General features: G+C 42.8%; 2 protein-coding genes and 1 pseudogene across 7 annotated transcripts; 2 read left to right on the top strand and 1 right to left on the bottom strand.

Moving 5' to 3' along the window:
- Nucleotides 1-18787: 18787 nt before the first annotated feature.
- TMCC1 (transmembrane and coiled-coil domain family 1) lies at nucleotides 18788-119452 on the bottom strand. 6 transcript variants are annotated; one of them, XM_035106539.2, is made up of 6 exons: nucleotides 119303-119452; nucleotides 106599-106655; nucleotides 101870-102117; nucleotides 27604-28535; nucleotides 21050-21185; nucleotides 18788-19397 (listed from the first exon to the last, which is right to left on the bottom strand). In XM_035106539.2, exons 3-6 carry the CDS (start codon nucleotides 102074-102076, stop codon nucleotides 19083-19085), a joined length of 1590 nt encoding a protein of 529 aa, XP_034962430.2. In that variant the 5' UTR covers nucleotides 102077-102117; nucleotides 106599-106655; nucleotides 119303-119452; the 3' UTR covers nucleotides 18788-19082. The 6 variants fall into 6 exon arrangements, with proteins under 6 accessions (XP_034962430.2, XP_034962429.2, XP_034962435.2 ...); XM_035106538.2 differs by having other exon boundaries at nucleotides 101870-102583; XM_035106544.2 differs by lacking the exons at nucleotides 101870-102117; nucleotides 106599-106655; nucleotides 119303-119452 and adding an exon at nucleotides 82064-83191.
- An 85503-nt stretch (nucleotides 119453-204955) lies between these two features.
- On the top strand, nucleotides 204956-208467 carry TRH (thyrotropin releasing hormone). Its single transcript, XM_060270962.1, has 3 exons — nucleotides 204956-205154; nucleotides 207748-207851; nucleotides 207909-208467. Exons 1-3 carry the CDS (start codon nucleotides 204956-204958, stop codon nucleotides 208350-208352), a joined length of 747 nt encoding a protein of 248 aa, XP_060126945.1. The 3' UTR covers nucleotides 208353-208467.
- A 10495-nt stretch (nucleotides 208468-218962) lies between these two features.
- LOC118081614 (U2 spliceosomal RNA) lies at nucleotides 218963-219143 on the top strand (annotated as a pseudogene).
- Nucleotides 219144-224214: the final 5071 nt, after the last annotated feature.

The raw sequence follows: 224214 nt of genomic DNA on the forward strand, positions 1-224214 counted from the left end.
TACACATGTCGCCCCTTAGGGTATCAACTCCTCTCTTTAGACAGAGTCAGGTGGCCACCTCAGGCAGCTGATTGTGTGTGATGTCAAAGGGCAGCAGGTGGTTAGTTTTTTTTTTTTTCATTTTTCATTGTTGCATTTTAACTGCCCTGAAAAGACACTTGGGTATTTTCCCCCTCAGATGCCAAAATAACTTGCTCTGCTTCGGATAGGATGCACTGTGACTCGGTTGTGGTGGCTGGGTATCACTTGCTGTTCTGCCTCAGGCAGCAAAATGCCTTGGGGTGGCCCTGTCTCAGAATTAAGGCAACCCGTTTTATAACTTTCTAATGTATATAGTGTAAGATGTACCTTTATTATGTGCCACGCTCAGGTTTTCTTTGCCCATTAGTGTATCCAGCATATTTTTGGGAACACCCATTGTGTGGCCTAGTTTCACAATAACCGCCACTTCTGAGGGTGTGTGGGGAATAATGTACTTCCTGCCCCTTCTCTCTTCCACTCCCAGACCGGACACCAGCTTGCTACAGTACTGGAAAACCTCCTTGAGTTCTGGTGGCTGGGTGGAAATGGCCTAGGGGTGGTGGTTGGTTTTTTTTTGCTCCCACATGCTGTGGGGCACATCCCTGCCCAGCCAATCAACAGGAAGCAGAGTTTCCAGACATGTTTGGAGAAGTGAGAAGATGGCAAGACCTGTGGAAACAAGATGTTTGGATAACTAATGGGTCAAGGCTAGAAATGTAATCTTTAGTCTCACAGCTCCTGCATCCAGAGGAAGAGCATGTTATAAACAAGGAGGAATGGCTCTGCCGGGGAATTTGGATTCGCTCGGGTGTGCCCGGATAGAAACAGAGGAAAAAGTCTGCAAGCTCATGCTCATTACTTCCTCTGGCATTGTGGCCGATAAAGCAGAAAGGTTTATTTACTTACCCATTTACTCAACAGATCCTTATCCTGCCCTTGGATACCAGCATTCCCAAGGTAGCTGAGGGTCACAATTACAGTAATAAAATACAGTGCAATAATATAAAATAAACAAGTACAACGCCTGGTAGTTCACACGGGTAAGGGTATGGTGATATGATTAAGAATATAAGAAGAGGCCTGCAGGATGAGGCCAATGGCCCATCTAGTTCAGCATCCTGTTTTGACAGAGGCCAACCAGATGCTTGTGGGAAGCTTGCGACTGAATCTGTGTATTGTGGGACTTCGCCATGATTCAGCCGCTCAGCCGTACACAAACAAGCACCAGAGAGCACAAACAGTACACACAAATAAGGAAGAGAAGATGGCAGGGCATACGAGACAGGCATGCCTTTAAAATGTTCGTGCCAAGCAATAGGAGTGTTAACAGAAATATGATGAAAAGACAGACTCGCAGAAGAGACGGCCTTCTGTTTTGTTCAAAAGGGGGGGGGAGAGAGAGAAGCAGACTTCGGGATGGTGACATTTCACAATATATAAATCATATGTCTTTATTTGAAAGAGGAAGCATGATCTAGTGGCAAGAGAAGAGTTTGAGGAGTTAAGGCTGTGTAGTTGAATTAGGAACGAGGAAATGCCTGTTGTTAGCCGTTGTGAGTCATGAGAGCTAAATGGAACCATTCAAGAGGCAGGATATCTCTGGACATCAGATTCTGAGGTCAGAACATGGCTTAGGGAGAGATCCATTTGTTTCCAGTCCATGTCCCTGTTGCATGTGCTCATTCATAAATCTGCTCTCTATGATTCTTTTCTTTTTTCTTTTTGACATTTTGGTGCATTTTTAAAACGAGAACTGTATAACAAAATTCAGAGGACTGTGAAATGCAAAGGATACTTATGCTAAATCTGTGTCTTAGTCCAGAAATCAGGTCAGTTCACTAAAAATGTGGAGAAAACAAAATTCTCCCACGTGGCCTTCATGTCCTGCCTGAGAGCATCTAATATTAGGGATACACAAGTGTTCCTGTGCTTGACTGAAAGGGGCTCCCTCTTTCATGTACATTCCAAGTGCACATGTGTGCAAAATAAAGATCTTTTGCACACTCCCCCTTTGCTACCACGGTCTCCCTCTGCTCCTGACCTAGTAGTGCTATACATTTGTATGCACTGTGTTAGCAGAGGTTAGTATCCAGCATTTGTTCAATCCTCCAAAAGCTACAGCTAGAAATCTCAGATGGGGCAATCAAAATATAAATCAGCTACGTTTGCCAACCAAACCTTTCCTACTTCTCCCATCTGCAATGTTTGGGGTTTGATAGTAACTGAACGTTTTGGATTGACTTAGGAAAGAAACAAATAAATGCCTGAATAGCTCAGCCGGTAGAGATTGAGAATCTTATTCTCGGAGTCATGGGTTTGAGCCCCACGTTGGATGAAAGATTCTCGCATTGCAGGGGGCTGGACTAGATGACTCTCATGGTCCCTTTCAACTCTACAATTCTATGAAACAGGCTAAAGCTTCGGAGTAGTGACAATGACACATATGTGACAAAGGAGTCACAGTCTCTGTGAGGCAGACAAATGTCACAACTGAAAGGCATATTTCTAGCATTTGGGCCTTCAGTGCAGAGTAATTAATCTCCAACCCGCCCCCCTCCTCTACTACCACAAGGTCTAGACTATTTTTGCTTTTTCAAAATGCAAGCTGTGGTCGTTAAACTGTTACACAGATTCTTAAACCTTATTTCTGTGAAGCAAAATGGCCTGAACTCAAGAAGATATTTCCTGTTTGTGTGCACAACATATTTCCTCACTCAGAGAGAATGGGGGATCATGACATGTCCTTCAGAACCACCACCGCACAGCCTCTGGCACAGATAAGGTGACAATAATGCTGTACCTCACAACTATTCACACAAATGAAAAACCAGAACAAACCCAGGAATGCAACACCTCGGGTCCCCTCTCTTACCAGAAGCATGTACAGTGGTACCTCGGGTTACAAACACCTCGGGTTTCAAACACTTCAGGTTACAAACTCCGCTAACCTGGAAGTAGTACCTCGGGTTAAGAACTTTACCTCAGAATGAGAACAGAAATCATGTGCCAGGTGTGTGGCGGCAGCAGGAGGCCCCATTAGCTAAAGTGGTACCTCAGGTTAAGAACAGTTTCAGGTTAAGAATGGACCTCCAGAACGAATTAAGTTCGTAACCCGAGGTACCACTGTATTCCAGACCAGTCAAGAGTGAAAGCTGACTTCTAAACCAAAGTGGAATAACATAACCCTCCATCTGTCATCCTTATATTATGAATTCTTCCCTGAGGAAGAGAGCATTTGCAGTACGTGGTATACTCAGGTCCCTTCCGTGTCCCCAATTCCCAAGGAGCAACAAGCTGAAGTTCTGTAGCAGTGACCCAGAGCACTGGCCCTTAGATTAGCATCGTTTCCTTTGAGGTCTTGTGGCTGAGGCCCTTTAGCACAAAACCAAGCCGTCTTCCTGCTGCCCCTCTGCTATCTCACCAGCCCCAGAAAGACCCTTATCACCCTCGCCATTGTTATCAGCCATTCACACCACCCAGGCAGGGGAGGAAGGGGGTGCTGCCTGGCCCCTGACTTCCTCAGCGCCCTCACCCAGTTGTTTCCTCCAAGATAAAGAGTTTGCAAGTGCCGGGAGAATGTAATGGAAATTTGCTTCGTGAAGCAAGCAGGCTGGGTTTCTTCTAAGATTCGCGGTTAACCTCGCAGTCCATGGGGAAGTGTCTGGGCTAAGCTGGCCCGCCAAAATTATTCAAGATAGCGCAGAGCTTTCCATCTCTCGGTTTAAAGGAGGAGAAGCACAGAGCAGAGCCTGGCGGTAGGAAGCTCAGCTTTTGGAGCCAAAGGCTAGATTATTACCTCTTCCCAGAGGATAAAGAAAAGCTGTGTTTCATTAGCATATGCTAATCATCACAGCCAATGATTGATGCCTCTGTTTCTCTTTTATTATGCATTAGCTTTAATGCTATCAACTGTTGCTTTGAAATAGGGATATGCTGATTTGTTGTTGGTTTGGGATATATCAGAGCATATTTGGTTTTTAGGATTAGGGCTATGAAAATCCAGGTAAAGAAATCAAAATAATTTCATACGTATGTGAATTTAATTCTTGACGATGTTACAATGTCAAGCCCAAATTCTCATGCTGCAGAAACGCACGGGGGTGGGCCTGCCCAGCAGATGGAAATTAATGCAAAGCCACACTAAAAGTCTCACCAAAATCAAAAAAGAAAGCAGGCCTTTAGCAGCTCCTGATTTCATAAGGGACTTGGCCGAGCTCAGTTCTCTTTTCCCTGGATTCTTTTCTCTAGAATCGGAGGGAGCTCCAGTTCCACCTGCACAAGCGGCCCCAGTGGGATAATACAAAGAAAACAGGTTGTGTGATAATGAAAAGACACGACGTAAGACATTTGGTAGCAATAAGCAGGCCACCTGCATTTAACTGCGTTGGGATTCACATACCCAGACAGAACTTGGAAAACACAAAATAAAAACACACCCACCAAATTAGCAGCCGGCCAGTTCATGAGTACCAAGTGTGGGTGGTCTAATGTCTAGGGAAAAGGTCAGACGAATGCCTGCTCACACTGCATTGCTCATGAGGGTCCCCATGCATTTTTATTTTATTTTTTACATATACTCTATATTATTCATTAATACTTAAATGCTTCAAGATGTGAACAACACAGTTCTAACTTCAACATTATTCTCCGCAACTGTGCTGTAGGTTGTAGTTAGATTGCAGTGCAGTCCCAAATCCCAAAACAGAGTTCACTTAGTTGGTCTGTTAGGAAGATATAACGTCTAAAGACCTGCATTTCTTCAGTATGACTTTTGCTTTCCTTCTGAAAAGTTTTCATACCACTCGGTGGCAAGGTGTGGTAACGAATGACCAGCTCCTGTTTCCTCTCACAGGAGTCGTTTACCTGAACCATTGGTGTAACGCATGAGAAGGGAGCTCCATTAATGCAGATATTTTAGCTGCTAAAAGCACAGAGGAGACATAGCTGCACGTGCGGTTTGCAGGTCTTGGGTTCAATCCTCAGCATCTATAGTGAAAAGCAGCTCATGGAGTAAAGCTGAGAAAGACCCTCTCGCTTACATCCTAGGAGTACGACCACCACTCAGAGCAGAAAATACTGTGCTAGGGAGCCAGGCCAACCCTGCCAATAGGTAGGCGAGTCACATTTGTTTTCCTACTACCAGGGTGTGGGAGAGGCCCTTGTGGGATTTTCTGCCTTTGGCGCTTAAGTAATTTAGCTGGCTTCAGGTTTGACTGGGACATTTTGACCCCAGCCTTTGAGAAGTGGTGGCTGGTGGGTGATGCCATTTGCAGCAAAATGTACTGAATTCAGAATCTAGATCTTAGATACAGGTTGGGTTGTACCATCAGTCAATAGAAGTAAAGGAAATTGATATGACTGCAATCTGTGTGGGGAGGCGGCAGCCAGGTACACTTGCCCCAGGTACATCTTACAAGTACAACGTTCCTAGAATGGGCATGCTAAGAGATGCTTTGTACCAGCCAGGAGAAAACTTCCTGTTTCCTCCTGAGCTGGGACAAACTTCCTCTGCATGTGACTAGAGTGTGCGTGTGTGGCCTAATCTGGGGAAGAGGAGCACACCATCTTCATTTGCTCATCTCTTCTCCATTTTGTTTTTCTCTTTGTGTGAGGTCCATATAGTTAAAGCTATGGTTTTCCCTGTAGTGATGTATGGAAGTGAGAGCTGGACCACAAATAAGGCTGATCGTCGAAGAATTGATGCTTTTGAATTATGGTGCTGGAGGAGACTCTTGAGAGTCCCATGGACTACAAGAAGATCAAACCTATCCATTCTTAAGGAAATCAGCCCTGAGTGCTCACTGGAGGGACAGATCGTGAAGCTGAGGCTCCAATACTTTGGCCACCTCACGAGAAGAGAAGACTCCCTGGAAAAGACCCTGATGCTGGGAAAGATTGAGGGCACAAGGAGAAGGGGAAGACAGAGGATGAGATGGTTGGACAGTGTTCTCGAAGCTACGAACATGAGTCTGACCAAACTGTGGGAGGCAGTGGAAGACAGGAGTGCCTGGCGTGCTCTGGTCCATGGGGTCACGAAGAGTCGGACATGACTAAACAACAACAACAACATTATGCCAGGGTGAGCCCAGGAATGCTGAATTCATGTACGTTAACATATATATTGTATCCATCCCAGACATTCCCTATGTGCTTCTGTTTTTAATCCTGAGCTATTCAATCTTTTATGGACAAAATGAACTCTGCTGTCACTAAAGGTTGCACAGTAGGCGGGTAGTCAGGTAGGATTGCTTAGTGATAACTAACTTTTGAGCTTCTGATGTATAAACAGCTATGTAAAATATACTGTGCTGGAGTTGTTGCAATAAACTGGTTTATCTGAACTCTCTTGCCTTCTTATGTAACTGAACTGGCTGTTTGTTTTTTGAGCTTAAAACTTTATTCTAACAAGACTCCCACCCTGGGCCTCAGACAAACTCTGCAGGGCCCTGACTACAACTCTAACTAGACCACCCTCCTTCTCTGTTTGTACTTCCTACACGATTCCCTTCTAAACAACCCCATGTTAAAAATATGTTACTCTGTACAGGATGTTAAGAACTCTGGCCTCTGTTTTCAAGCAACATAGATTACATGTACCGAGACCGCTGGCTTTCCCAGGGGCCAGGGCAGGAAGCACCTCACTCTGCACAAACACCTTCGGCCCAGGAAAGAAGAGATGAAAAGCTGGTCCTTTGGACAAGAATAACTATGACTCAGTGGGAAGGAAGTGGCGGAAACTGACTTGACTGAATACACACACACTCACTCACACACACACACAGTGGAAGGAGGATCTGCCCATTGTTTTCAGATGGGTTCTAAACTATGAAAAGGGTTATTAAAAACATGTAAATGATTGCTTGTGGGTTTGGTTTTAACTGCTGACTAAGGTGGGTGGTGGAGTTCTTGCCTTGGAGTTCTTGCCTAAGAGAAGTCCGTGTATGCCTTTTGAACTAGCAACATAATTTGCATTGCTGTTTAGTATGCTTTTAAAAAAGAAGACCTGTATCCCACTTTTTTGATCCTCAAAGCTGCTTTCAACAGATTTCAATAACGCAATGAAGCAACAATCCCCACCCCGCACAACAGGTCCTCTGGATGGCAGTGGGAGATGTTCAAATGCACTTCCTTCCAGTTCTGGAGTCCAAGAGACGTTGGAGCAAAAGAGAGCCACTGCTCCGAGTCCAGAAGAGGAACAAGAAGCTCCTCACAGGTCCTCCTCTGGCAAATGGTTGAGACAGGGGAGTTTCCCTTGCTTGTATCTTGGTGAGAGGCAGGGAGTGCAAACGCTCAGCAACCCTGAGACCTCCAGCCCAGGTGTTGGGAAACTTTGGCTCTCCAGATGTTGCTAAATCACAACCCCCATCACCTTTGGTCATTGGCCTTGCTGCTGGAGCTGAAGGTTCCCAACCAAGGGAAGAGGCCAAAGGATGCTCTCCTTCTGCTTTGCATTCTCAGGGCAACCATAGCATTAAGTATACTTCTTTTGGGTCATTGCTCATTTAGCTTGTTTATTTTGTTTACATTTTATTCCACCTTTGTTCCAAGGAATTCAAGATGGCATATGCAGATCTCCCCCTGCCCCAGTTAACCTTGCATCCCTGTGAAGTAGTTTGGGCTGACAGTGAATGATTGTCAGGGGGCAGCAAATGAAAATCTGAGGAATTTCCATGTGGGTTTCTCTCTCTCTCTCTCTCTCTCTCTCTCTCTCTCTCTCTCTCTCTCTCTCTCTCTCTCTCTCTCTCTCTCTCTCTGCAAATTCCTTCAACATTTTGGAGAACTGAATTTTGGATGGAAAGAATGAGAACTTGAGCAAAACTGAAACCTGCTGATTCACTCCTCACTACTGATCTGTTTCTTGGGGAGATACTCTGCAAAAGGTTTTCCTGCCTCATCAGCAGCTGTGGGGAGTGGCATGCTGCAGAGGTGACATGTAGTTTCAGGAGAAAGGGAAAATGTGTCAAAGTTATGAACTCCTTATGGAATAAAAAAAAATTCCTTTCAGTAGCACCTTAGAGACCAACTTAGTTTGTCATTGGTATGAGCTTTTGTGTGCATGCACACTTCTGTGAATGCACACAACAGCTCATACCAATGACAAACTTTCTCTAAGGTGCTACTGGAAGGATTTTTTTTTGTTTCGACTACGGCAGACCAACACGGCCTACCTGTAACTAGAACTCCTTATGGAATCATAGACAGGTAGAGTTGGAAGGGATCCACAAGGATCATCTAGGCCACCCCCCTGAAATGTGGGTCTCAGACCAAACCCCTAAGATTAAGAGTCTCAGGACCTCTGCCAAGTAAGCCTCTCTTATCACACTGAAAAGACATTTGCTGCTAAATCTGAGATCCTGGGACAATGAGTTTTCATGACCACTAGGTGTCAGCCAAAGCCCACGTTTGAACAGCAACAGAAAAGGAAGATCAGGCTGCACAGAGCACTAAAATGGGATTTTCTTGATACTCAGACTGGGATTGATTGCAAAGTTAAAGCTTGATAAAGGTTTGCAAATACAATACAATAACTAAAACACAGGCCAAAATGAGATCATAGTTAAAAGCAATAAAAATCACTTTGCAAAGTCCTAAAAGCTACTGGGGGGCCTCTTGGGGCAGCTGGTTTTCATCAGTTCTGATGGACAAAGAGAGAAGATGCCAATGAACACTCATCTTCCTTAGGCTGCAGGAGGAAACAGGAAGTGACCCAAGTTTAGAGCAAAAAGACAGTGTTGATCCTTGCAGCATGGACTCAGCATCAGCTGGACGAGAAGTGGGGTCAGAAGGACACCAGATTCTACAGATATGAACACACCCCATCCTCACTTTGAATCTTGGGGTTAGGCTCACAATGAATTCCAACCCTTCTGAAATTTACCAGAATGGGGTCAGTGCAGATAGCACTTGGCAGCCATTTGCCTTAAGACCAAGGCATGGATTACAACACCCAGGGGCACTGGGAACTTTCCTGCCACCAACAGATGTTGTGGCACATGCTCATAGCAGTACCCACAGCTTCAGGCTTCAGCCCGTGGCTACCACAAATGCTCCACCTTCCCCTGGAACACAAGTTTATCAAGAACTATAACGGGGGTCCCCAAACTAAGGCCCGGGGGCCGGATGCAGCCCAATCGCCTTCTAAATCCGGCCCGCGGACGGTCCAGGAATCAGCATGTTTTTACAGGAGTAGAATGTGTCATTTCATTTAAAATGCATCTCTGGGTTATTTGTGGGGCATAGGAATTCGTTCATATTTTTTTCCCAAAATATAGTCCGGCCCCCCACAAGGTCTGAGGGACAGTGGACCGGCCCCCTGCTGTAAAAGTTTGCTGACCCCTGAACTATAACATCACAATGCAGCGGACGTCTTGGAGATTCTGCCTTGATCTCATACCCTCCGATGCTTTGAAGCCAAAATCCAGGATGCCACTTTCCCAGGTGCCATCTTCCTGTTTTTTTAATCATGAGAGCACAATGGCCATTTTAGTTGCCCTGAAATTGCGTCATCATCCCCCCCCGCCAAAAAAGCACTGGGGGGGGTGCGTCTCACTGCAAAATTGTGCGAGATCACCGCAACCAAAATGGCCACCATTCTCTCACGATAAAAAACGGTTTTCCCCTAGGACACTTGCGGGATATGTGATCTCAGAGCAGGCCCAAGATCTTTTGCTGCCTGAGGTGGAAGAGAAGAAGGCATCTCTCCATGATCCACATACGGAAGCACTGGCGTTTGAAACTTAATACAATGCTGGTGATGGGATAGCATCTAACCTGAGGTAGAAGGCTAGACCAGGAGGCAGTACATACTGTGAAATACACACAGCTCTGCTCTCCAGGAGAGAGCATAGCCTGGGGGCTTTTAAAGGAGCTGCCTCTGAAGCTGGCTTGGTGAAAGATGCAACTGCCAGAATGCTAATGGGGGCCAGGTGGTCTGAACATGTGACTCTACTCCCCACCAGTTGCATTGGCTGCTAGTGTAAATGTTATACTACCAGATTACCATAAGGCCCACCTACATTGCATGGCCCTGCCTATACTCTTAAGATCTGCACCTGAGATCCGGCTTGTGTGCCTGTCAATGATTTGGTGACTACGCAAGGCAAGGCCTTCTTGGTGGTGATCTCACACCTGAGGACTCTCTTTCAGTTTACATGCCTTAAACCAGAGCTTTCCAAACTGTGTGTCATGACACATGAGTGTGTCGGCTGCAGTGTGCAGGTGTGTCGTGCGAACGCTCCTCCTGGGGCTGGAAAGGGTTAGTCTAACCTATGGTTTGCTAGTAAAACTGAATTACTGTGTCACGAAGTGATGCATGTCCAAAAAGTGTGTCACCAACTTGAAAAGTTTGGAAAGCTCTGCCTTCAACTTCAGTTACTCTCATGCATCTGCTTCTCTGTCTCTTTTCACTCAGTGCATCACACTCTGAGGTTTATATCTGAACAAAAACGAACGAAGTTATCCAACTCAGACAACGTTAAAGTGCAACCGGCTAACTCTTAAAGCTGACTTTTCCTGAATTGCCACATTGCAAATGTAAACAAATCTTTAATTATTAACAGTGGAGGGTGGTCTATTAGTAGGATCAATGGAGCATTGCCCGACCATTCTGTTTTCCCCCACCCAGCCCCCACCTGCCTGCCTTCCTTACAACCAATCCAGGGATTGCATCCTCTTCCTTTGTCTCAGTGTTGTCCTTGTAGAATTCAACAGGGAAGATGATGGGGACAAACTAGAATTAGCTGACTCTTGTCTGTAATCTATGGCTCCACCTACTGTTGGCCTCCTGCCTTAAGTCCCAATGGGCACCACCCACCATTTTTGAGGAACGGAGGAGGATCAGTTGGCAGCAGGGACATAGGCAGCACCTGAGGGATCTTAACCCTCAACAAGTATTCCCCCCCCCCCGGTGTATTTTGGGAAATGGTTTGTCCATTTGTCCTCTCTTATGTTCAGACGATTTTCAATATAGCATTGCCAAACTTCCTTTGTTGCTAAATCACAACCAAAGCGTTCCTGAAGTGGAGTGTGGCAGTTTTTGTCAATGCTCAAATGCTGGCTGCCATTTTGAATCAAGTTGGTGGACTGAAAAGTGACTTGGGCATGACTTCACATGATTTTCAGCAGCAGCTTTGTACTGGTGTTGAATAGCATTGAGGACCTAATGGAACCTTGAGGGACCCCATCAATCAATTACCACGGGGTTGGACTTTGGGTACCAGGGGAGAGACATAGTTCATCTACATGCATGTAGAAGGCCCAAGGTTCAACCCTCAGCTTCTCCAGGGAGGGCTGGGAGAATCCCTGTCTGAAATCCAGGAGAGTGGCTGCCAGCATGGGCGTACCCAGCGAGGGGCAGGGGGGCAGCTGCTCTCCCCAAAGCAAAACAACAACAACAACGTATTTTACAGACCATAACCGACACTTTTTCCCTCCGAAAACTGAAGGGGAAAAGTCGGTGTGGGTTATGGAAATCGGGCTGTTTTCACCCCCTCCGTGGCTGCAGCTAGAGACAGGAATGTGGGGAGGGCGAGAAGCAGCCTGAAATTGGGCTGTTTCGCCCCCTCCGCGGCTGCGAGCGACAGAAACGTGGGAGGCGGGAGGAGCAGCCTGAGCTTGGGGGGAGGGGGGCGGACGGGAGCTCCATCCTTCCTTCCCCCCTTTCTTTCTTCCTTTTTCTCTCTCCCTCCCTCCCTCCCTCCCTCCTCTCTCACCCCTCCCTCCCTCCCTCCCTTCCATCCATCTCTCTCTTCCCTCTCTCCCTCCTTCCCTCTCTTGTCCCCCCTCCCCGTTTTGATCCTGGGTACGCCCCTGGCTGCCAGTCAGTGTAGGCAATACTGAGGTGGATGGGCCCAATGGTGTGACTCAGTAAAAGGCAGCTACCTACATTCCTGTATACAGAAATCTCCCAGCATTACCTTCTGGACTTGGCTTTGTTGGTAGGAGTAGAATCTTTGCCACACTGTGCTTCTCATTCCCAACCCACAGAAGCCATTCCAGAAGGATAACTTGGTTGATGGTATCAAAAGCCGATGTGAGATCCAGGAGAGCCAATGGACCACACTCTCCTGTCTGTCTCCCAGAGGTTATCTATCATTCAGGGGGACAAAGGCCATTTTGGTCCCACACCAGTCTCAAACCTCTGTGTAAATTTTGTGCTACTAAGTTCATTTCTGAACTGCTGAAATAAGATCACAGCAAAGCAGATCACAATCCGCCACTAGGTGGTGCGCCAGACCAACAGTTAAGAGTACAGAAGAGTAAGATGAATAAAAATAAGAGTGCCTACTCAGAAGGCTTGTCTGGGAAGATGCTCTTTAGGAGCTATAACTTCCCAGTGTTTTAAGATGCATATAATGCTTTTATATGTATATGTGCGCGCACATACACACACATCATGGGCCAAGCCTAAAGAAGGGCAACACAATTCCTCAAACACCTTTACAGTTTTGTCACAATTTTAAAATTTCAAAATGTAGATTTTCATTTCATATAGATTAAGACCTGTTTTTCAGAATATAATGGGCATTATGTTTTATTTTAAAAAATAAAAATGGATTTTACACCCATCCCACAGGGCTCAAATATCCAGCCAGGCACATTTTGTACGTCTTCCAGGTTGTTGTTTTTTATTATAAAAAAAATAACTTAAGTGGTGTATACATTTTTTGAAATAAATGAAATTAGACAACCTGTGAAACTGGGTCCTATATGGCTGACCAGGGGTGGTGTGTCCCATTTCGCAGCTTGAAGCAAAGTAAGAAGTGCCACCCTGCCCCGCCACTGTTCCCACCATCACCTGGTTATCCAAGAGGATACAAGAAAAGTGCAAGAAAATACTTTGAAAATTATGTTTAAGTGGCAGTAGACCCCGCCCCCCCACTGAAGCTTCCCCACATTAATCATAAGCTTTTCCCAAGTTGCTGGAGAGGGTGCAATGTTCTGGGATACCTGATCCATTTGTGGTAGGGCTGTCTCCTGATGCAATCATTTTGCCAAAACATGCTTTCTTTGCAATTCCTATTATAATCATTCATAATTTGATTTTGAATCCTAAAATAGCACTTCTTGTCACTTGAGAGCAGCTCTAACTCCGAAGTTCCATCTCACATTCTCACATGTCTCTTTTTTCTCAGCTACAGCCAGGAGGGAGATAAATGTAAACAGTCCATTTACCTTGCCAGAGGAAAGACGACAAATATGGCAGGTCCTGAAATATGCCAAATCTAGGATGGAAAATGCTGTCAGATCAGCCAGTGTTTCACAGATCTTGTGTGATAAACGTAGAAGGTAGCAGCCACTGTATTGGCAAGTCTTCCCTTGATAAAACCCCCGTGACATGTACATCCTTTCCTTCTTCCAAGGATCTCCAAGTAGATTTCAGCCTTAAAATTACCCTGAGACATAGTGTAGGCTGACATTGGTTTGCCCGAGTTAACCCACAGTCCTCTTGAAGCTCCTCTGTGAGCAAGGAGACGGTTGCCGAACCCCCGAGATGCAGCCGATCACCACCATCTTAGGATTCCCACAACCATCTTAAGGCATCAAGTCTGAGCTGAATGAATGCAGCTTTGAGTTCCTTCCCTCCAAGTCGCGATCATGTGATCGCTTCATTGCCTACCCAGCCCTCCAATGTCTATTGCAAAGAGCCAAGTGTTGGAAAAGGCTGTGTGAAGATGACCACACTGGGAAACTTTGTACCACTTACCCTTTACCAGTCCAGGGGTTTCCAAACTGTGCTCTGGAGCATTTGCGTGGCCACAGGAATTTTGGGTATGCGCATAGCACAGCAGATGGCCGTCGACAGGGCTTCATGTGAGTGGAGCATGCATCTTAAAAAACAAAAACCACCACTTGGAATATAATGTGAAGAAGTTTATTGGCAGACAAATGGGTGTGGTTAGGGTTCCTGGAAGGTGGAAAGTTGTAACCCGCTGCTGGGGCAGCACAGAACACATTGCTTTGTATACAGTAGGTCTCAGCTCGAATTCAGGGCATCTCCATTGACCGGTTTTTAGGCCTGGGGAAAAGACAACAGCTTAAGACTTTGGAGAGCCTCTATCAGTCAGAGCAGACAGTTCTGAACTAGATGGACCAATTTTGACTTGCTATACAGCAGCCTCATATGCGGTCAAAGGACTTGATAATGTAAGCACATGACCAAAGGAAAAGGCCACACATAAACCTTGACAAAAATCAACTACAGTGGTACCTCTACTTACGAATAACTCTACTTACGAATTTTTCTACTTACGAACGGAGCTCCGTCCGCCATCTTGGATGAAGTTTAGATAGGATTTTTTCTACTTACGAATTTTTAGATAGGGTTGCTTTGACTTACGAATTTTTTCTCCCAATGCATTCCTATGGGATTTGACTTCCAATTTTTTTCAACTTACAAATGTGCGTTCGGAACGCATTAAATTCGTAAGTAGAGGTACCACTGTATTCGCCATGCTACTTCGGCTCCCTCCCCCATTTCCGGGTTGGATATTCCTTTCCCTCACAGGACCAAAACAGCAGCCGATAGCTCAAATATCGCCACACCGTTATCCACACTGCTGGTTCCCCGCCCAACCTCTCCCTAGACAACCTTTAGAAACACGGAAGTCACACAGCACTTAATATCTGAGGTCTTTATTTAATTTTATATACAGTGTAAGCCACAGACAAGCCTGTGACGATCAGACAAGACAAATGTCAATCCCCCTCAACAATTAGCAGCTTAAAACACCTATAAACTACAGTGTTACGTTCACTAGTGTCATTTCTGTAACTCTTCCTCCTGTGCAAGTGAGTTTTTAGTTTTATACTTCTTAAAAAACCACACTTACAGCTATGTCAGTTGCCTACTGATGCACGATACCACCTGGCATACACAATACAGACACACAGACCTCTTTTAGCCACATTCAGAATTCTCTTAGAAACTGGCAAGCAATTCAACGAGGGGAAAACACCCGCCTCCCTCCCTCCGTGAGGAGCTGGCTTCTTGGTTTCTACTGCTTGCAGCTTTCATTTCTTAAAGTCCTACCCCCACCCCATGTAGAAGAAAGATCATGACCCAGCTGGCCAATGCACGAACCTACAGAACTCCTCAACGGCATCCGCTTTTTAGGTGTCCACAAAGTTGGAATAAACTAATTAAGTAATCACTGTGAACACAATGTTATCACTTGAGGATACGCTCAGAACATATGAGGCATCATATGCAATGGTGGGAAGTACGAAAGAAAATCAAAACATGGTTAACTTTTCACTTTAGTAAAAAAAAGGGGGGGGAAAGGGCAAATAGGGTTCTTTCCAACCATGTTGTAATCAGAGCAGAGCCACTGAAATTTACAGGCATGGCTAATTTATGCCCATGAATTTCAGTGGATCTACTCTTGAGTAGGACCAAAAATGTTTCATGAAGCATGGTAAGCATGTTAAAAATATCACTTATCTTTCCTTCAAGGCAGTCTGCTACATTTAGTCCTTTTTGTGATCAGCTGATATGTGATTAATATATTAAGCACTTCACCCTCTCCAAATAAGAAAGTATATGGAAAAATAATTCCATAACTCAAGGTCCACAGCAGTAAAAAGAGCAGTAGTAAGAGTAATGTTACACACACACACACACACACACACACACACACACACACACACAGGCAGACAATGCCTTTAAACAAGTCATCCAGGAATGCTTCACCTTCAAGAAAAAGAACACAGCACTTGCAAATGGGATGGGAGTTTTAAAGCTAGTTCACATTTCTGAAATAATTAACACCTGTTAAACAATTTGATGCAGCCACAGCCCTTCAGACCAACAGTAGGGAGAAAATGTATGATCTGATAACCAAAATATAAAAAAAATGGCAAAATGACAAGACAGGAGTCAGGTTAGGAGAGTTGACAGATAGGATTCAACAACACAAAGCACTTTTGGCAATCTTTCAGAAATATGATGGTATTGAGAATCACTTATAACTGTAAGCCAAAAGACCATCACAGAACAGTCCTGGAGATGAGGGGTTCTATCAATCATTTTCCTTCTGGCAAACAGGACAGTTTGTTTTTGGTACACTCAGAATTCAGAAACTATAAATGCATTTTTACAGGGGATGGAATTAAGCGCCACCCCCCTCCTTTTAGACTTTAATGAGTAATGAGTAACAAAGTGCCCATTCATCATCCACTTTGTAATGGTTTGTATCCTGGGCTAAACAAATTTACAGTGAATTCAAAGTACCATCAAAAATCTGAAGGAGATGCCAGGATACGAGTTCCTGGAAGAGGCTCATTTCAAGCACTTCAGAATGCAGACCAAAGCCTGTCCTTGTTTGCTTCCTTTAGTATGTTTTTTTAATGAAATACCATGAAAACTGAGGAAGGGTGGAGAGTCGGATGCTATATCAGGTAGAGCGGGCATAAACTTAAGAGAAGTTATTGTCATGGCAGATCAAGATAAATGGGAATGGGAATACTAACAAATTCATTCTGTATCTGCAAGCCTAGGGAAACAGGAATGTTTATTTATTTATTTTTTTGGCTTGAGTCTGTTGAAACTGGCAATTCCTTATAAGGACAAGCAGATATTTGCTCAGTGACAATGAGGCGTAATGTTATTAGATTGAGGAACCTGAGTATATAACGAGCCATGAATCTGAAAAGTGATATGCTGAATCTCTTGAACCATGACTAGGGCAGAGGGAAGATTGCTGGAAGATAGCAATCAGAAATCAAATCCCATTCAGGAAAGCAAGGGAAATTGTTACGCAGTTCTAGAGGATAAAGTCCTAATAACAAGAGTTCCTGGACTTCCTATTCCGCATTATTTTAGGTCACTTGGGCATTGTTTAATTTCTTAAGATGCAATACTGACCAAGGGTACGTTACAATAAATTATTGAATTCCCAACAATGTAAAACAGACTTTTAAAAACCAACGAACGTGTTTCACAATGAAGATAGTGAGTCAGAATTAAGAATGAATCTGAATTCCAGAGATATAAACCCTATTGGCCAGTGTAAAGAAGAAAAAGGTTCCTGAAAGAAACATGTCACAGTCTTGTTCCAGTCCCAGGACCAGTTCATATGTTTCCAAAAAGGAAAGCAGAGGAACAAGCTGTCATTTCTTATGACACTTCTCCCCTAACTGCATGTCTTGTCCAGGACAACATTCTCTCTCTCTCTCTCTCTCTCTCTCTCTCTCTCTCTCTCTCTCTCTCTCTCTCTCTCTCTGGCATCATCTTGACAGTCAATATAAATGTGGGTGGAGAATGAACCAGCACAAGCCACTGGCAGTTACACTCCTCCCCCAATTTCTTGGTAATGTACAACCATCAGTCAGTAAAGCTGTACAAAGTATTATTACTTATAGAGGGAAGGAGACTCTCTCCATCACATACTATATGAGAACAAGATGTACAGAAGGGGTCTAAACACAAAAAAACACCAACAGTGAACACCGTCAGCTTGCTAACAGGATAACTTTGGTTTCCATTATCAGGGGTTTATTTGAACAGTAAATTAAACCTGGGAATATCTAAGGGATTGGGCCTTTTGATCTGATGTTTCCTTAAGCGTTTACCCTTCCCTTAAAGATACAGGGCAACTTTCAGAACAGACCTGAAGTTGACTGGATGTAGGCTATTCGGCCACAAGCCCAGCTTTGGTATGCAGGAATCTAACCTGAAAATATAAAGCCCATTCAGTGAGATTACGACTTCCAAGTACCAATTTTATTTTCAGAGCGGAACTTCAGCTCACTCACTTGGCCGTTTCAAAAGTTAGTTTTCATCTCTCCTTAAGTCAGACAAGGATTTCTTTACTCTCTGGGAAATATTCAGTTCTCTATATGTAACAGACCTGCCCACCCCCCAACCTTTAAAAGAAAAAGACACTATGTGAGGACTAAGAGGAGGAGAGAGAGCTTTCTTTGTGGTGCTGTATCAGCAGGTTAGGGAGAATACAAATCACACCTGAATAGGTCTGCACTCAAGGTGCACTCGAAGCTGTTTTCTGCCTTCTCCAAAACTGTTTCAGGGTAAGACAGCTCACACTTATTCACACATTTCTTCATTTCAGAACATCACTTCTTTATTTTAAAGGAAAACAGAGAGAGAGAGAGAGAGAGAGAGAGAGAGAGAGAGAGAGAGAGAGAGAGAGAGAGAGAGAGAGAGAGAGAGATGATGATGATGATGATGATGATGATGACCCGGCCCACCACTAAGTTCAAAAACAACCCCCAATAAGAATAATAAAAAATCCTATTAGAAACAATAAGGAAGCACTGAGAGTTTGAGTATTACACTCTTCAAGTATGCCATTCGGATTTTTAAATCTGTGACTATACATATATTAAAAAACCGTAAAAGTGCGACCAAGGGCATTTGCTTAAAGTATTTAAAGGGCTACTTCAAAATACTGTAGTACAACTGTGCAGTAACTGTGTCTGGCATAACTCGTCCACTTCATATAGCTAGCCAAAAAGTTTAATAGGCCTTGCAGAAAGAGGGTGGTTAGCAGAAGAGGCCAACCCAGCAACGGATCCAGGGACTTCCATGCATTGCACTGGTCTTCCATTAGAGAAAGCCACCCTGAAGCTATACATTCGGACGTGGAATGTGGTCAGGTTTCACAGTAGCATTATGGGATCGTCACGGTGTCACTGTGCACTAGATTAATCTTTATTACACTTTATGTAACTGTCTCCTCCTCTCCCCCAACAGGTTTAGTACAGTAGTTCACCATAATTTAAATTGCCCATTGGTGTGCTCCAAATTGGTGTTTTATTTTTGTACACTTAAGGAAACTTAAAGATTTGCATCCAAAGAGAACCATGCTACATAAAAAGTATCCAGGATTTTTTTTTTTGCCAAAAAGAGCTCTTGAATAAAATCTAAAAAATACTATTGCCAATGTGTCTCATAGAGAGAAAATGTTATTTTAACTGTAAACAAATTCACACTCTGACACTTTAAAACTTCAGCAGAGGAAGGAGTGGCTGATTAAGCTTTGCCATGCTCACTTGCCAGAGCAAACCGGAGTGGGTAGGGCAACAGCCAGCTCTTCTCGACATCATCTAGGGGAAGAAAAGAACCGTTCCAAGTAGCCAGTGATGGCGTCCCAGTGCTTCCACAAAAAGGCAATGAAGACCACTATAAATAAAGTGCTGAACGTCCTGCTGCGAGTTTTCATGAGGGGGACAACACAGTTGGCCACGGTGGAGACAAAGACCAACAGAACGGCCATGACAGCCAAGAGGATGTTAATTAGTTTGCCCAGGAGGTTTCTGGCAGTGGCATTTTCAAGACCTTCCAATTGGACAACTTGCTGCTGTTGCTGCTGCAGTTCCATCTTTGAGATTCTGGTTTGACATGCCTCCAATGCCTCCTGTTGAGAGTAAGAGAATGGATCAGTAACTGCACAACACCTTATCTCATGTATATACATGTTGATTTCATCCAAAAATGGGGAAGGGAGAGAGGCTGGCCTTGTTCTGTATTGCCTCCTACTAAAATGGGTCAAAGACCGCAGTGGGTTCCTGGACACATTTGGTTGGAATCAAGCCACTCTGCTGACAGTGGGATCAGGTGCCAAGGACACGGATGAAGAAGTGGTTTTGCATATCCTCAGTCTAAATAAAGTTTGGGAGCTCAATACCTCAGGCATTCCTGCAGCCTTACTCACACCGCACAGGATATGAGTAACACTTGTTGGATTCATGTCCTGTAGCAAAAATTCCCTTCATGCTGCAGAGTGCATACAGGCACTTCGCAATGCAAACAAGCAGATCCAACCCACAATGCAAGTTCCTCATTGCATTTACAACAGTACTTTCACAAGCCTTAGTGGCATGATAGATTCAGCCTCAGCAACAGTAGATGACAGCGAATCCTAAGTGTTTTCCATTTCATGCTTTCATATCACAGGCCACTGTTACAAACAGTGCAACTTTGGGATTGAAAGAAGAGACATAGCTCTTCAGGAAAGGTAGAATAATGCTAGTTCCCAGCTCAAATTCAGCTACCTACACCCCCCCCCCAAACATCCCAGCATGAATACTTGTGTCTCATACCCCTCACCAACAATGGTGGCAGTTTTAAGTCCTCCAGACACTGATTTTTAATTTATGCTGAAGTAGCAACAGTACTGAAAATTGAAAACTGTTTATTATGATTATTATTACAATTTTTATTGCTATTATAATTACCATTGAACCAGAAGGGGTTGAATGCACCTCTCTAATTTAAAATCAACACCCTAAACCTACACACCTGGACAGTTTATGTGGCAGAATTTTGGAATCCCCAGCTGGAATAATAACAACAACCCTGTAAGGGATTACTTTGGCTTTATAACTTGGGTGAATGTGAAACAAGTAAGACAGTATTTCACTGTGGTCAGGCAAGGTTCTTGGTGTTTATTCTGCAGCTGCAACCCTCCAAGTTCAACTTTTCGGACTTCTGAATTTCAAATACTTGATATACTCAGACCAAAAACTTCCCCCTCAAAACACATCCTTATTTGGGAAAGAAAAACTGAATAGGTTGCTTCCTGAAAGGCCTAAGAGGATATACAAAGCCAGCTACTGTTTTTAATTCAACATTTGTACAGATAGGATTCAAATTAGTGACAGACATATCCTGCCATCAGCTAACTGGGAAAAATACTATAAAAAACCTCTTATGCTTCACAGTGCAGCATTTTGGCCCAAACACACATGGAGAAGCTTTATTATAGCTTCCCTCAAATATGGAGGCAAACTCTCATTTGAACTTTTGAGAAGGAGAAAGTCTTATTATATGATGGCTGGGAAACTCATTTTTACCAGAAATTTGTTAAGAGTACTGTAGATGGTTAACTGGCTCCTGTTAACAAAGACTCCTGCAGTAAAAACAATGAGATAAATGTAATTCAGAATACAGGGCACAAAATCTGATTCCACTATTAATGGAAATTAAAGCGGAAACTGAACCAGCTCAATAGTTAAGAAAAAATATAATCAGTTGACCATTTCCAATTTGCTTGTCACTTTCACCAACCTGGATGTCTCTGGCTCGTTCATAAGACTGATAAGCTATTTTTTCCTCCATGCTGGCCAATTCCTGCTTTAAATTAAGGATCTCGTTCTGGTGGAGCTCAGTCAGGTCATTCAGCTGCTCTTCTAGCCGTTCACATCTAGAACAGAGAAATATGGCCGTCAAACTATATTTTTAAAGTATCTACCTTGCCTTTGTTTGCAAACTAGGACTCAAAGAGATGAGCAACCATTTTGAAAACCAGAGTTGGTGACAGTGCTGGGATTTAGGGTGGTGCGGGCGGTTCCCCCAAACAGGGCACTGAGCTGAGGGGGTACAAAATTTTGACCTCGCTCAGGGCGCCATATTACCAAAGACTGGTGGATTCAATGTGATGGCAGGAAACTCAATACATATTCCCACACCCCTGTAGGTCTTAAAGTGCTCCAAGACAGTAAAACTGAGATTTTCAGTGGTAAGCAACTAAATCTACCTCATTTGAAAGTCCTGTAGATTCTGCATGTTTTATGGACTTTTAAAATGCAGCTTTAAACTTATAAAGAAAAGCAGGGTTTAAATTTCAAAACAAAATTAAATATAGGAAAGTGTATCCTGGAATTCAAGGGTTTCGATTTTCTTTGTGTAGTTTCACATCAGGCTTTAAATTTACTGCTGTTCACATGCCGCACGTGAGCGTAATGACACGTGGGGAAAACATAACTACAGTAGGTAACCTTGCACAACTATAATATACGTTCAAAAGGAACCCTGGGTTGCCTCATCAACTGTATTCTTGCTCTGACAGGGCTATTTAACATTCTTAAACTCTAATCAGATTCTAGAGAAGTCTGCCCTTTATGATTGTTCTGAGGCTGCTGCAGCTGGTACAAAACATTATGGACGGCCTCTGGGCCAGGAATCACTTCACACCAACGTTACAGCATGTATCGGTGGGCTTTCTATAGCCTTCTAAGCATAAATTTAAAGGCACCCAGTATAATGAACTCAAATAAGGGCATCTCAAATTGTAGGAAGTGTCATAGAGGTGTCCAAACATGTTTGCATGACAAGGGCCTTTTCTTGTTTCTGGGGCTGGTTTCTTCTTCATGACAGCACACTGTTACTGTTATGTAGCCCCTTTAAGAGACAGCCTCACTTGCTGCCTCCCCTCTATGCAAATATATGCTGCCTAAGTATGTATACTAAAATGAAGGGGGGGGGGAAATACACGTCCAGAGTTAGCAACTGGTGTGATATTCTTAATTATAAAGGGGGTTGAGGGAGGGTATAGTACTTAAAAGGTAGCATTAGTTGACAAGTGGATCCCAAAAAGTTGAGTAGGTTTATATGTAGTTTTCACTGGAGAACATATGCAAACCACTGGCTTACAAGGGAACACTCTGCCACATTGCCTTGGCAGTGGAGAAAGGTTGATTCTGCTCAACATCCTTGGAACATTCAGAGGGTCCAGGGGCAAAATTTGGATTGGGTGAAGCATACCAAAGAAAACACTCTTTCTTCCAAGCCAAGTATCTCCCACCTCAATTAACTCTTTGGGTGATAGCTTCAGGACAAAGGAAGAATGGTTTTGCTCAACATCTGTGCATCACAGGTGTTTTCACGGAGCGAGTGAGTATAAAGGATAGAAGGAAAATCTGGCTCAGACAAACTGACACTAAAAAAACAAAATTTGGCACAGAGCCCACCTTCCCACCATAGCTTGCAAGAAAACCTTAAGGAGGCTGGCACCTTGTAATCTCTGGATGTGGCAGAGCCTCCTTACTCTTTGCCTGCCCAGAAATGTCTTCTGTTCAGAAATGTCTTCTGGACAGAAACTAGTCAGGTTTGCCTGCCTTTTGCCAATCAAACCACATTGTTACCTTCACCTACCCACTGGTATTCTTCAACAGCAGAGGAATGGAAACATGTACAATCTTCATTAGGGTGGTTTGGGGAGGTATTTGCAGAAAAGGCAGGGGTTAGTCCAACCTGTCAGTCTTTTTCTGTAAAGACAGCAAGCCTCTACCTTGAGTAGAAACACTCAATGACCCTACAGCACACTCAGAGCATGCAGGCACTGAACTTACTAATATATAGTGATATTTGGGGTTTATTGTGTCCTATATTGTGAGATTATTGTGTTTTTGGAAACATTGCAGTCCGAGTACCAAGGGGATCAGTTATAAATGCCAGTATGACATTTTTTTTATTTCCTGCAATTTTTGGCTCTCTCCAAGGCCTTGTATCAGACGGCAAAGTGTAATACCAAATATGTAGCATGTTACCATGCTATCAAAACATTCCTTTATTTGTGGTGCCTCACTCAGGGAATGTTCTTCCCAAGAGGCTTGCCTGGGGCCTGTATTAATGTCTTTTTGGTGCCAGGTACAGCCCATTTTGTTTCCACATGCTTTGAATTTGATGAGATACTTTAATCCCTCTTGTATTGATTGTTTTATAACATATTTGTTTTTTCTGCCTTTTTCTGCCCTGTTGAAGGGCAGTATCAATTCATTAAATAAAGAAACTGAAGGTATATGTTCTGAGCACTTTAATGTTATTCAGAGCTGCAATCCCACAGACATTTAATTTCTTTTGAGCTCAATGTAGGTAATGCATGTGCTGCAACTCCCTTAACATTCCGAATTTTAACTGCAGTACTCTGGGTGCTTACTGCCTAGGTTCCGCAGCATATGTAGATAATTTGCCCATGAATTAATAGTTGGGGGCAATTTTAATTTGCTGCAGTGCAAAGAAGACTTGCTGCCTCTGAAGGGGTGCTGTGCTGTGACATGCTCCCTTTAGATGTCACAGCACTGCTATGGGAAGCTCCTGCACCACCGCTTTAACATCTATAGGACACCCAAGAAGACATAAATTGATTGGAATGTGCCATAACAATTTTTAAAACTGTTTTGGTCTAGCAGTAAGAGGTATCAAACTCAGGATTTCACTTGAATCATAGAATGTGGAGTTGGAAGGGACCACTAGGGTCATCTAGTCCAACCCCCTGTAAAACAGGAATCATTTTGCCCAACTTGGGGCTCGAACCCATGACCCTGAGATTAAGAGTCTCATGCTCTTACTGACTGAGCTAGACATATTCTGTTTTGAAGCAGCAAGTGCACACCTTTGTATACAGTACATTTTTTAAAAAAAAATCGTGTGTGTGGTACAGGATGTGCCTGTAGATTTCGTGGCAAGCTTAAGTACCCACTGTTCTAAAGCTCCACATAATGTGCATCACTTTTTACATCATGATTTTAAATTGGGACTATAAGAGAAGTCTCCAAAACAAAGTTCTGTATATTACAAGCCAGCAAAGCACTAAATGACTGGTTTCAAGGCTATCTTGGTAGACAAGAATTAAACAGCAACAGAATGGGGATCAAAGGGATTAAACTTGTAAAAACTGAAATACAAATGCAGCACAACACACTAATTGAGCTTCTCAGATGATCCCATGAAGACTGGCAGTCTGTGAGTGAACAGAGTGCATCTAAGCTATCTAAAGTCATTTTTTGCTCTGTAAAGAACGCTTCAGGCATAAAACTGTAACAAGGGAGACTCAGTAGAAACTGATGACAGCACATAAAGTCTTGTTTTATCAAGTAAACATCAGCTATATTCTGAAAGCTATTAAGCAACAGGCTATTTTGGAGTTTGGCCTCACTGATAAAGGATCAATTGCAAAAAGAACAGACAGAGCTGGATTACCTAAGAGGGAAGTAAAAGGAGTGGCTAATCAGTCTGGACTATGGGGCCACATCAACTGTCCAATGGTACAGGAGGCACAGCTTCTGCCAAGGCTTCTAATAACTTCTGACACTACAGCACAGGGCAGAAGTGACTTGCAGAAATCATATTGTCATCAAAAAATGCTGGCCGGGTGGAATGGGAGGGGGGAATTAGAAGATGAGACAGCTCTAGCAGCACCAAGTCTCAGTGAACAAAGGCAACTACAATGCCATCAGCAAGAAGGCAGGCTGCAGACAAACAGGGAATGACAAACAAACTAGATGCAATGCCAGCTACTGTACTCTAATTAGAGCAGGAATCACTAACATGGCGTCCCCTAGAGATCACAGGACTCTAATTCCCACCAGCCCCAGCTAGCATGACCAACGGCCAGGAAACTGCAGTCCAACCACCTATGAAGGTTACCACACTGGCTACTGCTGCATTAGAGAAGTAAAATTTGGTACAGGAAACTGAACCCTTTGGTGTAACCCTCTTGACTTTCATACTGGGGTCATTTTTAACCACAAGAATGGGGAAATGCCTGCCTTGAACTCCCATACTGGTTCTACCTATGGCCTTCAGCAAACTACCATATACTGTACTTTCTTGGCATCAGTTATCACTCCACCGAGGCCAAGGGAGAGCCCCATCTTTCAGGTGTCTTAAAGTGGATTTTACTAATCCCTCAGCATGGAACCTTACACAGTAAAAAGGGCAATGAGAGTTAACGAATAAATCTTTTGGTGCAATGCTCTTTGTTTTATCTTCAATGCTATAATGGCAGTAACAGCTACAAAAGCTGCCAGAAAGGGAACTTCCACACTACTGAGGGGAAGAGGGAAGACAGCGTGATTTTAGCTTTATAGTAAAGGAACGAAATTAACCTCCTTTCCGTTAGGAAACGAAACTATTTATATAAGCAACTTTTCCTTATAAACAGAATAGAGGATGGCGGCCAGGCATCTGCCAAAACCCTGTGTCTAGCTACAGAATCTTCCCGACAGAGGGGTTCTGCACACACATAGAACTCAGACATGTAACTGACATAGGAGGTTGCCTTGCAAAAGGCTATCTAGCTCAGTATTGACTGGCAGTGGGTCAGACTGGGGTCTCTCCCAGTCATATCCCGAGATGCTGGGGGCTGAAGCTGGGACCTTCTTTGTGTAAAAGAGGTGCTCTGCCACTAAGCCTAGGCCCTTCTTACCATTTTATGGCGCATAGGAGATAATATATATTTGACAACAAGTGTACTTTTTTCCTCCTTGCAACTTAATGCTACAGATATCAACTATCAACTGAACTAGTTTAACACATAAAAACATAAAGAATAGCAGAGAGGGGTTGGAGATCTTGCAGCATTCTCGGCATTAGAAAATTACAATTCTCAAGTTTTTGTGGTTGGGGGCTATGGTGCTTAAACCAGTTTAATAAATTTGGTGTAGATGTACCTTACAACAACCAAATGCAATGTGAGTGTTTAAAAATCATGAATACATTACCTCACCCTAGGGGGGCGGGGGTGGGGAAGAGTCTAATCATAGTAACGTGTGGGAAAAAACCTGATCTGGGAAAGGGCCACAGCTAGTGGAAGAGAACACAGATTGCATGCTGGAAACTGTGGCTTTAATTAGTAGCATTACTAGTTAAAATCACCTGAAGTAGCAGGATTAGGAAATACTTGAGATCCTATGAGCCACTTCTGAGAACAGGTAACAATGGCCTAATGAGTGTATACCAAGATGTCTAAAAGCTAGTTTCATGTGATACAGAAGGGTGATGAGGAAGAACTCTTGGGACAATGCTGTTATTTTGCAATCAGTCAAACATCTCTATCTTGCTTGCTTAAGGATAATGATATTTTAACACTATCCTTAAACCCAATGAAGCAGAAATAACCTCAAAGTTACAAATACAACAAAGGGAATACAAAAAATTACACTCTGTGCTTCAATGTCTGCAAATGGCAAAGAAGCAGTCAAAACCAATTAGTGCTGCCTAAAGGTATATCGTACCCTAAGACCCATATGCCAAATGATACAGTAAGTTATTTTATTCAATAATAAAACACGGCCCACTCTATGCTTGCTCTAAGGCTGAACAAATACTATCAGCACAAAATTGTATAATTAGAGCCCTCCCAGTTTCAATATGGAGTCATGGATCAACAAGGCCAAATATCTGACTTGTTTTTTTCCCAATAGGTAACTCAAGGTACAACTTTTTTGGAGGCAAAAAAAGAACAGCAACTACCAATATCATAATAATAGACAGGGTGAAGTATTCTCCAAGATTTGATGGCCCTGAAGGTATCACATACCTTTAGAGAAGCATAGCACTGAAGCCTGCAAAGTGCATTTTGTTAAGTGTTGCGTGACTACAAGACCAGTATTACAACTACTGTACTGGGTCACAGCTTCCAGAGTAAAGTCCTAGCTTTGGTCTTTAATTTTTTTCCCGCAGCCATAGAACATTCTTGCTCCTAGAACCCTCTGCCTTCCACCCTCTCCCTCTATGTACAGTAGATCATCGGAAAAGGTTGTGCTCAAAAATCCCTCAACCATCAGGATGCAGATTTTGGGATGGGCAGGGAACTGTAGCGCAGGGATACTTTGGTTTCCAGAACTGGGAAAGACTCTCATAATGCATATGCTGTGAAAAGTAGCAAGCTGAAAGAGGTGAAGGTCTGGAAGAAGAACCTGCACATGTGGAAGGGGACAATTGTGTATGTTACGGATGCTGCCTGATACCTGTGAGATTGTTAGCGCTGAATGAATGCATGCATCTAGATGTGCATTAACATCAGTAGTATCAGTGAAAAGTTAGACTGAAATTCTCACCGGTATCTTTCTTCCTGCAGAGCCTGCATTATCAAGGAATAATCCCTCTGATAGTGAACCTTAAGGTTCTCAAAAGATTCCTCCAGTCGTCCTTGCATCTCTCTGATCTCTTGAATCTCATGCAGTATTGCATCAAACCCTGAGCTCTGCATGTCCAGAGTGTTCGTTTTGGAGCTTGGTGCTCCCATAGGGATCCCTGTGGTGCTGTTGGCCCCCACAGAGCCTGATGTGGCACTGGAGCAATCGTCCTCACTGCCATATTTTGGGCTTGACTGAAAATTATGAACACCTAGAGTTTTCCCCCCAGTCCCATCTTCTTGACCTTCTTCCAAGGAGTCCTTCAGATTAGCAATATTGTCTGCACTCCCAAACCTGTTCCTAATGAGTGAGGCAATCTCCCGGGGTTTGGAGACGACAGCTCCTGCTGCCGAATGGGTTGCTTGGGAGAAACTGGAAAGTCCACCCTTAACACTGTCTACCACTCCTTCGCTGAAGCCAGTGACTTTTGCTCCCACATCTTTCAGCCCCTGGTGCATATCCCTCAATACATCTTTGGGCTGTCGAGGAATACCATTCTGTTCGATCTCTCGCAGCTTCCGATGGTAGTGCTCTAGCTTCTTCTGCAACTGGAGGATTGTCTGGGCTGACTTCTGGTTCTTCTTCTCAAATACCTGCTTGATGCGGGCACTCTGTTGCTTGTCCGCATTATTGGCCAGTTTTAGGTATTCTGCCACATTGTCATCCCGAGCTGTTTGCTCTATTTTGATCTGCTCAGTCAACTTCAGTATTTTTTGCTGCAGGTGGGTGATGGCCACTTTTGTGCGCTGAGGATCTGGCGTTCCATCAATGGAATCTGCGTTGATGCTGCACTCTGTGCTTGAGGCCACTGCACTGGATGTTTGTGCTAGACTGTTTACATCTAATCGCTCGATCTGGGGAAAGAATAAGAAAGTGAACCTTACAAACTTCATTTATAAAGCAAAAATATACTTATTATTCTTATTATCTTGTTTCTTTAGGTATTGTTCATCAATATTCAGGTGAAACCTCTAAATCAGTGAGAAGAATACCAGCAAGCCTCTCCAGTTTTTGGAGAACTTCAAAGGATGAGGTCAAGAAATTTCATTCAGACGCTAGCTTCAATAAATTGAAGAGCAAAGGAGTTAACTGTGCTGGGTCATATGTATTATCCTGTACAAAAGAGAGAGTAATGAGATACTTCCAAAAGCTCTGTATTTCCAGCACACATAGCAAGCACAGTAATAGTATGTATAGCAAATAAACCTATTAAGCAAATTCAGTCTCCTATTGTGTGACTGACTGTATTCATGCTTCCTTTCCACATATGCTCCTGGGTCAGCACGGATCCCAGTCTCTTGGTATATACTGTTGTAAACCACTTTGTGAAACTTTTTTTTGAAAAGCAGCCTCTAATTTTTTTAATAATAAAAAATATAGGACTTTAAGATCTGTACATGTTAAGATTTAGTTGGAATGTGGGGGCCACATCCCCCAGTACAGGAGTATGCTTGTGCAAAAGGGTGAATACATGAGCATCCAAAGTAAGGTTCATTCAACACTATGAGGTATCAATATCATGACTGTATCTAAACTTCCAGGATTATTCACCTTCGTTTTCATGTACCCACCCAAGTCTGAAATCTACATCAATTTACTGAGAGCACAAGAATTCCATAGCAGCCAGAGATGCTGAAACTCTCCCAAACAAAATATACTGGTATGCAGCCAAGCCTTTAAAATCTCTACAATGGGAACAGTCACATGAAACTAAAATTAGCATTTAACTTTCTCAACATATTGACTACTCTTAATAAGTAAACCCTTAATAAAAACTTAACTACAATATTTTTTTTCTTTTTAATGGCAAAGAAAAGATCCCCCTTTCTCTAACCTACCTTGGCTTTTCTGAGCCGCAATAGCTGTTCCCAGTGCATGACTTGAACAAAGGAGCAACATGCCTACAATAGCTGTACTGAAACCTATTCTACACTCACTCGCTGCATGCAGTAAAATGAAGTCTTAAGGAAGGTGGCTTAATACAGAAACCAATGAATCATTTAATTACTCAGCAGCTCCTCCCCGAACAGGGAAGGCATTAGTTCATGAAAAATAACAGCATGACATCATGTGAGCTGTGGACTCTTAACACACAGGCTTCCTCTATCTTTCTTTCTTTAAAAGCAGTCCAGAGAAAACAAAGGAAGCTGTAAAGACTTGCCAGCAGATGAAACATGATTCCGCCCTACCTAGCACACATAGTTGAGAACCCATGCAAAGGAGCCAAAAGGTGTCATCTGAGGTGGAAGGCACCCGAGGAGGAAGGGGCAATCTTTAAACCACACCAACCTCACAGCGTGTTCTGCCAATGGAGCAAATTAAGCTATTTAAACAAAATGAAGAACAGAACGGTTTAAGAGTGACATGACCCAGTTTTAAAATAAATTCAAGTGGTGTAGACACTGAAAGCACTATAGGATTTTTTGGGGGGGGGAGTATTAGTAATCCCCTCCTTTAAAAATGGAAGGAAGTTAAATATGTACACATTTATGTACCACAACTCTGAGAGGTCACAACTCTTTACTGACAGCATGTCCCATTAGCAGCAATCACCAGGGGGTGATGTAGGTAGGAAAAATAAACTGCACTATGCCTATTATAGATAAAGGCTGCCCAAGTACTATATATAAGGCTTAAATGGAGATGTACCAAAATAGAGTTTATAATGAAAACTGAAATGGAAGTAGTTTAAAGCACTCTCTTGGGCAAGGCTCATCTACAAACACAGACACACAAATCTACTGAAAAGAGTGTTGTGCAGTTCTGAAACTTTTACACTTCTATGGAAAAACTGGACACAGAAAGCATGGAACATGATACCCGTGGAAGACGTATGGAATGGTGGAAATCTGTCCATGCTATAATCTAGTGCAGGCATCCCCAAACTGTGGCCCCTCCAGATGTTTTGGCCTACAACTCCCATGATCCCTAGCTAACAGGATCAGTGGTCGGGGAAGATGGGAATTGTAGTCCAAAACATCTGGAGGGCCGAAGTTTGGGGATGCCTGATCTAGTGGGAGACAGCCACACTTGCTCCTGGACCTTGAGTTTTCTTTGCAGTTTGCAGACTTGACATAGCCAGCCACTTTCATTTTACATGTAGTTTCTGTGTGTGCTATCACACTTTACTCTTTTTAATGCCCTCTTCTGTTAAATCTTTGGCTGTGAAGCTGAAATCAATTTTTTAAAAAAACTTTAGACCATGTGATACTAGCTAGGAACCTTAGTCAGCCCTTTAACTGAAACTCTCAACTTGTGAGTAAATATTAATCCTACTTTTTGACAAAACTGAATTGCTTCCTGAAAGTGGAGCTCTCCAAGTGTAAACAGTTTTATTGCTCAGGATAAGCAATGAATAATCTCAGTTCCTCAACTGAATAATCTCAGTTCCTCAACTGAACGCATAGCACACTAGACACACTTACAAGGGTTACACATGTACACAAAAATAATATATAATCAAACCCTTGGAGCTTTTACGTGGCTAGCAGGTGAGGGGAAAAGAGAGAACATGTCCAGCAGAGAGTTTGTAACCCCAAGCCAACGTGGAGTGAAAAGAGCTTTTAAGCTCTCTGCCTTGCTTGGAACTTGACTTCTGCAATTTCAACCAGCCTGCCTTCAACTGCATATTGTTGAAATGGTGTAAGTCAAATGTGCTTCAAGATGAGGCATTACTGCAAAGTACTTGACTAGAGACATATTATTCTCTACCATTGCTCCTGGACTGGGGTGGTGATAGTGGAGTAAAACAGGTGGGCTCTGATTTGAATAGCGAGCCACCAGTCGCTGATCCCAAATGCACACACATATATACACGGGATTCAACATGCAAAGAATAAGGCTGGTTTTAAAAGGGTTTTAGATAGCCATTGATAGTCTTGTCTTCGATAACTATTGTCATGCTACAATGGCCATGTATCCCCACTCAATTTCAGTTGCTAGGGAGCACGTGGGGAATGTTCTGTTGTGTTCATGTTCCTGCATGCATCTGGTTCCCATAGGCCAAAGGTTTTCAACCTTTTTGGGTTCATGGCTCCCTTGACCAACCGTATTCTTTCTGTGGCACCCCTGTGGGGCTCAGGAGCCCAGTTATGTCACCCCTTGCCTGTAGAGCTGGCAACCCCTCACCCCTTTTTGAACACCCTCCCTTGTGGAGTGTTTCCTCAGCCTCCTCTCTTCTACCCTCTCCTTGGAAGTCCTCTGGGCAGCTGCAGCTGCCACCACTGGTCTCTGAGCTGTCCACCCACCCCAAAGAGAGGTACCTCCTCACACTGCCCCACAGGGGCATGGGAAGCACCCCCTGGCCAGTCCCAGAGGCACCATTTCCCCGGAAAGCTTGTAGCCAGAGCTGTTCCCACAAACATCTATGCAAGCCTTTGGGAGGTAGAGACATAATAGGGCATCAGAGGAAGGGAGGGAAGGAAAGAGGGACAGAGGCCAGTGTTGCCCACGGCACCCTTGACCATGGTTCAGGGTACCCCAGGATGCCACGGCACACTGGTTGAAAACCACTGCCATAGGCATCTGGTTAGCCACTGTGGCTACAGGATGCAGGACTAGGTGGCTCTTTGGTGTGATCCAGCAGGGCTTATGATCTTAAGCGGCTTTTTGTCTGAATCACTTATTTCAGAAGGTGTGTTTGAAATTTCTCATGAGAAGTAGCAATTGACACTATAATTAGTCTGACAAATGTTCTACTCCTTACAGTTTCGTTTTTTTGAGAAACTGTGCACAGAGTGGCAAATAATAAAAAGGAAGTTTCTCTGTGCATGTGCACCTGTTGACCCGTCTATACAAATAGCAAATGCTTTTGGATATCAGAAAACTGGGTCAAGAGCAGTGCTGTGTCTTTATCCAGGGAGTAACTGCCTTGGGTTGATGTCACAGTGCATGGCAATATAGTAAGTTGCATTGCCAAACTTGGCTCTTAACCACTAGCTAATAACTATTTACGTTGAACTTACCAGTTGTATTTCATTTTACAGCTTTGATAATTGGAAGCTCATTCAAATAGCCCTTATTTCAACTATAGGGCAGGTTTCGGAGACAAGTGAGGGAAGGTGAAGGAGGTAGTCTGACTCCAAAAAGGTGCTATCTGGCATGTGATAAGCTTTGACTTTTAAAACAGGGCTCAGAAAAAAAGACATCCCCATTCCAAATCTAGTTGAATGAGTTTACTGATGGTTAAAGGGGAGGCCAGGCCAGTCACTGTGATTTTCTCTCTGGAATTTTGAGGACAGCCCTGCTTAATAGGCAGCCACATCACACAAGGAGGGAGGAGGTATTATCCTATGTAGGGCTTTAGTAGTCAATAAGCACCTTGAATTGGGCTTGGACACAAACTAACAATCAGTGTAAACACTGTAATGTAGGTTGTAGATGGTCTTACACACATAGCCTTATCAGTTACATTCTGCATCACTTGAATTTTCTGGACCATTTTCTAGGGCAGCCCTTGAGGAACACAGCTTTGAACATGTCATACCATGGAACAGTGGCAAACCAAGTTAGGCCCATAAGGCCTCGCCATTTTGGCCAAGCCACCTCCACCTGCCCTGCACTTGACATCAGAAATAGGCATGCAAAGACCTGGCTCAAGCCAATAGGGAGTTTGCAGGCACACCTACAAAGCCCTAATGATCAGCTGATTATTTCAACTTGCAAAGCACTCCACAAGAACCAACAATCTGATGATCACTGATACCTTGCCTGCATAGTTTGATTTCAGGTGGGCAAAATAGGATCACCTCACATCATTGTGACATCAGGTGAATGACAGGAGGACGGCTCCACCAACTTGCCAAACATGGTTCACAGGGCTTGGGGAAAATAATAATCTGGATTACTGGCCAGAAACAATACAGACTAAAAGGCATCCTTGATTAACTGAGCAGCACACTTTAAAATGTTTATTTTTATAGTAACTGCAGACTGCAGGCACCATTTATTCAAAGCAGATTTCTTAAATCCTAGCAGATAGAGAAAGCTGTTAATATTATTGGCTGTGTGTTTCTTGATGGGTTTAGCTACTAGCTGCACCCAGAATGTGGGAGGGATGGGGCACACGGAGGGTGATGTGCACCCTTGCAAGTCCCGCCCAGCTACTGAGTGCTTGCCCAGCAGGACCGGGGGGGGGGGCTGACGGGGGTGGTAACCCCCTCAACTGGAGGGGGGCTGAGTCCTGTGCCCCAAAATATTGAAGTGGCTGAAGCCCCCTCCGCCCCATATACTTTGTGCCGCTGTGTTGGAAGCACAAGAAGCATATGTAATTGGGCCCAGAGAAGAGCATTGATGAGTTTGCCCTGTACCCAGACAGAGCAGGGATAAGGTGATGCCTTCATACAGCAGCAAGAGTAACCAACCTGAAGGTTCCCTTTGAAATCCCATGTAAATACAAGTTCTGCAGATGACCTAGATGTTCTCTGATCCATATATAATGGGTGTATTTGTTGTACAGATGGTTTTTAAACACATAAATTATAAAAGAATGTTTCTCATAGGAAGTGGTCACTTTAAAAGAGGGACAGTTCTATGGAATCCTTTTGTAGAATAAAAGGCAATGAGCCTTCTCGGTGCTCGTCACCGCTTTGTAGAACACCCTCCCATCAGATGTCAAGGAAATAAACAACTATCTGACTTTTAGAAAACATCTGAGGGCAGCGCTGTTCAAGGGAAGTTTTTAAATGTTTGATGTCATATTGTGTTTAAATTTGTCGGTAGCCACCCAAAGTGGCTGGGGGAACCCAGTGAGATGGGAGACATATACATAAATTTATTATTAATTCTGCAGACCAGTTTCTGAAGATTATTTCAGTTGTGATGGGAAAAGAGCTCTAATTCTCTAATTACTTATATTCTGGTGAGGTTAAACTATGGATAACTTGATAAGCAATCTTAATTACCAAAACTTGCATGACAGATTTTACTGGTGCTTGAAAGGAAATATCCATTTCCCTAATGATGGGTAAAATTACATTTCTTCTGGCTCTGTTAAAACAAAAAAATAGTGTTGCTGAGTTGTAGTTTAAAAATTTGTTGTTTTTTATTTGATTACAAGGATGATTATTTGCCCAGAAAAGCACCCTAAACATATTTTTGATAAATAAGTAAATAATAAAATGAACTGGGTTAGCTGATAACCCAGTGCTGTTTTGAGGCACATTCCACCTTGAGTGATCATGTTTATATTCTGCTTGTTAGATAAAAGCTCTGCAGTTATTATCCATTAATATGTCTGGAAATGAAACAGAAGTTGGATGGCTATGTGTCATGGATTATTTAGTTGTGATTCCTACATCGCAGGAGGTTGAACCAGATGACCCTTGGGGTCCCTTCCAATCCTATGATTCTATGAATTCTGCACTTTCACAATTGTAATTTAACTAAATGTTGTCCGTCCAGTGTTTAGAGAGACCTCAAATCCAAGCCCTGTATAAGAACTTACATGATTCATGATGAGTACACAGAGTCAAGTGTACTTTGCAAATCTGCATGTCAGTAAAGCAAATAACCTTATTTGACATGCAGCCGAGAGAAATCACTAAGAACTACACTATGACTGACTGTATCAGGTCCTTAAAAGACACCTGAATGAGCTAGCCAACAGCTATTCTGCACCATTTTGATTATTGTTCAGTATCTCCACCGGAAATTATTGGTGCCCTGCTATGATGCATATATATAATTCAGCTGACAAATCCTCTCATCTGACATCATCCTTAACATAACACTGTTTACTCAGCATGCTGGTAAGTTCATATCACTGTTTTGGTATTGATCACTCTAGATAGCAAGCTGGCATTTCTATTAGCAGAAGTCTTATCTGAACATTTAAAACTGCTGTTAAAGTGATTTTTAAAACAGCACCTGCACATTAATGCTAAGGTTCATAGAAGCACAATACAGTACCCACAACTTAAATGACTGAACTCTTAGATTGAAGTACAAGTATCGGTCAAGATTGCTTGAATGCAAGGAAGGCTCTATGTGGGGAACTAAGCAGTGTGTGTGTGTGCCAAACTCTCCTGAAAATGCCCCTAACTCTCCCTGTTGGTGGCTTATTTTCAGTATTTTGAGCTCAGCTGGGAGGAAAATAGGTTACCGGTAATAATGACATGAGAGGATAATGGTAGGGAGCAACAGATCAGTGGCAGTTCATATGCTTTACATCAAGGGTGAGGAGCCGCTGTCAGCCTGAGGGCCACATTCCCTTCTGACCAACCTTTCAAGGGCCACAGGCAAGAGTAGGGGCAACACTGAATGTTAATTCTAACTTTGTACAGTAGTCTAGTTTCTACACACACTCATCAGTGTTAGAAACTCAAAATATATAAGCTAATTGCGAAATGGCACCTTAAACCTAGGTTGCCACAATGGAATGTCTAATCACCATTGTTATTATTACTACCATTATTATTAACTTCATTTTTATACCACTTTATATTTTAAAGAAAACAATCTCAATGTGGTTTACAACGCATCACAACATCAAATAAAACAATCCAGAATAAAACACCAAATGCAATACTGAATGTAAGCTGGATGAGAGTCTGGACCCTTAAAACGTGTGCAATCTTTCATCCTACTTTCAAACGGGAAGTGGTTTATTGGCCTCATTCCATTGAGCCTGAAGCATTCAACTCCTTGACTTTGGCTAGTAGTGTAGCAAGGGGGCGGTAGGGGCGGGCTGCTCCGGGCTCCAGGGGGGGGTCCACTTGGGGGGCGCCCCTCCGCCCGCATGCGCCATACAGGCATACACAGTCTGTGCCAGCTGCCCTGTGAGTGGCACCCCATTACAGGCTGCTGTGCGCCAGCAGCAGCACATACTGACTACGCATGTGCAGCACCCCGCATATGTGCACTCCATACGGGGGTGGTGCACTGTGTGCTAGCAGCAGCCTGTTACAGGCTGACGTGCGCCAGCAGCAGCGTGTACTGACTGCGCATGTGCAGCATCCCACACGTGCACACTCCATGCGCCGTGCGTCACGACGCCCCGTCCCCAGGGGGCACCTCCGCGTTTGCCACCCTAGGCAGCCAAGCGGCTCCATTCGCCACTGTTTTTGGCAGAGAAGTGATCATGGCTCAGTGATGCTAGCAGAGTGTGGGATACACCTTACTCTTGAAATGAGACACCCCTTGGAACTGGAATGTCATATTCTAGGGCAGTGGTTTTCAACCTGTGTGCTGTGGCACCCTGGGGTGCCTTAAATGGTGGTCAGGGGTGCCATGGGCAACACTGGCCTCTGTCCCTCTTTCATTCCCTCCCTTCCTCTGATGCCCTCTCACATCTCTGCCTCCCAAAGGCTTGCACAGCTGTTTGTTGCAGCAGCCCTGGGCTACAAAGCTCCCCAGGCAAATGGTGGCTCTGGAGCTGGTCAGGGGTGCTGGTTGCTAGGAGCTGAACAGCCTCAGAGTAAGCAAGTGAGTGGGAAAGGGAGCCCAGCCAGCCAGTCTGCCAGGCCTTACCATTGGGAATGGACTGGGATGGTGTGAGAAGGCACCTCTCTTTGGGGCAGGGAGGTGCAGCTCAGAGACCTGCCCGGCTGACTCCCAAGCAGATTGGAGAAGAGAGGAGGCTGAGGGAACACTCCACAAAGGAGAGTGTTCGAGAAAAGGTGAGATGCTGCCAGCTCTGCAGGCAAGGGGTGACATAATTGGGCTCCTGAACCCCACAGGGCTGCCACAGAAAGAATGTAGTTGGTCAAGGGACCTGTGGACTCAAAAAGGTTGAAAACCTCTGTTCTAGGGCATTCCTCTCTCTCAGGACAGTCATATCTCATTAATGTGACTGGGATCAACAGATTACCTAGCTACACCACTAACTATAACCTTATAACCCTTGTGACTGGACCAGCCTTTTGCACAGGGCTAAGCCTCTTTTCCTCAGCTGGGATAGTCTGGCCTCAGTTGTCCATGCACCTTGGAACCTGCAGAAGTCTGATGTAAAGCATATGAACCTGCATGTTGAGGCCTTGTTGGTTGTTCCACCACTGGTGACAAACTCATTAGTATTGACTCATGACAGGGCCTTCTCAGCAGTGGTTCTCCCTTTGTGGAAAGCCCTCCCTGGTGAGATACCGTACATCTTTTCCCTTCATTATTGGCTTACAGGAGGAATATCAAAACATTATTGTTTACCCCAGGCATCTGATGCTTGATACTGTTACTGAAATCATTGGCCAAGGATGTCACTTATTTTAGAATGCTTTAATGATATGCTGTTGACCGACCTAGGCTCCTTTAGAGGGATATAAATGGAAGAAATAATAATTATAATCGCAGCAATAGTAGTAATACCAATGCTTCTTCATTCCAGCAATTTTAATTTACACAGGTGACTAGACTAAAAGCTGTCTGTGATCCAAACATAACTGATTTTAAAAGCCTATGTCACATGACACAATATGAGAAACACTAGCAAAGCTTAATGCTTTGTTTAAGCAATTCTCTTACTAGCTTGCTGTTGAACTCAAGAAGCATTTTAAGATGCAATTGGTGTGCAAGAGGATTCATGCCCTAGTAGAAACATGTAGTTCAAAAATTCTACAAAAGACACAGATAAATCAAGGCAGAGGTGTAACTAGCTATGTAATAATCCTGTTAAGAATGCCCTAATTAAAGGAACAGTGACTCATCATGACTCATCACACAGTCCAACTGCAAGGGCCTAACCCACTGGGAATCCAGAGTCAAAACATGGGGCACATGGACTGTGTAGCTTGTATAAGGAACTCCAGTTTTGAATTACTAAATCTGCTGCTTAGAGACTATTAGCACCACTTCTGTCATCTCTGAACAAAGTGGAATCTGGGCAGCTTAATGCTGAAAATATTGTTATATGTCACCCTATCTTTGAGCAGTGTGAGATTCCAGAGGTACCAGGCACACTTTAACCCAGGGTCTGTGTTTCCTGTGGGATACAGACTCTGGCGTCTTTATGATGTATGGTTTATTTACACACATATATAATCTGAAGCCTACAATGGAAGGGCCCACAGCCTTCCTCCCTCCGGAAGTTTCTGTCTGTATCATATGGTAGACACAGCAACATCCTTGCCTTTTTCATAGAATGGTCTTATCCCACATGTTCTAACCCAAGACCAGGTCTTTTGTAACACAGAGAGAGGCCCCACTATCTGCATTCTCACACTTAGTTCTTTGATGATTTGTTGTGCTAATGGCTCATTACCCCCAGGCTATTACCTCAAACAAGCTTTTACAGGGGTTGATTGCCTAGGATTAAAGGGGGTACCAGAAACACAATTTGGGAAGTTTTCCAAGGTTCATTAACTCTTCACATGCTAATTGCAGGGGCTTTGAAGTGGTTCTTACATGCTCATACAGACCTATCTGAAGACACATTCTGTAGTTGCTACACATTCTGTAGTTGCTAAACTACTTTATTACAGAGAGATGCAGAAGCATTCTGCCATCTTCTCTCAGTCAAAACCGAAAGCAAGCAGAGTGAGAAACAAAGAACACCACATGACAGGAGTCGGGTTACATCCGGGCTCCTGCGTGTGAAAGAACAGCAGTCATATGTACAGCAGTCATATGAACAGCCAGATGCCAACTTTGCTGCCACATACACCCAGACAACACCATTACTGGCCCCAACAACATCCAACATACCATCTCAGGACTATTTAATTGCTCATCCTCTAACATTGTGTATGCCATCAAATGCCAACAGTGCCCTTCAGCTCTCTATATTGGACAAACAGGCCAAACCCTACGCCAAAGGATAAATGGACATAAATCTGACATCAGGAACCAGAAGACAGAAAAACCAGTAGGAGAACACTTCAATCTCCCAGGACATTCTATACAAGATCTCAAAGTAGCTGTCTTACTACAAAAGAATTTCAGAAATAGGAAAAAGAAGTTGCTGAATTACAACTTATCACCAAGCTCAAAACCATGGAGGGACCTGGTTTGAACAGAGATATCGGATTCTTATCTCATTATACATGATAAGCGATCTTCAGCCATCTCCACCCTTGCTTTTTCATGCAAAACCATTTGCAGTCGTTTCCGGTCACCAACAGCTATCAGTCAGTCAATCACCCATTTCCACCACCCTTCTGAGTGATCCCCCCTCCCCATCCCCACCCCTCCCCACCCCTTCTCTACATAAGTGCCTGGAGACTCCCATTTCACTGTATCTGAAGAAGTGTGCATGCACACGAAAGCTCATACCAAAATAAAAACTTAGTTGGTCTTTAAGGTGCTACTGAAGGAATTTTTTTTATTTTACTTCGACCCAGACCAACACGGCTACCTACCTGTAACCAGTCATATGTAAACAATCAGTCACATGCAGCAGTAGTTCCATGTATAGGATTTATGCTACAGGTAGGTAGCCGTGTTGGTCTGAGTTGAAACAAAATAAAAAAATTCCTTCAGTAGCACCTTAAAGACCAATTAAGTTTTTATTTTGGTATGAGCTTTCGTGTGCAAGCACACTTCATCAGATACACTGAAACAGAAGTCACCAGACCCTTATGTATATTCAGAGGGTGGGGGTGATGGGAATGGGTGATGGGCTGATAGGAGTGGTAAACCTGTTGATGACTGTTAACGACGGTTAATGACTGCAATTGGTCTTGCCGGGGGGGGGGGGGAGCAAGGGCTGAGGTGCTAAGAAAAGCTTGATCATGTATAATGAGATAAGAATCCTATGTCTCTGTTCATTCCAGGTGGCTCCATGGTTTTAAGCTTGCTAATGAGTTGCAATTCAGCAACTTCTCTTTCCAGTCTGTTTCTGAATTTTTTCTGTAATAAAACAGCAGTTTTGAGATCTTGTATAGAATGTCCTGGGAGATTGAAGTGTTCTCCTACTGGTTTCTCTGTCTTGTGATTCCTGATGTCAGATTTATGTCCATTTATCCTTTGGCGTAGGGTTTAGCCTGTTTGTCCAATATAGAGAGCTGAAGGGCACTGTTGGCATTTGATGGCATACACAATGTTAGAAGATGAGCAATTAAATAGTCCTGAGATGGTATGTTGGATGTTGTTGGGGCCAGTAAGGATTTATGCTAACACTGTCATCCTGTTTTAACATACCAGTTCTAAAGTCTAACATTGATTAAACCCAGGCATTAAGCCTCCCACCAAAAGACCTGGTCTTGGGTTAGCAAGGTTATTAATATTAAGATACCAGCAGTTAAATGTTTATTTCTATTGGCAGAGACTGGTAAAAGTATGCAAGTATTTAAAAATGCAGCTGATACAATACAGCAATAAATTATCTTATTCATTCCTCCTGCTCCCATCCTTTCACTTCAGTAGACAATGAGTAGATGCTACCTCACCTTTAAAGTTAATATTATTTCCTGTTATTATGATAATCATCATCGGCCAGTTCAAACATGTTATGATATTTGCAAATGAACAGTGACTAAATAAATATTAATAGGATGACAAAGTTTATGACACCAGACACACATACACTCACATGTGTGGCACAAACTTCCTGTAGATTTAATAGATTCTAACTGACATCTCCACAAACAGCAAGGATAAAAAAGGAGAGCCTACAGTGATATCCACCTAATTCTCTCTTTATCGCTTCACTTAATCTGTAAATATGGAAGAAACAGGAGTACATGTGTGTGAACATCAGGGAGGTGTGAGAGATGGTTTCCACTGCAGGTGCAGTGCTGCTGATTGGTGCCTCAGCATAAGTGTTCCACATTCATACTGGACAATTTTTTATATATATTTTGACTGTGTCAGACCAACACAGCTACCCTGTTTCCCCGAAAATAAGACATACTGGTACCCTAAAATAAGCCGTAGCAGGATTTCTAAGCATTTGCGCAATATAAGCCATACCCCAAAAATAAGACATAGTGATTAGGTACAGTTCTGGAGGGCGCCAAGGAAGAGGCGAGGCTGGATGTGTAATTAAAAAATAAGATATCCCCTGAAATAAGCCATAGTGTCTCTTCTTGAGGAAAAATAAATATAAGACAGTGTCTTATTTTCGGGGAAACACAGTACCTATCTGAATCTTGCTGCACATTCACTTTGTGGTGGCAAGGGGTCCCAATAAAGGCAGGGGCTCTGCATAGGGCAGGTCAACCTCTTTTCCAGGATAATAGAGAGCAAAAAAGTTCCTCAAGAGTAAAGATCCTCATCTCCCCTTTTTCTAGTTCACAATAAGGACAATTGATCTTGTTTAATAGAAGACACTCTCCACCCAAAATATCAACAAACCGAGCCAATAGAATGGTGCTTTTTCCTGCTTGAATATTCTGCAGCCATTTTACTATGTATTTATTGTAACCAAATGCTCTGGCTCATATTACTAGAGTGCATAATGAATAAGAATGAAGATGGAATTTATTGGAACAACTATCTTTTAACATGAAGTTATCAAAGTGTAATGTAAACATTTTATCTACTCTCCTCTGCATACTAAACTTGAGGGATAACAGAGGTATTAATAACTTAATAAGCATGTGCCTCTCATACTTCCTCCATTTACTGAAACGCAGATGCATAGAAAACCTGGGATTTTCCACATTTGTTTCTATTCATGTTAGAACATGATGCTTGATGTGGCATCTTATAAAAACCTAAAAAGACAGCAAGTTTATTTCTGAAGGTCACTGGTTTAATGATAAGGGCATATGCCCATACAGGCTGGTTTTTCCAACACCAAGGATGATTCTGCAATATGTTCAGGCTTCCCATGAAATGCACATTGTACAACTGAAAAGTAAAGCAAGCATTTGCATCAAAATATGTGGCTGACCTAGGCAGCTATCTGACACATCAATTTTACTAATATTACTTCTCATAAAAGAATGTGCCATTTATATTCAAGATTAACACTCACTCCGACAGGAGCTCTTATGCTTCCAAGCTTCTTAACTGCAGATGTTAAAAATGACTCAAGGATTATAGAAAGCCAAGCCAGCAAGGGAGGGGATGGAGGAGCATATCTAAGAATATTGCTTATTAATGAGCCACTGGAGTTGTAAACAGAGCAGCCAAATCAGACGCAGCAATGCTTTTCTTCAGGATCTCACCTTGCCAGGTTCACTGAAATGATTTTCACAGCACACACAGGTACAGCAACACCACATAAACATTGCCGCATGGCCCGTCTGCAACGCCCTGCTCAGTGCTAGGTACTGCTAGGACTGTCTCCCAGACCAACTACTCTGCTCCCTACATCTGTGAGACTGAAAAGAGCTCTGGGCGCTTGCTGTATAAACAGACCATTTGCCAAAACAAGCAGCCCTGTGTGCTCCACTATCACTGATGCAAATGAATAGTTACACTGAGCTCACGCATGGTATATGCTTTTCCTTCAGAAGAGAACATTTTTAAAAAATGCAAGCTCACCGTCACTTAAATTTAAAGCTACAGAACACACAACTGTTATGCCCATTACAGCTCCAGGTCAATTACAATTCACTTTCCTTATATATGCTTCTCTGCCCCTGGGTGTTGGAAGTAGCTTATGCTAGCTACACAAGCCTTTGGCTCCTCCTCCCACCCCAAGTTTACAAGTTCTGCAATGCTTGGAGCCAGGGCAGCTAGCACAGGTGTATAGGACCTGGATGCAAGGACAATTAGAGGGAAATTCTTTCAATTGGTTTTGAGCCAGATAACAACTTTGCCATAGGAAAAACCAAACAGAAACACCAGAAAAAGCAAGGGTTCAGACAACTTTAAGTTGCCCACAGCATAACAAACTTTATCAAGGCTGGCATTAATTAGAGTGAAGAACTACGTAGGAATATTTTCCAACTCATCATTGCAGATCTTTCAAAGGGCACCCAGGAAGTTTGTTCCCAACTAATCAATGAGATCTCAGGAGAAATTCATCCACATAACCCAGTCAACTAGTTTAATGTAGCCCTGCTCCTCTGCAGTGGTAAACTAGATCTTTGCACCTGACTAAGGGCAAGAATGGAATGCAAAATAAAGAACCAGCTGTTGTTAGTACAAGTGGTAGAGAAGTTTTGAATGCAGAAATGCAACTCAAGAGTTTCACGACTTGCTCATTGTTCCTTCTTTGGAAACAACCGGTCATACTGTGGCATGTGATTGAGGTTTCCCAATAGGCATGCCAGATTAAGACATTGTTCCAATTCTATGCATGATGTTTGGTTGTAGATTGTAGATTTATGATTTTGTGTTATTTTTCCATGGAATTTATTGTTAGCCACCCTGATATCTTTGAGGGAGGACAGAATATGAATTATTTTTAAAAATAAAAAGCTAACTAAGGTAACTTGGTAGAGACTCCAACTTCCCAGAACACCTGAATTTGCCACTGTAGAAAAACCAACTTTCCATTATGAACACTGCTGCCATAAAACAGTTTGGACATGAGCTGGATCTAGATTTACCAATCTAGAGGTGGGAAGGAGATTTCCTATTGTTTTCTCCCCCACCATATAGACCCCAGTACCACCTTCTATGTTGTTCTGGACAGTTTCCCCTCCTTCTGAAGCAGATTTTCAGGAGAACAGGCAAAAAACATCTCCCCTCTGCCCCTTCCAGCAGGAGATCCAACCTTGCACCTGTGTAGACAAGCTCCTGATATCTTTAACCTGGCAGAGACTTATCTTAAAACCTTGGGAAGGAACTCAACATGCTCATTTTATAGGATAACTCATATAGTAGGCAATGGCAACTTGGAAGAAGTTCATTCCTGTTCTAATGAGATTCACTGTCTGATATACAGCGACCCACAAAGACTTTCAAAGAGATACTGTAACTGTCTTCATTGCACACAGAGACAATTGAGACATCACAATAAAGCATGGTTTATCATAATGGGAGGGAGCCATAAGGAACCTAAGGCTTGCATGTGCTCCCTCACATACACACTCCTGCAAAGCTATAAAGAGGAGACTGGAAGCTTTGGCTTCCAGCTTGTTGTTTCATCCAAACTTGACAAACCGGTTACTCTTAGCTATGTTTTGCTGAAACAAACCAGCTCCATAACCCACAGACTACACTACAATAATTAAGGTCAACCAGTTTATCAAGTTTGTATGAAACAACAAGCTGCAGTTAATAATAATAAAAAGTAGAGCAAAAGCTTCCAATCTCCTCCTCTTAGATAAGCTGGAAACCTGTAAGCTCAAAACTTGTTGGATGCTCATAACACTTGCAGTTAACCAAGGCTCCTTTCCAAGTCTGTTTGGAACCAAGAAGTTTAGACAAATGAGGAAGGAGCAGTGTAATGTCCTTGCCAAAACAATACTAGCAGGATAAATTAAGTACAGTGGTACCTCGGTTTAAGTACACAATTGGTTCTGGAAGTCTGTACTTAACCTGAAGCGTACTTAACCTGAAGCGAACTTTCCCATTGAAAGTAATGGAAAGTGGATTAATCCGTTCCAGACGGGTCCACAGAGTACTCAACCTGAAGCGTACTTAACCCAAAGTATGAGTGTAATTGGTTCTGGAAGTCCGTACTTAACCTGAAGCGAACTTTCCCATTGAAAGTAATGGAACGTGGATTAATCCGTTCCAGACGGGTCTGCGGAGTACTTAAACTGAAAGTACTCAAACCGAAGCATACTTAAACCGAGGTGTGACTGTACTCTAAGATTTAAAGTTGATAGACACTCTCAGAGAAGACATGGTGAACATTTCTATGAGTTTCTCTCCAGGGATGCATTGGGATTGGTTGAACATGACACAAGTGTAACATTTGTGGTGTGTGTGTGTGTGTGTGTGTGTGTGTGTGTGTGTGTACCAGCTAAAGAAAATACTGCATTCCAAAGCACTGGCAGAATAATTCAGAGAATAGATTCATCAATGAATTTGGTGAGCTGAGAATTCTGTCTCATGTACAGGGCAATGAGTCAACTCAGTGCCTGTTAATGTCACATGTAGAGCTTCCTCAAGCTTGATGGGGACAGATTCCATTGCTTATCCCTCTAAATGGGGCGGGTGGAGAGAAGAGTGTGGAAATTGTTATATTGGAACTCAAAATCTTGATCCAGCTAATTCATAGATATGATATCCATGCACTTATAAACCACATTTATCTATAACAAAGAATAAAAATATTTCAGTGGTACATGAAAGTACACTGGCAGTCTAAAAACTGATCATATTTCTATACATTGAAGACTGCATATTAATCTCAACATAAGTTCTGGGCTAAATTGGTTTCGCCTGTTTTTCAACACAGCCCCCGCTGCCAACAAACAAGAACCCCTCTTGTAAAACCTATTTCAATAGAGAGCATAGCTGGATGGTGGAAGGGGTGGGGAATAGCATGCATACCTATGGCCAACAATGCAGCCTTCAGGTCACTAAAAGATTATTTGTTTTTTTTAAAATTCCTTAGTTATTATCCTTAAATAGTTCAGTTATTGTAGTTTGGTTTCCAATATATTAGAGAAGGTTGCTCCAAATGAAAGGATTTCTCTGAATAGCCAGTTTTCATGCAGTGCACTTGTGTGCATACATAAAAGTGTATAACTATTTGTGGAATGCATGGCCCTTCAAAAGGCAGCTTGTTATGTAACTGGGGGAAAGCACCATGAATGGAAGAAAACAGCAGTACGGGTAGGGCGAATGATATGCATGACTGTTTCTTTATATATTGTTGCAAGGAATAAACATCCAGAAGAGGAGAGAAAGGGGGGATACTAAATTTCAAAACTTGAATAACATGCAGGAGAAAAGTCAGCTAAAATAATTTTATAAGTTAATTTTATGCAAAACATTGATTCCAGGGGTAGCAAACACGATGCCCTCCAGATGGTGTTCGATTACAATTTTCCAGCTAGTATGGCTGAAGGCCAGGTATGGCACATACTGTAGTATAACAGTATTTGGAGGGAACCACACTGGCTACCTCTGATTTGTCTATATAATAAAGACAAGTTAATTTCAAGGGGATATAATTGATGGGTGAGATTATATGTAATATTCAGAATCAGACAGAAGAATATCCCTAAAGAGGGTAACCATATTTTACTGCAGTGGCAGATAAACACACCTGCCTCCCAAATGCCTTCCAATGCACGTGGGGGTTCACCCATCACCATTTGGCACTGGATCAGGCCTTCTCAGAGGTCCAGAGAGGCCCATGCAACTTCCAGCTTTTGATGCCCCTAGCCATAATAAAAATAAAAAACGACAACACATGAAAACCATATACAGCACCTAAAAAGCATGAAACATAATTTGATTTAAAAAAAAATAGTAAGAAATGCTTTATAGTCTTTTTCTGTGCAAAAACACTAATTATTGAGGGAAATTTAGCTTGCATACACTGTCATAGTCAATATTAAGCATTGCAAGCCCATTCATTAAATAACGAACTTTTCTCTAAACTAAGAGGTCCCAAATGCTGCTTTTTTTTCTCATAGGGAAGTTGCTCCATCTCCTTAATTATTTGAGTTGCCTTTTTATTTAAGAGCATTTGTATACTGGTCGTCACTCCAAAGGGCTCATAGAGTGGCCCTTTACGCTTTAATGACCTTTAATAATTTAGTAAAGGTAAAGGGACCCCTGACCATTAGGTCCAGTCGTGACCGACTCTGGGGTTGCACGCTCATCTCGCATTATTGGCCGAGGGAGCCGGCGTATAGCTTCCAGGTCATGTGGCCAGCATGACAAAGCTGCTTCTGGCGAACCAGAGCAGCACATGGAAACACCGTTTACCTTCCCGCTGTAGCGGATCCTATTTATCTACTTGCATTTTGACGTGCTTTCAAACTGCTAGGTTGGCAGGAGCTGGGACCGAGCAACAGGAGCTCACCCCGTCACAGGGATTCGAACCGCCGACCTTCTGATCGGCAAGCCCTAGGCTCAGTGGTTTAACCACAGCGCCACCTGGGTCCCATAATATAATCAGCCAATTTGATAGTATAATCAGCCAATTTGACTACCTCACCCAGCACCCCTTATTCTAGATCATTATTGGACAAGTTAAAAAGCACTGGTCTCAATGCCGACCCTTGGTAGGCTACATATTCTACATCCCTCCATTGGGTGAACTGTCAATTTATTCCTACTCTCCTGTTCCTGTTACTTAACTGATTCCTGATACGCAAGAAGACCTTGCCTCTTATTGCACGAATGCTAAGCTTATTCAGGAGTCCTTGGGGAGGTACTTTGTCAAAAGCATTTTGTAAGTTCAAGCACACTATGCGAATTGGAGGGGGGGAAAACCACACACACACACACAGACTTTTGTAGACATTCTAAAAAAAAATAATCTAATAGGTTCATAAAACAGAAGCTACCCTTGGAGCAACGATGCTGGTTCTGCTTTAGCAAGGCTTTTATTCTGTATCTTGGTTGTACTATCTTTAACAATACTTGCCACCAGTTACTTTCCACACCCGGGAAGTGTGTATAGAAGCAGACAAAAAGACATCCCCGCCCCCCTCGGCCTCACTGATGAGGTCCAAAAGAAAGCAGCACAATACATTTGGGACCAGCTTGGCTGCAGGTGTTGCCAGAAGGAGGCATACAAGGCACCATCCAACCGTCTTAGGGATTGCACCCCAAATTTGTGTAGGGTTTATTCCATAGCCTTTTCTCCTCCCGAAAATATCCCATAAGGCAGCAGAGGTTTAGGAGCAGGGTCTTCCTTCTCTTAGATGAGCTACCTTCTCAGGTTGGCAGGCCCCATCTGCCCCTCACTTCCCTCTACTGCATATGTAGAAACTGCCTTCATGACAGTTGGACCCACTATTGATCTCATCTCCTCCGTCTGCTGGAGCCTGTTGTCACATGCAGGGGAAGTCCTGAACTCAGTGATGGTTTGAAACCCATCAGCTATTTTTATCTGATTTAGCTGGCCAGTTGAAGCCATTCCCAGGGTGTGGCCTCTGTCAGCTGCTGACAGCTTCTAGGAGCCACAGGTGAGAGCTGAGTGCAATGTGGGGACCAAAGGTGGACAAACTACCCCAAAAGGAGCACATCGTGTCCCCCACCAAAGATAGCACGCCTTCCCTAACACCCCATACACCCCAAACAAGGAGCAGATATCATGATATCAGGAAACTTAGAACCAACCCTAGTAATTTCTCAGGCAAAAGTAGTCACATCTCCTCTTGAAATTTCGTCACCATGACAATTACATTATCTGCTTTGCTTGCCACTCTCTATGAGCAGGAGATGAACTCAACCTGCATGATACAAGTTGTTTATTAACCAAATTGGTTTCTTACAGTTCCAGGGGGAATACCAGAATCCTGATACCGGAAGACTAGCAGATTTATTGCAATGAAAGCTTTTATCTAAGTCTGGTATCTTTACAATGTCACTGGTGTTTTTTGTTTTCTCTTTTTACCATAGACTGGCATGTATACATCTTTGGAATCTTTCACTGTGAAAAGTTCCAGGAAATACACTTCGCAGGCCAGACCTTGAAGTCTTCAGGCTTTTCTTACTTGGGACCTCTCTTTAGGCCAAACACACATTTGTGGGCATATTTCTTAATATTATACCATAGGTTTGCATGGTTTTATTGTTCATCCATGACAGATGGTCATACAACCTCTGCTTAAAAACCTCCAAGGAAGGAGAGTCCATCACCTTACAAGGGAGTCCATTCCACTGTCGAACTGCTTTTACCGTCAAGCTGAGGCCCAACCCAAAGTTTGGCATACAGGACCATTGAATATGTGGACTAGGTGACATGGTTTACATGAGAAAAGAACCAAGGATATATGTGGAAGGCAAGGCTCTTCAGCTGAGATACCATGTTATCTAAAATCAAGTATTTTTTATAACAATGTAATTAATTTGCTTTAAACACTTATTGCCTTCATGGGTTCAAAAGTGTAGATAATAGAGATCTGCTTCACAGCAAGCATGCTAACAACATTTTTTTCATTTATTAGTCATAGTTCATCAAATGAACTCTGAATACAAGTTAAGACATCTAGCATAATAAAAAATATACACTTGGTTAAGTACTTCTACTTCTGTCACATGTTCTGGAAACAAAGGCAACAGTTTGTATATTTCCTCAGCCAAGAAGGAATGTCAGTAGTTTCTACAGCATGTTGAATACACACACACACACACACACACACACACACACACACACAACTACACATTCAATATGATCACCTATGGATTAGTTTTTACTTATATTTTACAAACTAAAATTAGCTTACGATATAAAAAGGTAGTAATTAGGATAAATTACTTTCAAGTAAATCATTGGGAGAGTTACTATTTCTAGCTATACAGCTAGAGTTGACAGCTCTGAAACTACATATAGAAATAAAAGACTTTTAACACAGGAGAATTTCATTTCTGGTTCAGGGAACCCTGTCAGTGGTTCAGCTGTGTTTTCTTCACTCAAGTCCTCACCAGTTTACCTACAAACAAGAAGCTTGCCTCATTCTCAAGTACACAGTTATATTGATTTATTCAGAATATGAAATGCTTACTTGATGTCTACATTTGCTAATGGGTTGCAACCCAGGCTAGACCACTTACACCTAGAGTCTTGATGCTTAAACCCTGGTATCACTTAGGTTGAAAGAGAACTTAAGAGAACAGGACTCTTGCCACAACAGTATAGTCTAGCCTACTATAGTACAGAGCATGTAAACCCATAGCAATGGAGGCAAGGTTAACGGCAGGACCTCCGATGAGCTTCACATGAACTTATTTAAATAAGCTAATAACTGAGAGAATATTTTAAAAAAATTACAACTGTTCCCCAGCACCTGAATGATACCAAACATTGGTTCAGTGCTGTTTAATTGTGTGGTGTGGTTTGCCACCCTCACAGCAGTAGAGATGTCTACTAATCAGAAAGATCTCTGTTTGACCACAGAATCACTCAAACAAACAAAGTCTGTTTCCGCACATATACTAGCAAAAGCTAGAGAGCACACTGTGTAACACATATATTTCAATCCATATTTAATTTCGTCCCAGTTTGGTAACCTAACATTCCTACCCCAGTCTGCAAGCATATCAGAGTTTATTGCAGACACTAGACTTTGTCCAATAGATATGTGCATTAGTACTGCTCCTGCTAGAGAACTGAAACAAATGAGATATTTTTGTGTGATGGATTGTAGGACTGGGAGTTCTTGCCCCCCAATTATATCTACTTTCTTTGCTCTATTTAAAATGGCTTCTAATTGTCCTCACATTTGGGGAATGTATTCCTAGCATTCCACCTCCCTCTTGTATAGTATCCAAAATATGCATTTAAGAAGTTCAAATATGCATTAGCTCAAATTACAATGCATATAAACTTGGCCAAACTAGATATTTACAGTAGTGAAAAGCAGCCTTGAGAAGTTGCAACTGGAACAATGGCATGGGAAAGAGATGGATCCTTTTGTCCTAGTCAGATATTTTAATGCTCAAAATAGCCCCCACCCAAGCTTCTTTTCCCCTTTAAGGGAACAAAACACACTTTACCAATCAATACACTGAATAAATCAAGCTTGCTTTACATATCCTGTTTGGCTATAGTTTAACCTGCAGAGGGCACTCTAGATGAAGATAAAACATTGTATTTGTGAAATCTGTATTCATAGATGGATTGTGAATTTTTAGCTCAATCTCTTATCTTAGATTGCCACGAACACAAATGTTAATGCACACTTATTTATATTATGAATATTTACATGATTTGAAATGTGTGGATCAGATATATTTTACATAAATTAATTTATAGATACTTTTAAACATATGCTGGAAACATTTTAAAGATGTTCATACTGGCAGTATTAACAAAAATTATATTTATAGTTGTGAAAACAGTTTTTGCTCTGGAATGAAAGGGGGGGAAGTGACATGATGCTAGAAAAAGCAAAAATCCATTTAAAGAAAGACCCTAGTGTACACAGCACTTGTTATTTATTTTAAGGATGTACACCACATTTCTCCACTTCCAAAATGAAAGCACTCAGATGCTTATGCAACAGCAAATAAAAAAACTATAAAATACAAAAAGTAGCACTTAAAAACACTGCCATTCTTTATGTGCAATATGCATTTTTTGGGGAAAATGCATGTCATTTCAGAACACTGTATGACCCACTCTACTAACAGCAAATATATAAATCCCTCTCCACTAACACCAAATGTAACCTAAATCTTTACATGTGCAGCATTTATGAGCTAAAGCTATAATTCAGCAAGAGAAATACGTCTATTCAGATTCCAGTTCACCCCGGGGCTTAGCTCTTCATGTTGTAAACAGCACTGTGATTTTTGGGTGAAGTGCGGTATACAAACTGAGTAAAAAATAAATAATTATAAAGCCAGGCCCTAAACAAATCGTACTGCTTGTTGCTAACCACCTCATCTGGAGAGAAGAATTGTAGATACTTGCAGCTGTAGAAATGAATAATGAATTTGGTGTTGCTATGATAAACTGTACCCCTGATTTCAGGGCCAGCCCTAACATTAAGTGGAATGAAGCAGCTACCTCAGGTTGCATATGCTGGAGGGCAGGAAACAACAGTGAGGTGCTGGAGGATGGAGCTGTGGCCTGCCTTGAGCCCCTAAGCTAGCCGCCTGTCCTCAAGTGCAGTGATGGATGCTGTGCCTTCGGTACGTGAGATCCAGCTGCCAGATTGGGTGGGTTTTATACATGAAGCAGGGCATTTGCAACAAGCAGCAAAACAATTTGACAGATATGAATATAAGAGATGAAGTATATGCCCTACATAAATTGGGTCAGTTGGCAAAATCAACTTCTAAAAAATGGGAGTGTGTGTGGCCAGTATATTGTAGGAACCACTAGGGGAAAAGAGGTTCAACATGCCTGTGTGTTGGGTGCTTTCTTCACAGGTCCAGAAATCTAGACAACTGCAGTACAGTACTTTGTTTCTGCACAACCAATATTGCATCACCACTACCTGGCCCTTAAGCTTCCCTCACAATGGAGGTGGGAAGCATTAAAAACAGGCTTTGCCCCCGCAACACAGGAGTCCCACTGGATCAGACAAAGCTCCACCATTCTGCTTTACCTAGTGGCCAACCAGATGCCTCGAGAAACCACAACAATGCACCTAAGCACAATACTTAGGCGAGGGAGTTATAGCCACTTATATGGGTGAAAATGCAACCAATATAGAACATCACTGAACTAGCTGAACTGCTTCCTGGCAGGACAGGATGAAAGAACAGGTTGTGCCACTTCCAACAGACTTGCCAACTGTTGTAACCTGCTCTTCCCCCCCCCCCCAGAACTTAGTGGGAGCCACTGAGAATCAAATGTATTCCTGTCTGCCAAGTTTTATTTATTATTCTTTATTTATTGCATTTATATCCAACTTTTTCCTCCAAGAAGCTCAAATTGATTCACCCCCACCTCTACAAATCCCCACAAGAACACTTGTGACTGAAAGGCAGTGACTAGCATCACTTTATGGTCATGCTAGAAAGCAAATGTCAGAGAATCAGTGTGGTCTTCTGAATAAATAGAATGTTGGGCTTCGACAAGTGAGACGGGTTAAAATCCCACAGGACCACGAAATTCACTGGTCTTGGGAATGTCACTAATAATCAGACTAATCTACTTTGGAGATGTTGGTTGTATTACAGTTACTCAGTTACCTTCTCCCAATTTAATCTCTTACTACCCATCTTTAATTTGCAACGATTATGCATTGTATTTTAACTATCTATCACTCATTCCACAGCAAATGAAAGGAACTTTAAATGCTCTCTATTTTCACTGTTTAAGCCCCAACAAAGCAGCTCTGTTCTGGGAACAAGAGTACAGAGAACAAATACAGTATGTCATTCTCTTATTTTCATTCCTATGGATTTCTTATTTGAAACTACTCCTCTATCCCTCCCTTCCCTTTTTTTGCATCTCCTGATACAACTGGTAGCTGCACAATGCCACAAGTCACTGAACTTTTATAACCTCTGAGCAAACAAACTGTGATTCAGCCATGCTGACAAAAATAATAATCAAGTAAACCAAAACTTTCTGTGAACTCAAACAACTAGGATTTCTTAAGGAATATTAACAGATCTAACGTAAGCTGATTAGGAAACCAACTTTTACTATATTAAGAGCAGTGAGGACTAAACATTCCAATTTCATAATCAAAGTACCTCATTCCATATTTGCCTGTTAATACTGCCATTAAATGCACGATCTAGATAGATAGAAGAGAGGCAAGCTCTGTTTTAACTAAAATATAAATCCTACTCAATGACAAACCTATGTTTTATCCTTCTGAAATTCTAACATGTTCATGCAGATTGAATTTCAGTTTGTTGCTAAAGCAAAGCCTGACCTCAAAGCCCTAAGGGGGGGAAATCACTTTGCATAACTACAAACAGCTCTAATGAGGATGAAAAGGGACAAGAACCTTTTGTATTATGATTTATTTCATAGAAAAGGGCAGCTTTATAATGCCCAATTATTCTTCCATCATAAAAAGCAAGCAAAAAAATGTGCACAAACACATCATTTATTACTGGCACTATTTATATGACACAAATGGAACAAAAAACAACAACCATATAACCATTTCAAGTCCATCTCATTACAGTTCCAAAAGAGACCAAGCAGGCATGCACAACAGAAAAGGTATGGCTAAAGTCATTCATTCAAGCCTCCCACTTTCGAATCCTTCTACATGATGAATATGGTTTATGCCTGCTATATATTTCTGACTTATTTCATGCTCTGAATCAGCCTGGATAACCAGGACTTAGTGTATGTCTATGACAGAATGAATGAAAATAGCAGACAGCAGCTATTTCAGAAATGAATAGAGCATCTTTTGAAGAAATGCTTCATTGCATGTATTCAATGCCTATCTGCATGTTGAGCTTTCTCTCACTAGAACTTTAGCAAAAGCACCACTAAAGAAGGGAGGGTAACAAAACATACTGTATCAGAAGAGGATGTCGAGGTTTCCATGCTGGCTCTGAAGCAAGCAAAAGAACGTGCAGTAAAGCTGAAGGCTTCTCCCTAGCTTGAACATGCTGTCCTAGAGAGTAAGGTTAAGCAGAATGTTGCTCTAGCCTTGTTAGACTGAATTCTGTCCTGCCAATTCAGTATGAATAGAATATGAAGCAGGGGCACCCTAGGCATGTTGGCAGAGCTCTGAGTGGATGTTCTAGAAAGAGAGAGCGACTCCTAACAAGCAAACTGCTCTGTGTGTCACATGAACAATCTTCAGCTGTGTCACGAAGCCCACTAAAAATATTCCCAGCCTCTGACAGAGAAAAACAAAGCTGGAGTTCCTTTTTTTTGTAACAGTACTGCAAGCAAGGATGATTTCTTCCTTACAGATATAGGAAGAACAGCACCACGTTTGTTTTTACCCAGAGGGAAGGCAAAAAAAGCTACACCACAGACTAATTACATTTTAGCTTTAATAGTGGTGACTTGGAAACGCCTCCCCCTATCCTATATGAACATACCTGCCTCCATCAACACCCACCCTTGGAGTTCTGGGTTTCTGTGTCTCCGTCTTCTAAAGGATGGTAAGTGGTAATTTGGGGCAGTGGCATCAAAACTGTGCAACTCTCTCCATAGGGAAACTTACTTTACTTGTCCTTTGGTGGCCTCATGACAGCAGGCCACTTTATCTTCTTTTAAGAGAGCCTTTGAACTTGCCTGAGTGATCTTTCATGATAATTTGACTGCTGCATTTATTATTAACCCTCCATGTTGCTGTTACTAACTGCCCCTCAAAACACACTGGCTGTGTTAGCACATCATGTTAAACCAGGGCTCATGGCCCCTTTTTTGCCCATAGGCACATCTGCAAACTGGGTAAACTGTCATGGGCACCCCTGCCACCCTGCAATTAATCACATACTGAAACCTGGTCTATTGGCTAAAACAGACTGCTTCTTTCAAGCCTATTTCATGGGTGGGAGGGGCGTGGTAGGGAAGGCCTCTCTGGACACACATGCAGGTACCATGTTGGTAACCCCCTGCAGTAAAATAGTTAACATTTGACTATGGTTTAGTGTGAAGAAGTAGTGCATTGGGGCTTGCTGCTCAAAAGTGCCTGCTTTGGTCTTCCCTGGGGCACAAGGAACAAACCAGAAAGTTTGGCTACCATGCAAACAAACCATGAGTGGTAGCCAAGGTTTGTTTAGAGAAAACTTCCTGGAGTATGGATGACACAACATGCCAACGCTTATGGTTTGCTGCTCCTGAGATGGCAATGGATTTTGTGATGTATCTACCAGCAAGCTGCACATTCACATTAACCTTAATAACTCACAGGACCTCGGTATATGAGAGCTTTTTGCAATGAATTTTTTTTGCCTATGCAGATGGTGACAATGAATTAAGCTTGTTAAATTCAACTATCGGAGCAGCTTCCATCTCCTTCTAGAACAATATTTTTAACCAGTTTCTATTCTTGTTAGATCAAAAAACCATGATGAGGATTGATGAACTTCACCCCATACCCAATTAAGAGTAATGCTTACTACTGCCAGGTCTTCAGGACCAAATTTAAAGGCACAGGTGTTTAGTTTACTTTTATCCCACTTTTTAAAAAAGCATTTAACACAGTTTACAACAGGGGTTGGCAACGTGCGGCCCACGAAGACCGTTTTACCAGCCCACAAGCTGCCCCTGAACCGAGCCACCCGCTTGGCGAGTCCCCTGCACACTGCGCTAAACCGGCACAGAACGGGGACTCGCTGAGCAGTGCCGGAAATTGTGTCTGCGCATGCACAGATACCAGAAATCGCATCTGGACACACACAATTTTTTTGCATCTGGGCATGCGCAGAAGCAATCTCTGGCGCTGTGGACATGCACAGACGAGATTTCTGGCATCGCACTGCACCAAATTAAATATGTTGCAACAGAACAGGCACAGGAAAATAAATACCAGTTCCAACAATCCAGAATATTAAATTAGTGCCAACCAGATTCTTGGTACTGTTCTCTATATTCATAGTGTTCTCTCTTGAAGATTTCTAATTTAAATTTTGTTATGAGTTTTAGCACACATACCTATGTTTTCAACTCAACTGGCCATTCAGTTTCATCATGATTTCACAGAATGACAAAGGACTCATTTGGAGCCCAGAAATCAGGACTACCACCACTGAATTTAGAACAGATGTTTTGAATTCAAGTATAATCACACATACCAGTACTTTAATCAAACATGGGACGTGGGTGGCACTGTGGGTTAAACCACAGAGCCTGGGGCTTGCCAATCAGAAGGTGAGCGGTTCGAATCCCCGTGATGGGGTGAGCTCCCATTGCTCAGTCCCTGCTCCTGCCAACCTAGCAGTTTGAAAGCACAAAATGCAAGTAGATAAATAGGTACCGCTCTGGCAGGAAGGTAAATGGCGTTTCTGTGCGCTGCTCTGGTTCGCCAGAAGTGGCTTAGTCATGCTGGCCACATGACCCGGAAGCTGTACACCGGCTCCCTCAGCCAGTAAAGCGAGATGAGTGCTGCAACTCCAGTCGTCTGCGACTGGACCTAATGGTCAGGGGTCCCTTTACCTTTACCTATAATCACACATATCATGCAAACACTTATTCAGTTCAGCTGCTAAATTATGAACTCTTTCTTTAACTTGAGAGGGCTATTTTTAAGGTGTTTTCCTGATTTGCTCGAGCATGGGTGTATTTACTGAAATGATGTTAGAAACATCCATGCTCGAGCAAATCAGGAAAACAGCCCTCTCAAGTTAAAGAAAGATTCCTGTCTGAAGCAGAACTGATTCTACTTCAGCAGATGGAGCTCTAGTCTAAGGGTGGAATTCAGTGCTGCACTAAGGAACTCATTCAGGCATTGCAAGCATTTCTGCTTGCCAGATGGAACAACCTGCCACCCTCCTCCCACTGTGTGCTGTTCTGAGGTTTCTTCCCAACCCTCCCAAACAGATTTCAGGAGGGGCAGGAGGACTCCTGTTAGAGGACTCATTGCGCCAGCTTCTCCTAGTGCAACAACTTACCTTTGTTGCATTCAACCCCCACTATTCACTGACTCCACCTATGTAATTGTTCCTTTGCATAATTGTTAAATCTCAGCGTAATTTATTGTTCCTTTTGTTAATGTAATGTGCACATATATGGCTCAATACCCAGTAACAATACTAATGGGAATATAAAAGGCACACATCATTTCAGAATTTGCATAAGAGGCCTTACTGAAAGGTTCTAAGGCTCCCAAAAGAAATAAGATTATTATTAATCATGCAAGAAGCCTTTAAAATAAGTGTGGCTTAATAAAAAATAAACTTTTCAACATGCAATAAGCAAGGTGTACAAATTCTATACTATCAAGCTTAATCTTGTTCTGTAGCGAAAAAAATACTTTGTCTATTTCAGATCAAACACTACCCAGGAACACATGATCCAACCAAAGTAAAACTTTCAGTTCCTTGATCACAAAGTTAAAGCACACACGTGAGTCTTCCATTAAAATCAATCAAATCTAAAAATGTTCAGCCAACTGTAATATATCCAATCCACTTATGACAATGTAAACATAGAAACAAAGAACATAGAATTGTAGAGTTGGAAAAGACTCTGAGGATCATCTAGTGAAGTCCAACCCCCTGCAATGCATGAATGTGTAGTCATCCCATACAGCAGGCATGTCCAAAGTCTGTTTCGGGGGCCTAATCTGGCCCCCATGGCAGTATATGTCCTGGGATAAAATCCTTTTAAAAAGCTCAGCAATTTCATTCCTAAAAAAAGCTCAAGAGTTTTGGGCGGCCCTCACACGTATTCACTTCATCAAATCTGGCCCTCTTTGAAAAAAGTTTGGGCACCCCTGCCATACAGGGATCGAACCAGCAACCTTGGGCATTACCAGCATCACACTCTAAGTCTATCCAATTCAGGCTCTTCATCACAGATTGAGTTTCAGGGGGGGGGGGACCCTTAAAATGAGTTCCAATGACTAGCTAAATATTGGCCACACATTTTAAAAACAATGTATTGGAATTAATCCTGCAATAGGTTTGATACATATTACACACTGGTTTTATTTATGACAACTAATTTGCCAGAACACATAATTTAAATTTGGTAGACAAATTCTAGTCATCTGTATTTACCAAATCATTACTGGAGCAGTGTGACAAAATACACTTTAACACAATATAGCCTTCTACTTCTGTCTTTGCCTCCATGTTAAGGAAGTAGATATGAAATAATAAAGAAAAGTGTATTTCAACCAATAAGCTACCCTACCCTGGACAGACCGACAGAGTTACCACCAGCATGAACCCAGACACCTATTCCCTTCAAAATTAATCACTACACCCCTCTTCACAATAATTTTATTTTGAGTCTTTTAAAGCTGATTGCTTATGAAGATCCCATGACAACTTTAACTGATACTCTGTATCTGACTATCACATCATTTTCACTACCAAAAGGTACTGAGGAACCCTTTCTCAAAAAGCCTTGTCTCCAGACTAAGGTATCAGATACAAGCCTCAAGTTACTATACTATTAGTTAAAAAATTCCATCTGGTTAATTAGGGCTGTTAGACTGTAGGGATGGAACAGCTTGCAGCAGAGCTGCACAGAGCTACAGTAGAAGTTTTTGCACCAGATCACATACTAAATATTTTGTGGCGAATTTTAAGTCATTTGTAAAGTCATCATTACTGCTCTTGGATAAAAAACATATATTCTATAGAGAACCTCCTTTAGGCTGTTCTAGAGAGGGTTGGGAACAATGTATGTTAACAGATGCTTACTTATGGAGAATAGTTTTTTTCTGCTGGTACATACACTATTTTCTTGCTTTCATCAACAGTGTATAGCAGTTAGAGGGGAGGGACTAAACATCCCCATTCACCTATGCTGTCCACAGCCTCTCATACAAATTAACCAGGCATTTATTTAACAGAACTACTGTAGTAAGAAATCTTGCATTGACAGTAAGTGATGGCTGGAGTAGAACTTCCATGATTATTCAAATATTAATTAAGAAACGTACGGTAAGCAGAAACCTATGAAATATTTATCAATAAAGATGAATAGTTCACATAAGGTAGAATTTGGTAAAGAAGATGTCATTTGAAACACATTTGCCAAGATATTCATTTGCAGCTAGAGCTTTCTAGCCAAATGTTAAGCTACCTTTATTCCCAAGTGCAGCACAACCCCCAAAGGGAAAGATGAATTGAAACAAACAGCAGGGTATGAAACAGTAAGAGAGAGGTGGAAATAATACACATTAGAAAGGCCAATTTTGACACATTTTAAAAAAGTTATTAGAATTTGTAGTTTCTAATGACAACTTTATTAAAATATATTAAAATATATATTCACGCAGCTACAGCAGACCCACTTCCACATTCCATTTATGGGGTATATGACTAGTGTTGCCAACTTTTCAGGCAAAGCTCCTGTATCTTTAACAATTGCCTCACATACAAAAATACTGGAATAGAAATTGTCCCACAGAGAAAAGTGATGCAATCCTTAGTGGGCGAGGCTTGGGACTGCAGTTTGTAACTGAGTTTTCCTGCTACATTTTGCATATTGGCTCTCTGTTAAAAAGACATAGGAGCCATTCCAAAAATGTAATTTGGGCTAGCATATTGGAGACTCTGCTTGAGTGCCTGAGCTCTGGAATGAGCTCACTTTGCAATTTAGCATTTATTAAGTGGACTTTTATTCTCATGGACAACAGATGCAACAAATGCAAATGAACTGGCTGCCCAGTTCTTCAACTGCCCAAATTTTGCTGAGACAATCACAAATTTAAAACTCCTTTCCCAGGGGAAAAAAACCCCTCTCCAATAGTTCTCATTTGCCTATGATAGCTACTGCTGAAGCCCGGAGTAGAAACACAAAGAGGTTTCCTACTAGAGTTGCATTCTTGATATTATTTATTTACATCCGTTTATTATATAGGATTACAAGTGGGGCTGTAAGCTTAGTGACATGGCACATGCTTTGCATACAGAAAGCCTTGGGTTTAAACCAGAGCAGATAGGGCTCAACACCAGGCATCAGCAACCTCCGGCCCATGGAGGCCGTTTATCCGGCCCACAGGCCGCCCGTGAACTGAGCCACCCTGTGTGCTGCGGTAAACCGGCACAACGCAGCGCGGGGACTCGCCGAGTGGCACCGGAAATCGCGTCTATGCAGCCGCAGAAGCGATTTCTGGCACTGCAGACATTTTGGAAATGGGCAGCCAGCACCGGAAATCGCTTCCTAAATGTCCACAGCACCAAAAATCGCTTCTGCACAGCCGCAGACATGTGCAGAAGCCATTTCCGGTGTTCCAAGCATGGGTAGCATGGCACAGGAAATCGCTTCTGTGCCTGTGTGGCCCACAGACGATAGTCTGTGGGAATCCTCCGACCCACGGGCAGAAAACGTTGCCAACACCTGTCCTACACTCTCCCATTCCAGTGTGGCTGCAGATGAGTTTAGAAGCTTTTACTTCCACTTCAGATGAACCACACAGCTTGCTGCATCATCTGAACCCAAATTGCAGATAAGACTAACTGGTAAGTGGAAAGCTAATAAACCATAATTTACAAAGCTGATTTGTTTCCACTAATCAGTTTAAAATTAACAACAATTTAGAATTTGGACAGCATACTACATTGTGGTTAATCTAAACAGGAGGTGTAAACTTCCAGTCTCCTTTTTGTGGCTGTGCTGGAGGCAGAGAGGGCCATTGTGCCTTATACATACATACATACATACATACATACATACATGCATGCATACATACATACGTAATTTTATTTATATCCCACCTTTCCACAGTTCAAACATGCTCAAGGTAGATTACAACATGAAAAAATATGTAATGATAAAATAACAAAAGTAGTCAAACAATAAATAAAACATTAAAAATACACAACCAAACTGAAAAATCTCCACATGAATCACAATTATATATATAATAAAGATTCCAAAAAAGCATTAACAACACAACCCCCCCCCAACCAAAATCCCCAAAACAACACCCCAGCCCAATTCAGCAGCCTCACCCACATATTTGTAGCTGGAGTCAGTTAGGGCCCCAGGCAAGGTGGAAAAGGCCTGCAAGGCAGGGAACAAGTTTTCCAGGACTCACAGGCAAGTTATATTATCCTTTTAACACTAAACCATGACTTAGTGCTACCGTACATGCAGGCTTGTGTGCCATCTGGAGCCAACTGCTTGCCTGCACTTTTAGTTTCTATTTTCAGCTTGTGGCCAATTTGAATCTAGACCAGGCTTCCTCAAACTCGACCCTCCAGGTGTTTTTGGCCTACAACTTCCATGATCCCTAGCTAGCAGAACCAGTGGTCAGGGATGATGGGAATTGTAGTCTCAAAACATCTGGAAGGCCGAGTTTGTGGAAGCCTGATCTAGACTATGTTGCCCACATCACACCAGATGATTGAACTGCCCCACTCACCCACCCATGCATGGTCCTCATGTTTAAATAGTCTCATCAGCAAAGCATAGGAGGGTATGTCCATGTAGGGCAGGCATCCCCAAACTTCGGCCCTCCAGATGTTTTGGACTACAATTCCCATCTTCCCTGACCATTGGTCCTGCTAGCTAGGGATCATGGGAGTTGTACGCCAAAACATCTGGAGGGCCGCAGTTTGGGGATGCCTGATGTAGGGTTTGTGGAGAACATCTATAAATAATATGGTTTCTAGTTTGGAATTCCAGTGGATTTGGATTAGTATTATTATTTGGGCTTTATATGGTTGTGGCTTGACAGAGGGTAAAGGAAGAAGTGGTAGGAAACAGGCAAAGATGGCACAGCAAAGAGCCCTAGCTTTTAAGTAAGGCATAAAACAAGATTGAAGGGGAAGGGGAAGGGAAAACACCGGGCATTTTTAAATAAGACAGTTCCAACTCACCTCTCTTTTTGAAGGGTTGGTCTGCATGGCTTTTAAATGCAGCCTCCTTCCGTTCCTCCAGTCCTCTTCTTGGCATAATTATGCTTGTATCTACATTGCTGTATTAAAATTCCCAGCCAATGTTTCAAAGTACATCCTTGCTCTGCACTACAGAAGTAACTGAATTGTTCAAGAAGAACATATAGCTACAGTGATCAGTCTCTAGAGCAAGGTTGCCAGACATCCCTAGTCCTGAAGGGTTTGACTCTCTTGTCACTCTCTCACTGTTAAATATATCACCACTCTGAAAATAATAAAAGCCTTAGCCGTTGCTTTTGTTGAAAAAGGACAGAAAGAAAAACAATATAAATATATGTACCAGGGGCTGTGTGCTATCCATTTCAAATTCTGAGCTTAGAACCGTTAATTCTGAACTCCTCTTTTTAGCAACTGTTTCTGTTTTGTTCCTTTGCTTGGATTGTTTTTTTTAATAGCAATGGATCAAGGATAGTGGGATTAATTGGAAGGTGGTTTTAAGTGGGGTGGAAGATGCAGATGGAAACTAAGGCATGGAGTGGAGAGAAACAAACAGTTGAGCAGGATATGGAAGACTTGATTTATTGGTTAGTGAAAGTCACATCTTGTCTTCCTTTCCCTCTAACTTCTTACTTGTCAGGATATAACATTAGCAGACCTCCAGTATTTTCTCCACAAAGTCTAGATACATTTAGGAAAAACTCTCAGGATACCAAATTATGTGCTGAATATCAGATTCTGAAGTGCGGAGTCACAATCTCACACTTGCCAAGTTACATATATGGCCCTCTAAGTTTTGACTGTGATTTATAGAAGAAAAGTATTTTTGAATTTACTTATCTTTTATTAGTATTCCACTAAAAGAAACATCATTAGAAGTTAAGAAATTAACTGCTTCTGAAAGACCTGCCCTTCAAAGATGGAGCTTCACTGGCTGATTCAACTTAACAAATGAAAGCAGAGGCTCTTTACAAGCCACCAAAATATAAATCAACTTGTCTCCTTAGGATATACAGTAAACCTATCACTTACTGAAAAGGAAAAGCAAGGAAGAGAGCTCTTAAGTGTAATTAGGCATAAAACATGTTTAAGAACTCAAGCCAGCAGCCTAAACAGTAGCAACCTAGGTCCATGGAGGCTTTGACAGAAGCAGAATGGCATCTCCCAAGAGGTGGATTATGCATAAAAGGAGAACAGCAGTTTGAACATACTCAAGTTGTTTCAGGCAATTAGACAGATTGGAAAGGGGTGATGTGTGATATTGGCAGAGTTGCACTGAATACGAGTGAATGATGATAAAAGTACAGCCTGATACTTCATGTGTGCAAAGAGCAAACCTGTACTGCAATCTCATTAAGAACTATCGGTACCTTGTTCTGTTCTCAAATCACCCCAAAGCTAACATGGAGCAGGATAAGCTTGTTAGAGGTTTGAGTCAGCTTCTAGCTATTTGACATCCATCTATCTTGGGAGACAATGGAGCAGTGCACCTTTGGGGGTGAAGTCATAAGGGTACCAAGTAGGCAAATGTGGTACAGTTGTCAGAGAGCTGGACTAGAATGAGGGAGACTCAGGTTGAAAATATCACTCTACCATTAAGTTCACTGGGTGACCGTGCACAATTTACTCTCACAGCATAACCTGCTCCACAGGGTTGATTTGAATTGGGGAAAACTATATATGCTACCTTGAAGGAAAAGTGAGATATAAATGTATATGCCTACTGGATTCCAGCTTCCAAACAGATGGGAAGCTCTCATTTAGAGTTCATGTGGTCACTCTACTAGAGGCAGCTGTAATCCTGTTGAGGCTTTCTCTATGGAAATGGCTTGGAGGTTACTTTCATTGGTTCTGCTCAAACATTAGCTTGTGTGTAGGAGCACACATTTGTACTTGTAGTGGGTGGGAAGACTGGTGCAATAAGAAAGTCAATTTAAATTGTGAAAGCAAAGGGAGAAAACACTTATTTGAAGCTATGCCTTTACAATAATATATCTTTCCAATTTCTGTTGTAAAATTTACCTAAGACATATGCCAAAAGACACTAACCCACTTGAAGGATGAACAACCAATGAAAGCAACGAAAGATGATTGTGCATAGTATATACTTTATGATGATTATAAGGCAATTTCTTGTTTTTTAAAAAGCCAGTATCAAATTACAACCTACAACTTCTGATTTTTCAAAAATAGTGTTTTAAATCTCCAGTGTTATAACAGAAGAAATAATCAGTATCTTGCTTTAAATGACTTCTCAAAGGCAAGTACAAAGAAAGCCAATCTGAAGACTGCAACAGATTATCTCAGGTGCAGCTTGTAACTGAATTTTCAACTGTAGAAAAACATTCTTTTCCAAGCCTTCCAGTCAAAACAAAGTGGGTACAGTCATACCTCAGTTTAAGTACGCTTCAGGTTGAGTACTTTCAGTTTAAGTACTCCGCGGACACGTCTGGAATGGATTAATCCACTTTCCATTACTTTCAATGGGAAAGTTCACTTCAGGTTAAGTACGCCTCAGGTTAAGTACGGATTTTCAGAACCAATTAAGTACTTAACCTGAGGTACCACTTTATTTGGTTTCCACAGTGCTCAACAACCCTGTTCTACACACCAATGCAATTAATAATGTAGTTGACATATACTGGACATTCATATCACGTCATTCAATCAAGGTTTTACATTAAGATTAATGGCAAAAATATACAACTGAGGCCAATGAATCTGCCTTTTAGTAGTGACAATAAGGGCTTTACTAAATTTCCAACATAATTACTACCCATTATATATAAACAACATTTCTTCCAGCTTGTAATTGAATTGCAGGGATCTTGTATTTTCCCAGCCCTGGGGTTTTGTTCCTAAGAAGAAGCAACTTTCTCTAAGCTGCATATCCTTTGCTTCTGCAATGCTGTGTGGGCACGTTACATTGGCACCTGTCATTAATGACATCACAGCAATACCCAAGGAATAACAGCCACCTCTCCCTCCAGCAAGCTTACATCATTTTATGAACTTTTTGAACAGTTTACATACTTGTTGGCTATGAATTGCTACACTGGGTTAACACAGCACTTCCCAGAGTTAGTTTACAACCAAGGCTTCATCTCCCATTCTCTCTATGTCAGCATTTAAAAAATACTTAGAGGAGTAACATTTTTTGAAATAGTTACAGGTAGGTAGCCGTGTTGGTCTGATGTAGTCGAAACAAAATGCACACGAAAGCTCATACCGATGACAAACTTAGTTGGTCTCTAAGGTGCTGCTGGAAGGAATTTTTTTATTTTTTGAAATGTTGTTAAGAATGTAGGAGCAGCAGGCCAAAAGCCCAACGTCCTGTTCTCACAGTCCAGATAGATGCCTGTGGTAAGTCTCAAAGCAGGAACTGAGAGCACCAGTACTCTCTCCACTTGTGATTCTCAGCACATGAGAGGCATGGTGGCGTAGCTATTGATAACCTTATCTTCCATGGAACTGTTGAATCCTCTTATAAAGCTATCCAAGTTGGTGTCCGTGCATTCATTCCATTTCATATAAAAATATTGGTCTTCCCACATTACAAGGGAATGTGGTGCTGTATTCATCAGAGCTAAAATACACCACAAAGGATATAAGACCAACTTGGGCCCCACATCTATTTATTGTGGAGGAATGCCTTATTATGTAGTGGACAGTTTATCCCATGTCCAAAACCGATTCCCATTTTTGGATGGCTGTTCTAGTTTGCAATGACACTTTTGCCATTTGCCCTTCCAACATTACTAGTGCCCCTCTGCGCACAGCCATGGAATTATCTTCAGTCTGTTGAAGCTCCCTCACACTTTATACAACAGTTATGTTTGCTGCAAGAAACACCACCTCTGATAGAGCAGGACAAACAGAAGAAGCCAGACATTCTCTCTCAGCCTAATCTACCTAACAGTTGTTGTGGGGATAAAAGGGTGAGAGTCCATGCACTCGCTTGGAAGTTCTTGGAGAAAAAGCAGGAAATAAACATGATAAATGAAATGTACTGGAATGTGTAACTACCATTCATAATCTACACACCTGATGTAGAAAAGGCTGGTGTAGTTCTAACAAATGCTACTGTTCTATGAAACGGCCCTTAGGCTCTCAGTATTGGTAGGCACATTTGTTCATCTATGCCCATCACTATAAGCTCTCACTAAAGCTACTTGCAAAAGTTGTACTATTGAACCTGTATTGTGATGTTAGTCTACCACTAAAGCACACAAGGAAAACAGTACTGTAATTTGAAGAGGCTATGAAAGCAGCTGTGATTGCAGCACCCTATGTTTAATGCATGATTTCTGTCTGTGCATATTTTGTTTTCTTGTGATATAATTTGTTCCTCTCTTCCATTTGGAAGGGCTTTAGGAGATAGCTTGAGGCTACACCACGTCTTAGAGATGTCATAAGCAATTATTTATATCTAATACTCAGCCACAAAAGTGTAATCAAGTCTCAATAAAGATGCATTACTGGCACACTGTGTGTGATCCCTGTGCATGAGAATGCTTAGAGTGTATTTTTAGCAGAACTATGGTTAACTCTGCATAATACACATTTTCTCATTCAATTAAATGGTATTATGAAATGAAGACATGCATTGGAATCCATCAATCCTCTTGGATTTTCAAGGTAAAGAAGACCTGATGCTCAAATAATTTCCAAGGGGTGTTTGTGTTTGTCTGTTACAGTAAAACTAAGAGTCCAGAGGCATCTGATGAAGTGGACTATAGGCCATGAAAACTTACATCATAATAAATCTTAAGCCTTTAAGATGCAACAAGGTTCATTCTGTTCAAATGTATTTCCCAGTTTAAGTCTTCACTTTCGGGGGGGGGAAGAGGGGGGCTGAACTCCACAGGATCCTGGGGAGCAACTAAAAAGCCTCAGATGTTGTAAACTTTCTCTGCAATAGGGCTGCCATACATCCGGATTTTCCCAGACATCACTGAGATTTCAAAGGCAGAACTGATGTCTGGGGGGAATTTCCGAAATGTGGTGCTTTGCCCTGGATCTTAGGCAAGCCAATAGAAAAATTGTGGTCAAAAATTTGGGGTGTCCTGGTTTTTACTTTTTGAAATATGGCAACCCTACCTTACAGGGGAGTTTCTCCAGCTCTTTGATCATTTTGGTTGCCTTCTCTTCCAGCTCTACAATATCCTTTTTAGGTGCAGCATCAAGAACTGTATACAACATTCCTAGTGTAGTAGCAACCATATTATTTGTTTAAAGGCATATTCACTGTTTTATTTGCAATCCCTTTCCTAATTACCCCTAACATGGAATTTGCTTTTTTCACAGATGTTGCACTTGATGGAATATAACTCTCAAGCTGAAAAAGCTTTCCACCTTTTCATACCTGTCATACTCAATTTATGTGCCATCTGAATGCAAGGATTTTGGCCCCCACCTCATCTAAAGCATTTAAAGCAAGATACTTTCGTTCATAGCTACTTGTGACTAGCAAGACATTCAAAACAATTTGTTGATTTTTTATGTTATTATGTTTCAAGGAGCTTTGAATTTTGGGGGAAACAGTTTTTAAAGGCTATATTTTGTTACAAAGTACTGGAAATTCATTGCTTTTGAATATAATTCCTTTTGTACCATGGTGGTTAATACAGATTGCAAAAGTGCTTGTACATAGTTAAGTCTTCAGATATGCTTGAAGGGTGGTAGGAGCTACTGCTACTAAATTATGAAGTGCAAATTAGAACACAGTATCTATTCTGGTTATTTATTTTACACATTAAGTTGCTTAAAAGGAAAATTTCTAAAACTAAAACCAGTCATAGTTTCAAATAATAAACTGGCTGCATGCTACAAAGTATCTGTGCTGAATATCAGAAGAAATAGGCTTTGCTTGGAAAGTAAGACAATTTGCAAAAAGCAATCCAGAAAAATAAAATATAGTAACCTAAAATTGCACACACTGCAAATTATGCCAAGCAAGCCACATACAGCATGGATATCATATGTAATTACATTCTAAACTGCAAGCTTTCCAATCACCTAACAAAAGTACCATCCATGTAATTTCAGAAGAAGGGATTGTGAAGAAAAAGCCTGGTGTCTGGCCACTCCATTTCCATCTACCAGAAGGTATCCACAGTGAGTCACAGATACAACAAAAATGGGCCTTCAGTAAGAGTAAGGACCTTTTAGCAATCTGGGTTGCAATAGCAACGTGCGATAGCAACCTAATCTCCATGCAGCCTTATCTATGATTGTGTGATCAACAATATCTGTAATATTATTTGACAGCACTGGCAGTTAGTAGTGGTTATTCTGGGTGAAGAAAATATGCACATAAAAGAACAAGAAATCTTAAAAGATTTGTTGATCCACAGGTGCAAGACCCTGTGGATATCATCTGTCTGGATACCACACTTCTTACAAATATCAGTAAATGGTAGATGTTTATGAATAGAGTAGACAGCAAATCTTACATCATTCAACAATTCTGCACTTTTTGCACATGTAGCAGCACACATGAGGTGTATGTTATCAAGGTTTCCTGCAAAAAAAATGAAGTGTAGAAAAATAAAATGCAATCAGGCATTTTTTGAAAAAGAGCTTGACCCCATGATCGACTCCATAATTTCTGTGTTTTTCACCAACTTATTTATTTATTATATTTATATCCCACCTTTCCTTCAAGAAGAAAGTGAATCTTAGACAGGTAATCAGACAGATGTTTTTAGAAAGCAAAATCACTCTTAGTTGCTACATTGTCGCTGGTTATGACAGTATTCCTTCTTTTAAGTCCTTTGTGCTTATAAGCAAAAGAGATTCAGATTGCTTAACGTCTATTCAAGGGTTAATTATAGAAAAATAGAAAACCAGTTTGCGGACAACCCGTAAGGCAGGAAATAAGGTGAGAGGTGGATAATGGAAAAACATGAGCTAGGAAAAAAACCAGCTGTCACAAAAGAAAATTCCAGTCTTGATTGCATTTAGATAAAAAACCTGCAATAGAATTAAGTATTGTCAAAAGTTTCCATTATGGAAACTGAAATGAAGAATTGGATTTCAAAACAATCAAATCTCAAACAATTTGATGTGGCCTCTACTCCCTTGTCTGTGTCAATTACTCTTTGTAATTCAGAGAATACTGAACAATGAACAAGCCCAGGAAAGGACTGAATATGCACTTTGTATAGAAATAATAGCTTCATAATGTAAACATTTACTACTATTTATAGTAGCACAAAATGCAATTATACTAACTTTCCCCTTCTGGAAAGAAAGATCCAATTCAATTGCCTCCAAAAGAGTTTTGGAGAAGAACAAACAAACTTCATGTTCACAACACAATCCTAAAAAGCTATAACCAGCACAGATAAAACTACATTTCTTTATGCTATCATTCAAATGACACCTCAAAGAACAGTCATTCAAAGGTCTAATAAACATTCCTTGATGATGATGCTTCTAAGCAATATGCAAAACTGTCATTCTAGTTAACAGAATCTTTACTTTTCATGGAACAAATGCTGTTTTGGCAGCTTTTTATATATGCCACAGTATATGTAAAGCACAGAGATTACAACTGTGCTTATTACACTTGAATCAATTTTACAAAGACAAAGCAGATGAGGAATGGTTCTATTTGCTGAAGTATTAACCTCAGTTAATTATCAACCTACTAAATCATTACAAAGTGCCAATGGAAAAATCTCATTGGAAAAAAAACTACTTCTTAGGATACAAGGAGGGAGGGGGAGTGTGAAGTATATAAGTAGGTATTAGTGTGCAGTCCAAATGTGAAACAATTCAGAGAGCACTAAATCCAAAAATACAAGGAAATAAATGTGCAGTTACCTCAATTCAGAGCAACCATCAAGTCCCTTTACAGCACTTAAAAGTATGCAAGCTATTTACATACAACTACAATCATCTCAATGAATTCAATACATTAAAGAATTTGAATTTAATATAAATTGAAGAATAAATCAGTTGCTTCCACTGATTAATCTGACACTAAGAGAGGTATTAATATGCAACTGAAAAGATATAAATGTAACAACAACAACAACCACCACCTCCAAGTCCATTTGCTATACATACACCTATGGCATTCTACCAGGTAAGCAATACTAAGTTTACTGAAAACAAATAGCTTTAAAAAATTGTTTGCCTCCTTTCCTTTCCATAGTCCAAACCTTGTTCAAGGAGGCTTACAACATAAAAAATACATAATTACAAGCATAACAAAAATAGTCGTAAACAATCATAAAAAAGCACACAACCAAATTGAGCAATTTCAACATAAATAATAAAAATGTAAGATAAATATACTAAAAAATAATATCAATAGCAGCAACAACCTGCCTCCAAAACAAATCCCTCTAAACCAGTGTTTCCCAACTGGGGGCCATATGGCCTCCTGGGCACACACACACACCCCAGGATATTCTAAGGGGGCCACAGGTGAAAAATGCATAAATAGGGGGCCACAGCAAGGGACTAGGGGGCCACAGAGGGAATTGAGAAGTGAAGGGGGGATCCTGATTGACTGGCTATCCGCTTGTCCAATCACAAGAGGGTAAGAGGGCAGCCCACCAGGGCCTATAGCTCCTTTTTGACATGTGCATTTTCTTCCAGCAGGACAGGGCGATCACTGAGGCTCCCATTTTGACCAGAAGAGCCCCTGATCCAGAACCCCTAGGTTAGGTAAATGTGGTGGTGGGGTGGCAATGGGTATGGCTGGGCAAGCCAGAGCTGCTTGTTGCTGCCACCAGTGATTGTCCCATTGGCAGCCTGCACTCTGCAAGGTGCAGGGTGCAATCCACCCCAACACCTAGTAGATGTTGATGAAGGCCATAGAGCCCGTCGGCAGCATCGGCCCAGCTCTGCAAGGCACAAGGTGACATCCTAGCCGAGCGGGGTCGTTTGGTGCTGCTGACTTACATCTTGGCCTCCTTCCCAGAGCCCGACACTTTGTTTAGCTGGCTTTGAGAAGGCAGTGCAAGGGCTGTGAGGGGAGCGTAAAATTATGGCCTCCCTCCTCCCCTCCCGTGGAAGAAGACAGTGTGCAGCCCATGGGTTCCATGTCCAAGTACTCTTGTGGTCACTTGGTATAAAAGTTGGACCACCCTGCTTTAAGAGAATAAAGAATACATAACAATTATGTATTTTAAAGTACTTGTTGCTGGGCTGTTTGTAGAAATTGCCTCAAGCAAACACCTAATAAACCTCAAAAAATTCAACTGTCTACAGAAATGAAGCACCCCTGTGTATCGCTAAAGGTCAATCCAATTACTCAGGCGAATTACAGGAAAGCACAGAGCTAAATAAGCTCATTGTCCCCAGAAGAATGGCTGGAACATCCCAAATCTAGATTCATATTCTTAGTACTGCATATAAACTTTGGGGGACAAGTATTAAACCAGAGAGCCTAGGGCTTGCCGATCAGGAGGTTGGCAGTTTGAATCCCTGTGACGGAGTGAGCTCCTGTTGCTCGGTCCCAGCTAGCAGTTTGCAAGCACGTCAAGTGCAAGTAGATAAATAGGTACCGCTCCGGTGGGAAGGTAAATGGCATTTCCGTGCGCTGCTCTGGTTTCGCCAGAAGCAGCTTAGTCATGCTTGCCACATGACCTGGAAGCTGTCTGCGAACAAACGCCTGCTCCCTCGGCCTATAGAGCGAGATGAGTGCCGCAACCCCAGTCGTCCGCGACTGGACCTAATGGTCAGGGGTACCTTAAACTTTATTAATTCAGGAGAATAGCTCATAAAGCTCTTTTTTATAGATCTCACCTTTCATTCCAATTAAATGAACCAAAAATTATGCCTTTGAGTTGTACTACAGTGACTCCTCTCTACACCCTCCCGCCTCCAACTAAAAACCCACAACTGGCCATCAGCTTATGAGGATGAACTGGTAGTCCAGGGCACACCATTCTGTCTACATAAACTAGAAGCTGTTAGCTTATGTTATTTTATTATATCTCATAGAAGTGTTTACTTGGGTGTGTATATGAACCATGATCTCACCCATCCTTATTGTAAGATCCATTTGTCATTATACACTATTACTCAAAGCAACTTAAATTACAAAGTGTTACAAAAGGAGTAATAGGAGAATATCTTGAAGGACAAAGAATGAAGGAGATTTTCCAGGAAAAATATTGAAGTGCTTCCCTAATCAGCTTAGCATTCATGACATACACATTGCCAACAAACATGTCCAAAAGACTGGTCATCTGACACTAATTGGGTCCATAAAAAAGAAAAGGACTATGTTCTTTAAGTCAGTGATACTTTAGAAAATACTAAAGCCACCGGGAGGCTGCTCTATGCAGTAAACCAGAGTAGGAACTGGCATTACATGCTGTTTGGTCACTTCTGCATGGTGTGTAATGCTGTAGCAGCCAGCCATGTAGCATGAGCAACTTTGCAAGGAAAACAGTTCACCGCATGGAACAGATGTCATGGACAGGTGGTTTTTACTGACCTGCACATGGCAGCAGCTGTCAGACTAACAGCTGCAACTACTTCCCTAGTTAGGAAAGCCATCTACCATTTCATTTGTTAATATTTCATTAAGACAGCAAAAACAATTACAATACTGTAAATGCTTGTCAGCAATTTTCTCTTCAAGGAGACAGGTGTTGCGTTGCTGCACACACTTACTGCAGTCTGGCCTATTTTTTAGCTGAACTCCCAAGGTAGAATTCATATGTCTAGTTCATTTGCCCATATGATTTTCATTTAAGGAGATAGTAGGGAGGAAACATTTAAAACAAACATCAAATCAAATATTTGGTTTTTAAAGGGTTTTTCAGAAAAAGCTGTTTTCAGATCAGTGTGTCTAAAGGTACCTCTGACCGTTGGGTCCAGTTGCGGACGACTCTGGGGTTGCACACTCATCTCGCTCTATAGGCCGAGGGAGCTGGCGTTTGTCCGCAGACAGCTTCCGGGTCATGTGGCCAGCATGACTAAGCAGCTTCTGACAAACCAGAACAGTGCACGGAAACGCCATTTACCTTCCCGCCGGAGCGGTACCTATTTATCTACTTGCACCTCAGTGTGTCTACCCAAAGTTTATTAGATCTGCACTACAACTAAGCATGCCTTATACACACCTTACATTCCAACAGTCTGGGTTCCCTACATGTTCCCAATGGATTAGCAGAGATATAGAAAAGGTAACCAAAGCAGCGCTTGCCTACAAAGTGGAAGGGTTTGCATTACAAGGACTAAGCATAGTTGTGCCCCCTTTTCCTTCTCTGACACACCCGCAAGGACATGATCAGAATCTTCTACTTTTAGACTATCAACAGTCTGATGCAACAAAGTTTGCCACAATTTTGTGTAACCACAAGTATTTTATGCTGAACCAAGCCACCTTCTCAAACCATGGTTTGAAGCTATTGGTTTCAATCAACTATTAGATATTAACAACCACAGTTTGTTAGGTTAACATGGCAAACTGTGTTAATCTAACAGAAGTGAAAGTTTCCAAATTCCTCCTTGTGGCTACTCTGGAGGAAGAGAGAACATGTGAATTGGAGGCACACCTATACTTAGTATCTTAAGTGTTTACTGTTTAGCACAATTGTGTTCCAGAATGGAAGGGAAGTGTCTACTATGTGGGTTGTTGAGCCTTACCTCCCTGACATTTCTGTTAAGACAACACATATATTAAGAAGAAAAAATAAATAAAATCCAGTGTTGTGGCATGACTGATGTTCCCTTGCTTCCCCAAATGAGTTGCCTATTGTGATATTCACTCAGATGTTCCATATTATCCTACCTATATAGTTCAGGCAGGTTATGAAATGAGGGTAAACTATTTTTACCCTCAGCTATTTAGATGATAATTCCTTCTCAGGATTCTAGTCCAGCCAAAATCAGGACTTGGGTTTGTCCATTCCCTTCCTGTGCCCCACCCACTAGTGGAAAGCATTGAACTGAGATATAACTTTTTCCCACAGCAAAGAGGACAGGGGAGTCCAATGCCAGCAGCAACATACAATGAAATGTTTTAGACAAGTAATATTGAATACACTACAACTGCTATATAAAACAGGTGGTCAGATGTTCTGCTAAATGAGCTGTTCAAGTTATGAAAGCAATTTTCATGAGCTCTCTAAGGCCATTTTAGACTTAGACTGACCCCCATCCCACCTTCACCCAAAGTTAGAGATTATTTTTCTGGACAGCTTTCAGTAGCTCTTAAGTAACTTCTTCTTCTTTTTTACCTCTGTTATGTTATAAAAATCAATGACTGTTTTGTATAAAAATGCTGAATCGTATTACAGTGGTACCTCGGTTTATAAACACAATTGGTTCTGGAACTCTGTTCATAAACTGAAGCGAACTCTCCCATTTAAAGTAATGGAAAGTGGATTAATCTGTTCCAGACGGTCTGCGGAGTACTTAAACTGAAGCGTTCGTAAACTGAAGCGAACTCTCCCATTGAAAGTAATGGAAAGTGGATTAATCCGTTCCAGACAGGTCTGCGGAATACTCAACCTGAAGCATACTTAACCGGAAGCATGGGTGTAATTGGTTCCGGAAGTCTGTTCATAAACTGAAGCGAACTTTCCCATTGAAAGTAATGGAAAGTGAATTAATCCGTTCCAGATGGGTCGTAAACTGAAAATTCGTAAACTGAGGTGTTCATAAACCGAGGTTCCACTGTAATATACTAAGGAATATACCTGACTTCCTGGGAGCTTAAGCACAGTTACCGTAAGCAATTTGGAGCATTACTTCTGTGATCCAAATTGTTTTCATGATGTAAAAGTAGTAAGAACAAATTTGGGGGAGGGGCGATATCACTGATCAGAAGTTAAGCAAATTTAATTTATACTCCTATTGCAAATTCATTACTCCCATATCCACTTTTCTGAATTTGTGACTGGAAGTAGTAAGCTCTAGAATTGTTGATGAAGGGAACAAAGATGTATTTTCTCTATTTTGGCTATCTAGTAGCACTGATTTGCTATAACTGAAGTTTAGGTACTGTGAGTGTCCTGGAGATTAACGCTGATATAAAGCAATATCCTGCATAAGTCTATTAATATAGAGCATGCAGGCTTTCAAGTGATGCAGTACTCTTTATCAGAGTATAAAGGAAACCTACTGTATGTTAGTCTCAGGCACACATAGTATCTCCTCATATGTAGTTACTAGATATCATATCTATAAGAGGTTAACTTTTGAGTTCCTTGTTTGAATGTAGTAGAAGAAAGCATTTTTAATAAGGATAGTAATACTCCATTTAAGATAAAGTTAAAGGTAAAGGGACCCCTGACCATTGGGTCCATTCGTGACCGACTCTGGGGTTGCGGCGCTCATCTCGCGTTATTGGCCAAGGGAGCCGGCGTATAACTTCCAGGTCATGTGGCCAGCATGAAAAAGCCGCTTCTGGCGAACCAGAACAGTACACGGAAACACTGTTTACCTTCCCACTGTAGCGGTACCTATTTATCTACTTGCACTTTGATGTGCGTTTGAACTGCTAGGTTTGCAGTTTAAGATAGACCTCTGTAATTGTCTACCAGATGTTCTACTGCAATGGAATTAACAACAACAACTGAAGAATACAAACAGATATAAATGGTTGACCAATGCTTTTTCCACATGGGGTGTATTCACACAGTACGCATATTATATTCATGTGGCGGTGATGTTTTTTCAGCCACCTTTTGCCAGTCTGTTCACACAATGCAACTTAATAATGCAACTAACTGTGATTAAACTGTTAACTTAAGACATTATAATGGGAGGTAAGGCAAAAAGAGTGCTACACTAGAAAGGCCATACATGTAGCCACCTCCTATTTGTACCATTACGGTATTTTTCCTACTGCAAAATATTTCTTGACTACCAGGAGTGTTGCTGTTGAAAGTGTTAATAACTATGCTCAAATTACTGACGCTGGTATAGTCAATGGTATGCTATAAGGAATAATTAGGTGCAACTGATTGTGTACATTCCTATGATCAGAGAACCATTGTGCACTGAGATGTCCTCCCAGGCACCCTTGCATTAGGTTGTAACTGCTGCATTACCACATTACTGGCATTATTAGCAGTAAAAGTCTTGCCCTGACACAGACTCAGGAAGGGAATACGATCTACTCCATAGTGTATCTATTATATGAACAGGGCACAAGGCTCTTGTACCTTGCAACAACTGCAGACTGTAGACTCCATGTCCATGTGAAATTCATTCACAGGGAAAATGCATTCCAAATTTGAAGAATCCTCAAACACTACCACTTACAAATCAGAAGGAGCAACCACTCAGATAGTATCCAACTCCCCACCCACCCATCGAAGCCCTGCTCTACGTGGGGCTACCTTTGAAGGTGACCCAGAAACTGCAATTAATCCAGAATGCAGCAGCCAGACTGGTGACTGGGAGCGGCCACCGGGACAACATAACACCGGTCCTGAGAGATCTACATTGGCTCCCAGTACGTTTCCAAGCACAATTCAAAGTGTTGGTACTGACCTTTAAAGCCCTAAATGGCCTCGGTCCTGTATACCTGAAGAAGCGTCTCCACGCCCATCGTTCAGCCTGGACACTGAGATCCAGCGCCGAGGGCCTTCTGGCGATTCCCTCACTGCAAGAAGCAAAGCTACAGGGAACCAGGCAGAGGGCCTTCTCGGTAGTGGCACCTGCCCTGTGGAACGCCCTCCCACCAGAGGTCAGAGAGATAACCTAGCTGACATTTAGAAAATACCTAAAGGCAGCCCTGTTTAGGGAAGTTTTTAGTCTGTGGTATTTTAATGTATTATGATGTGTGTTGGAAGCCGCCCAGAGTGGCAGGGGAAACCCGGCCAGATGGGCGGGGTATAAATAATAATAATAATAATAATAATAATAATAATAATAATAATAATAATTAATGCACCAGAATCTGTGAGAGCAGAGGGTGGGGTGAGAATCAATGGAGTGATAATGGGTACAGAATACAGTACATGACAGAAATGCATGTATTCTGTACCCATTGAGAAATGCAGTTTAGATTGTTTTAAAAAGCAAGTTTTTAGCTCTTATGGCTGCACAATATGGGGAGCCATAATATTGGGATCAAATTACCGTATATTCCGGCGTATAAGACGACTGGGCGTATAAGACGACCCCCAACTTTTCCAGTAAAAATATAGAGTTTGGGATATACTCGCTGTATTAATAAAACGACCCGGCGTACAAGATGACTCCCGACTTTTGAAAAGATTTTCCTGATTTTCCTGGGATAAAAAGTAGTCTTATACGCAGGAATATACTGTATATAGAACCTTAAGGCCACAAACTGGCCTCCCTTGACTTAATGTAAGATTCAGAAGTCAGTGAGAATAGGTTTCTTTTGTAGAAGAACATAGCTACAGAAACCATGTAAAGTCATTGCATGCCATTATTTTATTATTTAACAACAGTACAGTCTTCATACAACTATTTGAACACACCCACTTCACATTCCCAATAGTGCTCAAAAGATGATCATCAGATTTTACAGCCTATCATTTCAGATGAGTGAGTGGACCTAGGCATAAACCAATTTTAACTATTTCAGTGATAGTGTTTATTTCCTTTTGTAACAACACTTGGAAGAAAGGTTTGGTATTAATATGATCTATATGCTCAGATCCTAAGCATACTTTCTGGGATTACTTGGAAGTAAATAATTTAGCACTGGGAAATAAAGTCACGCTGTGTGTGGACACATGCAAGGGGAGGGAGAAAAATGGATCTGTTTCCATTTACCAGCTCCCAATTTTTATATTGATATTTGATATGTTCATCGCTTTGCTACGTATTTCAAAAATGCTGATGAACTCTGAAAAGGGTCATATGGAATGCCAGTTCATTGCAACACCCTAAAGCTACTGATAGACTGTCTACAGGGAGTGCATTTTGACCTAAATGGAGCATTCAGCTGCTGATCACTGCATTTAACACAAAAAAGAAAGCCTTTAAAGGCATTTTAGTAAAAGAGGTGCAAAATAAGTGTTTGTTTCATTCTCCCCCCCCCCCCAATAAATCCAAACTGGGTATAAAGCTTGAGGCCCAAGACCCTTTAATTCAGATGGCGTCCACAGTATTTGATTCATAACTACATTCTGTCTCATCTTATACATTTTATTCAGCTTTTAACCTTTTCTGATTTTTTTAAAAAAGAAAACAACTAAAGGGTAGGTTTACAGAATAAACTTATCTACATGTCCAAATTTGAAAAAAATACCCATTTTTTAAAAAGCCATCTTAACACACAAAAGAGATGGAAAACATTAAGCAGCAGAATTTCTTTAGAACAATTCCTTTGTTCTTCCTGACTAATACTTTTGAAGAGGCAGCAGCAGCTTCCCTCTGCTTTGCTAGGTGGTTATCAGTCAAATACTATTCTATGCAGAAAGTCCATGTGTTCCATTCCACCTTGCTTTTTCCATTGAGCTCATATTGTGGTATATTAATATGAATCTTGTTTCTTCCATATCACACAAGTATGCTAGATATTAAGTCAAAAGAGCAGCAGGCTCACCAAACTCCATAGCTCTGGATTTGCAGAGGGGGAAAAACCCTGTCTGCCAGTGGACAATTTGCTCTAAAAAACCTTTGTGTCTGTTAGAGGGAAGAACAAAAGGCAGAGCTGCTTCCTCTCATACACCAGACCCCCGCCCACCTCCTCCGTACAAGCAGAGATTTCTCTTCTACAAGAGAAATGTGATAATGAGGACAGTCCCACAGATCTTGAAGGCAGAAGTAACCTACCTTTGATAGCTGCCTCCTGAGGCTGAAGCGCTGGACCATGGTCACCTTTTTTCTCCAGACAAAGCAATCCACCAGGGGAATGGGAAGGGAAAAGCAAAGAGCAAAGAAGACAGACTGACAGCTGTCTAAAACTGTGTCAAGCAACACATCCTGCAGACTACTAGACGGGCAAACTCCAAGGGGAACCCCTCCTAGTCTTAAAACTTCAAATCAGTTCATTGTTCTTCCGAAAAAGAGCTTGTGAAACATGCAGGCAAAGACAGCGGAGAATGAGAGGAGGGGCAGAATCCTGGAGCTGATCACCCTTGTGCCAAGCTTTTTTAACACTTCCTGTGAGTCAGCTGTGAAGGGTCCTGACAGATGGACCACCCCCTTCTCTAGATTCATTAGCTAAATGTTGCCACGGAACCACCTGAGCCTTGGACGGGACTGACTGGCTGCTCTAGTTAATTCAGGGTGTGGTTAGCAGGCATGTGCCTGAAGTACCGGTAAGAAGGCAAACAGCCAAAACAATCCTCACTAAGATTTAAGCAGCCTCCCTCTTGTGGGTGTCAGCTTTATAAAAACACATGCAAGATCTACTCTTCTACCCTTGTTGCAAAATGCAGCCTAGCTTGCTCAAACCTCAGAGAGTAGGTGGGGGTGGGGAGATAGATGGTTAACAATGGCTCAGAGGAAGCAAGACTCTCTCTCCTACTCTGGGCTCAGCAGCTGCAGGGCTGTGCCTAGTACTACTGGCTACACATTTCCTCTTATTCACATGCTGAGGTCTCACCTCTTTGAGTGATCATCAGGTACAATCACACATACTACAGCAATGACATCAACTTTGCTCGACTCCAAAGCAAATTAGAGGTGTTTGCTTTGCTTCAAGGGGCTAAAAAAAGCAGCAAATGATTAACAAGAAACTGAGGTCTGTTGCAGCACTCACAAGAGCCCAGACAGCATCGCGCCAGAGACAATATTTAAAGAGGAGAATATTTTACCACCAGCTTAAACCTTTTCACTCTGTTGCTTCAAATTATACCTAACAAAATCTCACTTGGAAAACTGAATTCAAGAACTGGAACTTTTGACTGATGTCTGTGCCCCAAAACTCTGACTGCCCTTGAGGAAGTAAGCATACAGTGGCATTCACACTACTTGCAAGTGCCAAATTGCTAGACCAGAGACTGCAGACAGAACAGCAGAATGAGGTGCAGGTTACATTTCCAACTACTACACATGTGCATGTCATCCAGAATTATTATTTTTGGTTTTGCATGCACACAGCACCCACATATAGTTCTGCAGCACTAGTTCAAGCAGGGTCATTTACTATGTGTTTGCATAATAAGCCATCACACAATGGGGCCCAACCTAGTCTAGGCTTTAGGCACTGATGCAATACAAATAAAGGGTTTTCAAGGCTGGAGAGGATGACATCTTTAACTCATTCCCTGCCACCTCCAACATGTGTAGTTCAGAAGCTATGTTAAGAACCTCTGAATGGATATGGAAGCTTATTACACTTGTGGTCTAAGAATTTGAAATCATTTAACTGAAACACATTGCATGTTCTAGAATTCTAGAATGAAAACAGCAGGGACAAATCTTAAAATATGGCTGAACTGTGTAGCCATTGTGACCATGCTAACCATACTGATTGCAAAGCATGCCAAAGATCAAATATTAACTCTTCCAGAGTACGTAGTCGAAACAAAATTAAAAAAATATTTTTTCCATACCAATGACAAAATTAGTTGGTCTCTAAGGTGCTACTGGTACCTTTTGATACAATCCAAGTACAGTACATACAGTATAACTTGGTTTTTCTAAAAATCTTCAGCATTGTCAACTGACCAGTTTCTTGCATTCCTCTGATCAGCTGAGTCACAGACAGGTCCGGCTCAAGCTTTATCACCATTTGAGGCATCAAGGACTGCCATCCATTCATCTCCATCCACAACAGGAGAGCATCTAAGCTACTCTTACTTGGTGCAGAGAGCGTAAGAGGAAGTTGCTCTGCTTCAGGGACGTCTTAGCCATAGAGGCTACTGGTGCAAGGCGCCACGATGACAAGTTCTTGAGGGCACTGGAGGGCACCTCCACCATGCCGCACCGCGCCCGGAGCCTCCTCCCTGCTGGAGGAGCCGCCTCAAGCACCGCCCTCGCCTGCCTCTTCTTGGGCTGCGGGTGCCGTTGCGGGGAAGCCGGCCGCGAGCCTCCGATCGGTGCGGCAGCCAGGGCTCCCCGGATGTCAGCGCTGTGCAGCCACTTCTGCCGAGCAGGCGGAGCACAACTGGCAGCGTCCCCACCCGTTGGGCCACCCCCTCCGGCTGCCCGCCATGCCTGGCACTGCCTGGCGGAGTGCAAGTCCGTCGTTGCCGGCATCGGTCCTGCCCGCGGCGGGCAAGAAGCAGAAGGCGCGCCATGGCAGTGTTGGGGGGGGAGTGAGGTGGGCTTCAGAGGGGCCCAAGGGAGAGGAGCTGCCTGCCCGGAGGGAAACGTGGGGGGCGCCTGAGGGATCCCTGCACCATGGTGCCATATATCCTTAATATGTGCCTGCTCTGCTTCTTCACTTTCTGGAAGCTTTGTGTGAAGTAGGAATATCAAGTACCAACTCCAAACTTCTGCACACCAAAGGAGTGAGGGGCACACACAATTTGCACAAGATGACTGGGAAAGTAGCAGTTCTTTCACTTGCTTGAGATGCCTAGCATGAAGGGAAACAGCAGACGCAGTCTGTCACACAAAGTATATCTGCCTTGTATATCAAGTACCACACAACCAGCAAGGGGATTGTAGCCATCTACAAAGTTTGACATTCTCCATTCTGCCCACTGTTGTGGGGACTTCATACCATGTCATGGTCAGGTTGGCACTGGACACGGAGGTCTTCACTTTCTCAAATTACCAGAGTATTATATGGTCTGTAACAAAACAGCACATAAAGTTGACATCACTTCAGCTTTATATACTGTTATAAGAATTCCAAGGTCTCAAATATATAATAAATATTCATAAACACGCACATGTCTAAATATATAAACCATGTGTCTAAAATAGAACAGGAGAGCAATCCTGAAACCAATTTGACTCTCCCAATGACCTCAAATATTTCTCTACTATAGTAAAGGAGGCAAATGGGGGAAAGCCTTCCCCATTGTCTTTTCACTTACAAATCCTGTCTTAAGGGCATATTTGTGTATTAATAGGGTGAGCCTGTGACCTGGATTCAGGAACTAAAGTATTCACCATCACAAAAGAATGGGCAGGCTGTCCAGGTAATGCAATCAGCGACCATTATCAGGTATCCTGGAAGACAGGATTTCTGCTGTAGACTGCCTCCTATGATGTATGTATGATGATGATGTTGGGGTGGTCTTTGACTAAGCTGTGGGTTAAACCACTGAGCCTAGGGCTTGCCGATCAGAAGGTCGGCGGTTCAAATCCCCGCGACGGGGTGAGCTCCCGTTGCTCGGTCCCAGCTCCTGCCAACCTAGCAGTTCAAAAGCACGTCAAATTGCAAGTAGATAAATAGGTACCGCTACAGCGGGAAGGTAAACAGCGTTTCCGTGTGCTGCTCTGGTTCGCCAGAAACATCTTTGTCATGCTGGCCACATGACCTGGAAGCTGTACGCTGGCTCCCTTGGCCAATAGCGCGAGATGAGCACCGCAACCCCAGAGTCGGTCACGACTGGACTTAATGGTCAGGGGTCCCTTTACCTTTTGACTAAGGGGGTTGGGCAATGTCAAAAGACTTTAAAGGTTCCTGCACACTTTTGGTGAGGGGCTCTCCCTCCTGGGAAGGAGGGGAGGGAACTCTGTTGCAACAGAAAAATAAATATCTGCCTTGCTTTCCACTGAATCCTGCCTTTATCCATTCTTCTCTGACCAATCAGGGATATAGGGGACTCAGCGTCCCATGGGGCAGCAAAGGTCAAATCCCTATTTTTACCTCAATTCATTTATTTAGCAATGTCAAGAACACAAGTATTCTATGCCTTATTACAGGCATCCCCAAACTTCGGCCCTCCAGATGTTTTGGACTACAATTCCCATCATCCCTGACCACTGGTGCTCTTAGCTAGGGATCATGGGAGTTGTAGGCCAAAACATCTGGAGGGCCACAGTTTGGGGATGCCTGCCTTATTACATGATGTTGAATTACAATTTACTACAGTACTAACCCATTTCAAGTGTAATTCTATTGCTTAACGCTGCATGGGGTTAACAGCTGCTGGAACAAGCAACTGTCTCCCCATTAACCTTTGAAGCAACACAGAAGTAGTAAGTCCAGTATAACCTGTTTAACAATGCTTAACATTTTTCAACTATAGCTTGGGAAAGGACTGAATTGAAATGGTTGATAATTAGGTTTCACACTGTACTTGCTTGCATCATACATGCAATCTTACCTCCATGTATTTCATGATCCAAAGTAGAACTAAAGAAAAAATTCCAGAACTTTTCCCTTCCAACCTTTTTTACATTTGAACCCCCATGAAACCCAAGTCTATGCATATTTATGTGGAAGCACATCTCACTGTGTTCAGTGCATCTTACTCCTGGCACAGGATTACAGGCTTCAATCCACAGCCCGGTTTACTTTTGAGATTTAATAACTCTTACTTGCATACCTTATTTTATATTTTAAAAGACAGCTATATCACGAGAATGTTTTGAACATGAGCATTTAAACTATTTTAAAGTTCTAAATTATGTATTTTAGGCTAGTGCATTTATCTCCTGTACAAATTACCGTATTTTTCATTCCATAAGACACACTTTTTTCCTCCTTAAAAATAAGAGGAAATGTCTGTGTGTCTTATGGAGCGAATGTGTGGTCCCTGGAGCAGAAATGCCCAGGGGCTAAAGGCAGATCGGTTTTTTAATTGTTTTTTTTTAAAGAAATAGCTAAAGGCTAACAAGAGGAAAAGAGAGTGTTGAAAGGAACCCGCTCAGCAGCTGATTGCAAGAGATCGGGGAGGGAGATAAGGGAGCTAGCTCCCTTCCTGGCCCTTCCCGGCCCCTTGCCTAGGCCTCAATTGTTGTCTGCAGAGGGAGACATGTGACTGGCTGATTAGATTATCTGTCTGGAAACTGTAGAAATGGGTCTCTTTCCTTTCCTAGAGAAGCTGCAGAACTGTGAGTTGAACCCCATAAAACAGGATTTTTTTTCCCCTTCAAGAAAGCAAAATATTTTTTTCTTGTTTTCCTCCTCTAAAAACTATAGCCAGGTGTGTCCTATGGAGCGAAAAATACAGTAAGTTGCATTCTAACTGCTCCTGGACAGAGGGTTGTGTGGCCCAAACTGGGATGGCGGCAGTGTAAATCTTCATTTTCTGCCCTTCCATCAACTCCCATGGGATGAATTTAATTCCGTCTGCATTTCTGGTAGTGTAAGTTACTGCAGGCTCTGTGGACAGGACCAGAGAATGAAGGTAGTTCATTGCAGAGTTCCCTATTTGTTGACTCTTGCCTCAGGCATGCCTTACGGCAGAGGTGAGACCAGCCATGTCCACCTATTACTTACCTGACATTGTATGTGCATTCTGTTCTTTCTTTGCAGCGGGGCTTACATTCAACACTGTTTAATCAGAGTTCCAAAGTGGAGCTGATCCCAGCTGGAAGTGCACCTTGTATTTTCTGCTAATTATAAAAAAACACCAATGGAAGCCCACTGCATTCCAGCAGACATGTGTTTATCTGATGGATACACGTCAGTGACTGAAAGGTGGACACCTATAAAAACTGAGCTACAGAGGATGGTCAGTATTGGATCTTTACAGCTCTTTTCAGACTATGCCAGCCACCACAACTGATGGCAAATACGATTGGATTCTTCTGGTTCAATGGAACTGTCTTCATGGGTGTAGACAGGGGGGGCAGGAGGGGGCAGCTGCCCCCCCCCTAGAAGCAAAAAAATATTGTATTTTACAGACCATAACCAATACTTTGCCCCTCCAAAAACTGAAGTGGAAAGGGCTTTGCTTTAGCAAGAGCAGCTCTCCATTTGCTGGGGGCGGGAACACAGCTGTAACAAAAACACATCAAATAAATAAAGCAAAGTGGCTACCAGTACTTAAGCAGTTAAGACAATGGAGCAGAATATCCCTTCAGGCAAGGTCCACCCTATTCACCCTATTGTTATTCAGTGGGAGTTGTTAATGGGCATTCAGGGATCGCATTAACAGTTCTATTGGCGATTTAATGAGGGTGCAGAGGATTCAATTTGACTAAGGTGGCCCTGCAAGGCTAAAAGGAAGTGAATAAGAAGGGGGGGGGCTGTAGCTTTGATAGACACAGTGATGTTTATAAAAAGCATTGGTGTTCCAGTCTGCCCCTCCTCCTGCATCTGTATACTGTAAATCAGGGGTGGCCACCTCCCAAGAGACTCTGATCTACTCACAGAGTTAAAAACTGGGAGTGATCTACCCCCTTTTGGGGGGTTCAGGTCAAAGCTGTTGAGTTTTTTTAAGGAAGGGAAGCCCTGTTTTGGGGGGTTTAGGTCAAACTTGTTGAGCTTCTTTTAGGAGGGAGGGAGGCCCATTTTTGTTTAGGGCTTCAGGTCATAGTTCAGCTTTTTTTAGGGAGGAGGAAAAATTTGGGTGAGCTTTTTTTAGGGGTGCCAGTGATCTAGCAGTGATCTACCACAGACATCCAGTGATCTACTGGTAGATCACAATCTACCTGTTGGACGTGCCTGCTGTAAATCAAGCAGAGAGAAAGCTGCTTACAAGGCTCCTGTACATCACAGCGTCACCCAGAGGCACCCACAAATGTGAGTTATCCCTCTCTCTATTTCTTCCTTCCTTTCCTCCCTCTTCCATCCTCAATAAAATACTGGGGGGGGGCAGATAAGCCCCACATAGAAAGCCCATCAACATGGGGGGGGGGAAAGACTCTTTAAAATACAGTATTTACCAGTAATTTCTTTTGGGGGGGGAGGCACCTAGGCCTCTAGGAGTTGGCTGCTATGCCTAGGACAATTCAAGAAAGCAGAATCATGCATATGCTATGGTAATATATCAATAGAATCATGGAATTGTAGTCGGAAGGGACCACAAGGGTCATCTAGTCCAACCCCCTGCAATGCAGGAATTTTTCCCCAATGTGGGGCTTGAACCCACAAGATGGTTGAAATATTATGCTGATATGCAGCAACGCCTCGGAGCCATCGAGACTGCGGCCCTGTCTTGCCTCGCCCTCGCCTGCCCTGCCACCCCCTCTCCCCTGCCCGACCCTCCCATCCTCTTGCTGCAGAGTTCCAGCTTCACAGCATCACCCAGAGGCACCCACAAATATGAGGTATCCCTCTCTCTATTATTCCTTCCTTCCCTCCCTCTTCCATCCATAATAAAATACTGGGGGGGGGGCAGATAAGCCCCACATAGAAAGCCCATCAAAATGGGGGGGGGTGACTCTTTCAAATACGGTATTTACCAGTAATTGGGGGGGGGGGGAGAGGCACCTAGGCCTCTAGGATTTGGCTGCTATGCCTAGGAGTAGGACAATTCAAGAAAGCAGAATGATGCATATGCTATGGTAATATATCAATGGAATCATAGAATTGTAGTCGGAAGGGACCACAAGGGTCATCTAGTCCAACCCCCTGCAATGCAGGATTTTTCCCCCAAGGTGGGGCTTGAACCCACAACATGGTTGAAATATTATGCTGATATGCAGCAACGCCTCGGAGCCATCGAGACTGCGGCCGTGCCTTCCCTCGCCCACACCCGCACTGCCACCCCCTCTCGCCTGCCCGACCCTCCCGTCCTCTTGCTGCAGAGTTCCAGCATCACAGCGTCACCCAGAGGCACCCACAAATATGAGTTATCCCTCTCTCTATTTCTTCCTTCCTTCCCTCCCTCTTCCATTCTTAATAAAATATGTGGGGGGGCAGATAAGCCCCACATAGAAAGCCCATCAACATGGGGGGGATGACTCTTTCACATACGGTATTTACTAGTATTTGGGGGGGGGAGGCACCTAGGCCTCTAGGCGTTGGCTGCTATGCCTAGGAGTAGGACAATTCAAGAAAGCAGAATGATGCATATGCTATGGCAATATATCAATAGAATCATAGAATTGTAGTCGGAAGGGACCACAAGGGTCATCTAGTCAAACCCCCTGCAATGCAGGAATTTTTTCCTAAGGTGGGGCTTGAACCCACAACATGGTTGAAATATTATGCTGATATGCAGCAACGCCTCGGAGCCGTCGTGACTGCGGCCGTGCCTTGCCTTGCCCTCGCCCACCCTGTCACCCCCTCTTGCCTGCCCGACCCTCCCGTCCTCTCCAGCCAAGCAGGGTAGCCGCCGCCGTTGCCAGCCCCAGAAGCACAAGGTGGCCGCTGCCGCCACCACGATGTCGTCAGGCCAGCTGGCCCTGTAGCCCCGCCCACGTTCCCACTTTGTGGCCCCGCCCCTGAATGATCATGGCTTGCCCCCCCCCCCTAGTTTTGATCCTGGCTACGCCCTTGACTGTCTTTGCTAAACCACTGAGATGAAAAATCTTCCACATATTTTGTCCTATGTACTTTAAATCATGTTTTAAGTGTCTGGGTATTATTTTATTGGGATTTATTGGGATTGCCCTCAAAAACCATCATCCCAAACAAGTCTTCTCTATTTTTAGATACTGACTTTGACTTATAAGGTGTCTTTTTGCACTGGCTGCTGAAAAGGATCTATGGAAAGGTGCTTTCAGGGGTAGCTATAAATTATCCTGGTGATACAGCAATTTGATTATAATTTGATTATTCATTTTACTGCTTTCTTATCCTTTGTTTTATTGCTTGTTCTTTATCCTTTATTCTGGCTTTGCAATGTTTGTATCTGCAAACATTGATTTGTTGTGGGCCTTGAGCCTGTTTGAATTTTTGCAATGGCCTTTGACCACAGGTAATAAAAGTGTGACCTGACTGACCAGGTTGCCACTGATTAAATACAAGTATTCTGAGCAAGAAAAACGTGTGCTTTTTCTAGTTTTACTCACTGTAAAAAGATATTTCATCACTGTAATATCGTCAAGTGTCTCCTTACAAATATGAAAACCATGGAATATGCCAAACACCCACTTGATTTTAATTTGGGTTGACAGGATTTTGCTTTTGCCTGTTCAAGATAAAAATCACATCAAAACTAAGCACCATAAAAAGAAAGAGATGCTATCCAGGTACAACTGCAAGGACGCAGAACAGCCATCACTAGATGTGCAAAATTTCCAAAAATTGTGAAGCTTTTTCCTGTTCCCACTCCCCCCACGGTAAATAAAATGGAAATTTTGGGGTAAACTGGAAAGTAAGCAATACCATTTAGCACCCTTTACAAGCCGAAAGCCACTTTGCTTCTTTAGGAATATAAAATGTATGATGGTGATTTTGTTGTGAGCACACTAGTTGAGCAAACACCCAAATAATGCTAGCATGTAAAGCAGCATTAGCTCAACAAGAAGAAAACATGCCTTTGGAATCCTAGCCCCAGTTCCTTATCAGCCACCTAGCTGCAAAGCCCCAGGCTTCTGTCATCTTCTAGCCATCAGTGTCCATTACAGAAAACAATGTTATTTCATTTCACAGTAAATAAACTGGATCAGGGGTAGCCAACATGGTACCCTTCAGATGTTTTGGTTATGCTTGCATCATGTTGGCTACCCCTGAACTAGTTACTCATAACTTGGCTTGAACCTTGTTCTGATCAACACTAACGTTTGTTTATTTCTGGCTTCAAATTTCATACACATCCCACTTATTCAGGACTACTACATACCACCACTGTACAGCAATTAACAGCCCGACACTATATATATATATATATATATATATATATATATATATATATATATGGGGAATGTATGAGAAATGAATTCATGGGGAGTGGGAATGTGAAGGAGAAGCATCACCACAATATGAAGTCAATGGGGGGGGGGGGGATCATTCAGAGTATGGATCAAGAAGGCCAGCTGGGCATCAATCAATCCTAACCAGAAAAAGACTACAAACTCCATTTGTCATCTACCACTTTATGCCAAAACATTTTCAGGACAAAAACCTTTAGTCCCTTATTATTATTTTTTCTTCCAGGTCCTGAGTGGTAGGCCTATTCTTGCTTACACATATCACCTATATCCAAATCAGATATTCATCAATGGCAGCAGGCCACATAATGGAGATACAAATCTAAAAACTGACCCTTCCAAAAAACCAGAGTGGTCACTCTGTTTTCCTATCTATTTTGGCTCATTCACCTGCAAAATCTCGCTCTTTCCTTCAATGTTGGGTTCATATTATTATTATTAATCACATATCTCTGCATACACATGACCAGTTCATGCATCTGATAGTGGACTAGGGCAAAAGATTAAGATACCATGTTCTTTTTCACCAATTACAATACAGATTTACCCTTTTCAGAAACAAAGATCTCAGCTTTTTCCCCCTGCTTCTAAAATCAGGGTACATATTAAACTTTAATCATCAAGATCCACTATATTACATATTTCTAAACTAGTTAGCTAGACATTGCCATTACAGGTTTCCAGAGAGGCACAGAGAGTATTTAAAAGGTTAATAGTTCAAGCTTCAGATAAATAACTTTTTAATAGGACATTTAAGCTCTCAGCAGCAGTCTGAGAAGGAAGAAGAGGAGCTAGACCAGGGAAACTGTGTTAACTCTCCCAAACAAATGTGAGGAGGGTGTGGGGATGCACAGCTGATGGAACTCCTGATGTACTAGCAGGACTTGCTGCAATGGCTTCCACTAGGGCGACTACTGGGTTGAATCTGGCCCAATGTGCACTGGTTTCAAATTAAGTAAAGATGCCAAAAGACTGATACAATGCTACAAAACCCATTAGGCTACTTTCACTAGACTGCCACAGGTTTAATACCGGTACCACAACACCCTCACAGTTATTTCTGAAACAGGTTCCAAGTATTTTGATCCAGAAAGTCTTATTGGGTGTAAAATGAGCACACTTTATAAATAAAGCATTCACGGAGCATCAGCACACCGTTTCTTTGCTCCATTTCTTTGAGTTCTTGACATCGAAATGCAGCAAGGCATTATTTTGAAACATGCTTTAGGCAGAATAACAAACCCACAACACATTTCAATGACTCAGGCAATCAACATTCATGAAGCCTAAGGAGAGTGATAAAGACAGTAATGAGGCTTCTAATAATACCAGCAGCCTAAAGAAGACATATGCAACCAGCATTTACAGACATGGAGTCTTCATGTTGCAAACAGGTTATTCAGATCCTCGCCCCACCCCAACAAACTGTGGTGACAGAGTAGAGTCTTTCAGTGGCTCACCAGAAATTAAGTCTAGAACAGTTGCACTCATACACTACAGTCATACTTCAGGTACGCTTCAGTTTAAGTACTCCATGGACCGCCTGGAACGGATTAATCCACTTTCCATTATTTTCAATGGGAAAGTTCACTTCAGGTTAAATACGCTTCAGGTTAAGTACAGACTTCCGGAACCAATTGTGTTTGTAAACCGAGGTACCACTGTATTGCAAAGGAGAGCAGAAGCAATGCAACACATAGCACAGTCTGAAGTTGGCTGCTGCTGCCTTCTGCTGTCCCCACTATCTTCTGCCACCCTTCCTCCCTAACCTGCAGGCCCTGTTTGGAGAGCCATCCATGCCACACTCTAAAGGGTCCCGGAAACAGTCTGGGCCACTGTTCTTGGCCAGAAAGTTAAACTTTCAATAGGATTTGCCGGTAGTCAGAAAGTAGAGGTGGCACGGGTGATGTCTGAGCCCACCTCATCTACAATTCCTTGCTCTTCCCTCAAAAGTTGCATTGAGTCTAGAGGCCTGTTAGGAGTGTCACTAACTGCTTGCCTCTTGTGTTGGCAGATACATAAGAGCAGTTCTGCTACATTAGAACAAACACCTATCTACTTCAGGTGATTCCCGTTTCTCACAGTGTCCTATGGAAAGTCCATAGGAAAAAAACAACCCTCTATTACAGTGGTACCTCGGGTTACAGACGCTTCAGGTTACAGACTCCGCTAACCCAGAAACAGTACCTCGGGTTAAGAACTTTGCTTCAGGATGAGAACAGAAATTGTGCTCTGGCAGTGCAGCGGCAGCAGGAGGCCCCATTAGCTAAAGTGGTACCTCAGGTTAAGAACAGTTTCAGGTTGAGAACGGACCTCCAGAATGAATTAAGTTCTTAACCTGAGGTACCACTGTACTACTTTCCCCCAGCAATTGGTATTCAGTCATGCTGCCTCTGGTTCCTAAGGAAACAGCCATCGTGACAAGTAATCACATATACCATTAATCTGTGAATTTGTTGAATCCCCTTCTAAAGTCATTTAATTGACTGGTAATTCCATATTTACCTATGCAATGTATGTACTCCTTTTTTCTGTCCTGAATCTCCCACCATATTTGGATGACTCTTAGTTTTGTATCAAGAGAAAGTTCCTTTTCTAATGATTCCTAGCATGCAGTACAGTGGAACCTCGGTTTTTGAATATAATCCATTCAACTTCTGAAATGTTCAAAAACCGAGGATCAAAGGGCTGTCAGCAAGTTCAATGGGGAAAATTGAGAAACACACCTCAGAAGCCATTCAACTTCCGAGGAGAGTTTAAAAATGGAAGCATTCACTTCCGGGTTTTTGGTGTTTGGCTTCCTCATAAGCCATTTTTATTTTTATCATCCTAATTTTGGTATAATCATATGCAATTGAGCAAGTTAAAAAGTGACCATCCAAATACAGATCCCTTGGCAACAATCCGACTTCTTCCTTCTGTTGTGAGAACTAATCACTGGCTCCTACTCAGACTCTGCATCTTATAGTTTAACCGGTTACTAAACCATAAGGGGACTCATTGTCTTATCCCGCTACTAGTAAGTTGACTCAGGAGCCCTGGCAAGGGCTTTTGTCAAGGGCTTTTCTGGAAGTCCAAGTACACAAAGTCTATAGCTCCAAACACCCCACTCACGTTTGCTTACTCTTTTACATGTACTTCAAAAGCTGGTGGTAAGAGCAGCACTGCCTAGGTAGTGGAGGGTGGGCAAACAGATGAGAAAACAATCCCTGTCTCACAGAGCATGATAGAATGCCAGCTTCCAATACACTTGCGGTCTCGTGGTCCAAGTGGCAATCCAAATTGGCCATCTTTGGGACGCAGGATGCTGCTAAATCACTATTCTGAAGTAAACATGCATAATATAGACCTTGAATGCCTATTTTTTCTACATCCTGAATACAGAGTACACACAGATGCACACACTACAGTTAAGACAACTGAAATGTTGAGATAAACACACAACTGTCACCTTTTCTGCAGTGGCTCACCATCTGTGGAATGCTCTCCCCAAGGAGACTTGGCCTTCATAATACACCCTTAGGAGCCAGGCAAAAGTACTCTTTTAACTGTGTTTGTGGCAGGTGGTGGTGGGGAATGAGGGTTATTGGTTTGTTTCTCTTCTTGCTTTTATAATGCCTTTTGTAATTTTTTTTATCTTGTATTTTTAGGCTGTGAACCACCCTGAGACCTACAGATGAAGGGCGGTATACAAATTTTGTTGTTGTTTAGTTGTTTAGTCATGTACGACTCTTCGTGACCCCATGGACAAGAGCACACCAGGCACTCCTGACTTCCACTGCCTCCCACAGTTTGGTCAGACTCATGTTGGTAGCTTCTATGACACTGTCCAACCATCTCATCCTCTGTCATCCCCTTCTCCTTGTGCCCGCCATCTTTCCCAACATCAGGGCCTTTTCCAGGGAGTCTTCTCTTCTCATGAGGTGGCCAAAGTATTGGAGCCTCAGCTTCAGGATCTGTCCTTCCAGTGAGCACTCGGGGCTGATTTCCTTCAGAATGGAGAGGTTTGATCTTCTTGCAGTCCATGGGACTCTCAAGAGTCTCCTCCAGCACCATAATTCAAAAGCATCAATTCTTCGGCAATCAGCCTTTTTTGTGGTCCAGCTCTCACTTCCATACATCACTACTGGGAAAACCATAGCTTTAACTATACGGACCTTTGTCGGCAAGGTGATGTCTCTGTTTTTTAAGATGCTGTCTAGGTTTATAATAATAGTCCGTTTTATTATCATTTATAAAAAGCAACGGAAGTCCTTGTTAAATGTTACAAATTAATGCTGTATTAAATAAGAAAGCTGAGCAATTAAGTTACAGAAGTGGAAAACGCTCTAGTTTCATAAACTACAAGAATCTCAAAAGAAGAAGAATGTAAGGTAACCACTATCAACAAACTGTGCAAAATGTCCGTGTTATGGGAGATGCATTACATGATTCCAATTAATTCACTGCAAGCAGATTAAGGGCACACAGGATTGCAGCCTAAATCAAATTAGCATATTATAACTGAGACTTGAGTGAGACATCACAGGCCATACTGCAAGCTTGTTAAAGTATTAATGTGTGTTGCATAAATTAATAAATCCAAGGAGTTACTGAGTTAGTGTAAACGAAAATTCATTCAATGTACATTCTATTGACACTGCAAGAGTATTCCAGGTGGGTAAAAGGGTCGCAGGTGGCGCTGTGGTCTAAACCACTGAGCCTTGGGCTTGCTGATCGGAAGGCCGGCGGTTCAAATCCCCGCAACAGAGTGAGCTCCCATTGCTCAGTCCCTGCTCCTGCCAACCTAGCAGTTCGAAAGCATGAAGTGCAAGTAGATAGGCACCACTCCAGCGGGAAGGTAAACGGCGTTTCCGTGCGCTGTTCTGGTTCACCAAAAGCGGCTTAGTCATGCTGGCCACATGACCCGGAAGCTGTCTGTGGACAAACGCCGGCTTCCTTGGCCTATAGAGCGAGAGGAGCACCGCAACCCCAGAGTCGTTCGCGACTGGACCTAACAGTCAGGGGTACCTTTACCTTTTTAAAAGGTAAAAGTTAAGTATTATTAATCACAAGGATATGCATTAACTATATATGAGCTCTAACTGATATTTTAGGCAATGCAGCAGTTGATATTATGAGTACTCTTTAAAATGCACAGACCTATATGATGTTTGGGTGGATATTTTCAGTTTGAGTCTGGCTTACCCAAAGTGTTGTGGGGCATATTCTATGTAATATATACAAGCTTGGTTTAATGACTTACCTCTACCGTAAAAAAAATGGAAAACTGACTACAGCTGTCAAATAACATAAGAGAAATGCATAGGCATATTTACATTCCGCCTTTATGCAAGCGGGCAAAGAATCACTTCTCCTCCCCAAAATTTTTAAGTTGTTATCAAACCAACTATTGGAAGTCATGATTTAGCTATATTACCATTCTACATTAGCTATAACATTAGTCATTTGAAACAGAGAGATAAAAAGGTCCACAGCACCCTCTATTGGCAAAATGTTAAAGTTTGAGAAGTCTCTCCGATTCATTTTTCTTCTGTGAGAACAGCAGTCACTTAAGAGAAATGTTCTGAGGCTAGGAAATGGAATTCAGGTCAACTGCCTCGTGGTTTTAAGTAAATAATATTTCACATCCAAGTTGTGGTAGTAAATTCTGCACAGCAAAATATTCAGTTTGCCATGCAGAAACTGCTGTTTCAAGGGGTGGGATATAGCCTATTGTTTTGCTATTTATAGCCATTGTTCCTCTAATCCAATGCTGTCTTAACAAAAGCCATAGCTTTCAAATATTTTTCAAAATAGACATATAAATCACAAACTTTAAGAAAAAGTATACATAATAAAATTACATGATTGGGTATACTTGCTGAAACAGAAGTATTTTTAGTTTGTGTTGTATATGCACAGCTGCATGACTTCTCTCTTTGCCCCCTCCACAAGCACTATAGCTAAGAACTGAAATTGGTTCTGAAGCCAAGTTCTGGTACAAGTTGAAGTCTAGCCTAAGTTTTCTTTTTGTTTTGTTTTTATAACTATTTTCCAACTGCACAAATTCCTCATCAGTCACTCCACACTTTAAAAAAAAGGCTGAACATGCTTTACTACTTGCTTACACCCTGCATCAGTGGCAGTTTCTCCACGGGAGTCCGTAGTTCTTATCTACAATACAGTGATGATTCATTTATCAATCTGCCTTAGTTCAGCAACTTAACAGGCACAAAAAAGAATACAAGGATACAAATACAGCAAAGCATAATCTTCCCAGAGATGAATGTAGAGAAAAAGAGATACCAGCCCAAAAGAAGGTGGTGTTTTAATATGGTCTGGGCAGTTTAAGTACAGGTACTGAGCCTGGCGTGCTCTGGTCCATGAGGTCACGAAGAGTCGGACACGACTGAACGACTAAACAACAACAACTGAGCACATTCCACCTTTATATAATTTGTGTACATGCTGTCCCTGATTTTGCCTGTAATTTAAGTGCTTTATAAACACATATGCCTAATGTGTCTAACCACCACCCCCTTTTCCAACTGCACATTATCAGCTTACCAACAGCACAATTTTTCTCCCAAATGCACATTTTGTCTCCAACTGCACACTAATAAAAACCTTGGCCTAGCCAGCACATCAGAGAACATTATACCTCTGTGTGCATTTGTCATGTGTGCAGGCATTTACCTTCTGACCATGGGACTACACTTGAATTCTTAACTGGCTAAATAGCTCAGAGTCTGAAATATTTCCTACTGTGAGCCTATTTGTTTATTGCAAAGAAAGAATATGGAAAGTCTACCTACACACACCTCAACCATTGCATGTTGTTCCTAATAGCCCATACTCTTACATCTTGTATTCATTGATCCAGTAATAGTGCCTAGTATATACAAGGTCTCTTTGCACAATTCAAAGACAGAGATTTATGTCAGCTTGTAATGCAATCTTGCAGTTCTGAGACAGCCTTATCAACATGCAATTAGCCCACTTACTGCCATCTAAACATTTCTTATCTTGCTCCAACACACAACAATGCAATCCTATCTCTGTACAAGGCAACAACACTTCATTTGTGCATTTTAAATAAAATGAACTCTTATTAACCAAGATATCTACTCCAAATTCTGATTTGAAAAATGTGAAGCTAGCTTTGTACCTCCCACATTCACTATTACAGGGATATATCCAGTGCTTTTTTTCCTGGGGGTACGCAGGGGTACACCTACCCCTAAATATTTTGTGAATTTAAGTTTGGCCTCATTGAGGGGCAGTATTTTAATATGAGTAGGAAAATGACAGTACCAATAAACATTTTTTTAAGGAAAATAGGACTGCATATATCTATGGTACACATACGTGTGTGTGTACACACACACACACACACAGAGAGAGTGCTATGTTTTTTCCTTTGACAGAACTGTATGAAATTTGCATGCATGGTAGCCACTCAAGAGCAGATAATGTGAGTCAAACACCAGGTAGTTTGTGCTGGACACCTTTAAAGCTTGATTTAAAAGAAAGAAAGAAAAAGAAAGAGCACTTTAACACAGAAATTTTTAAATATTCTCTTAACTTACATCATCACCCTCTGATCCTTGGCTATCCCGATCTTCTTCCATGACTCTTCTGTTAGTTTCATTAGTGTTTCAATTCATCACTATACCAACATTGGCCATTTAAACTTTTCACAGACTCATGCTCTAGTCTTCGCTGCTTCTCTAGTCTATAGGCTACAAGGTAGTCTAGTAAACCTCTAAGGAGCAGGGATAAAAAACAGCACACACTCATTGCTTTGGGTTTCAATTGACCAAACAGGCCTGTTCTGCAGCACACTGCCCATGCCAAGTGTCCTTTCAAGAACTAGTAAAATCCATCATGCAAGTTTTAATAATTAAGATTGCTTATCAAGCTTTCCGTAGTTTAACCTCGCCAGAATACAGGTAATTTGGAAGTTAGAGCTCTCTCTTTTCCATCACAACTGAAAGAATCTCCAGAAACTGGTCTGCAGAATTCTTATTCTACAAAAGGATTCCATTTAACTGTCCCTCTTTTAAAGTGACCACTACCTCCTATGAGAAACATTTTATAATTCATGTGTTTAAAAACCACCTGTACAACAAATACATCCATTATACTTGGACAAGACAATATTCCAGAGCTTAGGGTGAGGAAACAAGCTGGGAGATGGCTTGAACGCAAGTGGAGGAAAGATCTGAATGAATGCAACTGAACAACAGTAAGGGCTCATTATCGAGCCTACCTGTGGCAGTGAAAGCAGCAAAGAAGGCATAATTTGCTGCCTCCATTGCATCCTCATTATGTCATCTGGCAGCACTTTTCTGGGTTGTATGGGCGCCTTTTACAGGCTGGCCCAAAGGAGGTGAAAGAACCAACAGTAGCTTGCTGTGACTTGAAACAAAAAATAAAATAAAAATCCTTCCAGTAGCACCTTAGAGACCAACTAAGTTTGTCATAGGTACAGTATGAGCTTTCGTGTGCATGCACACTTCTTCAGATACACTGAAACAGAAGTCACCAGACCCTTATGTATAGTCAGAAGAGGGTGGGGAGGGGTATTACTCAGAAGGGTGGTGGAAATGGGTGATTGGCTGATAGGAGTGGTAAACCTGTTGACGACTGTTAACAACTGCAATTGGTCTTGAAAGAAAAAGCAAGGGGTGAGATGGCTAAAGATAGCTTTTATATTAATTTAGACTACACACACATACAGGGAAGATACATGCTATAAGCACTGATGCATCATTTTAGATTACCAAAGGAATCACTCTGGAACTCGTAGGACAACCACCACCAGATCAAACCTGCCACATGGCTTTTCCTTTGCCACTACACCGTTTAACAACCAGCCACACCACAGACACCATGGAAAGGAGACAGCAATCTTTCATTAATGTGCCTTGACCAGCTGTTGTCAGATACAAGCTTCCTAAAGATGACATTCCAGTAGAACCAGCAGAGAGAGTATAGCTCCTTCCTATAGACTGCTAGCACCAGTTATATGCTACACTACTTGAATGAGTCACTTTGGCACTTCTTGTATGAGTCACTTTGGCTTTATTTCTTTAAAATGCAGTTTTTATGATCACCTAGCATACTGTATTTTCAAACGTTAAATGCTACAGATAACATCCAACATTAACCATACTTAGAATACATAGAGATCAGTAAGTCCACTGATTTCAAGGATCTGCTCCAAGTATCACCCTATGGCTGCAATCCTATAAAGAAATACAGTATTGGGCTGTAAGTCCCATTGAACTCAACAGGATTTACATTTGAGTAGTTGTGCAGGATTGCGCTGCAAATCAGTTTACCGCAGCACAAAGCTTTGTAAGCAAGAGTAAGTGGATTATAACAATTAGGGTAAAAGTTTAACTCTCTGGTGCTTATCAAGCTTTAATTAGTACAAATCAGTTAAATTTACAGGGCCACAGGAATCTTGCTGTTGCTGGAATAGAATGCAGTTAATCTGTTGAAAATCCGTCTCAAATCCAGGTTAGTTTAAAGGTAACTTTGAACAAACTTTCCTGAATTGGATTTTGTTTGCTCAGAGTCAACGGGTCATGGTCTTCAAGTTCAGCTGTATAACTGTACTGAGCATCAATAATGAACACTGGTTTCATATGTATGCTAATGCATAAAACAGAAAACACAAAAAATGCAAGTATCTCACATTTTCCATAAAACATTAAAGATAGTGTCAGAACAGCCACCTACAATAGGATATGTATTTTTGATAAGAATACTAAGTTTAATCTGAAATTCAAATGAATTTCAAACACTTCAAGCTCAGCTGGTACAGCAGGATACTCTTAACTTCAGGGCTGTGGATTTGAGCCCCACACTGAGCGACTAGATGCTCCTTATAAATTAAAATTTATAATAATAATAATAATAATATTACTACTACTACTACTACTACTACTATTGTGGTCCATTCCAACTTTATAATTCTATGATTCTATGAATACTGCTCAGTTCTATCTTATACCACAGTTGTTTAGAACTCTTTACTGTGCTGAATTAAGATAGCATGACATAGTTATAATTGCAGGTAGGTAGCCGTGTTGGTCTGGCGTAGTCGAAACAAAAAATAAAAAAATTCCTTCCAGTAGCACCTTAGAGACCAACTAAGTTTGTCATAGGTATGAGCTTTCGTGTGCAGTGTGCATGCACCCGAAAGCTCATACCTATGACAAACTTAGTTGGTCTCTAAGGTGCTATTGGAAGGAATTTTTTTATTTTTTGTTATGACATCGTTATGTCACTGTCAATAAAGAAAGAATGCAGAATGTCTTTTTCTATTCATTTATTTATTTTAAAAGGCTACCAAGACGGGCTCTGTCTAAAGCTTGCAAAAGTACCAGTATCTTTGTTCCATATTGATGTGTGGGTTCTGATTTTTTTTGGAGAAAAGTATTTCTATGTTAGCACACTAAGTTTTAGGGAGCTGCATTTTGAGGGGGGGGAATGACAGAATTTAATATGAAGCATTTATTTACTTATACCATACACAGTGAGGAATGCCTCACTTCACCAAAATCCACTCAACACTCTACTACCCAGTTTGCCATAATGTCTTTGGAAGGACAGAATCAACTTTTGTCTGAGACAATAAAAGTCTACACCTAGCTCTTCATGAATGATGCCACTACAACTCATATAATATAACAAGACACATAGGAACATCTCTTATGTTCCTTATCATTTCTATGCAATATAATGTATCACATTTGGATACAGTCTGTTCTTGTTTCATAGTATTAGGCAAGAACTATGAAGAGCCTTCCCAACCAATCAGAAGAAAGCATTTCAATCTGAGCCAATCAGTTGCATGTATTTGCGAGTTACTTGATGCTCTTCTCTGAGGCCGAGGTACTTTTTCTTCCATTTGCAAGCAGAAGATTAAAGCAGCCACAAGCACAAGCCTTTCTTCTTTTCTTTTCTATGGCTAGCCAGCCTACCAGTCTTTGTAATCAGCGATGTATCTATGTGAGTTGTTTAATTGTTTATTGTTTAATTTCTACGTTCATCATTGTCACACACATGCACACTCAAACACACATTTCAATGAGAGGAGTGGTGGCAAACTATCCCAAAAACACATTTGACTGGTGGGAAGGAGGGCGGAGAACCTGGCTTATTCATGGCCAAGACTGGGCCCTTTTTAATTATTAGGGGGAACGGGAGGGGGAAGTGTTTCCTGGTGGCATGTTTGGCTGACATCATAAGCATGGAGTGGGGGAAGAAAATCTGGTTTCCTTCATTGGCTGGACCAGGCCTTTTTATTTATATTCTCTTCACAATCAAAACCAACCACCTTTACAAAATGTTAACAGTTAAAGTCTTGTCTTGCTACTAAAAAGTGGTGAGGACGGGTGCGTACTTTTGGGTTGCAGATATGCTTAAAAATAAGGCGTTGTTTCAGTCCTCTCCACTCCACAAGAGCAACTCAAGGAAATGCTAATGTCCATACTTTCATGATTGATAAAAAGGTGTGCAAAACACAGAGCAGAGTATCTTTACCTTGCCAAGCAAGGCTGATGTTCATAATTACTGTCTCACAGTGGCCTTCTTTTATTGAAATGTGTTCCATCTCATCTATGCATCCATAAAGAAAACCTCCACACACACACACAAGTTAACTTGGAATTACAGTAGTACACTTCCATATAATACACAATAGATCAGTAACTATGAGTCCATGCTTTAAGAGTCTGTTCCACTCCAACCTGTCCTCTTCCCGACTGCAACACACTTGCCTCTTCTCTCCCAAATTCATTAGCTTAATTTCCTGTTTCTTCAGTTTTGCTTCCTCCACCTATGTTGAAGAGTACTGATGATCCCCATATCAATGCACCCTACCCCATAGGCTTCCCTGCCTCATCACCTCACTCAGTCTGCTGTTGTACTTGCGTAATTTCCCCTGTTGTGATAGCCACTGCATTGTTACAAGTTTCCAACATATCCTTTTATAACTTTTCATTAGATATCTGAACAGGAAGCACTGCTCATTAACTAAACCAAATGGAATTAATTGGGAAACACAGAGATGACTGCACTGACTTTAGGGCTAACAGTTCCATTCCTCAATTTCAACAAGATATGGAACCACCACTTCCTGCCCTCTCCCTTCAAAAAAGAACTGTCACATAGATCTTTCTGCGTACCTTCTATACTGCAGACCAAAATATTTCATACCCAGAACCAAGTTTATCTAATGAAACAATAAGCTTCAATATGGCTCAATACATTTTTTTCAATCAAATGTTATTAAAAGTTTTCAACATAAAATACAATAAAAAGCACACTATAAAGAACACTACTGTATACACAGCAGCAACTTGCACAGTTGGAATTGCATACTACCATTTACCTCTTGGCCATACAGATCCTGACACCTTAAATTTAATCCAATGCTGGACTTACTGGAGAAAAAAAAGTCAATTATTATGTGCAAAGCAGTCTACTTGGGAGATTCTGCTACTTCCACAAGCTAAACAACTTCTAAAAATAAAAAAGTAAGTCAGCATCTACTGTTCTTTATTGCCAACAAGCTGTTGCATTAGAGAGCTGGTTTGCAGTCATCTTCCCTTATTACCAGTGCAGCAAGAACTTTATACCATGTTCTTCTTTATTCAGGTACATGGCTTTCAAGGAAATATACATACTGTATAGATATACACACACATATATTTATTGCCCTTGCTACTATATTCAATGCTGATTTTTTCAAAGAAATGCTTCAGCATCCAACAAGAAAATACACCTTGCTATAAACAGAACTCACCCGATCTGCTGATGCAAACTCTTCACCAGCTAGACAGATAGGAGAAGCCATCTCCAGCACAGACATATTAGTAGGGGCATCAGTAGTTGATGAGGACCTGGGCCGGCCTGAATGAATATCCTGGAGAGACTTCCTGTTGATTTGGGGGCTTCCCTTTGGCGGCTCTGTCTTGCCCCGCCTGCTATGCAAGCTTGTTCCTCTCTTCATTTTAGGTGGCACTCTGATTTGTTGGAGAACTCTGTTCAGAGCTGTGGGGTGGGTAGAGACACCATCAATTTCAGCACATGTGCTTTGATTTTCCAATTCCGTTTCAAGCTCCAAATCAACCTGAGCTTGCTGAACATCATGGGGAGACACTGAGGACCTCCTACGTTGATGCTGGAAGAGATGCTTCAACCCTTGACCAATCACATTAATATTCTCCAAGGCATTGTGGGTAATTTTGGATAGCTTTTGCTCCGATTCATGCTGCCTTTTGGTCTCTGGATCTTGAGATTTTCCTCCAAGGTCAGGATCATCATAGAGTTGTTCACTACCAGAAGGCTCCATCAGATGACACCAAGCAAGTTTATTTGACAAGTCAGACACAGATGTTCTGTGCCCTTAAATTTTGTTTTTGCTGAAAAATGCCAAGATTGTCAGCCAATAAAGTGTGCAATTGCTTCAAGAGTGAATACACATGCAGCTGTGCCACGGTGGTCTCATGCTTATTTACTGTTAAAACAAAAAAACTAGGGTTACACATCATGCACAGATTAAGGTTATTCACAGTGGAAAAACATGCAGCTAGTTTACTCGCTTCTCAATCCTCAACTTTTCAAGCATTTTTTTACCATGGGGATTAAGTGCATTTCCATTGCAGGTGGAACACAACAAAGCTTATGAAAAAATATTCCAAGACCAAACTGCAAACCAAATGCTATATTAAATATAGAAAATATACCTCCCTACCAGCAGAGTTGGTATACTGGAAAGCAAGGAAGATTTTGTCAAAGCCGTAGCAAGCATACCCCAAGTTTTTAATATGTGTTGTGCTACATGAGGCTGGATTTGGCAGCTTATCACCATGGTATTCAAGGAAAGGCAATGTAACTCAACACATTGCTCTATATTTCTAATAAATTTTATGTTATTACAAACTAAAAAAATGGGAAAAAGCAAAGTATCTTCTTTCAGGCAACGACCAGAAGCAGGGACCAGATTCCACATTCCCAGCGCTAAAATATTTTGTAGGTACCAAAGGCCATTAGCAAAGGCTCTCTCAGGAATCTCAAATGTCTAAAATGACTGGTTCTTGTAGACATGGGCAGCAGAATGGCAGCAGCATTAAAAGTGGGTCTTGTTGAGACTCACAGGAACAGATAACACAACCTGCTCCTTCAAGTATATTGCTTCAGGTAAGTGGAAAAGGCAAACAGCTACAATTATGTCACACTACAGGCATGTAGCTGAGGAAGTAAGCAAGTATTCAAAACAACTTGAATACCAAGAAAGGGAGCATTAATAAAGGTAACAATAACTGAACACCCTTGTAATAGGCTTGTTGTGAATGTGATTAAGTGCGAATCACATGCATAAGCTGTGTAAGATGATAAAATGGATCATACAAATGAAGCTCATTCTTGGCAGATCCTGCATGAATTTTGAGAGAAGTTGATAGAGATATATGATGTTTAGACTGGAGAAAACATCCAACAGAACATAATTAAGAGCCATTATGATGATCAGGACACATCTTGGATCTGGTTTGGAAGTCTGTTTTGCCAGTCCTAATACTTGAACCCATGACCCTGGGATTAAGTGTTTAATGCTCTACCAATTGAGCTATGCTGCAAAAGCAAAAACTCTAGCACCTTTGCTACCCTTCTCAGGCACACTGTACAATATAGTGACCCACTGGAAATAAAGCCATCCCAAATTCTACAATTGTGATGTAACATGTTGCAAGTTCTCTTAATAGACTGAAAATTGGACTACCACTATTTTAGCCAACAAAAAATAAGCAGGGGCATCGTACACATTTTAAAACTTAATGATACAGTATTAATTCCCACCATTAGTTTATATAAATGTATACTATCCTATTGATGTGTAGTAGTATATTTTTGTGATGTATATAGCTAGGAATAAGGCAGCAGTTCTTATGGCCTGCTTTTATATGCTTTTCTATGGTAACACTTTAAATCACAATAATCTCATTTCTCCATGGACAAAAGACAAATTATGGCATAATAAGTTATGCACAAGTGCCAGGAATCCACACGCAACAGTGCCATTCCTCCTTTCAGGTAAGTAAGCAAACAGGCCAGAAAGTATTTAATGGGACGTCCAAACTGGAAAATATGGGTATTGGCATCCAAACAAGTCAGGATATGAAACCACAGTTGGAAGTCGGCTTTTGCATCCTGGCTTGTTTGGCATTAACCATTATTTGCTTCCAGTATATTTCCTGACCCAATTTAAAGTACCGGTTTTAACCTGCAAAGCTGCTTACTTGAAAAGATCACTTCCTCCTTTTTATGCCTACCTGCACATTAAAATTCTCTTCAAAAACCCTTCCCTAGGTGTCTCCACCAATGAAATGAGGCAGGGGGCAACTAAGGAGATGAGTTTCTTTAGTAGTGGCATCTCAGCTATGAAACAGACTTCCCAGAGAGCCACACCTTACACCTTCTTTATCTTTTTCCAGTGCCAGTTGAAACCCTGGGTTTTTTAACCTGCATTTTAAATTGAGGTTGTACAGTAACTTATTCTATGGTGCCTCTGCGCAATGAAGCTTTTTGCAGTATTATTGGATATTACCTATTACTGTAAATTGTGATTGATGTTTCTATTTATTTATAAAAACATTTATATACAACTGTGTCATGAAAATATATCACAGTGGTTTACAACATTATAAAAAACATAAAACCACACAATAAAATCATAAAAAGTTAAAAACAAACATCAACAGACCATTATGGGGGATGTACTCTTAACTGCCTGCACAGGCCTGGTGGAACAGGAAAGTTTTAAGCATGTGTTTATAAGTTGGCACAGAAGGCGCCCACTGCACCTCTCTATTGACAGGGTGTTCCACAGGACTGGGCCAATGAAATTGAAAGTTCAGTTTCTCATTATTCCCAAAGAAGCCTCACCAACTCAGGGAACAACTAAAAGAGTTTCTGCAGATGATCTCAATGACTGAGCTGCAATAGAAGGGTTCGGAGTGATCCTTGGGGTATCCTGGACCCAAATTGTTGAAAGCCACCATTGGAATATTTATTAGATTTATATAACAGCCTGTCAGTAAACAACTAGTTCTCACATCCGATACAACAGGATGCCATGGTTAGCTGCAGCTTCCTGACTTGTTTCGCTGCTTATCCAAAGGGAGGAGAAAAGCAGCTGTGAGTGCCTGAAGCTCATTCATATCTTGCCTTATAAAGCCAATATTTGATAATCTGAATGTTACCACAGTCATGTGATACATAGAAAGAAAAAATGATTCCAGATACAGAATTTCATCCCATTTATTTGAATAGATAGAAATAACCTCCAATTCTTAAAAGGAAGTTTCTCTATAAAATTCACAACTCCAAGCTAGATATGCGTAGTACCCCCCACAAACCCCCAATCCATTATAAGGTGGATACAATAGGATGAGATTTGTTGCAATTGAAGTGGATCACACATATGCATTAAGATTAAACTATATCATACATCTGAAACATACAAAGAATGGGATTACAGACATATTCCTATGGTATAACATCATAAGCACTCTCTATAGGCTCACTCCAATTTGTGCAATTAGCTATCAAACTACCCAGGGGAACTGCATTATCTATGGAGAATGCCAGAAGTGGAATTTTTAGTGATAACAAAAAAGTTCAAAACCCTGCCAAGTCAGATTCCTTCAGGCTGAACAGACTCCTCAAAATCACATTAAAAAAAAACAAAAACCACAGGCAGATTTTGTCCCCCATGATTCTGGGAAAATGTTTTAATCTGATAAACATTTGCTAATGAGAATGGACTACAGATAGGCAAAAGATAACCTAGATGAATATCTTATTGGCTGGGTGGTAATCATATATGCACGGTGTGACTGACTGTTATACTGTATCTAAAGACCTCCCTGTAGCACCACAGATTAGAGTTTTGTGAAATTCCATCTTGCTAGAGAAGACTGCATAGATTCTGCAGCCAATCTAACAGCCCTTGTCATTCAATGCTTTTCCTATGGGGATCTCACTATGCAGCTATTTCAGGAGTCACTACATGTTGTCAGAAAATGCACGACATTTGTGGTTAATGAACCAAGTGTCAACTAAAGCCATTTCCCCCCTATTTCTTTCTACTGTGTGTGGTCAGAACTTTTCTCATGCTCCCAAACATTTACCCCCTACCCTTGAAATGCTCCATTAAAAAATATTTCTGTATGTTCACTAAATTGCTTTGAAATATTTTACTGTGGCAATGGCCAAGTCTCCAAGTTTATTACATGGGCAACTTTCACTGGAACTCATGTACTACTGTTTTTTTTGGGGGGGGGGGCAGCAAAAGTGCTACCTAATGCAGAAGATGAAACAAGCTGCAAAGCACCATATATCTAGTCAGTGGACATACATATTTGCAAACGTTACAGAACTATTCTAGCATCCTTTCAGATTAGACTTAACACAGCTATTGCAACTCAGATGGCCAAGACACTACTTAAATATAGGGAGGAAAAGGTACTTACCTCCACCACTTATCCTTAAACATGACTGGCTGGTGGGGCTCCTCTGTCAAACAGCAGCTTAGGGGAGAAAAAGTTAGACAAAACTTAGAACAGAAACATACACATAAAGAGAATGTGACTTACTGAGGTTATTTTAAGTCCAACACTGTAATAATATGCCCCTAGTTATGGTTGGTCTCAGCATTACGAATAAGCAACAAAGAAGGAGTAGAAAAATGTGATGACTTCTGTGCACCTGCACATTCTGCTAAACTTCAGCTTACACAGCCATGCCCCTATTCTGTCTCTGCAGACAAAGAACTTGCTGGGAATTTGCCACAGTCAGTGAAAACTCTTGAATATTTGCAAGCTGAACTTCCACATGCTCAAAGCTATTCAGGGATAGGTTTGCAACAGTGGATTAAGGTTCACTGAAAGGCTTTTTTGCCAAAAATAAATAAGATACCTTTCATTCTTTATTATTTTAATTTTCAGTTTTTTACAACAACAACAAAACCCACCAAAGTTACATGAGAAGACTGCTTCTAAAGCAGTAGGACTTCCCCTTCTCCTACCTAAATGGCTGCTGTGGGTCCCTCGGAGCAGACTTTATAGGCACATGGAGGGGGACTGGAGAGGAAGCAGGCCCCATTATGTGAGCACTTCTGCACAGACTTCATTGGAGTCCACACTATAGTCTTGTCACTAGCTGTTCCGGTAACTAATGTTCATTAGCCTATATCTTGTACACTGTGCATTCTCCTTCCAGATTTGTGGGATCCTTAATGTAACACTGGCACACACCACAGGCAGATTGATATGATGGCAAGGGGGGAGACACAGATGTAGCCAGAAGTTAAGTAACCAGAAGTGCGCAAGCTACTTCTTAAGTGGTGAATGGGCATATGAGTACAACAGAACAAAGCGAGCATTTAACATTTATTTTGATAGAATCATAGAACTGTAGAGTTGGAAGGGACCACGAGGATCATTCTAGCTGAACTCCCTACGTGGGGCTCGAACCCACAACCCTGAGATTAAGAGTCTCATATTCTACTGACTGAGCTATCCCTCAGTTTGAGTCGAGACCAAGGTAGAAAGGAAAGCATCAAACTGCACATACAGTATAGATTTATAATTTGGCCTATTCTAGTTCTCTGTGCCATGTATTGAATTACTCACCACTGGACAAATTTATAAACTGCGTAAATTTTAAAATATCCAAATCCCAGCTCCATAATATGAAATTCTAATTGTTGCAGTTAAAATTATTCCAAGATGAGGATACAAGGGTGAACAAAGCAATTTGACATATTATGCTATGTCGGTCCCACAGAATACAAATCATATAGATCATTCGTACAGTAGATACACAGCTGCCCTATACAACATCTGAGAAAACAACTGATAGGCAACTTGGATTTATTTATATCATATGAGCTAGAATAGCGCAGTTTGTGGGTAGCAGCCCAGCAAAGAAGATGGTTCACCAATGCTATCACTATTTTTTTATTTCGATCCATATTTTATTTATAAAAGGAAAAATGGGGGTGCAGAAGAACAGACAAGATAGGAAAGGAGAAAATGGAACAGATATTGTGAAATATTAAGTGGCTCTGAAATTGTAGGTAAGCCCCAGATCCCCCAAAATTTGTGAAATGCTGCACTACTGCATGCTGGGAAAGCTATTACCATTTTCAATAAGGAAGGAAAGGCAGTACCCTGCAGAGCAGAGAAGTTCTTTTAGAATGCAAGTGGCACACAAAGAAGCTGTACTATATTTTCTACAACGCACATCCTTATCCCAAGCTAGTCCTAGCCTCTTCCAAATGTAACCAAATAAGATGTCCAGTAGGTGAAACACAGCTTGTGGGTAGTAAAATGCCTTCTCCCAAAACACAAAGTGGAAATGTAGGCTGCTGTGAGAACTGTCAGAGACACTTGTGGCTTTGAAACAATCTTGAAAATCCTACTGCTGCAATTAGCAGAATAATGCCTCATAACTTTTCAAAATAATGTTACCACAGAAGAATTACAGGCAAGCTGCCTATATGACTTTCCCATCTGCACCCCCATTCCTCCAACTAGCTAATGCCACTGAACCCTGCAGAGAGTGAGGAAAGAGGAACCCTGCATACTTATGCAACTCCTAGAAAACAGATTCCTCTGGCTGTGTCACTCAAGTGCTGCCACTTTGGTATTCTGGCCAGAGGCAACCAGAATGTCAGGAGGAATTGTAAGATTCAAAAGCTAGAAGCTATACTTATTTCAGTAATTGTTCAAATACTTGGTCAAGTTCATTATGATTTTTCTGTTCTTTTCCCCCTCTGTGCGTGCGTGCGTACATGCACGCACCCACCCACACAGAAAACTATGTCTGAAAAGATATATAGATACATGCAAATGAAGTTGATGCCTAGGAGATAGGTACTGGTTTTTAAAAAGCATGAAGATAGCATATAGGCAGGCTAACTACTTGTTTCAGAGTAATGCTGTTCTGTTCATGTGTTCCCTTGAGAACTGTTGGCTCCAGTCTTCTTATAAAAAATGTTGATCAATACTCTATTTTAGAGCAATTTCCTACCTGTGATGTGGAAGAAAGATAGCATTGACATTTGCAGCCATGAGGCAGCTAGCAAACCATTTCAACCATAACTCAAAAGCAGAAATGTGCTCTGATTAATTTTACTGTATATAGAGAGACAACAGTTTTTGCATCCAGCAGTACAAAACAGGTGATGGCTAAAGAAACTATGCTAACTATAGGACCCAGTACTCCAGTGTTTCTCAACCAGTGTGCCTCCAGATGTTTTGGAACTACAACTCCCATCATCCCTAGCTAGGAAGACCAGTGGTCAGGAATGATGGGAGTTGTAGTCCCAAAACATCTGGAGGCACACTGGTTGAGAAACACTGCTGTACTCCATAATCATCACAATTACAACAAATAAAGGCTTGACATACTGTATCTCGCTTTGCATGTCATGAGTCTAGCTCCTATATTGTTTTCACCTTTGAAGTTGAATTAATGAAATAAATGAACTTTTCAACGATATTCTAATTTTTCGAGTTTCACCCGTAAGGTTGTCTCTGCACCAACCAGGCAGTTGGTGCTCCTAACCACCTAGGATGGTGTTTTACAAATTGCATCACTATTACCAGCTCAATTTCGCTTCCTTCCATTCTTAATGCATTTGATGCATCACTCCTTCTAATGCAGAACTTACCGTGCATTACTCTATCCAATAGCAAACTGAGGTGGCAAGTGCCAACAGGACTGGAGCCAAGATGAATAAGTGGATTGCTCTGCCCCTCTTCCACCATTCTCTTACATTCCATGCAAAGGAAAGCTTACCAACACATAATTTCTGTAACAAATTAATGCTGTTCTTCACCTCCCCCTTGAACCACCAGCGTAGCAAAGTAAGCAAAATATCAAGTATCCAGGTCAGTTAGCCAAGAAATATCCTGAGTTCATATTCTTCATGTACTTCCAAATATATCTGATAAGGTCAAGTAGGCAACAGTAGATTTATCACTGCACTAGTCTTCCATGCAGCTTCCCCACGGTTTTGACACCAAAGTGTATGCCTACTGAACATTTTAAGTTCAAAATGTCAGTAGAGTGGACCTGATGGCAATCATTTCTTTTTGTGACAGCTTCATGTTAAAAAGTGAGCTGACTATCTTCCCAGCTTCTAGGTAGTCAAGTCATCCCAAAAAATGTCTCCAAGCTCCTAACCTGTTGCTATCTCATATCACTTTGCATAGCCCTACAAATAACTTTGTAAGCGGTGGTTTAATTTCCCACCCACCCTAAAGTATTTTCTAACATTTTAGAAGGGAACTCTGCCTCAATTGAGGGCCATAATCCAACCAGCACAACCAATTTTACCAAAGCTCAATCTCTGCTTAAGTACAGTGGTACCTTGGTTTACGAACAGTCCTGTTTACGAATTATTCGGATTACGAACTCCGCAAAACCATAAGTAGTTTGCGAACTTTACCTTGGTCTACGAACGGAAGCCGAATGGCAGAAGGGCACCAGCGGTGGGAGGCCTCATTAGGGAAAGCACGCCTCTGTTTAAGAACGGATTTCAGGAACGGATTGCCATATTTCTCCATTTATAAGACTAGGGTTTTTCCCTTTAAAATGTCAAAAATTAGGGGGCGTCTTATACTCTGGGCCATCTCTCCCCCCCCCCATTTTCTTAAATCTGAGTCCCTAAAAATAGGGGACATCTTATAGATGGAAAAGTAATGTAAGTTCATAAACCGAGGTACCACTGTAGGCCGTGTTGTTGTTCTTGCTCTTCAGGAAGATGTTGCAACTTTTTAAAAGTTACCTTGCATATTTAAAATCTTGATAGATTAAGAGGTTTAAGTTCTAAAAGGGTATTTAAGATTCTGTGGGGTATATTGCTTTCAACATGCTCCTGCACTTCTCAGTTTCCACAGGTCAACAAATTTGGGGTGACAATGAGTGCCAAGTAAAAAGATTTGCTGTCACCAGGACCTGCCACTTCTCCAAAAGGTAGGGTCTTCTCCCCAACCCCATGCTCCATCTTTTTTTAAAAAAAGCTGAGGTTGGAAACAATACAATCTTCAGCTCACAGCTAGCAAGAGGCTGTGTGCCATCTTCTGCTGCCTCTTTGACTGCCAGGTGGTTGAAAGCAAGCTTTCACTCATGTTTAGGACAGCAGAATGATCAGGGATCATCCTTCTCCAGTATCATGTGCCCAATAATCTTGGTCACTGGGGCCTAACTGGCTCTTGCCATGGCAGGTTGAGGAGAAAAGCAAGATTGTCTAAATCCTGCTCTTTAAGTTTGTAGTTTACAGTCAACTATTTATAACACAATGCTCAGCAACAAAAGTTACTTTTACATAGTGAGAAGTCAGCCCTGCACAGTTAAGAAAACAGACCAACTGAGATCTGTCAAAGCAAGAGATTTATAGTGTAAGGACTGTCAAATGTCATAGGGGGAACACACATATTAATTTCAGTGTTCTTAGCATACTTCAAGATATGGTAGAACAAGGTAAAACAACTCATAGAAATGACTTTGGGTGTGGCATTCTTCCAAAGAATCTTAGCCTGAACCTTGCAGATCTGTGCTGCTATCTAGCTATGGGCAAGTTAGCTCTGTACTGATTCATAATAAGCCTAATAATTCAAGGACCTCAGTGAGCTTTCAAAAGTAGTTCATCTAGTGCTCCAAGAATTATCTCTTCTGTGCACTGCATGCTCAATTGTAGACTGGTACCACATGCATGATTCAAACTGCAGCGCAGATGCTGCAGTGCTGTGACTTGGACCCCTTTCCACGTTTTCGTCATGCATACAACATAGTTGTTGTTGTTTAGTCGTTTAGTTGTGTCCGACTCTTCGTGACCATAGTCTTCTCTTCTCATGAGGTGGCCAAAGTATTGGAGCCTCAGCTTCACGATCTGTCCTTCCAGTGAGCACTCAGGGCTGATTTTCTTCAGAATGGAGAGGTTTGATCTTCTTGCAGTCCATGGGACTCTCAAGAGTCTCCTCCAGCACCATAATTCAAAAGCATCAATTCTTCGGCGATCAGCCTTCTTTATGGTCCAGCTCTCACTTCCATAGATCACTACTGGGGAAACCATAGCTTTAACTATACGGACCTTTGTAGGCAAGGTGATGTCTCTGCTTTTTAAGATGTTGTCTAGGTTTGTCATTGCTTTTCTCCCAAGAAGCAGGCGTCTTTTAATTTCGTGACTGCTGTCACCATCTGCAGTGATTGCAAAACAGTACTATGTTGCATCTCTCACTGCAGATACAACATAGTACTGTTTTGCAAATTGCAAGTCCATACAGTATTAAAATGTGGTGTAATTCCACATTAATGCTAAGTGCTTGCTCTCAAATATCTGCTCTCATACATCTTTGGTGTATGTTCTGATTGATTGATTGACTGACTGACTGACTGATTGATTCCATAACCCTGTATTGGGAAACTTTTAATGTCTAATATTTTACAAATTTTTATGTGCTGTAAGCTGCCCAAAGTGGATGGGGAAACCACTTGCAAAGCCAGATAGATGCCTAATAATAATAATAATAATAAGGCATCTATCTGGCTTTGCATGTATCTGAATACTGATCTCACACTTACAGAATCTCTAAATATACCAAGGCAGAGAATAACATTTCTGGGTATTTAATTCATACTACTAAGCATCATGGGTAAGATAAACGAAAGACTACAGACAAGAATTTCAATGCCATCACTTTTCCTAACATACAGCCATATATCATGACACAGAAAATGTTCTGTACAAATAAAGATTCGTGATTGTACACCTCTCATCATTACAATGGATAGCTTCATTTTTTAAAATCTATTTACTTACTAAAGATTCCCCACCCCTGATCTACAGTAACATAACCGGAAGCTTGAGTTCTTTCCATGGTTTAGGGTGGTAGAGCAGTGCAGAAATTCATACTGTTAAGCTTTTTCTATGGAAATAAAATTATGGGTAAAGCTTCACCTGCTGACACTTACAGTGGTACCTCGACATCCAACTGCCTCGACTGCCAAAGGTTTCGACATATGAAGTCGGCAAACCCGGAAGTATCTTCACCGCACATGTGTTCTGCGCCTGTGCAGAAGCGGCACACGCAGTCTGCGCATGCACAGAAACGCAAAATCACTCTTCGCGCATGCACAAAATGGACGCTTTGACATCCGAAGGTTTCGACTTACAAAGAGCGCCGCGGAACGGATCACCTTCGTAAGTTGAGGTACCACTGTACAGTATTACTATTTTGTAAGTACTGTAGTAGAAATACACATCTTATTACCACGTGTGTAGCTCCAGGTTTATTTTTGGACCCATGGACTCACCTGCAGAAGAGGATACAAATGTGCATTTGCTCATTTGCATTCTCCTTTGCCTGTTGCTTGGTGGGGCCAATCCACACACAGTGTACTAGGCCCACCTCTGGTACTAGGCCCACCTCTGGTGTTAAACATATCTCATACACTCAAACCTAAGTACATCTAACTGTAGGTTAGATGTAGGACGGAAAATACCTACCAAAGGAACTTCAACTGATACCCTCAGCCTTAAGATATAGATCCTACTATCATTCAGCCAAGGGATACAGAACCTGAAATAAGTATTCATTAAGCGTTGTAGTCAGATAATCAAGTAATGCAGCTTATCCAAAAACATTCATTTCCCTACCATATTACACTTGCTGCAATAAATCTTTCATTTGAAGAAACGGTTAAATATAAGTTGCTTCACAAATATAAGCAGACATCACAATTACAGCTGCAGAGTCATTCCAGATAGATTTAAAAAAACATATCTTTAAAGATTTGAGAACTATGATTTCACCTACATTCAGCCACAATAAAGCAGTTGTACAAGCAGGCATCAAGAACCAAAGTAAAAGAAATGAAGGTCTGAAGTGTCTATTATTCTGAGAAAACTCAACAGGTAGTGTCAATATTTTAAGGCCTGAAGGTACAGTAAAGGAAACTCAGAACAAAATCTACCATCTTACGAACATCTGTTTTCCAGAAGGCATTTTACCTGCTGAGATTATAGCTTCTCTCTAGAAAATGGAAACTTATCTGCTGGATCTTTAGACCAGAAGATGGATAGAAATGTTCTAACCATTAAGTAAGTAAAAATTGTACTTCTGTCCGGCATCAGTGCCACTGCCTACCCAGTGCTATTCTGATTCATCATGAACATCAGGGAATAAACATAAGGGGAGAGAAGAAAGATGTTATAGGAGGGGGAAGTTAATATAAAAGAAGCAGGGATCAAGGATAAGGTAACAAGTTGAGTGTGAAAGAACAGTAAGAAAAGCAATCGACAGGTAAAAATTCTTTTGAAAGGCCTGTTGGGATAGGGAGTAAAAAAATGTACAAGAAAAATTCTGTGACTGACTCTGTCCTTGAACCACTATTTTGTGACTGGTGGGCCTCAGTGATTTTCAGTTATCTCAAGTGAGCCCTGCACATAGAACATTTGACTATCTTCTAATTGTCAGAGGCATATGGGAATCACAGGGTTAAATCGCTGGTGGTGACTTGTGGACTCCAATGAATATTTCCCTATTCATGAAGAATCACCATAGCTCTGCAGTGACCTTGGTTTACAGTTGGGGAATAACTGGGCCTTGTGGCAGCTGCTCCTGAGTAATTGATGATGATAATATTTATTATTTCTACCCAGTCCATCTGACTGGGTTGGCCCAACCACGCTGGGCAGCTCCCAACAAATATAAAAGCATAATAAAACATCAAACATTAAAAATGTCCCCATACTGTACAGGTCTGTCTTCAGAAAGTTCTGAAAGTTGCATACCGGGTAGTTATTTCTCTCCTTGACATCTGATGGGAGGGCATTCCACAGGGTGGGTGCCACTACTGAGAAGGTCCTCTGCCTTGTTCCCTGTAACTTCATTCTCACAGTGAATGAACTTTTTGCTGACAATTCCATAGGAGGGATAGGACCAGGCATTACTCAGTCAGCCCTGACATGCTTTTGTCTGCAGAAAATACTTCTCTACTGTGCTTCAGAATCTCAAGCTCTAAACAGCCAATACACCACCACCTGACATGCAAGAAAAGCGGTTGTAAGAATTTATATGTACAGAAAGCGAGAGTTCCTTAAAAAATCTTTTAGAAATGTCTAGCCCAGTTCAAGTGAGGTCAGTTATGCAAGCACCAGAATATCAGAATTGCAATGCTTCAGTGCACATGTGCATATTCAACTAATTTCATCTTCAATGTTCTTTACATTTTAGCTATTTGTTTTTAGCTACTGGTATTTGTATTTGCCTGGCGTGCTATGGTCCATGGGGTCACGAAGAGTCGGACACGACTAAACAACAACAACAACATTTGTAATTAGATGCAGCCATGTGTCATTAAGGGCTCTTGGCATTCCTTCTGAGGAAAGAAATGTTGTCAGATTACATTCAATTTACACACCATTTTTTCCCTTCACTGTCCTAGTCTCTGTTCTGCCAGAGAAAAGCAAAACCTAGGCAGGGAAAGAAAGCATTTATGTATATGTAACGCTTTCATTATCCAAGTGTTCTGGGCTCTTTAACCAACGGTTGCAGCAACAGCACTACTTTAACCTAGTTGTCAAGTGTTACTATTTTAGATATCAGCAAAGAGCACATTTGGTAAGCTATGAGATCTGATCACATGCATTAAAAAAATATTTGCTAAAGCACTGTCAGTTGCTTCCTTGCTGTAATGGGATTTCAAAAATTAAGTTTTTGTTTTTAAATATACACGAATTAAGTTCTTAACCAGAGGTACCACTGTAGAGGGTGAAATCCAATGTCACGAGTGGCGTTCCACTCACACAACTGGACTGCCCGCTTTCTTCCAGTGTCCCACAAACCCCATCGGCTAAAGGGAAGAAAAGAGGACGGGCAAGGCCAATTACTCACACATGGATACAATTAGGTAAAACTCAGAGGTCATAAGAACAACCTGGGTATGGGTGATTCCCCGTTTCTTATAAAGATGTGGACCATCTCAAAGTCAGTCTTAAAGCGATTCCTTGCACAGGAATAAGTGCTTGTGCTATGATCAACAACAAACTCATGCTTAGTCAAGTGAAAACAGAATCTGATGCAGAGGGTGAGGATTATCAGTTACGTGACCATTGAGCTTTTGAATTACCGTAATTAGTCTACTGTCTCACAGAGAAACACATACACACAATCTCACAAAATGTATATACTGCTTGATTGGGGGGAAAACACCTTTAAGCGGTTTACGAAAAACACAAACCTTAAGATTATCAATAAAAGACTGTTTAAAAACATTCAAAATTCAAAAAAATGAAAAACATTCAAAAGATAATAAAATCAACTAGGACCACAGGGAAGATTCAGCACGGTTACTTACAATTCAAATCCATCCAGTTTTGTATGCTTAACAGAATAGGAGGAACAGCTAAAATGATTAAGCCCTTGTGTTTGTCTTGACACTATTACATATAAGTTCCACAATACTAGTACCAAGAGAAACTTCCTCCCCAGCAAGGGTGCCAACTTGAATAAAATATTGTGGGGGCCCAGTTAAATCCCGCCCCACATAATCGAACACATGATGCAGTGCACACACACCATTTGAATGGGAATGCCCATCAACTTTGTGGAGGCCCAGGCCCCTCAAATATTTTATTGTGGGGGCCAAAGCCCCCATAATCCCTTAGGAAGTGGCTCCTATGCTTCACAGGGCTCTTTGTGCTCTTTGTACACACACAGAACAACCCATATACACAGTAAAGTCCTAGTGTGGATGCAGCCTAACACAAGGTTGCTTTACTGAGTGCGAACTATTTCCTTCTAAAACAACCAACTCAGTACATCAAATCCAAATCAATGAATGCTACATCACTTTTTCAAAGCTGTCTCCCATGGTAACATTTTCTGTTCCAATTCTTTAATAGCTTCCCATGCTAGAGACCTATTAAACCTCTAATTCTGCTTGGAAATATTAAAAAGGGAAAGGTTTGCTGAGGGAGGAACAAACCAGGAGGAATTAGGGTAACCAATTTAATAGAAGTCACTTTACTCTGTAGCAGCACTTGAGGATCTTCTGCTCTCCCCTAGCATGATCACTGGAATCTACTGTACAAGGGTTAGCAAACTATCAGAAGACACTGACAACTGTAGAAAAATCCCTCCCACTCAAGTTTTTCCAGTATCTGCAACTGTTCCATAATACAGCCCATGATACAAACAGTCTTTCCTTCCACTCAGATGCAATGTGAGATTCTGTTCCTAAGAACATATAAAAAACCTGCAAGATCAGGCCAATGGCCCAGCTAGTCTGGCATCCTTTTCTCAGTGCAAAAACTCACATGCAGGACTCTGATTCCCAGCAACTGGTATTCAGAGGCAGAACATAGCCTTGTTCTCCATGAATTTGTCTAAACTCCTTTGAAAGTCATACTAGTTGGTGACCATCACTGCCTCCTGCAGGAGTGAGTTCCACAGTTTAACTACACACACTGCATGAAGAAGTACATTATTATTTTATCTATCCGAATCTTCCAACATTCAACTTCATGCGATGCCGCCCATGAGTTCTAGTGTTATGGTAAAGGTAAAGGGACCCCTGACCATTAGGTCCAGTCGTGACCGACTCTGGGGTTGCGCGCTCATCTCGCATTATTGGCTATGGGAGCCGGTGTACGGCTTCCAGGTCATGTGGCCAGCATGACAAAGCCGCTTCTGGCGAACCAGAGCAGCACACGGAAACGCCGTTTACCTTCCCGCGGTAGCGGTCCCTATTTATCTACTTGCACTTTGACTTGCTTTCGAACTGCTAGGTTGGCAGTAGTGTTATGAGAGAAGGACAAAACCTTTCTCTATCCAATTTCTTGGTCCTTGCAGTACCTTTCCTGATCTACAGTACAGACCCAAGTTGAGCATCTAATGTTGCATTTTTTAACACGTTCCAAGCATTTTGGAATGAAATGACCCCCTTGACTTTTCAATTTTCTTATTTTCAACCCCCTCATCTTGTGTTTCCAACAGTAATAGTGTTGAATTTTCTTGGCAACTGGCGATTTACATATATGTTTAGTTTAACAGCACTATGGTCACTGCTCTCAACAGCTCTGACTACACTTACACCAGGTCCTGGTCCCATAATTCACAACAAACCATTATACAGCTGTGCCAGTATCTTAGTTTTTTGAGTTAACCACTACCCCACTCCTTGGCAACGCTACAGAGGAAAAAGCACCTTCAAATGGTGTTGGAGGCCCTCTTTCCCACACTATCCTACTTAAAGCAACAACAGCAACGAAAAACCAGACCAGCAACTGAAAAACAAACCGGCCCCTACACAGATGCAATCTCAACCCCGGCCGCCCAATCTGTTTACTTTTGCGATGGTGGCATGCTGCAAAGCAGAATCCGAAGGCACGGGAGAGGTGGTGGTGGGAGAGGGGAGGAAATCAAAAGAGCCCGTTTAAAACACAACGCACCGCTTTAGCGTATGTCGGGTTTAAAATAACAACTACTGTATTAAAAACGGCACCCTGCCTGAAAACCCATGCGTGCAAGGGTGCGTGCGTGCGAATATATATATGTGTGTGTGTACATATACCGGTATACCCACAACCTTAAAGCAGCGACCAACATCACCAAGAACGAGATCTAACTTTGAGGCTACTGATCCATAGCTGCCAAGTTTTCCCTTTTCTCGCGAGGAAGCCTATTCAGCATAAGGGAAAATCCCTGTAAAAAAGGGATAACTTGGCAGATATGTACTGATCCCCCCTCCAATGACTTTCCCCAGCCCTGTCCGTCTCTTCCTCCACCCATGGATGCGATTAATTTCGGGGCAGAGAGGATCACTCAGAGAAGGACGCTTTGGAAGGGGGGGAGAAGAGGAGGAGGAGGAGGAACAAACAAGCCCCCTCCCCCCGCAAAGAGTTCTGAGGGAACGAGAAGGGGCGGCAGCAGTTAGGGAGGAGGAGGAGGGGGGAGCACGAGAACCGGCCCCAACTGACAAGAAAGCGGCCTCCGTGGGGGTTGGGGGTGGATTAAGACCCTCCTCGCCCGCGACCCCGTCCCTGAGGGTGGGCGCTGAGAAGGGGGAGCGCAGCTGGGCCCTGGCCGAGGAGAGGAAGCAAGAGAGGAAAAGCGGAGGGTCGGGAAAAGGAAGACGCTGCTGCTGCTGGAGGGTCGCTTACCGGCTGTGGGAGTCGCGGGAGGCGACGCCCCAACGACTCCTGTGCTGCTCCTGCTGCTCCTGCTGGTGGTGGCGGCGGCTGGTCCTCCATCCCAGCCGGGCTCCCAGCGCCGCCGCCGCCGCCGCCAACTCTTCTTTCCCCCTCCCTCCTCCTCCCTCCTCCCGCCTCCTCAGGGCAAAGACAACGACGCCGCGTTATTGCGCAAGCGGGGAAAGAGGAGGAGGGGGCGGGCGCGAGCCACAGAAGCACATAACTCTCGCTCTCTCTGACGTCACCGCGCGTAACTCGAGGGGCGGGGCGAGGAGCCGTTCGAGCGGCTAGTCCCGCCCCCGTCCTCCTCCTGCTGACAACGCTGGGGATGCGGTGGAGGGTTGGCCGAGAGTGGAGGGGCGGGGCTTCCTCGCGCCTCTGCGGCGGGTTCTGCCTCTGTGGTTGAAAGCGGGGAAGGCGCTTCCTCTTTCCCACGGTTGCCAAGGAGCAGGCACACGCTTGGCTGCGCGCCAGAGCCACGTGCTCGGTCCGAGAGAGGGGGGGGGGTTTCGGGGGGGGGAGGTGGTAAGCTGCTTCAGAGGCGCACGCGTTGTTTTTCTTTGCTCTGACATAGAGGCTGAATTGCACGTTCGTTGCTACCTCCTCTCCGTTTATTATTATTTTTTAGGTCATCCGTCGCTTAATTTTCATTTTATTTCATTCTCCACTACTTACCGGTAATTATTTTTTGCGTTTGGGGTTGTTGTTCTTTTCCTACCCAGCAGCATACACAGCGACATGACGTCCTTGATGGAGGAATATTCCCAGCTCTGCAAGAGGCTGCAGTTGTATTTTGAAACTACCCCCTCCTGCTCGCTGAAGGCATTTATCTAGGAATAACTCAGTGGGGCTTACTTCTGATAAAGTGTGCATAGGATTGCACTGAAGGCACGCTTAAAAATAATAATCCCGTATTTCATCTCAGAAACTGAAGGTGTCTTACATGGCTGTCCTCATTTTATCAACACAACAAGATCGTGAATGATCCAACATCACACCGTTGACTGTGGCGTTGAATCCGGTTCTTCCTAGTCCTATTCAGATAATGCCATGTTACTGTTGATATAAGGAAAGGAGTCAAAGTTTTGCCTTAAGTCTCTGCTGTTACAATGAACTCTCTTGTAATGTATTATTGTATTTTATTTTTCTGTTGGAAGCCGCCCAGAGTGGCTGGGGAAACCCAGCCAGATGGGCGGGGTATAAATAATAAATTATTATTATTATATATACCATACCCAAAAGCCGTGACAAACCAATTTAAACTCTTGTAAGTCCTAGCTTTTACAGTAGGTATTAGCTATCCCTCGAGATTCTATGCACCAAAGCTTTCAGAGCTAAAAATGGTGGCTTCTATTCATGAATAAAGTTTGTAGAGTTTGTATATAAAGTTTGTAGAGTTTGTATATAAAGTTTGTAGAGTTTGTATATAAACTATAAAGTTTGTAGAGTTAATGCGAAGGAATTCAGCATTCATTGGAGAAAGTAGACCAGAGGAGGCAGGCCTTTTACCAAAAATATCTCACCCCAAATGCACACACAGGAACTCATAATACGTTTAATAACATTTTGACATTTTCAAAAGATCGTACGAGTGCATAAAAATCAACTTGGTATTACATGCACTTAGGTAACTGGATTTTAAATCAGTCCCAAATATTGAAGCTTAGTTGGCTTTGGAACTGTTGTGGTCAAGGAGAAGGGGAGGGGGAAATTCCATTCCATAAGCAAAAGAAGCCTCTTGCTGAAGCTTGTCAGATCAGAAAAGTAATCAAGAGTCAGAAGATTGAGGGAGACAAACCAACATCGCAGCATGAAGCAAATCTGTCATTCAGCCACAAGCGCCTATGAACCTAATGTTTAGTTAGTCTAAAATTTGGACAACAACAAGCAATAGTGGAGCACACTGGCCAATTTGTGTGTGTTCAGAAGAGCTACCGTATTTTTCGCTTCATAAGATGCACCTGACCAAAAGATGCACCTAATTTTTAGAGGAGGAAAGGGGGAAACCCTGTTTTGGGGGGATCAGCTCACAGTTGTGCAGCTTTTTTGCAAATGGGAAAAGCCCCGTTTTTTGGGGGGGGGGGTCCGCTCACAGTTGTGCAGCTTCTTTTGCAAAGGAGGAATGCTCCATTTTTTTGATGATCAGCTCAAAGTTGTGCAGCTTTTTTTTGCAAACGGGAAAAGCCCCATGGGGGGGGTCAGCTCACAGTTATGCAGGGGGAAAGCTCCATTATTGAGGATCAGCTCAAAGTTGTTGAGCTTACCTTGCAAAGGGGAAAAAATCCTGTTTTTATGGGGTTCAACTCACAGTTCTGCAGCTTCTTTAGGAAAGGAAAGGGAGCCATTTCTACAGTTTCCAGACATATAATCTAATCAGCCAGTCATATGTCGCTTGGGGGGGGGGGAAGCCTCCATCTGCAGAACTTTCAACAATGGAGGCCTAGGCAAGGGGGTGGGCCGGGAAGGGAGCTAGCATCCCTTATCTCCCTCCCCATCTCTTGCAATCAGCTGCTGAGTGGGTTCCTTTCAACACCCTCTTTCCCTTTTGTTATCCTTTAGCTCTTTTTTTTTAAAGCATGATCTGCCTTTCACCCCTGGGCAATTCAGCTCCAGGGTCCACACATTCACTCCATAAGATGCACAGACATTTCCTCTTACTTTTTAGGAAAAATGTGTGTCTTATGGAGCGAAAAATACGGTAATACTTCCTAACCATAGTCTCGGCAACCAAAAGGTGCATACCTCTTTTGCCCCACATCCCTAATTCCCATCCTGCTCATTTTGTTAGCTCCCTTTCAACTTGATCACTATCCTGGCAAGCACTGAAAATTAAAGCTTTCTCCCAGTGCCAGAGAAAGGGGCAGAGTGAGAACAGCTTCCCTGGTTCTCATTTGATAACCTCTTCCTAGGGTGGGTAGGAATCCCATCCTCTATTTGAAGGGCAGTTTGGTCCAGTTGAAATATACAAACTGTAAGACAAAAGGGCGGGGACCTTTAAATTGACCATCAGCTGTGAGCACCAGGACAGCACACTCAACAACCACACCAGGTCAAAGCCTTCCTCAAGATGGCCAGATTGCTGCTATTTTGAATTTTGTATCTACAATATTGACATATGCAAATCTGTGCCCTCCTTTAATGACATGTAAGCAGTCCTATCTGTTCCTCAAGTTTCCTTTCGCAGTTTGGTCATGGACAAAGGAAGGATGAGGAGAAAGAGAGAGAGAACACTCTGGGGTGTTTTTGCCTTCAGTGAATAGATTCTACATTTCTTGCAATGCTGTTAGTACGACTTGCTGTACCTGACACGGGTGTGTGGAAAGTATTAATTGGTACAACTGCACAACATTTCAACTTGTTTCAAGACTATTAACAAAGCCTAGGCCAGTCTTCTGCTGAGCCTCTTATATTTATCCAATGTGACTGGTCTTGTGTATTTTTAGAATGCTGCACCCCTTTGAGTGGAAACTGATTTGATATGGGGAAAAGAGTGCCCTTGATCCATTTGTCTCATACAATTAGTTTATCAGCAGTGGGGGAGGGAGGGATTGTCTCAGATAATAGTTGAAGCCATTTTTCTGATGCTGACTCAGTTCATTTGTCCATGTAAAACACAGGTCTGTTCATACCTTATTAATTTTTCCCAAATCGTTACACAATACAGAGACACAAAGCTACTTGACTTCAAGTAACCTCCTTTCAGAAAAAGGAACTGACCTTTTATTTTTAAGCAAAATGCTGAGTCCAATGCATGCAGAATGAGACCGGTGTGGTCCATCTAAACGAGCATCCTGCTTTCTTCCCAAAGAGGACAGCTAGATGCCTACAGGAAACCCATGAGCAGGACATGAAAGCAACAGCCCTCTGCTGCTGTTGCTTCCCAGCAACTGATGTCCAGAGACATTTCAACATGTTTGCCATTAACATCTTAAAATTTCCATCTGAAGCCATGCATGAACATGACCAACCTGGAAACTTGCCAATAGTTTTTCCCCCTGTTCTATTTTTGTCCAAAAGCAATAGCTTCCTATTTAAAAATATAAGAACCACCCAGCTGGATCAGTCCAGCATCCTGTTCTCACAGTGGCCAACCATAGGCCTTTGGAAAGCCTAAAAACAAGTCCAAGAGCATCAGCACTTGCTCGGGAACTGGTCTGCAATGCCTCTGACAATGGCTACCAGCCTTATCCATGAATTTGTCTAAACCCCTTTTTAAGCCGTTCAACTTGACAGCTATTACTACATCTCATGGCAGTGAATTCCACAGCTTAATTATATGCTGTGTGAAGAAATGCTTCCTTTTGTCTGTCCCAATCTTCCAACATTCAGCATTGTTGAATGACCTCAGTATTTAGTATTATGCAAGAGGGAGAAAAAACATCCCTATCCACTTTTTCTACACCATACATAATTCTATAAAGGTAAAAAAAGGTAAAGGATCTCTGGACAGTTAAGTCCAGTCAAAGGCGACTCTGGGGTTGCGGTGCTCATCTCTACTTTCAGGCTGAGGGAGCCGGCGTTTGTCCACAGATAGCTTTCCAGGTCATGCGGCAAATGACTAAAGCGCTTATGGCACAACAGAACACCGTGACGGAAGCCAGCGCGCACAGAAATTCCATTTACCTTCCTGCTGCAGTGGTACCTATTTATCTACTTGCACTGGCATGCTTTCAAACTGCTAGGTTGGCAGGAGCTGGGACAGAGCAATGGGAGCTCACCCCATCATGGGGATTTGAACCCTGACCTTCTAATCAGCAATCCCAAGAGATTCAGTGGTTTAGACCACAGTGCCACCAGCTGTCGGAGAGCCAAAATGAACTTGAACAGCAGAACCTGCTTCTTCAATTATGTTTGAATGCAAATAAGGTTCGATTAAGGATGTTACCGGAGAGGGGGAAAGAACAAGGCCTTGCTAGCTATGTGGGTGGGATACTGGTGACATGGATGGGGGCCAATGAGGGGATTGAACAATTTATTGAGAATATTTACAGAGTCCGAACAAGGGCTTCGAGAAAGAGAAAACAGCCAGCAGATGTACTTCTGACCTTTGCAACAAAAAAAGATGCAATAATGCAAAAAAGCTCTGAGGTAGGCCTGGTGGTTGAGGGACAGAAAGTTGACATTTTCAAAGAGATTTTTAAAGAGATTCCATTCAAATTGAGAATTAGAAGAAGGAAATATGGAAATCTGACAACAAGCCGTATTCCAAAAGCAGTCACACATATAATAGCATTATGATATTTGCAAGTTTTGTTTTCAACCCCTTAACCAATTATTCCTAATATGGAATTTGCCTTTTTCCACAGCTGCTGCACACTGGGTCAACATCCACAGCAAGCTATCTACCATGACCCCAGTATCTCTTTCCTGGTCAGCCATTGCCAGTTCATATGGGGTTAGGATTTTGTTTTATTATATATATCTCCCCCTCCCCACCGCTGCCGCCCCACACATCGAGTGCTTTGAGTTGAATTGCATATGCCATTTTAATTCCAATTCACCAACTTTGGCGAGATCCTCACAAGCCCTTTTTGTTTGAACCATACAGAACGTTTTGGTGCCAGCAACAACCTTGGTCTGCTCACCCCTAACTGTAGATCATCATGATGAGGCTGCTACACCTTTTCCCATACATTCCTTCCCTGGTTCTCTCCAACTTGCCATAACTAGCAGGACTCCAATTATTCTGGCCACCAAGAAGGGAAAGGAGACCAGACCTACACACTAGAGAAGGGGAAGCTTACGTTCTGCTTCCTCTGTATGTAGTTTTAAAGCTACAACATGAGTCGTCACCATCTGTTTTAAACTGTCCCTGCTTCTATACCTGTAATGGCAGCTTGTTGTTGTTTAGTCATTTAGTCATGTCCGACTCTTCGTGACCCCCATGGACCAGAAGAGAGTTTGGATTTGATATCCCGCTTTATCACTACCCGAAGGAGTCTCAAAGCGGCTAACAATCTCCCTTGCCCTCCTTCCCCACAACAGACACCCTGTGAGGTGGGTGGGGCTGAGAGTCATCAGAGAAGTGTGACTAGCGCAAGGTCACCCAGCAGCTGCATGTGGAGGAACGGAGACGCGAACCCGGTTCCCCAGATTACGAGTCTACTGCTCTTAAGCACTACACCACACTGGCTCTCAGAACAAGCCAGGCACTCCTGTCTTCCACTGCCTCCCACAGCTTGGTCAAACTCATGTTTGTAGCTTCGAGAACACTGTCCAACCTTCTCATCCTCTGTCATCCCCTTCTCCTAGTGCCCTCCATCTTTCCGAACAGCAGGGTCTTTTCCAGGGAGTCTTCTCATGAGGTGGCCAAAGTATTGGAGTCTCAGCTTCAGGATCTGTCCTTCCAGTGAGCACTCAGGGCTGATTTCCTTCAGAATGGAGAGGTTTGATCTTCTTGGAGTCCATGGGACTCTCAAGAGTCTCTTCCAGCACCATAATTCAAAAGCATCAATTCTTCGGCGATCAGCCTTCTTTATGGTCCAGCTCTCACTTCCATACATATTAAGGAAGTGAAACTGTTTCCTAGCATGGAGACAAGTAGCAGAGAAGGCTTCATCTAGATTCTTGATGGCTGCTGTCGTGGGCAGACTTTGGCCTTTCAAATTTCAGCAGTGGCCTGTCTGAGGTTGACCCTCCTCTGCCCACTTGTGGCCCTCCTCTTCCCCAGAGGCTTGGGGGTGGGGTTTAAATTCACAGGATTCCTCCCAGTTTTTCCACTGGAATTGCAGTTCTCTCCTCAATGACTAAGTTGAAGTTAATTGTACCCATTGCCTCTGAGGGATGAGGCTGAGCAGGGTAACAGATGTTACAAGATCCTAAGGGTCATGTCAGGGGGCTCCCACCGGGTCTGCGGGAGGGGTTGGAAGGGAGATCGGGATATAGGGACCCCAGGCTCCTCCTCCACAGCAGTACCTCTTTCAGCTGAAAGCAGCAACGCCTCCAGTGGTGAGGAGAGGAGAGGAGAGGGCTTGGGGGTGTTGGATTGGAGCCCTCACACCACCTTCGCCCAGAGGGCTCAGAGAGGGAGACGCCACTTCCATCGCCCCAATTACGCAGGGGGATCAAACGCAAGGAGGGTAGGAGGAGGTTGGGGTGCCCAAGATATTTTGCTGGGCTCGTAACCAGAAAAGGGCACTCCCAGATTCTGCTAGTGACTGCGATGGTCATGAACATGTATCTCTGCACTGTACATAATATGCACAATAAACCTGTAAATAGTCAGGTTGGAGTTTGGCGTCGTTACTCGTGAGCAACCACCACACGATCCTGACAGGTCACTTTTTCTAAGGACTCACAGTTTTAGGAGGAGAGAATAAGATACAGAGGGAGGAGGGGTACTTAACCCCTTCCCACCCTCTTTTTCCAGTGCAACCATGGCATAATACAGAAAGCTTTAAATTTTGTAGACAAAAATCTGGCCTTTTGCTTATACAATAAAGGTGGCTAAAGAACAGAATGCTACCATATATATTATGCCAGAATGTAGCAGGTTATGTAATCCCAAAGACTTGAAAGAGTTTGAGAGATTTTCCAAACAAGGCACTAAAGATAGCAATAATGAGTCATGCTTATCACCTAATTACATGGAGAGCAGCTCATAAAACATGCAATATGTTAATTGGCATGCACCAAGTCATCTTAAGCATACCATGTTTGGTGGATTTGCAGATACAAAGCGAGATTGCAAAAAGAGACTTTCATTTTGTTCCAGATCTAGTCAGAAGTCAGCTGCAACAACTATTATCATCTTAAGCTTACTCAGAAGACAATCATGCTGGCCACAAGAAAAAATGAAGAATGCACATTTTAGATTTCCTTCTGAATTGTTTGGCCAGGTTCATTGTTGCAAATAGCTCTCCCTTTTTTCTAACACGGATTCTGATCTTCAAGAGCCAGATGGGTGTGGTATGAATGAATGAATGAATAAATAAATAAATAAATATAATTATTATTAAAAAGATACATTTTCTCAGCACTATTTGGCATCGGTCTGTTTTGGGAGACAATGGTGGAATGTGCCTTTGAGAGTGAAGTCAAACTGTTGGACGGTTGCAGCACCTGCTGTGACTGTAGAGACTGATATGGGAGAGACATGTTTTGTTGCAGCTGGGACAGATGAAGGTTGTGCTGCACGCTGGCGTTTCTTTTGTCTGAAGAGCTATATGAAATTGAACTTTGACTATCATGCAGCCATTTAATGGCAAAAAAACCTCTGTCTCAGTGCTTTTCCTCTAGAAATAAAGGGTGCTGGTACTGTACCCTTGAGAACCCACAGTTACAGCAAGCCTAGAAGAATAGGGTTGCCAGACTCAATAGAGGACAGGACTTCTGTGCCTTTAATTGCCCTGCTCTCTTTTGAGTCTGGAAACCTTAAAGAGAAACCAGCAGACCCTTTGTTTAATTTCCAAGCGAAGGGTCTGCTGGTTTCTCTTTAAGGTTTCCAGACTCAAAAGAGAGCAGGGCAATTAAAGGCACAGAAGTCCTGTCCTCTATTGAGTCTGGCAACCTTATAGAATAATGTGAAATTGTGGGTGCCTTGTCATAAACAGAGGTCTCTTAATGTTTAACCAAAATTAGGAGAAAGCCATATTCCTAAGGACTCCAGTGGATGAACTACCGTGGCCATTTGCCGTTGACAAGGATTCCAATATGGAGCTACATGTTTTTTTATTTTAAAATGGTGTGTTTTAAGAAGAAATGTTTCAACCAAGCTGCACAGTTTAATGGGAAGAGAAGAAATCCAAGGGAAACTTAGCAGCCTCGTTACTGTTCGATCAACTTACTGATACTTTTGCAGGAAACGTATAATTGACATCAAGAGCTCAGGAAGCCAAGCAAGTTATTTAGTTTCCACAGAAAGCAGACATGACAGCTGAAGAACAGTCCTACTAATGAGCCACTTCAGAAGTACTCCGTCGTAGATTTAAGTATTATAACCCCAGCATGTTCCCCAGCATAACAACACTGCCATATGAAAGGCTCAAACTAACCTTTACCATTCGAGCAGCCACACCCAGCCACACAATGTAGCTACTGGTAGCGATCTCCCTTGGAGGCTCAGTCTTAATTATATAGCTTTCCCCATTCAGCATTCTTCCATGCAAACCAGTTAGCTTTCACTAACCTCTTCTAAAGGCTCTTTCTAGAAAGATACTTGCAACCGCCCTCCTTTCTCTAAAATGTTCTCTACTTGTACCACAAAATTACTATGGAAGAAATAAAAAGCCAGATTATCTCTGGAGTTAATTATTATACACAAAAGGTAAGCAAAGGGTTTAAGGAAATGAGTATAATATTAATGCAGCCTAAAAAAAAAACTAAAGAAAAAAATTCCCACATGTTTCTGCATAATTAGGTGTACAGAAAGAGCTTGTTAACTGCAGCTTCTTGGTATTTATTAATTCACTGCTAGGTACGTGGTTTTGAAATCTTTTATATGGACCAGTCCAATGGTCTTCTGCGGAAAGGCCTTTAAACTGTCATGTACACTTATGGCATTGTTTAGACAAACACATCCTCAAAGTGGACCAGGGCCGGCCCTACGTATAGGCTGGGTGGCGCAGGGCACCATGACGCCGGCCTGCCAGGAGGGCGCCGCGAGCTGGCCGGTCCGCTGCGCCCACCCGCCCACCACGCTGGGAAACGGGGCGGGAGGGCGCCAGAGAGATCCGGTGCACCACCGCGCGAGGGGCGCTTAAGACGGCCCTGAAGTGGACCCATGAGCATGGATTTGTGTAAAAAGTTCCTGACACTGGGGACTTCCCTACCTTTGTTTAAAGAGGACAATAAGAAAGGTTTTTCATATTTGGTCTCCAAATTCCAAAAGGAAGTGATAGAAGAAAACTCAAAATTATTTTTAAAAAGGCATACAATATCCCTTTGCAGTGGGAAACTAAATATGAAGAAGTAAAGTCAGTAATGATAAAATGGGCACAAGATATAGGCCACAATATCCAATTTGAAGGCTGGATAAAATTGTTGGAAGTAAATTTGAAATTTACGTATTGTATACTGTTGAGAGAGAATTACATGAAGAGATGGTATATAGAGATGGTATATATCACCGGTCAAACTAGCAAAAATGTATAAAAATGAAAAGAAAAGGTGTTGGAGATGTGAGGCAGAAGGTATGTTTTATCACATGTGGTGGGATTGCAAAAAGGTAAAAATGTACTGGGAAATGATATATAATGAATTGAAGAAAATGTTGAAAATAGCATTTGCTAAACAACCAGAAGCTTTCTTGCTAGGTATTTTAGGCCAAGATATACTGAAAGAGAAGAGGACCCTATTCATGTATGCTACTATGGCGGCGAGAATTTTGATAGCACAAAATTGGAAGACTGGAGAAGTTCCAACTAAAGAGCAATGGCAAGAAAAACTGATGAACTATGCAGAATTGGCAAAATTGACGGACAGACTTTGAGAAACAGTGGCTTTGAAAGAGAATGGGAACCATTTATAGTATACTTGCAGAAACAAAGGAAGGCTATAGACTTGATGGCAGGATTTAAATAAACACTCACACCTTTACTAAGAAAAATATGTAGAAGATAAAGAAATAATATAGTGTATTGTTTAAGAAAATAAGGGAAAAACAAATCAGAAGTGGAAGTTGGGGGAGGCCCAGGACGGGAGGGAATGTAATATACTGTATATTCCTGCGTATAAGACTACTTTTTAACCTAGGAAAATCTTCTCAAATGTTGGGGGTCATCTTATACACCGGGTTGTATTTCTTATACAGTGAGTATATCCCAAACTCTATATTTTAACTGGAAAAGTTGGGGGTCGTCTTATACGCCCAGTCGTCTTATACGCTGGAATATACGGTAAATGTTATGGATATGAGATGTATGTAATGATACAAAAAAGAAAATTTAATTATTATTTTTTAATAAAAAATGGTTCCTGTTTCATGTTAGTAATAAAGAAGAACAATTGCCCTACTCAATGCATCCCACTGGAAAACTACATTTAAGCAAACCAGCATTCTTCCCTGGTCTTTAATCACTATAGAAACCATCTGGGTAACAGTTGGGATATGGATTCAAAGCTTCCAAGCAGCGTCATCTGTACTGCTGAAAGTGGTGACTCAGATGCCGTTTACTTCATGGGGTATCTGAGCAGAGCTGGTGTACAGTGGAAAAAAGGAGGAGTTGTTCTCATTGCACCACAGTTGGCAATTCTAAACATGACATTCAAAGCATGAACTACTTCTAACCACAGGTATATTCTATTCAGTTCCGTTTTTAGTTGCTTGAGATGCATGTACAGTGGTGCCTTCGTTCTCAAACTTAATCCGTTCCGGAAGTCCGTTCCAAAACCAAGGCACACTTTCCCATAGAAAGTAACGCAAAACGGATTCATCTGTTCCAGACTTTTAAAAACAACCCCTAAAACAATTTAAAAACAACCCCTAAAACGATTTTAAAACAACCCCTAAAACAATTTAACAATTAAATTGTTTTAATTTAACAATTAACAATTAAAACAACCCCTAAAACAATTTAACAATTAAATTGTTTATAACTTAACAATTAAAAACAACCCCTAAAGCAATTTAACTGGAATTTCACTATCTAACGAGACCATTAATCCATAAAATGATAGCAATGTACTTCAGTCACACAACCAACCAGTAGCTGAACTGGGTTCCACACAGTCACAAAAACAAATTAACCAAAAAAGCCTCAAAAAACAAAAACGCAAAATAAATAGCAGAAACAAAAACTCCAAACATAATCCGTTCCGGAAGTCTGTTAGACTTCCGAAATGTTAAAAAAACCAAGGCACAGCTTCTGATTGGTGCAGGCGCCCCGGGAAACAATAGCCACCAGCTGCATCAGATGTTTGGCTTCCGAAACATTCAAAAACATTCAAAAACAATAAATATTCAAAAACAGGATTTTCAGCATTTGGGAACCAAGGCATTTGAGTACCACTGTATTTGGGAAATGTGGGTGGCATTCAGCCAAGGCCATGCTCATACCATATATTTAGAGCAGTATCTTGCGGCTTTAAAAAGTCATGACTTTGCCTAAGGAATTATCGGGGCTGTTAAGAGGATGGAGAGTTGTTAGGAGACCCCTATTCTCTGCCTAGATGTACTGGAGAAGTTTAACAATCCATCCCTCTTCACAGATGACTCCAGTGAGGGCTCAAGAAGTTCCCTACGAAAAGGCCGAAGTCATTACTTTTAAAGGTGGTTAGAAAAAACACCTCCCCTCGCTACAGAAACTCTTTCTCTACTTTGTTGTACTTGCACCAATACCATGATGCGCTTGGTGAGCAACTGTGCTGGTGTGACCAAAGAATCGCACTAGGTTTCTTCAAAGGAGTATTAGGAATCATAGGTACGTATAGTTGAAGCTATGGTTTTCCCAGTAGTGATGTATGGAAGTGAGAGCTGGACCATAAAGAAAGCTGATCGCTGAAGAATTGATGCTTTTGAATTATGGTGTTGGAGGAGACTCTTGAGAGTCCCATGGACTGCAAGAAAATCAAACCTATCCATTCTGAAGGAAATCAACCCTGAGTGCTCACTGGAAGGACAGATCGTGAAGCTGAGGCTCCAATACTTTGGCCACCTCATGAGAAGAGAAGACTCCCTGGAAAAGACCCTGATGCTGGGAAAGATGGAGGGCACAAGGAGAAGGGGACGACAGAGGATGAGATGGTTGGACAGTGTTCTCGAAGCTACGAACATGAGTTTGACCAAACTGCGGGAGGCAGTGCAAGACAGGAGTGCCTGGCATGCTATGGTCCATGGGGTCACGAAGAATCGGACACGACTAAACAACAACAACAACAACAACAACAACATGTTTGGTGTGACACATATAGGGGCTTTTATGTACACATGTAACAGTGCCCCTCCCTCAGCTAGGAGGCAAGCCGTCCTTTGAAATATAATTTTACTTTTCTTGTCATGTAACAGTGCTTCAAGGCTGAGAAAAGTGATGCTGGAATTCTGCCTTCTGCACAGCTATGATAGGTGAGGAGCTGCCTCCCCCTCCCCCCCCCCGGTTATTTATTTCCATTTACGGTAGACATCCTGGGAAGTAAAGTGATGTCTCTCTCAAGATTAATGGCAAACTGCTTTGTGAAGTCCTTGCAAAGGCACAATCTGTCCACCTTAGAGGTATTAGGGTAGGGTTTTAGTAGAAGCTGTAATTTGATTTGCTAACTCCTGTGAATAAATTGAAGCAGATATCTATTTGTGGTTCAGATATCCTAGTAAACCAGCAATGAAATTATAGCCTGTAATGCCTGGAAGGGTTCACTTTACTCGGCAGGTAATGCCGTTAAAAACTGCAAATGCGGTCCCTTCTGTGAGCACATTAGTGCTGCCATTAATGCTACTAAAATAAAACACACAGTCTCTGATGCAGGAAAATATTCTAGTCCCAACAGAATATGAAGTCCGGATTTAGGTATGATAAGGCCCTAAGCTACTGAAGATAACGAGGCCCTTTAAATGTCCAGCTGTCCTTTGTCAACAACAAATTATCGCTTTTTTGTGTGTTGAATATGTGTTCATATTTGGGTTACAGGTAGGTAGCCGTGTTGGTCTGAGTCGAAGCAAAATAAAAAAATTCCTTCAGTAGCACCTTAAAGACCAACTAAGTTTTTATTTTGGTATGAGCTTTCGTGTGCATGCACACTTCTTCAGATACACTTGAAACAGAAGTCAGACCCTTATGTATATACAGAGGGTGGGGGTGGGGTGGGTGGGAATGGGTGATGGGCTGATGGGAGTGGTAAACCTGTAGATGGCTGTTAACGACTGCTGATGACTGCAATTGGTCCTGCGGGGAAAAAGCAAGGGCTGAGGTGCTAAAGAAAGCTTGATCATGCATAATGCGATAAGAATCCAATGTCTTTGTTCACCCAGGTGGCTCCATGGTTTTAAGCTTCGTAATGAGTTCCAATTCAGAAACTTCTCTTTCCAGTCTGTTCCTGAAATTTTTCTGTAATAAAACAGCTGCTTTGAGATCTTGTATAGAATGTCCTGGGAGATTGAAGTGTTCTCCTACTGGTTTCTCTGTCTTGTGGTTCCTGATGTCAGATTTATGTCCATTTATCCTTTGGTGTGGGGTTTGGCCTGTTTGTCCAATATAGAGAGCTGAAGGGCACTGTTGGCTGCTCCTGGGCTCAGCGGGTGATTCAGGGTTTGTGAGCGCTGGATTGCCCCTTAAGCTGCTTTGCTATGGTGCCATTTCATTGAAAGGAGAGCTTTTTTTGCCCATAGGAACACATTAATTAAATTTCAATGCATTCCTATGGGAAACTGCACTTCGCAAGACGAAATTTTCGCAATACGAAATGACTCATGGAACAAATTAATTTCGTCTTGCGAGGTACCACTGTAGATGGAACAATAGTATTAAAAGCTGAGCTAAAGTCCACAAACAAAACTCGCACATAGGCCCGCAGGGAATCCAGATGTTACAGGATGGAACATGGTCAACTGGTCCTGTTAGCTAGGGATGGTGGGAGTTGTAGTCCCAAAACATCTGGAGGGCCAAGTTTGGGGGTGCCTGGACTAGGTAGGAAATGGTTAAAAGGGGTGTTTGACAAGGATTTGTTTTGTGCATCCCCAAGTTGGCCCAAAGAGATTTATCATTCCATGTTGCAAGCAATGCAAAAAACACAAGGGGCACAATTCTTGAAAATTCCCAGTTATTATTATTTCTGCTCTTAGCCCAAATAGTCAGACTGTGTAGATCTATGCACACTGGGAGTAAGTCCTATTAAATGCAGTGAGATTTGTGACCAGGTAAATATGCATAGGGTCACGCTATCACTGCATATTTCTAATAAATTTTCAAGACACTCTCTTTGATGGCACACATTACGTTATGTATAGTTACAGGTAGGTAGCCGTGTTGGTCTGAGTCGAAGCAAAATAGAAAAATTCCTTCAGTAGCACCTTAAAGACCAACTAAGTTTTTATTTTGGTATGAGCTTTCGTGTGCATGCACACTTCTTCAGATACACTTAGTTGGTCTTTAAGGTGCTACTGAAGGAATTTTTCTATTTTGCTACGTTAAGTATGATACGCATGTAAGAAGGACACTCTCGGCTCAAAGGATATCAGAAGTATCTCCTCTGTGGTAAGTCAAATTGTTATCGGAAAGAAACAGGTCACCTGTCAAAGTGAAGGATTATCGTTTTCGCTGCGCTCATTCCACAGGCAAGGAACACATATATCAAACGCTTTCTCCTTCATCTACTTGGTTCTTTAAATAGGTTACAATCTGTGTTCCAGTGAGCATCATTTGCTATTGTAACACTTTTGACTTTTGTAGCATTATGGTGGGGAGCAAAATCAGCCCAGTATGGCCTATATTTTTAGAATGCTCATGTGTACCTCAAAAGAATTCTACCTGCAAGACACCTCGCTGCTAACTAGGTCACAGTGAGAGGAGGATGCTCATCAAACGGTTCTTCCTAGAGAGGCTGTATGTGGCTGACCGCATGGAGTGGTGGTCAGCAATTTGTGACTGAACCAGTTCCAGCTATGTGACTGGTAGCACCAAACACAGATGTCATCTTAAGTACAATCTGAATCCACATGGCAATGCGGATTTGCATATTCTTTCACTTCAGGTGTGAATCTTTATCGTTAGATTGGAGCAAATACGTGTTGGATATTCCATTCCTCCCGTGCCGCAGATGTGTGGGATTGTTACGTGTCACATGTCTATTTACATTCCAGCACTTATTATTGGAGTCTTGTGAGCGGAAATTGAGACAAACTGTTCTGTTTTGTATAGTTTTTGCTTTTGCAGCTCTCTCTCCAAGGAAGAAAGACAGAGAGAGAAGCCATGTTTTCCTTTGTTCTGTTACGTTTGCTTTAATTTGCAATAAATTAGGCTTAGATGCATAGCTGCCAAGTCTCCCGTATTCCCCGGGAAACCCCCGTTTTTCCAGCCGTTTCCCGCTGGCAGCCCGGTTTTTAACCCCCCCCCAAATCCCCCGGATTCTTACCGGCCCGGGGAGGCTCCTTCTGCGCATGTCTGGAGTCTCTGGACATGCGCAAAAGCAATTTCTGGCGCTGTGGCCATTTTGGAACTGGGCAGAGCATGCGTAGAAGCGACTTCTGGTGCTGCTCTGCCCAGTTCCAAAATGGCCGCAGCGTGACTTCCGGTCGCAGCACGACTTCCGATCCCGGATTTTTCAATCTGAGAGTTGGCACCTATGCTTAGATGTTACCCCTGAAGGCTGAGCTTCTGTTTGGACTGCTTGTCGTGTGCTCATGTCCTTGGATATGGGCCACATCAGCGTGACGGGAGACCAGAGTGATGAATCCCGGGTGACGCTGCGTTTATTTATCAGTTTTTCAACCATTTTTGAAGTCACTGTAAGCAGATATGAAATTGAACCCAAGCTTTAGAATCACATATATACAACATTATATAGGGTCATCAAACACACAAGGAAGCTTTTTTTAGCTGCAGTAACAGTATAGACGCCGCTAGAGGACAATGTTTTGCTACCTCTCCTGTAGGTTCTTTTCCCAGCATGCCCAGCAGGGTCTGCTGGCTGAGTTTTGAGGTCCCAAAAAGGGGCATTTACCTTGCACAGGTGTGACATTTGTATACCCTGTGTTGCTAAGAACACTCCCCATTGTGGAATGTGGTGTTGTGTCCAAATTTGATACGAAATATATATAGAATTGTTAATACAATTTTATGAAATGGTAAAACGGCATACAAAAAAAATAAAAACGGTTTGTGCGTAACCTTTTTAAATATTTCAATGGAATATACCTCATTTTAGTCATTAACAGGCAAAAGTTCATCCATTTGTGCTACAGGAAATAATTTTTGAGGGATTTTTTTTTGAAAAAGTCACCACCCTACTGAACAGCCACCCAGAGTGGCTGGGGAAACCCAGCCAGATGGGCAGGGTATAAATAAATAAATAAATAAATAAATAATCATCATACTTGGCATATTAGAATTGGGCTATTAAGGATTGAAAGCTGAGTTTTTATATTTGATATTCATTGTCATAAAGCACTTTGTGCCTCCCCCCGTTTATCTCAGTTTTTGGTGTCCCCCCCCCCATTTCCCACCATTAATAGCTGTACAACAGAAACTATAGTCAGGGTTTGCCTTGGAATTTGAATCAGATTTAAACCCATTTAGGATTTTCCCTTTAGCGTGGAGCTGGCAAGAATGGATGCCTTTGCTGCACATCTCATCTAGGGCAGGCATAGGCAAACTCCGCCCTCCAGATGTTTTGAGACTACAGTTCCCATCATCCCTGACCACTGGTCCTGTTAGCTAGGGATGATGGGAGTTGTAGTCCCAAAACATCTGGAGGGCCGAGTTTGCCTATGCCTGATCTAGGGGGTACCTAAAATCAAACTGAATGTGATGCTAATGCATCATTGGAAAGCTCGTCCAAGTTTTAAACACTTAACAACAGACATGGAAGAAAGATTTTCATCGGGCTCAGAGCATGTGGAAACGGGAAATTTAACCCTCTCCTTCCCAGGTAAAATCCCCCCATATTTTCCTAAGGTGGCCACATGGCGGGGAGGGCCTTTTGTGGCTACCTCCCCTCTCCACAAGCTGTAGTCCCAGTAAATATCTTTCCAAGCCTCCTATTATTATATTTAAAAATCCCAGCTGGACTTTCAAATGACACACTAGTGTTACATCTAATGTAGCCTTTAAGTGAATCAATGCACCATATAGGAATGTCTCCAAACTTGACCTTTCTGTATGCAACTCCAACATCAGCTATGGGGCATTCAGCAATGTCACGTCTTAACAAACTCTCCAAATCTCTTAGTTCATTGGTGGGGGAGATCAAGAGCTTCTCTGCTTGGAAACAGCCTTCATGATTAAACATTTTGGCTTCTGATTATCATGACAATTAGTTGAAATCCCAGCGATAGAGCACCACGCCGAGTTTCCTAATGAACACCATGTGTCTTTCCTTGCAGTTGTAATAACTTCATTAAAAATCTGGAGAAGAGAATGTGCTTGGGAGGGTACGAAGGAAGTCCATTCCTTTTTCATTTTTTTAATAATAATTTTTATTTAAAAATTTTCAGAAAACAAAGAAAAATAACACAGGGGGAAAAAACAATACAATAACAACACTAACAAGAAAATAAACACACAAAATCAAATTGCTTATTCCTTTTTCCTTCACATTATATATGGGGACGCCCTCGGGTTCCCGTCCACTGCGGTTCTTTGGCAATCTAATATTTTTAGCAATTTCTAAATCATTTTAATTACCTTATGTAAACTTATTTTACTCCTTTCACTTAACATATTCATACATTCCACAGTTTATTTTTAACCTAATTCTGATCTTAGTATGTTACTTTTACATTTTTTAAAAAAATATAACTTAAAATCTTTCCATTCTTCTTCTGTCGCTTCTTCCCCCCCGGTTGCAGATTCTTCTGGTCATCTCAGCCAGTTCCATGAACTCCATCATCTTCATCTGCCAATCGTCCACTGTTGATAATTCATGTGATTTCCAGTTCTTGGCTAGAAGTCCGTTCCTTTTTCAGTTGAAGCAGGAGGCAGCAGTTGCTGCCTGACTTAACAAGGAATATTGCTAATACAGTGGAACCTCAGTTTTCGAACGCAATCCATTCTGGAAGACCACTTGACTTCCAAAACATTCGAAAACTGAAAACTGAAAGCGGAAGCCTCAATACAGTAGGGAAACTCAAAACGGAAGCCGCATAGCACGTTCGGCTTCCACAAATTGTCCAAAAAATTAGAATCAGCCAAAAAGTACGACAACGGAGGCGTTCGACAACCGAGGTTCCACTGTACTTACCAATACAGTCGTACCTTGGAAGTTGAACGGAATCCGTTCCGGAAGTCCGTTCAACTTCCAAAATGTTTGGAAACCAAGGCGTGGCTTCCGATTGGTTGCAGGAAGCTCCTGCAGCCAACCGGAAGCTGTGGAACCTGTGTGGCTTCCAAAAGAACATTCACAATCTAGAACACTCACTTCCGGGTTTGTGGTGTTCGGGAGCCAAGACGTTCGAGTCACAAGGCTGTGACTTCCAAGGTACGAAATATGGATCTGGGAAGCATTTTAACCAGTTTCATCTACATTTGCCCATGCAATACCCAAAGGGTGTGGGGAATTAAATATTACAATTCAAGGTTTTCAGGAATGAGCATTGCCAAGAGTCAATTCACAGACACTTTGCTTGAGGATTACCACTTTTTCTCTTACCTGGACTGTTGCACGAGTGCAAGGAACAAACTACCTCAAGAAGCCATAGCTTTGCACACCACAGCCGTCCTTACACAATGGGCTTAGTAGCTATTGGCCTGTGCTTGTGTCGCTCAGTGAGGGTAATTCATTTACTGTGAGAATGGGTCAGTCCTGAGTGCAGTGGGGAGGAGGAAGCAATTAAAGTTCTTGCTTTTCTGATTGGCTTACTTGACTGATTTATTCAGTCCATATGTGTAGTGTGTGTGTGCGCATGTCCATGTGCCTACATTGTCCCTACTCACCCATATGACCCTCAGATGGATGGCTGAAAAAAGGTTAGTAACCTCTGATGTATATAGTAATGGTCCTAAAATTTAACTGCTGTTTATACATTCATTGAGGAGGCAATTGGAAAATTGTGACAGCTCTCCAGATCCTCAATCATCACGTTTAGCCAAGAGTCCACTTTTGGTCTTAAAACTCTGATATGAAAGGGAAAGTGGTTTATAATCTTTTTTTAAAAAAAAAAAGTTTCAGCCTTCAAAGAGGATTGCCCGGAATTGGGGCAAAACCATTTAAAAACGAATGGAATGTAAGTAATGTTGCTGGATTATTCAAGGACTGCTGAGCTGCAAACACTTTAGGATTATGATAATAAGGAGGAAATGTAGTAACTAGAGATTAAATGGCAGGTTATGGAAAGGAAGGTGTAACTAAGCAAATTAGAAACAGCGTCACCCAACACCCCCCCACCCCCATCTACCTCTTTCCCCATGTCTCAACAAATGAAACTGATTTGTAAAGATGTTACAAAAGACGTTGCACATATTTTTGTAACTCAAGAAAATCTTTAATACCCCCCCCTGTGAATGTATTAAGATGTTTACAGTACTTTTGTCAATACATAATAAACTTTCCCATTCTTCCCCCCCTTTTTTTAAAGGAAAGGAAGGTGTAACTGCTCGCTCGGTCTAAAGTGAATGATTCTATATATCAATACCGTATGCATCAATAACTATTAAAGCAAGTGAACAGGTTTTGACACCTTTGCCATTTGTCCCTCTGGCCAATGCCTTTGGAAAATGCAGACGGGTAAGAATTGCACTGGTTTATTCAAAACCAAAAGCAGATTCATTGATGTGTGAAGTGCACCATAACAAGGGAACACACATTTTGCCCCTGAAAAATTCAAGAAACGAAAGCACTAGCTGACAAATTGGGAGTGGGATCAATTATTTACCCTACAGTGCCACCTGGTGGAGTAAACCTGCTAATGTTTTCTAACACACTTTTCTAAATGTCCAACTCAAGAAATATTTTTTTCAGGGAATACTTGTATTTGAGGGAGCCTCAGAATTCTAAGAACCAGAAAACAAAAACAGATGCAGTGAAAGACACAGCCCAACCCTATGCATGTTTTAGGGTTGCCAGACTCAATAGAGGACAGGACTTCTGTGCCTTTAATTGCCCTGCTCTCTTTTGAGTCTGGAAACCTTAAAGAGAAACCAGCGGACCCTTTGTTTAATTTCCAAGCAAAGGGTCTGCTGGTTTCTCTTTAAGGTTTCCAGACTCAAAAGAGAGCAGGGCAATTAAAGGCACAGAAGTCCTGCCCTCTATTGAGTCTGGCAACCCTAGCATGTTTACATGGTGCACTGTGATACAGACCTGACAATGCAGTGGTGCTTATTCTCATTCTTAAAGTACCTAGAGCTCTGCTCGGCCTTTTGGAAGTTGCCCTTGCAAGTAAATGTTGTTAGAATTAGACTGATTGAGGTTATGGGATAGTCATATGTCTCCAGGGATTTTCTCCTTCCCCCGGCAGCCTCCAGGATCAAAGAAGAAACAAGAAAGTTCGTATTTATGGTTTGATTCAGCAATCAGGGAGCAAGATGAGGGGTCTAGTCCTGGACGCCATCATGATGTTGTTCACTGTGAACCCCTCCTTTTCCTTCCCCAACAACACACCGTGTCCCTACGGAAAGTCTCAAGAGTCACCATGTCTCTGCATTCTTTCCTCTTGAACCCTAATTGACCAGCGTGTCCTTGGAGAAGGAGGTGTTTCTAGGCTCTCCAAGGATGTGTCTGCTATCTGTTCTCCAACTCCCCTCCTTCTCCGAATACCTCGAAACTTGGCAGTTCTCTGTCCTGTCATAAATCAGTCATGTCTGATTTATGTCTGATTAGGGAGCTGGGTATGTTTAGCCTGGAGAAGAGAAGGTTAAGGGGTGATATGATAGCCATGTTCAAATATATAAAAGGATGTCATATAGAGGAGGGAGAAAGGTTGTTTTCTGCTGCTCCAGAGAAGCGGACACGGAGCAATGGATTCAAGCTACAAGAAAGAAGATTCCACCTAAACATTAGCAAGAACTTCCTGACAGTAAGAGCTGTTCGGCAGTGGAATTTGCTACCAAGGAGTGTGGTGGAGTCTCCTTCTTTGGAGGTCTTTAAGCAGAGGCTTGACAGGCATATGTCAAGAATGCTTTGATGGTGTTTCCTGCTCGGCAGGGGGTTGGACTGGATGGCCCTTGTGGTCTCTTCCAACTCTACGATTCTATGATTCTATTCTATGAGTCTACATCTCTTCTTGCAGCTACTGGAGATTGGGGGGGGGGAGGGGAAGAACGGGGCATCTCCCAGCCCTCCTCTTCAGACCAGTTCCTGACAAGGTGTGACAATACCTAATTAAACAGGCTCAGTACATGGGTTGTATCCAGAGTTAGCCGTTACTGAGTGCTGACCCATCAAAGTTAATAGGCACAACTAACTTAGGTCCATTCATTTCAGTGGGCCTACTAACTTAGTTGGATACAGCCTCCTGCTGTAAATGCAAGAGATGAAAGGAGAGGCATGAGTAACAAGAGATAACCGAATCATAGAATTGTAGAGTTGGAAGAAGCCTTGAAGGTTATTGGGTCCAATTCCCTGACAGATGGACACCCAGCCTCTGCTTAAAAACCTCCAAGGAAGGTGAGTCCACGATCAAGGGACTCAGTTCCACTGTCAAAACAGCTTTTACTGCCAGAAAGTTCTTCCTGATGTTGACTCAGAATCTCCTTTCCTATAACTTGAAAGCATTGGTTTGGGTCCTACCCTATGTATGGAGCAGGAGAAAATAAACTTGCTCCATCTTCCATGTGACAGCCCTTGAGATATTTGAAGATGCCTATCATGTCCAGGTGGAGCTGTGGGTTAAACCACAGAGCCTAGGGCTTGCTGATCAGAAGGTCGGCGGTTCGAATCCCCGCAACGGGGTGAGCTCCCATTGCTCGGTCCCAGCTCCTGCCCACCTAGCAGTTCGAAAGCACGTCAAAGGGCAAGTAGATAAATAGGGACCGCTCTGGCGGGAAGGTAAACGGCGTTTCCATGCGCTGCTCTGGTTCGCCAGAAGCAGCTTTGTCATGCTGGCCACATGACCTGGAAGCTGTCTGCGGACAAACGGTGGCTCCCTCGGCCTATAGAGCGAGATGAGCGCCGCAACCCCAGAGTCGGACACGACTGGACCTGATGGCCAGGGGCCCCTTTACCTTTACAATCACATCCTCATATGGCTTGACTTCCAGAACCTTTATCATCTTGGTCGCCCTCCTCTGCACACGTTCCAGCTTGTTCATACCCTCAGCTGCTAGCACATCAGCAACATTTAATAAATGTACTGAGGCAATGATAGCAGTTAAATAAGTACAACAGTGTTTGTAATTAATGCTCTATTAGGCCCTCAAATCAGACATAGTTGCCCTTTGAAACCACTGGGAGGCAGCAGCAGCCTAGGTTTGATTTCTTTGCATAGATATGCTATGCCTATATCAAACCACAGACGCTCAGGTGTGTAGCGATGGACAAGTATGTCAATTGCTCAAAGCATTGATGAAGCCCAGAGAAAGGGGTGGGTTTGCGGTCCCAGACCTCAAGCTGTATTTTGAGGCCGCATGTATGTCATGGCTGAAAGATTGGATGTTATTGGCCGACCTGGAGGGCTGTGTCAAAGTTTTCGGGTGGCATGGCTACCTGGGCCATGATAAAATAAAAGCACACAGAGGCTTTACTAATCATTTGGTGAGAAAGGCCCTATTCGATGTTTGGGAAAGAAATAAAACAACAGTAACAACCAAAACTCCCTGATGGCTATCGCCTATAGAGCCATCAGCCATGCATAGAAATAATATGAAAGACAGTTGGCTAACATATAGGGAACTCGTAGAAGAGATAAAGGATTGCCCGACAGTGAAGAAGTTTGAAGAATTAAAAGAGAGGGGTGTGTGAATTGGTTAGAATATTTCCAATTAAAAACAATATTTGAGAAGGATAAAAAAACTTAAGGGGTTTGATTTAAAAAAATCTCGGTATGGGAAAAGGAAATTTTATACAACAATCAACAGACTCTCTCAAAAATATATAAATTGTTACAAAATGGGAAAATAGAAAAGGAGGAGAAAGGTGACGCTCTTAAAAAAATGGGAACAAGATCTGGGCCACTCAATTGAAAATAACGAATGGGAAAGATTGTGGACAAAAATATAAATTTCACAGCATGTTATCTAATAAGAGAGAACTATATGAAAATGTTATCTAATAAGAGATAACTATATATTTGCATAATGGGACGCGGGTGGCGCTGTGGGTTAAACTACAGAGCCTAGGGCTTGCCGATCAGAAGGTCGGCAGTTCGAATCCTCGCGATGGGGTGAGCTCCTGTTGCTCGGTCTCTGCTCCTGCCAACCTAGCAGCATGGGTGTAGACAGGGGGGCAGGAGGGGGCAGCTGCCCCCCCCCTAGAAGCAAAAAATTATTGTATTTTACAGACCATAACCAATACTTTGCCCCTCCAAAAACTGAAGTGGAAAGGGCTTTGCTTTAGCAAGAGCAGCTCTCCACTTGCTGGGGGCGGGAACACAGCTGTAACAAAAACACATCAAATTAATAAAGCAAAGTGGCTACCAGTACTTAAGCAGTTAAGACAATGGAGCAGAATATCCCTTCAGGCAAGGTCCACCCTATTCACCCTATTGTTATTCAGTAGGAGCTGTTAATGGGCATTCAGGGATCGCATTAACAGTTCTATTGGCGATTTAATGAGGGTGCAGAGGATTCAATTTGACTAAGGTGGCCCTGCAAGGCTAAAAGGAAGTGAATAAGAAGGGGGGGCTGTAGCTTTGATAGACACAGTGATGTTTATAAAAAGCATTGGTGTTCCAGTCTGCCCCTCCTCCTGCATCTGTATACTGTAAATCAGGGGTGGCCACCTCCCAAGAGACTCTGATCTACTCACAGAGTTAAAAACTGGGAGTGATCTACCCCCTTTTGGGGGGTTCAGGTCAAAGCTGTTGAGTTTTTTTAAGGAAGGGAAGCCCTGTTTTGGGGGGTTTAGGTCAAACTTGTTGAGCTTCTTTTAGGAGGGAGGGAGGCCCATTTTTGTTTAGGGCTTCAGGTCATAGTTCAGCTTTTTTTAGGGAGGAGGAAAAATTTGGGTGAGCTTTTTTTAGGGGTGCCAGTGATCTAGCAGTGATCTACCACAGACATCCAGTGATCTACTGGTAGATCACAATCTACCTGTTGGACGTGCCTGCTGTAAATCAAGCAGAGAGAAAGCTGCTTACAAGGCTCCTGTACAGGTGTACCGGTATCTTCCTCTTGCTGCAGAGTTCTAGCATCACAGCGTCACCCAGAGGCACCCAAAAATGTGAGTTATCCCTCTCTCTATTTCTTCCTTCCTTTCCTCCCTCTTCCATCCTCAATAAAATACTGGGGGGGGGGGCAGATAAGCCCCACATAGAAAGCCCATCAACATGGGGGGGGGGAAGGACTCTTTAAAATACAGTATTTACCAGTAATTTCTTTTGGAGGCACCTAGGCCTCTAGGAGTTGGCTGCTATGCCTAGGACAATTCAAGAAAGCAGAATCATGCATATGCTATGGTAATATATCAATAGAATCATGGAATTGTAGTCGGAAGGGACCACAAGGGTCATCTAGTCCAACCCCCTGCAATGCAGGAATTTTTCCCCAATGTGGGGCTTGAACCCACAACATGGTTGAAATATTATGCTGATATGCAGCAACGCCTCGGAGCCATTGAGACTGCGGCCCTGTCTTGCCTCGCCCTCGCCTGCCCTGCCACCCCCTCTCGCCTGCCCGACCCTCCCATCCTCTTGCTGCAGAGTTCCAGCATCACAGCGTCACCCAGAGGCACCCACAAATATGAGTTATCCCTCTCTCTATTTCTTCCTTCCTTCCCTCCCTCTTCCATTCTTAATAAAATATGGGGGGGCAGATAAGCCCCACATAGAAAGCCCATCAACATGGGGGGGATGACTCTTTCACATACGGTATTTACTAGTATTTGGGGGGGGGGGAGGCACCTAGGCCTCTAGGAGTTGGCTGCTATGCCTAGGAGTAGGACAATTCAAGAAAGCAGAATGATGCATATGCTATGGCAATACCGTGTTTCCCCTATTTTAAGACGTAGTCATTATATAAGCCATAGCAGGATTTTAAGCGTTTAGGAAATAAAAGCCATACCCTGAAAATAAGCCATATCTTAAAACCTTGTACAAGCCTACGTGCGCTGAAGTGGCCTCTAGTGCATAGAAGCGGACGCCACAATAATAGCACGCGGAATGCAATGGGGGTCGACGCCCACAAAAGGATTGCAACCAGCCTAAATCCCGCGCAGCGCAAGCCCGCGCGGGCTTCCGCGCAAATAATCCCCAGCGTGTGCAATGGAGCAAGTGCGTCGAGGACTGCAACTTTGCAGCGCCATCCCAACTAGGTCGAATTCTGTGGGTCTTGTAGCCACGCCACCCCCACCCCCAGGTAAATGGGGCCGGGATTCAAGGGGCCACGAGGAAGTCCCTCGGACGCGAACAGGCAAAGCGAAAGAAGCGCGGCTTTCCTTACTAGCGCTCGGTCATCCTCCAGCTTCCCACATAAGATCAGTGCGCCTGCTGCGATCCCACGACGGCGACGGCATTCCCATATTCTTCCGGCTTAAGGAAACCTTGGAGGACGGCGAGGCGGCTCGCTCATGGCGCTCCCGAGCGGCCTCTCGGCGGGAATGGAAGCAGCCAAGCGCCTCGGTCGCTCTCGGCGGCGTTGCGCAACTCTCCGCCTCCTTCCTTTGTGTAGGTCCGGGAGAGGGGCAGGAGAGACACCCCCGGCGGGAGCTGCCTCTTTCCACGTCGGGGACTGGCTGCAAAGGAGGCTCCCCAAGCGGCTGGGTCTGGGCCGCAGGCGGCGGCGGCGCTGAGCGCACGGAGACGGCCCACGAGGCGCGAGGAAACGGCCCGCCTCTCTGGCGAGCCTCTCCGGGCGCTGCAGCATCTCCGTGCCCACGGCTGCTCTGCGCGGCGGGAAGAGGGAGCAAGAGGACGCTGGCGAAGGCTCGCCGCGAACTGCTGCCCTCTCCCGGGTGCCGCGGGCGTAGCCGATTTGGCAAAGGGCCCCCGGGACCACCGGGGAAGATCAAAGGCAGCTTAATTAAAAGCAGCGTCCTGAGAATCAAGGCGCCTCTGCGGAGTGAGCCTTAAGGTACAAGACATCCCCTGAAAATAAGACACCGTGTGTTTTTTTGAGTAAAAAAAAGAATAAGACGGTGTCTTAAAAAGGGGGAAACACGGTATATCAATAGAATCATAGAATTGTAGTCGGAAGGGACCACAAGGGTCATCTAGTCCAACCCCCTGCAATGCAGGAATTTTTCCTAAGGTGGGGCTTGAACCCACAACATGGTTGAAATATTATGCTGATATGCAGCAACGCCTCGGAGCCGTCGTGACTGCGGCCGTGCCTTGCCTTGCCCTCGCCCACCCTGTCACCCCCTCTTGCCTGCCCGACCCTCCCGTCCTCTCCAGCCAAGCAGGGTAGCCGCCGCCGTTGCCAGCCCCAGAAGCACAAGGTGGCCGCTGCCGCCGCTGCCGCCACCACGATGTCGTCAGGCCAGCTGGCCCTGTAGCCCCGCCCACGTTCCCACTTTGTGGCCCCGCCCCTGAATGATCATGGCTTGCCCCCCCCCTAGTTTTGATCCTGGCTACGCCCTTGCCTAGCAGTTCGAAAGCACGTCAAAGTGCAAGTAGATAAATAGGTACTGCTCTGGCAGGAAGGTAAATGGTGTTTCTGTGCGCTGCTCTGGTTCGGCAGAAGAAGCTTTGTCATGCTGGCCACATGACCCGGAAGCTGTAGTTGTGAAGATGAAATGTAGGGGGAGGGAAGAAAGAGAGAACAACACAGTGAGGAGATGAAGATCTGAGGCATGGGCAAGAGTGGTCCATTTTTTTACCGGCTCCCTCGGACAGTAAAGCGAGATGAACGTCGTAACCCCAGAGTCATCTGTGACTGGACCTAATGGTCAGGGGTCCCTTTACCCTTTACCTTTATATATTTGCGTGGGTCTCCACACGCAAATACAGGATGTAGTGGAGGGGGGAATCCAGATTGCTTGCCTTTCCATGTATTTTCTTCCTTGTATTTTCTTTTTTAAATGCTTATGAGTTTTGAGTCTTTGATGGATCTGCATGCCGCTTTTAGGTGCTCTGTTTCTCTCTCTCTCTCTCTTGCATAGGAAGCAGCAAATGAAGGAAATGGATAATCCTAATAATGGCTCAAAGAAAAAATGGACCACTCTTGCCCATGCCTCAGATCTTCATCCCCTCACTGTTTTGTTCTCTCTTTCTTCCCTCCCCCTACATTTCATCTTCACAACTACAATATGAGGTAGGTCAGGCTGAGACAGGCACCCCCAAACATCGGCCCTCCAGATGTTTTGGACTACAATTCCCATCATCCCTGACCACTGGTCCTGTTAGCTAGGGATCATGGGAGTTGTAGGCCAAAAACATCTGGAGGGCCACAGTTTGGGGATGCCTAGGCTTAGAGGTAATGGCTGGCCCCTGGTCTTTCCGTGAGTGTCATGGCTGAGGAGGGATTTGAACCCGGATCTGTATATCTTTTCCTGCTTTGTAAGGAGTTGGACTAGATGATCCTTTGGGTCCCTTCCAACTCTACAGTTCCATGATTAAGCATCAGACTTAGTGCCTAAACTGTTGAAACATACAGGAGGACAGAGGCTTGTGTAAGGGTAATGTTTGTGCCATGCCTGCAAATCAATTCCTTGCTTTTTTGTAATTCAGAAGCAGAGCACTTGCCAGCAACTCCAGTGTTAGTACCCATGGCTTATTCTGGAAGGCTGCTGGTATTCACATGCCACAATTCAGACTTTCTGAAGAATCACCTTTTCCACGGATCACTTTTCGAAATTTGCTTCCCCTGCTTTAATATTAACCTGCTTCTTCCTTTGGAGACTATTTCCACCACATTTTTGCAGTAGCTGAATAGAACCATGCATGGCTAGTTTGCAAAAACAGCATGCGCGAGATGAAGCGGAAAATCGAGTCTAGTCTCCTGCGCTAATGATACATATACATTTAAAAATAAGACTCTTGTGCTTCTCAGACATGCAGTCAAAGCAACAGAAAACTGCTCCAAAGCCTATGAAAAACCATATTATATAACCTCTGTAATTAGGCTGCCTTTAATTACACTGGTCCCTTTCCCTGATCAATTTGTGACTTTTGGGTCTGTAATTAATCTTTCAGAATGTCAGACGGCTCCCAGCACATTTATCTCTTTGTCACAAGGCACACCCCCTACCAGTATTGTCCTGTGTCCTCTACGTAGGCTTCATTCCTTTAAACCCAGCTTGTGTGCCTCTCAAACAAAGTTTTGTTCTTCTTCTTAGTATTATACGGCTATATATTTTATAAAAGTGTTCGTCCGCTATGTGTTTGGACACCTGCTGTGATATTGCAACCAAATTTTTGTGTGATTCCCCCTGAGAACTGGATTTTGCCTACGTTTGGGTGCCATTTTGGATCAAGATGGCGGATGGAACATTTCCAAACTGCGCTGATCTCGACCCCTGATTTCAAAACTGATCTGGTTTTCCGGTTTCTTGGAATCCCTGAGAAAGGCTGCCAGTACATTATAAAAGGAACTGCCAGAGATACTATGCTATCCTCTGAATTGGGCGCAAATGCTGCGGACAATTGGGAATTTGGGGAATGTTTCTTTACTGGAGTGTACGGTTACTTTGACATGCCCCCTAAAGCTTTGGCGAGAATGGGAGCTTCTTCTTCTTTTTCACTGCATGGGGAAGGGGGGAGGCTGGGGCTGAGGAAGGGAGGCAGCTGAGGTGTGAAATGAGGATTGGGGGGGGGAGGAAGGGAGAATCAAAAAAGCAGAAGAGAAGGGGAGAAAGGGAAGGGAATGGCTGAGGGATGTGTATGGATGAGGATGCATGAATGGATAGGTGTGTTTACCTGGAAGAAAGAGAGAGAGGAGTTTGTGTGATGGCTCTGCCCCTGCCCACTTTTGGCTCTGCCCCACCAACTGCAGGTATGCGGCTTTTGGATGACTCCCCATCTAGGGCGCTTTCAGACAACCTGTTTATTGAGCATTCATCCTGATTGGTTTGAAGGGAGGCTAGACAAAAGTGCATTAAAGCAAGCATTATCTCCACCACCAGAGAGGAATGGCAAATTAAGCCGTTAGAATACATGCCGGAATGGCAAAACTGACCGGAAAGCTCAGGAACCAAGAAGATAACAACTTCAAGAAAGAATGGGGGAAATTTGTAACTTATTTAGGAGACCACTTTAAGCAGATGAAAACATTGGCAGGATTTTAATAACACTTGTAATGTGACAAATATAATGGACAACATGGAAAGATACAACATACGGATTAGGTAATAATATGCAGTTGAAAATGATGACAATAGGACCCATGGAGGGGAAGTTGAGGGATTCAGAGAAATCTCTCAGTGTGGATATCTATTTTGTATTGTTATAGCTTTGCACTTGTAAAAATTATTTCAAAATAAAATAAAGCAAGCAAGCATTATCTCATAATTCCTGGTGCATTTCCTGATCGCGAAAAAGTCTGATCTTTTGTGGGAAGCGGGTTCATTGTACAAGACCTCTCCGTTTGCTACGATCACAAAACTGGATTTGCTGTCATGTGGCTGTACCCCATCCAAAAATGGCAAAAGTCCATATGCACCCCTCAGGCGGAAAAGGCTTCCCGGCACTAAGGCCAAAGCAGTTGCTTTAGTTAGTTGTAATACGTGATCATTTCATGGAGTGGCACTGTTAACCCTGGACTTTGGGGCATAAGGTCACCCCTTGACCTTAGAGTGGACCCTCCTAAATGGCCTGCAGTCTGGTGGCAGCTGTGGTAGGCCAGCAGCTGCCATTAGGAAACACAGCACAGGTAGCTGACACTGCGCACCTCTGTTTTATTTTAACTTGCTTTCCCAAAGTGACTATGATAAAGTTGGCAGTGAGCTCAGGCACTGATGCCACCATGGGGTTTTGAGCGGTGAATAAAGCATTGGAGCACTGCAGGGGAGGCTGAGTTCCCCTCCCGCAGCAGCCACCTGTGCCCTCACACTGTTCCAGAGAGTCCTTCCATCATCAGGAAAGTCTTTGGGGGCCCACAGGGAAAGGAGTACAGAGGAGGAACTAGGAAAGCCCCTTTTGTGTTGTGGAACTGGGCCCACACTTCCTGGATCCAATCCATTATTTCTATTGTTGCGCTTATTCTTTTGGCTTGCTGCACTTCTGAAAAAGCAGGATCTCTAAGAGCCATTGATGATAGATTATCTAAGAAGTGTTCTTACTTGGTTTATTTTCTAGGGCCAAAAGGAGGAAACTTCAGCCAAAAATGATTAGCAGAAGAAGAGCATAATTAAAGGGAAGAAGTGATTTACAAGGATGGTGACAATCAATAGTAACGGAAGAAAACAGCAGAAATGATTGCTCGAGAAGGGAAGACAGAGAGAAATCGAAAAGTTAAGTAGCAGTGGGCACTGCGAGGTGTGACATTTCAATCAAACTGAATCATGATGAAATTTTGGATCTGTGGTTACCTACAAAATGTTTCAGAATGATCAAGTGAATGTTTTGAATAATTTCTTTTATGTAAATGACAGGTGGAAAACCAGAAGTCCTTTTTACTTTTCTTTACTTTTCTTCCTTTCTTTCATTTTTCTTCTTTCTTCTCTTTCCTTTGGTGTCCTCTGCTCTGGGCCATTAATGGGGTCCAAGGATTTCACACACATGAAGATGATGGTTGGCTGGTGAAGGACCTTGAGTGAGAGGCAGGGTAGGGAAGATCTCCCAGGGTGAGAGACGGAGAGAAGAAAGGCAAGTTCCCAGGTTAGGGCTGGGAGGGTCCACTCCTTTCTGTGTGAGACAACCAGAGCTATCCTTGAGAGAGGAGTCTGCATTTTCTTTATCTCTCTGTTTTTGTTTCTATTTACACTAGTTTATTTTATTTTATTGCAGTATGGAAAAGCTTTAATAACATCTTATGGAAAAAAAAAGAATGATCAGATCTAAGATCTGGGTTTTAGATGACCATACAGAATATTAGCAAGGTCAACTTGTGAAATGAAAGAATGTATGAAGAATGGAGTCAGATTTACCCTTCTTGAGTTCCAGGATGCATCTACAAAAGAAAGCTGGCTTCTTGGTTTCCCTCCCCTCTTCCACACCAGCACTTTATTAAGATGTTCATTATCCCTAACAAAGCATCATAAAAAGAGGCACATTCCTGATATGGCCATTGTTTCCCCTGTGCTGTCCCAACAACACCATCCTTCCTACTAGAAAATGGCATGCCTGGTCCCTTTTCAGACATCCATTGTATGCTGTCAGGGATCCTTTCTCTCTTTTTTGGCAGAGTCCCTGATTGCATATATGGAATCTACATGTACACAGTTGAATACATGCAGGCTTTATTTACTTTCATATGTATGTGTAGAATTTTGGAGGGGGAACAGGGAATATGATCCCAATCACACACACACACCCTGTTGTCTGAAACCATATTTCCCATTTACGTGGGGATGCTTATATGTGTACAGTTTGCATGTGATCAGGCTTTATTGAGATTCTTCTTCTTCTTCTTCTTCTTCTTCTTCTTCTTCTTCTTCTTCTTCTTCTTCTTCTTCTTCTTCTTCTTCTTCTTCCTCCTCCTCCTCCTCCTCCTCCTCCAGGGCAGTTATATGAAAATGAGCATTCATCCAGCGGCCTCTATCCTGATTTGCTTGCAGAATGCTTACCCGCCTTCCCACCATTCACTCATCTGACACTTTTCGGTGCATTTCCATGTCACTTTGCAAACGTCAAGAAATCAGATTCTTGTTCGAGGTAGATCTGTTATGCTAAGGTGACAATGTGCTCTAATCTGCTTTAATAGCACAAACTCAGGGTTCCGGTATATACCGTACTTGAATCTGGTACACACCCTCACTAAACACCTGAAAAGGTCCAGAACTAGGCAAGGATGCTAATTGACTTGTTTATAATTCCCTGCTTTGGAAAACCTGGTTTCCCTCCTAAGATGTTTTGGGCTGGCATATATAATGTCAAGCATTCACACACACACACACACACACACACACACCTCTTTCCAAAAAGCTGTTTAAGAAAATGACGGTCATATCGCTGTTAGACTGCTTTATTTTCACTCAACAAATGGAAATCTTGGTTCTGCGCCATTTAAATGGAGAGAGGAGGTGGCGGTGGGCTGGCGCTCTCTCTCAAATTGCACCTTAATTACAGAAACCTGCCACAATCGAAGGCGGTTACAGTTCTCTCATACAAAATCAGCTCCCCTGCTTGGTAAACACCTTCTCAGTTTTGCATGTCTTTCAGGATGACATGAAGAGAAAAAACCTTCCCATCTAAACATAGAGGACCATGAGAAGTTGATAATGGGTTTCATTATGGATGGAGATTGGGTCCAGATCATGCTGGGGCCCAGCTGAGACTTAAATGAAAGGCAGGCTGTTGGCAGCATACTCAGCGCTGCTGTAGATCATCTGCCTCTCTCTCCTGTTATCTGTCCCAAAGTTCTTGACAAACAGAAGTTGACCAGGGGTTGCTGAGGCACTGAAAAACATACAAGGGAGATCTGGATGCTAGAAGGCATGGATAGCAGAGTTACCAGGACAACTGTCAGGGACTGGGCAGGGGAGGAATGGTGGAGACCGCCTCCTCATCCCGACCCTTCCAGAGAAGAAGAAGACAGTTCCAAATTACAACAGGGGTTTGAGGGAGGTCACAGCTCAGAGGAAGATGAGGAGGGAAAGTTGGGAAATCATGGGAGAGGAGGAGGAGGCAGAGCCGGAGTAGCTGGTTGACATGTTATCACTAGAAAGCATTCCAGAATCAACATCTCCCAGAACCCGGCAAGCCTTAAAAGTAGGAGAGCAAAGGGCTCGGAGACAAATGGCCCTAAGCGGCAACCATAAGGGGTGTATGTGTGCTGTTGACGAACGAGGAAGTGGGAGAAAGGGGGGTGGAGATTTACTTGGGACAATGCCATTATTCCAAGAGGCTGCATTTCTAAGCCTCTCTCTGTGAATATTGAATAAAAAGCAGTTGGTAAGAACTTTCCTTGTCTTATCCGTTCCTGGCAACCTACTGTGGGGGTTGGATCCTCTGATGCCTGACAACGACTGTATATGCATATTTTGTTTATTTTGGATCAAGGGATCTAGGTAAATATACAGGAAACTGAAATGGGGTAGTGACTATTATTGCCCCAGCTTTGTCTTACCCTGGTAGCAACATGAACCTTACAGTGCAATTCTAATCATGTTTACTCTAAAGAAAGTCTCATTGAGCTCCATGGATCTTACTCCCTTGAGCTTAGGATGGCAGCCTTGTTTTCTCATTTTCTTTACAATCTTGTTTCATGTATATATGACACACATACATAAAGAGTGGGCCGTTGTTAAGTGACAATGTCTCAAGAATTGTACGCATACACACATACACACACACATACACACACACACAGAGAGAGAGAGAGAGAGAGAGAGAGAGCGCCATACCTCTGGTTACGTTCGCTGCGGGTTGCATACATCACAGGATAGGAACGCGCTGAACCCGGAAGTACAGGAATGGGTTACTTCCGGGTTCAGCAATTCGCGCATGCGCCGAAGCGCCAAATTACATCATGCGCATGTGCAGAAGCGCTGAATCGCGCAGCGAGCATGCACAGATTTGGCGCTTCAGGTTGCGCACTGCTCAGGTTGTGAACAGGGCTCCGGAACGGATCCCGTTCGCATCCAGAGGTACCAGTGTGTGTGTGTGTGTGTATGTGTGTGTGTGTGTGTGTGTGCAGAACTGTCAGGGCACTATCAAATCACAGTTAAATACTTGTAAGTCCTGTGATGGGTGAATAATCAGGGGGAATGTCTTGGGTCTGTGTTGGAGAGATCAACAAAAACATCGAGGCAGTGGGCAACTGCTGTGTGATAAAGATGAATTCTGTGCCAGAGATCTTTATGGCAGGATTGAAATTAAAACAACCAGCAGGGAGGCCCCTTGGCATTTTGACACCTAAGGCAACCTCAACATGGTTATTTTTCCCTGCCAGGGAAGAAGGGGTGAGTGAAGATCTACATCAGCAACAAGGGGGGAAGACATTGGGATCTGCTGCATCTAGAGATTTTGCTGCTTGAGGCCATCACCTCGCCTGGCCTCATGGGTGGGCCAGTCGTGACTGTATTGTAACACCCTTATGCTAACCTGTGGTGCAGCCGCACTTGGCATACAGTGTACAATTCTGCTCACCACACCTCAAAAGGGGCATTGCAGCAGTGGTGCAGAAAAGGGCAACTCTGCTGCGAGAAATGACTACAACACCATTTGGAGCTTTTTAGTTTTCAAAATAAGTTCAACAAGAGGGAACACGATAAGAGTAACTTCAGTCTCCATGTCATGTTCATACCAGTAGGTGTTCCCTTTTACGTTTGTCCCTGCCTTCTGGTTTGTTGTTTCTATTATTGCCAATTCAGAAAGCTCTGTGTGTGCATTGTTGTTGTTTTTTAAGCTCCCTGCCCAAGAACTGTGCAAAAGCACACAGTCGGGCAATTGTCAATTTGCTTGTGCGGTTTTCTGGTTTCGTGCAGATCTGAAGGATCAAAAGTGCCCAGGGAAGGGGAAGTTTCCTCTATTCAAGAGCACAGCCGAAATAGCTAAGGGTAATTTCATGTGGACTCTGCAAATGAAAAGGGAATGCAGACAGCTGCAAACGCACAGTAAACTCCAGTGTGGACAAGCCCAAAATGTGGTGACGGCTTTGAAAGGGGATTAGATAAATTCAAGGAGGGTGAGCTTATCAATGGCTGTTAGTCATGATGGCTCTGCACAGCCTCCAGGTTCAGAACTATTATGCAAAAAAAGGAAAAGAAAAAGCTTTTTTCTTTTGTTATAATGTTTGATAAAATCAATACCAACTCATCTTTCTCGGCTTAACTATTGAGGCAGATCAGTAGTGTTCTTGCAAAGATTGTTCATATCTGCCTAATAAAGCAGAAAGGCAGTGTGATCTATTCTTTACCGGGGTCTGCTAGGTCACAGCTAGCAGATACAAAGTGCCAAGAATGGGGCTATTTAATTGGGCTTTTTACAATGTAAGATTTAAAGCACCTCATATTCAGTCCAAGTTTACTTTTCACTTGGCGGTGAGAAAGTGCATTAATTAAGCATGTTCTGTTTTCTTGATCAATAAAAGGCATAAACAGGTTGTATGCATCATGTTCTTTACATTGCTATGACTACTGCAAACCTAGTTTTCAGGAAGGCACAGTTTTCTTCTTCTTCTGAATGATCACCAGTTTGCATTTTTAGATAGTGCAGAAGTATAGTTCAGTTAATCAGATCGCTAGACTGTTTGGCAGTTAGACTTCTTCCATTCTCACACAAGCAGCATTCATAGGAAATGGGAATTCTATGCTCACTTGTGGATTTATGCTCTTCATGAGTGAAAGATGCCAGCTGGTTTGGGGGACACCCCATTATCCAGGACCAGGAGACAGTCTTTTTAAGATCTTCCAGAGAACTTGGCTCTCCCCTAATCCTGAGCTCCAGTGTTATTTCCAACCAAGCTGGCTATGCCCAGGTCTACCATGAAAACTGGAATCTTTTGATGTGAGTGTTGTTGCTCCTCTCCAAAATATCTTCAGCCTAGGACAGCAAAGGAGGCTCACGGGGAATTCACTTTATCAATATCTGCTATCCACAATGGTTGTGCTCTACCTCCACTAGGAATTGCAAGTGGGGAATTGCACTTGCTTGCAAGTTTTCAGTAGAACTCTAATGTGGACTACACAGCTTCTTAGATACCTGGGAAAATCCATTGCTGTAGACGAGGGGTCACCAAAGGGCCTCTCCCGACCCAGAAGAGGTCATTTCCGGTGCACTTCCGGGTCGGGGGGAGGCCCATACGCATGCGCACAAATGATTTTCGGCAATTTTTCCGACCTGGAAGCACGCCACCGCGCCAGTAAGTGTGTGCACATGTGCATGGGCGCGCACTCCCCCGTCCTCCGGCCCGCTGCGCGTGCACTCCCCTGCCCTCTGGCACCGGCCCAAAGCCGGGTAAGTCTGGGGACCCCTGCTGTAGACCCAACTCTACGAAACTCCCTCTCACAAGAAGTTAAATAAGCACTGTCCCAACTGAGTTTCAGATGCCTGGTCAAAGCTGCTTTATTTCAGAAAGCTTTTGCACTCTGGAGGCTTCTCAGATGTTTTACTTTCTTCAATTTTTTAAAAAAATGGATTTTAAATTCTTTAGGTTTTACATTTCAGAGGTTTAATTCATGTTTTAAACTTGGTGTGTTGTACGTTTAACTGTTGAAAGCTGCTTTGAGACCTACATAGTGAAAAGCAGGATAGAATCTTTTCAATAAATAAATAAAATAAATTGCTGTTGGCATCTGTCTGTCTCAAGAGACAATGGAAGAGTGTGTCATCGGGGGTAAAATCAAGCCGTTGGCGAGTCGCAGCGCCTGCTGTGGCTGTAGAGACCAATATGGGAGAGACACGTTTTGTTGCAGCTGGGGCAGATGAAGGCATTCAGTTTCATTAGTGCAGATGCACCATGCATTTCTTCTCTCTGCGCTCCTCCCAGTGGTCATTCCCCATCTTGTCACTGCTATGGATACATGGCCTGACTGTTTGTGTGCAGGCACTGTGGTCATCTGCAAGGGATTCCCATATGGCAGAGTTAATGTTGCCAGCCTTCATGTCACTTTTGCAGACATCTTCATAACACAGAGTTGGTCTGCCAGCAGGCCTGGTGCCTTAGGCCAGCTCCTCATGAAGCACATCCTTGGGGATCCTGCCATCTTTCATTCTATATACATGACCAAGCCAGCATAGACGTCATACTTTTTGGGAAAAAAGTAAATGGTTTCCCATTAATAAAGATAATACAGGACGTGTTGTTTTTTGTAAAAAAAAGAAAGTTGATAGAACTTTTTTTAAATTCTTCTGCGCTAAATAATCTTTTTCTTTCTTTCTTTTTTTATTAAGGATTTTCTTGGTTTACAGAAATATGTGCAATGTCTCTCGTAACATTTTTACAGATCAGTTTCATTTGTTGAGACGATTGGGAAGGAAAGGGGGGGGGAAGAGGTAAATAATCTTTTCAGGGTGAAGCAGTGACTTCCTAGAAACGATCGCTGCTAACAATTAACTGCTTCTTTGTTTTCTGTTCCAAGACAAAGGCTGCCCCTTGCATGTCACGTTTATATGAGCCCGATTAGATGCGGGACTCGTTACCCATCTGCCTCCACATAGAAATTCTTTCCCTGCGCTGCATTTCCATTGCAAATGGAGAAGACTATTATCAAAGGTAAGACACAGAAATCAAAGAAAGGAATGCAGGCTCTCGTTGAATGAAAGCGAAAATGGTAGGAGCAAAAGAGCACACAGGGAATGGAGAGAAAGAGACCATCTGCAGGTTCTCTGATGTCTAGACGACCTCTTTGCCTCTTGTGCATTATTACCATGCTCCCAGACGCTACTCACTAACACGCTAATGACCCTTATTGGTTATATGTAAGGTGTTCTTTTTTACGAAATATCTTGAAGATGAAAAGCAAGAAGAAATGTCGAATAATTCCAAATGGACGTGTGCACTTGAAAATAACAATGAAATGCATATATTACAGCTAGGAATTGTTTCCTTTACATAGGAGCAGGTTTTCAATCATGCGTAATCCCTTGATACAACCGCAGGATGGCTTTCTGTTGAAGAGCTATTGTCTTTAAAGGCCTAAATGGCTTGGAACTGGGCTGTACTTAGAAACACTGCTTCTTCCAACGTGAGCCTGCTCATCTACATAGGAGAGGCCTGCCTGGGTGTCTCATCGCCACCAGATGTATGGCTGGTTGGCAGGCACAAAAGGGAAGGCCTTAGTAGTGCCCACGCTGTGGAACTTCCTGTCCAGGAAGATTCACTTGGCACCTCCCTTAATGGCTTTTTGATGCCGCTTAGGGTGACCCCTTACACAACACCGTAAGACTTGCATAAGACTTGCATGTGGAAATTCATATGCAAAATTAGAAATAGTTACTCTAACTTAAACACCCCTCACCATAGTGGGGAAGACTGATGAGGTGACCTGTGTGCTTGCTCAGCTTGATGTTACCTGTTGGTGGGAAACTTGAAAGGGGCCTTATATTCCTTGCTATGGTATGTTTATCTTTAAACAATACTAGCCCTGGCAATAGAATATGTCTTCTAGTCGGAGATGTACCTGGGCTGCCTTGAACCCTTGGCAAGGAGCTGTATTGGCGCCCCCTGTCCCTTTGCCTGCCACCCGCCACCCCCTGAGCAGAGGAGGAGAGGCTCAGTGAGTTCACAGATGGGGGGCTGGGCTCCTAGTCACTGTGAGCCAGAGTGGAGATGGCAACCCCTAGGTAAGCCCTTGCTTCTACTAGAGGACTGCCCTGTGATAGCTCTTAAAATAGATGACTGTCCTCTGCAAAGTACAAGACATGTCCACATCCTAGACTTGCTCTGCATTTTGCCTTTCATTTTAAAAAGACATTTATATGCCACTCAACAACATATGCATCATAAGCGCCCTCAGAGTGAGATGGCTAGACATCTCCCTGAGTTGTTGAAGTGGCACCGAATTTAACTCCTAATTAGTGGAATCTTTTTTGACTTACAGTCGTACCTCTGGTTATAAACTTAATTCGTTCCGGAGCTCCGTTCTTAAGCTGAAACCGTTCTTATCCTGAGGCGCGCTTTTGCTAATGGGGCTTCCCGCTGCGTGCACCTCTGTCACACAATTTCCTTTCACCTCCTGGGGCAAAGTTCGCAACCAGGAGCAGCTACTTCTGGGTTAGCGAAGCTCGTAACCTGAAGCGTTTGTAACCAGAAGCTTTTGTAACCAGAGGTACGTGTGGGGCTCTGATGGCTGGAAGGGCTCCAATACCCTTGGACTCTCCATTGTCCTAGCGGCAGGGTCGTCTTCTCAGCTGGCCAGTGAGTCTTGTTCTCAGCTGCAATCCGGACTCTGAGGCAGGGCTGCGTTTAACCGCTCCTCAGCATTCCGGATCCCACCTTCATCTCCAGTTGTTGTGACGTGGGGTTTGTGATTTCAGCTCTCTTGACATAATATGCTGGAGGCAGATCTCTAGTAACAGCTCTTTATTAAAGTGAACAAGACTGACTCTGAGGGCAGGAAGGCTACATTTATAGGGACAGGGAACTAGCTAGAAAGGGATACATTTTGGAGGGAACCATATCAGGCAATCACAGTGCTGCCTTTTGGAGGAAACCAATAAGACAGAGGATCCAAATACAGCAGCTTAAATGAACCAATAGTAGCTGTACCCTCTGGAACCAAAAGGCAGTTACTTTATCCTAATGCAAATACAGACAATAATAATACAGAGATAAAATCCTTTGACTCAATACACAACACTAAGCACGACAACAAAAACAACCAATCACTTGCACTGCAAATGTATCAGATTAGCAAATAGTACTTTTGTCCTCACATTAATAAGCATCGAAGAGATAAACGACCCAATCAACACACGATCACATTAACACGTGTATCAGATAAATATTGTTTCGTTCCTGGCACTTTTGTTCAATGGCAGGACTAGTTTGGAATCTGGGAGATGTTCCCTCAAGGGTGCCATGGGAAAGAATATATCCTATGAAACCAGGGAAGGAAAACTGCCGGTGCATGTTTTTTCTATTTGCAAAGAACGTCACTTATCTAAATTAAATGCAAAGGCGTTAATAAAGGAATAATATTTATTATACACTTCATTACCCCCTCCGGTTAAATATAATTGAATTATGTACTTTGTCACTAAAACAGGCTGGCGAAGAATGTCACAAAATTAGACCTATTTTACCAACCACGTCCACTGTGTAAAATACGCCAGCGACAGTTAATTAAATAAATGGTTGGAAGCTGCGTTTCTTCTTCTTCTTGTTAACAAATATTAATTCCTGCATTAATTAAGACATGCTTACAAAACACAATTAATTTAAAAGATGGATTCGGTGCATGCATCACAGCATTACGAGAGATACACCACTGAAGTTCATCCATAGTTCCAGCAGATTCATTCCAGTTAGCACCAGACATCCTGCCACATACTTATTGTCCATTTGATCTTCTGCATTCCTAGACGGGCCTCATAATTTATCCCTGCTGAAATGGATGCATATTTATTTATCTACTTACTTTCTGTGTATAAGACATGGGCTTTTTTTACCACTAAAATAAGGTTAGAAATCGGATAGTGATATGGTCCATTTTCTTAAATTGGAGTCCCCCAAAGTAGGGGGCGTCTTATACATGGAAAAATACGGTAATTGCTTCCATTTATGAATCACTTCCTATGAAAGGCCTCAAAGCAATAAAAGCATACATAAAACAATTCCATAAGATAAAAAAAAATACAATTAGCAAACAAGCCCACTTGGAAATTAAAAGGGCTTGAGGAAGTAGGGTATGTTTAGCCTGGGAAAGAGGAAACGGAGAGGAGATATGATAGTGTTCTTCAAATATCTAAAGGGCTGTCACATAGAAGATGGAGCAAGCTTGTTTTCTCCTGCTCTGAAACCAATGGATTCAATGGACATGAAACCAATGGATTCAAGTTACACTCGGGGTCCCTTCTATGATTATGATTCTATGAAGGTGTCATCATAAATTCATCTCAGCTGCAAATGTACATCTTTGTTCCTGGAACAATAAGCTAAGTCCTTTAAAAGGCATTCATCCTAGAGAATAACAGCATAGTTAAATGCAAAGTTGTTAAAGGACGGCAGGCGTTAATGGATTCCCCTGCCCACCCCTTTCAAGCTATATTATACTGACTTGTCTTTGTCTAATTTACTCATTCATACCCCCAGGAGCATTGCAACACTTCTCTGACTACAGATCAGAAGAACTATAAAGTGATATTTGTGTGAATAGCACGTCCTTTATAATGTGCTGCTAATATCTCTCTTAACTTTCCTGTTCATAGAATCATAGAATCATAGAATTGTGCTGGTCTGACAGAATGTGGGGAGATCAATTATGGTGATGCCTTCCATTTGACTAATGACTAGTTGTTTAGATTTTCGAGTTTCCAAGCACCTTGTTTTTGAAGGTGTATCTGATATGGAACAAAACATTTTGTGGGTTTCCATGTCCAGGATTGGAATTTTTGTCATAAGGTTGCATTGAGAGACCAAGCTACTTTTTGCTACTCTCTTCTAGAGAACTCAGTGTGAGGCACTAGGTAGGAGCTGACACAGAATCGACACATCCCTCCCTCCAGCACAATGCAGTGTGTGTGTTTAAAAACCCAGAGAAATATTCATAAAAAAGAAAGATGATATTCAAGACCACTTCTTGACAGCCTATAATTTTGTGTAGGCTACACTCATTTCTTCAAGTGTAACAATCCAATGTCTTTGGGATTGTTTTATTTTGCAATAGTACAGTTACACTGCTGATGTATATAACAAATGCGTTTTTAACTTTTAAACATTTACATGTTTGCCCTTTGTTTTGTTTTCAAAATTGCTGAACCACAGTCTCAGCATGCAGAGGGGTTTGTGGGGGGATATGTCTATTTTACAATTCTCGGCAGTTTGTTTTCAGCACCATGCCACTGCTTTTCTCATTTCGAAGACGGGAAGGATTAATGGTTGTGTGAGAGCCTCGAATCAGAGTTGTCATGTTTTCCCCATGAATAGACTGTGGGAGGACGCTATGGTTGCAGTCCTAAGCACACTCACAAGCAACCAAGCCCCGCTGAACACAGTAGGATTTGCTTCTGAGTGAATATGATGAAGGTGGTGCTGTAACTCTCCAATGCTCTCCTGCCATTGCTGCTTTTGATGGGCAAAGGAAATGTGTCTTCTTAATGCATGCAGACGTATTTTGAATGCCTGGGCTCAGCCCTAGCATATGCAAAACACTGATTGATTTATTAATTTTGAAACGTATCCTCCACTACATGACACAATGATGCCTTTGTGATGGCCAGCAGCAATAGTAGGGTTGCCATATGTTCTCTTTTTCCAGGACATGGCCTCTTTTTCACGGGTAGAGTCATCATAGCGATACATACCGGTAGTTAAAAGTAGAAGCCAGCAAATGTGTCCTCGTTTTTTGCTCTTCTAACTATGGCAGCCCTAAAACATTCATATATCAGTTGCACAAAAACACAATTTGATACATTAAAATCACAATGTAGAAGCTGGTGGGGGCCAATTTCACCAACCTCTAGATGCGACTCTGCTTAGCTCCACATTTTTCTAATATATTCCTGCTTGTTCCCTGCCTTTGTAACCCAGTTTGACATTTCTCTTCTTCAGTTTTGAAGCTGTTTGTAACCAGCCTTTTCTAAGTCAGTTGCTTAGGACTGGGGCTTTGGAATAGATTTTGATTTTTGCTTGTTCCCAGATGAAATTTATACCACACCAATTTACTTTTTTCAACCTCTGGATACTACACATAGACTCCTGCATTGATCTTCCAGTGCCACCCACAGAATCTGATTCCTTTTAATCCATTCCTGGATAGAGAGCTAACATATTCTTTCTTTCCTCTTCTCTTTATATTCTTTGGACTGGGGGAAGATTTAGGCAGCCAATAAAAGCAAAGCTGTATAATAGTTTAACATCATTATTGGTTTTGCATGCCATACTTAATGTTTGTAAATGTTAATTTGCATTTGTTCCTCTGAGTAAAGTTTAATAGTTGAGTTTCATATTCATCTTCTGTTTTGCTCTTCCACATAATCACTACTTGAAGAGATGATTCCTTACTTTCCCCATCCCCCAGATTCGTTCACGTATAATGTGCTGTTGATTTCTCTTTGATACTATTATGCTCATAGCTTTAATAAGCTGGAATGCACTCTCTGATCTTCTGCTGATGTATTTAAAACAAAGCTTTCCAGATTTTAGCCTCTCGGGTTTTTATTTATTTGGCCACCACACCTTTGCCCATTGGGGCAAATTAAGAACCTACCTTCCCTTTGAAAGACAGCAGTATCAGTAGGCTGGAAGAAAGTTTAAATTCTACCCCAGTTTCCCCTCTTCCCCCTATGGTGGTTGTTATGCAGCAATGGTTTCAAGCCAGTTGCCAGGAGCACTGCAAAATGTAATTTCCCCAGAAGTTGCCCTCTGACTGTAGCACTGAGGAAATTGCATTTCTCAGCACTGCTACAGCTGTCTCTGCATGCCAGGCAGCAAGAGTGAGTCCCCTTTTCTCTTTTTACATTCCACTGTCACCCCTGGAAGAGCAAGCCAGGTAAGCCAACAGCTGGCTGGGTTGGCAGATGTGGCGGTTGGAGGCTCACCAAGGTGAGTGGGGGACATGAGCAGACCCTATTATGTTCCCAGTGACACCAATAAAACTTCAGGTGAATTTGCTTTTACTTGGATTTTGGTTTGGGATAAATTGGGCTATATATTTTTCAATTTTTTTTGTCTGGGAATAGTTTGATAACCAGGGGTCAGCAAACTTTTTCAGCAGGGGGCCGGTCCACTGTCCCTCAGACCTTGTGGGGGGGCCGGACTCTATTTTGAAAAATAAAAATAATAATGAACGAATTCCTATGCCCCACAAATAACCCAGAGATGCATTTTAAATAAAAGCACACATTCAACTCACGTAAAAACACGCTGATTCCCGGACTGTCCGTGGGCCGGATTAAGAAGGCAATTGGGCCGGATCCGGCCTGCGGGTGGGTTTTTTACCTATTGCTATTTAAATGACCAGTCCACTCCCACTATTTTTACATACACCTCCCCTGCCAGCTCAGAGAATGTTCTGAACGCAGCACTCAATTCTTTCCATAAAGACAAGGGGACGGGTGGTTGCCCAGGAACCATACATCAGCCGCACAGAGCTCCTCAATGGAAAGAGGAGGATATAAGTGCAATAAGTACCTTTCCAAAAATCTAGCCTTGTTGTTGCTTAGTAGTACCCGACTCTTCGTGACCCCATAGACCAGAGCACACCAGGCACTCCTGCCTTGTCGTGGCTAAGGGGCTTGAATAACTCGGAGAAGCTATGAGCTATGCTATGCAGGGCCACCCAAGATAGACAAGTCATAGTGGAGAGTTTTGACTAAACTTGATCCACCTGGAGCAGGAACTGGCAAGCCACTCCAGTATCCCTGCCAAGAAAACTCCATGGCTAAAGACAACAGGCATATAAAAAAATCTAGCCTAGATAACTGCAACACCAGCAGCATTCACCACCTGGGATCTCCTGGTGTTTTCAGCCTTAGGCAAAAGAAACCCAGCCATTTTTCTCTTGTGAAAGTACCAGTCCATTTTAATCAACTTAATTAGGCAGAGTGATGCAATCATCTCAAGCAGCTGATGCCGAGTGTTGTGAAAGGTCAGCAAATTTATTGATAGTTTTATTTATTAGCATTGGCAGGGGCGTTACTGCCAGAGAGGGGGGAAATGAATTTGTGGGGTTTTCTGATTCAGGTGTCAAAATAACATACAGTGCCAAAATAGCAAACTGTCTTAGGCTAACTCAGATTTGATTCTACAGTATTTTATTTTTATTTGTTCATTTGTTTTTGAAGTCATTCTGATGGGCTTTGACCATGGCTAGGTTTAAGCCTAGATGACTATTGTTTGGGCCAAAACCATCATCCATATTAGGTTTGCCTTGGTCCTGAAAAATATAACATAGTTGTGTGTTTTTTGAGCTAATGTTCCTGTACTTGGGAAGATCCTAGATTATTCTCCAACCCATTTCTTGACAGAGACATCAGATGGGGTCTCTGATATTCCTTGTTCTGTGTACTCTGTGAGCTGATCTATACCTTTATTCCCAGGGTGGTAATTCAATGGCTCTGGCACTTCATTTTCATATGAGACAGATGCCAGGCAAAATCTTAAAAACATACAGTTCCTCCGATATGCTAACATTGGAGACTTTAGCGTAAGGGGTATTTTGGAGTCGGACAAGTCTCCACTCTGTCCCAGCTTTCTTGCAATTCATTCTAACTTAAGTTAGAAATCTATTGAAAAGTCAATTCATTGACAAACCCATGCTTATAAAATAACTTAAGCCAACTCCTGTATCCTTCCATTTAGCTGCTGTGTCCTATCTTAATTTTAACTAAGACTGAAGTCTTGGAATAGGCTGGAATTGTACCATTCACTATGGAGGTCTAAGTGCTTTTTGGGAAAATACTGCAACTGATTTGTTTGATGTGTTTTCAAGCATGCTAGTGATTAGGTGAACATGTGACCTTCTGAACAAGGGGAAGGAATGGTAGAACTTGCAGGCAATTGATGATGCTGAAAGCCAAGTACTGTTCTCACTCAATGCACAGGAAAATTTATACTTCAGGACAGCATAGCCAGAGGAGGAAAAATGCCTTTACTTTTGAAATAATGACTCACTCAGTTTGATAGAAGAGTTTGCATTTATCAGAAGTCAATGCCTGGTTGCATTTATTTAGTTTTGGTTCCTTTCTCATAACAGCACCCCAAATACCAGTCTGACAAATGTGAGCAGGACATGTCAAAGGTTTTCCTTCTTCAGCTATGGGCTTGTTTTGGAGCGGGTGCTTGGCACAGTTATAATTCACAGCAGTGTTTTTAATTTGCAAACATTGTGTGGGAGACTAGCAGCCAAACCTAATATATTCTTGCTAGTTAGCATGAGAAGGGCCCAAGTCCACAGTGCTGTATTGCTGATAGGCAGATACCTAGACCATAGAAATACAATTGGTGGAGAGGGCTCTGTGTGATGTCACTTCCTGTATTTAGTGCATATAGTACTTCCTGTTCCTCTCTCCCCCCCCTTCATTTGACTAGCATTGGATGCAGACATGCCTCTGCTTGCTCCAGCTTCTGGCACATACTGGTTATACTGTAAATTTAAGTCTAGTGCCTGCATAGTGGTTACTGCTACTGTTGCTGTGAACCATCGCAGGATTATAAAGGAAATGAATATTATTTTTAAACTTAATTCTCATATTGCTGCCTGATTCTTTGTTAAGTGGGGTAAGAAAGAGGAGCCAGCTTACTTTATAGCTGGAATTGCTCAAAGCAAGGCTTTACATCCCAATTCCTATACTTTTAATTTTGCTGCCAAGGATGAGATTTTGAAACTCTGCTCAACCCACACATGTGGGCTCCTGGAGGGACAAATTGTATTTAATACATATATTGCCTTCTACCTATTAAAACCCACCCCACACACTGTAAATTAATTCATATAATTCACCAATTTATACTCTGGCTTCTCCTCAGATCATACAAATCTTTCGCCTTTTACCAATTTTAAAAAAGAGAAAGAAATAGCAGTGGAACCAAGGAGAGCCAGGAGGAGGGATGCCTCTGCCACATCCAAACCTCCTCCAGTGTAGCAGATTGGAGGTGGGGGTTCAATTGCTTGTTGATTAGTGATTGCAGGACCAAGCATTGGACTTCCCATACCCCAACCCATATACAGTGGTACCTCTGGTTACAAACTTAATTCGTTCTGGAGGTCCGTTCTTAACCTGAAACTGTTCTTAACCTGAAGTACCACTTTAGCTAATGGGGCCTCCTCCTGCCGCTGCTGCACCGCCGCGTGATTTCTGCTCTCATCCTGAGGTAAAGTTCTTAACACAAGGTACTACTTCCGGATTAGCAGAGTCTGTAACCCAAAGTGTTTGTAACCCAAGGTACCACTGTAGTAGTACAGTAGTAATAGTAGTAGCAGTAATAATAATAATAATAATAATAATAATAATAATTTATTATTTGTGCCCCGCCCATCCGGCTGGGTTTCCCCAACCACTCTGGGTGGCTTCCAACAAAGATTAAAATACATTAAAATGTCACACATTAAAAACTTCCCTAAACAATAACAAGAGAAGAATAAGACTTGTTTTTGGTCAAAACAGGCCACAACTTTATTGAATACAGGTGAAAGAGGTTTGGCTTGGGCATGGGGCAATCAAAATACTTCTGGCCCGCCCGCCAGAAGTGACACATTGTCAATCCAGGTGGGGGTTCCTAAGACTTACATCCAATAGGGTGACCCCCGCAAGGACCGCCGTCTGGAGGAGTGCCTTCGCCCCTCCCTGGGCACACAGACATGGCCACTCCCCCTGGATCCCTTTAATGGGATACCCCAGCGATTGGAGGGTCAGGCGGAGACTACAACCTCCCCTCCATCCAAAACAAAGGATTGCCCCAATGCCCAACCAGTTGTGACAATTGCTATGAGGCAGGCAAAACTACCAGGTCAGTGCCAAGTAGCCCGGTGGGCAAATTCCTACCAGAGCCCTTGAAGGACGGCGACCACTGTAGCTACAGCAAAGTCATTGACTATCAGCTTAAACTGAGGGTGGGTGGGTGAGGAAACGCAGGAGCAAACAGGCTGGGCCCCAGGTGCTGGCTGCTTAAATGGGCAAGGGGCAGATTCAAGGAAAGCCCACCGTCAGCTCCATCGGTGCTGCCCCCGGCACAGCCCAAGTCCCAGCCTGCAGCCCCATTTGCCAAAGCAGGGTGCAGGATAGGATTCGGTCAGCAGTCTGAATTCCCACGTTGGAGCCCCAGTGAAGCCTCCTCTGTCCTGCAATGCCGCCACACGCAAAGGGGTGAGTGGGCTTGTTAAACAGTGGAATGGGGTTTTTTTAAGCAGAGGTTGGCTGGCAATCTGTCATGTTTGATTCCTGCATTGCAGGGGATTAGACATGGGGTCCCTTTCAACACAATCAGATAATTGTTTTCTGTGATTCTATTATCCAGGCACTGGCCCCGTGAGCCAGTGTTGTTCAATGGCATAGCTGCCAAGTTATCCCTTTTTTAAAGGGATTTTCCCTTATGCTGAATAGGCTTCCTCGCGAGAAAAGGGAAAACTTGGCAGCTATGTTCAATGGACAGAGCACCATGCTTGGATCTGTAGGTTGTCTCCAGTGCTGGTCCCATTCAGAGAAGACCCATTGAAGTTAATGGGCTTCATGAACTTGGGTTTATTAATTTCAATGGGTCAACTTTATGCAGAACTTAGCTGGATACAACCCTGTATTTATACCACAGCTGTGCCTTGAAAACAACGAGTGAATATTACGGGCTGCAAAGCATTTTGCATATTCAATATATTATTTAATTTAATGAAATAATACAATAACCCCTCACCTTCAAAACCAGTTTTTATACTGAATAGGCCTTTGAGTGTTTGTCTTTTATTATTTACTGCAGGTGCAAGGCAACTGAGGGAGAAGGGGACTGAAGGGAAAAAGAAAGCAATTATCTCTTCTATTCTGCAAATATCTAAATTGAGAAGAGCTTCAAGTGGAGCAAAGGGCATGACTTTCCATCTCTTTCCAAAAGGATTAAACAAAACTATGTTCCATCCTGTGACCTCACCCAGAAGGTAGTGATTTGGTGAGCAAGAAGTAGCATGGAGTTTGTTAACAGAAATCAGTCGCTGTCTTGAGCTGTGTCTGCCAAATCTTCCCCCAGGCTTATTATCCTTCAAGTACCAGAGGGAAAGTGTCAACACTCCTTTCCCTTGGTTAGATGTATCTGTCTCCCTCATTATTAACTTTCAGGAGGAATCTCAAAACATTCCTGTTTACCCAGGCAACCTTGAAATTACTAGCTGTGCGAGGATGTGGCCTTTAAAAATGTTTTCAGGTGTTTCCATTTTTTTCAAAAAAAGTTTTCAATTTATTTTTAATTGTTTTGTTTTATCCGTTTTGTGTTTCCTGCCCTCTGCAGGGTGGGATAAAAAAAAATCAAACCAACCCATCAAAAAACTTTACAGAAAGCAATAAAAGGCATATTCTGTGGGGCTTCCAGCCATAAAGTTTCCTTCTGTTAGTGATTTTCCAGATTTGTCATTTCCAGAGTCCCCTCCCCATATCTCTAAGTTTATACAGCTTAAAATACAACTTACACATGAATAGGAGTCATCAGTGTAGGGTTAATTCAGTTAATGAGTGAGTCGGTGCATCTTCTGAACGAATTGTTTATGACTGACTAGGTCATGCATGTTGTGCTGTGCACTGATGTGATTCAGATGCTTACAAAAGATGGGGACTTTTTAAGACAACAACAGGGAGCCTTATGCCTAAATGACACCGTAGTCCCTCTGTAGTTTGTTAACCACTACTGAAGTCTGTGGAGTTACAGTAGCTTTATGATCAGGCCATAAAATTCAGTGAGCAAGGCATTTGTCATGCTATAAATGAGAATTCAGTGATGGAGCCAGTGAACCCCATAGAGAGAACCACATGACCATAAGTTGCCGGGACATCTATATCATCCTGTGTAGCAGGAGGCATCTCAGGGGAGATGTGTGATTTACCGTATATTAAATAGTTATCCACATCCATTCGGTGCCTGTTTTTTTTTTCTGCTGAGGAAGTGAGTGAGAGCAAGAAATGAACCTTCATTTAAGTTCCTTTCCTCAGCAATAACAACACACCATGGCCAGAGCAACAGCCTAGATGCCCATGAGTCACCTCATCTATTAGTGTTACTTTTGGTTAATCAGTAACACTCTGCCGGGTGGTTGAGCTGGGTCACCAGCCCAAAGCTGCATCAACAGGGGCTTGGGACTGAGTCATAGCGCCTGAATCACGAGGCTGTGCACTTTGATAAAAGGATGTCTAGAAATATATTTACCTACATCCAGGATGGCCAAGAACTTCAGCTTGGAGCATATGCGGATTCCACCCAGGCAAACGTATTGGGGTTCAGACACTTCACCCCTTCATGATATTGTCATTTTACTGAATGCATAATACAATATCCCTTGATGGTGTCGTGATCCCTCTACCCAGCCCCTCACACTACCCTGAGGAAGAAAGAGGAAATACAGACTGAGCCAACTAGGATGCTCAGCAGCTCCCCTCGGTCCCTCCTAGCCTGAGGACATAGCCCTCCCGCCTGCCTTGAACTCAGCCGATGAGCCCTCCTGATCTCTTCCACAGTGTAGAAATGAGCTCCTGTAGAGGTGGACAAGGACCCATTAAGTGAGCCATCTCCTTAAAGAGAGAGGGTCAACTGCAGCACAGACCTTGCCATCCTAGCTTAGGTTTCAGATGGTCCCCATCTCTTAGCTGGGGAAACATCTTCCAAACCTTGACCAGCAGAGCTTTTGGAGACATACCTTGATCTTTGCCCAGGCCTGGTCCTTTTCATTGCATCCACTTTCCCTGTGAACCTGAAGCCCCACCGTAGAGCAGGATAGGTTGCTCAGCTGAGAAGAGCCCAAAGCTCTCAGGTTAAAGAACCTATTCATTCTTGTCCTAGTGATTTTATTGCCACTCAGAAAATGTGAAATTTTTGACTGTGCATCATTTGACCCCAATCCAAAACAGCAACGTGCTGCTTTCAAGCTTCAACAGCTAAAGAACTGATACTGGTGCAAGTGCAGTTACAGAAATGGACAGTGCCCACTGCTGGAATTATTCAGGTAGAGAACAGACAGGGAAATTGGTTGGACTCTAGTTCTCATCTGACCCATCCAGCATGATGTTGGAGGGATGGTGGGGGTTCTAGTCTAATAACATCTGGTTCTGAATTGCAGCCTGGTTCAAGCCCACATTTCTCCAGGAAATCCCATACGTAGGAAAAAGACTGTGTGGAAATGAGTGCCTTACATGAGAACTGCCCCCCTCTGCAAGTTAGTTGTGGGTACGCCACATCTCTAGTTGTGGCTGGGAATGTTTTGGCCAAGGAACTGAAACAGCTACAAAGCCTTCCCATAATGCTGGAATCCTCCTATGTGAGAAGCAGCTCTGGTTTGGGGCAGTCATTCATACACTCGGTTTGAGTTGCAGAAGAAATCAGTACCCTGGACAGCACCTGTTACATTTTAACAAGCACTACCGGTATAAGAAATTAGGAGAGAACCTTGTTAAGACCCAGTTTTTGTAAGGAATGCTTCTGCCAACGCATTCAAAGCAAAACTCTTGTTAAATCTTGTGATGAAACAAGACAAATTACAAGAATGGTTTCAGGTTACATTGGTCATACTTGAGCAAGACAAATGAGTCTATTAAAAGCCACCTGCACTTGGGGAGAGGGGTAGAGACAGAGAGAAATACTACCATGTAAAGCCTGTTGTCAGGGCTGGCCCAAAATATTTTTGCTGTCTGAGACTGAGCAACAACTAGCATCCTCCCCCCTACAAAGTGAAGGTCTACACAGCACCTGAGGCATAAAATCTCAGAAGCCCCTCTGTCCTTCCTGGCAGCAAATATAGAATAATAAAGGTAAAGGGACCCCTGACTGTTAAGTCCAGTCACTGATGAATCTGGGGTTGCAGTGCTCATCTCGCTTTACTGGCTGAGGGAGCCGTCGTTTGTCCGCAGACAGCTTCCGGGTCATGTGGCCAGCATGACTAAGCCGCTTCTGGCGAACCAGAGCAGCGCACAGAAATTCCGTTTACCTTCCTGAGAGCAGGAAGGTACCTATTTATCTACTTGCACTTTGGCATGCTTTCAAACTGCTAGGTGGGCAGGAGCTGGGACCGAGCAATGGGAGCTCACCCCGTCACGGGGATATGAACCGCCGACCTTCTAATTGGCAAGCCCTAGGCTCTGTGGTTTAGACCACAGCGCCACCCACTTCCCTATAGAATAATAGTAACTAGCAATTTTTATACAGTACATACACATCATATATGTCTTTCCAGTTGGTGAAAACTGCAGGTGTACTTTATTCAAGCTTTTCTATGAAGGCGTACTTTCATTAGTTTGGTGAAGATCTGTGCTGCACTTTGCAAGTTATTAAGCTTTCTTTCCCCATTAAAGGCTATGGCAGCAGCTATGAGCAAAATAATACAATGTGTCCACAGTTTAAAATTTGAAGCAAGAATTTTGCCAGTACTCCAGTGCTTCCTACCTACTGCAGTGGTCATAAACCTCCAGGCCATGGGCTATTTTGGGCATAGGTTTGACCCCCCCCCCCAAAAATGAGATATTGCTGTCAAACCTGGCACATTAATGTTTGAATGCCAGGACCCACTTTGAATCAAGATGGTGGACTGAAATGTGACTTTGGCATGACTGTACCTGATTTTTGGCATGTTGGGCTCAAACTCTAAAATTATACTATCCATTTATTATTATTTTTTGTTTCTAAGAAATCCCAGGCAGCACGAGGCATTTCCGGCAAGCCCTTAATACAGTATATCAAGGATATGCTTAATGGAGAGCTAAACAGCTAAACAGGAGACTCTCACTGACTACTGAAGGATGGGATATGTAAGTTATATAGCATATTGTGTGTGCGTCAGAAAAAATATGGCACCTGTCTTTGTCTGAACTATCGAAGCAGAGTAATTCAGGAGACACGAAAAATGCACACACATACAGTACTATTATGCTGCAGCTAAGGCTGGCATGGTGGGGCAGAAATTTCCCAATTACAGGCAGCGGAATTCATGCTGGCTAAGAAATGTTCCTCAGATGACTGCTGTGACTTCCTTCCTCCAGCCAGGATGAGAGCATCTTGAAATGAAGTACAGCTGGACAGAAATGTTCTGTCTGAGAGAACATTTCATGCTGAACACTGAGAAAAGAATGTCTGGTGAGCCATTTGCACTGGTACCGAAAGAGGGGATCCAGCCTAAGTAAGTTGAACTTAGGTGCCATTTGAATCAATGGGATGAGTTAGTCAGTGGAAATTAAGTTCAACCAATGACCCAACACAGAAAGACATTGAAACTCAAATTATTTATTTAGGTGTTGTTTGTTTTTTGGCTTTTTTAAAGTCCCAGATCCTGTTCATTGCCTCTTAAAAAGAAGAAGATGACATTTTGGATAGAGAAAACAAATCTAACTAAATCTGAACATATAACATGGAGAGGGGCAGGGCGCAGAGCCAAACAGTAATAACCTGAAAGGATGGACTGCCTGATACTTGATCAGGATTATGCCGCTGCCAAGGAAGAGTGTTTGTGCCCAGGCTTGTTGCATAGGCATTTGCTCCTCAGATGTGCACTGGAGATGGACTCTTGGGGAAGCAGAATACCTATTAATTTTAGGAAAATTGCGCAAGGGAAAGGTTAACTCTCCAGATCAAATCCACCCCACCCAGTGACTGTTTTGAAAGAAGCTAAAAACAAGCAAACAGGTGGGACATCTGATCACAGATCTCCACTGTCTCATCTAATTTGGCTACTAAGAGTAAATAGAACAATGGTTTGGTTTTATGTTAAGCAGCTTCATATAATCCTATGGAAGCCTTTCCATGTGTGGAAGTTGCCTGAACCCCGTCTTGTACATCTTTGCAGATGGGTGAAAACAATGTAATAACCAGTCATTTCACCAGCCACTCATCTGTTATTTTATCAATATGTCAGCCAGTTCCCCAAGTTGCTGCTGTCAAACAGACAGGATTGACCATGCCAGTCGTTTTAGTCATCCACTAATTTTCATACTCTTTATTTCCCCCTTTTTAAAGTGAACAGGGATGTTTAATGAGGTTTAAATGGTGCTCGCCGATTAAACAAAATTGTGAAAACGTTACACAGCGCAGAACAAAACAAAACAAGGCAGCCTCCCCTATAATGGGATTTCTGTATATGGTTTCAATGGCACCTATTGCATATTCAGGCACTGTGGGGTTTCAGTCCCTGAGGGAGACACTGCCCCACTTTTAAAAATGCAGTTGGAGAAGACCAATGAAGAAACCTTGGGGGTGGGGGTTGGGGATATCAAGCACAGTTAACCCCCCTCCCCCCAAATGAAATGAAATGAAAATCAATCCCAAATGGACCTTCAAGGACAAAATTTAGAAACCAGCATTTAATACTGTGGATCTGTAATAACATGAGATGCTAGAGCAGGCATAGGCAACCTTGGCTCTCCATATGTTTTGGAACTACAACTCCCATGATCCCTGACCACTGGCCCTGTTAGCTAGGGATCATGGGAGTTGTAGTTCCAAAACATCTGGTGAGCCGAGGTTGCCTATGCCTGTGCTAGAGGGCCGAGCAATCCTAAATGGGTAGGAGCAAAGCAATGCATTCATTGCTCCATCAACTCTGATGGGTGGTGTGCTTGGGTGGTTTTTTAAAAAAATGTGTTTATGGTATCATCTCCACATTGGGATAGCTGAGGGGCCAGAGGAATTGACAAGCACCACTGGATTTACTCCATGTTTTCCCAAGGTAGGACAAAGAGAAGAATTTGACCTGTGCCAAAGGTTGAAATTGTTATTATAAGTAGAGTATATCTGGTTTCTTTCGAAAATGAGAAGTGCTTGTGGTTTTAGTCTTTTAGTTAAATCGAATGAACAGTTTATTAAGGTCACTTTGAAATGAGAGAAGGCCATCAAATTCTTAATAAATGACAAACTGAAACCATGGGTGGCAGGCAGTTTTTTAAAAAAACAAAAAACAAAAAAAGCAGAGTAGACCCATTGAAATTAATTAGTCCATTAATTTAAACAAGTCTGCTCTGAGTAAAACCTTGCTGAAACCACCCCATTTCTATTAGGATCAGGGGAGGAAAAGGAGTTCTAGATTGACCTGTCTGCTATGCTTTGTCTGTTCCTGTCCCTTGCAAATCTTACACAAAGGCCGGCTTCACAGGACACAATACTTTCTGTGCAAACATCAATATGCAAAAATAAAATGAAATAAAAATATGCAAATCATGATGATATACCAGACTCACAAAGACACTCTTAAAAGCAATTTTCTGCCTTTCTTAAAATTGTGTCCATGTGGGCTGCACTAACATAGAAGATCACATCACTGTTATTTCAAGCCATTTAAACAATGGAGCTTCTTGCCAAAATGTACCACTGTTATTAGCCAGAACTATGCTAGATATTAGGGGACGCAGGTGGCACTGTGGGTTAAACTATTGAGCCTAGGGCTTGCTGATCAGAAGATCGACGGTTCAGATTCCCGCGACGGGGTGAGCTCCCATTGCTCAGTCCCAGCTCCTGCCAACCTAGCAGTTCAAAAGCACGTCAAAGTGCAAGTAGATAAATAGGTACCTACAGCGGGAAGGTAAATGGCATTTCCGTGTGCTGCTCTGGTTTGCCAGAAGCGGCTTTGTCATGCTGGCCACATGACCTGGAAGCTGTACGCCGGCTCCCTCGGCCAATAAAGCGAGATGAGCACCACAACCCCAGAGTTGGTCACAACTAGACCTAATGGTCAGGGGTCCCTTTACCTTTTTATGCTAGATTTTACACCTGCAATATTACTTCTGCATTCATTATTTTACTTCTGAACCATTTGGCTTACCTATTCCTTCACACACACACCCCAGACCCTAATTCTTAGTACAAGGTTTTTAAGACTCGGAACTTGTGACAAGGCACAGTAATAACAAACAGCAGTGTCTTTATAGGAAGGGACCACAACTCAGAGACAGGGAAGATCCCAGATTCCATTTGCGGCATCTGCGGGTAGGGCTGGGAATGTCCCCCGCCTGATTTTCTGCAAAGCTGCTGCCAGTGACTATAGACAATACTGAACTATATCAGTGGACTCTATCAGTGGTCATATCAGTGGCGTGTCTACAGCTCAGTGGTAGAGTGCATGCTATGTTTGCAGAAAGTACCAGATTTGATTATTGGCCTATCCAGTTAAAGGGATCCAATAGCAGATGATGTGAAAGACCATGCCATTCAGAGCAGACAATTCTGGACTAAATGGATAGAGATGGAGCTGGTATAAGACTTCTCCTACTATTGACCTGAGTGTTTGCAGAATGCCTCCCAGAATGCACCTGAGGACTTACGTCCCACACACATTTCAGACAAGGGCTTCTTGTTTAAAAGAGCTGAAGTTTAATACCGGTAAATAAATTAGCAAAGAAATTGACAGGCGCAGAAGTGACATGGAATTATTTTAACCCTGCTCCGGGGTTGATTTTAATGATTTCAGTTGATTTATCAAGTAGCTATAATATATCAGATTTTATTTCATACGTTGCATATAAGGCACGTGGCTTTTGATCACCTACTGTTCACGGAAATATATGGAAAAGTAGTGTGGTATAAAAGGAGAAGGAGAAAAAAGTTACTAGATACTTTTTGTCTTAACCAAAGGTGGGGTGGGGAGACAAGTTAGGGAGTGGATATGTTTGTTTGTTTGTATTGTTTTGGATATATAAAAAGAACAATAACCATAGGGGTTTTTTTGGGTGGGGGGGAGTGTAAATAAATAAAATAAATAAATAGATAAATAAATAAATAAGCAATTACATGATGGCCTGTATGGGTTTTCCTATTCCCACTTTGTCCACAGTAAGCGGGCCAAACAAAATCACTGTTTCTCCATTTGAAATAGCTTCGAGCCATTCTAATGCTCTGAAATAAACCAGCAAATAAAGCTTCATTTAACTTTTTCTCCCTGCGTAATCTTGCCCACTTGAGATGTGCTTCATCTAATAACCTCGGGCCTTTTACTTCTAAAGCACTGGGGGGGGGGGGGAACTGAAACCAAGTGAAATGAAATTAGGGAATTGGCTCTAGTGCCAGGGCATCCACTTGAGGGAGGTGGGAAGACCTTCTAGTACTGAGGTCAATGACTAATGAGAAGTGATGTTTAAATGTCTAAACCAGACTCCCTTTGCACTTAATGAAACTTAATACGTAAGTGGGTGAGTTTATAAATTTCTTTTCCCCAATGGCTGGGAAAGGGTTTTTTAGCTGCAGCTAGAAAATTGGCTGTGATGGTCCCTCAAAGTGCTTGCCACATGAACCAGAGATGGTTCGATAATCTATTTCTTTCAAACAGTGCTGAACAAAATTCTCCTCCTTTCTGTTTGAGACTCAGTCCGGGATAAATAACACCCATAATTGACTATATTAGTGAGCTATGTAAGAGGCTTTACTCTGGAATGGAGTGATGGTGGCAAGTCAAAAGATCTTTGGGACGAGTGAGGCAAGAGCTTCTGACGTTTCCTTTGGGCACAATTCACAATCCTCCTGTGCAAGGTTGTGTTACAAATGCCACAAAGCCCCTCCAGGGCTGGGGGAAGCCCCAATTGTAACTGTAGTCACTGCATGGCTAAACAGCATTCTTTCATACCCCTTTGAGTGGTCAGAAAAAGTAGCAGAGAAAGACCCACAAGGCCTGTTTAGTTATTTAATTTGTTGGACAGAATTTGTATACTGCGTAATGGTGTATTAAACCTTTAAGCAAGCTTCGCAGATCTGCCTGGGAGTTGCACCTCCTCCCAGCCAGAGAAAGTAAAGTGGTTTTTGCAGAATGACTTTCCCTCTCACTCTGCGGTCTCTGTGCTTTTCTTTCTTTTCTGTTTTTGTACATTCAGACTTAAGTTCAAATTCTGCTCATCCTAAGAAACTGCAGTGCCCTCCCTCCTTGCAGCTTTAGTAACAGAACACACACATTGGGCAATCGGAATTCTTTGGATGTTGGAGGGGGGCAATTTAATTAGCAGTGCTAGAAAGAGAAAGTATTGAAGCAGGTGGAAATCAGGAAGTAGGCATAAAGAACACCTGCACCTCTGGACTTTCTGCTCTTGTTCCATCCCACTGCCCTGTCTTAAAAATAAATAAAAAGTTGGATATTCTGCAGGGTGGGGGCAGGAAACATAAAAAAATGTTGGGAAAACACAGGCTGGTCACATAAGGTTGGTGACATCTGTGGGAATGTTGAGGGTGGCAGGAGAGGATGTATTATTTATTAATATCCTTCTTAACTTGGGACCCAGGTGGCGCTGTGGGTTAAACCACTGAGCCTAGGGCTTGCTGATCAGAAGGTCGGCGGTTCGAATCCCTGCAACGGGGTGAGCTCCTGTTGTTTGGTCCCAGCTCCTGCCAACCTAGCAGTTCGAAAGCACATCAAAGTGCAAGTAGATAAATAGGGACCGCTCTGGGGGGAAGGTAAACGGCGTTCTCCAGAAGCAGCTTTGTCATGCTGGCCACATGACCCGGAAGCTGTCTGCGGACAAACGCCGGCTCCCTTGGCCTATAGAGCGAGATGAGCGCCGCAACCCCAGAGTCGGACACGACTGGACCTGATGGTCAGGGGCCCCTTTTTAACTTGGGCTAGCAAGTTCCTTCACTTAGCAGAGTGCATTCCCGTTCTTACGCAGCAGAAAGCTGGTTGCAAACTCGTGTGAGTTTCTTAAGACAACAAGCAATTCAACCTGGCTTGTCCAGATCGAGATATGTTCTAATATTCCTGGTAAGACCTCTTTTGAATCCCTTCTAAAAGAATAAAGACACCACAGTCTTGTTCATAAGTAACAAAAGGTAGTTTTACTCATGATCAGGCAGAGCATAGTGTGATCCCTGAAGGCAGGCTTTAGGCTTAAAGTTACAAGCATGTACAAACAGGTTTACCCCATATGGGAGATAACCTGGGGGACTGCTGTGGCAGTCAGCAGTACAGTCCGGGTGATGCAGGAAGCAGACAGGGCGAACAGGAATGTCGAAGAAAAAAAGGAAGGTAGCAGCGTGACTTGGCCTTTTACCAGGTCTGGGAAGGTCACGCCCAATTACTAGTCACATGCAAGGAAGGATGCTCCAGGTCAGGAGGAGCAGGAAGTTTTGCATGTCCACTCTAGCAAAACAAGGAATGTTGTACTTGACTGCTCCCAGGAGATTACATCCCACAACATCTTCTGGACCACCTGCAAAATGCGAGTGAATGAGGTGTGTTCATTCCATATTAAATACCTAATCTGGAAGAGCCCATAGAGGGTTTTTGTGTGTGTGTGTGCAGGGTACATATGTAAAATAAGGTCAAGCAATCTGATTGCCACAGGATGAGATTAGAAAGAGTGTTTGGGATTGGTTCCACCATCTACTAACTATAACTAACTAACTAACTAACTAACTAACCAACCACACACACACACACACTATGCATGCTCAGTTCCCCTTTCCTGAGTCTGGCCATTAGTGAGAGCAAAATGGCTCTATCCTTCCCACCATCCCTTACCTGAAGGAGACTTCATTGGAATTTGTTAAGGTGAAGGGGCAAGGAAGTCACCAGGGTAGGGGTTATTCATCGCAGGGAGCAGATGTTGGCAATTTAAGGTCGTTCTGACAGCTACTCTTCCTCTTTCTGCCCTGCAGTGCAAAGAGTGAAGGTGGAAGGCTTCAGGGCTGCCCAAACTTTTTTCAGAGAGATCCAGATTTGATGAAGTGAACATGCGTGAGGGCCGACCAAAGTTGTTGACTTTTTTTTAGGATTGAAGTTGTTGAGCTTTTTTTAAAACGATTTTAGTTAGGATTGAAGTTGTTGAGCTTGGGGATTTTACCCCAGGAAATAAACTGCCACAGGCGCTGGATTAAACCAACCGGTGGGCCGGATGAGGCCCCCAAAATGGACTTTGGACATGCCTGGCTTAGGTGAACCCTACCAATGGGGCTTTGTCCTTCATGTGGCTTTCTAGTAGCCAGAAAACTTTCTTCCCAGGTTCTTGTGTCTTTTCCAGGTGCACGGGTGAAATATGCACCCCTGAACTCTGTTTGATGTTCAGTTCAGAACTTTTACAGTGTCAGCTCAAGGAGGTCCAGCTGAAATTCATGGGTGGCTGTGAACCACAAGAGATCCTTGAAGCCTCCCTGAACGTTTTCAAACTAGTCAATGCAGTTTTCTTGAAACAACATGGCTTTTCTCATTCGGGGTAAATGGGCCAGCCATGTTCTAATTCTCGCTATGATGTTGATGAATTGGAAAATGCTCCTGCCAGAAGTGACAAAGCCACTGGGAGGAATGAAAGTACATTTTTAATTCCATCTTGTTCAGCTGTGTGCAATTTCGCACCGACGGAACACCAGATTTGCAGAGTTAGCAGTGGTTGGGATATTGCAGGAAGGAAGTGGGGGTGGGGAGTGACAACTTAGTGCTGCAAACTGGCAATTAACCTTAAAACATAGCCCTGTTTCTATTCTTGTGGGGGTGATATCTTCTTCCTTTAATTGAGTCCATAAAAAGAAGTGCATGTAGTGCAAGCATAGTTTTTAATATTTGTACACCTGTGGACATAGAAACTCACTTTATCTCAATCAATCAGACATGGACAAGGTGTTTGGTGTAGTTCAGCCCACAGCATGCTCTCTCTCTCAGCCCTTGCCCTTCATGGGTAATTTGAGCTAGCTGAGCTAACTTGGTGGACTCAGCAAGTGCTTAATGTGTCTTTCCATAGTGGTGCCTGATGTCTTGATGGAGGTGGTTAAAACCCATTCTGCATTAGAACCAGGAACCTTTGGTTCTGTGTGGAGTTGCCCCATATGCTGTACAACCAGAACTGTGGGGTGGAATTCTTCCAGGAAGCGAAATATTTGCAGACTTTGGATTGTTCTGCCCATCTAGGCAAGCTGTTGGTTTCTCCTGGACAGGAAGCTGTAAAGATCTCCTGTTTGGGCTTGGACCTACTTAAGCAGGGGTAGGCAACCTCAGGCCCATGGGCCGGATGCAGCCCAATCGCCTTCTAAATCCGGCCCATGGACGGTCCGGGAATCAGCGTGTTTCTACATGAGTAGAATGTGTGCTTTTATTTAAAATGCATCTCTGGGTTATTTGTGGGGCCTGCCTGGTGTTTTTACATGAGTAGATTGTGTGCTTTTATTTAAAATGCATCTCTGGGTTATTTGTGGGGCATAGGAATACGTTCATTTTTTCCCGCATAGTCAGCGGATGGTGGACTGGCCCACGGCTGAAAAAGGTTGCTGACCCCTGTACTTAAGCAACAAGGTTTTGTAGCCCTGGTGTGCTTAGGTCTGGCTCCCTGGTTCATCTCATGTGGCTCATCTGTGTACACACAACATTTTATTCAAGAATCAAAGGAGACCAAGTAATTGTTTTTTTTTCCTACGTAGCACACACAATCTATTGTATACTTTTGGCCCTCTGAAAAGCATTTCTCGAGAAACTGGTTTCGTTCTGAAAATAAAAGCTAATTGCAAATTGATTCCGCATTACCCTGCAGTGTGTCCATTTGAAAACAGATGTAGGCGGTCCTGGCAATGGCTATTGTCTCCACACCTGCCCAACAACAAGAGCTGACGCACACCAAGATCGCAACCACCATTTCTTCCTTCATTCACTGGGGCATCTATGGGGGAGGGGGTTGTGGCTAACCTAACCAAAGGGAGGGTTTTAAAATGAGTACAGTGGTACCTCGGGTTAAGAACTTAATTCATTCCGGAGGTCCATTCTTAACATGAAACTGTTAACCTGAGGTACCACTTTAGCTACACTTCCGGAGCACGATTTCTGTTCTCATCCTGAAGCAAAGTTCTTAACCCGAGGTACTGTTTCTGGGTTAGCAGAGTCTGTAACCTGAAGCGTTTGTAACCCGAGGTACCACTGTATTAAGTAACTACATCTTCCCTTGTGGGCAGCAAGATCAAGAATAAATCTAGACTGAAAGCAGCATATTGACGACAAGCATGGGAAACCTGGGAAAAACTATGTGTTCAACAAGTGTGTACACAGCCCATGGCCGTCCCTTATCAGACTGAAGTCTTGTTTAATTATTTGAAAGTGTCCTTTGGGGAGAAAGGGCAGCTTCTCATGTGGTAGTAACCTGTGAACTGCACAATTGCAAATGATTCTGTTGCCAATTTGTTTAAATTGATGATCAATTTTCTTTTGGAAGGGAAAAAATACATAAAGCTACTGTATAAAGTCAGTGGGTGACTAACACGCTCCCCCCCCCCGCTATACTGTTAGACAAACAAAGGCACATTCTTATAAATCACAGCAAAAATGTCACCTTCGCCATCCATTTTCCTTCAAAGCATCTATATCTCATAATCTCTAAAAGTAAAAAAAATGGTTTAATGCTCAAAAGTCATGACAGAATAGTAGTCTCAATTGAACCGCATTGTCTTTCTGAGTAATTTCTGTGGAAACGTAGGAACTGAATTGCCTGTGCATGTATGCTGTGAGGAGAGCAATAAAAAGCACTCTTGGCAGTAGTCTGGTACAAATAATAGACTGGTGTTGAAAGTCTATTAAGTAAAATGGGAGATAATATAGTCAACAAATGGCACAGTGCTTTGAGGTACACGGCAATTTCAGGTAATAAAATTGCCTCAGCTTGCACATGGGAACTGTTGCTGGGGTGTGTGTGTGTGTGTGGATATATAGATTTCCATTTCTTTAGATGAGAGGCACAGGGACTGATATTTAGAGTAAAACAGGATGATGCTGGACTCCAGCTTCCATCACTCCAATGGTCAATGGTTGGATGGGAACTGTAGTTCAACCCCTAGAGAGCCACAGGTTCCACAGCCCCAACAATGAGGAAGGAAAGGCAACGCAATTGCTCCTCTCTCTCTCTCTCTCTCTCTCTCTCTCTCTCTCTCTCTCTCTCTCTCTCTCTCTCTCTCTCACACACACACACACACACACACACACACAGAGAGAGAGAGAGAGCGGTCAAACATTTTGGAGAAGCTTTATTTCTACTTTTACAGTATGCTTATTTTTCTTTTTAAAAATTACCTTTACAAAATCACCTTTTAAGAATTGCCTTTGACTTTACCTTTGAAACTTTCATAGACGTGAAGAGTTCTGTCATCTGCTAGGTTTGGAGAAAGGCTGCCATTTTAACCACCCTTAACTTTTCAAGATATCATGAAAATGCAGAATAAGAAATTGCAGAATAAGAAGGCCCATAACATGCAAGCATCTGCTGTGAAATTTAGAAGATGCAACAAGTAACCTGACCTCAGTTGTTGTTGTTTTGTTATGATTTGTCAATGATTGTTGAATTGCATGAGTTGCTTTTTAATTTGTTAAAATTATTCCTGGATTCTTCCCAATGTGCTACTGACGCATGATATGGGATGGGGATTCCACCATTTCATTTATATTTCATTTATTGGTACATTCAGTCGCTGCCATTAGTTTCGAATTCAGCCAAAGTTAAGAAGTCCCATTGTTGCAGTGGGACAATGAAATGAAATGTAGGTGTGCTTAACCTTAACAGAATCATGACTATTTCCCTGATTGTTTTCCCTTTCTTTGTTTTTAACTTTAGCTTTTATTATGTAAGTGACTTAGTTGGTTTATTGCATTTAAGAACATGGGACAACCCTGTTTGATCTGACCAGTGGCATATTCTGCCCTTCCCTCAAGGAGCTTTGAGTGATGCACATAGTTCTCTTTTTACTTTTATTCTTGTAACAACTCAGCCAAGCTGAGAAGCCCCCCTCATGTCTTGCAGGTATAGGGTGGTTATGTTATTAATAATAATAATAATAATAATAATAATGCATGTTGAGTAGGCCTTTGTGCAGCCACTGTGGGTTTCTGTCACCCAGAAATTCTTCATGGAGATGTAATGGGGGGATGGCAGGGAGTGTGTTTGGGGGGCTTGGGAGGGCTGGCAGGGACAGTGGGTACATTTTTGCAAGCGTTGAAGCCAAGGAAATAATTTAACTAATTTCTGAGTCAATGCAAGATGATCCAGGGTGAGGTCACCCACCTCTGCCCATAACCGCTAACAGTTTCATCCCCAGAATCAGGGCGTCAGCAGGGTCATGACCAAGCGCAGGACCAAAAAGGGGGGACATATTCTGGGATGCAAGCAGAAGCTGGGATTGGATTCTGAGATTCCGAGATGTCTCGCTTAAAATGGGACAGTTGGCTGGTATGCTCTATCTACCTCACTTTGGCACAGAGGTCTGTCACTGTTGGGTTTGTAGACTGTGCGGAACAAGGCAGCCATGAGCTCACTATGTATCATTAAACAAGCCACTCTCTCACCTCCAGTTCTGTAATATGAAGGTAATACTACTGTTCTACTGCTATGCAGGGTTGCTGTAATGATATATTTGGTGGCCTGAACACTTTAGAAAAAGTGCTGTATGAAAAGTGAGCAATGCTCCGTGCACGAAATCAGGCAAGCAAGCATTATCAAAATAAAACAAGCAAGTATTATCAAAATGTTATTTATAGATTTAACTTCTTGTCCGCTATCACTGTAATTTGCTGTATGGATGGTGACAGCGATGTTCTTCTGACTCACTAAATAATTTGCTGCGCTAAATAACGGGACGTTAAATTGTCAGATGTGGGAGCCGATGTTGTCAAATGCGATCCTTACCTCTTTCTGTTTTCTGGTGATTCTTCTGACAGTTTTACTGCGGTTGAAATACGAAAGAATCTAAACAATGTGACAAATTCTGAGTAGAAGAAAAATAAAAGCTTGATAGGCTTGTGAAAAGCTGCTTGTGAGAGTTAAGAACAGCCAAAGATACATGATGGACACATTTCTTTTTCTTACTTTTCCCCAAAGAAATTGTCGGCAACTTCTTAACATGCCATTTGCAAATCTCCGGTCTTCAAGTTTATTCTAGAACGTAAAGATTGAATAGCAAGATTTACTATGCAATCCTATACAGTACACATCTTCTTAGAAGAAACCCCATATGGTTTAAATGCCCAGCTAAGTACTGATTGGATTGATATGGCAGGTAAAAAAAAGAAACGAAGCAACCCCCCATGGCCCCCAGGAAACTGAATGGACACCCCCACATTATCCGCCTGCCCTGCATGTAGTATGGGAAGTGAAAGCCATCTGGTCCTAGCTTCCTCTGAGAAGCTGAGGGTGTCATCCATGGTTTTCCATTCCCATTTTGTAAAACGAAAACACTTCAGTACGATGGTTGCCTCATGACTTTGCAGAGATGCAGGGAGAGAGCGGCGAGGACAGTGTGCGTCTCCTCTATAACCAGAAAGCCGACAATCGCCTCACTTGCACGTCAATATATTCTGAAGTTACTCAAGTGACGCTTGCAGACTCCCAAAAGAGTTTCAGAAAATGTTTCTTCATCAGTGCTGAACACGTCTGCTCCCTTTATTTCAGGACCTTAATCAACACCTTAGTTCTATTTACTCTGATTAACACAAAACATGACTTTCATTACCTAAGAGGGAAAACAAACAAGAAAACAATAAGTATTTTGTAATGAACTGTTCGTTACTGCATTACTGTTTTATGTGGGAAGAGACTGGTTGGTCGTAAGGGTGACAGAGGGAGAATGGAGGGCAAAGGGCCCTCCTCAGACTTCCTGCCAATGGAAAGGGCAGAATTTGAGGCCTTGAATTTTGAGCAGTGCCGGATTTACGTATAAGCTAAACAAGCTATAGCATAGGGCTCCACTCTCTTGGGGGCCCCCAAATTATTTAAAGGAAAAAAACCCTGGATGTGCATTTCCAATATATAAGCTAAAAAACAAATAAAATAAAACCTACATACAGCAATAGTGGCAAATGGCTTTAGATACCCGTTAGGTCCATAAATTACCATATAGCATATATTCAACACAAAAAACAGCGACAATTTGTTGTTGACAAAGGACAGCTGGACATATAAAGGGCCCCATTACCTTCAGTAGCTTAGGGCCTCATCAGACCTAAATCCAGCTCTAATTCTGAGGATCATTCAGTTTATTTCTTGTACGTTTCAAATGCTTACTTTGAGGACACTCCAGAGACTAATTTACTAATGCTCAGATAGCAATATAGAAACTCCCTGCAAACTTTGTGCAAACAAACCAAGACAAATGCTAAGTAAACTGGCAGTGATTTTTTTAAAAAAGGATATCCATCTCTGATTCTAGATTTTATTATATATTGCTAAATATCAGAAGGATTTGACACAGATCTTAATCTGAAAGTTTTCAGTTGAAGCAGAACATATCAGAGCAGCTTTGATATATGGCTGCATGCAAGCTGATTGAAGTACATTGTTCCGGGCGTTCCCAGCAGCAACGACCAACTGCTTGTCAGTGCTCAGGAGGCACTTCACATACTTTTCTGCCCATGTGGTTTGATTTGAAACTATGTTGGCAAAAATGGGTCACCTGGGGTCATGGTGATGTCAGATGATTGACATAAATCAATCACCTGGCAAGTTTGGATGTGTGAAGATGAGCACTACAATTCCCATCATCCTTAACCACTGGTCCTGTTAGATCATGGGAGTTGTAGGCCAAAACATCTGGAGGGCCGCAGGTTGGAGATGCCTGCCTTAGACAATACTGAGCAAGATAGACCAATGGTCTAACTCAGAAGAAGGCAGCTCCCTATGTTCCTATGCACGGCTGAACTTGGTTCAACCCACATGGGAAGGTGTTCACAAGATTTAATTTTCTTGGCAGAACTGAAGTCATAACAAGTGTTTATGTGACATATAAATCAGGTCTCAGTGGGAATACAAAAGTGATCAAGCCATATTGGCTGGGGCAACCGAGTCAGATGGGTGGGGTACAAATAATAAAATGATAAGGATTATTATTATATTAAATGATTTCTTTTTGCCTCCAAAATTTTTATTTATGTCAATAATAAAAAAATGCTAGTAAATCCCAATATTTCAATGCCACCAATTCTTTCTTCTTCTCAGTTATGAGTTCAATGGTGCTAATATAATACCAGGACTGGGTCCGAGTGGTTTCAAAACCTCATTAATGCTCGTGTAAATGTGATGGGTTTCTGCATTTTGGCAGGTTAGTTTTATTTGTGAGTTCAGATTTATCCTAACGGTTTCTTAGATGCACAACACCACTTGCAATTCTATTTAGTATGCTAATGTTTCTTTAAAAGCCAGAAACTAACACCATCGAGGGGTTTTGCCATTATCACCACAAAATGCACCTTTAAAATGTAGAAGGCAGGATTTTAAACAAGCCTTAGACTTTTCTCAGAAGAGCTGAAGCATGAAGCATAGCAAAGGCAGAGGAGGAGCTGCGAGCAAAGGCAGATTAGGTGTTTCATGCAGAGGAATCAAAATAAGCAGATGGATTTTTAAAACAACCATTTGGAGAAGCATAGCACAGGGTCAGGAATAATCTGGACTGGGTGCCTGGAAACTTGGTGCCTGTGAGAGGACAGGGGGTGGGGTCTTCCCAGGGCAGTGTCTCTAAATCAGGGTTAGCAAAGGGGTTGTTTTTCAGTTCCAGTTTCCTACAACCACAGTCAGCATAGCTAGAGACCGAGGATAATGGGAGTTGCACTCCTTAAACATTTTGAAGGCCCACTATTAGCCCCACCCCCACTGCTATTCTAAATCCACTCATCCTTCTGCAAGTCCCCATAATGACTTCTGCTTCCTTCCAGGGCACTTGCAAACAACTCATCTCCCGCAGATTTCCATCCCCAAACCAATGCAACCTCTCTCCCTTTAAAAATGAAAGACTATCTCATTTACAAGGTTCTTTCTCTGTAAAAAATTCCCATGGAGTTTCATTTCCTTCTTTGTTTTCAACAGGTTGCAGTAGTGGAAGCTATGCTATAGCTGATCTGATAAAGTCGGTGCTATTTTCTAAAAAAATGTTTAGAGGTACTCTCATTTTGACTCAAGAAAATCACAATTTTATAGTTCAAATTGGGGAAAAATAAATACAGTAAATGGACAAAAGTACAAAGATTCACAAAACGTTCAGGGGTATGCGTACCCCTGCATACCTCCAGAAAAAAAGCACTGGATCAAGTTGATAGTTTTTACTTAGACTTTGCTATTTTAACTCATTCTATGCACCTATTTTATAGGTTTGTTTTTCATCCTTCAACTTTTGTCTGTTGTTATAATTCTCTCTGTATTATATACATTATAAAATGAAATTATAATAATATACATTACACACACACACGCGCGCACACACACACCGGGGGTGGAAGCTTTGAAAATGGAGTATTTCCTGTCTATAGGCATATTCTACTCACCAAAACTCACGTGAAAGGGACAGATCTGTTCAGGGGTCTCTTGAATTTTATTCTGTTAGTGTTTATTGTTTTATTTATTAAATTTATCCTTCATCCATAGATCTCAGGGCAGTTCTTTTTAATTCATTCATTACTTGAGTTTCTCCATTTTCCACAGCCCTACAGTAAAAAAAGGGGGGGGGCAGAGAGGAAGCACTTCATTGCTTCCTTACTATCTTGCAGTTTCTTCCAAAGGCATTCAATACAGTTAGGTGATGTCCTGGGCTTTGAAGGACCATTTGTAGGACACAGTAAACCTTTTCTTCCTCTGAAGAGCTAAATGGATTTAACTTCAGGGATTAATTTGTCTTTTTAGCATACAAGGTACAAACAAACAAGGGCGCAGGAAGGGAGATGCAGGGGGTGGGTGGGCCTGCCCCAAGTGTCATCTCTGAGGGGGTGACAAAATGGCGGCACTTCCTGCGGGGCGGCACTTCTCGCAGGGCCTGGCCTGCAGCGCGCCCGAACCACGCATCTCTCCTGGGAGTGAGGCGATGGCTCAGGGGCCCCGCACTGCCCGAAATGGCACCGTGGGGCTTGCATCCACCAGGCGGACTCTGTGGGCAACTTGCCGTGGCGCCCCCCCTGAGAGGATCGCTGTAGCGCCCCCGTCATAGGTGCCAAGTTCTGGATTGAAAAATCCGGGATCAGCAGCGCTGCGGCATCGGAAGTCACTTCTACGCACTTCCGGACATGCGTAGAAGCGACTTCCAATGCCGCTGTGCCCATTTCCAAAATGTCTGCAGCGCCAGAAGTCGCTTCTACGCACTTCTGGACATGCAAAGGAAGTTGCTTCTACGTATGTCCAGAAGTGCGTAGAAGCGACTTCCAGTGCCGGCACGGCACCAGAAGAACATGGCCGCCAGCAGGAGCTCCGTAATCCGGGGGAATACGGGGTATTTTGCCATTCAGGACACCTGCGGGAAATGGTAAGAAAATACAGGGGTTACTTGGCAGCTATGGCCCCCGTGGGTGGCTCGCCCTGCCCCCACCATTCCATGTGCAGGAGCAGCTAGCTTTGCCCCTGCAAACAGACCAGGGTTTTCAACTTTGTATGCATTGCTACCATTGTTTCTCTCAAAGAGTTATAAGCCCCACCATCTAGTCAAACCATTTCCCCTCATACAAATTCATGGCTTTATGTTCTGTAATTTGCTATTTTACAATAGATCCATGGAAGAGCTCCGTGTGTAATATCCCAAGGGAGTCTTGTTTTGAACGTTGGGAGCAGAATAATGAATTTTAAACAAGTCTTTAAATCTGCAGCCACCATTATTCGCTAGAAAAAGAGAAGGAGATTTCTTGAGCCTTGGGCTGTATTTTGTATTAAATCCAACATTGAATGAGCTGCTGGGTCTGGGTAGGCCCCACTTATATGCCCGGGGTGAAGATCAGAGAGAAGACCGAGCCTTGAAGTCTTTACTCTGGTCCATGCCATAAGCCATGCCCCCTAGCTTGCCTGCTATTGGCTAAATCTCAGACAAGCCCTGGCAGCCCATGCGGCCAGCAGAGGGGGAAATGATAGCCTCCCCCAGCCACACAGGAATTAGATGGCCGCCTCCACCCAGCCATGGCCACACCAGGCTGCAGTCACCGCTCCCACCATGGAGACAGTAAGCAGTCCTTTCTCTCATACAGATTCATGGCTTTATGTTCTGTAATTTGCTATTTTACAATAGATCCATGGAAGAGCTCTGCATATAATATCCCAAAGGAATCCTCTTTTGAACGTTGGGAGCAGAATAATGAATTTTAAACCATGTCTTTAAATCTGCAGCCATCCCTAGGAAAATTTGCATGCTCTGGTGCTCGGCTTTCCCCTAAGAGATTTGTGTTCTGTGATTTTTAATCATGAGTGCACCTAGTCACAGGTATTTTTTTTCTGGTGCAAAACGTAGCTTCCATATTTTCTCGGTTGCCTTCATAGGCTGGAGTCTGATGTATCCTGCTTGGTCTGCAGAGTTCCCAGTTCATTCAGCTAAATCTCTGCACTCCACTCTCAAAGGTGCTCTCCTCCATTGTCTCCTGAGACAGACGGATGCCAACAGTATTCTACTTCAACAAACTAATTGGTGTGTCATTGATTCTCAAGTCCCTATGGAATTTCTGCAGCCTGTCCCACATACCAAGATGGAAACTTTGCTGATTTTGCCATTCTCAGGGGCCCTTTAGATAATCTCTCATATACTCCTACATAGCTGGGAGAACATTGAAATGATCTAACCCTGTGGGCAGTAGCTAATTGCACAGCCTTCCCTATGGAATCGACACCCTCTCTCCTGTCACAATGCTGGCTCAGTGTGAAAGACCAAGCTGATTGCTCCCCACCCACTTGGCTTGGTCATTTAGATGATCTACTTCCTAAAGGCTGCTTCGGATATGAGCTCCCATGCGGCTGGGAAAATATCTGAAGCCAGCTGTGGAACAGAGGGGATTTGCCTCACGGCTTCTACATGCTTCTCTCTTACAAATGATACCACTAAACATTCTATAAAATGAATGGTGCAAAAACCTTCAATGTCAAGGGCATTAGCATGTTCTTTCTAACCCACCTGCTCTACACCTCATCCAGTTGTTTAGAAGGCCACAAGACTGGCAATGCCACGTTCTCAACTAATCATAGTGCCAGCATGAATTGAATGGTATGCGTGGGAACGGGCTGTTTCCATTACATAGCAGAAAGAAAAGCACATCAGATTTATTAAGAAAAATAGAATACAGCATTTCTGCAAAATTTCACAGAGCTCACTTTCCACATAGGTTATTCTTATCCTTTTGATGAGGGGAAAACAAGACATATAATTTAGTTTCTACAGAGAGTTTCTTTTCCCAACTTCAGTCTTACTTTTTTATGTTGTGATAAATAATTGCTCCACTTGATCCAAAACCTCAATACCAAAGAGAAATTATTCCAGTAAATAGGGAGTTATTGCTGCCCCAAAAAGCTAACTACAGCTAATCTAATACTATATGGACAATTGGATTTCCTCCACCAATGGACTAAAGATAATTTGTTTCCCCACTGACATAAAGACAGGCGATACATTGAGAAATGTCAATGAACACCAGTGCCATCTGTTTACAAGGTAATCTCCACATTTCCATAATGTCGCCTTGCAATAAAATTTGTCTTCTGCTGGTTGTTACTCAAACAAACCAAGACTCAAAAAGCCTAAAGTATTGTTGTGAAGAGCTCCCTGGTGCTACTTTATAAACAGCCTGTTACAGCCTGCTTCTAATGATGGGTTGTTGTTGTTTTTTTGGAGAAATGTTGTGATACATGTCTTCCCATAAGTAGCTGCAAAAATGGCAAGAAGGAAAGATTTAACCCCTGTAAATTTGCTTCTAACACTCCCAGTGTTCCATGGTACTGGATTGCATGGTACTGGGAGACAGAGCAGCAAGTCTGAACATTACAAGACTTGGAAAGCGAGGCTCCTTGGCCTGCTCCACAAGCATGAGGGTGTACTATACTAGTTGTTTGAGTGCTGTGTGGACCAGCTTTGCTAATATTAAAAAGTCGCAAAAGAGAAATGAGTTTTCTGTGAAAACATACCCCATCTGTATACAGTAATTTGTTGTACCTTGTACTGAATTTGGACTCAAGTGTTGACAACATAGTGTGGATTGAGAAGAAGGTCTGTCCATGGACAGGAGAGTCATCTGCAGAGGAAAGCTCTGCCCCTGCCCCTGCAGCTGCCCTGTTAGTAGTGTTCCAGGGGTGGTAAGGATGAAAAGGTCAGGGGTCAGGGGAAGCTTTGGATCCACCAGATCTAAAATTATTTCATTCCCTGGATCCACCACTAAAATGTGTGTGTGTGTGTGTGTGTGTGTGTGTGTGTGTGTGTGTGTGTGTGTGAGAGAGAGAGAGAGAGAGAGAGAGAGAGAGAGAGAGAGAGAGAGAGAGAATTTGCTAGTAGGGTTGCCAGACTATTGCTTGGAAATTAAACAAAGGCACAGAAGTCCTGCCCTCTATTGAGTCTGGCAACCCTATTTGCCAGCCCTGGAGCTAATTTGTTGTTTAGTTGGAGCTAATTTGTTGTTTTGTTGTAAAATAAAAAAATTCCTTCAGTAGCACCTTAAAGACCAACTAAGTTTTTATTTTGGTATGAGCTTTCGTGTGCATGCACACTTCTTCAGATACAGTGAAATGGAAGTTTCCAGGCACTTATGTAGAGAAGGGGTGGGGAGGGGTGGGGATGGGAAGGGGGGATCACTCAGAAGGGTGGTGGAAATGGGTGATTGACTGACTGATAGCTGTTGATGACCGCAAACGACTGCAAATGGTTTTGCATGAAAAAGCAAGGGTTGAGATGGCTGAAGATCGCTTATCATGTATAATGAGATAAGAACCCGATATCTCTGTTCAAACCAGGTCCCTCCATGGTTTTGAGCTTGGTGATAAGTTGCAATTCAGCAACTTCTCTTTCCAGTCTATTTCTGAAATTCTTTTGTAGTAAGACAGCTACTTTGAGATCTTGTATAGAATGTCCTGGGAGATTGAAGTGTTCTCCTACTGGTTTTTCTGTCTTCTGGTTCCTGATGTCAGATTTATGTCCATTTATCCTTTGGCGTAGGGTTTGGCCTGTTTGTCCAATATAGAGAGCTGAAGGGCACTGTTGGCATTTGATGGCATACACAATGTTAGAGGATGAGCAATTAAATAGTCCTGAGATGGTATGTTGGATGTTGTTGGGGCCAGTAATGGTGTTGTCTGGGTGTATGTGGCAGCAAAGTTGGCATCTGGGTTTATTGCAGGCTCTGGTACCAGTGTCCATGTTAAGTCTGGTGGTTGTATTATTGTGGGTGAGGAGTTGTTTAAGATTGGGTGGCTGTCTGTAGGCAATGAAAGGTCTTCCTCCCAGAGCTTGAGAAAGGGAGCGGTCATTGTCCAGGAGAGGCTGTAGATCTCTGATGATGCGTTGTACTGTTTTAGCTTGGGAGCTGTATGTGATGACTAGTGGTGTTCTGTTATTTTCTTTTTGTTGTTTTGTTGTTTAGTCATGTCTGACTCTTCATGACCCCATGGACCAGAGCATGCCAGGCACTCCTGTCTTGCACTGCCTCCCGCAGTTTGGTCAGACTCATGTCGGTAGCTTCAAGAACACTGTCCAACCATCTCGTCCTCTGTTGTCCCCTTCTCCTTGTGCCCGCCATCTTTCCCAACATCAGGGTCTTTTCCAGGGAGTCTTCTCTTCTCATGAGGTGGCCAAAATACTTTGGCCACCTGGAGCTAGTGTCATTATTTAAAAAGGGAAACAGCAAGGAAAAGTGAGGAGGTAAAAAGCCACCCCACATCTTCTGTCCTTGTTAGTGTAAGCTCAACAGAGCAACTGGAGCAGGAGAGTGAAGAAAGAGCTGTGGGTGGAGGGGGACCCTTTTCCCATCCTCTGAGAAACTCAGCAAACCTGCTCCACCTGGAATTGGGTGTGGAGAGTGCAACTGAATGGGACACAGCTGTGGGCAGCCTGAGAAAGTAGCATCAAGTATAGAGTGAGAGACCAGGTCGTGATGTTTATTGTTTCCAAGAATTTTTCTCACTGTGAGACATTTATTGGTGAGATGAACTGAAGGCTGAGAAGGAAGGTATGTGAGAAGGAAAATGAAAGGAAATATAGATATATAGATATAGATATATAGCTATGCAGTGGTACCTCTGGTTACGAATGCTTCAGGTTACAAGCTCCGCTAACCCGGAAGTAGCTGCTCCTGCTCGTGAACTTTGCCCCAGGATGCGAACAGAAATTGCATGCCAGAGGCGTGCGCGCAGCAGGAGACCCATTAGCGAAAGCGTGCCTCAGGATAAGAACGGTTTCAGCTTAAGAACAGACCTCCGGAACGAATTAAGTTTGTAACCAGAGGTACCACTGTATAGATATACATCTATATCTCCTTTCATTTCCTTCTGACAAACCTTCCTTCTCTTCTCTCTATATATATAATGTAACTTTTTTTATATGTAATTGTGTATTTTTGGATTATTTCATTTAAGACAGGCATCCCCAAACTTCGGCCCTCCAGATGTTTTGGACTACAATTCCCATCATCCCTGACCACTGGTCCTGTTAGCTAGGGATCATGGGAGTTGTAGGCCAAAACATCTGGAGGGCTGCAGTTTGGGGATGCCTGATTTAAGATGTCTGCTGTTGCTTCAGTTTTTTTGTACACCGCTTAGAGATACTTTTAATATATCAGGGTTGCAGCAGGTGTTACAGAAGAGAGAGTGGAGGCTAGGTTGTAAGGGGCAGTGCACAGGTAAATCATCTCACCTGAATACAATACCCTGTTCTTTGCTTCTAGTCTGTCTTCATGAGCCTCCTTCTGTTACATTTAGCATATCAGCACTATAGTTTACTCCCTAAATATATCTGTTGGTTTAATGAAGTCACTAATTGTAAGCAAGGCTTTCCAGTTCTAGCCCTTTGGGGGTGTTTGGGATACTTTAAAAGTGGAATAATTGTAATTACTGCTCATAAAAAAGGCTGCAATATTAGCCTGACTACTGGAATGGCTGCATCTTTTACTCCTACTGTGCATAAATGGACAGTTTTGTCCTTTGGGCAAAGTGGAGCATCCTAGCTGATAGGGGCAATTAAAGTTAACTATGCAGTGAGGTGCATAAACTGTTCCTTGAAACATTTGTCTCTAGTTACTTCACATGCATATATTTTCTCGGTAAGCGCTGCTTACCTGTTTTAATCTGCTGAGATGGGCTGAGATGTTCAAACAAACCAGCCTATGGCTAAGCAAAGGATTGCTTCATGTTCTGTGTGAACCAGACCTTGGTTTTTAAAATGTTTGTTCTAGCTCCCATCCTCAGACCCAGTACTCATATTCTTGGCTCAAGGAAACCCAAAAGTTTTATTAAAGAAATCGAACACATGGTCTCAGCATCAGGTACAGGAACACACAATTCTACATCCTACAGGCAGATTTCTAAGATACATGGCAAGACATTAGCAGAGAGGTTGTCCCAACTCTTCACGTGTTCCTCCTGCTCTGCTTTTAAAGAGTAGGGCAGGACCAGTCATTTGTTCGTGCATGTATGCTTGCAAGCATGCGCTCCTGTGGGGAAGGGAGGCAGGCCAGGTATATCTGTGCTGGAGCAGGTGGCAGCGCCTCCTGAGTCCAACCCTCTGATACCCTCCGCCTCCAACTTGGCCAGACCTGCTGGTTCGTCATCCATCTCCTCAGCTACCACAGGAACTTCACTCTCAGGGGGTGGAGTTGAAACTGAATCAGGCAGTTCCCCTTCTGCGACATTTGGCAACAATGGGGCAAACCCCTCTCCCAAGTCACTGCCTGAGCTCTCTCCACCTCCAACTTCAGCTTCTCCTCCTTTGACAGATCTTGCCACCCCTGCTCTATCCCAGCTGATGCTGTGGGACCCATGACAATACTATCCTTCTAATCCTTTCTAAAACATTTTAATTTTTTTTATTTCAATCAAATTATAATGTACATTTATTTCAATAATGCAACATACATACAAAGAAGTGTTTGTGCATGCTGTTTCCATACCTCTAAGCAATGTAAACAATGCAAAGGTGATGCCCTGAACATATCACATATTATCCCGGAATTTGCTGTATTACAGATTGAGGGGATGAGATTCAGGTGACCTTCTGTTCTGCAAATGAACAATATGACAAGAAGCCAAGTATAAACAAGCTTGTAATGTAGTATTGCACCTCTTAACACTATCAACTATACCAGGGGTCAGCAAACTTTTTCAGCAGGGGGCTGGTCCACTGTCCCCCAGACCTCGTGGGGGGCCGGACTATATTTTGAAAAAAAATATGAACGAACTCCTATGCCCCACAAATAACCCAAAGATGCATTTTAAATAAAAGGACACATTCTACTCATGCAAAAACATGCTGATTCCCAGACCGTCTGCGGGCTGGATTTAGAAGGTGATTGGGCCGCATCTGGCCACCGGGCCTTAGTTTGTGGGGACCCCTGAACTATACTATTGCATCATCTTTTCTCTGATTCTAGCAGACTGAATCTACTTTACTGGACACTCTGTCCTCAAAATGCAACTTAATGAACCCATCCTGCTTTTTCTTAGGATGCCTCTCTGGCACAATGAGCTTGAAAACCCATATGAATGACCGTGTATAAATATGGCATGTTTAACAATGGGATATAGAAACCTTCCAGAGAGCTCTGCCAAGATATTTAATTCTGAAGCAAATGGTGAGTTAGGCTGACTTTTAAGCAAACAATTAAGCATACCAAGTGCCGACTTCGTAATTTGCTGTTTACGTACAGAGAAGTCTGTCAAGGAAGTGATATGGAGGATTAATGCCGCAGTATCTTGGTTATTCTTCCTCATTAGCTCATGAATCCATTTAGTTTTCTTAAATGACATGCCGGTGAATAAAGGAAGTTTCATTGACAGATTGTACAGATGTTTACACACACACACACACACACACACACATGAATATAACAGCCTGGTCTGCACTTTGTATGGATGTAAACAGCTAAGCCGATTTGGTTGTGCTCTGTGAAGAATTCACTCCTTAATTCTATTAAGAGCTCCCTTGCTCATAAAATTAATGCCCTCATCTCATTCAGCAACAGTCCTCCTATTCATTATCAGAGAAAGGATATCTACTGCCTTTGTAGATTACATTTTCTCAGAGGGTTTCCTGTTATTTTCTAGAAACTCAAGATGTTAAAGGATTTGCACTTCTGTGTTTGCAAAGCTACTGAATTGGATTATTTGTGAACTGCAAGGAGAGCAGAGCAGCAACTCGGAATTAGGTGGGTCGAGGGTGTTGGATTTATTTTTGCGTACCATGTGATATTCAGAGTGAAATTAAAATTCAGTTCAAAACATCAGAATCAGAAAACAATATGGAAAGTCCTAGGATTCTGGGACATACCAAAAGGCATATCTATGGAATCACTTCATACGACTATGGCCTGGAATGTTACATATTTGGGTGACTTAAAATGGCTGGTGTGGGAACTGCGGATGTGACTTCAGCTTGGCTGTCATTCAAAGGTAGCATCACCACCCGCCGCGGAAAGGCACCCTGGTGTTCAGCAGGGAGGGTGCCGAATGGAGACACAGCTGGGTGGGGCCAGTGAGGAGCACTTCCAAGCTCCTGGAGCCTTCAGCCAGTGTTCCTGATGAGGGCAACCTCTGGGGCCAGGCCTGCCTCCTGATCCTGAACTAGGTCATGCTCCCATCTTGTACAATAACTAAAACAACAACAACCCAGATTCTGAGCCCAGCTATCTTCTCCAAGAACTGAAAAATGAGGTCATCGAGTATAGGCCATCAAAGGCTCTTGGGTCCTCCCTCTGATTGGATCTGAAGGGGGGTTATTGGTTTGTTTTTGTTTCATTATGTATTTTGCATTCTCATTTTATATTTTTATGTTGTGATCTTTGGTCTGTGATCTTTGGATAAAGGGTGGTATACGAGATAGATAGATAGATAGATAGATAGATAGATAGATAGATAGATAGATGATAGATAGATAGATAGATAGATAGATAGATAGATAGACTAGACAGACAGACAGACAGACAGACAGACAGACAGACAGACAGATAGATAGATAGATAGATGATAGATAGATAGATGCTAGATGCTAGATAGATGATAGATAGATAGCCCAATCTTGAGGGAAATTAATTTCCCTGATTTATCGTCTGAGGAGATCATTGTTGAGGAAGAGGACCAGCAGTATTTATTGCCCTGTGGGTGTAAGGTAGTAGGGTTTCAGAAGGTGCTGGGGACTGGGGCATCAATCAGTTGAGCAATGTGGTGTTCTAGGGGGAACTGCTTCTACCGGGAGACTACTTTACATCTGGTGTAAGTCTGTTTACTGTGGAGCTATTTTATTTCCGTGTACATGAGAGTGAGAGAGCTGTCCACCCACTATGAATAAATACAGCCTTCCACATTGTCCCCCTGATTAGCCCCATGCAAGGAGAAAATTAGTAAGAAGAATGTAAATTAGAAACCTTTTCACATCCTTCTGGCAGTGTGAGGAGTTCTAACTTGTAGTAATCCCACAGATTTACATAAAATTTATGTGAGGGAGAGAATCAAACTCATCTCCATGAATTGGTGAAATACCAATAAAGAAATCAAACACGTGAACATTTTAATGTGGGCATACTATTCTTCACTCAGTTTATATCTAGCCCTTTATCCCAAAAGGAGTTGAGGGTGGCAAACACTTAATTAAAACAACAAAAATTAAAATGTTATTTAAACAGTTTAAAATGTTTTTAAAACAATCACATTTTCTTAGGACAGTGTTTTTCAGCCATCAAATGTCTCATTAAACAGAAATGTTTTTATGTTTCTCCTGAAAGTCAAAAACAGCGAGGACAGACACAGCTCATCAGGTAGGGCACTCCACAAACAGGGAACCACCACCAAAAAGGCCCTGTCACAGATCAACATCAACTGGGCAGCAGCCAAGTGAAGCCATCCCCAACAATGCTTCACTTTGAATTTTACTAACACCTTCAATTGGGCCTGACAGCTCACAGTGCAGCTCTTTCAATACAGGTGACACATGGTCACACAGATACATGAATATGAAGTTGATTTGTAGGGACTAAAACTTTGTGTCTATCTAGCTCAGTGATGGTAGCTTTCCAGAGTCTCAGCCTGGAGTCTTTTCCAACCTTCCTCTTTTGAAGGGTCTTTTGGGATTGACCAAAAGTTTCCAGCGATTGACCCTAGCATCCTCTGCAGCCAGTACATCAGAGGTCGGCAACCTAAGGCCCATGGACTGGCCCCCTGCTGAAAAAGTTTGCTGACCCCTGACCTAATGTTACAATGATGTCATGCAACCTGTTTTCCTTTTGCCCCTGTAGCTTGAAATCAAACTGAGCTGGCAAAGGCACAGTACAGTGCTTTGTTAGTTCTGATGATCACAGATCCCTCCCCTATGACTGACAAGCTAGTGCTAGTCAGTGCTACTGACTTGTGCTACTAGCTAGTGCTCCAATCTAAGTGCTTGAGAGCAGAAATTCAGAAGCCTCAGGGTGCTTGAGGAGTCGGTTGAAGGTACGAAGATTAACACTGTGATTCCACTGATTCCTCCAGGCATACAGCACACATGTAGTGGAGATCTGAGCTCTTGAGCTGATACAATATTGGTGGAGTTCTGTTAGAACCACTGGAACTAATTGTTCATATCAGCAAAGGATCTGGCTTTCTCTCTCTAGCATGCTGTGTTTTTCTTCTCCGGAAACCCATTGTGCTTGGGCAGCATCTGCTTGGGCTGCCAGCTTCTTAACAATTTTTAATGGCATGCACTACCTAGAACTTTTTGCAGTCGATAGATTGGCTCCCACTGGAAAGTGCATTAGCTTGGTGCTTGGTGCTGCTTGGGAATTCAAGGAAACATTGAAAGCATTAAAAAAAACATGGATAGGATAGTAGCTCTATTTTTACCTGACACACCAAAGATTGGACAAAGTCACATTTTGGTCTACCGTCTTGATTCAAAATGGTGCTCAGCACCCAAACATTTACCAAGATCGCTGCCCCCACCTCATGGAAAGTTTGGTGATTATTATATCTCAATAGGGAGCCAAATCTATAGAGAATGGATAGACGGGTGGATGGACAAACAAACAGACAAAGTTATTTCCCAAAATATATAGTAGATGGTTTTCTTCTTCTTCTACATTATCAACCCATTGCAGTGAGTGTGACGAGCAACTCTCTTGTGTGCTTCCAGGACAATCTTAAAATTACAGTACAGCCCCAGTTCCCAATTCAGAAGAACAGTTGTCACCTGAATTATTCTGTGTCAACCCCTCTTTTGTCTCAGTGGTGTGTGTCTCTTTCTAATTACTGGCCCACTAGAGTAAACTAAGTTGCAGATGCCCAAATCCAATTTTCTAGCAACGCAAACCCTGAGGATCTCGGCCCCTGATGTCTAATGTCGTAAACAATAGTGACAGAGACTTTGATTAAAGATGACAGGATCCTTATAAAGCCGTGAAGCTGTTGTGCTCCTATTTTCATCACCCTTCAAGTTTCCTTAGTTTAAAAAAGGAAGAGAAGATTTGAATCCCACTCAAAAGACCAAAAACATATTTTTGTACGACAGCTTTGGAAACAATTTGTCTCTTCAGTGTAAGACTATGTCATGCTTGCAAATACAGCAGTTGCTTTCAGTCACTGGGTATACAATGAAGGTCCTGAAAGTTCACACACGTGTGCACATCAATTGATCTCTCCAAGTTCATTTTTTAGTTTTGGGGGGCCAATTTGCCCACTCATTAATGCCACAGTCTAGTATGTATAATGGGGCGCTGTGGTTAAACCACTGAGCCTAGGGCTTGCTGATCAGAAGGTCGGCGGTTCGAATCCCTGTGACGGGGTGAGCTCCCGTTGCTCAGTCCCTGCTCCTGCCAACCTAGCAGTTCGAAAGCACGTCAAAATGCAAGTAGATAAATAGGTACCGCTACAGCGGGAAGGTAAACGGCGTTTCCATGTGCTGCTCTGGTGTGCCAGAAGCGGCTTTGTCATGCTGGCCACATGACCTGGAAGCTGTACGCCGGCTCCCTCGGCCAATAATGCGAGATGAGCGCGCAACCCCAGAGTTGGTCACGACTGGACCTAATGGTCAGGGGTCCCTTTACCTTTACCTTTACTAGCACACATACTCCTTCTCCCAGTGTGGTGCAGTGGTTGTAATCTGGTGAACTGGGTTCGCATCTCCGCTCCTCCACATGCAGCTGCTGTGTGACCTTGGGCTAGTCACACTTCTTTGAAGTCTCTCAGCCCCACTCACCTCACAGAGTGTTTGTTGTGGGGAAGGAAGGGAAAGGAGAATGTTAGCTGCTTTGAGACTCCTTCAGGTAGTGATAAAGCGGGATATCAAATCCAAACACCCCTCTTCTTCTTCTTCTTCTTCTTCTTCTTCTTCTTCTTCTTCTTCTTCTTCTTCTTCTTCTTCTTCTTCTTCTTCTTCTCCTCCTCCTCCTCCTCCTCCTCCTCCTCCTCCTCCTCCTCCTCCTCCTCCTCCATCTGTATCAATTTATGGCATACTACAGGGCATGACCTGGAAGCTGTACGCTGGCCAGTAAAGTGAGATGAGCACCGCAACTGCAGAGTTGTTCACGACTGGACCTAACAGTCAGGGGTCCCTTTACCTGTACCTTTACAGGGCATATGGCCAATCTTGAGGGCCCTTTCATCTCAAAAAATTGTGAAAAGGACCATGGAACTGGACTTTAATACGAACATATGTAACAGCCACACTGGACAATATACCACGTCACCAGTGCTCAACCATGCACTGACAAGATCTCCATTGGTGTTGCTCCGAGTAAAGCCCCACCCCTCCGTCTCTCCTATTATGTGCCATCCCTACATTGGCTGATTTGTGCCTCTGAGCTTTCTGTTCTCCTACTTTCCATGCCCGCTGGGTTCTGTGTTAAGGGGAGGGATCAGGAATGCTTTCTAAAGACACTGAGTCTGTCAGCTGTTTCTCCCCTTCTTCTTCTTCTTCTTCTTCTTCTTCTTCTTCTTCTTCTTCTTCTTCTTCTTCTTCTTCTTCTTCTTCTTCCTCCTCCTCCTCCTCCTCCTCCTCCTCCTCCTCCTCTCCTAATATTTCCCAGCTTCTCTCCTCTTCAGCCTCTGAACTATGACCTTCTGCAAACTACTGTTCTAAATCTATACTGTCTCCCTCTTCTCTGGGAATTGCAGGAGGAGGGGGGCGGTCTCCACCATTCCTCCTCAGACCAGTCCCTGACATGTACACAGTACAGTGGTACCTCTAGTTATGAACTTAATTTGTTCCGGAGGTCCATTCTTAACCTGAAACTGTTCTTAACTAGAGGCGTGCTTTCGCTAATGGGGCCTCTTGCTGCCGCCGCGCCGCCAACACATGATTTCTGTTCTCATCCTGGGGCAAAGTTCTCAACTCGAGGTAACTCTTCCAGGTTAGTGGAGTTTGTAACCTGAAGCGTTTGTAACCTGAGGCGTTTGTAACTTGAGGTACTACTGTATTCCAAATGCGGTTGCACCATAAATTTGTTTAATGCCGTTACGATATCAACCGTTTTATTTTCAACTAGCTGGCCCAGCCACACATTGCTGTGGCTCATCCCTGTGACTCCCCCCCAACCCGTCCCGATCCATGACCCATCCCAACCCCATCCTCCCCCCACCCCCAATGCAGGCGAATCCCCACCTCCGCTCCCTGCACATCTGAGCTGAGGTGTTTTGGAGAGGGAAGGGGACGGCAACAGCGTGGTGTGGCTTGGTTTTCGGCGCGGTGTCGGCAAGGCACGGCCTGTCTCTGACGGTGGGACGTGGGTGGCTAGGGGCAGGATCCCAGCGTGGCCCTTTGTGGAGGAATGGCCATTGTGGCGGTTATAGCATATTGGTTCCAGACTTTACGATCTGGCCTACCCTGTGAGATGCAGCTTCTGGCTTCTATTTCCCAGCATGCACTTTTGTCTGAGTGGTGTGTTATGGAACATGGGGTTTGGGGTCATTTAACCTGGCGCTGTTGTGATGTCTGTCTATGCAGATGGTATGTGGTCACTCGCTTATTCGCATGTGATGCTGTGTCCAAATTTTAACGCAATCAGTCAAGCAGTTTTGGTGAAAAGTGGAGACAAACATGGTCGGTTTACATTTTTTTATATATAGATTCTTTTCCTAATGATCCCTAGCATGGAATTTGCCTTTTTCACAGCAGTCACACACCTGGGTTGACAGCTTTTTCCAGCTATCTTCTTTGACCCAAAGGTCATACATGAAGGTCTACTAGGCTTGTGTGTTGAGCACACTGCTTTATGAAAGTGAGTCATGGGCAGCTTACACCTGCCAGGAGCGACTCCTCTGTGCCTTCCACATGCGCTGCATCAGGAAGAGTTTGGGCATCACATGGCAGGACAGAGTCTCAAACAAATATGTGCTCCCTCAAGCCCACATTGCCAGTGTGTTTGCGCTCCTGTCTCAGCTATATCCACGCTGGCTTGGTCATGTACACAGAATGGAAGATGGCAGGATCCCCAAGGAAGTGCTTTATGGGGAGGTAGCTTTGAGCCCTAGGCCTGTTGGCAGACCAGCTCTGTGTTACAAAGATGTCTGCCGATGTGACATGAAGGCTGGCAACATTAACCCTGCCGTGTGGGAATCTCTTACAGACGATTGCAGCACCTGGAGACAACCAGTCAGGTTGTGTATCCACAGCAGTGTCTGAAGAAGGAATGACCACTGGGAGGAACGCAGAGAGAGGAACCCCATGGTGCCCCTGTAGCAGAGAAACCAGACACCTTCATCTGCCCCAGCTGCAATAAAACATGTCTCTCCTGTATCGGTCTCTACAGCCACAGCAGGCGCTGTAAGTCTCTGACCATTGAACTTGGCTCCCAAAGGTGCACTCATCCATGGTCTTCCAAGACAGATGGATGCCAACAGAGGTTTTTTGCCCTGACACGCATCATTTTACACTTGTTTGCATTGCATGTTGAATTGAGCCCTTTAGTGGTGACTCATAACCCTTCCTTAACCTGATGCTCATGAGCCTTTTATATAAGACGCAAACTTTTCTCTCTCTCATTTAATGCTGTTTTCCGAAACAAAGGAAGAAGCAAAAAAGTAGCATCGTGAGGTCACTTAATAACCGTAGGAATTTTAATGTGCATTCAATTTTCAGATCACTGACATCAATGAAAGGGGAAGGGTGTATGTGGGGGAGACACACAACGCATCACATACGTTAGTTCCCTCACGGCTATTTGCATAATGTGTCTAGAGACAGCACTGTATAAGAAGGGAAGAGCTCACCCACCAAAGGGAACTCAGGAGCAGTTCTGTTGGAGAGCTGATGTGATTCAAAGGAGAAAGGACAGTTTCAAAGCTCAGACGTGTGAATAGCTGCAGAAATACAGTGAGCTTGGAAAAAAACTCTTTGGTAACCTCAGCAAAGGAATAAAGCATCGGGGCAGAAGGTAATTTTCATTTAGATTCATTTGCTAGGCTGTCTGGCTAAAGTTCTCCCTTCTGATGAAGGATGAAACTAAGCAACACCTCACAAGTCTGTACACTAAGATACAGATTTTCTTCAATTATGATCTTCATTGTTATAATTTTTTTTGCTATTTATTAAAGGGAAATGCCTGCTCTGAATTTGAGTTATAGCTTTATAAAACTTTAAAGAAGAATGCATATATTTCATTTACTAGCAAAGCATTATGGTTGTGTTTTTTTAATAACTCTGATTTGATTAAAGTGGGTGCCTTAAAATAACCATTGCTAGGTTGCCAGATACCAGATTTAAAAATATAAAACAGTTGCCATTACATTAAAAGCTATCACATTATGTTTTTGTTTCCTTTTCCAGCATGCTAAAATACATTTCATTAAGTTATTAGACAAAATATAAAATGACATTGAGGTGTAGTTTTTATTCAAGGTATTAACGTTGCTTCATTAAAAATGTTTTGAGGGCTATTAGAAAATAAACAGCAAAAAGCCAAAATAAAAATGGACTTTCATTAAAGCTAGAACAATGTACTGGTTTAAAACAGCCCTTTAAGAAACAATTTTTATGCAAGCTATAATAATTATATGCTGATAACTGTATTTTAAACATTTTTGCATTTTCAAATATATACTACAAAACAAAATCTAAGCCAATGTTGGAAGCAAAGATTTTATATATAACTTCGGATATGTGTAAGCAGTGCAGGTACTTTTTTCTGGGGGTACGCAGGGGTATGCATACCCCTGAACATTTTGTGAATCTTTGAGCTTTTGTCAATTTACTGTATTTATTTTTCCTGATTTGAAGTATAAAATGGTGATTTTCTTGAGTCAAAATGAGAGTACACCTAAACATTTTTTTAAAGAAAAAAAGCACTGTGTGTAGGTTACATAGAGTTAGCTCTTTGGCCACTTAAAAAGCTCACTGCTGGGGGTGAAATTAGATAGATAGATAGATAGATAGATAGATAGATAGATAGAGATAGATAGATAGATAGATAGATAGATAGATAGATAGATAGATGATAAAGGTGTGTGTGTGTGTTCCATCATTGAATGAATGTGTTAAAATACCACCAGCATTTGCTCTCATATTGGGTCAGTCCTTGTGTTTGCTCAAAGGCAAACATCCAAATTCATTTGAAGATCTTCAAGTAAAGTGAGAGTGCATCTAGAATATCTAAAGGGACAAGCATCCATTTCCATGGGCAACTTCAGTAGACCTAGATGACGGCAGGAAAGCTTGCATTTAGCTCCCGGACGTTTCATGTTCCTTTGCATTATCTGGAATACTGCATTTCTTTCCATATCTGCTCCATTCTCTGCCACCCTGTTTTACCTGCAGGACCTTCCGTCCCATGATGACATCGGTCCAGCGGCTCCTGCTGCTGCTCTCCTTGGCTTTTGCCAGCGTCTGTGTCAACGTGGGGCAGCCGTTTCCAGAGGGGGTGGAGAACGAGGGAAAGAGCAATCTGGATGGCATCCTCCAAAGGGCAGAAAACATCATCTTGAAGTCCATTTTGAAGAAGGTGGACAATGACAAAGAAGATCCCAACAAAGGTAAATGGTGTACCTTGGCAGTAGCTGAAGTTCATGGCTGTATTTGTTTATATGCCACTTCCCTGGCCATAAAGGGCCTCAAAGTGTGTGTGTATGTTGATGTTTAGGGAATTTAATGACAGTTGTTAGGAAGAAGAGGCACCTTCCTCAATTGCTGCATGCTGGGATGCGGGCGATTCATTATTAAATCACATTTTTGCTCCCTTGTCCACTGAGTTCCATTTCATACTGGCCTCTCTAGGAAAGAGGCACTATTACTTTCAGTATGTGCACACTGGTCTCTGGTTCAATCTATGGCATATCCAGGTATGGCTGACAAAACCCTGCCAGTCAGTGGAGAACAGGGATGGGCAGTTTGTAGGATGGGATCAACTGTGCAGTTAACAATATATAGTGACACAGGGAGACCTGCAGAAGTTGAGGGCAGACTGTTGGTTAAGAGAGGGCTGTTGGACGCTGCAACCGGAGAAGCAAAAACTTAGGGCTGTATTTAGCTTGTTGTGTTAACAGCATTATGGTAAACCCCTTGTCCTTTTCAAAGTTGCCTTCCCTTCTTCCTATGCACTAACTAAATCATTTTGCACATGGGATCATCAAGGAGTTCTGTCCAGAGATGGACTTTTGGAATAAGAGGACTGCTAGCAGAAGTGCGATAGTGAAAACAGATTTCCTGTGCTGAGAGTGATGTTGCTTCTTTCTTCTGTGTGCCCCCCCCCCGCCATGACCACTATCCCTGTTTTGCACCTGGATATGGCTGGTTCAAGGGACCCAGGTGGCGCTGTGGTTAAACCACTGAGCCTAGGGCTTGCTGATCAGAAGGTCGGTGGTTCGAATCCCTGTGACGGGGTGAGCTCCCATTGTTTGGTCCCAGCTCCTGCCAACCTAGCAGTTCGAAAGCACGTCAAAATGCAAGTAGATAGATAGGAACCGCTACAGCGGGAAGGTAAACGGCATTTCCATGTGCTGCTCTGGTTTGCCAGAAGTGGCTTTGTCATGCTGGCCACATGACCTGGAAGCTATACACCGTCTCCCTCGGCCAATAATGCAAGATGAGCGCGCAACCCCAGAGTCGGTCACGACTGGACCTAATGGTCAGCGGTCCCTTTACCTTTATGGCTGGTTCTAGTAAAAAACAAAGTAGATCCTGCCCACCTGAAACCTGCCCACTTCTGGTGTAAATACTACTGAGCTAGATGAACTGATGGTCCGACTCAGCATAAAGCTGCATCCTATGTTCCTGGAAGAACATGAGTTAACCTTCCTATGCGTGAGAGACTGGTCTGTTCTGGGGCTGCAGCTGTGTGATGGGTCCGCTGCATCTGACTGCAACTTTCCAAATATGTTCTCTCAACAATTAACATTGGGGCAGGCACCCATGCTATACTGTTTTAAAAAGCCTTCTAAACACCTTATTGTTTCAGCTGGCCTATCCAAACACCAGTATTGTATTCTTTCTTTTAGTGTTTGTTGATTGGGGGTGTGTATTATTAATAACAGTTTTATATTGTTCGATGGAAACTGCACAGATTTTTTTGGTTTTTGGTCACTTAAGCAAGAACACCAGTTGGATCCACCTAAGAGAAGGATCTTGACCACGGGGAAAGATGTTACTTCCACTTCAATTCCATTCCCAGATAATTGTGAAAAAGGAATATCTCAGGGAGCTTACAAATGGGTGTTTATTGTGGAATTAGTGCTCCTTGTGCATGCATGGTTTTTGCAGCATCCGCATGATGTGTCCACAAGGTATCATTCACACATACTAGAAGTCACTGTGGGTTAAGTGTAAAGAAATGCAGAAGGATTATTCAGACAACACACTAGAACGACAATGGATCGTATGGGAGCACTGAGAGAGAGAAGGGACAATTCAGTTCACATTTACAGGCTATCTTAACAACATTCGCAGGTTCTGAAGCAATACAAGAACTGAAACACAACCATCCTTCAAATTTTCCCTTTATAGAATTTTGCAGTGCAGTTCTTCAGCCAAGTAATGTGTACACAAATGCATAAATACAAGGGGGGGGGTTAATGCATGCATTTGCATGCATTTAAATGCATACATTAGTGAAAACAGCATACAAAATGCATTATATAAGGGGAAATCACTTGGCAAAAGTGTGCATATTGTGTAAAGCTGCATATAAAAATGTGTATAGTAGGAAAAATATAGTAGACATCCCCAGATGCATATAAATTATATTAGATACATATAAATTAGCATATGCACATTGCAGACAAATTTGCTGAATGTTTCAGGATTGTCTGACTCCCAAATAGATCCACTTGACAGCTTTGGGGCAAGGCTATCCAGATATGTAGAATGCTATCATGCACTTTAATTTTCTAAGCATACTGTTGGTTTTAATTACCTTTGGAATGTTTCGAATACCTATTTTTAACCTTATGTTATTGATACAGTTAATTTAATTGGTGTTAAATTAATGGTGTGGGCTTTTTTTGTAAACTGTTGAGAGGTTTTATAACATTCAGGCAGCATCTGATTGGTGTTAAATAAACAAATGCTCCCTTTCAGTCACTAACAACGTTATTCTTGGCGTGTTTTAATGCTGTTCATTTCCTTGGGCAGAGCCAGGAGCTTTTCAGCCAGACTGGATCTCGAAAAGGCAGCACCCTGGAAAGAGATCTCTCTATGATCTAGAAAAGAAGCAGCATCCCGGGAAAAGGGAAGATGTGGATGATGAATCTTACGGAGAAACGATGAAGCGCCAGCACCCTGGGAAAAGAGAGGAAGAGGGTGAATTTGATCCCTACTTGGAAGTGCAGAAGAGCCAGCACCCAGGCAGGAGTTACCTGCGAGAACAATACCTTGACCTGCCTAGCAGCAGCCAGCTAGCTTATCTGGATGAATTCTCCAAAAGGCAACATCCAGGCAGGAGGTACCTAACTTACAGCAAACGGCAGCACCCTGGCAAGAGGAGCTGGGAGGAGGAGATCGATGAGGGCGAGCAGAACTTGGAGAAACGGCAGCATCCAGGCAAGAGGTACCTGGTGGATGCAGAGAACCCAGACTACACTACTGTCCCCTGCGAGCCCCAGGATTCCTTTGAATGTAGCAAAGGCAGCTTGCTGCTAGAGTTGCTCGATAACGTAAGCAAGGGCCGCCTCGACGAGAAGCGGCAACATCCCGGAAGAAGGTCTTCATGGGATGGTGCGGTGGAGGAAGAGGAATGAGACGTGGCCAGGGTGTGTGCTTTCTCGTTGTTTTCATTCCTCCGAACGATTTCTCCCAACCATTCAATGTTCCACCCATAACCCTTTTTTCTTCTTCTTTACTTTCTGCTTGCTGAAACCCACTTCGCGGGTGATTCTTTATAGTGTGCTCCTTCCTGGTGGCTATGGTCCAGATTTAGCAATGCATGGACATGCGAATTTCATTTTAAGCATGGGACATCGTGCCCCAACCCCCACCCCTTGAGAGGCACGTGGCCAGGCTCACCCCCCACATGCTTAAAATGGAACGTGTTAGTAAAGGATGATTCCGATGTTTCATTTCTTGTGTAGGCCAAAGGTTAATATGGGACAAAACCCATCCCAACGCAAGGGTAGTCAGATGTCAGTCTTCTTGATGCTTGCAACTGGCAATCCAGCTCCAAAGGGGTTTGCAAACAGCACGCCTCATACTCATCTCTGAGTATGTTGTTTGCTGTTTTTGTCTAGCATTTCCTTCTATGGGGCTTCAGCCAGAGAAACACAGTGCCAGAATCAGCTGCAGGTCCCTTTTAATCCTGAAAATTGGGAAGTGCTTCCAGCAAACGTACGCCAATGGGCATGCCCCCATGTGGAAGTAACGTGAAAGCCTGTGGATAGAGGGAGGGCTTAGGGCAGGACTCTGGCCACATGGACAGCTTAGCCTGTTCATCACAGAGGCCACTCATCATTGTCCAATGCGAAGTGGACAGAGTGGTTTGCTTTTTCTTCTAAAAGGGAAACCATTTTATGCACTGGCGAGATGACTCGTCATGCAGGCAGCAAGGACCACGATGGTCCAAACACTATTGCAATGAAGAAAAAAATCCACAAGGAGCCTGATCCACAAATATAAGAAACATCAGTGTGTGTGTAGATTTCTGACTGGGGTCAGTATTCCCCAACCTTTATAAGTGCATTGCATCCATATCCACACAGGTTCCATGAAACTACTTTTCCTGTTCTGGAACTTTTTATGCAGGGCCTCTAGCTATTCTCCTTGTGGCTATGCTGCTTTCAAGTGGTCTTGATGATAGGGGATTGTGAACAGCCACTGCCTTCTCTATGCTGCCTAAGGTGGATTGGACTGATATCTTGCTAATGAACAGGATTAATGTGCATAGAGGAATGGCATGCCTATTTAGCAAATCTGACATTTGCTAGTATCCTTTGCCCTAAAAGTGACTCATAGTAGTGCACGGTTTTGTTTGGGAAATCCACAGCTGAGAATTCTCACAGGGCCTGGGTATGCTGTCTTTGAATCAATGCCTCACTTTGTTTCCAAATAAGGATTAATTACAATAAATATTTTAAATTGCAGCAAGCAGGCGTCTTTGTCTCATTATGTGGATTATCATTTAAAATATGGAGAGGTTTGCCTGTTATCCCAAAAAGGAATGTTTTCAATTTCTGTAGAAAAAAGGTGTTTATTTACCATAAACAAACAAATAAATATCCATCATTAACAGTGCTCCCCTGTTCAGTTATCCTTTTTGGTCATACAAAAGCAAATAAACAATGTGCCAAATGATCAATGCCCTCTTGAATTTAAAAAAGAAAAATAATCAACCCAAACTGTGATGGAAGAAAACAGAATTTTTTAAAGTCAAAACTTGTGTGTGGTGATGACTACATGTTTGTATATAGCAGTGGTTTATTATTGGTGTGGAAGGTTGCTTTGTGTAGAAATAGAGTTTTCTGAAACTTTCTGCTTGTGTATGATGAATAAAAAAAACCCCAGAATGAACATACTTAAACTAGCTAGCATCCTCCTTAAAAGAAATCATCAACGTTGGTTTGGGGGGGTCAAAGCTTTTGAGAAGAAGGATGTTTTGGGGGGTGGGGCCTTGTTATTACACTGTATAGAGATACATATTTGTGAATATCATCCTTTGATTCATACCTGAGCTGCTGAACAAGACAGAGGCCAAATGTTTTGCTATAAGAAAGTAATGGGTTGTATCCAGTGCTGCATGAGTGCACTTCTGCTTGCTTCCCCTTCCTTTCCTTTCCTCCCCTTCTCCTTGTGAGCCCCCAAATTCTGCTCCAGGATGTGTGTGTGTGTGTGTGTGTGTGTGACACTCCCTCAGTGAAAATGGGAGTGGGGCAACATGACCAAGTCTGAGGTGATTTCCCCTTGATCACTCCCTTCTAAAACCACTGAGAATTAAGGGATTCTCTATATGTGGCAGCATAGAATGCAAACCTGCAGCAAGCACTCTTCATATTGGGGGTTCCTGTAACAATTTATTCCCTGAACTGGGTATAAATTAAAGCTGAGGCAACATGGAAATGAAAACTGTATTTTTATTAACAAAACCCCAAAGCGGGATGAAGCTTTAGGGCTTCACTATCAAAGGCACAGTACTTTTTTTGTGTGTCGGAGATGCTGTTTTAGGTTTAAACAAGAACTTTACTAATAATTATCCACAACAAAACAGTCTCTGTTAAAACGATCTTCTCCTAGAATGGCTAACCACTTTTAGCCTTCTTGTTAAAGCACCTCTAGCCCCTTTCTAGGTCCTTTCCCTCCACCTGAGGAAATTAAACAGATTTGTTCTGCCTGACAAACCCCTAAGCACAACTAGCTACTTCTGTAGCCAGCCCTTATCTGCCAGTTAAACTGTCAAAATCTCCATTTACATCCTCAATCTCTCCTGATTTTCCATTTCTCCTCCCTGGCATGATTGGCTAAGGGTCTCCAGGATGATGACCCAGTGGTCTGTCCGTCACAGGGGATGCAGGAGAGAGGAGAGGAAAGGTCTGTTGTGCAAACGGAGGTCTACTGTGTGTGTGGAATGACATTGCTGAATACAACCCAGCACTTCTGAATTGTCAGTCTAAACCACAGAGCCTAGGGCTTGATGATCAGAAGGTTGGTGGTTCAAATCCCCGCGACGGGGTGAGCTCCCGTTGCTCAGTCCCTGCTCCTGCCAACCTAGCAGTTCGAAAGCACGTCAAAGGCAAGTAGATAAATAGGTACCACTCCGGCGGGAAGGTATTAGCATTTCCGTGCGCTGCTCTGGTTCGCCAGAAGCGGCTTAGTCATGCTGGCCACATGACCCGGAAACTGTCTGCCGACAAACGCCGGCTCCCTCAGCCTATAGAGCGAGATGAGTGCCGCAACCCCAGAGTCGTCTGCAACTGGACATAACGGTCAGGGGTACCTTTACCTTTAATCTATTCTAAGAGGCAGCCTGATCTACGAGTAATGTCAATGCAGTTGGGTGGTGGTGGTGGTGAATTATGACTGGTTTTGATATTCTACACACACACACACACACACACACACACACACACACACACACACACACACTGCTTTTCAGAGCAAAACCCGCCTCTTTCCCAGTAACTGACATCCTTTGGAAGTAAGAGGCTTGTATGCAGGTATATTCGCATTTTCAATTTAAAAGAGAATGTGGTCTTCTCCTCCCCTGCTGCATTTCAAGCCACATTTGCAGAGTTGTTCATGTCAGAGAGGGAGAGAGGTGGGTGGGGATGTCTTCACCTGATGTGCACAACCTTTTTGGTTTCCTTGCCCCTGCTACTATTCATGAAGTTGTATGCACATGGGCACTCATCTGCGCATGCGTGACAGCTCTCTCAAATGTTGACACCATTCTGAAACATGCATCAAATGGCAGTATTTGTCAAGAAGCTACAGGATCAATATGGATTGCGTAATGCGTATATCGTCGTGTGAATGAGGCTTCAAAAACTAGTACTGGGAATGCACAGCATAGTAGAGGGGAAGGAATTTCAACACGATGGAGTGACAAGTTGCACCAGCCAGCCTTGAATTTTCCATGGGGGGGGGCACACACACAGACAAAGGTAGATAGAAGCTTGTAACTGAATAAATGCATGCCTTTTTCTTTTTTATTTGGGTCAAAACCAGGTAAATATGCACAGAACTTTTACATACAACAATTATAAACATCACAGGAAGATGATGAAGTAATGCATAACCAAACTGGCTTTCAAAAGACTCTTTCATGCGGGATGGCTTGCTAATTAGAGGGAGATTAAAGACTTTCTTTGGTTTATTTTAGGCATTTAATACCCCAAGTCACAGAATTCTCCCCAGGCGGTGCAATGGTTTTTTCTCTGTCCTCCCCGCATTCTTAGAAATCCATAGAGACGGAGAGCCACCCACACTGTTCTGAAATCCATCAGTGTGCAAAGAAGCATGCAGCTAAGAACATGGCAGCCCCACAGATTATGGCATCAGCTTTTTATTCACATGATAAGGGCAACAGTCCTCCTTGCTGAACTGTGGAAAGTTTTAAAAGGAGTTCATGCTGAACTTCGCGCGTAACTAGAGATAGGCAAATATGCCTATTTCATTTTCTCTCTGTTTCTCATTTTTCCCCAATCTTAAATTCAGTTGTCCAAATTGGTTTGCAATATATTTAAATCTTCATGAAAATTTGTAAGCATTTTAGTGCAATTTTCTCCTAATACACACATTTTTGCAAAGCATTTCCCCCTAATACCAGGCATTTTTGTTTCCTATTTCCACTAATACATGTATTTGTATGCACACTTTACCGTAGTATATGCATTTTTGTGCACATTACTTTGCTGGAAAACTGCTTTGCAAAATTCAGAGAAGTGCTATCTGTCAAGGATCACTGTATTTTGGTTTGCGTATTGCTTTGGAAAGAGAGAATTAAGTTGATTCACCTTTAAATGCAAACTGAATTGAATTTCTTCCCCGCCCCTAGATGAAACTCACCATGCAGGGTTAGGTAGGTAGCTGTGATCTCCCGAATGCTTGCCAGTCTCAGGTGACCTAGATTACTTCCCAAAATAGCCACCTCCCCAGTTTTTCTGCTGTTCCGCTCTGCATAGCTTGCTTAGCATTTTGATTGATCCAATAGCACCATACAAGACCATTGGTTCTTCACCTCTCCTTCTAAATGGCTGGTTCAACTGGTGATTGCCAACAGGACTGTAGCCCCAAAATGCCACCGAGGAACACACAGCAGGTATCAACATGCTTGGGAGATTTCAAGGGAATCCTCCTGCAAAAACAGCCCAAGGAGTGGTCCAAGTGGCTACCGTTGAAGGGGTTAAAGCAGAAAACCAGAGGGGAGGAAGAACAGAATGCAGCATTTTGGAAGAAGACCTGGCTGGCTCACTAGAACCATGAACAGGAACATTCCACACTGCAACATTTTGTTGCAGGGCCTTCATGAAGAATGAAAATGATTCTGGGTCTTACTGGAAGGAAGATCCAGTTGCTTCATAGGAAGCTGTTCATGTTTTTAAACATAATTTTGTTAATCTAGAAGATTTTCAAGATAGCCTACAAGAGAGAACCATAAACAAATATAAAACGGATCAAAAATATCAGAAACAAAAGCATTTATCGTAGCAACGGTAAAAATTCAAAAAGCAGTAGGTATAAAACCAGTTAAAATCCTGGGCAATCTTTTTTCTGAAAACCTCTAAAACGTGGCTCTCTGGGCAACCTAGTCACGTGGTAGCTTATAAATAATAGTAATTATTATTAAGAAAGCCTACAGAGTGGCAGGGATATTTAGAGAAGGACCTCTGGTGTCAGACTTAACAAACAGGTAGGTTCCTTTTTAAAAAAAGAAAAAAAGCTAACATTTTTACAGACACCTCTGTGATGATGATAGCATTCAAATATCCTGTTCTTCTTCAATAAAAGAGAAAAAGGGAGACCAAAGGTATTTGGGGGGGAGATGCCCTTGATTAATCGCTGGTGGTATGTGAGGTGTTCTGATAGAGCAATACTCCAGATACTATTAACTCAAGCCTCTATTGGTATATTAGAGGTTATAGGAAGCGATTCATAAATGAGAAACGGAGTGTGTTGCTAAATAAAGAACACAATATTTTGGCCTTCAAACTGTGTAGATATTGGGTGGGGAGGCCCTGCATGTTATAAAACTAAGATATACTAATTTAGTTCTAGTCTCCACCGACCACAAATGCCCTGAGATCAGCCTGGTGCAAGGAAGGCACACTGATTGCATGAAAATACTCCATGTGATCGGAAAGAACCAAGTAATAATCCAAACGACACGTTGCAGCCCCATTATAGTCAAGCTGCCACCTAGAAGCTGTTGCCAGCTGGCAACCTAAACCCCCAGAAGATAGAGGTGGGACAGTCTTAATCCATTCTGTTCCAATGCCTAATTAGTGTAATTGCATGATAATGGTTAAACATGTGCTCAGGAGCTGCAGACCTGTGTTTTCCTCTTATTAAATTGCCATCCTTCCACTGCAGGGGAAAGCAATGTTTTGAAGAAGAAAAAGACACTATAGCAACACCACAGAATAAGTGCACACTGCTTTATTGATTTGTATTATTAACAGCCCACAGGGGGCAGGTTCCCCACATCTGTACATATAGGATAGCTAGGTCTGTCCCATCACCAGTGTTTTGAGCCATCACATTCAGAGAACATCAAAGAATCAGGACACTGAAAATTGGCTTGGGGCATATCCCATATCTCATCTAGGCTATGATGAGAGTCCAAAGGCACTCAGGGCACCTTGAAAAGGGCTGACCTCTGAAGCAGACCACAGGGAACCACAGGGGTGCAGACACGAGGCAGCAGGTCCACCAAGTTCTGAGGATGGTCCCAGGCAAGGCATAAGAGCCCAAGAAGAATGCTGCTGGACCACACCAGCCCAGCTTTAGCAATTTCAACTGAGCTGCTAATTTATGAAGCAGGCCGAGAAGCACCAGCCTTGCTCCTCAGCTGAATGAATGGAAAAGAATGGACCTCTTGCTTGATACCACTGAATGGAAACCAGACATGTCCTCTTCCATAGAAGCCAACTCGTAGGGACTGAGGTCCTTTCAGCCCCCTCTATAAAATATTTGAGGGGGGTTGTCCTCCCCCCAAGTTGATAGGCATTGTCATTCAATGTGTGCCATGTCATGTGATCAATTATGCAGAGTGGGGCTTTACCCCCCTCAATATTTTATTCAAGTTGGCACCCCAGATAGCATGGAGGAGTGGACCCAGGTGGCTGATGAGCAGCCAGAGCTGTGGAAGCAGAATCCTAGGGTTGCCAGACTCAATAGAGGACAGGACTTCTGTGCCTTTAATTGCCCTGCTCTCCTGTCCTCTATTGAGTCTGGCAACCCTACAGAAATCCCCAGCCTCAGAGGGAAGTCTAACATCACAGTATTTAGCTATGGTAGATAAATGGAACTTCCACACTGAGAGGCAATGTACTTTGAAATGTCGGATGCTGAGGACGAGCAAAAAGGAATGGATGTCATAAGCTTCTCAGAAGCAACTGGCTGTCCACTCTTGAAAAGAGAATTGGAGAACCACTCAAGCATTGTTAGACTCCAGATCCCATCAACCCCAGCCAGCAACAATGACTGGGGGGGGGGGTGATGAAAACTGGGATGTAACAAACCTGGGACCTAAACAGAGGTGGGTGGTGTCCATTGGGACTCATAGGGCAAAAGGCAGAGAGGCCAACAGGAGCTGGAACCAGAGCCAATCACAGACAGAGCCAACTAATTCCCCACCCCTCTTCCTGCAAGGGCAACAATGAGGAGGAAGAAGGCAACAGGCAGGGCCACCCTTGGACTGGGCATTTAGTGGGGGCAGACAGAGGTTTGTGAGGCAGTGCCCTATTTGGGCCAACCCCCACCAGATCTAAAGAAGCTGAAAACGTATTGCTTGTGTCCTTGTGTCAGACAAAGATCAGAGCCAGAGAGCAAAAAGTGCATCTGGGAAGAGGGGGAAGGCCGCTGGGCTGGCTCCAGTGTCTGTGTTGCCATGAAGAGAGAGGCAGCTGGGAAGATGGGAGAGGGACGAAGAACTTTCCCCCCAGTCAGCACACTTTTGAGGCGCATATATTATGGCATTTAAGGCACATGGAGTCCACCCAACTGTTAAGGTCCAACATTAATAAGTCCCAACCATACTCCTTCAGTCGTGAACTTTGTTTCCCAATAAGTTTTACTTATCGAAATACCAGCAAAGGAAGCACTAAATAGTTAGGTTTCTTCACAGTGACCTTTTATACATTTCTCCAAACTCCCTGTTCCCCAGTTTGGTTAAGAAGACAGGGACAAGCTGTATAATTAGCACCTCTTGCAACTCACTTGAAACCAATCTTATCACTGAAATTTTGCCCCCCACACAGGAAGATGCTGCTGGAAGGGCTTGTCCTCCATGTTAAATCATTATAATTAGTATGGGCTGCACCTTCTTTAGGGTTGTGCCGCACTGAGTAACCCTTTATTATTATTATTTTAATGACTCATCATCTGAAGGAGTTTAGCAGAGATAAAACCCTAAAGCCTCCATTTCAGTTTATGATCACGGAGAGAAATAATTCTCCATCTGTGTACGTATGTAGAATTCCCAGAGTACCTCCAGAAGTCAGTTAAGGGCAAGGATACTATATTATGTGAGTTCTGACCACCATTGCAATGGATGCCTTTTAGCTTCCCAGGAGTAAAAAAAAAAAAAGACATAGAACTTATAGCAGTGAACTTCAGGGCATTCCCTCCCCAGCTTCTCTTTGTCAGCCAGCTGCAAGAACTTAGCCTTGTTTCTCCTTTACAGGCTTTGCTTGGCTGGTACATGACTACTCCAGACTGGATTTCTGCAATGTGCTGTTTGTGGGGCTGACCTTGGAGACAACTTGGAAACTTTTACTGGTCCAAAATGCAGCAGCCAAAATGCTAGCTGGAGTTCCCTTTAGAACTCCTAAAATAGCATTGGTTGCCAGCTGGTTTCTGGTACCAATTCAAGATGCTCATATTCGTGTTTACAGGGACCCAGGTGGTGGGGTGGGTTAAACCACTGAGCCTAGGGCTTGCTGATCAGAAGGTTGGCGGTTCGAAACCCTGTGACGGGGTGAGCTCCCATTGCTCGGTCCCAGCTCCTGCCAACCTAGCAGTTCGAAAGCACGTCAAAATGCAAGTAGATAAATAGGAACAGCTACAGCGGGAAGGTAAATGGCGTTTCCATGTGCTGCTCTGGTTTGCCAGAAGCGGCTTTGTCATGCTGGCCACATGATCTGGAAGCTATACGCCGGCTCCCTCGGCCAATAATGCGAGATGAGCGTGCAACCCCAGAGTCGGTCACGACTGGACCTAATAGTCAGGGGTCCCTTTACCTTTACCTATATTCGTGTTTAAAGCCCTGAACGATTTATGTCCCTCAATACCTGAAAGATCCCCTCGTTCCCTGCAGACTCTCTTGGGTGTTAAGATCAGCTCTCCCAGGGCTCTCAGAAGTTTGGGGTGCATGTGCTTAACCCAGAAGAAGGCGCTGACTGTGGCAGCTCCTACATTGTGGAATTCTTTCCTCCCAGTGATGTCTCACAGCTTCCTTACACAGGTTTCATCAAATCCTGAAGATGCACCTTTTCTCTGGTCTATTAACAACTTGGGGCCAGTTTACCTGTGGGATTGGCTTACCCCATATATGCCCATTCAGCTGATCTACGGTACTGGCACTGTTACAGGTGCTACATAATCAGCAGCGGAGCAAGCTGATCGGGCACCTGGGGCACTGAAAGCAGCTTGACAAATGCTGCAATCGAAACTTGAAGGCTTTTGAAATGAACGTCCAGAGAAACTGCAAGAGTCAAAGGCTTTTGTTGTGATCGTGAAAAGTAGCAGAGTTGGAATGAGTCACACACACAATCTCTCAAATGCCCAAAATCACTGTTGCAGTTAATAGACAAATAATTTGAAAAGCACTTGACAAGTTCTCATTTGCAGTGCCTATACATCTCCATATCCTGTCATTTTGACAGATGAGTCTGAAAACAAGACAGCTAAATCAAATGGGAGTTCTCCCCCACCTTCTGAACGTGCAGTTACTTTGTCAAAATATTTAATATCAACAGGTACTTCTGGCACAGGTGGGTTTTTATTTATAAGTCACAGGATCACTAGGCAGGTTCTGAGTCTAGAGGAGCATGTCAATTTCAGATGTAAACACACTGGCCATGCAGCGAGAGTCCTTGTGAATTAGCATTTCATAAGTCACCAACAGAAAAGCAGGATGTACAACCGAGGGCTGGACTAGATGGGTCCTCGGCCTGATTCAATAGGACTCTTATGTTCTTATGATGCACTTTGCACAGACACTCAGAGGAGTGGAGGAAGCTGGCTTATATCAAATCAGACCAGTGGTCCATTTTGCTCAGTACTGTATTGGGATCAATCAAAATGCTCATTATTGCCTACACTGACTGGCAGCAGCTATCTAAGATTTCAGAGCTAGCTGCATATGCTAACGTATCACAGCCCCTTTATCAGTTCAGGAATGTTGGATTCCCTGAAGCTTTTTATCCAGCTCCCTAGATAGCTTTTCAAATTGCTTTTTCCTTCCACCTTGTCCTTAGGTTAGCACGTCACCTCATTGCCTCCACATTCCCATCTCCCTTCACTCCCAATTTATGTTTATATATTCTAGCTGTCAATTCATGTTCATATTATTTATTTGGTTATTCATGTTGACAATTTGCACAAGACTGCTCTTGCACAAAACCTCCGTATTATTATTATTATTTGATGTATGTTCTGCAAATGTACCCTCAACATGTAGCAATTAGAAATAGCCACACCTATCACTTCTTGGGCTTTTGGCTAAGATCAAGTTTGGTATGTGTTCTTATCAGTTGTTAGGTCCTCTATTTGAGGACTATATATTTAATGGATTTTATGAGCTGGGAGAAGAATAGGTGCTTGCTCCATCCACTCCATGCATCAACCTGGTATTGCAATACCTCTAGGATGGTGCATCCACACATAAAAGTGCTCGCTTCAATAACACATATACTAAAAGTACAACGATACAGGGAACAGCCACACCGGGAAATAAGCATCTATTCATGTTGACCACCAAAAGGAACAAATGCTTCCTGAAGGGCCAATTTAATTTTTGATTTTAATACAGCTGTTTTTGCACAAGAGCAGTTTGGCACAAAACAGCTGTTTTTGAAATTTAAAATGTATCTACTGCAAATGTGCCTTGAGCAACAACTGGTAAAAATAGGTCTGCTGCATCCTTTGCTTTGGGCTGGTGGAAACAAAATGACTTGCGTTATGCTCAGGTGAACTGAAGTAGGGGACATGGCAGTAGATGGTACACAGAGAAATGTGACCACGTTAAAAAACAACTCTTTCACACAATGTGCCTTACTTGCATCCAGAGTCAGGTGACATGCAAATATATATTGGATTGTCTTTCCTTAGCAGATTATCTGTGGATTGGGAAAATCTGGATAAATTGGGAGGGAGGGGACACCTTTCCATTCCTCCCCCCTCCCCCGGGAAGGAAAACATTTTTCTTCTTCTAACTTTCACTAATTAAAAATCCAAACAAAACTTTTCTCCTCTCCAAATTTCTAAGCAACCTGGGTTTTATTTTGTTTGCCACTGTGAGTATCTGCAGAAGGACTAGCATTTTCTGACACTGTATTTCAAATAGATTCATTAAAAAAAACACTCTTTGTTGTTAAACGATAATTATAGGAGGCAAACAATATTAAAACAGGTGGTTTACTTGTGTGTTCTAGACTGTTACACAGGCCCCAACTCTGTCCCCTCCCCCCAAAAAGAGCAAGGTAAATTTTCTCAAGCATCTCGTTTCTTCACAATAATTGCTCCAAGGCCTACTGTCCATCTCTGGAAGAAAAAGAATTCTTATTTTAGATGAGCAAAATGCACCATCTAGTGGCATTTTCAAATTATATTCCCAGAGGTTTCCACTTCTGCAATCACAATGCGTTATTAAAGTATTGTTAACTTGTATTCAAGTTAGGTTGCTTTTACTCCGATTGAAAATAACACTGCGGACCTAGGAAAGCCTATAGAATTGTTTGGAATATTATTTCAAAGTGCAATGGTTTATTGGCTTTGACTTTGTGGACTTTGGCTTTGTTTTGCCTTAGTATGTCTGTCTCTTCTGCTCCCTAATTCAGGCATTGCCTGTGTATTAACCAGACATTAACAGCAAAATATGGGTTCTTTGTGCAAAAGGATGTTTTGACAACCAATTACACTTCACATATCAATTTACATAGCTTAATGAGAGTAGCACAATTTCATGGAAAGAATTATCTCATTAAGGAAAGTGATCTAAAACCCTTTTCAGTGAGGAAAATGAACATTCTGTGTGCTTGACAAAAAATCTGACTGAATTTACATAGAACATTACTTTACTTATTGAGTGATTCACACTGTGGATGAACACTTTGTGCTGGCTAGGATACATTTCAATAATAACACTATTCAGTCCCCTTGGGAGAGTGACAGTCAAATATCTACTTCGTCAGAATATTTAAACACTGGTGAATAATGCTTCTCATCACTTAAGTATTCCTTATGAGGTTACATTCCTACCGGAACAAAAGGCTGCCCAGGTTCATTAGGATCTTTCACAGAGAACAATGGACTAGTAAGTTCATTGTCTCAGAGGTGCTTCTTCTACCCGTCAACTCAACACAATGTTTAAGGCTGCTTTTTATGCTCTTCATCTTGTTTTCTTGCACTACCATAAGTTCCATAGCACACATTTACTACTAAATGTTAGGTTTAGTTACAAAAAGGGATTATTTCTATTGTCAACATGACAGAGTGAGGTTACAGGTAGGTAGCTGTGTTGGTCTGAGTCGAAGCAAAATAAAAAAAAATTCCTTCAGTAGCACCTTAAAGACCAACTAAGTTTTTATTTTGATATGAGCTTTCGTGTGCATGCACACTTCTTCAGATACACTTGAAACAGAAGAGTCAGACCCTTATGTATATACAGAGGGTGGGGGTGGGTGGGAATGGGTGATGGGCTGGTGGGAGTGGTAAACCTGTAGATGGCTGTTAACGACTTTCCTGCGGGGGGGGGGGGGAAAGCAAGGGCTGAGGCGCTAAAGAAAGCTTGATCATGCATAATGAGATAAGAATCCAATGTCTTTGTTCATCCCAGGTGGCTCCATGGTTTTAAGCTTGGTAATGAGTTGCCAGAGATGTTAAAAATAATCAAAAAGGTTTCTTCGGCTACCTTTGAAGCAAGAGGGGGAACAGGGAAGTAGGAGGTCCTCTGCATGGATGGAGAAGAGAGAGAAATGCTATTGGGTGATAGAGAGAAGGCAGAACTGCTCAAAACTTACTTTGCCTCTGTATTCACCCCAAAAGAAAGTAGCACCCAACTTAGCAAAAACAGAATAAGTGATGCAAAGAGGGAGCTGCAGCCCAAGATGACACTGCAGAAAAGGCCAGCTCTCCTGTTGCCAGACTCCAGACCAGGGGTGGTAACTTGAATAAAATATTGGAGAGGGGGGCGGTAAGCCCCACTTCACAACATTGGTCACAAAACATGGTGCTCAAAGACTATTTGAATGACAATGCCCATGAAGTCTGGACCTCTTGTGGAGGAGGCACACGAAGGATAATAGAATCTTATAGTTGGAAGAGCCCCAAGGGTCATCTAGTCCAACCCCCTGCAATGCAGGAATTCCAGCTACAGCAATTCCTGGCAGATGGCCACCCAACCTCTGCTTAGAAACCTCCATGGAAGGAGAGTCCACCACTTCTTGTGGGAGTCTATTCCACTGTCGAACAGCTCTTACTGTCAGAAAGTTTTTCCTGATGTTTAGTCGGAATCTCCTTTCTTGTAACTTGAAGCCATCGCCCTTGAGTCCTACCCTCCAGAACAGGAGAAAACAGAAGGGCCTCAGATGATTATTGCAGGGTCCAGGTTAGTTCATGTGGAGAGAGGTGGTCCTTGAGGTATTGTGGTCCTGAGCCGTTTAAGGCTTTATAGGTCAAAACCAGCATTTTGAATTGAGCCCAGAAACTAACCAGCAGCCATAGCAATCAGGCCAGGATGGGTGCAAAATACACTGGAGTAGCCCAGGGGAGCACCTGCCCGCCACCCTAATCAAGTACAGTGGAACCTCGGTTTATGAACACCTCGGTTTATGAATTTTCGGTTTATGAACGCTGCGGACCCATCTGGAACGGATTAATTCACTTTCCATTACTTTTAATGGGAAAGTTCGCTTCAGTTTATGAACGCTTCAGTTTATGAACAGACTTCCGGAACCAATTACACCCATGTTTCAGTTTATGAACGCTGCAGTTTAAGTACTCTGCGGACCCGTCTGGAACGGATTAATCCACTTTCCATTACTTTCAATGGGAAAGTTCGCTTCAGTTTATGAACAGTTGCTCCGCGGACCGTCTGGAACGGATTAATCCACTTTCCATTACTTTCAATGGGAAAGTTCGCTTCAGTTTATGAACGCTTCAGTTTATGAACAGACTTCCGGAACCAATTGTGTTCATAAACCGAGGTACCACTGTAATGATAATATGCAGTGCCGGATTTACGTATAAGCTAAACAAGCTATAGCTTAGGGCCTCACTCTCTCGGGGACCCCCCAAAAATTTAAAGGAAAAAACCTGGTTGTACATTTCCAAAATATAAGATATAAAACAAATAAAACCATACAGCAACCGTGTTTTGTGTTGTGTATGCTCCTAGTAATGGGCCCCACCTGCTAGCCTGCTCCCTAAAAATATCACTGGCTTGCTCATTTCTATATACAGTACGGGGTGCCTACATTCTGCTATTTATAATTATTAGTAGTTTGCATCATATATTTACACCTAGTTATAGGTAGGTAGCCGTGTTGGTCTGACGTAGTCGAAACAAAATAAAAAAATTCCTTCCAGCAGCACCTTAAAGACCAACTAAGTTTTTTATTTTGGTATGAGCTTTCGTGTGTATGAAGAAGTGTGCATGCACACGAAAGCTCATACCAAAATAAAAAACTTTGTTGGTCTTTAAGGTGCTGCAGGAAGGAATTTTTTTATTATATTTGTTGTTGTTTAGTCGTTTAGTTGTGTCCGACTCTTCGTGACCCCATGGACCATAGCACGCCAGGCACTCCTGTCTTCCACTGCCTCCCGCAGTTTGGTCAAACTCATGTTCGTAGCTTCGAGAACACTGTCCAACCACCTCATCCTCTGTCGTCCCCTTCTCCTTGTGCCCTCAATCTTTCCCAACATCAGAGTCTTTTCCAGGGAGTCTTCTCTTCTCATGAGGTGGCCAAAGTATTGGAGCCTCAGCTTCAGGATCCGTCCTTCCAGTGAGCACTCAGGGCCGATTTCCTTAAGAATGGATAGGTTTGATCGTCTTGCAGTCCATGGGACTCTCAAGAGTCTCCTTCAGCACCATAATTCAAAAGCACCAATTCTTCGGCGATCAGCCTTCTTTATGGTCCAGCTCTCACTTCCATACATCACTAGCGGGAAAACCATAGCTTTAACTATACGGACCTTTGTTGGCAAGGTGATGTCTCTGCTTTTTAAGATGCTGTCTACGTTTGTCATTGCTTTTCCCCCAAGAAGCAGGTGTCTTTTAATTTAATTATTATATTTACACCTATTATTATTACATGTTATAGCAAGTTTCTAGAAACTAGATTATGAGTCTTTGTAAACTGTGTTTCTAAAGGAACTTTTGTTATTGCCAAATGCCAATGTGTTTGCATTATTTTGTTATGAATAAAAATCATTTTAAGTTAGAGCTTAATAATTATTTCACTATTAATATACTTCTTAATTGTATTTCAGTTCAACAATTACTTTGATAAAATACATATTTTGTTATGTGCAAATGACTTTAGATACCTATTAGGTCCATAAATTACCATATAGCATATATTCAACACAAAAAACAGCGACGATTTGTTGTTGACAAAGGACAGCTGGACATATAAAAGTCCCTATTACCTTCAGTAGCTTAGGGCCTCATCAAACCTAAATACAGCCCTGTCCAGGGGAGCACCTGCCCGCCCAGCCCAATCAACTAAGAAG

Source organism: Zootoca vivipara, chromosome 2 (assembly GCF_963506605.1).
Source record: "Zootoca vivipara chromosome 2, rZooViv1.1, whole genome shotgun sequence".
NCBI classification, from domain to species: Eukaryota; Metazoa; Chordata; class Lepidosauria; order Squamata; family Lacertidae; genus Zootoca; species Zootoca vivipara.

Excerpts from the sequence above, each read along its gene's own strand:
- TMCC1 (XM_035106538.2), bottom strand. The coding sequence starts at position 102,418 with ATGGAGCCTTCTGGTAGTGAACAACTCTATGATGATCCTGACCTTGGA. Across the intron at positions 28,536-101,869 it reads AGTTTGCATCAGCAGATCGG|ATCGAGCGATTAGATGTAAA; the intron begins GTGAGTTCTGTT and ends TTCTTTCCCCAG. Across the intron at positions 21,186-27,603 it reads CTGCAGGAAGAAAGATACCG|ATGTGAACGGCTAGAAGAGC; the intron begins GTGAGAATTTCA and ends TCTCTGTTCTAG.
- TRH (XM_060270962.1), top strand. The coding sequence starts at position 204,956 with ATGACATCGGTCCAGCGGCTCCTGCTGCTGCTCTCCTTGGCTTTTGCC. Across the intron at positions 205,155-207,747 it reads CAAAGAAGATCCCAACAAAG|AGCCAGGAGCTTTTCAGCCA; the intron begins GTAAATGGTGTA and ends TTCCTTGGGCAG. Across the intron at positions 207,852-207,908 it reads ATCCCGGGAAAAGGGAAGAT|GAAGAGGGTGAATTTGATCC; the intron begins GTGGATGATGAA and ends GGGAAAAGAGAG.